The 207,880-nt window shown below is 41.6% G+C and overlaps 1 protein-coding gene across 1 annotated transcript; it reads left to right on the top strand.

Annotated features, from left to right (window-relative positions):
• The first annotated feature begins 21,973 nt into the window (after positions 1–21,973).
• Positions 21,974–204,606, top strand: LOC132816784 (protein FAM184B-like). Its single transcript, XM_060826768.1, has 15 exons — positions 21,974–22,153; positions 143,173–144,015; positions 145,989–146,124; positions 150,992–151,146; positions 155,367–155,573; positions 156,414–156,524; positions 156,608–156,748; positions 168,970–169,091; positions 177,951–178,101; positions 183,135–183,347; positions 189,470–189,654; positions 192,822–192,968; positions 193,621–193,738; positions 201,460–201,552; positions 204,382–204,606. The coding sequence occupies exons 1-15, from the start codon at positions 22,010–22,012 to the stop codon at positions 204,604–204,606; spliced, it is 2,991 nt and encodes a 996-aa protein (XP_060682751.1). The 5' UTR covers positions 21,974–22,009.
• The last annotated feature ends 3,274 nt before the right edge of the window (positions 204,607–207,880 follow it).

The raw sequence follows: 207,880 nt of genomic DNA on the forward strand, positions 1-207,880 counted from the left end.
CAAGAAAAGAGATTCTGATAAGTGATTACAAGCAGCTTTGAGCTAAATTAGAAAGCAGATCCAATTTCAAGAATGCTACCTGAGCCATTTGCAAATTAGTCTCGGGTAAATACGGTTTGAGAAATAAATCCCATGATTGAAAGATTGATGTTGATGAATTGGGCTCTGATTCGTTGGACATCAGCCCAGTACTGGAGAAAGAGATTGCCTTTTTTTTTGGAAGGGGCTTTATTTGAACCAAGCTGGGGCCAGTGACCTGGGGAAGGTATAATTAAGGTTGCAGATGGGGCTTAAATTAATTAGTTGGGGAAGAGTTCAATTGAAGAGGAGTTTAGAAAAAATTAAAAAGAAATGAGAGGAGAGAAGCAGGGTAGTGAAGAGGCAATGATGATAAAAGTGTGACAAAAAGGGGCAGAAACTATAGTCAGAAGAGTGTAGTTATGTTGATAAAAGTGAAAGCCTAGGATTCTTTATCTGGATGTATGCAGCATTTGCGACCCGATTGAGATGTGAAGGAATTTCTTCCATCAGAGTGTAGTAAATGTCTGGAATTGTTTATGCTAGAGAGTTGTGGAGGCTAAATCGCTGAAAGTGTTTGAAGAGGTGATAAATAATTTTTTTAACTCTTGAGGACATGAGATGGAGGAGATAGCATGAAAGAGGATTTGAGGCCTGGGACAGATCGGCCATGATACAAAATGGTAGGGCAGACTTGAGGGACTGAATGGCCTACTCCTGCTTCTTCCCATGTTCTCACATATTTATCACTGAATGTTGTCTCGGACAGTGAGACATAACTAACCTATTCTTGCTGTCCTTCCAAATGTAGTTATGTGCTGCTTGCTCTTTGACGTGGCATGTCCTGTTGGAGATGTTCACAATTGCTGGGCCTCCTCTCCTGGTATGGGGATTTTGATTATAGCCTTGATCATGACAACAGCTCTCTCCTTCATACAGTACTGTGGTGTATCCAAGGTGATGCATTGTTTTAAATAACAAGGAAGTGAAGCACACAGCACAGACAAAATGTACTTGTATATGACACATAATTAGTTCTTTTGTATGCACAATAACAGCACCTATTACTCAATTTTATTTGCTAATCAAAATCCAATTAACTATACAAGGCTTGTGGGCAATTGTATTTGACAAACTGGCCTGAACTCACTCCTGTTCAGTCTCCAAAAGCTTTTAAAATTTATTGCTTTCAAGCTATAATTTAACACGCATTATTCTCAACTAATTTGAGTTCCATATCAGCAACAGTTGGTGTCAACAAAATTTACAACCCCTCATTTCATCCTCTTCACAGGCTTTTCACATTTCCTCAACTTGTCCTGATAATGTTAAACTCATTACAATCAAATTTTCTTTCATGTACAATAGTTCATCTCCTCCCTGACTTTTTTTCTCCACCAATGAATCTTTAGCAGTGCACATTTACTGAAATCATGTGCTACCGATTTCACGATTGTTTTGTCTTTCCTTGGGTTAGAGTCACCAGTTTCTCCCTTCAGATGACTCCTGTTCCTCATTATCAGTCATATTTTTCTTCCTAACGTCGAAAGGTATAGTTGTGTGCCCTAGATGAATAAGAATTTGATATTGAATTTTGCACCCATGCTTTTCCAATATTGAGAAAAGCGATTCATGAACATTTCACTGAGAGGAGCACATTTGTGAATTGTTATGCTATTTTGTTTACAGTCTGTGAATTACAAGGCTGCACTTATACCAGACTTCATATTACTTTAACTTTCCTGATGTAAATAAAATAACAAACTACTTGTGTTGGTGGATTCAGTGTTTGTTTTGTTTTCCTTGCTGGTGAGTCCCTGATAAGTCTTTGACTGGCTCTATTGTTAATTAGCTGAGTAGGCCCTAGCTTCTCACAACCACCCTTATCATGTGATGGAAGGGATGAGTTGTTTCACATGTGGTCTTCTGAGGGATAAGTTGAACATTCGGCATATGACTCCGTGAGTAAACAAGTGGCATTGCCAATTAACCTTGTTCCGATGTTCCTCCTTGAAAATGGGATGCTGAGAACATTGATGTGTCTATGGCATGGCACTGACTTGCAGGTACTTAGGTGCCTTTGAGAAAAGGATGGCAGCCATCTTGAACACCCAGGTCCAGCAGAAACTACAGTGCACTGCATTTGGACCTGTACTCCATCTCTGTAGTCATGGATACATTGAAATCATGGCAAGATAAGGTACTTCAGCCTCCTTCTACATTCGCCTTCTCACCTTAATTCCAGCAAGTTGGCCTTTGATGTGGTGCAAATCAACTTCCTGACTTCAGGAAGGTTGACCTATCTTTGAATGTTGGAGAATGCAATTGCAAACGTTTGTCTCACCATTGGGATTCTGACGTATAGACTTTCAGTCAAGTAAGTTCCCCTGCTACCTACAGTTGACTAGAAGATTTGGCCCTAAGAATGGATAGCTAAAACCTGATCACTTGCATATAATCCTGTTTGTTTTCTGTTTTTCTGCACGTAGAGAACCGCCTTACTTTGGCATTATATCAGCTTACTCCAGGCACCTTAGCTCATCTGCTGCTGAAACCCTCATTCGTGCTCCTGACACCCCAGAAAGGAGTTGGAATAGCATGTTGAGGTTTTACAGGACATTGGTGAGGCCTCTTCTGTGTCCAGTTCTGGTCACCCGACTAGAAGAAGGATATTATTAAACTGGAGAGGGTTCATAAAAGATTTACCAGGATGTTGCTGAGAATGGAGGGTTTGAGATATAAAAATAGATTGGAAAGGCTGGGTTTTTTTTCACTGAAGCATAGGAGGTTGTGGAATGACCTTATTAAGGTTTATAAAATCATGAGGGGCACAGACAAGGGGAATGACATGTTTTTTTCCCCCCTAAGGTGGGGTAGTTCACAACTAGGGGGCATATTTTTAAGGTGAGAAGAGAAAGATTTAAAAAGGACATGAGGGGAAACTTCTTTTACACAGTGACTCGTGTGTGTGTAATAAACTGCCAGAGAAAGTGGTGGACACAGATACAGTTATAATGCTTTAAAATACATTTTGAATAAGTATATGAAGTAGGAGAGTTTGAGGGATATGGGCCAAGCACAGGCAGATGGGACTAGTTTAGTTTGGGAACATGGTTGGTGTGGACTGATTGGACTGAAGGGTCTATTTCCATGCTGTATGACTCTTGACTATAAAAGACTATCCTCATCATCTCCTGGTTGACCTATTATTTTGACGAATTTTCTAAACCTGAATTCATTAAAAATCCTGCTATATCCTAACTGGAACAGAGTGCTGTTCACCTACCACCTTTACACTTGTGTAAGAGGTCACAGATTTATCATAGGTAAGTTTAAATAGGAAATAAAGTTGTAAGGGTAGAATTTGGAGTAGTTAGCAATCAGACAGCGGAAGGACCATGTTTATTTTTGTTTTGGAATATAAACTGAAAAAGGGAATTTTGGACAGATTTAGTGAATGATGCAGTTTTTATTGCAACAAATAGAAAAGTGGAATGGCATGGTCACTAATTGGTTTCGGAGGGCATGTAAATACCTATTTAAACACTGGATTTGATACTTTAGTAAGATATGCTGGTATGTGCTGCTTTTGAGTTGAAACAAAAGAAACTGCACAGCAAAAACCTGTAGATTGATTAACAGTAGCCGTGTGTCACAGATTACTGTCTCTCCCTCTTAAGGGGAAAGAGTTGGTTCTCAGACCTCCTGCTAGCAAGCCAACTGACTCTTTCTCCCTCTGTGACCGGAAGAGAAATTACACGGGAAAGACTCTGCAAAGAACATAAATTTCCAATTCAAGCCAAGACCGATGTCCACCTGACTGGCTGCTGACTTGAGGTTTGCCATGGTCACAAACAACAAAATAACATCACCAAAAATCTCATGAAACCATGAGAAAGGCACCTCATTTCGCTTTGCGGATTGCACTTGATCTATACACTTTGTCCCTTCTTGTTATCTACATTCCTAATAAAAACTGTTGCATCAGCTGTACTGTTCATCCTATTTATGAATGAACATGTGAATGTTTGACTTTAAAGGGATATGGATTAAGTTTGTATACTAGTTATTAATAATCCAGTTTTTCTCATTAGAAGGTAGGTTTGTTAAAACAAATAAGTTATGTGCTGTTGTCCATTGAGAAACCTGGTATGACTTTCCTTTTTCTTTGTCAGTGATCACAGACAGGCACTAAATATTCCAGAGATTAAATTGGTCATGCTTCACGGTTGTGCTGACTTTTAGAATAATGGGGTCTGACTTTCAATGCACACCTCCCACCATGATTGTGACAACAGTGAAAGATGGATTTGCGTATGGATGGATGATGGAATTCAGAGTTGCAGAAAAAGACAGAACCGGAGAAATACTCGATGTGCAGCTCAATATTAAATCTTGCCCGGTAAAAGTCCGGTCAAACATCTTGGGGTATTTTGTTATGTTATATGTGCCAAATAAAGTCAAGTTGTTGATGCTTTGATGTTCATGTGGCATAAACACAGAAGAATTAGAACAACTTGGCTTGAATTACCATCATGGCCTTTAGCCTTCCAACTTTCAGTTTCAGCATCTTTAACACAAAAATAATCCTGTGTTAATCAAGCTCCCTGATAAATACAAGAGCTGATTCTGCACTTAAATTGTTTTTAAGTTTGCAATCATCGCAAAACCATCTTTCCGAAATGCATAAATATTCCAGTAGAGGGCATCAGGAGAAAGCGAACCAATAGAATTGTACATTGTACAATGAGTTGAACTAACTTATGAAAACCCACTATATTGTGTGAAACTTTTTAATACATTTTAATTATGTAAATAAATATGTCCATTTGCATGTGTGCTTGAGTTGTTTTGAGTGTGGTTTTATCTTCTCAGATTATTCAAGTAATTTTCCCACCCTCCTTTCATTCCCTGGAGCATGCATAAGTTGCAGTCAAGAGAGCACAAAATGAATCTTCTTACATGGAGTCTGTGTGTAGTTCTGGTCTGGTCACTTACTAGTGACTGACAGTGGATTAGGAGAAAGTGAGGACTGCAGATCAGAGTCAAAACGTGTGGCACTGGAAAAGCATAGCAAGTCAGGCAGCATCTGAGGAGCAGGAGAGTCGACATTTCAGACATAGGTCTTTGATCAGTCAGTAATGTGGCAGGGCCGGGGTGGGGGCGGCTGAGAGATAAGTGGGAGGGATGGGGCTGGAAGGAAGGTAGCTGGGGAGGTGATAAGCAGATGCAGTTAGGGGTTAATGGTGTTAGTCAGAGTGGATGGTGGAGCAGATAGATGGGAAGGAAGATGGGCAGGTGGGACAGTTCAAGAGGGCAATGCTGGAGGGTTGGATCTGGGATGAGGTGGGGGGAGGGGAGATGAGGAAACTGGTGACAGTGGACTGTCCTTCTCTGATGGCAAGACTTTGGCGGCAAAATTTCACAGTGCAGTCAATGAAGCTAGGAGATGAAAAAGTGGCAGGGTTTTGCTCCCAAAAACTGTGGCATGGCCAAACCATTCACCATGTTGAGAAGGTCAATAGTGTCAATAACCCATGAATGTGCTGGTAACCTGTAGAGTGGGAAAATAGTGATGTAGCATCTAACAGTGATCTGTACTTCACCTGCCACTTTAGATCTCCCAGTCCTGTTAACATTCTTTCAAATAGGCACAAGAGACCCCAGTCAGTATTGTTTAAAGTAGCAGCACCCAATTATAAGGTGAGGTGCTTCTGCCTTTCCTTTTGCGGCAGAGAGTTAGTGCAAGTACTGTATTGTTGGAAGAGGTGATGGTTTGTTCAGTCAGAATGGATGTGGTGCAGAACCTGTGGAAGGACCAGTATCATTTTTTCATTCTTAATTGACAATAAATGCTAGACTTGCCAGTGATATCCACATCCTGTGAGTACATTTATTTTGCAAATATCTAAGTCAGGATGATATGCAACTTTGAGGTAGTGGTGTTCTTTGCACAGACTGCCTATGGCCTTCTATACAGTGGAAGTCATGGAGGATTTGGAGTTGCATCAGAAGAAGGTTTAGCAAATTGCTGTCATGTATCTTGTACATGGTGCACACTGTTGTCACTGTGCATTGTTTGTGGAGGGAGTTAATATTTAGAATGGTTAATGTGATGCCAAAAATGGTACTGCTTTGTCCTGGAGAGTGTCAAACTTGGGGGTGTTGTTTAACCTTCATACATCAAGGCAACTTCCACCATACTCCTGACTTATGCCTTGTGGATGGTGGTTTGCCTTTGGGGAGTTAGGAGGTGAATTACACAATGCAGAATTCCTAGCCTCTTGTGGCACAATATTTGAGAGACTTGTTCAGTTAATTTTCTGGTCAATAGATCGCTCCTCCCCACACAGCAGGCCTTGTCATCACATGGATTGCTACCACACATGATCCATTGTTAGTCATTATTCGCCCCCATTAGCAGCTGTTCGTTCCCCCAGACTGACCGTTAGCCACCTTTTGTCTGTCTAATTGTTTTCTTCCTCTCTCTCATTGGGCTCTATCTCCACCTAATATTTACTCTTTCCCCTCCTCCCACCCCACCTTCTGTATGAAAAAAAAGGATTTTCGTAGCTACCATCGGTTCTGAGAAAGGGTCATTGGTCCTGAAACATGAACCCTGATTTCTCTGCACTGATATTGCTAGATCTGCTGAGCTTTTCCAGCAGTTTCTGTTTGTGTTTCAGATTTCTGTCATCTGCAGTTCTTTCAGTTTGTACCAAAGTGGTGCAGTAGCCCAAGCAGTGGTTAGCACTGCTGCCTCACAGCGCCAGAGACCCGGGTTCAATTCCCGACTCAGGCGACTGACTGTGTGGAGTTTGCACGTTCTCCCCGTGTCTGCGTGGGTTTCCTCCGGGTGCTCCGGTTTCCTCCCACAGTCCAAAGATGTGCGGGTCAGGTGAATTGGCCATGCTAAATTGCCCGTAGTGTTAGGTTAGGGGTAAATGTAGGGGTATGGGTAGGTTGTGTTTCGGTGGGTCGGTGTGGACTTGTTGGGCCGAAGGGCCTGTTTCCACACTGTAAGTAATCTAATCTAATCTAATGACTGACATTGTACTGTATCCGACCATGGATGCTTCAGCGTCTGAGAAGGAGTGGATAGTGCTGAACGCTGCAATCACCATTGGACATCCGCACTTTAAGACAGGGATATTTGGTGATGAAGCAGATGAAGGGCACTTTTCTGAGGACTCGCTGCAATGATGTCCTGCATCTGAGATGACTGAATTCCAACAACCACAATCATCTTCCTTTGTGCTGCTTACAATTCCAGCTATAGAGAGTTTTCTCTCAATTTCCACTGATGTCAATTTTACAAAAACTACTTCATGCTTCACCTGGTCAAATTCTGCCTTAATGTCAAGGTCAGTGACTCTCAACTCTTGAATTCAGCTCATCTGTCCATGTTCAGACCATGACTGTCTGGAACTGTTTGTTGCTTCTTGGTCAGTTGTGCTCCCCTCAGACAAGATTGAATAAACTTTCCCCCTCAGTCACTCTGCAACAGTTATATCCTTCCACCTTAATTGCTGTGTTACTTCTCATCAGGGATAAAGAAGGCATTTACCTCTTTATCAAAGTTAGGGATTACATGAAGGCATTTTGGGATTTCCTCTTCTCAACTCAAACTGTTCCAGTTTAAAATACTTTCTCTTTCCCATATTCCCTCGGTTCTCATTCATTTTGTCATTCCTGTCACACTCATTCTTTTCCCGTGCCTATCTCCCTCTCTTTTTTCCCATTCCCCAACTCTCTCCTATTCCTGTTCTCAAAATCCTAAATCCATTGTTCCAACTTTAATTTATCTGTTTCACTATCCTCAATTTCCACATTTAGACCTTTTGCCACCCATTTTACAGTTGCTGCTTTGTTGGCTTTGAGACAAAATTCCGCCTCCAGATACCTTATGCCTAAAGATACCTATTAATTTTTCCAAGGAAAGTGCCTTCAAATAACTCCACAGAGGCAGGTATCCCATCACCAAGTCACCCTTTATTTACCTGTGTATAGTACTTGAATTTGGGCCAACTCTCAGAGTGAGCAGAATCCATGACACTCCTGCTTGTATCTGTCAGCCAGGGCTCCCTAATTGGACCAGATTAACAGCCACAATCAAAGAACTCATATTCTATTAGGTCATCCTGGCTGACTTTGTCATAATCACTACACCCTCAAGTTTTCACAAGTTTCCTTCTCCTAAAAACACTGACATCAAATGAAGACATCCTTTTGAGCACTTTTGTTTCGCAGAAACAAGAAAACCTTTTATGCAGTTTTTTTTAACCACTTCTCAGCTCCAAACCTTTTGTTTGTCTGAAGGACAATGCCAGACACAAACTCCCTAGCTGCGTTACCACCAGGTGAAAAGGGGGGGAAAGACTCTACTCTTTCAATTTCCCCAGTCGGTCACAACAGAGATTTATGTTGCTTTTCACACAAGGCTCCACCTTGCTCCAGTTCAAATGCAGTTAACTAACTTGTACAAGAATTAGATTAGTGCCTTCTAAGCAGGAGAAAAATAAAGGTGTGATATCAGGCAAATTGCCTTGAAGTAAAAGGTTTTGATTGGAGATCACGTTGTTTAATCAGAAGTAGAAGTTACTGCAGTTATTCTTCACACGTTTAGTGCCCTGACATTTCTTTTTAAATCTGTATTGTAACCTGGTACTTTTACTTTTGGACTGGCAGAGAGGTCTCCCACCTTTTAGATCTGTTTCCTTGCTTTTGTCGCTCCCTCTGCCACTTAATGAATTACAAGTTTGTCCCTATGTATTTCTGTGTCTGAGCTCATGGTTTGCATGGTCTTGATAATTGCAGATGTTTTCATCTCCAACATGTAAATATTGTCAATGATATAAGCAAAAATATAACACAAGAGCTTTTCATACCTCCCAATGGGGGCGGGGTGGGAGGTCAGAGGGGGGTAGCATGCATGGGAAGAGATATCTGTTTGTTGATTACTGTGCTCTTGGATAAAATGTTAATTTCAGCTTAGGTGTCTGGTGTCTATCCGTGTTGAAATTTAGTCACTTGGTCATGTGCTGCTTGTGGCTATTTTAAACCAGTTCCTTTTGAAAAACTATTTCAGTCCACGAAGTTCCCAGTTATTAAATTAAATAATGGAGTTCAAAAATCTATAGTCCATATCTTACATCATTGTGAAAACATGTACCCAAGTCCCTCTGCTCCTGCACTCCCCTAAGATTGTATCTTTATTTTATTTTGTCTCTCCCTGAGCTTGTCTGAACAAAACAAATCATTTCACACTCCTTGGCATTAAATTTGCTCTGTCAATTCCACCAATGTGCCAATGTCCTATTGAAGTTACACTGTCCACCACATGGTTTACAAAACTTCCAAATTTTGAAGTACCCACAGGTTTTGAAATGGTTCCCTATACACTAAGACCTGGGTGTATATCAAGAAGAGCAAGGATCTCAATACCAATCGCATAGAAATCCAATACAAATCTATCTCCGGTCTCAAAAGAAACCTTTCATTATGACACTTTGATTTTTGTATCTATGTTGCTACTATTCTGAGTTTTCATGAGCTATAACTTCGCTCACAGTTCTGTTGTGAAACATTTTATCAAGTGCCATTTGTGAGTCCTTGTACATCACATCAATGGCAATACCTTAATTAACCCTTTGTTACCTCATTAAAAATTTCAAGCAAGCTAGTTAAACATTCTCCTAACATGTATCGACTCAATTTCCTCCAGTAACTCACATTTGCTCACGTTAATTCATTGAATGCAATAATACACTGACTTGACTGGATTTGCTGCTGTTACCTTATTGTAATCATATTATATTCTCTACTCTTCCTGCCAAAGTGGAGAATTTAAGGTAATATATTGTAAATTGATGAAAATTACACAACATTTCTCTTATGTTCCAGTATGACCAACTTTCTCTAAGTAAATCTTTCCAACCACCAATTATCTTCAAAGGGAATCTTCCAAGAGTTCCCATTTGAACAAAACACACCTTGAAATCTGTTAGTGAGGACATCCTGGATTTTGCATAGACATTCTCAGGTTCAAAAAGCACATGCTGACTGAATGCTAAAGCCCTACTCAGAAACATAGGGAAAGGGGCAACCATTTGCCACTTCATGTCTGTACCATCATTTAATGAAATGATGGCTGATCTTTATCTCCACTTCATTTATCAGCAATGTTGACTGTAACATTTTTGCTACTGTGGAGGCCTTTGAGGCCCATAAACAGCAGCAGCTTCTAGAATGATGCGCACAGACTTTCCAATGGCCACATAGCTTGGAGGGAACATTGTTTGTCAGCCTGAACTGATCACGAGAGGATTCTTCTGGAATGCAAGGATAATCCTGATTTCTTTTAACCAACAAATATCTTGCCTGTTCCCTCTTCCTCACCTCCTTCAGTAATGTAATGAAATTGTGGATTTCTACATCATAAAAATCGAGACTGTTCATTCATGTGCCTTTGTCAAATTTAGTCTTACCCCTTCACTATGAAGCCAAGCATTTTCCAAGGTTCTCGTGCACCTTAGCCCTTATCTCCTTTCTCTCTCTCTATCTACATGCCTACTTGGGCCTCCAATGCCCACCTCATGTTCTCTTGACTCTATTCTCAAGAAACTCCCAACCATCATTCCTGGTCCCATCACAGGTGTTGCTGTTATCAGTTCCCTCTCCTCAGATACCACATCCTTCCCATTCAAATGTGCCATTAAAACCTTAAAAGCCGAGTCTTGAATCTCCTATTTCTTGCAATACAGCACCGATCATATTTGATCAAGTTTCACGTGCACACTAACAATACCCCAGCTCAACTTCAAAATTACTGATTCCAACACTTGCAGTGTCTCTAAATTGTCAGACATTGCCTGGTATCTGATATTGCAGTTCTCTCCAAATAAACATTGGGAAGACAAAATACAGTATTTTCAGCCCCAGCTGCTTCCCCTTCCATTCTCCTCCCCACCAACTCTGAACTTGGCTGGTCACATGTTCATGATCATATTAAACCTGAACCGAGCTTCCGACACCTTTCCTCTTTCTCACAAACAGTACCTACTTCTATCTCCATGTTACATTCTTCTCTTGGATGTACAGGTACCAATCACATGCAAGAGTTTGTAGGTTCGTTAACTGAAGATAGGATTATTTACAGGTAATGGTCACTATGAGTATATAGGTACATAATACATCGTATTCCTTTCACTGCAGCTTCAGAATGCCCAACAAGTCATGGGATGAACACATTACATCTTGTTGAGGTAAATAATGATCGACAACATTGTTGATTTGTGTTCCCCTTAAAGGAGCAAACCTATTTTATCACAAGCCTCGATAATGCGACCGAGTTTTGCCTTTGCAGCAGCTTAACTACTGTTTAAACTCTTATCCAAACTCTTTTTACTCCCTGACTTGATTATTCTAATGCTATATTGGCTGGCCCAGCAAATTTCTCCCTTCATAAACCTGAGCAGATCGAAACTTCTACTGCCTATATCCAAGATCTGTTAAATCATTAATTCTGTGCTTACTGTAAACTGACACCTAGTTCTCCAATATTTTCATTCTAAAATTCCATGTTTTCAAATCCTCATATGGCCCAGCTCCATCCTATTCCCACAGTCTCCTCCGTCCCACAATTATCTCAAATCTTTATGTTCAACTAACAATAGTGTCTTGTGCAACCTCCACTACTTTCACCCCACCATTATCTACAATGCCACGAGCTGCTTAGATTCAAAGCTCAGGAATTCTCATTCTATTGACTAGAAACTAAAATGAACCTGCCATTTAAATACTGCGGCTACAAGACCAGATCAGAGGCAGATAGACCATCAGTGACAATTCACCTCCTGACTCCTCAAGCCTGTCCACAATCCACAAAGAACAACAGAGGAGTGTGATAGAATCCTCTCCACTTGCCTGGAAGAGTGCAATTCAACAACATCCAAAAAACTTGACACCATCCAGGACAAAGCTGCCAGCGTGAATCGTATCACTTCTAACACTAACACTCACTGCCTCCACAACTAATGCACAGTGGCAGCAATGTGTATCGTCTACAAGATGTTCTGCAACATCTAATTGAGGCTCCTTAGACAGCACCTTCAAAACCCATGTCCTTTACCACCTAGAGAGACACAGATGTATGGGAGCACCACTGTCTCCATGTTTGAAATTGCTCACCATCCTGGATTGGAAATATATCAGGGTAAAAAATGAGGTCTGCAGATGCTGGAGATCACAGCTGAAAATGTGTTGCTGGTTAAAGCACAGCAGGTCAAGCAGCATCCAAGGAATAGGAAATTCGACATTTCGGGCATAAGCCCTTCATCAGGAATGAGGAGAGTGTGCCAAGCAGGCTAAGATAAAAGGTAGGGAGGAGGGACTTGGGGGAGGGGCGATGGAGATGTGATAGGTGGAAGGAGGTCAAGGTGAGGGTGATAGGCCGGAGTGGCGTGGGGGCGGAGAGGTCAGGAAGAAGATTGCAGGTTAGGAGGGCGGTGCTGAGTTGAGGGAACCGACTGAGACAAGGTGGGGGGAGGGGAAATGAGGAAACTGGAGAAATCTGAGTTCATTCCTTGTGGTTGGAGGGTTCCCAGGCGGAAGATGAGGCGCTCCTCCTCCAGCCGTCGTGTTGTTATGTTCTGCTGATGGAGGAGTCCAAGGACCTGCATGTCCTCGGTGGAGTGGGAGGGAGAGTTAAAGTGTTGAGCCACGGGGTGGTTGGGTTGGTTGGTCCGAGCGTCCCAGAGGTGTTCCCTGAAGCGTTCCGCAAGTAAGCGGCCCGTCTCCCCAATATAGAAGAGGCCACATCGGGTGCAGCGGATGCAATAGATGATGTGTGTGGAGGTACAGGTGAACTTGTGGCGGATATGGAAGGATCCCTTGGGGCCTTGGAGGGAAGTGAGGGAGGAGGTGTGGGTGCAAGTTTTACATTTCCTGCGTTTGCAGGGGAAGGTGGGTTGGTGGGGGGTGTGGACCTGACGAGGGAGTCACGAAGGGAGTGGTCTTTGCGGAACGCTGATAGGGGAGGGGAGGGAAATATATCCCTGGTGGTGGGGTCCGTTTGGAGGTGGCGGAAATGACGGCGGATGATACGTTGTATACGGAGGTTGGTGGGGTAGTAGGTGAGAACCAGTGGGGTTCTGTCTTGGTGGCGGTTGGAGGAGCGGGGCTCAAGGGCGGAGGAGCGGGAAGTGGAGGAGATGCGGTGGAGGGCATCGTCGATCACGTCTGGGGGGAATCTGCGGTCCTTGAAGAAGGAGGCCATCTGGGCTGTGCAGTGCTGGAACTGGTCCTCCTGGGAGCAGATGCGGCGGAGACGAAGGAATTGGGAATATGGGATGGAGTTTTTACAGGGGGCAGGGTGGGAGGAGGTGTAGTCCAGGTAGCTGTGTGAGTCAGTCGGTTTATAGCAGATGTCTGTGTTGAGTGGGTCACCCGAGATAGAAATGGAAAGGCCTAGGAAGGGGAGGGAGGAGTCTGAGACAGTCCAAGTGAATTTGAGGTCAGGATGGAAGGTGTTAGTAAAGTTGATGAACCGTTCAACCTCCTCGTGGGAGCACGAGGCAGCGCCGATACAGTCATCGATGTAGTGGAGGAAAAGGTGGGGGGTGGTGCCAGTGTAGTTGTGGAAGATGGACTGTTCCACATATCCTACGAAGAGACAGGCATAGCATTCTTTCAGTATTGCTAGGTCAGAATTTTGGAACTACATCCCATAAAAATTATGTGAGTGTGCTGACATCACATGGATTGCAGCAGTTCAAGAAGGCAGCTCACCACCACTTCTCAATAGTCCAGCCAGTAATAGCCAGATCCCATGAATGGTTCCAAAGAATTCTCTCCTGAAACCGCTCTGCTTCACTTTCTCTTTCATTAAAACCATCCTTGGTGCAGAAGGTGGACATATGGAAATATATCCTCTTCTATTCGGGAGGTAGAAGGCCCTTCAGACAGATGCTATGAAAGCAGTGTGAGCAGACAACCATTACAGTCAATCAGTCCAGCTCTGAGGATCTGGATGCAGTCCTGCTGAAAGTTCAATGACCTCACATTGTGTGGTCAATGTCAGAGAACAAATCTTCACATGCCATATATTTATAAACAAATCACCGGCCTCTCTCAATGTTCAAATCCATCGAGAATGATAGAATTCCTACAGTGTGGAAATAGGCCCTTCAGTCCAACAAGCCCACACTGACCCGCCAAAGAGTATCCCATCTAGACCCATTCCCCTATCCTATCACTCTACATTTACCCCAGACTAATGCACCTAACCTACACATCCCTGAAGACAATGGGCAATTTAGCATCACCTGACCTGCAAATCTTTGGATTGTGGGAGGAAACCGGAGCACCCGGAGGAAACCCACGCTGACACAGAGAGAATGTGCAAACTCCACACAGACAGCCACCTGAGGTTGGAATCGAACCCGCGTCCCTGGTGCTGTGAGGCAGCAGAGCTATTGAGCCACTGTGCCATCATGCATTGCTTCAACTCACCCCCACAGATTTCTGTCTGCTGCAAGCCTCAGACCTATGTTTCTCAGCTTACATTCATTGCCAGTTATTTATGACTGGGTCAAGATCAGAAATCCTGACAGAAAAACTGCAAAAGGTCTGGGTTACTGAAACCTTTGGTGAGCCATGTCAATGAACACAGATTCAACAATTACCATAGGATTTGTGTCTGTGATGATAAACAGTCCCCAAAAATTGTTACAAACACATTTATACAATGCAATTTGGGGAGTGACATAAATCCAGTGAGCTCTCCAACAATCCTATAGAATAACAACAAATATCACTGACAACCAATTGCTCACTCCTTCCTCTCTGCAAAATTCTGAACTCCCACATGTTGACAGGGGCTTTTGTTAGCAGTCAGTATATGGTTGAATCTGGCAATTTTGCTGAGATTAAAATCCTGAAACTGTTGAACAGGCAGTTAGACTGTGACAGGAGCCAATGGAAGGTGACTGGAATTTGGTACAAACAATAACATGAGTTGTCATATTTCCAATGACTTCTCATTTCAATCAATCATGAACTGTTACAAGTTGGTCACTAACACTTTATTGTATAGAGAAACTGCCACCCAATAAACAGATAGCGGTCTTGTTCTGTCTGATATAATAGGTTAGGACTTAATGGCTGGGTAATTAAAAAGTGAAAAGTTGCATAAAGCACCTGAAATAACCAAATTATTTAATACAGTTTAAGCAACACATTGCAATTGACGCTAGTATCATAATCAATTAATTAGAGTATTACATAATATATAAAGAAATCTAACCTGACCCTTAAATAATAAACACAGAACTGAAAAAAAGATAGCCGCCATTTGTCTTGTGATTGCCCTTGTTGATTCATTCCAAAAAGACAGACAGCTAATACGTAACTTCAACGTCAAGTTCAAAAGGAACTTTTTAGAATTTAATTAGCCTTTGAGCAACACAATGTGTCCTTAAAGATTAAAACAACTGAAAGGAACTGCAGATGCTGAAAATCTGAAATTGCTGGAAAATCTCAGCAGGTCTGGCAGCAAATGTGGAGAGAAATCAGAATTAACGTATTGGGTTCAGTGACCCTTCTTCAGCACTTCAGTCATTAAAAAGTGTGTGAATTCAAAGTTTTAAGGACTGAAACTGCAAGGAACCCCCACAGAGATTTCCTACATAATTGACTTTGGTTGTGGGACAATGATTCATCAAGAAAAAGTAAAGCAGCCACCCTATCACTGGCTTTCTCACATACTGGGTTAGAAACATTGCACCCACAGTCTCACTGTGGCAAGTGCAGGCCAATGCCAAACCACGTGGTCCTGACGTTGGGTTACTAAAGTGGGAAAATGTAGTCCTTAGCGTTGTTAATGTTAGCTTGAAAAGATGAGATCAAAGGAAGTCTTTCATTATTTTTTAAAAATTACCTAAAGGAAGGTTCAATTCTTCACTCCAGCTAGGATTTGGGTGATTTGCATTGGTGGTTAGAACACCATGTTTCAGTGCAGTTTCCAAAAAGACTCCCAATGTTAGGTGGTTTGTCCTTTACATCCGTTATTTATCTAAACACAACATATTTCTCATAGAAACAAAAAGCTACCATCCCAGAGAGGGGAAACTGAGAATAATGTCGGTTTAAGATATTTCAACTTTTCATCAACTAATTGAGTTAAATACATTGGTCAGCTGATTAAACATCACTGCTGCATAGCTCTTTGACTTAGGTGGCAGCACACACTTTACAAGCAAAGCAACAAGTTGAATTTGTGTAGTGTCAATAATATTGTAAAAATCCCAAAATACCTCACAATAGAATATTGAAGAAGGTATTTGGTCTGCTTTCCTTTATTTGTCAGAGCATTGAGTATTGGAATTGGGAGGTCATGTTGCGGCTATACAGGACATTGGTTAGGCCACTTTTGGAATGCAATTCTGGTCTCCTTCCTATCAGAAAGATGTTGTGAAATTTGAAAAGGTTCAGAATAGATTTACAAAGATATACCTGGAGGATTTGAGCTATAGGGAGAGGCTGAATAGGCTAAGTCTGTTTTCACTGGAGTGTCGGAGGCTGAGGGGTGACCTTATAGAGGGTTATAAAATCATAAGGGGCATGGATAGGATAAATAGACAAAGGCTTTTCCCTGGAGTAGGGGAGTCCAAAACTAGAGTGCATAGGTTTAGGATGAGGGGAGAAAGATATAAAAGGGACCTAAGGGGCAATTTTTTTCACATAAAGGGCGGTGTGTGTATGAAACGAACTGCCAGAGGAAGTGGTGGACGCTGGTAAAGTTACAGTATTTAAAAGGCATCTGGATGGCTATTTGAATAGGAAGGGTTTGGACCAAGTGCTGGCAAATGAGATGAGATTAGGTTAGGATATCTGGTCGGCATGGACAAATTGGACTGAAGGGTCTGTTTCCATGCTGTACATCTCTATGACTCTATGAGCATTAATAAGTAATACTTAAGGAAATATTCAGCTGAATGCTATGGTACAAAATGGCCCTACCCTCCCCATCCTAGTTAAAATATCAATTTTGAATGCCCTGTAAGAAAAGGCTATTGCACAGCAATAACATGTAGCTGGCAATTTACAGAAACAGAGAGGGGTCTTTCACCTCTCAATGTGATTAGCTGGCAGCTCTACTTGCAGTGTGTACTGCTGGGACTACCAGGAATTCCCAGGATGAAGAGGGCATTGGCCATCAGGGAGAGAGCTAAGCGTGGGGTTTTAGATGGGGAGGGATTGGGGACCATTAGGGTATGGGGAAGGTTGGTGGTTGTGGGATTTGGAGACCAGCTGTGGAATCACCAAGTGTAGTGTAACATCTTCAAATGTGCATGGGACCCACTGTCCTGATTGGTATGACCTCCACTCCCCATCAAAGTTGTTTAAACTGCCATTCCTCTCTAGCTGGCCTGTTCAAACGATCTGAATTCTGGCACAGACAGCATCATACCTGTGCAAATTGGCTTGTTAACAAACTCAGTTCACCACTCATTAAAAACTGGTAGGTGGGCTACTGATTTCGGTGTTTGGAGTGGTACTTGCAGGTGGTGGTGTTCCCAGGTATCTGTTGCCCTTGTTCTTCTGATTGGAAGCATTCATAGGTTTGGGAGGTACTGTATAATGATTTGGTGATTTCCTCCAGAGCAGCTTGTGACTGTGATGGCAATCAATCAAGCTGCTTTGTCCCATTGGTGTCAAGTCTCTTGATTGTTGTTGGAGCTATCCTCAGCCATGTATGGAGAATATTCCATTACACTCCTGAACTGTGCCTTGTAGATGGTGAGCAAGCTATGGGAAGCCAGGAGATGTGTTACTTACTGCAGGATTCCCAGCCTCTGACCTGCTCTGGTCACCAGTGTGTTTATGTGCTGAACCCAGCTGAGCTTATGGCTATTTGTGCTGTTGTCATTTCCAGTGCCTTTGTTAATGCCAGGTGGCTCATCCAGTTTTATATTGAGACATTGTAGCAATGGATAATTGCGTGGCCTGTTCGGCTTTTTTCAGAGGACCTTTTCAGAGTTAACCACATTGCTGTGGCTCTGAAGTGACAATTAGGCCAGACCAGCAGATGATGACAGAGTTCCTTCCCTGAAGGACACTAGTGAACCAAACAGATTTTTCTGACAATTGACAACTGTTTCATTGACATCAGTAGATTCTTAATTCCAGGTCTATTGAATTAAACTTCCACCATCTGTGTCAGAATTCAAACTCAGGTGTCCAGAATATGAAGTGCTAGAAACATTCAGCAGGTCTGATAGCACCTGAAATCAGAGTTAACATTTCAGGTCCAGTGACTGCTCTTCTGAAGAGCACTCATTGTACTGAATATTACCTCTATTTTCTCTTCTTAGATGCTGCCAGAGCTGCCGAGTTTCTCCAGCAAATTCTGTTTTCGTTACAGATTTTCAGCATTTTCAGCTGAGTTTCTGAATTAATAGTCTAGTGATAACACTACTAGGCCATCACCTCACCACAATTAATAAAATCACGAAAAGCAAGGGTCCCTATACTGATCCCTGGAGAACTCACCAACAAATCTTTCTCCAGCTGAAAAATATCCATTGACCACTACTCTGTTTCCTAACAGAATGCCAACTCGCAGAACGTTTCAGAGAGCATTTCTGGGACACATACATCAATAAATCCCATCGCCCTGGTGCCAACCACTTAACTCCCCCTCCCACTCTGCTAAGGACATGCAAGTCCTGGGCCTCCACCACTGCCAAATCCTAGCCACCGATACCTGGAGGAAGAATGTCTCATCTTCCGCCTTGGGAGCCTCCAACCACATGGCATCCACATTGATTTCACTTGTTTCCTCATCTACCACCCCTCATGCCCCCCCCCCCCCCCCCGACAACTCATCCCAGATCCAATCCTCCAATTAAGCACCGCCCTCTTGAACTGTCCCAAATGTTCACCTTCCTTCCCACCTATCCACTTCACCCTCTGGTCTGACCTATCACTATCACCCCCCCACCTATACCTACCCAGCAACCAGCTACCTTTGCCCCTGCCCCACCCTCCTAATTATCTCTCTGCCTCCTTTCTCTGCACCCCCCAACATTCCTTATGTCGAAAATGTTGATTGTCCTGCTCCTCGGATGCTCTTGAACTGCTGTGCTTTTCCAGCACCACACTTATTGACTTTGATCTCCAGCATCTGCAAAGTCCACACTTTCTCCCAGTTCTCTGTTTTCTATCACTCAGCCAATTTTATATTATTTTACTACTGTCAGTTTTCTTCGATATCCTGTAACTTTCTTCACAAGTTTGTTGTGTGACAGTGTCCAGTGTCCAGAAGACACGTCTTCTGGAAGTCTATGTACACCGCATCAGTAGTATTACCCTCATTGAGCCTTTCTATTACTCCAAAAAAAAATCCAAGTTAGTTCAGCACAACTTTATGCAGCATCCTAGGATGCATCTCATCCAACCCCGGTACCTTGTCAATCTTATCCAACACTTCCTCCTTATCAATTTTGAACCCTGTCAGTGATAGATTTTTCACCTCTGTCACCATGGCACAATCTTCCCCTCTGAAGACAAATGAAATGTATTCATTTAACATGTCTGCATTCAACTGCCTCCATGTATAAATCCCCTTTTTGGTGTCTAATTGGTTGCACTGTTTTGCTACTCTTGTACTATTTCTATGTCTATAGAAGACATCGGAACACCACTTTCTGTTGTCTGTCAGTATTATTCTCAAATTCTATTTGCTTCTCTATTTACTTTTTTAAACTCCCATTGAACATTCTGTATTCCTCTTGGTTTTCAACTTAATTATCTCCATCACCCATCATAAGCACACTTTCTTCTTTATCTTAACATCTATCACCCTTTTCATCCAGGGAGCTCAGATTTAGTTTGTCCTACTTTTCTCCTTTGAGGAAATATACCAAGACTGGATCTGATCCATCTCCTCATTGAAGGTAGCCCATTGTTCAGTTACTACTTTTCCCACCAACCTCTTGTTGTAGTTTATCCTACTGAGCTCCATTCTTGCCCCCAAATTAAATTGTCCACATCACACCATTTGCAACTAGTTATGGCAGAACTGCAGAGCTTAGATCTGGTCCAACTGTCCAGTTCTGAAGAAGTCATATCAAAATCAAAATGTTAATTCTCCTTCTCTCTCCACAGATGCTACCAGATCTGCTAAGTTTCTCTCGCATTGTGTTTATTTCAGATTTTCCACATCTGCTGTATTTTGCTTTTACGAGATCTGATCCGTTGGTTGTGGGATTGTTTAGCCCTGTTCAATGCATGAGGCTTCTGCTATTTGGAATGCAAGTCGTCCTGTGTTGCAGCATCTCTAGGTTGACACCTCATTTTTAGGTATGCCTGGTGCTGCTCCTGCCATGTGCTCCTGCACTATTCATTGCACCTGGTCTCCTGTCTTGATGGTAATGGTAGAGTGAGGGATATGTGGTGCCATGATGTTACAGGTTGTAGTTAGATACAGTTCTGCTGCTGTTGATCACCCACAGTGTCTCATGGATGCAAAGTTGTTTTTCAGTCACTAGATTCAAATTCTGTCCAACTTAGCATACTTGTAGTAGTGCTACACGAAAGGGAAATGATGACCTTGTGGCATTGTCACTGGACTGTTAATCTAGAGACCCAGGAATAATCTGGGCACTCTACTCCAAATCCTGCATGTTAGATCGTGGAATTTGAATTCATTTTTTGTTAAAAATCTGAAGTATAAAGATGTACATGAATTCATTGTCAGGAAAAACCTATTTGGTTCACGAATGTCCTTCAGGGAAGGGTACTGCCATCCTTACCTGGTCTGGCCTACATGTGACTCCAGACCCACAACAATGTGGCTGACTCGTAAGTGCACTCTGGCCACTTAATCCTTTAGTCTGGTTTTTTTTTTGACCATCCAGATACTCCATCTACAAGTGCTCATCCATTAATCAGTTCTGTTTATAATGCCGTTGGATACGGGAATCAAAGTAGCGACAGTTTTGTCTTTCTATGACATTTTCCAATTAGTGCACCAGCGTATTGAAGGCATTTCGGGGAGATCGCAAAGTCACTGGGGTCAGTGGAATTGTATAAAATACACGTCGAGTCTGATTACCAATAAGAACATTTATTTATGATTTCATACAAAATATGTTAACCAAATTGCAAAAGCACCAAGAAAGATATCAGTGTAAAAGGCACATAGTTAAAAGATACTGGTGTAAGAGATGCAACAATTACGCTATAAACAGTTCAGGAATTGTCAATAAAGCAGACAGCTGTAGGAATGACGGGCGAGTAACAAAGTATTATCTTCTCCTCCACTCCCCCCCAAATTGTTCCATCTGTGTATTCTCCCACGATTCTGGAGGCCATAGGAAGTTCAGTTTCCCTTTAAACAGTCTTTACATCTGAAAGGTTGGTCGTGGTAAATCTTAGCGACCTTTACTGCTGCAGTTTACCCACCGGATCCCTCCCTGACATCTAGACATGGGAAGGAATCTCGCTCTTTGGTAACTAATAGTTACTGAGGCATTAAATAAGGGGGGAAATCGGGTAGAGTTTAAAAAGGTGTGAATCGCCTTTAATTCTGCAATGATTTGGCTGTGTGTGTTTCAGTAAATTAATCTCGTCATGATAATTCGGATCATTGAACTAATCTAATCTCCGCCTTCCGGGGGCGTTGCCGTTTGGTGTTTGTCACATGGTGGGTGAGGGACTGGTTTCCTGAAAACTTTACAGACACACACAGATATGGTGCCTATTTTGGATTGTATACCACCCACCCACTGATCGCGCCTCTGGTACAGAGGGGTCCCGGCGCTGTATGTGCTCCTGTTCCCCCCACTCCCCGCGAGGAGGCAGCGGAGTGTATGTGAGAACGGGCTGGATAAGAACCCCCCACCCTCGCTCGCTATCTCTCTGACACCGACCCCCCTGTTGCCTGAGCCCGGTGTGAAGTGCAGGAGCTGTCGCCCCACTAGGAGCGATGGCGACTGGAGGGAGCAGCACTGAGCTGGGGAGCTACGGTGCCAAATGCAATGGTTCAAAAACAACTCTGCCTGACCCGGTCCATCACTACAACTACGACCTGCACGTGAAAATGAGCAAGAAAATCGCCCAGTTAACGAAGGTAATGGTCAGCGAAGGCTGCACGAACAGATTGTAAAATGAACACAAACGTGAGCACGGCACGGAGATTAAATAAGCGGTTCTGCTGGTTATTTTGAATGATGGAAACTTTTAGATTCAAAGCAATTGCAATAGAATGCAGTTTATTCTGAATGACGCTCGAGATTGGTTTGGTTTGAAGTGCTTCAGGCTCGTTTGTGTACATTGAAAGGAACAGGCTAATTTACTGCATTACCCAGTCAGGAGTGAAATGTTTTCGGTCGGTTCAATTGCCTTTTTCAGGAGGTTCACACACACAGCATTCAAACCTGCACTAGCTGTCACACAGGTTACCACAACTGACACCTAAAGCAGACCTCGGAATGTTGAGTTCTTTCTAGGTGTTTCGGTTTGTTAAGATGGTTTGAGCGGAACGTGCAACATCACCGTTTCCACCTCGGTAAATAGAATGGACATGATTCACGCTCTCCTGACTTTTCAAATACTTAATCGAAGATAACAAAAAGACAGCACTGCCACTCAAAGCTCTTTTTTTTAAATTGCCGTGTTTGAATTTTTCTTTTACATGCTGATGAAAATGATGAGAACCCCGTGCAAAATTGTTAGATATCATGCTACTTAAACTGATCACGCAGTTGTGGTTTTGGTCTGCCTGGCTGAATACATGTGCGTAAGCTGAGCTTATTAAATCATAAGAAGATAATCAGAGGACGCGGTCCTCTTACAGATTAGCCACTATTTGCATTTGTGTGCATTGTGCAGTTTCAGTTTGCATGTCAACTTCTGGGGAAATATCCACTGTGTTTTGTTTCACTTATTGGGTATGAGTATTGCTGTGAAGGCAACCTTCTTACCCTTGAAGGTATTTGGTGGGCCACCGTCTGAAATCACAGTAGCCACTCTGGCTGGATCATGTGTATCTGTGGTGCTGTTTGCAATTGCAACATCTGATCCCAGTGATCCCAAAGGAATGGAGATAAAGTTTCAAGCTGGGTCACTGTGTAATTTGGAAAGGAGCTTGCAGGTATTGGTGTTGCCATGCACCTGCTGCCTGTCCTTTTTGAGGTGGCAGAGACTCTGGCTTTGGAAAATATTGTTGAGAGGCTTAGAGGTTTGTGTCAAACCTGTTGCTAAAGTAACTAGTCGGACCTTGGACAATGTCTTGATGAGCTCAGGTCACCAATTTTCTCATTCAGAAAATTGGCCTCCAATCAGTCATCTTACTTTGTACTAAGTGTGACTTCACCCAGTGGAAAGTGCTTCTCCACGATTCCCATTGACCACAGTTGGACAGGGGCTTCTTGTAATTGCGCTCAGACATGCTGCCTCAATGTCAAAGGCAATTGCTTTCACTTCATCTCTAGAATTTGGCTCTTCTGCCTATGTTTAGAACAACACCAACAGCATTTGTTTTCCTATAACACCTTTTTAATTCGTAATGTGATTATGTTTAAAGTGTTGACTCCAAGTCACTTGAGAATTTTAAAATGTTAGTGTAGTGTTCAGGCTATGGAGTGAGTGCAACAAAAGTTTGCTGGTCTGATTGCTGCGATACAGGACTGGCATATGAAGACAGACTAGATCGGTCAGGACTATGGATTAGAGTGGTGCTGGAAAAGCACAGCAGGTCAGGCAGCGTCTGAGGAGCGGAAAATCGACATTTCAGGCAAAAGCCCTTCATTTCTGATGAAGGGCTTTTGCCCGAAACGTTGATTTTCCTGCTGCTCTGTTGCTGCCTGACCTGCTGTGCTTTTCCAGCACCACTCTAATCTAGATTTGAGTTCCAGCATCTGCAGTCCTCACATTTGACCCGGTCAGGACTATATTCGCAAGAGCATAGAAACCCAGAAAGCTCTAACGAGACGAGACACGGGAAACACTGGGAGGATATTCCAGATGACTGGAGGGTACAGAACTAGGGACCACAGTCTAACCATTAGGGGTAGGTCATTTTTAGGTCTGAGATAAGAAACTTCTTCACTAAGTGGTGAGCTGTGGCATTCTTTGCCACAGAAAGCAGCCGAAGCCAAAACATTGAATGTTTTGAAGGAGTTAGATATAGTTCTTGGGTTGAAGGGATCAAAGGGTAAGGGGGAGAAAGCTGGAATAGGTCATAGACAATCAAACATGATCAAACTCATAGAATGAGTGTGTAGGCTCAAAGGATCAAATGGCTTACCCATATTATCAATGTTTTTAAAAAACATAATCAAGATATGCAATAAATGTTTTTTGATCAATAGGATTTTCGGAAGTACCACCAATTCTGTTATAACACGATAGTTCTGTTTTCATGCAATTGTGTTGTAGGAAAATCCATGGGTCAGCAGCGCCAATTCACCTAATGGGGCCGGAATAGGGTTATATGCAAAACACACTTTACAATTTTGCGCTTTAGAGAAAATGTTCCCAATTTGTCAGTCGTGTTATAGTGAATTTGTGTTAATAAAATGTGCATTCTAGCAGAGTGACCTGTACGTGGAATCTTCTGGTGCACAGCAGCAACAGAGTGTAACAGCAACTGACTCCAAACCTCTGTTCTTTTTGTTTTGGGGAAAAAAAAATACCCTGAACAGATTTTTAAAAATGTTTAGTAGTTGATTATGATACACCACTTAATTGATTACTGATTGTGAACATAGGCTGAAGCAACTGTGACTGTTGAATACTTTAGTTAACTCATTTGGTTCTAGACAATATTTCAAATTAAATAATTGCTGTTCCTATCTCTCTAATGCCCATTGATGCATGTATTATCAAGAGGCAGAGTGAAGGGGGTTGATTTCCATGGAGATGTTCCCCCAAATAATATTTCACTTTTATTTCTGAAAAATGTATTTTAAGGCTTTTTTAAATCTGAAACTGTATTCAAGAACTTCTTGATTTTGTGTTTGTCATAGTTTTTGGATAGTTTGCATATTCTATTAAAACAATCGCTTCCTCTGAAGGAAAAAGGAAATTGTGTCCTGTCACAACTCCCAGTGTACAGAGGCTGTCTTCCTTTGAGTCTCTCAGTTCAGAGAGATTTTTACTCCAGTATTAAATATCTTCCAGTTTAGATGCATTTCGTTCAATATCCTGGATTGGAGAAGCTTGCTCTCTCCATTTCCATTTCCACTGTGTAGAGAAACTCTATGTATTTAATTTAACTCTCTCCTTCGTGATGAGACCATAAGACATAAGACATAGGAGTGGAAGTAAGGCATTCGGCCCATCGAATCCACTCCGCCATTCAACCATGATTTGCCAGCTCTCGCCTGACATTGTGTTTTGATAACAGTTTCAATGCTGTTTAAAGTGGGGAAATAGCCATGGGCATGTCCATGCAGAGCCTGGACCCAGCAAAGTCTTGCATTAACCAGAGTTGACACTCAAAAGGAAGAAGTTTCCTAGTCAGTTCCCTTATATCAACAAATCAGTGGACGCTTACAGAACTCATTTACTATCCCTGGGAGAAAAAGAATTTGAATTTGTTTGGGTACATGCGACTATTGTAGGAGTTTTATATTGAAACTGGAGAGTTCTTGACACCAAAGACAGTAGTTCTGTGGAGTTGCTGATGGTTATGAAGTGATTTTAAATTCCAAATAGGTAAAAGATTTAACTTGTATAGATTTTCAATTTTAAAAAAAGCATGGCTGTGTTGTATGTATTCATCAACGCCTAAATTCCAATCATCCAAATTAAAATATTAAAGTCTAATTGCAGAAGAATCCAAATTATAGAATTTTTAAAAAAAATCTCTTTCACCAAATCAGCTTCAGGTACAGATCACCTTATGAAGAAAGGTAACGGATTGTAGTCAGTATCGGAAAAATGTGAGATGAAACCTTTTGTGACACGTTAATTCAATCTCTGAGGACTAGTTCTGTACATTGCCTCCCTGAGTTCTTACAAGTTAATGAGATAAACCTGCAGAATGTTCTTATGTGAATAGATGCTATTAATAAAACATGATTTTTTTCCAATATTGGCACTATCATTTATTTAACTATTCCGGTCTGTTCTTATTCTGTCTTCAGTGTAGGTATGTACTAACTGACATCTTTATGAAGTTTTAAATGTTTTTGGTGTAATCAGTTTCACTTGGAATGCAGTCCAGTCTAATTTCAAGGTTACTGGTTTTGTAATCATGCAGTAAATATTATTTGCATACATGTGCATTGATTCCAGTTTCCCATGAATTTGTGGTGGATTCACAGCGTACCATTTAATTGCCACTAGTTACTGAACACTTCTTTCACAGTGATAAAAATGAAAATAGTTAACTTAGGTTGGCAAATTTTGGATTATTTAGATGCAAAGCTCTTCTGCAAGTAGCTAAGGTAGTAAAAGACAAACTGGCTATATAAATTGGCAAATCTCCAAGTTTAATTTATTTTGTAACCTTTTGTGGGTCATGTCCAGTATTCACTATTTAGTCCCATCTCATTTATTTGCTGCCATTTGCAAACTTAAATCTTTTGTGCTTTAGATTTCAACATCTAAATAATTTAAAATAAATTGACATTAGCCTCAGCATTGATGCCTTCAAATCTGTCTTCTCATCTTGTGCAGCTAAAGTTTTAAACCCTGGCAACCAGCTAACCCATTTCGTTATTCATTCTCAAAGATGGCATTTTTTGATCATGTCTGTTGGTCTATTAAGAGGTACCTTTTCAAAGGCCCTTTTGGAAGTCTAGATGTTTTAAATCTATTATATCATACTTTTCTTTCTAATACTGCTTCAAAGAAATCAGCGAGGTTTGTCTAGCAAAATGTTACTTTTTTGAGATCCTTTCAGATTGTTCTTTACTATCTTTTTTTTAGGTTGATGGATAATTTTCTCCTTAGTAGGGCTTCTATTATTGCTGGTACCACCAATGTTAAGATGATTTGGATATATTGTACCTCTGTTCTTGAATATAAATATAATTGTTATCTGCAATTCTCTGGCATTGCATTTCCCTTGTAATGTTATGATTCCAGCCAATGCTTTTATTGGCCAAGTCAAACTCTTGACTGAAGCCTGAAAAGAAAATCTGGAATATCTGATCTGACAGCTAAACGTGCCACACTGCTTATGTTTTTGATTGTCTATAAACTCTCCAATGTAAGTAAATAACAAGTATCCTTCAGGAAATCTTTGTTTCACTATTTTAAATTACCTTTAATGGCGACAGAAGTACTTTTAACTGTTAGTCAAGAAACTCTTTCAGACGCACAGACAACCCATATAACTAGTTCATATTCAAAAATCCAAATGCAAATGGCTTTTAAAATAGATATAAATATCTTTATTTGCATCACAGGCACGATATGTTAAGCATGTGATACTGCCTTCTCTCTATCATCTTTTAGATATTTTAATGTGTGGATGCAATCTCTACAGACCAGGAATTGTTCTGCTGTAATGCTTTGCCTTGTGTTATTACTAACTACAAGCAAGGAACGGGAGTAAGACACTTGGTCCTTCAAGCCTGCACTGCCATTCAATACAATTGTGGCTCATTTGATTTTTAACCTCAACTCTACATTCTTGAATATCCTTCTTTATCTTTCATGCCCTTGGTAATCCAAAAATCTATCTATCTCTGCTTTAGAAATATTTGAAGGTTCTGTCTCCATTGCCTTTTCAAGGGCGGGAGTTTGAAAGGCACTCAACCCTCTGGAGGAAATCTATTTTCTGCCTTTTTATTTTGTGTTAAATGGTGCCCTCTTTTTTTAAAAAATAAAATAGAACTGCTCCCTCACTCTAGATTCTCCCACAAGAGGAATCATCCCTTTGACATTCACCCTGTCAAATCCCCTCAGGATTTTGTGTTTCAGTTAAGTCACCTCTGACTTCTAAATGCCAAAGGATACAAGCCTAGCTTATCCATGTACTTGGTGCTTGACTTCTTTCTTCCTCCTCAGTTTTCCTATGTCTTTACTTGATCATAGTTTCTCACCAGTGTTTAGTTGGCTCGTTTCTTTTTCAGGGAAATATGTTTCCTATCCTCTGAATGTTATTTTCAGTGTTTCCCTGAATGTTCAGAGTAATTATTTGCCAGATGATTGTTCATTTTTATCTTATCAATTCCACACTTAAGCCTTCAAATTTATTGCTCTGGTATTTCTTTTGCTTGTCTCCCCTCATTTCTTTCTCTCAATCTGCAGTATAATACAGTCACTATTTATTTACTTAATGTTTTTCAGCTTCTCTGTTGTCTGATTCATGTCCCATTACTAGATCAAACAACAAATCCTTTCTTTGTGTTTCTTGACATACTGGACTAGGAAGGTGGGCATTCAATACACAGATCCTTATCCACTTTATCATCTTCTGGCTAATTAATTTTGCAGTAACTAAGATTCAACCCCACCCCTGTGCTTATTTTTTTAAAGTAATTTCATTAATTTGTTTGCATATTTCTTCCCCCATTTTCCTTCCACATTATTTGGTTGACTTTTTCAAAGAAATTCATTCATGGCGTATGGGTATCCAACTCCCTCTCAAAAGTTGTCTTACATCGTGCCATTGTTTGAGAAGCTTGACTCATTCAATCTTGACATCAAGAACTGGGCCCAGCGTATGGAAAGAATGCGTTTTTTTTTTCTGGGCAGACGGAAAGCAACAAATAATTCTCCTGACAGCCTGTGGAATTGCAGCTTTCTCTGCTATTAGGAGCCTAACTTTCCCTGTGGCAGCAGATATTAAAACTTTTCAAGAATTGATGGGCATAGTTAAGGAATATTACAATTTCAAGCTTCCTGTAATTCTGAGATTCTATAGTTTTTTATCCTGGCAATTCAAAAACTAGGAAATTTGGTTTTGAGATTTTGACTATGTTGAAATGACTGGCAGAGGCATATAACTTTGCTTTAACTCTTAATGAGATGTTTAGGGATTGGTTTGGTATGTGGGATTAAAAATGTAACTATGCAAAAAACGTCTAACTGGAATTCAAATAGATACTATAACTGACTTTATCGTTGGAAAATGTGTCAAATGGATCATATGAGTTGCATGTTATGCCGTTGGAAGTGGACACCCTCAGCACCCCAACAAAGCCTGGGGGTATACCACTTGAGAGAAAGCTATTGCTTAACCTCACTCAGGACATATTCTGACCAGAGGGATTCTAGGCTTAGCCACCACAAAACCCCAAAAGGAAGCCAAATCTCAGCCAAATGGTTCATGTTTTCTTGAGGATTCAGGTTGTTGTAGATGCTGCTGGTATGTGGGCTCAAGACAGCAAAAGGGTCCCACTCAGCCTGAACTGAGTAAGAGAACTCATAGGCTGGTATACAGGAGAATTCGTACTACGGAAAGTCCTCCTCACATGGTTTGGAACAGCTAAATCGGTTCTGATTTTAATATTGCTATGCAATCAAAATTTAAAAAACCAAAACAACTTGGATGCTGAGAAATGAAAATTTTTGGAAAAACTCAGGTCGGGCAGCATCTTTGCAGAGAAATCCGTTAACAAATTGTTTCAAGTGACCCTTCTTCAGAACTGACTTTTTTCAGCAATTTCTGTTTTTGTTTCTAATCAAAATACACCTGGTTCTAAATGGAAATTGATACTGGTACGGCCATATCAGTGATTGTCGAACCAGTTTTTAACACTATTCGCTCTGAACTCCACCCCCTAAGTTTGCACAAGAACGCTGCTAGACTGAGAACCTGGGTACTGGGTACCCTTTACAGATTTAAGAGTACAACTTCAGTTCTGGTCTCTTCTTTGAAAAGTAGCTGGTTCAGTTGTTGCCTAAATAAAGTCTTAATTAAATGCCTGGACATTTTTCAGGAAGGTCTAAGGACTGTCAAAGGAGCCAAGGCCACCCTGCAAGTTGACCAGGAAGCAATCCCACCATTCTGCAAGGCCCACGCAGTACCATTTGCCCTGTGGGCAAAGGTAGAGGCAGAAATCAATCATCAAACCAGTCCAGTTTCTGGAATTGGGCAGCACCGGTCATACTGGTTGTGAAGCCTGATGAGTTGGTTTATCTTTGTGGGATCCTAAACAAACATTAAACCTCTTTTCATGGAAGGGGAAATATCCAATCCCTCACATGGAAAATTGATATGCAAAGCTGGCGGGGGGCTGTTCTTCAGAGTTGGACATCAGCCATGCTTACTTGCAATTATGTTTAGATGTGGATTCCTAGAAATATGTTACAATTAATACCCACGGGGTCTTTATAAATATGAGACTGCCGTTTGGGGTATTATCAGCCTGTGCCATTTTTCAGCACACGATGAAGAATATTTTGCAAGAGCTACCCAAGTTGCCATTTAACTGGATGATGTGCTATTAATGGGGAAATCTAATAAAGAGAGCTTGGACAAAGTCCTAAGGCATTTTTCCAAGGTGGGTGTTGAAGGATTAGTAAATAATCAAAAGGATATAAATGGGCTGGCAAGATTGACTTCCATCCAGGTAAGTGTGGGGTGATGTACTTGGACAGTGTAAACAAGGCAAAGGGATACACAATGAATACTATGATCCTCAATGCTTCCCAGGGTGAGAGGGGTGCATGTGCACTGGTCCCTTTAAGGTACAGAACAAGTATACAAGGTGGTTAAGACACATGGGATATAGGCTTTTATTAGCTGAGGCATGGAGTTTAAGATCGGTGGGTGATGGTGGAACTATGTAAGATGTGTTATATGCGGTTCTGGAATCCACATTTATGGAAGGGATGTCATAGAGATGTACAGCATGGAAACAGACCCTTCGGTCCAACCCGTCCATGCCGACCAGATATCCCAACCCAATCTAGTTCCACCTGCCAGTACGTGGCTCATATCCCTCCAAACCCTTCCCATTCACATACCCATCCAAATGTCTCCCAAACGCTGCAACTGTACCAGCCTCCATCACATCCTCCGGCAGCCCATTCCATACACGTACCCATTTCCCTCTGCACAAAAAGGTTGCCCCTTAGATCTCTTTTATATCTTTCCCCTCTCACCCTAAACCTATGCCCTCTAGTTCTGGACTCCCTGACCCCAGGGAAAAGACTTTGCCTATTTATCCTATCCATACCCCTCATAATCTTACAAACCTCCATAAGGTCACCCCCCAGCCTCCGACGCTCCAGGGAAAACATCCCCAGCCTGTTCAGCCTCTCCCTGTAGCTCAAATCCTCCAACCCTGGCAACATCCTTGAAAGGGTTCAGAAAAGATTTGCAAGTTTCACAACAGCTTTCCTATAGGAAAGAGACCAGAACTGCACACAATATTCCAACAACGGCCCAACCAATGTCCTGTACAGTCACAACACGACCTCCCAACTCCTGTACTCCAATTCTCTGACTAATAAAGGAAAGCCTACCAAACGCTGCCCCCACTATCGCGTCCACCTGCGATTCCACCCCCAAGGAGCTACAAACCTGCACTCCAAGGTTCTACTATAAACCGACCCTTTCCATTTCTATCTCGGGCAACCGACTCAACACAGACATCTACTATAAACCGACTGACTCACACAGCTACCTGGACTACACCTCCTCCCACCCTGCCCCCTGTAAAAACTCCATCCCATATTCCCAATTCCTTCGTCTCCGCCGCATCTGCTCCCAGGAGGACCAGTTCCAGCACTGCACAGCCCAGATGGCCTCCTTCTTCAAGGACCGCAGATTGCCCTCCACTGCATCTCCTCCACTTCCCGCTCCTCCGCCCTTGAGCCCCACTCCTCCAACCACCACCAAGACAGAACCCCACTGGTTCTCACCTACCACCCCACCAACCTCCGTATACAACGTATCATCCGCCGTCATTTCCGCCACCTCCAAACGGACCCCACCACCAGGGATATATTTCCCTCCCCTCCCCTATCAGCGTTCCGCAAAGACCACTCCCTTCGTGACTCCCTCGTCAGGTCCACACCCCCTACCAACCCAACCTCCACTCCCGGCACCTTCCCCTGCAACCGCAGGAAATGTAAAACTTGCGCCCACACCTCCTCCCTCACTTCCCTCCAAGGCCCCAAGGGATCCTTCCATAACCGCCACAAGTTCACCTGTACCTCTACACACACCATCTATTGCATCCGCTGCACCCGATGTGGCCTCCTCTTTATTGGGGAGACAGGCCGCTTACTTGCGGAACGCTTCAGAGAACACCTCTGGGACGCCCGGACCAACCAACCCAACCACCCCGTGGCTCAACACTTTAACTCTCCCTCCCACTCCACCGAGGACATGCAGGTCCTTGGACTCCTCCACCGGCAGAACATAACAACACGACGGCTGGAGGAGGAGCGCCTCATCTTCCGCCTGGGAACCCTCCAACCACAAGGAATGAACTCAGATTTCTCCGGTTTCCTCATTTCCCCTCCCCCACCTTGTCTCAGTCGGTTCCCTCAACTCAGCACCGCCCTCCTAACCTGCAATCTTCTTCCTGACCTCTCCGCCCCCACCTCACTCCGGCCTATCACCCTCACCTTGACCTCCTTCCACCTATCACATCTCCATCGCCCCTCCCCCAAGTCCCTCCTCCCTACCTTTTATCTTAGCCTGCCTGGCACCCTCTCCTCATTCCTGATGAAGGGCTTATGCCCGAAACGTCGAATTTCCTATTCCTTGGATGCTGCCTAACCTGCTGTGCTTTAACCAGCAACACATTTTCAGCTGCACTCCAAGGTCTCCTTGTTCAGCAACATTTCCTAGGACCTTACTATTAAGTGTATAAGTCCTGCTAAGATTTGCTTTCCCAAAATGCAGCACCTCGCACCTATCTGAATTAAACTCCATCTGCCAACCCTCCGCCCATTGGCCCATCCGATCCAGATCCTGTTGTAATCTGAGGTAACCCTCCTCGAAGTCCACCACACCCCCAATCCTGGCGCCATCCGCAAACTCACCAACCGTACCTCTTATGCTCGCATCCAAATCATTTATGTAAATGATAAAAAGTATAGGGCCCAGCACCATCCTTGTGGCACTCCACTGATGATAGCCTCCAGTCTGAAAAACAACCCTCCACCACCACCCTCTGTCTTCTGCCTTTGAGCCAGTTCTGTATTCAAATGGCTAGTTCTCCCTATATTCCATGAGATCTAACCTTGCTAATCAGTCTCCCATGGGTAACCTTGTCTATTGCCTTACTGAAGTCCATATAGTCCATAGTGCTCTGCCCTCATTCATCTTTTTGTTGCTACTTCAAAAAAACTGAATCAAGTTTGTGAGACATGATTTCCCACGCACAAAGCCATGTTGACTATCCCTAATCAGTCCTTGCCTTTCCAAATACATGTACATCCTGTCCCTTGGGATTCCCTCCAACAACTTGTCCACCACCGATGTCAGGCTTACTGGTCTATAGTTCCCTGGCTTGTATTTACCACCCTTCTTAAACAGTAGCACCATGTTAGCCAACCTCCATTCTTCCAGCACCTCACCTGTGTCTATTGATGATACAAATATCTCCGCAAGAGGCCCAGCAATCACTTCCCTAGCTTCTCATAGACTTCTCAGGTACACCTGATCAGGTCCTGGGGATTTATCCACCTCTAACTGTTTCAAGACATCCAGCACTTCCATATCTGTAATGTGGACATTTTGCAAGATGTCACTATGATGTGATTACATTGGAGATTTGCCAGGATGTTGCTTGAGCTGGAGAGCTTTAGTTCTGAGAGAGATTGTAAACTGGAATTTTGTTTTTCTTGGAGCAGAGAAGACTTGATTGAGGTGTATATAAAATTGAGGAGCATCGATAGGGTAGATGGGAAGACATGTACTTCCCATGGTGGAGGAAGCAATGACTGAGGTCATATATTTAAGGTAAGGGACAGAAGGTTTAGAGAGGATAAGGTTTCAACAACATTTTATTTTGGATAATCCTGTGTGTGAAATGAATTACAACCATGAACGGTTGTATGCTGAAAGTCTTGCTCTTCTAGACCACAATTATTTCATTAATTTTTCTAATATCAAAAGTATGATTTATCAAACTTTGATCAGGTTCCAGATTAACTTTGGAAAAGTTAGTTTGTGAGATTTGTGGTGCTTCTGAGCAATTTCTCAGTTGTAGACTTGGTTCCTCTGTGATAGTGATGGTGTCACCTTGAGAATTTCTCGGGCTGTGTCCTGACTGTACAATTTTTATTCTTTTTTAAAGCACTTTTTTTTAATATTCCTGTTTGACACTAGATGAATATACAATAGATTGTCAGATGACATTTCTCATTGTTGTAGTCATAAGCTTAAAACAGTGAAATTATGTTTAATAAATATCTAGATCATTAATAGGAAGAGTTTATAATCTGATCTGGAGCCTCTGGATCAGTAGAAATGGTACCAACTCTTAATAGTGTTGAGACAGCATTGTTTTGGATGATGAACTGGAACTTGAATAGTGGATAATGCTTATCATTTATTCATTGGATGAAAAGACAGGCAAATGGCATTGACTTATTGGACTTTAGTCAGGGATGAGCACTGTCAAATGCTGAAAATCTTCGTCAGTCACTGTGGTCAAAAGTGTTAACAATTGAATAGATTCAGTGCTCCTATGATCTGAGATGTGTTAGAGTACTATGTGACAACATTTACTTACCTGATTATTTTACATCTTTGGATTGATTGATCACAATTGATGTATGTTGAGGCTTTATTTCATTTAAATGCAATATGAATATACTGATGAATAACGAAACTCATTATTGGCAGCAACTCTTGCCTCCCCACTGCAGTGCTGCCAGCCCTTGATTGTGATCAATCCCTGTTCCTGGGATCCTTAATTCTAGTCCCACTACTGTCCGATTAAGTGCCCGATTAGCAGCCAACCCTCCTGTGGCAACGTAGAACTACCTCTGCCTCTCCAGCCAGCAGGCACGACCACTCCATCTATATTAACTTTTGCCCACAGTGTTGGCTCTGTGGTAACTTGTAAATGATTTCTGCCTTGTCAGCATTGCCTTCATCTGAGAGGAAGCAACTGTGGGCTGGCTGTGAGCGGGCGGGCTATCTTTTTGACTCTAGCTAATGGCACTTCTATTGCTTTTGAATATCACGGTGCAAAGATAGAATGATATTTTTGCACTCGCCACAATAGGCATTCTGAAACAGCGGTTTGACTGCCTGGAAAACTCAGGAGCATCTCCTACCAATCTGTCATGTGTTCCCATAATCATTGTGGCAGATGCTGGTTAGGTTCTGCCTGGGAGAAGCACCTGGCTGAATCTTGTAACTGCTTCAAGCATTCGGAAAATCCATCCTCCTCATCTGTCCTTTTCCAGTAAAACCATTCAGAATTCCTATATAGTCCCCAGCACTGCTGCCAGCTCCAGTAACCCAATCTGCTTGTGACTTAGAAAGGACTTTGCTCAAAGCATCAACTGCAGCCAACATGTGTTTCACAATTTTCCAAGATTTACTGTCAAACACACTCTTCTCACTTGTGCCTTCTGTTTCTAACATTGGGTGACCTTGTGCACTGCAAAACAGACTTTATTTTCCTTTTTTGTATGAAATACCACTGTGGATGTTAGAAATCAAACACAGAGCTGCAGAAGTTCGGGTCTGATAGCATCAGTGTTGAGAAAACAGAGCTAATGTTTTTCAGTGCAGTGACCCTTCTTTAAAACCGATAGCATCTCGGGGGGAGAAAGTGATATTTATGTGGATGATGGGTGTTTTTAATTTGGTTGGGATGGGGAGAGGAGTGAGCAGATAGGAGCCCAGAGAGAGAGAGAGAGAGAGGAAAATGGTAACACAAAGGGACTGCTGACAGCAAGCCAGAGAAGAGGAAAAGTTAGATAGGTCATGATAGAGACAATGGATGAAAAGAGGTTGGCTGTGCTGAAAGCAGTGATGTCCTGACGGCCGGGCTGTTGGGGGTGGGTGACGAACGTGGAAGAAGGTGCTCAGGCTTTAAAATTATTGAACTGGATATTGAAAATGAGGTGCTGTCCTTCCGGCTTGCACTGAGCTGCGCTGGAACACTGCAGCAATCCTGCGACCGATGATGGCCAGGGAACACAGTGGCAGGCAATCGGACGCTCCGGTTATTTTTTATAGACAGAACATGTGTTCTGCAAATTGCTCACCAAGTTTGTATTTTGTCACCCCATTGTAAAGAAGACCGCACTGTGAATAGTGAATACAGTAAACTGGATTGACTGAAGTGTACTGTTTCCTCTGGAAGATGTGGCTGGAGCCTTGAAGAGTGAGGAAGGAAGAGATAAATGAGCAAGTATCGCACTTTTCTGCGATGGCATAGGAAGGTGCTGAGGGAATGTAGGGAGGTGTTGAAAGTGGAGCAGGAGTGAACCAGTGTCCCAAAGGGAGTGGGCCCTGTGGAATGCTGACCAGGAAAGGCAGGGGGATATATGTCTGGTGGTGGCATCCTGCTTGAGGTGGCAAGAATGACACTAATGATCCTTTGGTTGTGGAGGCTAGTGGGGTGATAAATCAAGACCGAAGGATCCTTTTTTAGTGTTGTAGAAAGGAAAGGGTGAGGCAGAAGTGTGTGAATGGTCAAGTTGGGTTAATGGCCCTGTCAAGTATGGTAATGGGGAATCCTCATTTGGGGGGGGTTAAAAAAAAAAGTGAACATTTCTGAGGGCCCCCCTCGAAGGTGGCATCATAAGATGTTTTAATTTGATTGGGATCCAAGCAGGACTTGTGCCACCTCCGGAGAGGGAGTTCTCAGAGCGTTTATCAGCCAATCAAATGACTGGTAATGCTTACCAGGAGCAGTAACCACTGCTAAGACTGTGTGGCTTGTCCCCAAGAAACAATTCATGTTGCCAGAAACCCAGGTACATCCAGAGTTTGGCTAAGCTGATGAGAAGAGGGGGGTGTAGTTCAGGAGGGCAAGGGAGCCAAATTGTTGTCACATTAATGTCCTCCCATTGACACAAAGTTAGGCTACCCTTTACCATTTGGCAACTTGTTAGAGGCTGAGGGTGATGTGTACATCCCTCATTGCAAATAAAATATCTGGAAGAAACGGTCTTTCCTCCCTCTGTGATCTGGCTTCTGTTATAGCTCATAAATTGGTAGTTTGGAAGAATTAAAGACCTAATAATCTCTCCTTGTTCATACTGAACTTTTTGCCAGTCAATTTTTTTTTACAGGTCAAAAACACTCCAGGATTTGAGAGTTGGAGGGTTTCATAGATTGTGTTGGGTTCCTTGATGCACTTTGAACCAGATCGTTAAAGTATGCAGAACCTCCCTATTTGCTTTCTCCTTGTGACTGCATCTCAGTAATGTCCATGACGTGCTGACTAATTCCCACAGGGGGTTGGAGCATTGGCAGAAGTGTGACATCCAAGGCCACTTTTTTGTTTTGAAGCACTCTTGCTCACTTTAGTATCAAAAGCTAGGTAGGATGTTGTGAATCTTTCTGATCAGCTGTCAGCTTTGTGAATTGTGCAATACCTAATAGGACCCTATAACAATTGATTGCTGGTGTAGTGAAAATCACCTTTTGAGTGACTGTTTTCAGCGTAGGGTTCTGACTTCCATTTGAACTTGAACATGGGAATTAGAAGCTCGAAAGGAAATTCCTGCCAAAAGCTGAAATGCTGTATCCGTCAGTTTTAAGATATGAATATTAGTTACTGAAAATGATATTTCATGAGATTTGACTAGTGAACTAATGCCACACAATATTCACCCTTGTATGTTAATGTGACATGGCAGAAATTTGACCAGGCTTTGTAAGATGGAATCACTGCCCTAGATGCTTAGCTATCTATGGATTCCTTGTAACTTCCTTAGATGAAACCCACCTGTATGAATGTGCAAAGTGAGCTCAGTGGCTTTGGAACTATTGAAGCATCATTGGTGTCATAGCAAGGGGGAAATGAAATATTGAGCTGGTTTTCAGTCTTGGCTTGTTATGACTATTGCTTGAATTCATTTATGTTATATAAACACTCAGTAGAAAAGTAATTGCTATCCACCAAATGGAGTTTGTCACTGTTTTGACACCAGGCACTCTCTGTGGAATTTTTCATCTGAAAAGTATGTTGGTAACATCTGTAAGTCTTTTAAAATTCATATAATTAATACCCTGCTTTGTCATTTAACTGCATGAGTTCCACGGAACTACAGATGCTTAACACCTGGTCTGTATTTTAATTGCGATTATGAAAAAGAAGCCCCAGCACCATAATTGAAAGATCTGACAGACATGCCTGAAAATTAGTGATGAGAACAATGCTGTGTTTGTCCATTGACGTCTGTTAAATGTTTAAGACACATTTCACAAACAATGCTTTAGGAGGTTACGCAGAGTCACAATGGTGTCATTGTCTAAATCCACATTGCTTTGGTGCTTGCACTGCATATTAATTGGTGCCTCTGCCTTTCTCTCCTGATTTTTGAAATGTTCTGTTGTTCACTTTAGTCAGTGTTCACCATCGAGTTCCTAATCTAGTTTCAACATAATTAATTCCAAAATAAAATTTATGAATATGCAGGTAGTTGTAAATTTCTATAAGTTCATATAACAAAAAAGTTTAGAAAACAGACAACAATATTCACATTGTAGGAATCCATATATCTCATAAAACCATGACGATTACTTATTTGTCATGTATCTCATCAACTGAGTTTTATTGTGCTGATAGGTGTGTAGAGAACTTGAATGGAGTTGTGGTATTGGGACTTAGAATTGTTTACCAGTTGCCATTTTGACTACTCCAGGTCAGAATACTAGTCAAACATGACTAGTCACCGACTGAAGCAGTCCATGTCCAAATGCAGCAAGACTTTGACAATAGCCAGATTTGGGCTGACAAGTGGCAAGTAAGTAAGAACATAAGAACTAAGACATGAGTAAGCAATTAAGTCACTCAGGCCTGCCTCACCATTTTATATGATCATGGCTGATCTCATCTCTGCCTCAATTTGAGTTTCCCAACTGCGTTTTACAAGCCTTAACCTAAAGTTGGTCTATCTTCTTAAATTTACTCAATGTTTTGGCATTCTCCACATTCTAGTTTAGTGAGCTTCACAGATTCTCAACCTTTAGAGGGGAGGAGAAATTTCTACTGTATTTTAAATCTCCTGCCCCTTTATCCTAAAGCTATGACCTCTTAGTGAGTTTTGAGAAGCTTTGTAGCTCAAGTTGTGGTTCTGGATGTAGGTTTGCTCGCTGAGCTAGAAGGTTCATTTCCAGACATTTCATTACCCAACTCGGTCACAAAGAGTCATCGAGATGTACAGCATGGAAACGGACCCTTCGGTCCAACCTGTCCATGCTGACCAGATATCCCAACCCAATTTACTCCCACCTGCCAGCACCTGGCCCATATCCCTCCAAACCCTTCCTATTCATATACCCATCCAAATGCCTCTTAAATGTTGCAATTGTACTAGCCTCCACCACTTCGTCTGGCAGCTCATTCCATACACGTACCACCCTCTGCATGAAATAGTTGCCCTTAGGTCTCTTTTTTAATCTTTCCCTCTCACCCTAAGCCTATGCTGTCTAGTTCTGGACTCCTTGACCAAAGAGAAAAGACATTGCCTATTTACCCTATCCATGCCCCTCATAATTTTGTAAGCCTCTATAAGGTCACCCCTCAGCCTCAAACACTCCAGGGAACCACCCCCCCCCCCCCCCACCCACCTGTTTAGCCTCTCCCTATAGCTCAAATCCTCCAACCCTGGCAACATCCTTAAATCTTTTCTGAACCCTTTGAGGTTTCACAATCTTTCCGATAGGAAGGAGACCAGAATTGCACGCAATATTCCAACAGTGGTCTAACTGATGTCCTGTACAGCCGCAACATGACCTCCCAACTCATGTACTCCATTCTCTGACCAATAAAGGAAAGCGTACCAAATGCCGCCTTCACTATCCTATGTACCTGCGACTCCATTTTCAAGGAGCAATGAACCTGCACTCCAAGGTCTTTGTTCAGCAATACTCCCTGGGACCGTACCATTACGTGCATAAGTCCTGCTATGATTTGCTTTCCCAAAATTCGTACCTCGCGTTTATCTGAATTAAACTCCATCTGCCATTCCTCAGCCCATTGGCCCATCTGGTCCTGATCCTGTTGTAATCTGAGGTGACCCTCTTCGCTGTCCATTACACCTCCAATTTTGATGTCATCTGCAAACTTACTGACTGTACCTCTTATGCTCGCATCCAAATCATTTATGTAAATGACGAAGTAGGGGACCCAGCACCAATCCTTGTGGCACACCACTGGTCACAGGCCTCCAGTCTGAAAAACAACCCTCCACCACCACCACCACCCTCTGTCTTCTACCTTTGAGCCAGTTCTGTATCCAAATGGCGAGTTCTCCCTGTATTCCATGAGATCTAACCTTGCTAATCAGTCTCCCATAGGGAACCTTGTCAAACGCCTTGTCAAACGTCCATATACATCACATCTACCGCTCTGCCCTCATCAGTCCTCTTTGTTACTTCCTCAAAAAACTCAATCAAGTTTGTGAGCCATGATTTCCCACACACAAAGCCATAGTGACTATCCCTAATCAGTCCTTGCCTTTCCAAGTATATGTACATCCTGTCCCTCCGGGTTCCCTCCAACAACATTGCTTCGCCTGAGGCCCACCGAAGATATGCTGAAAATTCCTGCTTTCTATGTTTGGGTTTCTAGAAAGCAGGAATTTTCAGCATTGCTTCGCCTGAGGCCCACTGAAGATGATACCGAGTAGGGTAACAAAACATCTGGAAATGAATCTTCCAGCTCAGTGAGCAAACCTACATGCAAAAGCTATGACCTCTTGTTCTAGATTGTCCATGTGAGGAAACAAACTTTCCACGTCTGCTCTAGCATCTTGTGTAACTCCATTAAATTTCCTTTTGTACTTAGGAACTCTAAGAACCAAGCCTAAACTGTTCAATCTTTCTTCATAAGGCAAACTCCATATCTACCCAGAAGAATCCCTACAGCATGGAAACAGGCCCTTTTCTTCTTTTTGTTTGGCCCAACAATTCCATCCACACCAACCCTCTAAAGAGTAACCAAGCCAGACCCATTCCCCTACCCTATTACTTCACACTTCTGCTGACTAATGCACCAAACACTCCTGATCACTTTTATGGGCAATTTAGCATGATGAATTCACCTAACGTGCACCTCTTTGGACTGTGGGAGGAAACCGGAGGCAACCCATGTTGATGCAGGGAACATGTGCAAACTTCTCTCACAGTCGGCAGAGGCTGGAATCGAACCTGGGTCCCTGGTGCTGTGAGGCAGCAGTGCTAATCACTGAACTGCCATGCTGCTCCAAATTCTAGCCCTCCCTGGAGTCCATCTTGTGAACCTTCTCTTACATGCCTGCAATGCAACCACATCCCCCCTCTTGGGACCAGAATTGTACACCGTAACAGGTGTGAGCTTGTACAGTTGCAGCAACCCTACTTCTGTACTACTTTACTCTATACTTTTAGCAATAAATGCCAAAATTCTATTTGCGAGTTTGAACTACACAAATATCATGATAACCAGCTCCAATGAGATTCACAAGAGAAGATTTATATAGGAACATTTTAAGTGTTCCTATCATTGAACTATCCACTGTCAACTTCCTTGGTTACCATGGTTGAGGGTGTATAACCATTTTTAGAGGCATTGCTGATAACCCAGGAGTACAGAAAGTACTTCTGTCCAATACCAGTCCGCACGTGTAAAGCTGTCAAGATCCCAGTAAAGCATGGACCTCCTGTCGCCCCACACCGCAAGTGGTGGAGGCAGAATGCAGATCTTATGGGAGCATGAATTGATCACTTAAGGAACTTTTTTTTAAGAAGGGAGGTGGACTACCTGAAATTTCACTCATCACCTGGAATATTTCAGGTAGATGGCAGGGTGACTATTCAATGGGTTTTGTGTAAAGTCTAGCCCTCAGTCCTTGAAAACAATGGAATCTCTTTTGCTCAAATCTATGAAAATTAAATTAACTAAGTTCACAGTATATGACTGTGATCAGTGAATTTCAGTAACTGTTCATAAGAGTCATAGAGATGTACAGCACGGAAACAGATGCTTCACTCCAACTTGTCCATGCCGACCAGATATCCTAACCCAATCTAGTCCCATCTGCCAGCACCTGGGCTACGTCACTTGCAACGCTTCAATTCATACACCCATCCAGATGCCTCTTAAATGTTGCAATTGTACCAGCCTCCACCACTTCCTCTAGCAACTCACTCCATACACTCACCACCCTCTGCTTGAAAAAGTTGCCCCTTGGGTCCCTTTTTGAATCTTGCCCCTCTCACCATAAACCTTATGCCCTCTAGTCCTGGGCTCCCCACCCCAGGGAAAAGACTGTGTCTTCATACTCTATCTTTGCCCCTCATGACTTTATAAACCTCTGTAAGGTCACCCCTCAGCCTTTGATGATCTGGAGAAAACAGCCCCAGCCTGTACAGCCTCTCCCTATAGCTCAAATCCTCCAACCCTGGCAACATCCTTGTAAATCTTTTCAGAACCTGTTCAAGTTTAACAACATCCTTCTGATAGGAAGGAGACCAGAATTGCATGCAATATTCCACAGTGGCCTAACCAATGTCCTGTACAGCCGCCGCATAACCTCCCAACTCCTATAGTCAATATTCTGACCAATAAAGGAAAGCTTATCAAATGCCGCCTTCACCATCCTATCTACCTACAACTCCACTTTCAAGGAGCTATGAACCTGCACTCCAGGGTCTCTTTGTTCAGCAACACTCCCTAGGACCTTACCATTAAGTATATAAGTCCTGCTAAGATTTGCTTTTCCAAAATGTAGCATCTTGCATTTATCTGAATTAAACTCTATCTGCTACTTCACAGCCTATTGGCCCATCTGATCAAGATCACTTTGCACTCTGAGGTAACCTCCTTCGCTGTCCACTACACCTCCAATTTTGGTGTCTTCTGCCAATTTGTTAACCATATCTCCTATGTTCACATCCAAATCCTTTGTATAAATGATTGAAATGCAGTGGAGCCAGCACCGATCCTTGTGGCATACCACTGGTCACAGGCCTCCAGTCTGAAAAGCAACCCTCCATCACTACCCTGTCTTCTGCCTTTGAGCCAGTTCTGTATCCAAAAGGCTAGGGCTTCCTGTATTCCATGAGATCTAACCTGGCTAACAAGTCCCCCATGGGGGACCTTGTCGAATGCCTTACTGAAGTTGCACTGTCACATTTCATAGTGTGGTTTCTGAGAGGAGTATAGTTCCTCTGTGGCTGCACATTCTGTTTTTATTGCATTTAAACAATGCTCAAAGCTTTCCACAGATTAGACCACACCTGTGGAGAAAAATCTGGTCAATAATCCTTCATTGTTTCAGTTCAGCCACAGGCTGTTCCACAAGGCATAGGGCATGCACATGTTGATCCATTTCTAAGTGTGAACCCAAAACAGGGCAATCAGACAGAGAATTGGCTCTCCTGACGTGATTGAGCCCTAGTGTTTCAGGAAGCTAAGGTTTTCATAGCAATTGTTTGGTTAGTGCAGTCTCCTGGAATAAGACCTTTGTGATTAGCCAAGTGAAGACTTTGTCAGTGGCTGCCAATATGACTGTCAGTGAAGGACCAATAAACACCCCTACCTCTGCCTGTTCCCATCCATTACTCATCACAGTATCTTGTTTCCCAGTCCTCTTCCTCCCTATAAGGAGAGCAAGCAAAGTTCTTGATGTTCATAATGTCTTGTCTAGGTAGAAGGGAATAATGACTCTTTTGAGGAAAGTGTTTGGGAGTTCTGGATGAGGTAGAGCCAATGGAATGGATGGTGAAGGTGCCAGACTGAAAGATGAGTGTTGATGGTAGAGCCATGATGTAAGTGCTCACTAAGGTAATGTGCTGGAAACTGAGCCTGATATTCCTGGTTTTGTCACAAAAGTTGAAAATGGACAAGTGAGTGTACACTATACCCCAATTCACTTAATTTTCAGAGGTAGGTTGATAGAAAGCAGGGGCCATGTTGTCATTACTTAGCAAGAATTATATTTGCAAGTAATTAATGTCTAGCTACAGATAAATCATTGTGATATATCATGTTAAAAATCACACAACACCAGGTTATAGTCCAACAGGTTTAATTGGAAGCACTAGCTTTCGGAGCACTGCTCCTTCATCTTTTTACACCCCAATCCAACACTGGCATCTTCAAATTGTGAGATATCATGAGTAATTAAAACTCCAATTCCTCCACACACAGATCTGTAGACAGGAATTAAACTAAACAGGTCAAATCAGATCAAAAGACAGGTCTTTGTTCCACAGTTGCTGTAAGCTGTGACTTTTAATTGATAAATCGGAGGCTGAACCTGCCACCCTGTCTCTCCTAAACCGCTGACAGGGAGAGCTGTCGACTAACTCTCTTCCAAATGCACAAGCAACCATTTTTCACATTTGTGGAGAACAATCATTTGTGATGGCTTTAAGCTGTTCTGAATCTTTTTTTTCTTCTTTCCTCAGCAGCTAGTTTCTGTTAGTTGATAGTTGCTTCAACATGACTGCATTAGTTTCAGTGGTTGTGTAGCAGGGAGACAGTATTTGGAAGAAACTTACATGGAAAATACCCTGTGGTATTTTCAGATGATTTGGGTAGTGACAGGCTGGCATGGTACAATGGTGGTCAATTGAGAACCCTGTGCATAACAAAGCAAATCATAAACAACTCCATTGTGATGCAAGACATCATCTAGCTATCAAGAGAGTCTCAAATTTATATGAAACCCATTCCTGGATACTTATGCATATTTACTTTGCTTTAAAGATCCATTTGTATGCTGCTTGCATTTTGTTTTACATGTATTTTGGGAAGGATGGTGATCATTTGCATTGAAATGTTTTTTTTTCAATATCTTTCTGCTTTCATGAAAAAGAGGCAGGTGCTGGACAGAAGTGGAGCTGAGCTGATGGTGTCCTCCACTAGTGCCACAAAGCTCAGATTCTCATGTTACGCCAGAGAATATGATCTTTTTAAATGTAGGTAAGGTCTGAAGGAATGAGTACACTATCATGTAAGATATATCCCTTTTGCTCAGGCCTGCTGCTCATTATTGGTACCTATACTTTGTTCCTTCCTTGATTTAATCACATGGCCCGACAGTTTCTTCCCAAATTTTACACATAATACAACTGGGGTCAGTTTCCTTTTTTTGAGGGTTATTCTTAGAATATTTTTTCTTGAGCATTACTTACGATGTTTGGGGCTACATCTTGATTTTTCAGGAGCTCTTTTCTCATTAACTCATTTTCTAGGTGGTGTAGTAATGCAGCAGTATGTTGTTTTGAATTGACATGCAGGGGGTGGGGCTTTGCAAGATTTAGGGAAGATGGGAAGAACTGAAGGGAAGTAGGAGAAATGGACACTGTTAGCATGGAGCAGTAATCAACTTAAAATCAAGTCCATTTCTTGTGGTGTTATTCAAGGCACTTTTTAAAAATTCACATGCAGCGGTGCCACCTTTCGACAACGTGTTGCTTCTTTTCCCTTGAAGTGCATGAGTTTTGCTTCTGCTCTTTGCACCACTTCGAGCTGGCATTCGGAGGATACTCAGCTTTTCACTGCATTTTGGATCGTGTTAGTTACGTTATAAGGTTTTCCCATATAGTAGTTCCTGAGTTTATGCAGTCTTAAACTAGACGTTCCATATTCAAAGAATTAATTAACTCCAGTGTTTTGAATGTTTTCTTCTTGGCTCCTAGTTAGTCCAGTATTCTTTAACTGGTTTTTTTAAAGATATTTTTATTAGAAATTTAATATTTTGACAAATTTACAAAAATAAACAGAACTTTCAAGCACCAACATTAATATAAAAATAGATCTTAAATATATAATCATCAAAATTCAAAGGAATGATACTAAAGAAGAAAGAAAAACAATGAAACTCAGTTAACTACTAATCTAATCCACAATTATCCAGAGTGTATAGTTGAGTCACTTACATCCTTCAAACAAGAGAAAATGTTCTCTAATACACTCATAACAGTATAATAAAAAGGAAACTATTTCCAAACAATAAGAACAAAAAAAAACATGTTTGAATGGAGATCCTCCCCCTTGTTCTCAGGGGGCCTTACTTCCTTTCTAAAGGTCCACCATATCCTCTCCCAAACAGTGTCCCACCCTTGACCCGGGCGCTCCTTAATAGGATTTAGATATAATACCAAGTTAGAGTTAACAGTGAGCGCCCCACCCCCACCCCTCCCCACCCATACCTGAGTATATCTGATAGCATCAATGCCACGTACAAACACACATAACTATAAAATTACAACTCCAACAGATTACAGTTAAGTATAATAACATGAAATAGCAAGGGAAGACAACCTTGCTCCCAGAAGCAAAAGTAAAGTAGAGTAAAGTATCCACTTCTCCCCACGGAGTGTGGAAGAGGCAAGCCAACATTAATTGTCTCTTACGATTTATTTAAACGAGTCTAAAAGTTCCTTAGCCTCTTCTGGTGATCTAAAATTATACTCGGATCCTTCGTGGTTAAAGCATAACGTCGCTGGGTAGCGTAAGGTGTATTGAATATCTAAGTCCCTTAAACATTTCTTCACCTCATCAAACGCCTTCCTCCTTCGTGCCAAAGCCGGGGAGAAGTCCTGAAATAACATAATCTTGGATCCTTCATGGATCATGGCTTTAGGATCCTTTCCAAGATTTCTGGAGGCATCCAGGAGTATCTGCCTCTCCCTATAACTCTGCAGCCGGAACAGGACCGGGCGTGGGCGCTGGTTTGGGCCAGATCCGCGTACTGCGACCCGGTAGGCCCACTCCACCCTCACCCGATCAGTTTCAGCCCCCAGGTTTAAAAGCTGGGGCAGCCATCGCTCCAGAAATACTGCTAACTGTCCCTTCTCTTCTTGTTCAGGGAGGCCCAGAAGACGGATATTCTTTCTCCGATTTCTATTATCCAGGTCATCCATGTAGATTTCAAAGGCCCGGACTCTCTGCTCCAGAGCTCGCACCTGTTCTGCAGCTGTTTGTGCTGCAGCCTCGGAGGTCGTGGCCTTTAGCTCCGCCCCCTTCACTCGGCCCTGTAATTCCTCGAGAGCCTGGCTGTACTTTTGTAGCTTTTCTTCGAATGCATTCCATCTCTGTCTGGATTCTGCGATGAAATTGACGAGTGTCGTTTCCAGCCTGGCAATCATCTCTTCAAGGCCTGTTTTTACATCAGCTGCAGCCGGAGGAGGAGAGGAGGGTGGGGGAGGGGTCTTTGTTTTCTGAGAGCTGCGGGATCCCTTTGGTTTACTCATTATCCACTTGATATTAAACTGCTTAAATATAATAGTAAGCAGCTAATTAAGGTTAGAAAAATTTTTTGGGTGGTTTGGTAAGTGTGGTGGGGGTGAGTAACTCACTTTACCCAGGTTTTGGGAAGAGCTCTGTAAACTCAGACTTGCTGAGTCGCCGCCATCTTGGATCCCCTTTAACTGGTTTAATCAGTGCTCTCACGTGTGCACTCCTTTCCTTTCTTTCCTTTTTCTTTTTTTTTTTGGAAGTTCTTTCATCTCCATCCACAAAGTTGTCTCCTTCCATTCCTGTCCTTGTAGCCTTTTTGTTCTTCCTCCACTTTGCAGCCGCTACCACTCCTCTTTACTTCTACCATCTTTCACCACCACCGCGCCCCCCCCCCCCCCCCCCCCCAAAAGAAAAGCCAATCTCTGATTTCACTCACATGTTTACTGCGAGTATTTGTCTTCTCAGCTGCTCCTCCAATCATAGGAATGTTCTTGTCTGCTGGTAGGCCCTTGTGTGTTGCAGGATCTCCGATCAGAGGAGCAGCACATCACTGATTCTGTAAGAGTCACATGAAGGGGGCTTGGCTCTGGTTAAGCTTTTGCCCAAAACATCATCATTTTTTTTTCCCTGCTCCTCAGATGCTGCCTGACCTGTGTTTTTCCAGCACCACTCTAATCTTGGCTATGGTTATCCACACTCTAACTGATGTTTCTCCATGGGTTTGGGTCTTTTTCAAGGAGGAGTTTGCTCATCGTTCCTCGGTACGTTAAACGCTTACTGCAGCATCTCAGCACAGCAAAACTTCCAAGTTTATTATGGGAGAAAAGATATAAGTTGGAAAATGTTTTTCTTTAAATATCCCCAAGGAGCCAATAAGGTGAGCCCTAAAATAATCTCTGCCCCTTTCCCACCTGCAATGTCCCTTCGCTTTCTTGTTGAGCACAAGCACATGCATTTGCATTCTGCAATACAGAGGAACCTAGATTATCCAAATACCAATTATACGAAAATCAGATTATCCAAAGGAGATCTTGAGGTCCTGATTAGAAACACTATGTCAAAAATGTGTTTCCAACAGCGATCACGTCTTTTGTTTAGTGATTTAAACAGGCACTGTCTCCAAATGACTGAGGCCTGGACCCTCAGCCCCCCCCTTCCTCAAATAATCTCTCCAACGTTGTCCTGCACAGGGCAATCGTGGAACCTGTCAAAAGTTGCAGTAATAAGTTGTGGCTGAGGAGGTGTGTGTGGGGCTGTGGCTGTGTGCGCGTGCTATTTGGAGACTTACCCCACAAAGGCAGCAGCAGTCTTGTTGGTGTACAGTCCGGCTGCCCCGGAGAGGGGGCGTGGGTGGACAGTGGGGTTCTGGGGGAGGTGCTGGGGGTGGGGGCTCACGCGCTTTGTGCTGCTGCTAGTCTCCTAAACAAGGAGCAGATTTTTAAAAACTTGAGTCCCAGAGGAAAGGCATTTAATCAATTAACTGAATAATAGATTTATCTGAATGAAATACTGCCCGCCAATCTCGTTGGGATAATCAAGGTTCCCCTGTATTTAGCTGTAAGTTCAGCGAGAGGCACCTGGCGAAATGCATAAGCTGAAAGAAGAATCAACCGGGTGAAATCTTCCCAGCCCCTAAATGGTGTGGACTGTGGCAAGAAATTTAGGGAAGATCAGGTGAAATCTCCCGCGCACATGCACACTCACACTATTGTCAAGATTAAGGAGTTGTATATTTGAACCAAGTCAAGACTACACTCGCTTATGAGCAGCAAGAGGCATATTAACATGGACTGTCAGACCTTATCACCCATGTTATTACATGATGTAACCTTCATTAATATGCAGTTTCCAATTCTCCCACCCACTTGTTCAATGTTCAGACTTTTTGATATGAGCGTCAGTGAATAGGTGGTCATGCCAGCTTGCTGCTTGCTCCTGTAGACCTCCAGCTTCTAATCCTCAACTCCATCTCCACGCCAATAGCTTGGGATACACTCCATGCAGCCAATGTCCATAGGAAATTTGGCTTCCAACAGTTCTGCATTATCATGGTGCATCTTCAATCCATTTACAATATAGTTTGTACTTTAATGCTGTACTCCTGCACCTGAATCTATCATTTATAATGCTGCTGCCTGGACACTTTTAAGGACTAACTTTAAAACCAGATGATATAGGAGCAGAAGTAGGTTGTTCAGCCCAATGAATCTGCTCTATTGTTGAATAAAATCATGACTGATCTGATAATCCTCAACTCCATCCTCCGACTTTTCCCCATAACCCTCTACTCACTTACTGACTGAAGTATGCCTATCTCAGCTGGAAACATACTTTAATGGCTCTGCCTTGATTAACCCTCTTTTGTGGTGAAGAATTCTGCAGATTGAGTGACTACTCTCTGATTATGCCCTTCAGTCTGAGACTCTCCCATAAGGGAAGCACCCTTTTTCACATCTAACCAAGAGGAATCTTCGACGTTTCAGTAAGGGTGCTCTCATTCTTCTAAACTCCGAGGAACAAGACCCAATCTACTCCACTCTCCTCCTTAAGACTAACCTTCCAGACTGAGTGAACCTGCTGTATTCTGCCTCCGTTGGCAGTAGTCCTTTTTTAGCTACGAGGAACAAAACTGCTCTGTATTCCAAGAGAGGCCTGATTTCCTGACTTTTACAGTTTTAGTAAAACTTCCTAGATTTTATATACTGTTATCCTTGAAATAAGTACTAACATTTCATGGGCCTTTTTAATCCATTGAATTTAGATTGTGATTCGTGGACAGGACTCCCAAATTTCTCTGTAGTTTATTGGAGTCTATTCTACCTAGCAAAGTTCTTGACCTTCCATTTTCCTACGTTATATTTCATCTAACATGTTGCCCATTTACTTAACCTGCCTATATCCCTCTGCAGACTGTGTGTCATCCTCACCATTTGCTTTCCACCATATTTTTGCGTGATTCTCAAACTTGGCAATAATACATTCACTTCCTTGATCTTTGTACAGCGATAGGCACTCAGCTCACAGATGTGACTAGGCTACCTCTCTGGGTTGTTCGCTTGTTCTGGTAGCACTGACTCGCTTTGCCCCTACCTGGGGACACTCAGCATCTCTGCCTTGCCTGATTTGTACTTTGCCTCCTCAGCCAGAGCTTGAAGGTTCACAACGTAGTACCAATAGAAAGCCGAGTAGTTTGCCTGCAGTTGTTATTCGATGGAGTGAACATGGTGCTGGATGGCATTGTGCAACTTCAGTGTTGCTCCCGCGCTATGTGTGTGCCACAGACTTTGCATGTGCTTGGAGCAAATGGCATTGTCTGAATGTGTCTAAGGGGAGTAGTCCACCATCAAATCCAGGAAAATAACATTCCGCAGGGGTCCTGTCGCAGTCAGTCCAGAGTATCCTCCAGTATCACTCCAGAAATCCATATGTGGGCTGTCAGCTGCTGAGGACAATCAGGATCCTTCTTTCCCTGAATCCAGAGAGTAGGTCACAGTCACTGGTGAAATGAGGTTCAGGGCTGTTTGGTGAAGTTGCTGAAGATTTGGTCAGTTAGTCCTGAGGGGGTGGAGTGTGGTTGTCCACTAAAATCAAAGTATGTTTAGAAGCCTCTGCTGTGGGATGGAGGCTGGGCTACCAATGGTGGGAATTGGAGTGAGAATGCTGGGATACCAATGGCCTTAGAACAGTTAAGTGGGGGAATTGCTCAGTGTATGTATAAACTCTTAGCCTGCCTGGCACACTCTCCTCATTCCTGATGAAGGGCTCTGGCCCGAAACGTCGAATTTCCTGCTCCTTGGATGCTACCTGACCTGCTGTGCTTTAACCAGCAACACATTTTCAGCTCTGATCTCCCGCATCTGCAGACCTCACTTTTCACTCTACTGTATGTATAAATAACCATGTCACCTTTTTGTATGCTTTCTTTCACACTCACTCAGTCAATGCAATCTCAGATTCTGCAGCCAGGCTGGAGGTGAAGCTCATTGTCTTTGTTAGGTGATGCTGGAGTGTCTGTGTCTAGAGGGCCCAGGCATGCTGAGTATGCCTCGTCCAGAGATGAGTCCACCCTCCTCAGTCTGAACTCCGTCAGGACTGAGTGGGAGGCTTACCTCTATGCTCCCCATGAATCCTGTACATTCCCTCTGATCATCACCGCCACCTCCATCTTTCAAGCTTCTGGCACAGACGTCATGAATGCCTGGTGCAGAATCCTCAGTGTCTATGCAGAATGGAGGGAATGTATGTTTGACATCGAATAAACCTGAGTCAAAAGATGTGATGCTGGAAAAGCACAGCCAGTCAGGAGGCATCCGAGGAGTAGGAGAGTTGATGTTTTGAGTGCAAGTCAGCCTGCCTGTCAGTGGGTGGGGGAGGTGGGGGAAAGTGGGTAGAATGCATTCTGCAATGCATTAGAAATGTAATACTTGTGACCCTGTCGGCTTGTCAACAAATCTGAAATCAAATTAAAACCACAAAACAAAGGGAGAATCTTAAATTGATCATTCTCGTGTGAATGGAACGCCTTCTGTGCTGAAACGCATTAGCACCTGCTGCTCCTATGTTTATTTGTGCATTTGTATGCAGATTTATTGACACTGTGGGATTGAAGTGCCCAGGTAGAATGTTAAATGTTTGTCACCTTTTGTTTATGAGTTGGGGTGGAGTACTCATTTTAATGTTTTCTGTTGGCCTCCAGATGTCTTTCCCTCGTTATGGAGTCCTTTTTTTTGAGGCCTGAAAAGAACAGAGTATCGTTGGGTCTTTTTGTAAACCTCCACCTTCAGAAAAGAACAGTGTTACATTTGTGCAAAAATACTTAACTGCTCTCACTACTCTTTAGATATCTTACATTTCTGCACACGTTGCAGGAAAGGCAGTGCCAGTATTCAGCCCACACAGTCACTGCGTTGGGAAGAGTGATGCATCAACTATCTTAGTAATTTAGTAATGATTTCCTTTAAGCTATAGCTTACCCTAACACTCCTAGCATTTCCAGGGACACCTAGAATGATCCTTACCAAAGGCAATAAGTATAGTGCTGGGCTCTCGTGAAGTTGTTCAGAGTGGCACTTGTGGATATTTTGGGCTCAATTGTTCACAAGTATGTCCTGGCTCCTCTCTCTCTGTGTTGAAGAATTAGTTGGACAGGGTTTTTTTCTTTGCCCTTCTGTTACTTGGAGGTTTCTTCTCATGTGGATGGAATGTCTAGCAGCAGGGATGTCACCAAAGTACAAACGAGGTACAAATGAGTGAGCTATCTTTTAGAATGATGTCAATTTGTAATTTTCTACTCTGTCCTCTGTAGAAGTCAAAAAGTAGGTTGATCAAGCATTGGCTTTTCCCCCAGTCTGTCTTTGTGTTAGTGCTATGCAGAATGGAAAATAAATTTACTAATATCTGAAGAGCTGTTCATTGAGGTCTAACATAAAGGAAAAACCATAGCCCTGTGTTATACAGAACACTTCACTTTACAACAGACCAGCATGAAGTGTTGTACAACTAATTAATTCTGGTCACTGTCATGATGTCGGAAAACAAGTCGTCACTTCTTCTACCTGCTGGAGAAGGTGCTTTGTGTTCAATCATGTTTGACAGAAACTATACATCAAGGGGGAACTCACAGGGGAAACACTTCTTCTTTTTGCTACTGTTTTTCAGCAATTACATAAATTTCAGAGGATTCTGGATAATCCAAGATGGAGGACGGGAAAAATTTCTGGCCGTTAGAGCTGCTCCTTTTATTTAGAGGTATTTTAGGTGCTGGAGGTGATTTCCTAGAATTCCAGGAGCAGCAATTTCTGTTTTATATGCTGTTGCATTATTTTGGAACTTTAGAAAAAAAAGTCAAAAACCACAGCAGTTTTAAAAGGGAGAAGAACAGACAAAGGAAGCGCATGGTGAGGACAGTGCACGAGAGAGAAAGAAATTGACACAGCAGTGAGCCTGCACAGTTACTGCCTTTGCTGTTTGAATTCATGTATCGCTGAACATCGGAGTGCGTCTGGGAAAATTAACAATGCAATTCACAACTGATCTCTGAGGAAATGTTTGGGTGAAGTTCACAGCACAGAAACAGCTAAGTAATTTTTTAAGTTTGGCCTATCGAAAGTCTGCAATAGTGAGTAGAGTGGGTTTGTTCTTATGTTTTTTGAGATATGTCTCTTGATTAAACTTAAAATGTAAGCCATAACTGTTAGTTTAACCTCGGGCAGTGTTTGTAGAGGAACAAGACAGGTGTTGTTTTCTGGGTCTATGGATTGTGGAAGGAGCAAAAATGGCCTTTAGTAGAGTGATATGTGCTTTTCAGATGTGGGAGTTTAAAGAGTTTAAGGGTTACTGCGGATTATATCCGCAATAAATGCCTTTGGTTGCGAATCTTATCAGATCGAGTGGATTGGTTGGAGGGACAGTTAGAAGCATGAGGAATTTGCAACAGCAACAGTATGTGATGGATGGCAGCTATAGGAGTTGGGGGTGGGGGGGCAGGTGGAAGTCTCAGATATAATCACATAGATGGGTTAACTCCAGGAAAGGTAAGAGAGGTAGGCAGCTAGTGCAGGAGTCTTCTGTGAGAAAGTGAAGACTGCAGATGCTGGAGATCAGAGCTGAAAATGTGTTGCTGGAAAAGCACAGCAGGTCAGGCAGCATCCAAGGGGCAGGAGAATTGACATTTCAGGCATGAGCCCTTCTTCAGGAATCCTGAACAAAGACTCATGCCCAAAAGGTTGAATCTCCTGCTCCTTGGATGCTGCTTGACCTGCTGTGCTTTTCCAGCAACACATTTTCAGCAGGAGTCTTCTGTGGCTATCCCCATTTCAAAAAAGTATGCTGTTTTGGAAAATGTAGGGGGTGATGGATTCTCAGGGGAACGTAGCACGAACAGCCAAGTTTCTGGTATTGAGACTGGCTGTAATGTAATGAGAGGTACATTGGGCTCCAAGAGATCAATTGTGTTAGGGGACACTCTAGTCCGAGGTACAGACAGACATTTCTGTTGCCAGCAGTGAAAAATCAAAATGGTGTTCTTGATCCTGGCACCAGGGAAGTATGTCTGAGGGGTAGCAGAATGTTCTCAAAGTGGGGAAGGGTCAGAAAGAGGTCATTTTCCCTTCCTATGTCGTTGGTTCCAATATGGACAAGGTTGAAATTCTAAAGGGAGATTATAGAGAGTTAGACAGGAATTTTAAAAAAGAGGTGTTCGAGAGTAGTAATATCTGGATTACTCAAGGTGCTACGAGCTAGTGAGGGCAGGAATAGAAGGATAGAGCAGATGAATGCATGGCTGAGGAACTGGTGTATGGGAGAAGGATTCGCATTTTTTTGGATCATTGGAATCTCTTCTGGGGTAGAAGTGACCTGTACAAGAAGGACGGATTGCACCTAAATTGGAAGGGGACTAATATATTGGAAGGGGACTAATATACTGGCAGGGAGATTTGCTAGAGCTGCTCAGGAGGATTTAAACGAGTAAGGTGGGGGGTGGAACCCAGGGAGATAGTGAGGAAAGGTTTCAATCTGAGACTGGTACAGTTGAGAACAAAGGCGAGTCAAACAGTCAGGGCAGGCAGGGACAAAGCAGAGAACAAGGTAGGACTGATTTAATTAAACTGCATTTATTTCAATGCAACAGGCCTAACAGGGAAGGCAGATGAACTCAGGGCATGGTTAGGAACATGGGACTGGGATATCATAGCAATTACGGAAACATGGCTCAGGGATGGGCAGGACTGGCAACAGGATACAAATGCTACAGGAAGGATAGAAAGGGTGGCAAGAGATAAGGCATAGCATTACAGCTGTGTTGAAGGAGGACATTCCTGGGAATACATCCAGGGAAGTTATTTCGGTGGAACTGAGAAATAAGAAAGAGATGATCACCTTATTAAGATTGTATTATTGACCCCTAATAGTCAGGGGGAAATTGAGAAATAAACCTGGAAGGAGATCTCCGTTATCTGTAAGAATATAGAATGGTTATGATAGGGGATTTTAACTTTCCAAACATAGACTGAGACTGCCATAGTGTTATGGGTTTAGATGGAGAGGAATTTAAGTGTGTACAAGGAAACTTTTCTGATTCACTATGTGGATGTACCTTCTAGAGAAGGTGCAAAACTTGACCTGCTCTTGAGAAATAAGGCAGGGCAACTGATTGAGGTGTCATTGGGGGAGCACTTTGGGGCCAGTGACCATAATTCTATTAGATTTAAAATGATGGAAAAGGATAGACCAGATCTAAAAGTTGAAGTCCTAAATTGGATGAAGGCTAATTTTGACGGTGTTAGGCAAGGACTTTCAAAAGCTGATTGGGGGCAGATGTTCGAAGGTAAAGGGACAGCTGGAAAATGCGAAGCCTTCAGAAATGAGAGAGTTGAGAATCCCAGAGAAAGTATATTCCTATTAGGATGAAAGGGAAGGCTGGAAGGTGTACGGAATGCTGGATGACTAAAGAAATGGAGTTTTGGTTAAGCAAAGGAAGGAAGCATGTGTAAGGTATATACAGGATAGATAGTGTGAATCCTTAGAGTGTACTTAAGAAGAAAATCAGGAGGACCGAAAGGGGAAATGAGACAGCTTTGGCAAATTAGAATTAAGGAGAATCCAAAGGGTTTTTACACATCCATTTAAGGACAAAAGGGTAACTAGGGAGAGAATAGGGCCCCTCAAAGATCAGCAAGATGGCCTTTGTGTGGAGCCACAGAAAATGGTGGAGATACTGAGTATTTTGCATCAGTATTTACTGTGGAAAAGTATATAGAAGATATAGAATGTAGGGAAATAGATGGTGGCACCTTGCAAAGTGTCCATATTACAGAGGAGGAATTGCTGGATGTCTTGAAACACACAAACCTCCAGGACCTGATCAGGTATACTCGAGAACTCTGGGAAGCTAGAGAAGTGATTGCTGGGCCTCTTGCTGAGATATTTGTATCATCGATAGTCACATAGGTGCTGGAAGAATGGAGGTTGGCAAACATGGTGCCACTGTTTAATAAAGGTGGTTAGGACAAGCCAGGGAACTATAGACCAGTGAGCCTGACGGTGGTGGGTGAATTGTTAGAGGAAGTCCTAAGGGATGGGATGTACATGTATTTGAAAAGGCAAGGATTGATTAGAGATAGTCAACATGGCTTTGTGTGGGAAATCATGTCTCTCAAACTTGATTGAGATTTTTGAAGAAGTAACAGAGGATTGATGAGGGCAGAGCGGTAGATGTGATCTATATGGACTTCAGTAAGGTGTTTGACAAGGTTCCCCATGGGAGACTGGTTAGCAAGGTTAGATCTCACGGTAAACAGGGAGAACTAACCATTTGGATACAGAACTGGTTCAAAGGTAGAAGACAGAGTGGTGTGGAGGATTGTTTTTCAGACTGGAGGCCTGTGGCCAGTGGAGTGCTACAAGAATTGGTGTTAGGTCCTCTACTTTTTGTCATTTACATAAATGATTTGAATACGAGCATAAGAGGCACAGTTAGTAAGTTTGCAGATGACACCAAAATTGGAGGTGTAGTGGACAGCGAATTGGGTTATCTCCGATTCCAACAGGATCTGGACCAGGTGGGCCAATGGGCTGAGAAGTTTAATTCCGATAAATGCAAGGTGCTGCATTTTGGGAAAGCAAATCTTAGCTTAATTTAATGGTAAGGTCCTAAGGAGTGGTGTTGAACAAAGAGACCTTGGAGTGCAGGTTCATTGCTCCTTGAAAGTGGAGTCACAGATAGATAGGATAGTGAAGAAGACGTTTGGTATGCTTTCGTTTATTGGTCAGAATATTGTGTACAGGAGTTGGGAGGTCATGTTGCGGCTGTACAAGTCATTGGTTAGACCACTGTTGGAATATTGCATGTAATTCTGGTCTCCTTCCTACCGGAAAGATGTTGTGAAACTTGAAAGGATTCCGAAAAGATTTACAAGGATGTTGCCGGGGTTGGAGGATTCGAGTTATAGGGAGAGGCCGAACAGGCTGGGGCTGTTTTCCCTGCAGCGTCTGAGGCGGAGGGGTGACCTTATTAGAGGTTTACAAAATCATGAGGGGCATGGATAGGATAAATAAATGAAGTCTTTTCCCTGGGATGGGGAGAGTCCAGAATGAGAGGGCATAGGTTTAGGGTGAGAGGAGAAAGATATAAAAGAGATCGAAGGGGCAACGTCTTCACACACAGGGTGGTATGTGTATGGAATGAGCTGCCAGAGGAAGTGGTGGAGGCTGGTACAATTGCAGTATTTAAGAGGCATTTGAATAGGAAGGGTTTGGAGGGATATGGGCCGGGTGCTGGCAGTGGGACTAGATTGAGTTGGGGTATCTGGTTGGCATGGATGGGCTGGACCAAAGGGTCTGTTTTTATGCTGCACACCTCTGACTCTGTGGAGGTGCTGGTGTTGGACAGGGGTGAACAAAGTTAAAAATTGCACAATGCCAGGTTATAGTCCAACAGGTTTATTTGGAACTTGTGGTACTGGAAAAGCACAGCAGGTCAGGCAGCATTCGAGAAGAAGGAAGATCGCCCTTCATCAGAAATGAGCCCTGATGAAGGGCTTGTGCCTGAAATGCTGATTCTCTTGCTCCTTGGATGCTGCCTGACCTGCTGTGCTTTTCCAGCATCACACTCTTGGCTCTGATCTCCAGCATCTGCAGTCCTCACTTTCTACAGGTTTATTTGAAAGCACTAACTTTCAGAGCACTGCTCCTTCAGTTAGCTCAGGAGCAGGATCATAAGACACAGAATTTAAAGCAAAAGATTACAGTATCGTACAGCTGAAATGACATTGAGCAATATATCATTTCAGCTGTAATTTTTTGGTATAAATTCTGTCTTATGATCCTGCTCCTCAGCTCCCTGACGAAGGAGCAATGGTCCGAAAGCTAGTGCTACCAGACTATAACCTGGTATTGTGATTATCAGTTTCAGCGCAAGTGATGTGAAGGATTTTGCAAACTGATGACCAGTTTTGCAAATGGATAAACCATAGGGTGAAACTTCCTCTTGGCTTTGGAGAAAATGACCTACTTGCTTTCATGCCTCATAAACCACACACCCAACCGAACATGACTTTGCTCCCCTTTTCTGTCTCTTCATGCTGGATTGGTTTCACAATGCACTTGATGACCTATACTGGGGTGTGAGCGAATGAAGGTGGGGTATGAGCCAGTTAAAAGGGCCATCCCTCATTGTTCAACAGAGTACTTCAGTTCCTAGCAGTGTTTTTAGAGCCCTCCCTCATTCCCTCCACACCATGGAACTTCTGTCACCTCTTTGCCACCATGTAACCTCTAGGTTCTCTCAGATCTTCTGTGTCACCTCCATCTTGCGTACATGTCCTGAATACACAATACACAGTCCTCATTCTGTGCAGAAATGGAGGGAGAAGGGGGGAACAAGAAAATATTTTGCCATCAAATAAAGCCTGGACATCTTTGGTGTGGAGAGTGGTGATAAAATGTGTTGTGTAATGCAGAAGAAAAAGTAGTATTGTGGTCCTGTTGGTAAATGTCAACAAATCAAATTGAAACCACAAACCAAAGGGATAAACCTAAATTGACTTATTTCTCAGATGAATGGAACACCTTCTGTGCTGAACCCCATTAGCACCTAATACTCTGTCAAGCATTAATAATGGCCACAGCTATCCAATATTCTTCCCACTTGACAAGAGCTTGTTTTGCAAAGGGTAATAACTGCACAAGCTTAATAATGTATTCGCTAATATCACACATGAACTTTTAGCCTTTGGTACTTACATTCTGGTAAAATCTTAATTAAAACAATTGCTGGAGAAACTCTGGTCAGGCAGCATCTGTGGAGAGAGAAAGAGGCTTAACATTTTGAGTCCAATATGATTTTCTCTGCAATGTTGAGTTTCTCTAGCATTTCTGGTTCTTATTTCCCAAGGTTAAGACAATTGTAAAAATCCTGATCGAGGGATATTTTAATCCCCTTAACCAAAATAGCAAATCTTGTGCAAGTGTTAGTCTCTGCAGAGGAAGCCCCTGTCAGGTGGGAAGAATATGAAAGTTTGCTGGTCAGTCATGTGATGGAAAGAAAGATCTAACTGCCATTGTAGCTTCACACAACAACATACGTACAAAAAACACATGACACCACAGCAGCCTGTACTAAGTGTGAACTGTAATATACCACTATGCCTATTCATAAAGATATATAGTATAGAAACGAACCCTTCAGTTCATCTTGTCCATGCCAATGAGAAATTCTAACCTAATCTAGACCCTTTGCTAGTATTTGGCCTATACCCCTCTTAAACCCTTCCTATTCATCCAGATGCCTTTTAAATGTTGTAATTGTATCAGCCTCCACCACTTCCTCTGACAGCTCATTCCATACAGACGCCATCCTCTGTGGAAAAAGTTGCCCTTCCATCCCTTTTCAATCTTTTCCCCCTCACCCTAACTTTATACTGTCTAGTTGTAGACTCCCCCACCCCATGGAAAAGAACTTGTTGCCCTGTCCATGCATCCCATGATTTAATAAATCTCTCTCTGGTCACAGCTCAGCCTCCGACACTCCAGGGAAAACAGCCCCACTCTATTCAGCCTCTCCCAATAGCCCAAACCCTCCAACCCTGGCAACATCCTTGTGAATCTTTGCTGAACCCTTTCAAGTTTCACAACATCCTTCCGATAGGAGGGAGGCAGTATTGTATATGGATCACATCCACCACTCTGCCCTCATCAATCCTCTTCAGTGGTAACTTCAAAAAAACTCAATCAAGTTTGAGAGACATAATTTCCCACACACAAAGCCATGTTGACTATCCCTAATCAGTCCTTGCCTTTCCATATACATGTACATCCTGTCATTCAGGATTCCCTCCAACAATGTGCCCACCACTGATGTCAGGCTCACCCCTCTATACAGTTCCCTGGCTTTTCCTTACCACATTTCTTAAGTAGTGGCTCCACGTTAGCCAACCTCCAGACTGCCAGCATGTCACCTGTGACTATCGATGATGCAAATATCTCAGCAAGGGGCTCAGCAATTTTCATTTCCCTAATTTCCCACATAATTCTGGGTAAACTTGATCAGGTCTTGGGGATTTATCCATTTTTTTTGAGTTTTAAGACATCCAGCACCACCAGCTCAGTAATATGGACATTTTTCAAGATATTGCTACTTATTTTGCTATGCACTCTATCTATCTTATCCTTCTTCATGGTAAATGCTGATGCAAAATACTCATTTAGTATCTTCCTTCATCTCGCATGCCACATGTAGGCTGCCTTGCTGATCTTTAAGGGACCCTATTCTCTCTCAATTACCCTTTGTCCTTAATGTGTTTGGAGAATCCCTTAGCTTTGGCAAATAGGGTTAAGGAGAATTCTATCTCATGTCCCCTTTTTGCCCCCCTGATTTCCCTTTTCAGTATACTCCTACTGCCTTTATACTGTTCTAAGGATTCACTTGGTCTCTGTTGTCTATACCTGACATATTCTTAACCAAAACCTCAATTTCTCTAGTCAGCCAGCTTTCCCCACAGCTACCAGCCTTTTCTTTCACCCGAAACAGTAATATACTGTCTTTAGACTCTGGTTATCTCATCTCATTTTTGAAGGCTACCCATTTTCCTGCTGTCCCTTTTATCTGCGAACATCTCCCCCAATCTGCTTTTGAACATTCTTGCCTAATACTGTCAAAGTTGGCCTTTGTCCAATTTAGAACTTCAACTTTTAGATCTGGTCATTCCTTTTCCATCACTATTTTAAAACAAATAGAATTATGGCTGCTGGATCCCCCACTGACACCTCAGTCACCTACCCTGCCTTATTTCCCCAGAGTAGGTCAGGTTTTGCGCGTTCCCGAGTAAGTACATCAACTTTCTGCATCAAAATTTTCTGGCACACACTTTACAAATTCTTCTCTATCAAACCCTCTCACGATGGCAGTCCCAGTCATGTTTGGAAAGTTAAAATCCCCTACCATTATCCCCCTATTATTATTACAGATAACTGATATCTCCTTCCAAATTTGTTTTTCAATTTCCTGCTGACTATTGTAATACAATTCTGATAAGGTGGTCATCTCTTTCTTATTTCTCAGTTCCACCCAAATGACATCCCTGGAGGTATTCCCTGGAATATCCTCCTGTAAGCATAGTAGTGGGAAGTTGTGCGTGAAGTCAGGAGATAGCACTTCCCCTAAATGAATGACTTTTTCCAGTCTGAATACTGACAAAAAGTAAAGTGGTCAAGGAGAATATTGAGATATGGTGTACTGGACTAGATGGGATTGAGATGCACAAAGAAGAGGTGTTAGCAATTCTGGAAAGCATAAAAATAGCTAAGTCCCCTAGGCTAATGCAATTTATCTTAGGATTTCCTGGGAAGCCAGTGAGGAGATTGCCAAGCCTTGGCTTTGATCTTTGTCATTATTGTCAGTAAAGTTTTGGAGAGTGATGAGGGACAAGATGCAGAGCTGGGCTGAGGGGTGGTGAATGGAGTTTTAATGCAGAAAAGTTTGAGGTGATTCACTTTGAAAGGAGTAACAGGAACAAAGAGTACTGGGCTAATGGTAAGATTCTTGGAGGTGGCGATGAGCAGAGAGATTTCTATGTCCAGGTTCATAGATCCTTGCAAGCTGTCACCAAGTTGATAGTTGTTACGAGGGCATATATGGTGTGTTAGCTTTTATTGGTAGAGGGATTAAGTTTCAGAGCCATGAGATCATACTGCAGCTGTACAAAACTCTGGCGTGGCCACGTTGGGAGTATTATTTACAGTTCTGGTCACCGCATTATAGGAAGAATGTGGAAGCTTTAGAAAGGGTTCAGAGGAGATCACTAGGGTGTTGCCTGCTATGGAGGGAAGGTTTTATGAAGAAAGGCTGAGGGACTTGGGGCTATTTTCATTAGAGAGATGAATATTTGAGAGGTGACTTAATTGAGACACAAGATAATCAGAGGGTTAGATAGGTTGGACAGTGAGAGCCTTTTTCCCCGGATGGCGATGGTTAGTACGAGGAAACGAAGCTTTAAATTGAGGGGGGATAGATAGTTTCTATACTCAGAGTAGTAGGGATGTGGACCACACTACCTGCAACAGCAGTAGACTCACCGACTTTAAGGGCATTTAAACGGTCATTGAATAGACATATGAAAGAGAATACTGCAGGTTATATGGGCTTCAGATGGGTTCCACAGGTCGGTGCAACATAGAGGGCCAAGGGGCCTGTATTGTGCTGTTATGTTCTAAGAATAGACGTAATGTTATCCCTAATCAAAAATGCCACTCCCTCTCCTCTCTTGCCCCCCTCTCTATCCTTCCTGCAGCACCTATACCCTGGAACATTAATCTGCCAGTCCTGTCCATCCCTGAGCCACATCTCTAATTGCTATGATATTCCATTCCCATGTTCTCAACCATGCCCTGAGTTCATCTGCCTTCTGTTAGGCCTCTTGCATGGAAATAAATGCAGTTTAATTAATCAGTCCTATGTCATTCTTTGTTCCTCTGTCTGTCTCAACTGTACCAGAATTGGACTGATCTCTTTCCTCACTAGTTTCACCAGTTTAAATTCTCCAGACCAACTCTTGCAAATCTCCCCACTAATATCGTAGTCCCCTACCAATTTTGGTGCTTGCCATCCTTCTTCTACAGGCCACTTTATAGTCAGAGTAGCCCTGAAAATTTTAAAGGCTTACCATCTAAAACTGTACTCAAATAGAAGTGCAAATACAACAGAATAGGGTTTTGCCTAATGAGGCGACTTTTGTCATATTGTGACACTAAAATTGTTCATCGTATTACCAATGCCAATAGGAACATATCTTGTTCTAAGTGCATAATGTGAATTGGGAGATTTTGGTTAGCTCTGGCTAGGTAATTGGTTATGATGTAGTGTAATGCCAACAGGATGGGTTTAACTCCTGCACTGGCTGAGGCCATCTTGAATATCTGTTGAACTTGACCTTGCCTTCCCCGAGGTGCTTCCATCCTTGGGTGACGGTTTAAACCAATGAGAGAGTAGCCCTGAACATGCATAGTAATGTAACATACTAATTGTCATTCATTTGTGAATTACTATTTCTGGAATAATATCTATTATGGTAATTGAGAAACGATGTACAAGAGGTTTTACAGTACTGAAACCCTTTGTAGAATTATTTACCATTCTGTCATCTTTTAGTCAATCCAGTCCCGAACAGCTCCTTGTGGACTAATCTAGTTTGTTCCAGTGCCTTACTGGATCTTATTTAGTCCTGCAAATTTATTTCCTTAGTGTCCATCCAATTTCATTTTTGAAACTATTGATTGTCTCCCCTTGCAGCACGCTGATGGATTGAGTTACGTGCTAAAGGAAGTTCTTACTCCTATCTCTTGACACAAATCTTGAATCTTTGTCCCTTAGTCTTTGTATCATCACCTGTCAGAAAGAATGTTTCTTAGTCTATCCTGTACAAATCTGTCAAACTCTGGTATACCCTGTACCAAATCTCCTCAATCTCCTTTTGACCTTGGAAAGACAGTGGGATCTGGTGTGAGGAGGAGTGAAGAGTCAAGGGCCTGACATCCTTCGTGTGGTGGAGGAAGGGTGTAATATTTTCTCAGATGACCATTCCCGCTTTCTCATGATGTTTGCTACCTCTTAAATATATGGTGTTGAGTAATGGCTGTTTTGAGAACTTGCCACGAATCCTCTTTTGTTGGTGCTTTGTCGAGCGCCTATCTAATAGTAAGATTATACCACTGTAGAATATGTACAGAGGAGGCACTGTTCTTTGTGCATATTCCTTTTGCCGTCATGCAATAAATCAATTATCTGAGTGCTGCTGCAGATACATTTCCCTGCAAAAACTTAAAACAAACTTTTTGTTGCCATCCGTAGAATGGGTTCAAGACTAGTATTTTTAAACTTGAGTAAGGGCAGTTATGAAAGAATGAAAATGGGGCTAACTCAAATATGCTTGCAAGCAAAATTAAGGAATAGGTCAATGGTGTTGCAGTTGCAGACATTTTAGGTGATATTTCTGAATATAGAAAACCGATATATGTCAAAGGGAAGTCCCACCATCCATGTCAATTAAATTTTAAAGTTCGTATCTGAGCTCAAGAAAGAGCATGTACTACACACAGTAGATTGCTTTTCCTGCCCAAGGAATGAATGAATTATTAAACAGGACAGGAAAATTGGAGTTCAAGGGAATGCTATCTGGAATGAAAAAATATCATTGACGTTTTTATCGGATTTTGTTTTGAAAAGGAAAAGTTAGGGCAAGTGAATTTGGGGAATTAATGTTAAATGAATTAAACACACTTTTTTTGCATTAATCTTTACTATAGATACAAGTAACATTCCAGAAATGGGAATTATGCAGCAGGCAAAACTCCAACCGCTATCCAGTAAAATACAATATACAACGACAGTGTGCTTTCCACAAATCCATTCCATCCTTTGAGGCTAGATTCTGCTCGTGGCTGCATCAAGAAACTGTTACAGCAGAGAGATACCTCAGTTTGCATGTGTAACTATTGTTTTCTATCCTATCAAGAAAGAATGTAGAGAAGCATAACTTAATAATATCGTTTTTAAATTTTGGTTTGTTTTGCTTAATGTTGAGATAAAACAAAGGTGAGCAACACCAGAGAAATACAATTAACGTCAACGTCTTCTTGAACCAAGAAAACATGTTTAGTTGTACACTGGTTTAAGGGCTGTAAGTGGTCATATTGGCTGTGTTGGTGATCTAACTTCATATAGCTTGTATTCTTGTTTATACTGGATGGTGGCCTCCAATTCAAATCGGGGTCCCAGAGATTTTTTGTCAATAAGGCAGGGTTTTCTGATCTCCCTTCCTGAATGCCAGATAAACAAAAACACTGCACCAGGTTTGCAAATTTTGTTAACTTTATTCAATGCACTCCGTTTAGCAGAAAGGTCAACAGCCTAAGAAGGGTTTTGAAGAGGGATAATTTCCGAAAAACAAATACTTTGAATTCCACCAAGAGTTGGATAATTAATGATCATGGTATGGAAAAAAAATCATATCTCTTTAAATAGATTTTTAAAGATTATTGCAAGTTGACAAAAAGAGATGCAATTAAATTCACAACAATACTTTGTAACTATTTCATAGTTTCTAAACACTTTATGGTGTAATTGAGTGGAAGATAAGAATTGAGTTGTTTTAAAAATCGTGCTGGTCAAACGTAAATAGATTATACTGTCCAGAGCAATTACCAAATCCTAAATTAATAATAAAAAATAGAATATGTCAGAACTAGTGAATTAGTATATCCTCACTTATCATTCCAAGTTGCTTCTCCAACATTTATAATACTAATTCTGATTAAAGATTGCAAGTCAAGTATTAGCATGTTTTCCTTAGTCAAATACAGTTTGACCTGGGACCAAATCCAAAATATTTCTTTTTACACAAACATTTTCTTAAAAATAGACAGGAGTCCTCTAATCTCATGGGAACATTGTGTAACCAGATTTCACACTGCATGCATTATCAAACCAGGAGAAGGTGACAACACTTGCTGCAAGAAGACTCACTTACTTTCTGTAAGGGATGATCAGCTTGAGTTTAGATTTCTACTGCAATTTGCACTTCATTGTGAAGTAATATTGAAGTTGTAGTATCGTCATACTACAAGAGAAGGAAGGTCAAGAAGCAACATTCTGATCAGCAAAAGGATAATCTCTGCAAACCCTGTGGACAGGGACCACTGAAATGCCTTCACACTCTTTCCCTCTGTCATAACACCTATTTTTATGTGTCTGTATGTATATGGGAAGATTTAGAAGTGTGTTAGAGTTTAACTATAGAGTTAAATGTCACTGGTTCATAATTATTTGCCTGAAGTTGAAATCTCTTGGTAATAATGAGTAATTGTTGTTAAATACAGAAACTTGGTCGTTTTTTTTGTCAACCTAGGTTCGAAAGAAAATAAATTGGGGATTCTGTGCATTTTTAAAAACATTTTTTAACTTTGGTTGTGGAAATAGGGTGCTTGATTTCAGCGAGTTGTACCAACATCTTATAGTGTGTAGTCTGCCCCTTTTTAAGGAACGATGCAAATAAATTGGAGGTGGTCCAGAGGTTACCAGATTGACCCCTGGAATGGACAAGTTGCCTTTACGAGGAAAGGTCAGCTGTACCAGGCTTGCATCCGCTGGAGTTTAGAAGCGAGAGGGGTAACTTGATTGAAGCAGGCGTGCTCCTGAAAGGCTTTGGTAAGATGTTTGTAGACAAGATGTTACCTCTTGTGGGGGAGTCTGGTGCTAGGGGCACTGTTTAAGTATCAGGGATGCTGTTATGGTTCTGTTCGCTGAGCTGGGAGTTTTTGTTGCAAACGTTTCGTCCCCTTTCTAGGTGACATCCTCAGTGCTCGGGAGCCTCCTATGAAGCGCTTCTGTCATGTTTCCTTCGGCATTTATAGTGGCTTGTCTCAGCCGCTGCCGGTTGTCAGTTGCTGTCCGCTGCAGTGGCCAATATGTTGAGTCCAGGTCGATGTGTTTATTGATAGAATCAGTGGATGAGTGCCATGCCTCTAGGAATTCCCTGGCTGTTCTGTTTGGCTTGCGCTATAATAGTAGTGTTGTCCCAGTCGAATTCATGTTGTTTGTCGTCTGTGTGTGTGGCTACTAAGGATAGCTGGTCGTGTTGTTTCATGGCTAGTTGGTGTTCATGAATGCAGGTTGTTAGCTGTCGTCTTGTTTGTCCTATGTAGTGTTTTGTGCAGTCCTTGCATGGGATTTTTTTTGTGGATCAGGGATGCTATTTTGTGATAGACATGAAGAGAACATTTTGTTTTGAGGGTTATGCAATTTTAGAACTCTCTGCTGCAGGAGAGGGTAGAGATGAGGAATTCAACATGTTTAAGTTGGAACAAACAACATGTTTGAGAGAGAAACTCTGGTCTGGTAGCAGATCTATGGAAAGAGAAATCAAGTTTAATGTTTCTAGCCTATGACCCTCCTCAGAACTGAGGGCAGCGAGGAAAAGGGTGGTATATAAGTTGACGAGGTTGGCGGGGGAAGGAAAGGATGAGTGGATAAGGACAAACCGAGCCAAGAGAAAAGAGAAATCGATGGCAATCTTTTTCTATCTTTCCTTTTCTTTTTCCCGCTCCCCTTTTTACTGCTTTCCGCCCCCTCAGGAGAGGAGTAAACCATTCAGTTCTCTGACCCTGTTTCACCATTCAGTGAGATTGTGGCTGATCTGTGGCCTCACTCTCTCTGCCTGCCTTTTGCTCATATCTGTCAGTGTTCTGTTAAGCAAATATTACACACAGGAGCAACAATAACTAACTCTATCTGGAATGAACCATCAAGGGACATTGACAAACTTTTATACACAAATTGAAAGGATTAACAACCTCTGGGAAAAGAGTGAGTTGATGCTACATGAACAGAACTGCTTTATTATCCGCTTGATAACTGGCTGCTTTCTGCCACAAGGATGACCGACTGACCGACCCACCCAAAAAAGAATGGTACGAGGTAACCGCGGGAGACCTTTGTTTGCAAACACAGGTAAGTCAAATGTAGCACTCCCAAAGGAGCTACATCTGATAAAGGATCAAGCTACAGACTCTCGCATTCCAGAGGAGTGAGTAATATTTTGGGTGAAAAGGCTCTGGTAGAATCATCAATTTCAAATCTAAGACCTGAAGAACACAAATCTGTATGAGAATCCAATTCCAGAACAAATCTGCAGAGCTTCAAAGATGAACACTGTACAAGAATCAAACCGTGGACACTTCCAGATGGACACTGGTAGAATTTAACCACAATTCCACCAACAAAAAGCCAAGTTGGGTTGTGAGGCCTAACTAAGTTGAGAATCTTTTATTTTTGGTTGCTACATGAAATAACTTCTAAATGATTGCTTCATGCTTGATTGTGAGATTTCTTCGTAAGGAGCTGAATTAAAGGTCATTTGTGATTTAATCAACAAATTGATCCAGCACCCATTGCATTAGTGGAAGACCGTTCTCAACATCTACCCTTTGTGTGTCCAAGTCTTCCTAACATCTCTCTTGAATGGTCTGGCCCTAACTCTGAGACTGTTGCCCCATTCTAGAATTCCCGACCAATGGAAATGGGTTATCTTTATCTATCCTGTCTTTTCTTGTTAATGTCTTAATTTTTTTTTACAAAAAAAAGGCTTTTTAAAAGATTTTTTTACTAAATTATAGAAGTAATACAAGCATGTATAAACACCAATATAAGATTAAATTACAAAAACCCCGAAATGACAAACAAAAAAAGTGAAAAACTGAACTAACCACTGATCTATCCTACGAACAATCAAAACATAAAATAGGGTATCATATATTACAAGCGATTTTAAAAAAAATTAAATAACTAACTAAGTACATGCTCAAAATAGATTTACATCAGCCAGAACTACTACCACAGCCAGATAAAAGCCCTGGACAATATGGCCGAAATATCTGTTGATATAGTTCAAAAAGGGCTGCCATGTTTTAAAGAAAAATTCAGTTTTTTTGGTGCACCATATTTGTGAGGAAGTCAAGGGGGATATATTCCATGATTAACCTGTGCCAGTTTGAAAGTCCTGGAGGGCCTTCAGCTGCCCAACTCACTAAAATATTTTTCCTTGCACAAAACGAGAGAAGGGAAAATGGTTTCCTCCTGTGCACATCCTGGAAGGAAAGATCTGAAAAGCCCAAGTGTAGAGGCACTGGATCCAATCTAATCTCTACCCAAGATCTCTGTCAAGCATTCACTACTCTGTCCCAATACCTGCAGATCTTATGGCATGTCCATAGACAGTGCATGAGAGTGCCGACTTGTACTTTGCATTTAGGACACATTGGGGATGCTCCTGCTTTAAATTTTGAGTTGTTCAGGTGCTATATGAGCCCAATGGAGTATCTTTAATTGAATAGCTTGAGCTCTATTATAAATAGAGCTCTTTCTGGCATTTTCTCAGATATCCTCCCACATTTCTGAAGAGATTTCTAACCCCAGTTCTTGTTCCATGTTTTAAATAATCATTCCATGTCTTTCGATACATCCTTATGTGATGAGTGATTAAAAAGTACTGACCGAGAGTGGCACTATTGGCCGTAGTACTTATCTTTCCCTATCCAATTTGTAAGGAATGACTATCAGTGTAGTGTTCTTCTGTATATAATCTCGAATTTGGAAATACTGAAAAAGGTCCCTGTTAGGCAGTCCAAACTTCTGGTGCAACTGCTTCAAAAGACATAATCTACCCATTGAACAGGTCCCCCAAGCAGGAGATACCCTGGACCTCCAAGTTTTAAATGTAGCATCTGTCAGCCCTGGCTGAAATACCGATGCTCCCACTATGGGAGTATAAGGGGAGGTTTTTTGCAGGTTACCCTCATCTTGTCGCATTATCCTCCAGGCTTTAATTGTGTTAAGTACAATAGGATTTTTGCAATAGTCCATGATAGCTCTCATCTTGTCCATAAATAAAAGATTGATGAGGGGACACTTTTTACTTGGAAGGTCTCCATATCTAACCAAATTGATTGTGGATCACGAGAGACCCAATCAACCACGTAAGCTAATAAAGAGCTCAACTGATACCTCCTGAAGTCTGGAAAGTCCAGTCCTCCCTTTGCCTGTGGGAGTTGCAGCTTTTCTAATTTGATAAGGGGCAGTCTGATTCCAGATAAAGGATCCAAGCCAGCCGTGGAGTTTACACAACGCCAATCTCGGCAACATCAGAGGGCACATTTTCATAGGATATAGAAGATGAGGTAGAATATTCGTTTTAACTAGGGCTACTCTGCCTAACCAGGATTTTGGGAGATCTCCCCAGCATTGAAGGTCCTGCCTTATTTTCTCTAAGTGTATGTAATTGGCTTTAATACAGCTGACCAAATAGTGGAGCGATAAAAACACCTAAGTATAGAAAACCTTCCAGTGACCACCGAAAGGGAAAGCAAGATCCATCCGGTAAATTGGATATACTGGCAAGACCTCCCAACGGCATGGCCTCCGATTTCATAAAATTGACTTTGTAACCTGAGAACATGCTAAATAGATTGACCACTTTAATTAAGCGGGGCACAGATATCAAAGAAAAGGAGGACATCATCTGCGTAGAGAGTAATTTTATGTTTACCCAAACCAACCCTCTGGGCCGTTTTGCTAGGGTCAGTTCGTATAGCTTCTGCATGAATAATAATGGTGAAAGAGGACATCTCTGACGACAGCTCTACCAACACTGAAGCTATCCAAACCTAGACCATTGGTGATCACAGCAGCTTTGGGGTCACTGTATAATACTGAGACCCATTTAGAAAATACCTCTCCGACACCGAACCTTTCCAGTGTATTAAAAAGATATGGCCATTCTGTCCGATCAAATGCCTTTTCCGCATCCAAGCAGACAACCAACCCCGGTATTCCTCCCTTTTGACAGGCTGGTATCGTGTTTAAGACTCTTCTAATAGTATGAATTGATCTGCGGCTCTTTATAAACCCGTCTGGCACTCTTTATGATGTATGGTAAGACCCTCTCCAATCTTACTGCTAACATTTTAGAGAGAATTTTGAAATCCACGTTTAACAAAGATATTGGTCTATGTGGTGAACAATCTTCTGGGGCCTTTCCTTTTTTTAAGAATGAGAGAGATACTTGCTTCTCTCAACGAAAGCAGGAGGCAGCCCTGACTGTGTGAATAATTATACATATTTATGAGTGGTCCAGCCAGTTCCCCTATAAATTCTTCATAAAACTCAACCTGGAATCCCTATGGCCCATGTGCTTTGCCACTCTAGAGCTGTCTAGTTGCGTCGAGAGCTTCCTGGGTAGTCAGGAGGGCATTAGAGATCGATACCTGCTCTGAGGTTAGACCTGGAAAGGCCAAGTTTTTAAAGAAGGATTCCATCTTCTCAGTTCTATTCTCACAGTCCTGCGATTTGTACAGTTCAAAATAGAATTTTCTAAATGCTATATTAATCTTTTTATGATCCCAAGTCAAGGTACCAGCACTTTCTCTAATCGGCATAATAATAGCTTGAGGAGCCTTTTTCTGCCAGCAAGGTATGCTAGGTATCTACCAAACTTGTCGCCATATTCATATAATATTTGTGTCACGAATTAAATTTCCCTCTGCTATTTGGGTAATGGCTGTGATCCTTTGTAGTTTAGTAATGAAGGGCCTATCAACATACGCTGTCTCAGCTGCCTTCAAGTGAGCCTCGAGCAGGTGCTGTTGCTCTCCCTTTTGTCTTTTCTGGGTTGCAGAATATGAGATGACCAAGCCTCGCGCATCAGTCTTAATGGTCTCCCACATTGGATTACTGGCTGTACCTGAATTAATTTCCAAAAAGGTTTTGAATTCCTGCGAGAAATATTTTATTAATCTGCTATCCTTCAATAAGAAAGGATCCATACGCCAATGCCGGTGGCCTATCCCAAAGTCTTGACTTCCACGTAAACTGCGGCATGATCAGAAATAACTATTTTACAGGACACTATGGAATCTAGAAGGGTCGAGGGGGCGAAAAACATATCAACTCTGGCATGGCAGTTGTGTGGGTTAGAATCGTAAGTAAAATCTCTACCCTGAGGATGAAGACACCTCCACACATCAACAAGCCCTAGCTCCTTATTCAGATTTGCCAGTTGTCTAGACTCAAGAGATATCCCTGTAGTGCTCTTCGTTACCCTATCTATCTCTGCATCCATAATACAGTTAAAATCTCCTCCTATAATTGTATGGTGGGCCCTGAAAGCCATCAACTTAGAAAATGCTTCCATTACAAATTTCACGAGGTGTGCTGGGGGCCAATAAAGATTCAAAATTCCATATTCTTCTCCATATATTAGGGCTTTGATCAGTATGTACCGTCCAGACTCATCTTTTATCTGACTTAATATTTGGAAAAGAAGATTCTTCCGAGTGAGAATAACTACTCCCCTACTTTTCGAACTGAAGGATGGAAAAAAAAGCCCAATCAAGTCCACCCTATTGTAACTTTAAATGCTCTTTATCAAGTAAATGTGTCTTCTGTAAGAGAGCTATGTCAACCCTCCCTTTTTTGAGATTTGATAATATCTTTTTCCTTTTGATTGGTGAATTACTCCCCTTGACATTCTAGGTGGACCATCTAAGCGAATGGTTAGCCGTGATCATCCAGGCCAGCCCGAGACTTCCCAGGAGAAAAACCCCACTCAAGATAACTTGAATGGAAACCATAGAAAATTCACAAATGAAAGAATTCTTTAAAATATTTACACCAAAACAATTAAAAACTATTCCGAAGTTTTGAAAAAAAACCCAACACAAAACATATTTGAAGGGAGACTTTCTCCCTTGCTCCCGAGGGTGAGACTACCTGTCAATAACACCACCGTAACCCCTCCTAATTAGGGCTCTGCCCTTGGCCCAGGGGTTATAGAATGGAGTAGACAAATTCAAGTGTTTGATAAAACCAAAGTTAAAAGTGAGTGACCCATCCCCGTCCCCGTCCCCGTCCCCGTCCCCGTCCCCATCCCCATCCCCACGTACATTTAACAAGTGTAATACAAAATATAACTCCTATAAAATGACAAAGTTACAATCACCACAAGTATTAGGTGACTGAGTAAAATGACAAAAGAAGAAAACCCTGTCCTAAAGACAGGTAAAAGAGACCCCCCCCCGAACAACACACATCCAATAAGCTGCACACAACCTGTGAAAAATAAATGAGGATAAAGAACAAGCCCGCCCCCCTCCCCCCCCCCCCCCCCCCCACCCAATCACCACCCCCCCCCCCCCCCCACACCGCACACACACACACACACACACACACACACACCCCACCCCCCCTAGGGAAGGAAAAAAAGGAAAAGAGATAAAGAAGGAAAGAAGGGTAGACATAGGGAGGCAAAATAAAATCGTTATCCATAAGGTTCAAGTCCCACAGTCTATTTGAGAGTCCAAGAGTTCTTTAGCTTTGTCCGGTGATCCAAAGTTATATACGGATCCTTCATGGCTGAAACGCAGCGTTGCTGGATGTTACATGTCGCATGGAGTATTGAATATTTAGGTCTTTTAAACACTGCTTCGCCACATTGAATGCCCTCCTCTTGTGGACCACTGTTGGAGAAAAGTCCTGAAATAAATCATGGAACCGTTATGTATCATGGCCTTTATAGCAACCTGGTGGGCCCACTCCACCCACACCTGGCCTGATCCCGACTCTAACTTTAATACTTGAGGGAGCCATTGCTCCAAAAAGACTTGCGAGTTGGTCTTCCTCTTCCCTTTCGGGAAGACCCAGCAGCCGAATATTTTTTGACAGCTGCGATTATAGAGATCATCGATGCGCTTCTCCAGGGTCCGGATTCGCTGCTCGAGAGTCCGGACCTGACCCACGGACAACTCGCAGCCATCTGAGGCTGTGGCCTATTGCTCCACCCCTCCGACATGCTGCTCAAGTTTTTCGATTTCTCGGTCATGCTGCAGAAGCATGACCGAGATAGACTTCCACCTGGTCCTGGACTCTTCAATGAAGGCATTGATTTTTTCTTGAAGTTTGATGATATGAGATCAGGCTCTCCTCCACAGGTAAGTCCCCCAAGGTGGCCATGGATATCCCTACTGCTGCAGGAGGGGGTGGGGGAGGGGTCCCTGCCTGATGTGAACTGCAGCAATTTTTGCCCTTAGTCACTTTAAAAACAGCACCAAACTGTCCAAGTTTGATGTACAATGACTAACTATGCTGGGCAAGAACTATCTAAAATGATTTAAAGGGTGTGGTGGAGACGAGTACCCCACTTTCCCTGAGTCTTAGGCAGAGCACTACAGACTCAGATGCTGGGTTGCTGCCATCTTGAATCCCTTGTCTTAAAGACTTTGACCAAATCATGTCTTTCTTAAATTTGGGAGAAAAGAGGACTAATTTCTGTCTTGCTCTTCATTTATCTCCTAATTTGTGTATTTGCTAGTTAGTATGGTTGTTTTTACATAGAATTTTGCAAAGCCACTGGATATCGGAGCATTTTACAATCAATTATTTTGGAAATGCAATAATTTGCATAATTTAGAAAACATGGCAGCCAATTTTCACACAGCAAACTCCCAAAACATGTAGTGTAATAGTTACCAATAATCTATTTTTTGATTAAAATGATTTGAGATATTTAGTATTGGACCGGACACCGGGAAAACACTCCTTGTCTTTGAAATAATGTCACAAGGTCTTCTACGACGAGCTAAACAAGTAGATGGATGTCAGTTTAATGCCTTGTCTATATTTCCTGTAGCACATATAGAGCAATACTCCCCTTAATGCTACACTCAAGTGTTATCTTTGAGTTTTGTGCTGAAGTCTTGGAGTGTGGCTTGAACCTAGAACCTTAGAAAAGGTGAGTGCTATTAACTCAGTTATTTTGAAAGCTAGAATGTGAGTTTCACAACAATGCATGCTCCACTGATCAAAGTGAAGATCAATGACTTAGGCTGACGAATCCAAAGCACATTTTAAAATGACGAAATTGTCATGAATTGGTGGGTGAGTGCATGGGAGATAATGAGTGGATTGGCTGTAAAAACACTTTGAACTTGCAGCACAGGCACTGAATTTCAACCTATGTGAGATATTTTATTCTGGTTTTTAAACATGTTACCTATTCATTTAAAACTAAGGGTGTAAGTGGAGTTGGAGAAGCAAAGAGATCTGTGAATACAAATACAGAAATTATTAAAATCATTTAAATGGAAAAAACTCTAGGATTTATTTAGAGGGATAGCATTGACTATTGGAGATATGCTAAATGTATTTGGAATTTGCACAAATTACCCCCAAATACTGTGCACAATTCCAGTTGTTGTATTGAAAAAATAAGTTATTGTAAATGATGCATAAAAGTTGACAAGGGTGTTATCAAAACTGAGAGTTTTGTAGCTAAGCAAAGCTAAATGTCAAGGATTTATGTTTTTTGTTTTGAAATGGGAAGGTTGAGTTATTACCAAATAACGAACATTACTGATGAAATGTTTGGTGGTGGACATGGAAAGTCAGTGAATTTGAGGGAAAAGCAGACTTCCCTTCCTCAAAAGGCAGTAGATGCAGAATCTTTTAATATTTTTAATGTGGAGGTAGATTCTTGATTACCATGGGGATGAAGGATCATCAGTTATGCAGGAATATAGGAGTTTAGATTAGACTTAGTGTGGAAACAGGCCCTTCGGCCCAACAAGTCCACACCAACCCGCCGAAGCGCAACCCACCCATACCCCTACATTTACCCCTTTACCTAACACTATGGGCAATTTAGCATGGCCAATTCACCTGACCCGCACGTCTTTGTGACTGTGGGAGGAAACCGGAGCACCCGGAGGAAACCCACGCAGACACGGGGAGAATGTGCAAACTCCACACAGTCAGTCGCCTGAGTCGGGAATTGAACCCGGGTCTACAGGGTTGACCCTGTAGGCAGTGCTAACCACTGTGCCACCGTGCCGATCTGATTGAAATCAGATCAACCGTAACTTTATTGAATGGCAGAGCAGGGTTGAGTATATAAATAACCAGCAAGAAATCAAATAAAGTATTATTCAAAAAAATGATGTGCATGTGGAGCGGTTGAAAAACCGTTCCATTGCATTTAAGTGGGGCTAACTAAGCATAAGAGGGTATAGAGACTCGTACTGATCAAATTTAGATATAGAAAGATAGGAGAAGATTTAATTGGGAAACAAACTCTAGCATGGACCACTCGAACTGAATAGACTATTAATGTTCTGAATATTGAAGCAGTTTTATCTCGAATGGCTCTCATTTGAATGTTCAGGTTTAGCTTTGCTCATTGGATATAAACAAATATCGAACGTTGTTTCTGTACTACCTTTACATATGTTTAAATGCATACAGTGGGAAACTTATTCCACAAGTTTTTAATTTGTATTATAGTACGAGGCTGTACGGAGAATCTTGAGCAGTCACCATTTGATGTCCATGTCAATGTTAGTTGTTTTTAATGCCTGTAGTCATGAAGTAAAACTACTTCTTTGGAACTGACTGCTCAAAAATAATTGACTGGAGAAGTCATGAGACACACCTAATTGGTTCATGCTGTTCCTGAATGGGTAGGATAGGCAGACAGTAATATTTTTAAACCTTTTTCAAAGCTTGTAGGACACAATTTAGGGATGTTAGGTAGTTCAAATTGTTTTGTTTTTTTGATTCGATGATGCATTTAAAATTTTGCTTCAGCGCAAGCCAAATAGTTAGTTTTGTGCTCCTGATGATCAAATTGTGCAACGAGGTGAGCCAGAACTCCCCTTATCCCCGTGACCTTTGACATTCTCACTCACCACAGCCACCTCATTCCTCTGATTTTTCCCCAAGACCAGACATCTGTTTTAATCACCTCCCACACCCATGGTCTTTTAGCCCACCCACACTTTGAATCGCCTCAAAGTCCTCTGAGCAGAGTTCATTTGCAGGCCTAAAATCTGGGAGCTGGAAATCTGTTCCCTGGGTAGCAACTTGAGAGCTTTATCCCTTCCTATGCCTGCAAAACCTTTGAATTCTCTAACATCCAAAGATATTTACACTCCTCTCTTGAGTGTCCCTGATCTTAACTGCTGTGCCATTAATTGACCTTGACCCTTAGCTTGTAAGGGCCTATTCATTATTATTTATTTGTTGTATAATATAAAGGTAGAGGTAGATAGAGATTTTGTTTGTGTATGAAAAGTGTCATTTACTGACACTGTGGTGTGGTTGAGCTACACGTTTGTTTATAATGTTTCACTCTATATATAAATGTAGAACTGACTCGTGTAGTCCTTCACCAGCTGGCTTTCCAAGTTATGTCCCTAACCTCTGGAATTTCCTGACTGAAGCTTTCTACATCTTTACGTGGCTTTCTCCTTTTTTAAGACACTCCTTCATAACCTATTAGTTTAATCAAGCTTTTGGTAATCTCCAATATTGTCATATGTGGCTCAGTTCCCTGAAACGCCTTGGGATATTTTTCCTGCATTAAAGGTGCTATCTAAGTACAAATCATCACTATTGTCAGGATTGGTAGTTGGAACTTGTGCAGGTGAAAGTTGATTGCATCCAGAGTATTTCACTTTTGTAGAAGCCTTAAACATGTATCAAGGCCTCTATTTAAAAGAAGGCCTTTAATGCTGGTTTTACTTATTGGTCCAGAAGCGCTCTTTTATTTTCTTGCTGCTTTCAGTGTAGTGGGGGCACACCGCTTGTAAGTAATGAGCACATGTTCTGCTCACCATATTGAATGGATGAGTGCCATTTGAATTACAAGGCCTTAGCATGGCATTAGTTTTTCTCATCCTTCTTGCAGAAAACATCACCTCTCGGGTGGAAGTCTTAAATAGACTGTAACATTACTGTTCTATATCTGCCTACCAATCTTTCTCCATCTCTTCTTTAAGACTCCTTTTAAAGCCTACCAATGTTTTGGTCATTCGGACAATAACTTCTTAAGTGGCTTAGTAATCAGCAACATTCCTGTGAGGCCACCTGCATTTTTATAATTACTTTAAAGGAACCGTATAAATGCAAGAAGTTTTTGTCTGCAACCTTCTGGGAAAGGAAGGACCACCTGACCTCTGACGTGGCAATAATCCTTGCAAAGGGTTGTTCATAGATCCCTAGTTTTTTCCAATCTATCCATTTTAAAATAATCCTGAAGAAATTAGAAATAGTTCTTATGCAATATACTACTTTGTCAAATCACCCTAATTTAAAATGAATGAAGCATAGTTCCTCTTAGACAAACCTTCAACTTAGCAATTAGTACCAGAAAATACTGTTTGTTTATGGAGTAAGAAGTGTTTATAAAGTTACAGCTCCTCCCAAGTAGGTCAACCTGTCATCAGAGCTTGTTTCTTTAACATTCTTATTTTTAAAGATTGTCAGAAACTTTCACTATTGGGATTCTGTTAGAAGAACCAGGAAGTATTGATCCTAGACAAGTAATGCAGTGAAAATCTGACTTGCAGTGTGAGCAGTATTTATTGTCTTCAGTAATTATTGTCTGCAAGTAAATATATCATTGTGTCGTATTCCTGTCTCCTGTCTGATGGGTTCCACGTTAGATGGAGATGATCCATGCAGGTTTTCATTTGGAAATGGTGCAAGTCTTAGTTGAATGATGGGAAAGCTGACATGTAAAGTATAACTTGAACCCCACTAAAACGTAAGTCCTTAAATAGATGGCTTCAGTTACTTATGCTGGAACGCTTTTCGAATTATCAAACAGATGTTCAGGCTAAATCTTTGGCTGAATTCCAATTCCAACTACCTTTCTAGCTTTCTCCTTGCATTTCATATGCAGTAAATTTACAAGATTCCAGCCTCCTTGCTACTTTTGATGATGTATGAACATAAATCAGCTAAGCGTTATAAGTTGAATACTATTGCTGCAATACCTGAGACTTTGTGTTAACATGAACTGTAGTTGACTTTGTGCCAGCAGCTGTGAAGTTTTGGTGGAGGAAAGCTTGATTTTTCACAACAGCTGGTCCAATGATTTCATTTTTTTTTTAAACAAAAGCTGGTTTGAGAAGCATCATGTCTTTTTTCCTTTTAATCTGCCAGCTCCAAACACTTGCTCATACCAATTTCTTTCTCAAAGTTCCTCCGTCTTTGTGCATCTCTCCCCTTACCAGTGAAAAAGCAACAGCACATCTTTTTAAGAGAAGACACCAAATGAACAAAGGAGAATGAAGAGGGCTTGACAGACTTGCTTTTAGGGATGAAATTAGGATTTGAAAACAGCATTTAGACTACAATTTGCTACTTGCATCTTCACATACTATGCTGCAGCTTTTGTTTTCACTTCTGTGCTCTTTATTTCTGACTTCATTTTTTTTTTCCTCCCATTACCATTTATGAATATCACTGACTTGTTGTGTTTCATGTGAGACGATTTCTCTCCTCTGTTTCCGTCAACCCTCAGCCCTCTTTTGTGCCTTGGCTACATATTACTTGCGATACTTAGAAACAAACTGAGTACAGTACATGTTCCAAATGTGGACTCACTAGAGACAAATGCAACTGTAAAATCATCTTAGAATTAGTAAATCACGAGCTTGGCTTTTAATTTCAAAATCCTTTTTCGGCTGCTTGATGCCTATTGCATGTGAATAGCCAGTCGTCATAAAATATCCAGCAAAAGCATCTGATTCCATTTCTTGCACTCTAAGCTAATTAATATACAATCCCCATTGTTTACTCGGTGTAATAGGATCCAACACAAATAATAAACCTATCTTCCATTCCTCTGCCAATGGATTAAGATCTATATTCTTTTTAGATCATCACTGATTAACATAATTGGTCATTTATATCTGATTAGTGCTTTCTGAAAATTGTCCTTGGATAATATTTATTTATATAGATTTATAAGCAATCCTAACCCTAGCATGCATTCCTTTTGAAATTTCTTGGTAACTAGATTCTCCCTCTGGGTCCACATGTACTCTTAGCTGAATTCTTCAGTATAACACCAACCCAAGTTAATACCTGGCCATTTATAACATGAGAATATTTGTTTTATGTGATGCTACAAATTACTTCCTGAAACCTACAATGTAACCTCTGATTTCCTGTCCTTATCTTCCAGGTTTGTAAACTCCTCAAAGAATTCCAGCAGATTAACCAGATATATCTCTTGTTTTGGTTATTACTCTAATCAGCTTCTGTCCCTCCAGATGAGCCTTGTTGCACCATAGGAACAGGAGTAGTTGGACCTTCAAGCCTGCTCCTCCATTCAAAATGATCATGGCTAATCATCTGACTCAGTACCTTGTTCTTGCTTTCTCCCCTATCGTGCCTCTAGCCCTAAGAACAATGACTAACTGCTTGAAAAGTTTCAATGTTTTGGCTTCAAATGCTTTCTGTGGCAGAGCATTTCACAGGATTCCTCTGGGTGTGCCGGTTTCCTCCCACAATCCAAAGATGTGCTGGTCAGGTGAATTGGCCATGCTAAACTGCACATAGTGTTTGCATTAGTCACGGGTAAATATGGGGTAGTGGGGTGGGTATGGGTGGGTTGCTTTTCAGAGGGTCGGTGTGGACTTGTTGAGCCAAAGGGCCTGTTTCCATACTGTACGGAATGTAATCTGAAAAGGCTGACCACTCAGTGAAGAAATTTCTCCTCCTCTCTCCTTTTTTTTTGTACATTAGAAACTCGATTATCCGAATGTGATGGGTGGGCATTATTCAGAAAATCTGTTAAATGCCTTTCCTCTGGGACTCGGAGTTTAAAGTCTGCTCCCTATTCAGGAGACTGCAACAGCACTGTGTGCAAGACCCCGCCCCTACCTTGTTTCCCCTGTCCAACACTGCCCCTGCTCTCAACCTGGCCCAACCGTGCCCCCAACCCCTGCCCCCCAACCAGGTCCAACCCCACCCACTCCTCCCAATCCTGTCCAACCCCTCCTCTTCCCCACCCCCCGCCTCCTAACCAAGTCCAAACCCACCCACCAATCCACTCCCACGCTGCCCCCGCCCCAGCACCAAAGCGCGCGAGCCCCGGTCCCTCTCCGGGGCATCCGGACTGCACACCAACAAGACTGCTGCTGCTGCCTTTGTTGGGTAAGTCTCCCAATAGTGCGTGCGCGCACAACTTTTTACAGCAAATGTTTGACAGGTTCCATGTCTGCCCTGTATAGGACGATGTTGGAGAGATTGTCTGGGGAAGGGGGGTTTAGGGTACACCCCTGTGTAGACCTCCAGGGAAAGTGTGGGGAGAGAGAGAGGATGGGAAGTCAGTCATTTGGAGACCGTGCCTGTTTGATCACTGTAAACAAAAGACGCGATCACTGTTGGAACACATCTCGATCTCCTCTGGATAATCCAATTTTCAAATAATTGGTATCCGGATAATCGAGGTTCCTCGAATGGCCTACTTCATTCTTTAGTCTATGGTAACAAAAACAGTAGTTATTGGATAAGCTCAGTTGGTCTGACAGCAGCTATGAAGAGAAATCAGTTAACATTTCAGACCTAGTGACCCTGCCTCAGAAAACTGTGATCCCGAGTTGTGGACTTTTCAATCACCTAGAAAATCCTTCCTGCATTTCCCCTGTCTCATCCTGTTAGAAATTTGTAAGTTTCTATAAAATCCCTTCATTAATTTTTCATTCCTCAGAGAAGGAGACCAAAACTCTGCACAATACTCCAAGTGTGGTCTCACAAAGGCCCTTTACAATTGCAGCAAGACATCCCTGCTGCTGTGCCTGTCTTATCACTGTGAAGGCCAACATACCAATTGCTGTACCAACACGTTTACTTTCAGCAATTAATGTACATTGACATCCAGGTCTAGTTACCATCTCCCCCTTTTCCAATCTATTGACATTAAAGTGATAATCTTCCTTTCTGATTTTGCAAACAATGTGGATAAGTTCATAACTCTGCCATGCTTCCACACTGTATAGATTCTATGCATTTTGCCCACTCATTCAACTGGTCCAAATCACGCTGAAGCATCCCTGCATCCTCCCCACAGGTCCCCTCCCACCTAATATCATCTGGAGATATTGCAATTAGTTCCTCCGTCAAGGGAAGGCAATCTCTGTTAATCCAGAGACCCAGGTAATGTTCTGGGGGTCTAGGTTTGAATTCAGCCATAGCAGATGGTGGAATTTAGATTCAATAAATATATGGAATTAAGAGTCTTATGATGACTGTGAATGCATTGTCGATTGTGGAGAAAATTCGATCTGGTTCACTAATGCCTTTTAGGGAAGGAAACTGCCATCCTTACCTGGTCTGACCTACATATGACTCCATACTCCTAGCAGTGTGGTTGACTTTTAACTGCACTCTGGGTAGTTAGAGGTCAGGAATAAATGCTAGCCCAGCCAGCAACACACTTGTTCCATGAATGAATTTTTAAAAAATCATTAATATATATTGTGAATAGCTGGGATCCAAGCACCGAGCCCTGTGGTTTTCACTGCCTGCCACTGGGAAAATGACTGTTATTTCTCCTGTTTTTTTTCTGCTAACCAGTTCTCTATTCTTGTCAGTTTGCTACCCCCAGTTCCATTTTACATGTTAATCTCTTACATGTTAATCTGCACTTGGCCCATATCTTTCTAAACCTTTCCTATCCATGTATTTGTCCAAATGCATCTATTTTTTGTAAATATATTTATTAGCAAATTTTTTAAACTTATAAAATTTTTGTAAAATACAGTCAATAACAAATATCAGTATAATTTAAAAAAACACAAATTACAATACAACTACTGTCTACTAATTACTAACCTACCCTATAATACAAAACAAACCCTAACACTGTGCAAAGCAACACCAATAAATAAGTAAATAACTAATAGATCAAAAAAGGAAAAAAAAGTTTTAAAAAACCACAGAATACGGAGCAGCTATGCTTGGCACAAAGCTCCCAAACAAAGGAACGGGAGCATTGTATATATACCCGTATTAACTCGGGAGACTCCCTCCAGGGCCCAGAGCTTAACAAATCTAACCACTCGAGTTAAACAAATGCCCTCGTTAAGATAACTGACAAATCTATATCCAATAACTCAAGAAGGGTTGCTATGTCTTATAAAAATGGTCTGTTAAGTAGTGCACCATTGTTACAAAAAAAGGTCCAAAGGAATGTGCTCCATAATTAATTTCTGCCATCCCAGGAAGCTGGGCGGGTTCTCAGACACCCAGTTCATCAGAATATTCTTCCGTGCACAGTGTGCCAGAATATTTAAATAGTTTCTTCCCATGTCCGTCTAAAGATGGTAAATTCGGTCGATCTAAGAGGAGAGATATCAGGTCTACTTCAACTTCACTCCTTAATTCTGGATTAGTGGTGCTGGAAGAGCACAGCAGTTCAGGCAGCATCCAAAGTGAGGAAGTCCTCAGACCCCATCCCTTCAACTGTAACAAGGACAGGATGCCCCTGGTGCTCACCTTCCACCCTACCAACCTTCGAATAAACCAAATCATCTGCTGACATTTCTGCCACCTCCAAAAAGACCCCACCACCAGGGATATATTTCCCTCCCCACCCCTTTCCGCCTTCCGCAAAGACCGTTCCCTCCGTGACTACCTGGTCAGGTCCACGACCCACCCTCCCATCCTGGCACTTTCCCCTGCCACTGCAGGAACTGGAAAACCTGTGCCCACACCACCTCCCTCATCTCCATCCAAGGCCCTAAAGGAGCCTTCCACATCCATCAAAGTTTTACCTGCACATCCACCAATATCATTTATTGTATCCATTGCTCCCGATGCGGTCTCCCACATGGAGAGACTGGGTGCCTCCTAGCAGAGCGCTTTAGGGAACATCTCCGGGACACCCGCACCAATCAATCACACCACTCCGTGGCCCAACATTTCAACTCCCCCTCCCACTCTGCCGGAGACATGGAGGTCCTGGGCTGCCTTCACCGCCGCTACCTCACCACCAGACGCCTGGAGGAAGAACGCCTCATCTTCCGCCTCGGAACACTTCAACCCCAGGGCATCAATGTGGACTTCACCAGTTTCCTCATTTCCCCTTCCCCCCACCTCATCCTAGTTCCTAACTTCCAGCTCAGCACTCTCCCCATGACTTGTCCGGACTTGTCCGACCTGCCTATCTCCTTTTCCACCTATCCACTCCACCCTCTCCTCCCTGACCTATCACCTTCATCCCCTCCCCCACTCTATACTACTTTCTCCCCACCCCCACCCTCCTCTAGCTTATCTCTCCATGCTTCAGGCTCTCTGCCTTTATTCCTGAGGAAGGTCTTTTGCCCGAAACGTCGATTTCACTGCTCCTTGGATGCTGCCTGAACTGCTGTGCTCTTCCAGCACCACTCATCCAGAATCTGGTTTCCAGCATCTGCAGTCATTGTTTTTACCTTCACTCCTTAATACTCTCCCTATCTCTCCTGCCATGGCCCTCCAATAAACTGAGCCTGTGGCATGTCCAGAAGTGATGGGTAAGAGTACCTTCACTTATTTTACATTTGGGGCACACTGAGGATGCCCCTTTCTTTAACTTCACCAGACAGCCTGGTGCCAGATGAGCACACTGCAGAAGTTTTAACTGCTTAGCGCATGTCCTATTACAGATCGAGATTTTTCGAGTATTCTCATGTATGTTCTTTCATGTTTCAGAAGAGATCTCCGCTCCTAGCTTTTGCTCCCAGACTCCTCATAACCGGTTAATATCTTGCCAGGCCCTGGAGGGCACTAACCAAAAGGGTGTTTGTCGAACATAGCAACAGCCTCTCTGTATCGGGCTTAGTGAGAAGTAATGTGGAATCCAGAAGTCGTCTTCTGGATGAAATCCCTAACCCGAGAAAAACGCAAAAGGCCTCTACTGGGCAACCTGTATTTGTGGCTCAGTTGCTCGAAAGACATCTTAACCTCCCCCTCAAACAAGTCTCCCAAACTGGAAAGTCCTCTCACTGCCCATAGTTTGAACCGCGTCTATCATCCCTGGTTGGAACCCTGGCATGCCAACTAGAGGTGTTAGTGGCAAAGTCTTGGATAAGTAACCCTCACTCTGACGCATCACCCTCCATGCCTTGACTGTACTAATGACAATGGGGTTCCAGCAGTGCTCCATAACTGTCCTCATCTTATCCAGGAACAACAGGTTAATAAGAGGGCACTTTGCATGGGAGGCCTCGATATCCAGCCATATTGAGTTTGGATCGTTACCTACCCAATCACTGACAAGGGACAGCAGGGAACTCAATTGATACCTCCTGATGTCTGGGAAATCAACTCCTCCCCCTCCATGAGGGAACTGCAATTTAGTAAGTTTGATGAGGGACCGCCCACGATGCCAGACAAAGGAACCAAACCACCCCATAAGCTTCCGCAGCGTTGACCTGGGAAACATTATAGGGAGCATAAGCATGGGGTAAAGCAAACAAGGAAGAATGTTCATCTTAATGAGAGATGTTCAGCCCAGCCATGAAATTGGAAGAGCCTCCCATCTCTGCAGCTCTCGCCTAATATTGTCGAGCAAGTGAGCAAAGTTAGTCCGAAATAACAGATCAAACTTAGGGGTAATAAAAATGCCTAGGTACCGGAACCCTGCCTGTGACACTTTAAGGGAACTTAGGGCCATCTTCAACTTCTGGCACATCCTTAAGGTTCCCCAAAGGCATAGCCTCCGATTTTGCAAAGTTAATCTTACATCCTGAAATAGTCCCAAATGAATTGATACATTGTATCAAATGGGTAACAGAGGTGATCGGGTTCGATTAAAAACAGAAGGACCTCATCCACATACAGTGTAATCTTGTGTGCCCTCGATCCCACTTCCGGAGCAGTTATGTGGACGTTGTGACGAAGAGCCGCTGGCAGTGGCCATATCACCAACGTAAACAACGGTGAGAGGGGGCAGCCTTGCCGATTACCCCTACCAATCCGAAAATTCCCAGACTTCACCCCGTTGGTGATGACCGCATCCAGAGGGTGGCGATATAAAACCTCCACCCACCTAGCAAAGACTCCACCCAACCCGAACTTTCTAAGACATAAAAAAAATGGCCATTCCACCCAGTCAAATACTTTCTCGGCATCTAAGGAAATCACCAACCCCCAAATCGATTGTTGTTGACAAACTTGGACCATATTCAGCAACGTTCTAATATTACTAGAGGATCTACGGCCCCTTATAAAACCTGGCTGGTCCTCTTTAACAATATGGGGCAACACCTTTTCCAATCTCAGTGCCAGGATCTTGGACAGAATCTTGAAATCTGAATTTAATAGAGAGATGGGCCTGTATGAGGCACAATCTTCAGGAACCTTCCTCTTAAGAATTAAGGAAATATTAGCTTCTCTCAAAGATGGTGGTAGGCATTCATGCATATAGGAGCGATTGTACATCTCCAATATCGACCATGACAGAATCCCTATAAACTCCTTTATAAAACTCACCTGGGAGACCATCAGGACCCAGGTGCTTTCCCACTCTGAAGTTGCCTAACTATTTTCTGAACTGTCAATGTGGCATTAAGGAGTAAAAGCTATGAAAAGCCTCATTAATCTTTTTAGCATCGTATGTAAGGACTGGCGCTGTCTCTGATTGAAGTAATGGATTGGGGAGCATGCTTTTTCCTAGTTAGGTACACTAAATACTTTTCTGGCCAATCCCCATAGTCGAACAGTCTTTGTCTAGCAAAAGCAAGTTCTTTCTTTGCGTTTTGTGTCAGTATTGAATTCAAGGCAGCCCGAAGGGCCGTGATCTGCTGTAACTTAGTCACCGAAGGCCGTGCAAAATGTGCCACCTCAGCGGCTTTCAACCGCATCTCAAGGAGACGCTGCTGTTTCTCCCTCTGTCGTTTCTAGCTAGCCGAATAGGAACTAGCTAATCCCTTAGCAAAGGCCTTAGCAGTCTCCCATAGCATGGACGAACTACTAGCTGTGCCTGAGTTGATAGTCAAGAATTCCTGAAACTCCTTCAAAAAATATTCCACAAACTTGGAATCCTTAAGGAGAAAAGGGTCCAAACGCCAGTGCCGCAAACCTAGCCCCTCACTCTTGGCCTTAACCTCCAAATATACTGCTGTGTGATCGGAGATAACTATATTCCCGATTTTATAACCCATAATCGAATCCAGAAGGGCCGAGGGAGCCAGAAAGAGGTCAATCTTCGTGTGACATTTGTGTGGGTTTAGAAAAAACCCATATCTCCAAATATCCACCAGCCCCAACTCCTCACATAAGTCAACCACCTGTTTGGCCTGCGAAGAAATAGTTGGGGGCCCACAAGGCATCCTGTCCACTCAGATCCAAAAGACAATTAAAATCTCCCCCCTCCCCCCAATGTATAATAATGTGCCATGTTCCAAAAGCACTCCGCTTAGAGAAAACACTAATCAAAAATTTGAGGGGATGTGCAGGGGGACAGTAGACATTTAAAATGCCATATTTCTCCCCATGTATCAGGGCTTTAAGTATCACAAACCATCCCTGTTCATCTTTCACCTGCTCTAATAATGCGAATGGAAGATTTTTCTGGATAGTACCACCACTCCCCTACTTTTAGTAGTAAAGGATGAAATCCCCCTCTTGTAATTTCAGGTGTTCCCCATCATCAAGATGGGTTTCCTCAACAAAGCGATATCAACCCTTTCCCTCCTAAGGCTAGAAAGCACTTTTTTCCTTTTAACAGGCAAATGACTTCCCTTGATGTTCCAGGTGCCCCATTTAATAAGACACTTAGCCATATCCCATTTTAGACACTCTTGAACCCCTGGGAGGGAGAACCCTGCTTACAAAGCGCTGAGCTTAAGTAAATAAAGACTCATAGAATCGAAGAACTATATATACAAAAACTACTCTATCATGACTACAAACATCTATTACTACCAAAAAACTACAAAAAAAATTATAAAACTTTGAGTGGAAGACTCTTCCCCCCTGCCCATAGGGGGCACTCGCCTTACCCATTCCCTCCTTCACAGCTCCTTCAAACCCGGACTGGGCCCCAGCCTTAGGCCAGGAAAGAAACAAGGAGATTATCCTTAAATCAACAGAAAAAAAGACCAAGTCAGGATGAGCACTCCACCCATCCCTGGGTTCATCTCACCCCTACTTGTGACTAACAGAGAAACAGAACAAACAAAAAAAGGGAGACAACAAAGAACATCCACGAAATTTCCCATCAGAAAATCCAGTTATTTTTAAAAAAAGGAACAACTTATTGCAAGTTTTATCTCTCCCGCTGCCCGGCCTCCTGCCATAAAGGAAATTGTTAGGGAGAAAGAAAGGAATTTTAAAAAAAAGGAAGGATAAACATGGGGAAAGAAGGAAAAGACGACAAACATTAACGGTATTTGTCAGGCCAATCCATCTGTTTTAAATTGTCTACAAAGTATTTAGCTTTATCCGCCGAGTCAACTGTATAAGCTGAGTCCTCGTGGCTGAAACGGAACGCTGCGGGGTATCTCGTGGAGTACTGGATGCCCAGGTTCCTCAGTCTCTTTATAACTTCATCAAAGGGCTTCCTTTTTCAAATTAAAGCTGCTGAGAAATCCCAGAAAAACATGATTTTTGACCCCTTGAACAGCAGTGTCTGCGGATCAATTCCAAGTAATCTAGAAGGTTCTATCACTTTTTTTGCTTGTCCTTATGAGTGGAAATGCACTAGGACCGGGCAGGTCCCCTGACCTGTGCACTGTAACCCGATTAAGCCCTTTCAAACTGCAGCTAATGGACTCTGAAGGCCCAAAAACCTTGGCAGCCAGTTTTCAAAGAAGTTGACTGGCTGCTCACCTTCAGGGAGCCCAACAATTTGGAGATTTATCCTCAGCCTTCGATTTTCGAGGTCGTCGATATGGTCTCGCAAGGCCCGCACCCCTCACTCCAGCACCTGGATCCATTGCAGCTTCCAAGGCCTTAGTTCGACCTTCCACTACCTCCAACTGCTCCCCAAGGCCCTAGATCTCCTGCTCGTGCTTCTGCAGCATGGACGCAATAGGTTGGACCTGGGTACGAATCTCCACGGATCTCCTCAATCACAGCCCTAACCTTCAAGGTAAGTCTCTCCATCGCCGTAGCCAATTCCTGAGAGTCTGTCAGGTCCCTGGAGGGTTCAGGAGAGGCGGCTGCTGCTGCTGTCTCTGGTTGGAAGGTGCTGCAGAGAGGTGGCCTGTCTGCTGCTGTTCGCTCAATCCTTTTCCCTTTGGCATCCTTCCCACTCCCAAATATTAACAAATGTGTTCTGTAAGGTTTTAACCTAATAATTCCACCATATAAGTTGGCCAGGGATGGCAAAAATACATCAGTATGTCTTGGCTGTTAGGCATAGCAGTTTGACAGAATCGCTGCCATCTTGCTGAGTCCCCCCACATGCCTTTTTAAATGTTGTTAATGTACCTGTCTCAAGCACTTCTGCTGGCAGCTCATTCCATATGTCTACCACCCTGTGTTTTTTTTTAGATAAAAAGCCCCTCAGGTTCCCTTTCATTCTTGCCCATCTAACCTTAAACTAATGCCCCCTAGCCTTAAATTTCCCAGCTCTGGGAAAAAGACTGAGTGCATTCTCCCTATTCATGCCTTTCATGATCTCTTGTACTTCGAGAAGATCCCCCTCAGTCTCCTACGCTGTAAGGGAAAAGTCCTAGTTAGAGTTTCTTCTGTAGGTCCTTGTCAAGAACATTCTGAAAGTCCAAATAAACCACATTCACTGGCTCCCCTTTATCAAGTTTACTAGTTACACCTTCAAAATACCAGTAGATTTGTCAAGCATCGAAACTATAAAAGCGAAATGATACCATTTTAGAATGTGTTCCAAATAAATGTTCACTCCTGATTATCTTTCTAAGATGTAAAATGTGGTGCCTGGAATTGCAGCATTGATATCAAATTGGTATCTATGCTGTTGTGCACACATCCATTGCATCCTCCCCAATGTCATTTTGGTAAAGGAGCTAATAGGGGTGATCGTGACTGAAGCAGGAAGTTTGCAGATAGGCTCATTGCCAACTAGCATAACCAGCCGGCTGGTGTCACAGAGTATTGTTTTTATCATCTTGCTGCTCCAGTTAACATTCCTCTTTTAAAATGTACTGAGCTGCACATATGTTAAGTAGCAGTAAGAAACCATTTAATGGAGGTGTGGGCAGGGTTGGTTTACCTGTTCTTTGATGTTAATTGTAATTGATTTCTGCTGTCTCTCCTTGAATTAGTGGTGACATTTCTACTGCTGTTTTAAATTTTGTGAACTGTACTGGATTGGTACTGTGTATGCTGAAAGCTTTAGTTTAACTCTTAGTTTTGTTCAGAGCACTTTGTGCCAGTCATGTGTGATGTAGTTACCAACATTCTTGACCTGAGCAGGCAAGGACAATGCTCATATCGAGCAAAAAGTCAAGTTTCAGCAAGAAGCTATATCCTAAGCAGGGTCTACAGAAAATTATTTCTCTTCATATAAGCCAGAAACAATGGATGCAATTTAATCCCAAGAACTTGGCCCTGACAGTCAAGAAGTAGCCACCAGTTATGCTTAAAACAAAAACAGGCATTGCTGGAGAAACTCAGCAGGTCTCTTAGAGTCAGTGTCTAGTCAAAGACTCTTTCTGTCCACAAATGCTGCCAAACCTAAATTCCTCATGCAAAGACCGTTTTTTGTTTCCGAGCTATAGCATCCACAGTTTTTTGTTTCACCATTTATGCTTGTGTTGGAAGTAGCAATGCACATGATCACATGGTAAATAGAAAGTGTTCACAGTGGTCACATGCCACACTTGCAACCATGAGGTGGAAGCAGACAGGAGGTGACATGACTCAGTTTAAATTTTGGGACCTACAAAATTCCTGCCTCTGCCAACATCCCCATTTTTGCTGGCAAGTAGAATTGGTAGCAAGTTGAGAACCTCTACTTGCAGGAATATTTTAAGCTTTTTATTTGGCAATTCACAACCTCTTCCTTTTGATACTTTCTGAAAATGATCTCCATCTCTTTCCCCATCTCAGCCAGATCATTATCTTGAATCCCCCCCACCTCAATCAGTTCCTACCAATCCTCCATGCAGCTGCATCTGGATACTGACAGAGTTACCCAGTGATTCAGCAATGCCTCTCTGCAAGGTTTCCTCCAGGCTGTGTTCAGGAAGGCTTGGTATGCTCTTTCCCAGAGACTGTGTTTAGAAAATGTTACTGCTTGTTACATTCTTATCTTCAATGTTAAAAGTACCAATCATATACGTAGACTAGTGAAACAATAGTGTGGCTTCTCTGTTTGCTCATAAGACTCGATTTGACCGATAGTTAATTCAGACTATTTCATACATAGGTGACCTTGGACAATGCTGCTTGTAGATTGTACGTAAGTTATGGGACTAATCCATTTCATCTTATCAAGATGGTAGTATTTAGCAGTTGTAGTTCAAGATAGCTTTACAAGCCCACCATATCACCACACTGCTAGACAAAGGCAGTCTGGTTGGAGAGAGGATTCTGATATGAGCATGCATATCTTTCTCTGGCAAATCCTCTTCTCTACTTATGAAAGTTACATAAATTAGATGTGAGACCCACTGCGAATCCACAAAGTGAACTGGAAGAAGGCAAGTAATAAGATGAGCAGCTGAGTTGCATCAGAAATGCTGACCCTGCCATTGCCACTGTCAGCTCCTCCCGCTCCATAATAGGGCAGTCTGACAACAACTTAATTTCTGACACTTCTGATTTCTTCTTTATCTACTAAACTTTTATCCTTGTATTAAAAGAACATTGACAGCTTTGTGTGAGTATATTCAGTTACTAACCTCTACAGTAACCAATTGCAAAAATAAAACTTGTGATCTATCAAGCCAGGTTTCATTCTGAGATTTGATCCATCCAGAATTAGAGTCATAGAGATGTACAGTGTGGAAACAGACCCTTCAGTCCAATTCATCCATGCCAACCAGATATCCCAATGCAATCTAGTTCCACCTGCCAGCACCCAGCCCATATCCCTCCAAACCCTTCCTATTCATATACCCATCCAAGTGTCTCTTAAATGTTGCAATTGTACCAGCCTCCATCGTGTCCTCTGGCAGCTCATTCCATACCACTCTCTGCTTGGAAAAAGTTGCCCCTTAGGTCTCTTTTTTATATCTTTCCCCTCTCACCCTAAACCTATGCCCTCTACTTCTGGACTCCCCAACCTCAGGAAAAAGACTTCTGTCTATTTATCCTATCCATGTCCCTCATAATTTTGTAAACCTCTATAAGGTCACCCCGAGCCTCCGATGCTCCAGGGAAATCAGCCCCAGCCTGTTCAGCCTCTCCCTGTAGCTCAGATCCTCCAACCCTGGCAACATCTTTGTAAATCTTTTCTGAACCCTTTCAAGTTTCACAACATCTTTCCGATAGGAAGGAGACCAGAATTGCACGCAATGGTCCAGCAGTGGCCTAACCAATATCCTGTACAGCTGCAACATGACCTCCTAACTCCTGTACTCTGACCAGTAAAGGAAAGCATACCAAACGCTGCCTTCACTATCCTATCTACCTGTGACTCCACTTTCAAGGAGAATTACTGAAGCTGGGATCATATCATTGTTTGAAGGGCATCCTGAATGCTGTCTTTTGTCTCTCCCTCGCTGCCTGCCTCTCTGCCATTTGTCATAGTCCTGACATCCTGATTCATAAAAACAGAATTAACCTAAGGTTATACCATATTAACACTGTCTTCAACGCTCGCTCCATTTCAACACTGTCTTCCAATACAACAGTGCAATAGTGATTTTTTTCTAAAAATGGCTGTTTTATAGATTTTGCTGTGAAGTTTCATCTGGGCCAAGAGACTGAGAATTTAAAATGAACTTCAAGCAGTATCTCCAGGGCAAGCTTATTGCATCTATAGCTTAAAGAATTCGATCAAGCTGTCTGGCCTTTGAACTCTTCCCATTAAAATTATTGATCTTTTGAAGGACATTGTTTAATTTGAAAATTTTCATCAGTCAAGGTTTCTAAGAGTGATTATTGTTAGTGTTCTCAGGTAATACGAGCTGAAATCAGGATCCTGATCTCAAATGGCTGGATTATCAAAAGAAGTTTTTAAGAATAAAAATGTGCATGCATTGTTTCAAGCAGAGCAACAGACCAGTTAAAAGACTGTTTTATCAGCTATTTAATCATCATGGAATGTTGCAAAGCCAAATGTCAACCCTTGAGCTTTACTTGATTGCTTTCTATTTGGAGCTGTACCGTTGGGAGGTTTTTATACGCATGCATGTGGCTACAACATCGTCCCTACACTGACCATCACCAACCCTCTTCCTGGCCAAACATTGGTGGCAAGCTGTTATCCAACACCAGCCAGTTCACATTAAGGTGCTGAGTTTCCCCTCCTCTGGTTAGATACCTGTGGGGGTGGCTGTGGGAGGAGGCCCTTAAGTGGTCTCTTCTCAGACCCCCTCCGCCGAAGTTCTGAAATGAAGTTGTTTGTTAAAAAGAGCATATCATCAAGAGCTCATCATTCTACATCTCCGCCACTAATTTTATCTTGTACTGATTGCAAGATGAAGTGGATACAAAGCAAAATGTCCTGAGTTTCCATTTCCAAACAATAAATTCCATTATTCAAAATTAGTCGCTGGAAGATTGCATTTCGATGTTGAAAAAGTGGGGCGGCACAGTGGCTCAGTGGTTAGCACTGCTGGGTTCAATTCCCACCTTGGGCAACTGCCTGTGTGGAGTTTGCACATTCTCGCCGTGTCTGCAGGGTTTCCTTTGGGTGCTCCGGTTTCCTCCCACAGTCCAAAGATGAGCAAGTTAGGTGAATTGGCCATACTAAATTGCTCGTAATTTAGGTGCATTAGTTAGGGGAATGGGTCTGTGTGGGTTGCTCTTCAGAGGGTTGGTATGGACTGGTTGGGCTGAAGGGCCTGTTTCCACACTGTAGGGAATCTAATCTAATCTAAGGTGGTATTTGACTGCATAACCATGGTACTTAGGATCAAACTGAAACTAAAGTTGCAAACCAATTTATCTTTTTCTTGTTTCAATTTGTGCTATGTTTAATAAGTTTATCAACTGTTTAGTGCTCCTCCTGTCATCTGAAAGACCAATGGGTCCTATCTCTGGCTATCCCTGTCTCTTTCTTCAGCATGTCTGTTTACCAGTGAACTAACCCACATAGTTATTGTTGATGATTGCAAGTTATTTTGAAGGATGATGACATCTTCCCTCTAAATGAAACCGCCCCCTACTCTATGTACCACCCAGCGATATCTTCTATCAAATTTCCCTACCCTTATTATCACAGGGATGATGTGATTCTCATCACTGAATCAGACCTTGATTTGAATTCCCAATCAATTAATTCTTTCTCCCCTTTGAATATCTCACTATGTTCCAATCTTCTCATTTGAAATCCTCATTCTCCACGGTTGGCATTTTCCTTCTGAGATGTCTCACTTCTCTCTCAGCCTCTGCAGAGCAACTCTGGTTTTTTAAAACTCCAAGCTCAGTTCAGCACTGTTTTGCCTCCTGAACGCTCAGCCTTTTCATTCTCTTATCCTTTCTTCCACATCTAGAGGAACTCCCTAAACAGGGTGACCAAGAAAATAAGGGGCGTTTTGTGATGGGAGACTATAAGAAACTGATGTGCATGTGTGCTAAATGGACTGTCGGAACAGGGCAAGTGGGGATGGTGTTTATGCTGCTGGAAGTACTGTAAGTGTGGGATATTGCAAGCTGATATTTTAGGGCTGCATTATTGAAGCAATGTCTTTTGAATGAGACTTTAAATTGAGCTAACCAGTAAGCGTAAAGAGAGTCTCTGGAAATATTGCAAAGAGAGATATCCCTGGTGTCATGGCAATATTCATCCATAAGAAACCGGAGCAGAAGTTGGTTATTCAGTCAGCTCCACCATTGAATGAGACCATGGCTGATCTGGTAATATTAAACTGCACTTCGCTACCTTTTCCCCATAACCCTTGATTCCCTTACTAATTTAAAAATCTGTCTACCTTATCCTTGAGTCTATCTAATAGTAGTGTCCATTGCTGTCTGCAGTGAGAATTCCATAGGCTCAACACTCAAAACCGATTCCTCCTTGTCTCTGTTTTTTATGGATGACCTTCATTCTGAGTTTATGCCCTGTTATCCTGGACTTTCTAAAAGGAGAAATAACTCCGTATCTACCCTGTTAACCCTCCTATGAGGGTTACATAGGTCTCCATAAGGTCGCCTGTCATTCTTCTGAATACCCATGAGCACAAGCTCAACCTACTCAATGTCACGTTCTCAGAAAATCCCTCCCTCTGACCAACCAAGTGAACCTTTTTCCAGACTGCCTGCAATTTTCATAAACTGCCTTTTCTACTGAAACCCTTATTTACTCCAGTGTACTTTGCCCTTTTCTTTCTTTTATAATTACCCTTATTTAAGTTTTTAGTTGTTAATGACCTAAATTGCGCGCTGTTAAACTGAATGAATACTAAATTCTACAAAATTATGGTCAGTACTTCCCAGGGGATCTTTTACCCCAAGATTGCGTTTTAAAAATGACTCTTTAGCCAATTCCACTTCCAAAACAGCTTGATCCCTTGTCCAATTTGATCCAAATATATTTTCATTAGAATATTGGTACAACATACTTGGCTGAAATTGGTATAATTTTGTAGTTTATTCACTGATGGGTAACTCTTAATCCCAAGAATGAATATTCTATTTCAAATGCATAACACTCTTGTATATATTAGTTATCCGCTTTCGTTGAATACTAAATATCAGTTTAGTTGGCCATAAAATGCATGCATAAAGTCTGCTAAAAACCAGGACATCACTGCCACTAACCGAGTCAAATAGGCTGTCATCTAAATGAGCAAAGGTTTGCCTGTGGGAGGAAGGTTTGTCTCTAAGCCAACAGAAAAAAAAAACATATGGGGAATAGAAATATCCAAAATGCTAAATTGTAATTACTTGCTAAATGAAGCAAATAAATGTTCACAATAAATTGGCCTAAACCTTCGTGTTTAGCATATTTTCAAAGGGGATGGTTGTTCTCCAGTGCAATGTAGAATCAACTGATTGTGTGTGACCTCTACACATGTTCTCCGTGAATGACTTGTTCTTGGAAAGTACTGGAAGCAGAAAATTTGCATGCAAGTGAAATTGAAAGACAAGCAGGTAATCAGGAGTGTCAGACTGGTGGGATTAAAATTCAAAATACACTCAGGATACTTCAGAAGGCTTTACAACCGGTAATCTGCCTAGACAGAGTTTCGTAGCTGCCATTACTGTCATTGAAAATGCCAGACTGTCCTACCACAGCTGAAAGTGTCATCAGATTTTCTGCTCCACCAAGTTTTTTGCAAATATTTTGCAGTCCAGACCTACATTTAGGATTTAATACCATTTTGGAATATACTTCCAATCCAATATGCAGGCAGCTGATCACCCTTCATGCAGAAACACTGAAGGCTTGGTGTGTTCTGGTTAGGGTGTTTCCCAGGCAACAACTGACATTTCTGTTGAATCAGTTGTGAATGGATCTACTAACCAAGTTTCCTACTTGCAAGAGAGGCTTCTTTGTAAACTGACTGTATATCAACATGAAACCTTGTGATCTCTACAAACACCATATGTGATTTTGTGGACCCATGTTGCTGAAGTTTTCTCACAACTGGACTGGTGGTTGAATTGATTTGTTATATAAAGAATAAATCAAATAAATACATGAGTCTGTAAAGAAATAGCTCTTTATCACTTTAGGCTAGGATTTCAATAATGCAGAATAATAATTTATCCAGTGATCTATTCTGAAGCATTTGAAGATTTTTCCCCATTTCAACAATTTTATTCTTTCACCAGTTGTCAGAAGAATAACCTAACGACCATTTTATTAATCACTTGCACAAATGACAATCACCTATTCTCTGGGGCAATGGCTACTTTGGAAGTAGTGTCCTTAACTTGTTGTCTTTGGGCTCTGGCCAGCCTTTGGATGGTGATGATTTGTAGTGGAGAACAAAAAGAACCCAGTTGAGGATAATCATATACTGAGTGCTTCACATTTTAACGCCTCCATGCTGTGTGCTTTTATTGCCAGGCTGCTTGCTGCCTCCTTGTTCCGAGCTGGGTCAGGCTTGCCATCTGCCAGTCATCGTGTTCACTGTTCATTGCTAACAATCTCCAACACTTTCTCCCTAACTGCTGTGAAGGATCTGAGGACAGTACCATCTCCTCTGCCAGACTTGTATGTCTGCTTCACGCACATGACTAAATTCTCGAGAAAACAGACCTAATTTGTCCAATCTGACCTCAATGTAACCCCTGTAATCCAGGCATCATTCTTGTAAAACTGTGTTAAACTCCCTTCAAGGTTAATATATCTTTCTGACAGTCTGGTTCTCCGATCTGCGCTCAGTACTCCAAGTATGGCATAATGTGTGTTTTGTGTAACTTTTTAAAATATAACTTCTTCCTTGTGCTCTTGTTCTCTAAATATAAAGACCAGCATTCCACTGGCTTTTTGGGTTATTTTCTACACCTTTTTGTGACGTTTTGAAGATATATGCACCTTATCCCCTCCCCCGAGTCTCTTTTGGACATTTGCTGTATTTAACTACATGCCATTTAGAAAATATCCTGATCTATCCTTTTTCAGCCCAAATTGGATAATCTTTCTTTTACATTGAACTCCATCTGTCGCAGTTCTGCTTATTTACTTAGTCCATCAATACCCATTTGTAATTTTATGCTGTTACTTACAACTTGTAGAATGTCACCTAACTTTGTGTCATCAGAAATTTTGACTTTCTATCCTATTATACAAGTCAGTAATAAATTGACTGACTGTTGAGTATGTACCCAGTCTCTCTACTTGCTGTCACCTGTCACTCAACCAATTTCCCAGGCATGTCAGTAATTTGTACTCCCTTCCACCTTGTTAGTAATCTCTTATGTGGGACAATCAATTGAATGCTTTCAGGAAGTTCATATAAACAACATCCATGGATCTTCCTCTATCTGCTATCTTGGTCACCTCTTCAAAAATTTCAATGAACTTTGTCTGGGCAACAATTCATGCTGGCTCTCCCTGATTTAAAAAGCTGATTTTTCAAGGTGTTCAGTTCCACCATCCTTGATTATAGTCTCCAGTTATTTCCCCACCGTTGATGTTAATGAGCAAACTGGGCTGTAATTCCCTACTTTTACTCTTTTGCCCTTCATTAAGGTGTTCTTTTATAAAATTAATCAGCTTCTCCCTCTCTAATGTCCAGCCCATTCTCAAATCTCTATCTGCAGGGATCAGTGCTGGGACTGCAGCTTTTTACAATATATATTAATGATATAGAAGATGGTATTAGTAATAACATGAGCAAATTTGCTGATGATACTAAGCTGGGTGGCAGGGTGAAATGTGAGGAGGATGTTAGGAAATTACAGGGTGACCTGGACAGGTTAGGTGAGTGGTCAGATGCATGGCAGATGCAGTTTAATGTGGATAAATGTATGGTTATCCACTTTGGTGGCAAGAACAGGAAGGCAGATTACTACCTAAAATGGAATCAGTTTAGGTAAATGGGCAGTACAGAGAGATCTGGGTGTTTTTGTACACCAGTTGATGAAGGTAAGCATGCAGGTACAGCAGGTAGTGAAGAAGGCTAATAGCATGCTGGCCTTCATAACAAGAGGGATCGAGTATAGAAGCAAAGAGGTTCTTCTGCAGCTGTACAGGGCACTGGTGAGACCACACCTGGAGTACTGTGTGCAGTTCTGGTCTCCAAATTTGAGGAAAGACATTCTGGCTATTGAGGGAGTGCAGCGTAGGTTCACGAGGTCAATTCCTGGAATGACGGGATTACCTCACACTGAAAGACTGAAGCGACTGGGCTTGTATACCCTTGAGTTTAGAAGACTAAAAGGGGATCTGATTGAGACGTATAAGATTACTAAAGGAGTGGACACTCTGGAAGCAGGAAACATGTTTTCACTGATGGGTGAGTGCCAAACCAGAGAACACAGCTTAAAAATACTGGGTAGACCATTTAGGACAGAGATGAGGGGAAACTTCTTCACCCAGAGTGTGGTGGCTGTGTGGAATGCTCTGCCCCAGAGGGCAGTGGAGGCCCTGTCTCTGGATTCATTTAAGAAAGAGTTGGATAGAGCTCTCAAGGATTGTGGAATCAAAGGTTATGGAGATAAGGCAGGAACAGGATACTAATTGAGGATGATCAACCATGAACTTATTGAATGGTGGTGCAGGCTCAAAGGGCAGAATGGCCTACTCCTGCACCTATTGTCTATTGTCTCCACAGCCTCCTTCACCAAGGAAGGGCAGTCCTCATCTTTATCCTTTAGCAGGTTCCAGAAGTGAGGAACTTAATTCTAGTAATTTGCTTCTACGCTCTCACCAACACACTCTGCTCCATCCCATCCTCTCATAATTTTAAGCACCTCCATCGCATCACATCCTAATATCCTCTCTCCTAAACCTCAGTCCCCACATCAGCACACTGCCTGTGAAAATTTGTGGAAATTGTCCAACAAATTTTGTTTCTTTTTAACAGTTGCCTAATTTGTGCTGCAATACCTGAAGAATAATAGTGGCAAATCCAACACAGTGGATGATGGATGAATTGCCCAAACCGGTGGTGAAGATTTAATACCCTGGCATAGCATCAGTCAGTTGGGCACTGGGATGCCAGGATGCACTGACATGTGATGTGTCCTGGGGATGGGAGGAATTTACTTCTGGATCTCCTTTTTCCTGATTGAATGTGAATAGGCAGTGCAGCAAGGGTCTACTGGTACATTATGCTTTACAAAAATGGCGCTCACCACCCCCCCCCCCACCCCCCCCCCCCCCCAAAAATATCTGCTATCTGTCAATACATAGTTCAGTGGCAAGGAAGGCTGTGAGGAGGAGACAAAAAGGCTGAAATTTTCCCACCTCCACGATGGCAGCTTTTGAGCTTTAGCAGATACAAATAGATTCTGAAAGATGACAGTCGGGCTTGCTCCCTGACATTTTGCCTGGAGGAATAATTACCCAACAGCACTAGGAGGAAACCAATTAAGCCTCTTCAATGTACAATTACTTTTATTTTGCCAATTATGTGAAAGCTTCTGAACATCGTAACACAATACAAGGAGCTCATCAAAGCGAGGGAGTCAAAATCACAGCATGGAGTGATTGTTAACTTTTCATGTCAACAAAGGAAGGAAACAGCCAAGTTCAAAGTTGGGCTTTTTAAATCAAACGATACCAAGTAATAGCTAAGACCAGCATTAAACCCTGTTGGGAGAAAGACAGGAGAAAAACAGAATAAACTAATACAACCAGGGTAAATGGAATGGAGGTTGAAGAAGGGGACAATAAAAGGGTTGGACAATCAATACTGAGATAAATAACTGTGGACTTGAAGGAAATTGAGGCTCATGTTGGATGGGAAAATGCAGTTTAAGTTGAGAATCAGCCAGCTGTAGTTTGATAAATAGTGAAACAGAATTGAGACGCTCAATGACCTGGTCTTGCTTGTTATGTTTTTTTGTTCTTAGTTAAAAGATATGCTTTTACCATATTTGCTTTTGGAAGTGAAATCTTGATTTTATGTTTATATCTTGTCCTATAGCCAGAGGTTGCTCATGATGCCTTTGGTGAGGAGTGGTCCTGTCCACCTCATTGGCATGAATTCTGGGAACATAGCAGCAACCTTTTAGTCCGGTGATAGTTCAACTTTTGTATCAGCATTCAAACAATATTCCAACAGTATTCTGAATGGTAACTTTTTCAGGAGAATGCCTGAAGTGATCGTTCCCTTGCCAAATCTGTTTTATTCAAATTTAGAATTCAGCAAATTAACTTTACATAAGAGAACCATAAATCCTTGTTAGAGAAAACAGGCCAGTCAGCTCAGTCAAAGGTGCAATAAGCCACACAGCAACAAAACAGCAAATGATGGGAGATAAGGTGATAAACACAAAAGTATTTAATTTTCAGTTCGTTAAAGCTGGAAATTAGATGGCTGGTTGCCAACTGGAATTTTTCAGCTTACGGGTAGGTGGAAAGACTCTGACAGCAGATAAAATTATTTGTTCTGACCTTCTCTAATCTTGGAGTTACAATGGATCAACAGTGCAGATTGTATTCTTTCTTCAGTGCCTAACTGAGAATCCAGTGGATGTTTGGATGGGAATAGATCTAAATGGGGTATCCTTAGGCTGGCATTTCATTGTGAGATGGTTAAAAAATGCATCCTCATACTTGTATCAATGTTGTTACTTCTTTAAACATAGAGAATGTCATACAAATGTATTTGACTCAAAATAAATTCAATCCACTAGACTGGATTGATCACATACTGACGATTTAATATCCATTGTTCAAGTCCCTATAATTTAAGATCCTCCTCATGTAATAATCACTGTTTGCTATATAATTTTATCTGAATGTGATTAGAAATTATATTTTCAAAATAGCTTGGTGGCAATTTCATACCCCAGCAACGTGGTAATTAACCTCAATGAAAATAAAAGTGTAGTTAACTAGTACTTAAAAGCTTATGTAGAGTTTCATATCAAACCCAAAATACATGGAATAAAATGTTAAGCCACTGTAATTGCAGTGCAAACTTGTTTCTCAATTAAATAATGATATCTTGGTCTGCTCAATATGTGACTCAATTGGCATTTTTGTCTCTTAACTCTCCTCTGAAGTGGCTGAGCAAGTCACTGGATTGTTTAAGAAAAGCTGTTATAGTTCACAAGAGCCACTTGCACATTCTCATGACAGTCAGGGGTGGCAATAAATGGCAGTACTGAGTATAGATAGGTTCAGTGGTTTTTAGTAAGTGTCTTGCATTCTGTATTTGCCCATGAACTTGTGTGTGTACACAGTGCTAACTTCTTGTTACTGAGTCAAACAGTCGTCAATTCAAGTTAAAGAGACTTCATTAGTGTAAGAAGGAGTTTTACACTCAGAGGTGCCGTCTTTCAGATGAATCATTGAACCAGGCTTATATCTGCCTTTTCAGAGAGAAATAAAGGATCCCAACACACTTTTTTGAAGAACAGGAGATTCACAACTTATCCCTCTACCAGCTTCAGTAAAATAGTTACCTGGTCAGGAACCTATTGTTGACTATCGATCTTTACTGTGCACAAAATTGGTTACACTTCAAAAAGAAATTTTTTGATTTGAAATATCCTAAGTTTGTGAAAGGCATGATATAAACTCTCATGTTTTTTTTAAAAAACTGTGTTCCCCAATAATTTCTATACTGGCTATTTCTATTTTGGGAAAGTGGCATTAGTACTGATGGAGAAAGCACACGCTAATTTATGAGGCTTCTCTTTCTGGATGTGTGAACTATTTCTGTGCCTCTTGTTGATGTGTAAACATTGTGTTGGGCAATAGATATTACACTCAATGCTGGGTGGTGACAGCATGTCTCTTGATGTTAATGTGATAAAATTATAGCTGATGATCTTTAGCCATCATGTGACAATTTTGTTACCTTCCATAATACAGATATGGATAACATATGGGTCACATGATACTGAAGGAGTCTCAACTTTTTTGACAGCTTCTGGTTTTTATCTATGTACATTCTGGATGTAGTTTTGCTCACTGAGCTGAGAGGTTCATTTCAAGACATTTCGTCACCCTACTAGGTAACATCTTCGGTGGGCCTCAGGCGAAGCACTGTACATGATTTCTCCTTTCTATTTCTTTGGGTTGGTGATGTAATTTCCTGTTCTTTTTCTCGGGGGGTAGTAAACGGGGTCTAACTCGATATGTTTGTTGATGGAGTTCTGGTTGGAATGCCATGCTCCTAGGAATTCTTACGCATGTCTCTGTTTGGTTTGTCCTGAGATGGATGTGTTAACCCAGTTGACAAGACATGAAGTGGAACAATGGTTGTGATAGGATGCTTTGTTGCTCCTGTGACTGTGTTGAAGGGGGTACATGTGCCATATGGGTGCAACATGTTGGTTCCCAACTGATGCAGCATTAACTAAGTTGTGCCATTATGGGAGCATGAGGGCAGCAAGGCAAGCTATGGCTTCATGTTTGTGAGGGCCTCACCATGTCATCGTTCATTAATCTGATCTCACTACATTACAGGAGGTCGACTATAGTCTGCTTCCTGGTTAGATCCAAAACACACTTTCGAAGAAACTATTATAAAAACATTAAGTATTCCCTTTTGTAGGCTAATTTTGCCTAAATTATTTAGATTAAAATCCTCAGGATTATTGCAATCCCTTTTGGACAGGCTCCCAGTATTTGTTCCTTTTATATTCTACCCTACCATATGATTTCTGTTAGGGGAAGTAGACCACTCTCACAAGTGACTTTCTGCCTTGATGATTTTTTATATCTGCTTATACTGTTACTACATAATTGTTTCCTGAATTTACATCATCCTGTTTGATTGCGCTAATCACTAATTAACTGAACTACCTTCCATTTTTCCTAACTTCCTGTCTTTCCTGAGCATTCTGTATTCTTTAATATTCCGATTCTAATCCATGTTATCCTGTAGCCATGTCTCTGTAGTGGCTGTCAGCTCACATTTATTTCTACTTACCCAATCAGTGCATTGATGTTTTACTTTCATGCTATGTGTTTCAGATAGAGTAAAATCAAGGCTGCATATATTTTTGCTCTTTATCACCTCCTATTATTTCTTTACATAATTTCCCATGTTAATATCTCTATTGTTGCACCTCTAAGCTCATTTATTCAGCTTCCCAAATTTGTCCCCTTTTTGGTTTAAAATCCCTTTTTATTTCTACTTCCTTAGTTCTATAGCTCACTAGCACACAGGTACCAATATGGTTCAAGTCTAAACTGTCCAAATAGTACAGCCCCCAATTTCACCAATACAGGAGAGCTGTGAGAGTAGAGAAGTTGTGTATATTTAAAGTGGAGATAGAGAGATTCTTTTATAATTAGGGGAATCCAGGCTAATGGGGCAAAGAGACATAAGGAGTATTGGACCAGCCATGATCCTCCTGAATGGCAAAACAGGCTTGAGGGGCTAAATAGTCCACTCCTGTTCATGTATTTCTTATTGTCTGGTGCTGGTATTCCATGAACCAGAATGCTTTGCTCTTCTCCCACACTAGCCTTTGAGCCTCATTTTCATTTCTCTTGTCTTATTTACCCTATGCCAATTTGCGCATGGCTCAGGTAATAATCTTCACATTGTTACCAATACATGCTTCTTAATTTGGTGCCTACCTCCTAATATGTAGAACTGCACTTGCCATCTTGTCTGTCATTTGGTACTTATGTGGATCACAAAAATTCGATCCATGCCCTCCCTCCAAGTTTCTCTGCAGCCCCGAACAGATATCCCTAGCCCTACGGCAAGTAACACAGATTCCTGGACTCTTGATGCAGAGAGCAGCGTCCATCCCCCTCACCAGACTATCCACTATTAGAATTACATTCCTTTTTGTCCACCCTACCCAATATGAATTGCTTCTTGTATCATGATGAGAAAGACCGCTCAGTCATCTACCCTGCAGTCATTGTTCTCATCCAAACTAGCTGGAAGAACCTCAGGCCTGTAGGATAGCTGCAAAGGGTGAGGCTCCTGTGTTTCTGCTGTCTGTGTCACTTGCAACTGCACTGGCCTTTCCTTGACCACCAGCAACATCAGAAGACAGTGCCCTAAGGGGTATGAATGCCTCCTGGTGCAAAGCATTCAGGTAGCCCTGATATTTTGTCTGCAGCTTGGTCTCCAGTTCATAAATGCAGTATCAAAGCTTCTAAAGCCCTGGATCACACTGACTTGGTAAGAATTCCCACATGCAGCAGCTGTGACACATCACCTGTTCTGCCATCTTTTGTGTTTTAGTTAACAACTTGATTAATTTTTTTAAAAAACTTGCCACTGGTTTTTATGCTATTTATACCTTATGAATAAATGAGCCTTAACCACTTAGCACATAATCACCAAACAGCTCGATTCTTCTGTTGTCTTCCTATCAATGTTACTAGTTCCCCTGCTGTTGATGTGCATCTTGAGATTCAAAGAAAACAACAGAAGTTTCTAAAATCATGAGGGGTATAGTTAGGGTTAATAATAGGTGCCATTCCCAGAGGATAGGGGATGTCATGACTTGGGGACACTTCTGAGGTGAGAGGAGAGAAATTTTAAAGAAATTAGGGGCAAATATTTTAGAGGGTGGTTGGTGATGGATATGGGTACAATTATATGAAAAGACATTTGGATAAATACATGACTAGGAAAGGTTTGGAGGGATATGAACCAGGAGCAGGTAGGTGGGTCTAGTTTTGGATTATGTTCAGCATGGACTGGTTGGACCAAAGTCTGTTTCTGTGCTGTATGACTCTGTCTCTAAGTTGGCAGCCATGATTCTGATGGCACAGGGAGAAAGCAGAAAAGATAGACCCAAAATCCACAATGCAAGCAAATTCAATATCCCAAAGATCAGATTTCCAACAGAGTGGAAATCACCTTGAGACTAACAAAAGCACTGTCCTGTTAGCAAAAAACTTACACTGATGTATCTGAGAGTAGACTTTTTGTATTTATAATCTTTTATTTTGAGAATTCGTTGTGCTGCTTTTTAGACCCCTGAGCAACACTATTTAACTTTCAATGCCAGAGAGAGAATTTTAATGAGTGGTGGGGTTGATGTTAGGCAGAGTCAGCAGAGAATGCATTTTGAGCTAGTTTTGGCTATCCCTCAGCCATTGAACACCCAAAAAATTATTAATTGGCTTGGTGGATTTACTTCCACTTTGGTAAGCTCCCCAGACAATCTGACTGGCGTTGGTGGCCGTGACTGGGACTAAGGACAGTCACAGGAGTCTGGATGGAGGCAAGGTTAGTGAGTTTTACAGTGAGCTCTGGAGAAGAGGCTCCAGAAGGTGGGTGGGGGGGGATTGGGGTGAGGAGTCACAGGAGGGTGCGAGTGGAGAGAGGTGGGGAGGAAAAGACAAGGGCACAATTGGGAAGGGAAATAAGGAATGGATTATGTCCCCCTCAGTGTCCAAGCTGGGTAAACTGGTGGGTTTTTCCATCATCTCTGACCACTTGTTGCCATCCTCCAAGAGGAGACTGGGAGTCTGCTGCTCCCAGTGAGCTGACTCTCAGCTGAGGAGCCCACAGAGGGTGCCTTTGGGGCAACACAGCTGTAAGGCTCAGCCTTAAACCATACCCTCTGTACCTGGATGCCAGGAGTTTATAGCAGCTGGCTCATGGGCCAGACTGAGGGTATTGAGAGATGTGAAACAAGGAATACTGTAGTCCTGTGTAGCAAACAGGTGAAGAGGGAACTCTGCTCCTCTGCTATTTAAACATTCCTTTGGTTTGTCGCAACAATTATTCTTAATTTTTTCTAGCAAGCTACATTTTAATTGAAGTGTAACAGCTGCATTCTAAAAATTAAGGATTCAATTATCAAAATATCCTTGTGAAAGGAAGTTGAACTTAATTATCTTTTAACCTTGAGAAAAATAATAATAATATGACATCTAACACATGCATGAACACAAGTAACAACAAATTAAAAATGGTGTGTCCGGTACGTGATGGAATAAAATGGAGATTATGTGGTTCAACAGTCCTTAAAGTCTTTTGAGGTTTTAGATTTTAAACAAGTGGCCACAGTAATTAATTATTGACTTGTCATTAAATACCTCTTTGAGCTTTAAATTAATGATTCTTTTTCCAAATTGCTTTTTCACCACCATCTTCCAAGGTGAGAAGGAACAGAGAGAGAGAGAGGGCTTCCAGGTTTTGCAGTTCAGAATCCATGTACTTCTCTCTGTTCTGCACTGCTGCCTAAAAGCAACTGTTGAAATATAGTTATGTGCATATTCTAGAGTCTAGCTTCATTATCTTTCTTAATTGGTAGGGGAGGCTTTCATCTCCAAATATGTGAAATTGCCACATGGTTTAATAGAAGATTAATTTCTTGGTGCTCAGTCAGTTGCCTGGTCTTGATATGTTTTGATAAAAATGGGAATTTCAGTATAGATGGCTTTGTTTATTCCATGTGGATTTCAAGGATTCCATGTGGCTCTCCATCTGTGATCCGATGACTGTACAGCTATTTTAGGTCCATGATTCTTTCTTTTAGAAAATCATTTTCGTTCATGAAGGGTCTTTGTTAATACAATCAGATGATGGAGTTAAAATCTAATTGTCCAAAGTTAGCAGCATTGTAATACCTGAGTAGGGGTGGCAGGTTTCTGTTTCAGGAAGTTATGTTTTTTGGTGGTGGTTCAACAATCATGCTGGCCAACACGTTATAAATGTGAATACTGGTCGTCGGGATGGTACATTTGAGTTTCTAATGCAGCAAGCAGTGCTTTGATGGAAATTGTGTTGGAAACTGTTAAGGCCTCAGATGCACAGTTCCCCAAGTGTGCTGATGGAGATGATCACTTTTTCAATGTTGAAAAGAATGAACCGCAAGTTTTGATCAAAGCTTCATTCCTGTTTCATTCTATGCTGCAGTATCCTAGGAAGCTATCTTAATCACACTCCATCAACTCCATCCTCCTACTTTGATCTTTCTCAGGCTATATAAAGATTTTGTTCCCCATTTTTGTTGCATTACTTCTGTTAAAATTATCCTAATTTCTTGATTTAATAGCTGTTGTTAGGGTTCTGAAAACTCCTCCTACCAGTGAGTTTTGTTGCTTGTTGTTTTTTATCTCCATCCATGCTAATTCAACTCTGCCTTTTCTAAGCGAAGGTCCTTCTGTACTAATACATTTTTTGTGAACTTGTATTAACAGGGTTACATCATTTATCCCCTCCATTTTACTTGGGATAGTATATTCACTCTCCTCATCCAAGTCATTTAATGTATATTCTAAATAATTATAGCACAGCATTGATTCCTGTGGCACTCATCTGGTTGCAGGTTGCCATCCTGAAGATGCCCACCCCACCTCACCCCATCCCAGCTCTGTTTTCTATTATATAGCCAATCCTCTGTTAATTTACCACCTCCAAAACTATGGCCTCTTAATTTAAGTAGCCCTAAGGAACGCCCTTTGGAAATCCAAATGTATTACATCTCATGTTTTTCCTTTACTTCTATCTACTCATTCTCCTACTTGTCACCTCAAAAAGAGTTCTAATGAATTTATTTGGCATAATTTCTCCTTCATATAGCCATGCTGACTCGGATTATATTTTGTGTTTTGAAATGCTCTGCTGTTAAATTCTTTAAAGTAGGCTCTAAACTTGGAGCAGGGAACGTTCAAGGAGGTTTGATGGAAGTTCTCCATATTCTAAATATTTTCAGTCGAGCTTTTTTTTTAAAAAAAACTGTCTCCAGTGACAGGTTGGTAACCAAAGAACACTGATTTAACGTGGTTGGGAAAAGTATCAGTGGAATCGAGGAAACTTGTGATCTGGATTGTTTTGTCTAAAGGGATACTGGAAACCAATTTAGTAGCAATTTTCAAAAGGGAATTAGATGATAATATGAAGGAAAAGGTTGACCGCTGTGGGAAGTGAGCAGAGAAGAGCGACTAATTGGTGTTCACCACCTAAGAGATGGCACGGATGTGTTGGGCTGAATGATATTCTCTAATGTTGTATCAGTCTATGATTTTAATCTGTGATATTACAAAACTCTAAAATGGCACACTTCTGTGTGGAGTTGATTTTACTTTGGCAAGTCTTGTGTGATTATTCACTTATTTAATAATTTACGGTGATCTGAAGTTCTAAATGAATGGTTCTGAGAACATTGCCTTGTGATGGTGACTGAGCAATCTGTTGTAAGTTTTTCTCCCATCTGTCTTCATTACCTGCACAGTACTGTATTGATTAGAAAACATGTCCAGTTTAAAATAGAAATTGTATCAAGTGCACTTGTCTGATACTAAATAGAAATAACTAATTGAAATCATAGCAGGTTGTCATGCATTCCAACATATTGCCTCAGCCTCACCTGCAGTCCTATACTTTATTAGTTCCTTCTCCTCTGCATCTGTACCTCCACGATTCTACTTCCCTGTCTGAGTTGACCCTGTTTTTCCCCCCTCATTACAATACCAATTTTGGTATATGAACTAATTGGTAAATTGGCAGGATGTAGACAATAGCAACAAAAGAACCAAACCTGAAGCATAGTTGGCAATAGCAGTTGCATATCTAGGTGTCTTAATGTGTAGAACTAAGGGTCTATTCCATCTTTGCTGTGTGTGTGTGTGTGTGTGTGTGTGTTAGCTGATCAAAAAAGCACCCTAGCGCAATGGATATGTTTCATGCTGTTGAATCAACAGTAATAAATTTTATTGGACCGATCTATAAACATAGGTTGGTGTAAGGGAGCATCTTTTATGGAGTCTGACAGACCCAGGCTCTAATTCCATGCGGTTTCACTTTGACCTAGTTCCTTTTGCTTCAGTCGGTCTGTGGTGAAGTGAAAAATCTGAAGGACTCCTGTCAATGTCTGCCGTTGAAGTATTTTCCCAGGTTTTTTTTTGTTTATTCTGCCCATTATACCAGTGTTTTTTTTTCCTCCTCTGTAGATCATAGTCCTGCAGCATGGAGACAGGCCATTCAGCCCAAACTGGTCCAAGGTGACCAATATGTCCATCCACATTAACCCTGTTTACTTGCATTTGGCCCATATCCTTATACTGTGATCCTTTTTTTTTTATTCATGTATTTGTCCGAATGCCTTTTTTAGATGTTAATACACCCATCTCAACCACTTCCACCTGGCAGCTCATTCGATATGCATACCACCCTCCATGTTTAAAAAAGAAAAGCCGCTTAGGTTCCCTTTTATTCTTTTCCCTCTAACCTCAAACTAATGCCCTGTAGTCCTCGATTTCCCAACCCTTGGAAAAAGACTGAGTGCATTCACCCCATTTATGTCTGTCATGATTTTTATACACCTCTATAAAATCCCCCCTCAGTCTCCTATGCTCGAAAGAAAAAAGTCCTAGCTTGTCCAACCTCTCCCTGTAACTCCTCTATTGAGTCTTGGAAGCATCCTTGTAAATTTCTTCTACACTCTTTCCAGTTTAATAACATCCTTCCTATAGCAAGGTGACCAAAACTGAACACAGTATTCCAAGTTTGGCTCACCAAGTTCCTGTACAACTGCAACATAATGTGACAATACCCTGACTGATGAAGGCCAGTGTGCCAAAAGCGACCTTCACTGTCTGGTCTACCTGTGACTCCATTTTCAGAGAACCGTGCACCTGAACTCTAAGGTTCCTCTATTCCACTACACTACTTAAGGTGTGTGTCAGGGATTTTAGATGGGGGTAAAAGTTTAAAATATTAGTTATACATTAATAGTTGATAACAGATTAACTTTACCAGAGAAACAATCTATAATAATTCTTGTTAAATACTGAAACCCAAGTCTATCAGAAAATCAAATTGGGGGATTTTGCATGCTTTATAAAATCTTTAACTTTTTTTGTGATGACAGCAGAAATAGGGATTGATTTTTATTTTCCCAATTGCCTGTCCCAATGACGCATAACAATATCTATTGAGAATGCAATACAGACTAACTATCCCAAATAACTGCCAATTTGTTGTGGCTTTCTGGTGATCAAGCAGACTGACCACTTGCTACATGTGCCAAAACTGAATGCATGGTTTTAGTGTCGGCAATGGAAGATTAAACTACAGTGAGCAGTTTAGTCATTGCAATATAATGCATGCTGTGTGAAATATTGAAGTTTGCACCTATGATTCTCTCATTTGGCAAGTTCCCAGCTTTTGTCAGGTTTTGATGAGTTCTCTGTGCATTTCAATGAGAAATGTAAAGTGAGGACAGGTAATCCACATCACTTGCAGTATGCAGATTGCAGTGTGTAGCCAAGGGAAAGCCACCCAAGAAGAAATAAATGCACTATTTTATCAAAAATATAATTTAGTTTTCTGCTTTCTCAATTATTTGGTCATAATTCATTGTGGTTATGTATAAAATTACTCCTCAAATGGTTTAAAAAAACTAAATGTGGATACATGGATTCTTTAACTGTTTCTCCTGGCATAGAATGAGAAAGGTACTTTCAAAACTAACCGGGTGCAAGAAAACACACTAATAAAAATTAGTGTCATTAAACATTTTTTCCTGCTCATGTTTTAGAGAGAATGGCAACAGCCCTAGGATCAAGGAAGAAGTGGCAATTTGCTTATGATGAAGACTAGCCTCTAAAAAGCTGAATGTAAGAAAAATAATACACCCCAATACAGGTGCACGTTTGCCTTGGTGACCCCACAACCAAAAAAAGTCTCCTCATCTGCGGTTTAGAGACATCTTGCTGGCATCTACCCTGTCAAGTCCCCTCAGAATCTTGTTTCAGTAAGATCACCCCTCGTTCTTTTAAACTTCAATGAATAGAGGTCCAATCAGTTCACATTTTCTCTCTATTTTACACCCTTCATCTTAGCAAAGAGTCGTATGAAATTTCTCTGAACCACTTCCAACACAATGTACCTTTGTTCAAATGAGGAGATCCAAACCATACAAAATACTCCAGATGGGGTGACTCAAAGGGCATACGCTGCTCCAGGAAAACTTCCTGCTTCTTAATGTTCAGTCCACCTTCACTTGCTGTACTGTGTACTAACCTTTTGTGGTTTAGGAACTAGGACACTCAGATCCCCCTGTGTCATTAAATTTTGCAGTCTCTCTCACCATTTAAAGAATATGCTAATTTGCTACTCCACGCCAAAGTGAACAAGTTCATATGTTCCACATTTTGTTAAATCTTTGCCCATTTACAGAACCCACCTCTAGTTCTCTGCAAACTTATTATCTTCTGTTGAAACTTGCATTCCTATCTATTTTGGCGTCAATCAAAAAATTAGCCACGTACTTTTCATCTTTCATCCAAGTCTTTGTGGTTTTATGAATAGTTCAGGCCCTAGCACACACACACACACTCCAGAGTTGCAGTTTATTAACTCAGACAAGATCCATTGATCCCTACTCGCTGCTTCCGGTAAGCAAATTAGTCCTTTATCAATGTTAATATGTCACCCCTGACCTATGAGCTCTTTGATGTCATCTTTTTAAAAGCCTTTTAGAAGTACAAATACATAACATTTACAGACTTGCTTGTTAGTCCCTCAAAGAATAGTAGTAAATTAGTTGAACATGATTTAAACTTTACAAAACCATGTTAACTTTACCCGCTCCCAGGGTGACATTCTAAGTACATTGCTATATCATCGAATCCCTACAGTGTGGAAGCAGCCATTTGGCCCATTTGTGTCTATATTGACCCTCCGAAGAGCATCCCATCCAGACCCACCTCATCCCTGTAACCCTGCATTTCCTATGGCTGACCACCGAACCTGCACATCTTTGGACTGCAGGAGGAAACTGGAGGACCTAGAGGAAACACATGCAGAATGTGCAAACTCCACACAGATACCTGAGGGTAGAATAGAACATGGGTCCCTGGTATGAGACAGTAGTGCTATCCGCTGAGCCACTGCTGTTCATCCTTAATGGATTCTAGAAATGTTCCTATGCCAGATGATAGTCTAACTAGCATACAGATTGTTGTTTTCTGTCTCTCCTTTCTTGAATAAAGGTATTACATTTGCTGCTTTCCAGTCTGCTGGGATCCTCCAGAACCTAAGGTATTTTTTCAAGATTATAGCTCATGCCTCTGAAATCTCTGCCACTTCTTCTGTTTAAGACCTGAGCTCTCAAATCATTTGGTCCTCTGGACTGGTCAGCCTTTTAAGTCTAATAGTATTGTCAATCCATTTTTTCCCTGATTTTTGTTTTTATTTCTTCCTCTGTTTTGCTCCTTAATTTTCAAGGATCAACACTTCCATTAATTACTTTGTCTATAACATCTGAAAAGGTTTACTTAATAAGTCTCTTTTATATTTATAGTTAGCTTTCTGTCATACTCTAATTTCTCTTTTGTTTCTAAAGTCTGTCTTTGGTTCTTAATATCTGGCCAATCTTCCAACCTGCCCCTGTGACCACAATCATTCTGGTCATCCTAGTTGGTGAACAAAGCAACGCAACCTGATCTCTCCAGGCACTTGAACCATATCTTTGGCTACCCAATAGTTTGCTCACTCGCTGCACTTGTTGTCATGTGACTTGTGTTGTACTTCGTCTGTGTATCCATGGTAGTGTGTATCCAAGGATAACATACTCTTCATCCTTGAAGAGTAATGCTTGTTTCCAAGGAGCCATCTGCTCCTCTTAGCAATTGTGGAGATCTATGGGAAAGCTAATTCTGCAGAGTGAAAACACCATGACAACTTCCTTAGTAGAACTTTGCACAGGGGCCTGTATGGCAGCTAAAAAAAAAAATAACGTAATGAAACCAGTTGACAAGGGATGAATCCTTCTGGCTGATGCGATGCTCCATATGAGCAGTTGATGAGTCCCTGCCCCTTTTGGGGATCAAAGCTGAAGATGAAACAAACTTACTGTAGGTGTTAGAAAATCTGAACTGAAAATGCTGGAAAACACCCGTAACAAGCGAAACAGTTCATCTTTCGATTTTCAGACCTTTCATTGGAACTAGGATAAATGATAGAGCTGCAAGGTGTTTTCTATTGTGTTACAGTTTTGTAGTGCATCAGGCACTAGTGGAGGGCTTTATTTCAGATTGGAAGAAACACAGGTTCACAATATCAGCAATGTTAAAGTGAAGACGTCAGTTAATTTGGCTACTGTAATAACAGGATAATGCAATGAAACAAAGGTGGCCATGCCCATGAGATAATCCCCTTTTCCTGGTAAAATCCTCACATGCAGGTGTTCTTGGAGGGGTTGACCTGTGTGTGACAGCAACTCACTGCATCCTCTGCTGCCCCTGGCACACTGCCAGTCTGATATTTGCTAGAAGCTGCACCACCTGCAGTTTATGCAATTGTGGGGCAGTGCTCGCTATCACGCTGGACACCAGTTTCCAGCTTCCTGCACTGCTCACCAGTCTGCGGTCACTGTCTGCTTGTTCTGTCCATTTCTGTTCCACCAGGCTTTGGGTCACTGACTGTTCTTAGCAGAAGCACTCAGTTGAGGTAAATTGGGGCAGGACTTATACACCTAATGATAAGGTCCTGGGGAACGGTGCTGAACAGTGATCCTGGAGTGCAGGTTCATAGTTTCTTGAAAGTGCAGCCCAGGTAGACAGGATAATGAAGAAGGCATTTGGTATGCTTGTCTTTATTGGTCAGTGCGATGAGTATAGGAGTTGGGAGATCATGTTGATCATACAGGATGTTGGTTAGGCTACTTTTTGACTCTGACTTGTGCTATTTTTATGCTCAGAGGGTACAATACACATCTGATGAGGTTCTCCGCCCTTTCGTTAATGACTATCAGGGAGTCCTTCTTATCAGTCAGCCAATGGTGTTCACCATTAACTCTATCCAACTGACATGACTCACTTTCCACTTTGAGGAACTGTATTTCAGTGAACGTGTTTTGAGGACCAGCTGCAAGAAATACTGCTATTGCTTTTGAAAGTGCCTTGTGCACTCCACTCCCTGCTCCCCATCCCACCCCCCACAACCTACTCCCTTCATAAACCCTTCATCCACCTAATATTATGATTCCTGTCCCCTCCATTTTGCAAACCTCCTTCCCAGTTACATTTAATTGAATAACTGTAGAAGGAGGTCATTCAGCCCACTGTGCCTGTGGCAGTCTATTCCCTAGTGTCAATCTCCCTTTTCTCCCCACATCCTTGCACGTTATTTTTGTCAAAGTGATCGTCCAATACCCTTTTTTGAACATCTGACTTCACCCGATAATCACCCTTGATCTGCCAACTTCCCTCTTTGAGCTGACCCCTAAGCAGTCCTTGCCTCCATTCAAATTCCCCTCTTCACCCTCTGCTATAGTCCTGAGGTTTTACCTGCGCATCCACCAATATCATTTATTGTATCTGTCGCTCCTGATGCGGTCTCCTCTACACTGGGGAGACTGGACGCTTCCTAGCAGAGCGCTTTGGGGAACATTTCTGGGACAACCGCACCAATCAACCAGCCCAACATTTCAACTCCCCCTCCCTCTGCCGAGGATATGCAGGTCCTGGGCCTCCTTCACCGCCGCTTCCTCACCACCCGACGCCTGGAGGAAGAACGCCTCATCTTCCGTCTCTGAACACTTCAACCCCAGGGCATCAATGTGGATTTCACCAGTTTCCTCATTTTCCCCTTACCCCAGCTCCAACCTTCCAGCTCAACACTACCCTCATGACCTGTCCTACCTGCCTATCTTCCTTTCCACCTATCCACTCCACCCTCCTCTCTGATCTATCACCTCCATCACCACTCCCGTTCATCTACGCTACTTTCCCCTTCTCATTTATCTCTCCACTCTGCAGGCACCCTGACTCCATTACTGATGAAGGGCTTTTGCCTGAAACGTCAATTTTCCTTCTCCTCGGATGCTGCTTGACCTGCTGTGCTTTTCCAGCACCACTCTAATCTAGACCCCACCTGTACCATACAGCTCTCTGATCTGTTACCCTCCAGAGGTATCCATGCGCACCCCACTAACCTGAGACTCTTCTTTCTACTCAGTACCCTTAGTTTAAGCCCCTAGGGTGCCCTTGTTGACAGAACTGACCCCATCTTGTTGGACTGTCTCTGTCATTGTCTCTGCTCTCTCGCATGATAAAACACACTTTCCAAATCTGCATATATCTACGTCCTTGCCTTCCCTCCAACAGCTTCCCTTCAGCTAGCCCTACGTTATGATCCATCAAGTGCAACTTCCCTCAGATGGCCCTGTGATGGCCTCTCTTACAACAATGCTTTCCAAAGAAGACAAAGCTGCAACTATTCATGTCACACTCTAGTAATTACACAACCTGACTTGCTGCATGTCATTTCTACACTGAATCTGAAGACCTAGATTTCTTTCCTATTTGGAAAGATGCACTTCCTTCCAGTAAGATTACCTTTTACCTGGAGGCAGGAAACAAGTTTCTGCTGATGAGTGAGTCCTGAACCAGAGGACACAGCTTAGAAATAAGGGGTAGGCCATTTAGGACAGATGAGGAGAAACTTCACCCAGCGAGTGGTAGGTGTGTGGAATGCTCTGCCCCAGAAGGCAGTGGAGGCCCAGTCTCTGGATTTGTTTAAGAAAGAGTTGGGTAGAGCTCTCAAGGATAGTGGAATCAAGGGTTATGGGGATAAGGTAGGAACAGGATACTGATTTGAGGATGATCAGCCATGATCATAATGAATGGTGGTGCAGGCTCGAAGGGCAGAATGGCCTACTCCTGCACCTATTGTCTTTTAGTGAGCTCACATACATGCAAAAGATTTCCAACTTTTGCTGACCCACCTTCAAGTTTCTAACCACTTAATCCCTTAGTTGTATCCTGCTGTCTGGAAGCTGATTTTGATTTCCCCAACAATCAAGCTCCCCCACCCACCAAGATTCCCAAATTCTGGAGCAGCACAAAATTTCACCCCATCAATCTATCATTTGAAAATTTCTGGAGCTTGCTTTGTCTTGCTTTCAGTTACTTTGTTTCAGATCTTAACAACTCTGTGTATAATGCACTTCGAGCAAACCGGATACAGTCAAGTTCACGTTTCCCCATCTGTCCGAAAATAGAGCATTCCTACAAAACCTTGCGTAATCTGAAATGGCGTAAATTGAAGAAGCATTCATTTATATGGGAAAAATTCCACCTTTTTTTTGTAAAAAGCGAAAATCCTCTTTTTGGTTAGTGAAAGGAGTACTAAGGTAGGTCTTTCGAAGTGGTGTAAAGCGAACTTTCAAAAAACGGGATATCTGTATAAGGTATACACTCTCTTTTTCGGTAGGATTGATGGTCAGGCGATATAATATGAAAGTTAATGATTCATGTTTCTTTTGTTCATGCTGCACACTACTGAATTCTCCAAGGGTTGTCCTTTTATGCACAGATTTCTTTTCTTTACACCTGAACTGATACTTAATCAAAAAAAATCTTTAACTCTGATCTTAATTCAGGAAAGATCTCAGAAGTATGATTGCATCAGTTGTTTATTTGAAAGCATCTATTCTGTGGACTATAGTTTATTATTCAGTCAGTTCTAGCCAGCACGCTTTTGCATTCCAGTTGATAATCGGGCATTTTGAAGAGAAACAAAATCGCTTTGTTCATAGTCCATTTTTTCTTTCTTTGCGTTTCCCAAGCAACTTGGTTGGCCATTGAAAACTCCTAACTATAGGTCATTTTGGTTACTGCAGTTAATTATGACATTTCAGTTTTTCACTCTCCATGTCCTGTTTACATCAGAGGTGAACCTGTACGAACAAGAGGAGTAGCCATTAATGATGAGCTATTGCTAAAATTGTAAGACGCCACTCATACCTAAAAGCATAAGAAACAGTAGCAGGAATCAACCATACAGTCCCTGAAGGTATCCTTAAATATACTCACTGGAGCATTTTTCAACTGTATAGATTAAAGCATTGTAAAGATGCAAACCTTTAAGTGAAGAAACCCCTCTTCATCCTAGACCTGAATGACCATCCTTTTGTACTGAGACTGTGCCCATGTGAGGTAAGTTCCCAAGTCCAAAAAAGTCTCATTTTTATTTCTTGTGTGTTTTAATCAGATCACCTCTCATTCTTCCAAGCTAGAGAATATTGGAACAATTTTTCATCATAGACAGCATTCTCCGTCCAGGCACCAATCTAGTGAACCTTTGTTGTACTACCCCAAGTGCAAATATATCCTTCCTTATGAGATGGAAATCTCAGTTTTCTGGATGTGGTCTTACCAAAGTCCCCAACAATTGTTGTAAAGTTTCTTTAGGTGTGTGCTCCAATTCCCACGCACTATAATCCAACATGTTGTGTAACCTCACTTTTTTCTGTCCTTTTTATTCTTTCATGGGATGTGAGCATCATTTAGGATACCAATTGTTGTCCATATCTAATTGCCCTTGAACTGAATGGCTCACTAGGCCATTTCTGAGGGCAGTTAAGAATCGACCGCACTGCTGAGAGTCTAGAGCCACATATAGGCCAGACCCAGGTAAGGATGGTAGATTTGCTTCCTGAAAGAATATTAGTGAACGAGATCGGTATTTACAGAATTCAATGACATTAAAGTCCATGTTATTGGGACCCGCATTGAATTCCAAATTTGAATTAATTGAATTAAAATTCCACAGCAGCCGTGGTTGACTTGTGCCCATGCCCTGACCATAAGCGTGGACTTCGGTATTACTCATCCTGTGATTGTACGGCTACACCACCATTACACCTCACTGCTTTTTGTACTTGTTGTTAACTTTGAGTTCCAATGTGAATATACCCAAGTCCCTCTGAATGCCCATCAGTTTCACATCTGACCCAGTGGGCAGATCAGAGAACTGGGCACAGACATCAGCATCCTAATTTGTAGCATCTTATCTTTTAGAATCGTAGAATCCCTACAGTGTTGAAACAGGCAGTTTGGCCCAACAAGTTCTCACCAATCCTCCGAAGAGTAACCCAACCAGACCTACTCCCATACCCTATTATTCTACTTTTCCCCTGATGAATGCACCCAACCTGCCAAGAGCATGGCCAGTTCACCTCACCTGTACATCTCCAGGAGGAGCCTGGAGGAACTCCACACAGACACTGAGAGAATGTGCAAACTCCACACAGTCACCCAAGGCTGGAATCGAACCTGGATCCCTGGCGCTGAGAGGCAGCAGTGCTAACCACTGAGTCACCGTGCTGCCCATAAAGACCCATTTAAAAACTTGGAATGTTCAAAATGTGCGCAGATCACCATATTCAGTTCTGATTGCATTGGAATTCATAAAATGTACAGTGTAATGATTTATCATAACCAGTCCATGTGTGTTAATGATCAAAAACACCATGTCCCATCTTTTCTTCTTTCAGTCTGTCATTGTAACTCTTTATTCCCTTCTCCCTCATCCGCTTATGTAGCGTCCCCTTAAATGCATCGATATTATTAAATTCAACCCTTGTGTGTGGTAACAAGTGCCACATTCTGTCTGGGTAAAAACATTTCTTGGTGGTGATCTTATATTGGCAGCCTCTAAGTTATGCCCCTCTGCATAAGAGAAAACATTTCCCCTGCATCCCCTTTACAAATAACTTTTTTTTAAATATAATTTTCAATACCTTGATTACATCACCCCTCAGTTGTCATTTTTCTAGAGAAAAGCACTTGAACCCATCAGTTATATCCTCCCACGTACTTCTGATATTATCCTTGTAAACCTTTCAAACATTGATTGAAACAAATAAGATCCTGAGATGTCTTAACATGTTGTGGAAAGAATGTTTCCTTTAATGGGACAATCTGGAACAAAGGATCACTCTTTAAGTATCGGGGTTGCCCACTTAAAAATGAGGTTAGACGAAGTTTTTCTCGAAGCATAGTGTGTCTTTTTGGAACCATTTATTTCCAGAAGAAATGGTAGAGGCAGAGACATTTTGAATATTTATAAACTGAGGTAAGTTTAAGTAAGAGGGTAAAGGTTATCAGGAGTATGTAGGGATATGGATTTAAGATTATAGTCAGATTGGCTATGATCTTGATGAATGATTTGATCATGATCAAGGGATCGAATAGGGCAAAAATGAGGACTGCAGATGCTGGAAACCAGAGTTTAGATCAGTGTGGTGCTGGAAACTCAAACAGCAACCGAGGAGCAGGAGAATCAACGTTTCGGACAAAAGCCCTTCATCAGGAATGAAAGGCTTTTGCCCGCAACATTGATTTTTTTTTTCCTGCTCCTCCGATGCTGCTTGACCTGCTGTGCTTTTCCAGCACCACTCTGATCTAAACCCAAGTGATTGAATAGTCTATTCTTTCTTTCTTGTACATATGTTCAGAAATCTCTTTTGCACCACCTCTGTTTCTATAATCTTTTATAACATAGTGAGCAGACAACTACTCTAAGTGTAGCCTTTGCAAGGGTTGATACAAGTGTAACATAACTTTGTTAGTTTTAAATTACAACCTTCTAGAAATAAAGCTTAGTGGCTGGTCTGTATTTGTTTTTTGATAAACTGTGGATGTGTTTTTGAGCAACCATGCATTATAGAAATAGCGAACTTTAGAAACCGTAATCGCATTGCAGCCAACATGCTGCTTAAAAGTTCATGCTTCAGAAATAGTATCCCCAACTCATCAGTCGCGTTATAGCGAATTCGCATTAACAAAAGTCTGTTATAGCAGAACAACCTGTAATGCAAATTTTAATGACTGATGTGCTCTGAGATCCCTCCTTGAATCCTGCTGAGAGTTGCACTTTCCCAATAATGACTGACTTTCCTTTCTTCCTAGCAAAGTGTATGATCACGTTTATCAGTGTTGAGAAACTTAAACACGTTTTTTTTAAACACAACAACCTACTGTAATCTGGAATGAACTGACAGAGTAGTGAGACAGATACAAGAGTATCAAAGGTGAATTGGATAAATGCTTTTGAATGGAAAGAAATACTGGGGGAGATGTGTGAAAAGATCAATTTAATGGAGATTATTTGGATAGCTGTACTAAGGGGAGTTGAACCAAATAGCTTCTTCCTGTGCTTTATGCTTCTATGATTGTATGACAACCGTGACTGTACTTTAAAAGGATTCTGTTAGCTGTAATGTAAATTGAAATTGTGATACTATTGAAGTACAAATTCTTTCTCTTTTTCTCTTGTCCCATCTTTCTTCAAAGAAAGAAAGAAAGTAAAATAAGTCCAGCTAGGTAGGCAATTAGAATTCCAGTTACTTTCATTTACAGTGCACCAATAGTTTGCCCAAGGCTTTGATTTTGCAAGCTAATGTGCAAATTATTCACTTAAAAGTGAGTAGTCTGTATTCATGAGGCAGGTTGAGATCATTCACACAGATGAAGAGCTGCAGATAAGTGCAGAAACACTTATCGATGCTGCTGTCCTGTATAAAATTACTCTCTTCTGCACTGGAGATGCTAATCTATGATGTATGTGAATATTAAGTAAATTAATAAACAGCATTTATTTATTTAAAAATCCTACATCCTTCAGTTGAAGGACTGTTTGATTTGAAGTCAAAAGTGCACATTCTATCACCAATTTAACGTGTTTCCTTTCACCTGTTTTTCCCATGAATGAATTTGAAATAACATAAATTAGTGCTGAGAAATTACAGCATTTGGGAGCTAGGTTGTACCATACTTTTAATGAGAAGTTGTAATTAGCAGCAGAATGTCGATATCTCCTGATCTGTCAGTTTCAACAGCGAAGTTCACTCCAGGTGCTGCTGCTGCCTGTCCGTGTTATGTTGGGTCATGGCTGAAGCCTATTTCTGGATTTCCCAGGAAATTCCACAAAAGCATGTAGTCACAGTTCAAGTGTAAACCCTGTTCTGTGGTCTCGTAATTAGTGCACACCTTCTTAAAAAAAATCAGCTGCTTGTCAATCCCAGGGAGATTCAAATTATTACTGTACCTCAAGGGAAAAGGTCAACATTCTTGGAATTCTCTTTCTCTTCAAGCCTCAGCACCTCCTTAGGGCAGAGATGCTGTTACAAGATACAGTTGCCAGCATCAGTTAAGGAAACAGTGCATCTTCAGTAGTTGGTACAGGGTTAGTGAAGTGCAAAGCAACAGGCTGAAGACCTGCTAAACTGCACATCTGTCACCACAAATGGCTCTGCAGAATTTCTATCTTACAATTAGCAAGTCAGTTGAATTTGTTCATAACTTTTTGGAAAGCTTTATATTGAATTTAACTTGTGTTTTTCAAGAGTTAAAGTAGGCTCAGCTTATTTATGTTTTGAAGATAATGCCTACTGAAATATTCTGGTTTCTATGGATACACTGTGCCACTGGCAGGAATAATTTGCAATGAATAATTCCGGTCTATGTGAGAAGTATAGGTACAAATACACACAGTCACATCATTACACTTGCATCATTTAATCCAGGCTGTGCATATCTAATCCAATAGGATTTGTTGATTAAATTTCATTTTCTATTTGTATTATGGACCTTATTATTTAAAAGGACACTGATCTAAAAATAAATGTATACTTTGCTTTAGCTTGCATCTCAAAATTATCTGTGAAATTAACAACATACTGCACATGCAGCTAAAACAAAGCTAACAGGTTAGATGGTGTGATTTGTAGTGTGCTCATTCAACAGATGAGTGTTTATACCACCTGGTTATTGCATTTTAGCTCAGTAGGTGACTAGTCTTCACATTGCAACAATATCTCCACGTGAAATGATGTAGGCCATTCACCCCCTCAAGCCTGTTTTGTAATTTAATAAGATCCTGAAGGATATGTACACCAACACCATTTACAAGCCTTTGTGAAGTCTTAAATGTGAAGGTTGTGGCTGCTTGTTATGGATTCTGAAGGCAAAGAAAATTGTTTCACTCAGTACCCTGCCCGATCCATCTTGCATGTTGCTAACCCCACATCCAATTTAATGAGGAAGGAAGTGTGGTGAATTCCTGGATTCAAGACCATCTCTGAAACCTACTGGCAGAAGGAAGTTGCATTCATAATGTGGCTGTACAGATGGAATATCAACATTCGCCTGGTGGTAGGGCTGGGAGGGATTTGTGGTCAGCCATGTCCTGGAAAGAAATCTGAGCCTGTACCATCACTATCCACAATTATTGACTCCAATGCCTTTATTGCCTCAGCAACTTTGGACCAGTTCTGGGGTGTCCTGGTTAATTCAGATGGCTGAATTAAGATTATCAGATTAGTATCAATAATGTGAGGGTTTAATTCGTATTCGAGTTGAGGTGAATTTAGAACCTGTTTCCTTGTTCCACCTACATTGGTTTTAGCACAGCGGGGCAGATCCACCTTAAAATAGAGACCTGAGAAGAGGATCCAATGAACTCTCAGCTGGTTAAAATTAATTTTAGAACATCGAACACAGAACTGTACAACACAGGAATGGACCCTTTGGCCCACAAGTTGTGCTGAACATGATGCCAAATGAAATTAATCCCTTGGTCCATGTATTCCTTGCATATTCACATGCTTATCTAAAAGTCCCTTAAAACCCCTTCTCAAATCTGCCTCAGCCACCACCCTTTGCATGGTGTTCTAGATTCTTACCACTTTTGTATTTTTTAAAAAAAAAAGCTTGCCCCTCACATCTCCTTTTGAACTTTCTCCTCTCGCCTTCAATGCATGTCCCCTAATAATAGAAATTTTAGCTCTGGGTGGGGAAAAGATGCTGACCACCAACCCTATCTACGCATCTCATAATTTTATAGACTTCTATCAAGTCTCCCCTCAGCTTTCGCTGCTCCAGAGAAAACAATCCATGTTTTTCCTAGATCATACCTTCTAACCCAGGCAGCACCTGGTAAACCTCTTCTGCACCATCTCCAAAGCCTCCAAATCCTTCCTGTAATGTGGTGCCCAGAATGGAATGCAATACTCTGTGTGGCCTAACCAAAGTCTGATAAAGCTGAAACATGACATCTTGGCTCTTAAACTCAATAAAAGCAACTATGTCATCAGCTTTCTTTACCACCCTATCTACTTGAGTGATCACTTTCAGTGAGCTATGGACTTGAACCCCCAGATCCCTCTGTTCAGTGTTCTGCCAATAATTGTATACTTTTCCTTAACATCTGATCTCCCAAAGTGCAGTATCTCACACTTACCTGGATTAATATGCATCTGCCATTTCTCCACCCATGTCTTCAACTGATCTATATCCCACTGTATCCTTTGACAATCTTCTCTACTATCCACAACTCCACTGATTATTTGTATTGCATGCAAATTTACACTTTCATCCAAGCCATTTAAATATATATCACAAACAGAGGTCCCAGTACAGATCCCTGTGGAACACAACAAGTGATGGACCTCCAGCCTGAAAAATACCCTTCCACCATAACCTTCTGCTTTCTGTGGGCACACTAGTTCTGAATCCATGCAGCCAAGTCACTGTGGAGCCTATGCATTTTAATCTTCTGGATGAGTCTACAATGAGGGACCATGTTGAATGCCTTACTGAAATCTGTGTAAACAAAATCCACTGCTGTACCCTCATCTATCATCTTTGTCACCTCTTTTGAAAAATTTAAACAAGTTAGTAAGACTTGACCTGCCCTGCACAAAGCCATGCTGACTGCCTTTAATTATGCCATGCATTTCCAAATGTGCATAAGTCCTCTCCCTGTGAATTATCTCCAATAGCTTCCCAACCACCAACGTGAGACTTAGCAGTCTATAGTTCGCTGGATTGTCCCTATTTCCTCTTTGAACAGAGGAACACCATTAGCTACTTGTATAAATTTATACAATTTATTTTCATTATAATCTGTTACACTCTGATATCATTCAGGTGAATCTGTGCAGTAACTTTTTCAGAGCCAAGATAACTTTCCTGAGTGTAAATGGCAATGGGACAGATTTCTGTTGAATACATTTTGTTTATCTAACTGCATTCTTATGGGAACTTTTCTGTAATTATCAGAAAGGAACGTGTTCCTTCTGTGAACTACCAAACACACACCGGAGGAATGGCAGTGCCTGGTCCCATGATAATAGAAGGATTCTGGAACAGTTTTCCTGGTTTGGCCAGGAGGATGGAGAATTGCCAGAATGAGCCTCTGTTCTGGTATCTGGTTGAGGATTTGTCCAAAGTTAAAAGATGCAGCTTGTCATAGTCAATCAATATTAAACTGACTAAAGCGAAACCGTTTAGAAACTGGAGTGATATTGGACTTGTCTATGAAAAATGCAGTTCTTTGAATGGGCAATGACTGATGCAAAACCATACTAAAATGTTAAAGGATGTATCTTTTCTAAAGTTTCAAAATTCATTGTTTACTACTCTATTTTTCACAGGAGTCTGCAAGTGTACTTTTAACACAAAATAAAAAAATATTGGAAGTGAATAAGAGAACGAATATCCCACTGGACAAAAAGGTTGGAAAGATTTCTGTGCAAACACTAGCAAAAAACTTCATGCTCTCACTATTCCTCATCCTAGAGAGACCTTTACAAACAGCAAGCCCTATCGAAGATTTACCACTATCTCTGCCCTAAGTACTCTTGCTGGATGAGATGCAACCAGTTTTCTCCTGATTAATTTCTTTTCTTCATCAGCTGGCATCTCTTCCTGAGACACGTGACCCAGGCTGCAAACTAAATTCACTTTATTATTTAAACTTCAGAGCAATATGAGAGTTCTATAAACTCTCTCTTTTTAGCAGTATTGCAGCATTTGTTATTTGAATTTAACTGTCCTGACTCTGAAAAAACACCTCCCCCCCCCCCCCACTAACTCACCTTCTACATGTTTCAGTCACCCTCTGTGCTCTGTGTACATTACTAGATAAAAGGGCAGTTGTTTTTTCTCTTAAAGTGCATTAAACAAATTCCCCATATCTTCAAATGTCGTAAAATCTCTTTACGAATACTTGTATGCAAATAGAGCCCCCACACCACCTGCACCAAGCCTGCAAAACAACTGCAAATTGAAAACCTCTCTCCTCCTCCTCAAAGCCCTGTGAAGTTGCTAACAAGCTTTTTAGGAACTTAACAGTTCTCTGCTAATTTCAAAGCCACAGTTTGGCATATGTGCATGTTAACTTTATTGAGATGTAGCTATTTCAGCTACAGTTCAGTATGTATTATCCCAGACCAGTATCAGTGACCTGGGATCTCATGGCATTCGTCTACTGGTGATTGCAGGAATACAGCTCTATATTTGGCACACGGACATATGTGTAGAATCGCAAATCCAACAGCTGCTTTACTATTTGAGTCTACATTTTCTTATTTTGTTCTTTCTGCTCAGCATGCAGGAAGTAAAAATATCATGCAACATAATCACAAAAATAATCTATGGAATGTCATCAATAATTCAGGATGTAATTGATGTTTTTGTGTATAACTGGCATTTGTGAATTGTTCTCCAACCTAAATTTATGCTATCTTCTGTTGAAAGTCTAGGAATGCAGCACACACCTCATCCATGTATTTTTATTGCCTTTAGCTTGTAGTGTCCTTGAGGCTGTGACAGATTGTAGGAGCTGTGCTTCATTATTAGTTTCCAGACTGGCCTTTTGATGGAACGCTACTTGAATCTCACCTGTCAGATGACTATAGCACAGCCTTGACAAGTGATTAAAATGTCTCCTGCCCAACCATCTGTCAGGAGTCAAGATCCAGATGGAGACGACCAGTCTACAAGAGGAGAAGCATATTTAGCAATTGAAAATATTCTGTATGGAAGACTCCCTACTGGAATTTTAACATCTTCTAAAAATACCTTCCATGAGGAAACTTAACCAAGTATATAGATTTGAGGAAGTGATAGCAAAACAAGCTCTTGAAGTTGGATCATGGAGAAGAGGGAGTGTACAAGCTACATCAAAAAAAAAGACATTATCTTCATATAGTCACGCCTATTCTTTTATGACTTATTACATGTGTATCTTATGAAATTTTGCTGTAGTAGTTATTTCATATTTCAAGGAGGGTTTTGAATAGTTCTGAGATAATTGAATCATTGCAGGACATGAAAATGTGTTGCTGGAAAAGCGCAGCAGGTCAGGCAGCATCCAAAGAGCAGGAGAATCGACGTTTCGGGCATGAGCCCTTCAGGATTCTTGAAGGGCTCATGCCCGAAATGTCGATTCTCCTGCTCTTTGGATGCTGCCTGACCTGCTGCGCTTTTCCAGCAACACATTTTCAGCTCTGATCTCCAGCATCTGCAGTCCTCACTTTCTCCTCATTTCAGGACATATGGAGATACTTAGACTTGTTTCCTTGAGATGGCAATGAAAGGTCACTAAAGATCAGGGAGACTTTTTTAAAAACAAGCCTTCCTCAAAAATCACATGGTTAATAACTTCTTATTCTGCCATAGACCGCAACTGGAGCTAGTTGAACAGTGTCTATATAGAGTGTGCCTTGGAATCTGAAATTAGGTGGAGGATAAGAAGCCTGTGAGGAAGGTCTGCTCAGCAGGGGTCTCTAATATATTTACATTTTTTAAAAAATCCTCTTGTTGAGTTTAGGGTGAAATCGATATGCTCTTTTCATAGAATCGTTGAAGGAACTTCACATACAGTCAGATGTACAGCACAGAAAATAGACCATTCGGTCCAACTTGTCCATGCCAATCAGATATCCCAAACTAATCTAGTCCCATTTGCTAGCACTTGGCCCATATCTCTCTCAACTCCTCCTATTCATATATGCATCCAGATCCCTTTTAAATGTTGTAATTGTACCAGCCTCCACCACTTCCTCTGACAGCTCATTCCTCCACGTGCACCACCCTCTGTGAAAAAGTTCCCCTTAGGACCCTTTTACATCTTTCCCCTCTTGCCATAAACCTATTCCCCTAGTTCTGGACTCCTAACCCAAGGAAAATACCTTGCCTATTTATCCTACCCATGGCCCCTCTTGATTTTATAAACCTCTATAAGGTCACCCCTCAGCCTCTGACGCTCCAGGGAAAACAGCCCCAGCTTATTCAGCCGCCTCCTACAGCTCAAGCCCTCCAACCATCCTTGTAAATCTTTTCTGAACCCTTTCAAGTTTCACAACATCTTCTGAAAGGAGAGAGACCAGAATTGCACACAGTATTCCAACAGTGGCCTAACCAATGTCCTGTACAGCTGTAACATTACCTCCCAACTCCTATACGCAACGCTCTGACCAATAAAGGAAAACACATCAAATGCCACCTTCACTATCCTATCTACCTGCAACTCCACTTTCGAGGAGCATGGACCTGCACTCCAAGGGCTATGTTCAGCAACACTCCCCAAGACCTTACTATTAAGTGTACAAGTCCTGCTCTGATTTCCCTTTCTAAAATGCAGCATCTCACATTTATCCACATTAAACTCCATCTGCCACTCCTCCCTTTGGCCCATCTGATCAAGATTCCGTTATAATCTGAGGTAACCTTCTTCATTGTCCACCACACCTCCAATTTTGGTGTCATCTGCCAACTTACTAACCATACCCCCTATGTTCACATCAAAATCCTTTTATATAAATGATGAAAAACAGTGGACCCAGCACCGATCCTTGTGGCACGTCATTGGCCACAGGCTTCAGTCTGAAAGGCAACCCTACACCACCACTCTCTGTCTTCTACCTTCGAGCCAGTCCTGTATTCCATGAGATCTACCTTGAGGAACATTGTTGAACATCTTACAGACGTACTACAGACCATAACCACTGCTCTACCCTCATCAATCCTCTTTGTTACTATCGAAGAATCTCAATTATCCAAGTGAGATGGGTGGACACTATTTCATTCAGATATTTGATTATTCAGATAATCGATTTTTTATCTTAAACAGGGAAAGCCATTCTGATCTAACGCTGGGCTCTTCTGGGGAATTTGTTTAAATCAATAATTTTAATAAGTCTGTCATTTAAACAAACTAATCTTTGCAGTCTGCAAATTACAGGTTAAAATGAGAAGAACTAAACCCTTACCATGAAATCCCAGCATTAAACAAGGTTCCAAACAGCTTATACAATCGCCAGACCATTGACACTGTTTCTGGGAGTTTTGTCTCGTGATAGAAAGATGGAAGCCCCGTCTTGTGCATGGGTTTACGTTCTCTCCTTTTTTTTAATGAATGGCTTGATAAAGTGCCGGGAATGCCCTGTAAGACATTTACTTTTGCAAAGGGCTGTGTAACAACCCTTACCTAAAAAAAATCCAGTCACTGATGCTTGAGCTGCTTGAGTTTTTGTTTTTGCCAGCGTTTTCACGTGTTCTTCAGTACAGGTAAATCAAATACACTTGGCTGTTTGATGTAACGTTTTTGCAGACCTTGAAATCATCTTCAGATAATCAAGGTTCCTCTGTACTTCAAACAATTCAATCAAGTTAGTAAGACTTGATTTCCCAAGCACAAAGCCATGTTGACTAACCCTAATCAGTCCTTGCCTTTCCAAATACATGTAAATCCTGTCCCTCACAATTCCATCCAATGATTTGCCCACCACCTTTAATTCTGTATTTCCTGAGAAAATCTGCCAAGACTCTAGAGACAGTTGTATAGATTAGTGATTTGACAAAACATTCCAGAACATTTGCGGACAGTCTTTGGAACATACTACATTGTCACCTTTTTGCTTCTGAGAATAAACCAAATGGCCAGAAGGTGTTTTATTTTCTTAGAACTGCACCTCTGCAGAAATAACCTGTTTTTTCCCAAAACTACTTTTCCAGAAGAATGGTTGTATATTAGGTTGTTTAGAGAAATAAATGTTAGACAATTATGCATTGTTGAATGAATTCTTTTGATAAATCAATAGTTGCACTTCTTATAGAAACCTGATTGCTGGACCTTTTTTATATATGGTATTTAATAAGTTGCTCTAGTAACTGAGAAATATGCTTTTATTTTAAGTTGTTATATATGCAGTAATGGGGCCAGAGCAACAGTGCTATCCTCTAGTCTTGCTTGCAACAGTACAAAAATGGAATGATTTCAGAATCCGTTAAAGAAAGAATAAACTTTTTGTTTGTAGCACCATCCAGACTCTTAAAAATTTCAAAAATATTTCATTCAACACAGAATAGACTTGTCACTGTTGTTGGGTTGACAAAATGGCAGCCTCTTTGGCTTTGTGCTTGCTGTGCTCAAAGATTAATGAGATAAATGACCAAATAACCTGTTCTGGTATTGTCAGTTCAAGAGAGATTTGGTGCTTTTGATGACTGAATGACTCAGTGTATGAAGTAATTTTTAAAAATGTTGACCTTGTAAGATAGAAACCTTTGAGGCCAGTGTTACACACAGCAACAGATTCTATTTTTGCAAGTTGATTAGAGGATAAATATTGAGCAGGACACTGAGGCTGACTCCTGTGCTCTTTTTCAGAATGCTAGCATGGGATCTTTTCCATCCAGGACAGGCTTAAATAGAGGCTCAATGTAATATCTTGTGTAAAAGACAGCACCTGTAACATTGCAGTCCACCTGCAATCCTGAACAGGAGTAACATCCCTGGTTGTTTTGTTTTGTGCTCAATCCTGAAATGGAGTTGGAACTGGAACCTTATTTATTGATGACCGTACAACCAATGAGCCACAACCGACAAATCTTGAGAGAAAATATTGACTAGAACACTAGTCTTTTCAAATAAACCATGGAGCAATTTACTTTCACTTGAGAGGACAGACAGATTAAAACCTACCACTTCAAAGGAATCTGGCATCTATGAAGGAAGGCACGTAACTCAGAGCTGCGAGTATGAGCACAAAGCAAAATATTAAGACCTTTTACATTTGAGAAACCGGCATCAGTTGGTTATTGGCAACATGAAGGAAAATAGCTGTGCTAGTAATTCCTTCCTCCATAGGATCCACCGAGAACAGCAGAAGTAAGTTTTAAGGAATCCATAATCTCTGTAGTCAATATCTTTTCATCAATAGAACTCATTTTAAAATATCAAATGTGCTTTCAGTATTGGTACAAAACTGATATCAGAATCAAATATCACTAAAGTAACATTATCAACTATTTATGAATCCAGTTTGACAGCTTATTTCTCAGTCTCTGCACTTACCCACCTCTGGGCAGCAGAATGGCTCAGTGGTTAGCACTGCTGCCTCACAGCACTAGGGACCCAGGTTTAATTCCACCCTCAGGCAGGTGTCTGCGTGGAGTTTGCACCCTCTCCCTGTGGTGGGTGTGTGTGGGGGGGGGGGTTTACTTCTGATACTGTTTTCCTCCCACAATCCAAAGATCTGGATTAGCCATGGGAACTGCAGGATTACAGGGGTGGAGTGGGGTGGGTAGGGAGGGGGTTAGGTCTGATGGAGTACTTTTTAGAGGGCGGGTGTAGATGGGTGAAATGGCCTGCTTCAATGATTCGCAGCCAGACCTGGTCATTTGGCTGGGACTTGGGGCGACAACACAGCATTAAGACCCTGTTATTTAAGTGATGAGCCCCGTGCCCTGGCCTTGGCTTTTTCTTCAGTCTATTTAGGTCCGTTGTACACCGTTTCTGACTCTCCAGCAAAAACAAGAAACTAATATCCACTCTCTCTTCATCTCCATCACATGTAAAGGTCACTCACAATGACAACGTTGTAATAGTAATAACTGCCTCTGTTCCAGGTCCTGTTTTAGGTCCCTAAAACTATTCTGGTACAACTTGTTATAACCCGCTAGTTACAGACAAACCAGAAGAACTGAATTTATTTTTCTTATGGTCATTTTAGTAATGAACACAATTTCACTTTTAGAACTTTGTACTTTGCTCAAATCCAAATCAATAAATTAAACATGAATTAGCAAGCAACTGGCTATTAATTAATAAATAACACAAATAGCAGATCCAGATATAGCTCACTGATTTACTGAGCAATCTATTTGTGTATGGCCCTAATTTCAGTGCACAATCTTTTGAAGCCTTGAACCTTCTCTAAGAGAATTCCAATTCTTTTTTTATATATCAAGACTTTCTCTCTGATCCTCAGCTGTAAGCAGTTCCCAGCAAGGTATTTACCAAAATGATGTTCAAAATTAAAAATCGCAACACCAGGTTACAGTCCAACAGGTTTAATTGGGAGCGCATTAGCTTTCGGAGCGATGCTCCTTCATCAGGTGATGAATCCCAGTCCAACACCGGTATCTTCAAATCATACCAAAATGATCATTGCCTGCAGAATCTTCATAACTATGCTCACTGTTGTCTTAATGGCATAGAACTACCAGAAACCCCTTTTATCCTAAATGAGATTGCTACATTGTAGGGCCAATCCATTCGATTTAAAAAAAAAATTGTGGCATTCGCAATAAATTTATCTTTGTCTTCCAGTTCACCTGTTTTCACTTGCATTCCTGAGTGATCATTGGATGACTGGGTGAATTCCTCTGTGCCTCTTCCTAGTCTCAACAAGTTTTAGTTTCTCGGGAGCCCTGAAGTTTCTGTTGAGGCTTCAGTCATGAAGTTCAGTTTGCTTTGAAACCTGAAGTTTTTCCTTTTCAGGTAGAGTCTGACTCAAAAGAGCCGTTGCAACCATCAGACACAAGTAATATTTTTGCCATGTTCCACAATTATACATATTGTCTCTTACAAAATTATGAGGATTAATCATATCACAAGGATGCAAGTGTGAGCATTATGATTTAGAAATCAATTTGCATGAGCTACAACATCTTAAAGACGAATATGACTGAACAATAAAGGTCATACAAAAAGGAAAGGAGACTTGTGAAAGAAGACTGAAAGAAAATAAATCCACAGCAATTGTGAGGTGGTCAAAGGTCTTCCAATTTCTTCTGGTTAAACCTATCGAGAACAATATTCCTAGCAATCTATCCAACTTCCAGGTCCTGGTTGTTAGTCAGTTTGCTCAGTTGGCTGGATGGCTGGCTTATGATAGAATGATGCCAACAACATTTGATTCAATTCCTGTTTCAGCTGAAGTCACCAGAAGACTCCATTTTCTTCACCTCTTGAGATATGCTGATCCCTCCATTAAACTCACCATTAATCATCCCTCTCTAATAAGAGAACAGCCAATGGTCCTATGGTAACATTTAATATGATGATCTGGAACTTGAGAAATTCACAGTCATATCATTTTTTGCCCCTCCGGATTCAACAATTTCTGCTTTGAAATTAGAGAGCAGACTGACACGAGCACTTTCCTTCGTGCTTTTGTCAGTTATTTCAATTACAAAAACAGGTGCTGAGTCTATTCGGGTTCCAGCTCCTGATCTCCATTTTGTTGCATGTTCATATGCTTTCTAACATGCATTTCATTATTAGGAGAGCATGGTGCTGTTACAGACATACTATTTCATATTAAACCTAGGTCTTATTTGCTGTTTTCATGAATACTACTTTAAGCCTGCCTTCAAAGTTTTATACTGTTCGTTCCACCAGACCATTGGACAATGGTTGGTATAGAGCCATCATTAAATGTCAAACGTAACTTTAGGAAATACTCTAATTCCTTGCTGGTAAATGATGGTCCATTATCTCTGACCAACACATCTGGGAGCCCATGCATTGCAAAGGTGTGCACAGTTTTCCAATTGTCGTCCTCGTGTTTGACGAATGAACTCTATGCATGTCTAATCACTTTGAGTGGACATCCATAATGACTAAAAACATACAGCCCATGAAAGGACCTAACTGAGTCCACAGTTTACCTGGGCATTCCCATGAATGGGAGAGAGCTGTACCTCTCTTATCCTTGTTTGCACTCAACAGCATGGCTAAGTCTGCATCCAATCATGGCCACCAGATATAACTTCTTACCAACATCATCATCTTCAATTTGGAAAGGCTTGGGTGACCTTAATGGAGTTCAGCCAGTATTTGGCAGCAACCTTTTACTTGGGACAATCGCTCTTGCTCCACATTAGAAATATGCCATTCTGTATGGTAACCTGGTTTGTCCAGGTCCAGAAAGGTTTCAATTCTGATTGTGGTGATCCTTTTATTTCTTCCCTGCCCTCCCCCAATCACCATCAGCAATTTCAGGTTTGAAAGGACTGGATCCTATTGCATCACAGTACTGATATTGTCAGTGAATTGTCGAGTCTCAATGTCTTGGCCATTATTTATGGCTCATAACTGGCTATCTTGTCAATATCCCATTGATGTCTGTGGGAACTTGCTGTGTATAATTTAGTAAATGTCTCATTGATTGCCAAGTGATGTTCTGTGTAGTGTCTGTGAAAGGTGGTGTAGAAATGCAAAAAATGGCTTTTTTTAGTCTTCAGAAATGCTCAGGATCACTGAGTGGCCAGAACCCCCAGCTACAGCATGACTATTCACAATTCAAAATTAAGTGGAAAAAATGATTTAGTGAAAGCAAAAGATAAATGTTGTGAACAGAATGTGTGAGATCTGTGCAAAATTTTAATAATATGTAAAATCTGAACATCCTTGGGGAGAATGGAGGGAAGAGCACTGCTACTGACCTCAACTTATTTTACCACTTTCTCAGATACACTAAGTTCTTAGTCTTGATTACATTCAGAAACCTCTTCTGGAAAGTTTGCATGTGGGAATTAGATGACGATAAGATCAGAATTGGCTAAGATATGCCAGCAACAATGCAGTTGTATCACTCTTGTCTTGGTTCATATAAAGAACAGCAATTTGGTTAAGAGGCTTTACTGGGACTGGAGTTCATGTTGTCAACTGTACAAGTCAGTCAAGAAAACAAGCTCTGTCAAAAAAAATTACACAGTCATCAAAAATTACAAATGTGGATTAAGTGAAGGTTTTTGCAAATTACATCCAAGAATATTCCAGAAAATATTTTTAACTTTTCCATATACACCTGTCTGAAATCAGTCTGATGGTTTGAATGTTAAGGACAACGTGATTGCATGCTGAAAGTTTACATACCATCTAATTTCAATTTGTTTGTGGAAACTAGCTAAACATAGCCAGAAATGTGACTGACTCTACAGAATAATTAAAATAGACCACTGGAGACTGGGTATGTCCCCAGTCTGGTCACTGCCCTGTTGAATGAGCAGACTTAACTTTAAGAAAAGTTCAGGTTCAAATAGACCGCAAAGCCTTACCTAAGAACATGTTAGGTTTATATATGTGCCTGTTAGACAGTAATTTTATCAAAAGAGCATAAGAAAACAAAATAACAAAAAAAGTTTGCCCGCTATGCAGGTTCATCCTCTCGATTAAGGCAGAAAACCGTTTTACTCACTGCTCATTTGCCCAGATTCTTCTTAATTGACCTAAATCAATTAATTTGCTTTTTAAATGCTTCAGTGATTTAAGTAGACTATTCCTTGGTGATCTTTGAGCTCTTGTCTTTTGACATAAAAAATCAACAGATACAAAACTGGAAAAATGCCTTGAAGCCTGGCAGCATTTGATTAGATTAGACTTACAGTGTGGAAACAGGCCCTCCGGCCCAACAAGTCCACACCGACCCGCCGAAGCGCAACCCACCCATACCCCTACATTTACCCCTTACCTAACACTACGGGCAATTTAGCATGGCCAATTCACCTGAGCCGCACATCTTTGGACGGTGGGAGGAAACCGGAGCACCCGGAGGAAACCCACGCAGACACGGGGAGAACGTGCAAACTCCACACAGTCAGTCGCCTGAGTCGGGAATTGAACCCGGGTCTACAGGCGCTGTGAGGCAGCAGTGCTAACCACTGTGCCACCGTGCCGCCCATTTATTGACTAACGTCTGTTCTCAATGTGTTAGACACAATGTGTCAGGCTTCCATCACCTAAAATATCAAGCGCTATCTATAATAGTTGCTGCCAAACCCTTTTTGTTTCAGATTTCCAACATCTGCAGTATGTTGTTTTGTATTCGGCAATATTTGAATGATTTATTTTCAGCTTGGAGTAAATCACTGATATATTACAGAACAAACTTTACACTGAACTTACTAAAGACTAAAGTCTCATCTCCCAAATTGCTCATGTGACATTCATTTGACAGTTATGTGGAATGAAAGCTTTAGGTGAGTGTTTCCACCATAGAAGGCTCAGAATTAAAAAAAAACTTCTTACCTGCATTGTGAATATTGCTGACAAGGCCAGCATTTCTTACCCATATTTAATTGATTGTGAGAAGGTGACCGTGAACTGTGGTTGAACCCCTGCACTCCATGTGGTGTAGATACCTCTCCAGTGCTGTTTGGAAGACAATTGAAAGTGGCTGAAGTTACCAACCATCTGTTCCCTTATCCTTTTTGAGGTATCGGAGGTTTCTGATTTGCAATGTACTGTCAAAGGAATCTTAGTGATTTGCTGGAGTGCATCTTGTAGATAGTACACCCTGCTGCTTCTGAACTTAAGTGGTGGAGGGCGTTAGTATTTAAGGTGATGATACTGTGCCCTTGCCATCCTTGGTGCTTCCCCCAAATTGCGTTCCAGCTTGTCCTATCACAGGGTTGAAGTTTAAATGCAATTAGCCAGGAATGAGACATCTCCCTCATAGATGGGAAGTATATATTTCTAACACCGTGTAGCAGCCACAAAGATCTCCCAATACTGGGGAAGTGGCTCAGCTACGAGTTTACCCAGGGATGAGTTCTCAAACCTTGTCATCAGTCAAGGGAAAGGAACGTTGTAAGCAACCTTCAAGTGTCTAATATTCATCCCAGGGTCTGAGGTTGGTGTCCTTTCCAGATCTGTGGAGGTCCTTTTTGGAGACAATTTTTTTCACGGGGAAAACAAATATTTCATGAAAACTGAAAGACTTTTTAGACACAACACAAGCCCTGATCCTTGGGTGGCCACGGAAAGGGACGTGTCAATGGGATACAGAGCCAGATCAGTGTTTGTTTGTGGTGAGTTGGAGTTGTTGTTTTGCATGTAGTTATTGTAATGTTACCAAATGTTGGGTGTTATTCATAACTAATTAAAGTGCTAAACGCAGAATCTCCAAAGTCTAAGTACTATCTAATCTGGCTAATTTATTGATGTAGTCCTTTCTCCAGATTGAATCTCAATGATGAACAATGCCATTATCATTATTTACCACTTCTCATAACATTGAGGGCTGGTAGCAGGCCTGGGGTAGTCCTATCAATCTACGCTGGGTGTCCTTCTTCCAATGTCAATGAGCAATGTAAAAACTCTGGAAAATGCACTCATGCAATGTTTCAAAACGAGCCAGAGGCTGTGGTCTCTTACATGCTCCTGCTGTTGTAATGTTGCTGTCTTTCTTTCTTCCCTTTAACTCTGATTTTTTTTCAGATAGAGATGAAGAATGTGTGATTGAAATAAAGTAGCCTTCAGTAACTTTCTGTCCATTCATTCTTGCGCTCATTATGCTTTACTTACCACTCTGTGTGGCCCCTACCCAGTTGTCTGCTTACCTCTGCATGCCTATTGTTGCACCTTTCCTCCCTTAACCACATTGCAGTGACGTTCCCCTTGCTTACCCTTACCACTTCATTTAATTTCAGCTCTTCTGCTCAAATTCCCTAAAGTAGTTGGTAAGAGACAAGAAACCACACTTGTATTCAGCTCACTTCTGCTTTTCCCTGCCCCATTCACACGTCTTCATATCTGCTTTGCTTAAAGAAGCCCTGTTTACATTCAGATACATTTTTTTTAAAAAAATTAAATCAAATTACAATGTGCAAAGGAAGGGCCATTCTTTCTCTCACTGTTCAATTCCTATGTCACACTATCTCATTATCTACTTGCCTTCATGGCTTCAAACCTCTATTGCAAACAAACAAACACAAACTAGCTATACTCTTGGCAAAAGGACAGGATATTCACAGGAGTTGTGATAGTATCCAGAAGTCACTGTCTGAAAGGGTGATAGAGGTGGGAACTATTACAACATTTAAGAAATATTTATATGGACACTGAAAATGTCATAGTACACAAGGCAGTGAGCCTCCATACTAGAAACTGGGACTAGGAAAAAAAATGGATGTATGATGACTGGCATTTACACTTATGGATCAGGCCAGACCCCCTCAATATATTCCAAGAAGGTAGCTGAGTCCCTAACTACTTACTTTAAAGGCAAATGTGAAGCTGGTCAAACCACTTGGCTTTGAGCAAAACAGAATTTATTTAAACACTACAGTTTAAATTCACTTTCCTTTTGTTCGTGTTTAAAGTAACTTCACTATCTGAAAACCCAACCAACTCAACAATGCAACTTAACTAAGGAGCTGTTCCAATTCCTGTAACATCCGTAAACACATCCCTTGACAAAAGGTAAATATTAAATCTGGTTCTTACAGGCCAGAGAGGTTTCAGAGAGAGGTCAGTCAGGGATTACCTGCTGAAGCTTGGAACCTTTCTCTGGACTACAGCAGCTTCTGACTGTTAGAAGTAAAATAAATCTAGAAAAAACCTGGACTGGGAGAACTGTCCACTCCCCTACCATTTGTTAATCTGGGCTCTTTCCCAGGCATTTTGGCGGCTCTGCCTTTACGACCTCTTTAAAAAAAGCAAAGAAAAAATAACTTTGTTAAAGGGGCAATATCATCACAACAAAATGGGTTGAAATGTTTCATATCATACTGTAATATCCCATGACTCTATGACTGCATATTCCCCTTAGACTTTGAGACATGACGACTCGGTTGACACACACACGCGCGTGCGCGCACACAGTTTGCTGAGAACGATATACGACTCTTTTTCAGAAAAATGTCCACCCTATAAACCGATTTAAGACTGCCTGGCCCTGTGCATGCTCTATACTTCAGGGGAAGGCAGGTGTATGAGCAGTATTTAAGGTGTGGCTCAAAGAGCAAGGCAAAACAAGGAAGACCTGCTGGGAGCATCTGTGTAGACACAAAGTGAGTGCTAAAAAGGCAAGCAAGCAGTCTGGTCCAGTCCATGAATGGAGTACCTGTCCTGCATGTAATGTACCTTTGCAACAGTTTTCTGATGAGAGGTGCCAGTGTAATGCGAAGTACAACAATAAAGTGCAGAAGTATGCTGTGGATCCAAGTTGTGCCATGATGATGTGGAGATGTTGGTATATGCCAGGTACCAGTATCCATGTTCATGGAGGTACATGTGGCATTGCCAATGGAATATGCCCTCATGTGTTAGTGCCAGATATCCAAGATGATGGTCTGAAGCAGCAGGGGTTGAGATGAGTCATCAGGTGTCTGCTCTGACTTTCATAGCAGGAAATCTCAGCTTCTAATTGCTGTGTGTGGTGGGTGATAGAATTGGGAATTCATATTAATGAGGCAAAGTTGATAAATGTGGGTGATAATACATGATAATCTGAATTAGTGGATGTCTTCCCACGCACTAACCAGAATCTCATCTCCACACCTGGGACTTACTTGGAAGTTTGACTTTTTGGTCTTTGCACTGAGGAAGACTTTGCTTAATATCATGTGCACCCCCCTCTGGTCATAGCCCACATCATTTAGCACCAGCAAGGATTCTGCCCATGGATCCTTTTTGAAACCTAGCAGCTATGTCTCAGGTTGTGCGTCTGTTGAAGCAATGCTTTTGAGTTCTAAAACTTTAGAAAACTTGATAAAGGTTGGGGGTGTGGGGGGAGTGCATGAGAGAGAGCGTACGCAAGTGAGTGTGTGCAATAGTAGTAGGAGGGAAAGATGGACACAGCTGAAGACAGAAAAGGGAGATGAAGATTTTCTATATTCATGGTCAGTTAGTGGTAGGACAACTGGAGTAATGTTGAATAAAAGAGAGAGATACTGTCAAAGTGTTTCATTTTGCATTCATCAGGACAGAATCGGAAACACGTTGTTAGAAACATAAAAATTAGAGCAGGAAAAGGCCATTCAGCACATTGATCTTGCTGCACCATCCATTATGATTATGGCTGATCATTGAGCTCAACATCCAATTCTCACTTTCTTAAGAAAGGCTATAAGCAGCAGCCTGGGAGCTATGGACTTAAGAGTCTGACATTATTGGTGGATAAGTTGTTGGAGGTGATTTGGAAAGATGAGACTTACATTTATAGAGGCAAGGAATGATTAGGGAGAGTCAGCATGGTTTTGTGTGAGGGAAGTCATACCTCACAAGCTTCATTACGTTTTTTGAGGGAGTAACCAAAAGGATTGATGATGACCGAGCAGTGGATGTGTTTACTTGGACTTTACTAAAGACTTTGATAAGATTTCATGTAGTAGACTAATTAATGAAGTTAGGTCATACGGGATTAGGATGAGCTTGCCAATTGGATTTAAAATTGGGTTGCTATTACGGTATGCATCCCTCCTCTAAAGGAAAAAGCTTTTTCCTGTTGTTAGGATTAATATTAATAATAATGTATACCAACTTATCTATGACCCTCAATTTTGAGTAGTCTTCAGTCAAGTCCAGGGAAATTCCTTTCACTCTGGTGGTCTCACTGGAGTAAGTCAAAGACCGCCATCAATGTCAGCCAAGGAGCTTGGACATGGTCAGGGGGACCAGTACCTCTGCAGACGAAGACGTAGACCATGGTCAGCCTCGATGCTAGTGCACCCAGCCTGGGGAGATGGTCAGGAAGCTTCACAGAAATGGTTGGACAATCATGTGTCTGGTTTCTCATCATTCAGTAAAGTCATTCATGGGGATGGTAGATCAATTCCAATGAATATGGCAATTCCATATTCATAAAAGGGTCATAAAACATCAAGGGGGATAGGTTCATTGGGGGCCATTGTTATGAGAGGGCAGCTGGGAATCTCCATTTTGGGGGTTTAATTCTGAATACTGGGATGTAAAGGGAATTACAATACTGAATGGAGGCATTCCATAAAGAAGTGGGGAGAAATGATATAGTATGGGAGAAAGGGATCATGAGGAGGGGGTTCTCAATAATTAGCAGCACTCTGGCTTCCATGGGTGAGGTATTTATTTAATATGCCTGGGGTTTAGTGGGGGACTGTGGCAATTTGGCCAAATAAAGACATAGACTGACGACAGATTTGGTGGGGACATGGAAAGTTCAAACTCAATGATGTTGACTGTGAGGACAATCAGGATGTGAATGTGAGGGAGGATCTTCAATTTTCAGGCCATGTGAGGTCATTCAAAGGGTAACGTTGCTGCACAGGTACTCATATACACTGAAACAGAAACATAGCTGCGATTCACACACTTGGCAAACATTAGCCTGCTGAGTGTGGTTCTGATCCTTGCCCCAAACTCCCCTGCCCATATCATGCAATGTAATAAGGTATTCAATGCCTGTGAGACAGCGGCTCTGTTTGTCAAACTGGAGCATGATTAGCAATCACCTGCCATTTATCCATAACCTGCACGTGGTGCAGGAGCTGCTTACTTCACACCTTAAAACATCATGGAGTACAAAGTGAAAAGTGGGTATGTGCTTCCACAAGGGGAAACCTGTTTAGATGGACGTCTCATCCATGTCACGTACATGTCTTCAGAATGGCGTCTTTCTTTCTTTTTCTCTCTCTGTCATTGTATTTCAGGCTTCTGCAGCCTGCTCTACAGAAGAGTGGTTGACCCTCATGCTTTAGTCAGGTGAACCCAAGGGTATTTGTGCCCAGAGAGTCTAGCTATGTTGAGTGTGCCCTGCCCAGAGGCACCTCTGATTCACACAGGACTGAGGGTGGCAGGCAGAGTGAAGATGGAAGGTTTAGCCACCTACATCCCAGATTGTCCTGACAGGAGACTTATGGAGGGGGGATGGTCTCTGTGTGGTTCCTCCTTCATCTGGCGCCTACTGGCCTCATCCTGTCACCTTGAGGACAGGGCACCTGGCATGAGGTTAAGATCTCTCACTCTGCTGCCATGTGGTTGATGTTGAACACCAATGGCTAGGATGTGGAGGTGCCGATGTTGGACTGAGGTGGACAAAGTTTAAAAATCACACCATACCAGGCTGTAGTCCAACAAGTTTATTCAGATGCCCTAGCTTTCGGAGTGCTGCTTCATCAGGTAGATGTGGACCTATGATTCTGCTCCCCAGTTACTGATGAAGGAGCAACTTTCTGAAAGCTAGTCCTTCTAGATAAACCTGTTAGACTGTAGCCTGGTGTTGTGTGATTTTAAAGCAATGGCTCGGGATTTGCGCATATCCAGCAGACTGAGGATGCTGGACTTGGCTCTGGGCTCTCTCTATTGTACTTCACAGCCACTCAATGGAGACAGACAGGCAATCACATGCTTGAGGGCAGCAGGGTCCTAACCAGGCTGTTGCAGTCCTGCAGTATTTGTCAGATTGCACAGGGCCCCTGACAAACATGCCTTCTATTCCTGTGTCATGCATTTGTATAAAGTCCCAATTTGTCAACACCATGGGGTTCTCTCCTGTATGTGGCTGACCAAGACTTGGCACCCTACCAGTCAGGCTCTGATTGAGATGAAAGTGTGTGGCATACAAATGTTAATGTTGGTACAAGTGGAGCATAGTTAGGTGTCTTGAGTGAGTGAGGGTAGGTAAGAGGTGTGTTTGGACAATTATGTGAGAAAATTCACTTGGCCTAATGGTGAGAAGCCCTCTATGGATGTTGATGAAAATGGCACTTAGCCAAACTATGGAAGATTCAGTCCTCAGTATGAACTTTACATCCACAGGAATTTGAACGTTTTCTGTGCTGTGTTCCAAGCTGATTAGAAGAAGTTATGGGAAAGTTTGCTATTAATGATAGAATAGTACTCAGAATCCCTACAGTGTGGAAACATGCCATTAGCCCAACTCGTCCACAAGGACCCTCAGAGTATTCCACCCAGACTCATTCCCCTACCCTGTTGCATTTTTATATTTTCTCTGACTGATGTTCCTAACCTAGAGGTCCTTGAACACCATGGTCAATTTAGCATAGCCAATTCACCTGACCTGCACATCTTTGGACTGTGGGAGGAAACCAGAGCACCTGGAGGAAACCCACACAGACACTGGGAGAATGTGCAAACACACGCAGTTTCCCGAGGATAGAATCTAACCTGGGTCCCTGACACTGTGAGGCAGCAGTACTAACCACTGAGCCACCTCACTGCCAAACTGATAAATAGCCCCATACTGAGAAATGCTGGAACATGCTCGGATTGAACAATGTCAACGTAAGCAACTGATACCACTCCAGGCAAGACTAAGGCAAGGTTTTGTGAGAGGCTGTGACTTTAAGTGTCAGACAAAAGATATTACAGTGGATAATTTCAGCTTCTTGCAAACGGAGTCATTTTTCAGATGAAATGTTAATCTGAGGTCAGATAATAACCTTCAGCTTCATATTTTCCTTTCATTTTTTTTCCTCTGAAAAGAAAAATAGAAATTTATCGTGGTCAACTTTCCTTGTCCAACTAACATCACCAAAAAACATAGGTTGCTTGGTCATTTTTTTTTGGTTTGAGACCTTGCTTTATATAAATTTACCATTGTAATTTTCTACACAACAACAATAGTTTGTTTGTAACGTGCTCTGCATTATTCTTAAGCCATAACAAGGTGCCCCCTGAATGTATGCTCCTCCACCTATTATAATGGAAGCTTATTGTGTACTCATACATTTCTTGAAGAGAACTGTCAAAGCCCGACACCATCTGAAACAAATGTGTTTTGCTTTTACTAGGGCTGCTTCTGTAATTGAACACTTAGGGTTAAAATTGCAGACAGTGCGAGTTGAGATATTGCTGGCTGACATTCTGGTGTTTTCCAGTCCAGTGGACAGATAATTTAAGGCTAAAAGCCTGCAGCTTTATCACCTGTACTCCCTTTTGAGCTGACCATGCTCAGACACATAATCAGCTCTGTAAACTACATCATGTCGTACTGGCGTGAACTCAAACTTGAGATGCGATTTGTGCTCACGGAAGCGTTTTTTTCAAACTGTCAGAGTTACACAGCTAAATTGGAGTTCACTCAGGATTCACAGTTATGGATTTTCCTTAACCATCTGTTATCATTCAACAGAATTCCAAGCAGCCAATACTTTGGATCATTTCGAGCAACTCAAGATTCTGATGCTGGGTTCCACTTTTCAGCTTTTGACATTTGCACGTGTGCAACATAATTTCAGATCTCTGCTGCTATGTTATTTTGAACCACTAAGCATGTTGTTTTCTATATTCTTCACAGGTCATCTATGCACTAAATGCCAAAAGTGATGAGCGTGAAGTTTCCCTACAAGCTGTTAAGGAAGCTCACCAGGAGGAGATCCAGCACATCATCGCTGAAACACGAGGGAAGATCTTGCAGTACAAAAGCAGAATGGGAGAAGAGATGGACTTGCGGCATCAAATTCAAACCCTTGAAGACAGCCTGCAGAAGCACAAGAAGTGCAAGGAAGAAGTGTTGGCGGACTTTGAGATGTACAAGCAGCAGGTGGTCGAGCGGGAAAAGAATATGGAGAGGGAACATACAGAAAAAATAATGGCATTGTCCAAGGAGATGCTTGACATTAAGCAGGAATTTGAGAGCAATCTCCAACACTTCATGGATGTTCAACACCGATTAGAACAAGATAAACAATCAGCAATAACTGAGATGGTGAAAGTAAACGAAGAGTCTGAAAACCTTCAAGAAAAATGCAAAGCATTAAAGGGCTGTTTTGATGAAAAAATAAAATTAGAAGAAAAGCACAAAGTGGAAATTCAAAATTTGAATCAAGAGTTAGAAATCCTAAAACTTGAGAAAAAGAGGTTAACTACAGACTTTGAGAAAAAGGTGAATAAGCTACAAGCCTCACACCAAAAGGAACTGGAAACTTTGAAAAAAGCATTACAGCTCTCAGTGACCGAGACACTGAAACAATGGCAAATAGAACAAAAAAAGAATCTTCAAGCTCAAGAAGCAGCCTTGCAACTCAAGTTGAAAAAATTGGAGTGTGACATGGAAGTCAAGTGTCAAATGATGAATGAGTTTAAAAACCAAAGTCACAAATTGCAGGAATTGCTGAACAATGCACAGGTCAGAATTCAGGTAAGAATGTCAGATGAAGTGTTTCAGATGTCGTACAACATCTATAGCAGTATTCATTTGGTCAATGGTAAATAATAATACATTTTATATTGTGAAGATTCATGCCTGTGTCATGGAATGAGATTATTGCCACAACATCAATGTATTAAAACATATTCTGTGGATGTTTTTGGGCCAATTTCTTTATGACCATTTGTGCAGTCCATCTCTTTGCGATCAGGAAGATTTCTGATGGTCATCACATTACCCTGTAGGTGGCATGAAGAGAAAATCTGAAAGGGGCTTTCCAAAAACAGTTGATAAGGTTCCACATAAAAGATGACAACACAAAATAAGAGCATATGGTTTGGTGGGTAACAAATTAGCATGGAGAAGGGATTGGTTAGTGAACAAGAAGCAGTGAGACCAGATAGTAGTTGTAGCTGGTAGTTGTAACTATTGAAGACCCAGGGGAATCTGTGCAAGTGCTATTATATATTCACAACTTATATGAATGACTTGATGAAGGGATCAAATATGTCGCTAAGTTTGAAGACACTACGCTCTGAGCATAACTTGTGAAGAGGACAAAAGGATTTTTGTAAAGGGATATGGATAGGTTAAGGAAGTGGACACAAATTTAGTTGGTGGAAGATAGTGTTGGAAAACATAGACTTGTCCATTTTATCTGCGTGAATAGAAAAGCAGTATAATATTTAAATGGTGAGAGACTATAGAACCCTGCTACAGAGGGTTCTGGGTGTCCTGGTGTATGAATCACAAAATGTTAGCATGCTGGTACAGCAAGTGATTAGAAAGACAAATGGAACCTTGCAAGGGGAACGGAGTACGGTGTTTGTGAGGTGGGGGGAATGCTTGGCACTTATACCATATCCAGTGTATGGTATACAAAACTGTTTAAGAAAGGACATAATAATATTAGAAGTAGTTAAAAGAAGATTCACTGAACTGAGTCCCAGGAAGAATGGGTTGTCTTATTCAGAAAGATTGGACAGATGAGCCTGTATTCATTAGAGTTTTGAAGAATGGGAAGTGATCTTTTTGAAACATAACAACACTCTTGGAAGGTGCTGACAGGATGTTTCACAATGTGGGCGGGATTTGACCTATCAGACAAAGTTTAAAAATAAGTGCTGTCCCATTTGAGATGGAGATGTAGCGAATACAGTAGTGCCTCGATGTACGAACGAATCTGCTCACGAACAAATCTGTTTACGAACAGGATTGTACGTAAAATTTTGCTTCGTACATACGTACGCAATTCAAGGTACGGACGAAGGTACCAACGCAAAAAGCCCGTGTGCGACCACGTGGTTTCATCGTTCTGCTTTGCTACACGCTTGTTGAACTCGCAGATTCTCGGCCCTGCGTGATCTCATTCAGTTCGTCTTTGGTGCGTGCGCAGGGAACAGCGTTCGTTGCTACGTCCAAGCATTCTTACGCTATCCAAACAATGGGCAAAATTGATTCAGTTCGCGAACTTTTCGAACCGGGTCCCGGAACGGATTAAGTTTGTAAGTCGAGGTGTTACTGTATATTTTCTTTCAGAGGGTAGTTAATCTATGGTATTCTCTTCAAAAGAGTGCATGGAGGATCCTTAGAAGGATTTTGGTAATCAAGAATCCAGCTCCGCCATGGAAGTCAAATGGAGTAGGTGATGAAACAGAAAGAGTTGCTGTCAACATCAGATCAGCTTTGGACTCTAAGAACTGAGTGCTCATATCTTGTTCCTAATTTACTTGTTGTATGTATAAATGGTGTTTGAAAGATGAGTACAGTCGCTTAATCTACAAAATACCTCAGCTTAACATTGTGTAAACCTTCATAATATATCGCCAAATAAATATTTAAATATATAGGGAAGGAAAAATGCATGGACTCAAAAACAACTAATTATGGTAATTATACTAGGGCTGGTCAATTTCCAGCATGTTGGTATTCTTCCAATAACCAGACCTTTCTCTACATCTTAGGATTTGGAAAAACAGCTTCAAAAGACAGAGAAGAAATTGATGACATCCAATCTAAAACTACAAAAGATGGAAGAAGAAGCTGAACTCTTGAGGGAGAGACTATTAGTGCAGGAAGCTGAAATACTGCATAAAACCGGTAGGATTACGTTGTCAGTCACACTCCAAGCACATCAAAAAGTTGGTGGCGTGACACCATGGACTTTAAGCCATTCCCCCACCAAGAGTTTTGAAAACAGGAAGGCAGATTAAATCCAAGTAAAACGTGCGGTCTGCCGATGCTGGAGATCAGAGCTGAAAATGTGTTGCTGGTTAAAGCGCAGCAGGTAATGATGAAGGGCTTATGCCCGAAACGTCGAATTTCCTGTTCCTTGGATGCTGCCTGACCTCCTACGCTTTAACCAGCAACACATTTTCAGCATATTAAATCCAAGGGCTGGACTAGCCGTCCTGTACTTGCCTACTCCTGCCCTCACCATTAATTTTTCCCAACAGCAAAAGTAACATCAGGTGGCCTGCCTTTTAATGGGCCAGCTGACCACTTTAAGGCCCAGGTCTAGCCACCACTGGTATTTAACTAGTGGTGAGAAAGGCCCATACCAAGTCTGGCAGTTCTCCCAGTTCAGGAAGTTCATGGGCATGGAACAGTGGCCACCATGGGTACTGCACTTGGGGTGGTGAGGTGGTGATGGGTCACAACTAAGTGTTTGCAGTTCAGCCTGGGGGCACAGGGGAGGTCAGTGAAGGGGTTTACAAACTGGGGGAGGGGATACTCCTGAGTCGGGGAGACTGGCAAGTAGGACTAATAATGAGGCTAGTGCCCAGTTAAGTAATGAACTGGTCACTGGGTTCATTGTCGTCCACAAGGTGTAACCCCCTTCTTAATTTGTAAATCCTCCCACTGAGCCTCAAATAGATCCAGATGTGTCGGCAGACTGAGAGAAATGATTTTCGATTAGATTACCTACAGTGCGGAAACAGGTCCTTCGGCCCAACAAGTCCACACCGACCCTCCAAAGAATAACCCACCCAGACCCATTACCCTACTCCCTACTAATGCACCTAACACGATGGGAAATTTAGCATGGCCAATTCACCTAACCTGCACATTTTTGGACTGTGGGAGGAAACTGGAGCACTCGGAGGAAATCCATGCAGACACGGGGAGAATGTGCAAACTCCACACAGACAGTTGCCCGAGGCTGGATTCAAACCCAGGTCCCTGGCGCTGTGAGGCAGCAGTTCTAACACTGAGCCACTGTGCCGCCTTTACTTTTACAAAGTGAAGATGAGCTGCATATGTGTCCACAAGGGCCTGACCAATGTACACAGATTCAGAGCATGGTCACCCAGAAGAAGTTGTCTCCTCTGAATATCCAGATTACTGCAAGAACAGAGAATTTCTTGAGAATGGAACAAGCAAGATGGATAAAAGGGAATTATAGATTTTGTCTATTAGATTTCCAAAACAACATTCAATTGGTGCAACAAAGGGGTTACTTCCTAAAATTAGAAGCTCATGATGTTTGGGATAATATTAAAAATTGACTTTTGAAAAAAATTGGCTAACAGGAAACACAAAATCTGGGTGCTTGGGTCATTTTCACATTGTCAAGCTGTAATTAGAGGGATGGGACAGCGTTCAGGGCTAGGACTTCAGCAATTTACAATCTATGTTTATGATTTGGATGAAGGGAACAGGATTTGGAGCCAAACATGCTGATTAAATCCAGAAAGGTCCGAAAGTAAGTTGTGAGGCGATAACAAAGTATACAAGTAGATTAGGAGAGTGCTGCTGCAAATGTGTTGCTGGTCAAAGCACAGCAGGCCAGGCAGCATCTCAGGAATAGAGAATTCGACGTTTTGAGCATAAGCCCTTCATCAGGAATAAGAGAGAGTAGCCAAGCAGGCTAAGATAAAAGGTAGGGAGGAGGGACTAGGGGGAGGGGCGATGGAGGTGGGATAGGTGGAAGGAGATCAAGGTGAGGGTGATAGGCCGGAGTGGGGTGGGGGCGGAGAGGTCAGGAAGAGGATTGCAGGTTAGGAGGGCGGTGCTGAGTTGAGGGAACCGACTGAGACAAGGTGGGGGGAGGGGAAATGAGGAAACTGGAGAAATCTGAATTCATACCTTGTGGTTGGAGGGTTCCCAGGCGGAAGATGAGGCGCTCCTCCTCCAGCCGTCGTGTTGTTATGTTCTGCCGGTGGAGGAGTCCAAGGACCTGCATGTCCTCGGTGGAGTGGGAGGGAGAGTTAAAGTGTTGAGCCACGGGGTGATTGGGTTGGTTGGTTCGGGCGGCCCGGAGGTGTTCTCTGAAGCGTTCCGCAAGTAAGCGGCCTGTCTCACCAATATAGAGGAGGCCACATCGGGTGCAGCGGATGCAATAGATGATGTGTGTGGAGGTACAGGTGAACTTATGGCAGAGATTAGGAGAGTGCTCAAACATTTAATATGAAGAAAAGTGAAAGGTTGGTGACTTTGGTAAGAAGAATAGAAAACCCCATGTTTATATATGGACAGGTGTATAAATAAAGACAACAAGTCAGCTGCTCCACCTCTGGAGCCTGCTCTGCAATTCACAATGATCATGGCTGAACTGTTTGTGTTTTGAATTCCACATTCCTATCTATTCCCAATAATGTTTGATTTCCATTGACTTAGCAAGACTCTATATCTGCTTTAAAAATATTCAACAACCTGGGCTACAATGTCATACAGCTGTCAAAGAAACCATTTATCCTCCACTCTATCCTATAGCGGTGATGAATAATTTTAAAACCGTGCACTTTTCTAAACTCCATTGCAAAAGAGCACAGCTCGTCGAACCTTTCTCTGTAAGGCAACCTGCTGATTTTATACATCAATGTAATAGATCTCCTTAAGTGGAGAGATCAAAACTGTGCACATTGCCCGACATGTGCTATCACCACTGCTCTGAAACTGAAACATAACAACATCCTTTTGTGTTCAATTCCCCATGAATGAGAGGATAGCATTCCATTAGCTGCCTTCATTTAAAGCAAATATTGCATATTCTGGAAATGAAAAATGAAATCAGAAAATGCTGGAGAAACTAGCAGGTCTGGCAGCATCTATGGAAAAAGAAACAGTTAATGTTTGCCTGATATGACGACTTCAGAACTGAGTTTTCTCCTTTTTAGATAATCATCTGCTTTATGTTCTTTCTGCTAGACTGAACAATTTCACACTTTTTCTAGAATAAACTCTCTCCGCCAGATTTCATTGACTCAAGCTACCTCTATCTGTCTGCAACCTTATGTTTAGATTAGATTAGACTTAGTGTGGAAACAGGCCCTTCGGCCCAACAAGTCCACACCGACCCGCCGAAGCGCAACCCACCCATACCCCTACATTTACCCCTTACCTAACACTACGGGCAATTTTAGCTTGCCAATTCACCTGACCCGCACATCTTTGTGACTGTGGGAGGAAACCGGAGCACCCGGAGGAAACCCACGCAGACACGGGGAGAACGTGCAAACTCCACACAGTCAGTCGCCTGAGTCGGGAATTGAACCCGGGTCTACAGGCGCTGTGAGGCAGCAATGCTAACCACTGTGCCACCGTGCCACCCTAAACAACAACATACCTCCCTGCCTATCTTAGTCTCTTAAACAAATGTAACTACCATGCCTTCACTCCTCCCAACTAAACTGTTGGTGAAACTTACAAAATAAAAGTTGAACACCAGCACAGACCCCAATGGGGGTCCCAGTTGTCTCATCCTGCCAATCAGAAAAAGACTGATTAATGCTTGTTTTCCGCAGCTCCATCCATTTGCTTCATACGGCTTCCCAGTTGATTATAATCTCACCAAGTTCCTCTCACCGTTCCACCTCTTGATTTATTGCTATTGCTGGAATGTTTTTGTATCCTCTATAGCGATTTCAGCAGCGAACTATTTGTTCATTTCAACCATTATCCCTATTAACTCCACATTCTCTCACTGTAAAGAGCCAACACTCAGTTTACTTGTCCTTTTCCTTTTTAAATACTTGCAAGCTGTTGTAATCCATTTTACATTCATAGCTAGCTTTCTCTCATATTGCAATTACTTCATCCTGATTAACCTTTTCGTCATTCCTTGTCATTCTTTACATTTTGACTAATCACCTGAGCCTGCCTTTCATCTTGATGCTAATATGTGCTTTTCCCACGTTTGATGGCTTCCTGAGCTACTTTAGTTAACCACAAATAATAGGTCCTCACATTAGAAATTTTCATTATACAGGAAGATACTTATTCTGAAACACATACACATACACATACACATACACATACACACTAATGCAGGGCAATATAAATTTAAATTGATATTTTAAATAGATGACCAGATTGTTGGGTCATGTCTTTAAAGTCATAGCTGCAAATGTGTTGCTGGTCAAAGCACAGCAGGCCAGGCAGCATCTCAGGAATAGAGAATTCGACGTTTCGAGCATAAGCCCTTCATCAGGAATAAGAGAGAGAGAGCCAAGCAGGCTAAGATAAAAGGTAGGGAGGAGGGACTAGGGGGAGGGGCGATGGAGGTGGGATAACGTGGCTGAAGAGCTTCTGTGCAGAGGAGATGACCTGGGGGGTGCAGTGAGAGAGGGACTCACTGAAATCCTTGTAGAGGGAGGAAGAGAGCTTCTTCAAGGAAGGCATCCTTGTAAGAAGATTCGCAGTAGGTTAAAATCTTCGAGTAAAAAATGAGGTCTGCAGATGCTGGAGATCACAGCTGCCTCCCCCTAGTCCCTCCTCCCTACCTTTTATCTTAGCCTGCTTGGCTCTCTCTCTCTTATTCCTGATGAAGGGCTTATGCTCGAAACGTCGAATTCTCTATTCCTGAGATGCTGCCTGGCCTGCTGTGCTTTGACCAGCAACACATTTGCAGCTGTGATCTTCAGCATCTGCAGACCTCATTACATGAACACTTGAACTGTTCATGTAAACCACTAACTTTCTCCCTCCTCCAATTCTTTTGTTTATCTGTTATTTTCGTCTCCAGACAAGAACAAGGCGCTGACCCTATCTGAACATAATGCTCAGGCAGAGGTGGATGGCCTCAAGACCCATCTGTCAGAGCTAAAGCTAAAGTTAGCAGTGGGCCAACTCCAGCAACAACAGAACACTGAGGCTGAACACAGCCAACAATTGACACAGGTATGACTCGGATCATTTTCTGTGTAACGTATTTGTACATAATTTAACCCTGATGCCATCTAACCATTTTAAATCTCTCAACGTTGCAGCTTTTTAAGAATGTATCCCTTGTGGTGTTGAAGCATTCAATGGCTGGTGGCGGTTTCAAGTTATTTATTTAATTAAGTAAGGAGAGTGTCCACACTAGCACTTCAGAAAAGCAGTGTGAAGCTTGGTAGAAGATAAGGGTCTCATTTTAAGCTAGATTACACGGGGTCATTCCATACCGTATCAGCTGATTTGAATTTTAAATTTAACTAATAAAATCTGGAATTGAAAGCTGGTCACAGTAATGAGAACCATGCCTTGAAACTTTCATTGACAGGGAAGGAAATGGAGCCCTGGTTAGGCTGATATTTGGTTCCAGATCCACAGGAGTATAGTTGGCCCTGAATTTCCCTCTGAAATGGCCTGCAAAGAGCAACAAATGCTGGCTTTGTCAATGTTGTGCATGTCTCAGAAAACCAAAACTCTTTTAAAGATATCATTTGCCAATACTGCAGCCTTGTTACTCTAACTCTCCCTGTTTATCTCATCCAACAAGTAAATGAAAGGATATTGCCTTTGGGAAATCCATTCAAAGTATATCACGAAATCAAAAAGAAAGGCCGTGTTTGAAGACCTGGCAAACAGTCTCTTTACATCATAAACAGAAATCGAAGAGAAAAGCAAGAACAGCACAAAAGCTATCTGCTACAAATATAACTTGATAGTTTTTTTTAAAGTCAATTCCCCAAAGAAAATACAGGATCTATGAAATTTAGGCACATAACATCCTCCATCTTTCCCCTATCAGACGATGCATCAATGAAAGCTAATATATTTGATTGATATTATGCTCTTTCAAGAACCTAATGCCCCAAGATAGGTCTGTCTATCATGTATAATGTCAACACAAATTGCTGAATTGTATAAGAGTTACAGATCAATAATTTGATGCGTCATTCCTTTTGAAGATGGATATCACATTTTCTATTTTGCAAATCTGTGTGCTTTAATCTGGATCTGTGTAATGTGGGGACAACAAAAAGGATTCACAATTATTTGAACAAATTCCTTCAGCAGGCAAAAGTTGCTAGAGTGGCCTGACTTCAGATTCAATAATCACTCCAATGTTGTGTAATCATTTACATTTTTAGTGTATATTCACCTGTACCCCTGATTCTGGAAATGTTCTCTCTATTTCTTCATGAACCTGGTTGAAAAATATCAGTTAAATATTTTGTTCAAACAACTTCTCCCCTCCAATCCTTTCAGTGAGTGAACTTCTTGTTGCATACACTCTCTCTCTAATCCTGATAAAGTTGAAGGATGCTTTAAATTTCCCTCATCATCCTTATTTGTAGTCTTTCAGTTCCTTGCCTTTCCTCAGATTATCTTCACAGGTTTCCTCGTGTCATTTCTGCCCGGAAGGCTTGACCATTTTGTACACTTTGCCTTTGTCTCCAGTGAAGGAGGTTGCGGGGTGACTTTTATAGAGGTTTATAAAATCATGAGGGGCATAGGTAAGGTGAATAGCAAAGGTCTTTTTGCTAGAGTGGGGGAATGGTTAGTGTGAGGAATGAACTACCAGAGGAAGTAGTGGATGCATGTGAAGTTACAACAGATAAAAGACATTTGGATTAGTACAAAAATGGGAAAGACTTGGAGAAATATGGACCAAACACAGGCAGGTGGCACAAGTTTAGTTTGGGAACATGGTTGGCATGGACTAGTTGGACCGAAGGGTCTCTTGTTGTGCTACATAATTCTAATTGTCAGTTAGCCAAACGCACTTGCCCTGTAAGTAAAGCTAAAATACTGCAGATGCTGCAAATCTGAAACAAAAACCGAGAATGTTGTAGAAGTTCGGCAGTTCTGGCAGCATCTGTGGAGAGAGAAACAGTTAACGCTTCGAGTTTGGTATGATTTGTTTGGTATGAAAGGTATTGAAAAATAGGCTTTATTTTATACTTTTTGACAGAGGCAGAGAAGGACCAAGAAGGCAGATAGTGTCAAGACCCAGATCACAAACGAAAGGAGGAGTTAATGGTGGTACTTTATGTTCACCTCTGCCTTGAATATCAAGGACTTTTTAAAAAGTAGTGTCTTTTGCGATTACAAAAACAGAAATTACTAGAAAAGATCAGCAGGTCTGGCAGCATTTGTAGAGAAAAATCAGAGTTAATGTTTCGGATCCAGTGACCCTTATTCAGAACTTAGTCACACAAGGATCACTCAACCCAAAACGTTAACTGTGATTTCTCTCCACAGATGCTACCAGATCTACTGAGCTTTTCCAGCAATTTCTGTTTTTGTTTCTGATTTAAAGCATTCACCGTTCTTTTGGGGTTTTTTTTCATCTTTTGTGGTTAATTTAGTTAGATTTTATGGGGATCTAGCAATTAATGAAAATAGGCCTTTGAAGTAGTGCAAATGGATTTTAGTAATTTTTTTTCTGAAAGTACTGCTTGTCAGGTCAAAAAAGCAGAATCCAAAATTTGTTCAACGGAAGAAAGATAATAATGGATGTGACTGGATGATTGGGTTCAATACTACATCCGTTGCTTTATATGGAAAGCATCAATGATTTAGTTCTAAATGTAGGGGCATATTTCAGAAGTCTGAAGATACACTTATTGCTTGTGCTGTTTAGAATGGGGAGAAAAGCTGGAAGCTACACAAAGGTATCAATGGGCTAGTCATAAAAGTTGAGCAGAAATGTAGCAAATGGAATTTAATTCAAAGCAAAGTAATGTAATTGGGAAGACAGTTGAGGCAAAGGAATCCACAATGCACTGAATCTTACTTTATCTTTTGCTGTCAGTTTTGAGTTTCATAAAGGATTTCTCTCTGTGAGGTCTAATGAACTTACTCACTGCTTCTTACCAAACTTGCGTCAATAACGACTCGCCCTGCTCCATAGGGCCCCTCCAACCTAATTCCAGCCCCATTCGATCAAATGCCATTCCCAGAAAAACTCGCCACTCACTAGAAAAACTCGCCACTCACTAGATACCTGCTGAAAGAAACGGCAGCCATGCCATCTTTAAATGCCACTCAGCAATGCGACATCACCCATCACCTCGATGTCGTGGCACAGCAGCCACAAAGCCATGCTGTCATGGTACACTGACACTTCACACGTATAACCCCATTCTGTCACCCTTTATTGTGGTTTAGCCACCAGGTCACTCAGTTTACCTGTCCTCAGCCAAATCCCATCTAACCACCCTGTCCAAGACACTGCTACTCTGTAGACTAGACTCGAGACCCAGAACTTTGTATTTTCCACTCAGGCAACACCTTGAACAGGCAAGCAATTGGACAATTCCAAACAGGAGCTTTTAGTTACAAACAACAGAAGTGAACACAAGCAAATTGTGCAGGCTTTCTGCTGCCTTTGTTCAATATCAATCTTTTGCCACCTAGAAGGGCAAGAACAGTAGATACTGGGAAACACCACTGCCTCCAAGTTCCCCTCCAATTCTCAACCATTTTGATTTGGAATTATATCTCACTGTCAGTGTCAAAATCCAAGAGTTCACTTCAATAACCGCACGGTTGGGGACACTTCACATGGAAATGTCGTTCAAGAATGCAAATCGTCGATACTTCCTCAACTTTAGTTCAGTATGGACAACAAATGAAATGACTCTACAGAGGCTGGTATCCTGTCTCCAGGTCATCCCTTCTGGACAGTCCTTGGCTTTCACACTGCCTCTTCAGAGACCGCTTTCAGAGAATGCCAAAATCTCTGGCATGCCTCTCTTTCTGTCAGCCAGGCCTGCCTGATTAAGACTGTTCATCTGGTCCAGTCAGGGAACCCGTATGCAGTGAGGTCCACCCAGCTGACCACATTACACTCACTACATCCTGCATCCAATTCTTTGGCTCTTCTGTCTAGTTCTCAAGTAATTTTAAAAAAATGTTTTAAACATTTTTATTGAAAATTGAGGAAGTGGCTGATGTTGTAACATGTTTTAATATCTCACTATTATTTGGCATCATGTCAATTTTTATGTTTTGTTGATGTGTAAATTCTTTGGATGTTTTACTAAGTTAAATGCACTCCATGGATGCAAAATGCTGTTGTTTATTTAAGAACGTTTCGTTGGTATTTTATTTGAACATGTTTCTCCATCTTGAAGCATTATTTAAGCCATTGAAACAAAAAGACATTTTTTTTCTTTGCTTTGTAGGTTATTGAAATTCTCTCTCGTGAGAAAGAAGAGCACTACAAAAGGCATGAGGAGGAGCTGAAGAAACTGAAGCGAGTGGCTGAAGAGGAGAAACTTCGCCTCAAGGAGCAGCTGATGAAAGGATTGGAAGAGCTGGTAAAGAAACACACCACTGAAATCAAGGCAGTCCAGACGTCAATGGAACTAGAAAGAAAGCAACTGCAAAAGGTGCATGCTCTGAGTTATCGGTTGTCGGTATTTGTCTTGAATGTGCCTTAGTAGCACTTTGATAGTAAAGCATACATTATTTATATGAAAGGTGCCAAGGTTTAAAACACCATGGGACCTAGTTTGAATTTCCGTTCTCCTCCACACTGTTGGGAAAGTGTCTGGACAAATCCTAAATGAACTCCAATTATTTCCACAAGGTAAGGATGCCTATAAATCAGCAGTAAATTACAAACTGCATGGAGACCACCACTGGCCAGATGGACTACAGTGATTTTTCTCAGCCCCACACATTCCTCTGTTCCTAAGCTTGTATAATGTGGAAAATGAAAATGTCACAATGTGAAATGATGGTTGAAACTTGGAATTATCTGTTTTGTAACAGGATAGGTTAGCCTGTATTAGTTTTTCCTTAAACATTTTCTGACACTTCGCTATTTTGTGCTACTTCATCTCACAGCCTTTTGAAAAAACTGACAAAACTAAACAATCCGAGTGAATCAGGCAAGAATCACTGGGCAACAAATTCATGAATTCCATTGGGTGTGACCACTTTTTTTAAAAAAAAACTAGGTCACTGTACGTCAACTCATTTTCTGGTAAATATTGATATGAGGCTATGTGAATTCCAGCAACAATGGACGCAATACTTATTGAAGAAAGCATCTCTGCCTGGGAGCTTAATACAGCAACATATTTAGGGAGCGTTAACATAGCTGTGGGTAATGCATCAGCTTCAGTTATTACAATGACACATAATTTCTGAAAGTACTGCTCAAAAATATTATTCTGTGAAATTATGGTGTAAGATCTTTCAGTAATAATTAACATCTCTTGCAGGAACTACAGAATCAATTAGATGCAATTAACGTCAAAGTCAAAAATGAAAGACAACAATTAGAAAATGAAAAGGAGGAGCTTTATAATAAACTTCAGGAATCTCTGCAGCAGGTCAGCGCTGATGCAGCTCTATATTATTGTAGCTGAGGACTAACTCCATTAAGTGCTCACTCAGAATTTGATTGGCTTTTTAGATTTCCAGGATGGACAGCTTAATGAAGCAAAACAAAAATGACACAGAACAAGCTGACTCCTATTCAACAAACATGAAAGAGAGCCACGAGAAGTTACTGCAGGATCAAGAACAGGCACTTAACCAGATAACAGAACTGCAGGTGGGAAATGCAAGAGAAAGTGATCCGGAGATATGGTAATTTAGGTAAAATTGGTTAGTTTATTGGAATGTGGAGGGAGAAACAGTTAAAAAATGATTGGGGCTCTATAACAAATATGAAATGGTATTTTGTAAGCCAGCTAATATTTACATTTCTTCATTTGAAGAAAAGCTGTCTTTTGAAGAAAACGTCACAAGTCACATGACTCTAGGTTATATATAGACCAAAGGTTTATTTGAAATTGCAAGCTTTCAGGAGATGTCACCTGATGAAGGAGCAGCAGATTTCAGATAAACCTAGTTGGACCATAACTTGGTGTTGTGTGACATCTGACTTTGTCCACCCCAGTCCAACACCGGCATGCCCACATCATGCCTTTTGAAAATAAAGATTCTTATTAGGCTGATCTTAAAACTAGAATTTGGAATAAAGACAGACACACTCCCTACGTTCCATATCAAATTACAAGCCACCAGCAGGTTTACAGAAAACGTAAACTTAATTAGTTGGACTGGAAGCAGTCTTCAAGTGCAGATTGAATATTTCTGATAATGAAAGTCTGAAATATAAACAGAATGACAAAACCCTTAGTAGGTCAAGCATGTGTGGGAGGGGGACAAAAACAGGACTTAATGTCGAGGAGTCTGCCAGAGTGGGCTGGGGAGAACCACATAATTACAGAGGGTTGCATAGTATTTTCCTTCCAGCAGCAGGAATATTAATCCCCAGGGCTCAGTGGTAGGAATTGGACAGTGCAGGGACACCACCCATTTGTTACTTGAGATCATTATCCCTCAGACAACCATGATGATCAGAGAATACCTCCAACCCTATAGAGTTTGCAAGTGGCCTGTCAAGAGCCCTCCTTTCAAAGGTGCACAGGGCCTGATCAAAGGACCCAGATTTGGGAAGTAACTTGGCTTCCTGATAATCACCCTTGAATCTAGCCCTTCCCCAAGCCCCAGAAAGAGAAACATAAAAAGATAGAAGGTAGGAGCTGCAAGAGGCCATTCAGCCCTTCAAGCCTCCTCCACCATTTATCACAATCATGGCTGATTGTCCAACTCAATAGTTTAATCCTGCTTTCTCCTTATAACTTTTGATCCTACTCCCCCCCGCAAGTGCTATTTCTAACTGGCTCTTGAATACCTTCAATATTTTGGAAACAACTATTTTCTGTGGTAATGAACTCCACAGCCTGACCACTCTTTGGATGAAGGAATGTCTCCTCATCTCCGTCCTAAATGGTCTATCTCGAATCGTCAGACTTTGACCCCTGGTTCTGGACACATCCACCAGCGGGAACATCCTCCCTACATCTAACCTGTCTCGTCCTGTCGGAATTTTCTAAGTCTCTTTGAGATTCCCCCATCATTTGTCTGAACTCAAGCGAAAATGATCCTAACCTAGACAATCTCTCCTCGTGTATCAGTCCTGCTATCCCCAGAATCAGCCTCGTAAACTGAAGAATTCATAGGCCGGCAGATTTTGGAAAAGTGCAGACGTAGCAGGGCTGTTGTTATGGGTGACTACAACTTTCCCAATATTGACTGGAAACCTCCTTAGTGCAGATGGTTTGGATGGAGCTGTTTTTGTCAGGTGTGATCAGGAGGGTTTCCTTACTCAGTATGTAGACAGGTCGATGAGGGGAGATTTGGTGCTCGGCAATGAGCCAGGACAGGTGTCAGATCTCGTGGTGGGAGAACACTTTGGTGACAGTGACCACAACTGCCTCACATTTACCATAGCCTTGGAGAGGGAAATAATCAGTTACCATGGGAAAATATTTAGTTGGGGAACAGGAAATTATGACACCATCAGACAGGAGTTGAGAAGTATAGATTGGGAGCAATTGTTCCTCAGAAAGGGTACAATAGACGTGGAGACTGTGTTTTTAAGGAGCAAGTGTTGTTCCGCTGAGACAGGCAAGTAGGGCTAAGATTAAGGAGCCTTGGATGATTAGGACAGAGAAGCTTCTCGTCAAAAAGAAGGCAGCTTATGTAAGGTGGAGGAACAAAGGGTCTAGCACAGCTTAGTGGATTACAGGCTTGCTAAGAAGGATCTCAAAAATGGACTGAGGAGAGCCAGGAGGAGCACTAAAAAGGTTTGGCAGGAAAGATTAGGGAGAACCCAAAGGCATCTTATTCATAAATGAGGAATAAGAGAATGGTCAGGGAAAAGCTAGGGCTGATCAGGGATAATGTAGGGAACTTGTGCATGGCATCTGAGCAGATAGGGGCAGCCCTAAATGAGTTTTTTTACTTTGGTTTTCACTAAGGAAAGGGACCTTGTTGTGAATGAGAACTTTGAGGAGCTGGGAAACCGGTTTGAACAGATCAAGATTGATGAAGTCGATGTGCAGGAAATGTTGGCAAACGTTAAGATTGATAAGTCCCCAGGACCAGACCAGATTTATTCTAGGTTGCTCCGGGAAGTGAGAAAGAAGGTTGCTAATCCACTGGTGAAGAACTTTGCTTCCTCACCCTTCACAGGAGTCATACCAGAGGATTGGAAGGAGGAGTGTTGCCCCTCTTTTCACAGGGAATAAGGAAATCCCTGGCAATTACAGACCAGTCAGTATTACGTCTGTGGTCAGCAAGGTTTTTGAAAGAATTCTGAAGGATAGGATTTATGACTACTTGTTTGGAAAAGCATAGCGTGATTAAAGGCAGTCAGCATGGCTTTGCGAGGGTCAAATCTTATTGAGTTCTTTTGAGGAAGTGACAAGACAGGTTGACGAAGGTTGAGCAGTGAATGTGGTGTACCTGGGCTTCAGCAAGGCATTTGATAAGGTTTCCCTCAGTAGACTCATTCATAAAGTCAAAAAGTATGGGATACAGGGAGATTTGGCTCTCTGGATTCAGAATTGGTTAGCTGACAGAAGGTGGAGTGTGGTTGTAGATGGAAAGTATTCTGCCTGGAGGTCAGTGATGAGTGGTGTCCTGCAGGGTTCTGTTCTTGGGCCTCTGCTCTTTGTAGTTTTTATAAATGACTTGGATGAGGAGGTTGAGGGGTGGGTTAGTAAGTTTGCCGATACACAAAGGTTGGAGGTGCCGTTGAGGGCGATTGCATGCTGCAGCACAACATTGACAGTATGCAGAGGTGGGCTGAGAAATGGCAGATGGAGTTCAACCTGGATAAGTGTGAAGAGATGCGTTTTGGAAGGTTGAACTTAAATGCTAAACATAGGGTCAAGATAGGATTCTTGGCAGTGTGGAGGAACAGCAGGATCTTGGTGTTCAAGAACATAGGTCCCTTAAAGTTGTCACCCAAATGGATAAGGTTGTTAAGAAAGTATATGGTGTTTTGGCTTTTGTTAACAGGTGGATCAAGTTTAAGAGCTATGAGGTTTTGCTGCACTCTACAAGTTCCTGGTGAGACCACACTTGAAATATTGTGTCCAGTTCTGGTCGTCCTACTATAGGAAAGATACAGAGGCTCTGGAGAGGGTGCAAAGAAGGTTTACCAGGATGCTGCCTGGACTGAAGGGCTTATCTTATGAGGAGGGGTTGTCTGAGCTCGAACTTTTCTCACTGGAGAGAAAGAGGAAGAGAGGTGACCTGATTGAGGTATACAAGGTCATGAGAGGCTTGGATAGAGTCGATAGCCAGAGACTTTTCCCCAGGGCAGGATTGACTGGTACGAGGGATTGTAGGTTTAAGGTGTTAGAAGGAAGATATAGAAGAGACATCAGAGGTAGGTTCTTTACACCGAATTGTGAACGCATGGAACGTGTTGCCAATGGTGGTGGCGGAAGCAGAGTCATAAGGGACATGCACATGGACAGCAATGAATTGAGGGGAGTATAGGTTGGGTTATTTTCTTTTAGATTAGGATTAATCCTTGGCACAAAATTGTGGGCTGAAGGGCCTGTGCTGTGCTGTACTTTTTTATGTTCTATGTTCTAAACCTTTTGAAACCTGGTAAACACGTGTCACTCATCCAATTCTAAGAGGTCAGCAATGGTTCCGGGTGAAGACCTGGGAGCATTACCTATACCATACACAGCTCCTTGTAGTGGTGTCTAGAATGTACAAATACTAATTTTTGAATGAGTTAAAAATCTCTCAACACCAAGTTAAAATCCAACAGTTTAGTTGGAAGTACAACTTTCACTGCTGCTCCTTCATCAGGTAGCTGTGGAGCAGGATCATAAGACACAGAATTTATAGCAAAAGATTACAGTGTCGCACAACTAAAATGATATATTGAATAAACCTAGATTGCTGCTAAGTCTTTCATTTTTTAGAATGGATTGCAGGTTTCAGTTCATTAATATATAAATCCCAGAATTACTTTTAAGTCACATTCTTGGGATAACTTAAGGTTTTATGTAAAAGTGAAATCTCCTCTCAGACAATGCATTAAATGAGATTAGACTGTCTGTATCCCAGTGTGTGTGTGTGTGTGTGTGTGTGTGTGTGTGTGTGTGTGTGTGTGTGTGTGTGTGTGTGTGTGTGTGTGTGTGTGTGGTGTAGTGGGGTCACTTGTAGTATGACATGAACCCAAGGTCCTGGTTGAGGCCATCCTCATTGATACCGAACTTGACTATCAGCCTCTGCTCAGCCCCTCTGCATTGTTGAATATCCCAAAGTCTACCTTGGTGGATGGTCGGCCGAAGATCCGAGACCGAATATCCCAGACCACTGAAGTGTTCTCAACTAGGAGGGAACACTGCTGTCTGGTGATTGTTGCGCAGTGTCTGTTCATCTATTGTCGTAGAGTCTGCTTGGTCTCGCCAATGTGCCATACCTCGGGGCATCCTTGCATGTGGCATTTGACTTTTGATTGGATGGCAACTCTATTAAGAGTGTAATAGGACCAGGTTATTTTTGTGTGCATGATGTTGACTGAAGGATAGATATTGGTCAGGGTATCATGATCGGCTCTCCTGATCCTCTTTGTGATGGTGCCATGGGATGTTTGACGCAGACGGGTTTTCTGTTTCTCTTCAGAAAGTTAGCATCTCTCAGCACTGCCTTGGTTATTATACACTCGAGCCTTGGAGTGGGACTTGAACTCAACTTTTGGCTTGGAGCAGAGAGGACTACCAACTGAGCCCCAGATGACCCTGTGTTATGTACACTAAATTCCTGCCTGACGTAATTGATGGCCTCTGATTTTTGCAAAGTTGCTGTCTGACTAATATTTCAACTTTTTTATTGGCCATTTCTGATATATTTTGACACGTTTTAGTTTTCTTCTTCCTTACACCAGTATTCAAATTGATGGGCATTTTGTTTGCTGGCACTTCGTGGCAGACAGCAATATGTAAGCACCATTTAACAATTGTAACCTTTTTCAAGTTCAACTGTAACTGTAGCTGGTCACCTTTAGATAATTAAAAAGGATGATACACAAAGAAATGACAACATTACATTTGCTTGCTTGCTTGCCTTATTGTCCTTTATAATTGGAAAGAAACTGATGCTTGGTGAGGGATGGCGGATTGGGTTTATTGGGGTATGTCGAAAGTTCTGGAACAAGACTACAGCAAATAAGCTTTCATATAAGCTGAAGAAGCACCAATATACTTGCTGGAAGGGTGAAGAGAGTCTGGGAAAAGTTTTAACTAACAGACTAACTAAAATACCAGATTTGAGAGCAGAATAGAAGAGTGGGATTAGTTAAGCAGAAAGTTTAGCTAAAATAAATTATTTTAAAATATTGCCACATGTGAAAAGAATACAAAGAGGGAAAACCATGTGATAGATATTGAAAGGTTTACCATGAGTAAGCAATCACTAGTGAAAAGAATAGGGTTAACATTTTAAATAGTAGCGTCCAGATTGAATGATGTTTCAGTGAACACCCAAAGCATTCAAAACAAAACTCAAAATTAAAAATGTGAAAACAATCGTGATTTAACATCCCAAATCTTCCAATCAGTGTTGGAACCCGTGTCTGATGATGACGGCGAGACAGAATAACTGCTGACTTTACCTTCCTCTGATTTTTCTGGCCAAAACTTCCAATGGAGGATCCTGCGAAAGCCCTTCAGTGCAGGACACCTAGGAGATATCAGCAAAGGCAATCTGCTCAGAAGCCACGCCCTCCCCCTAATGCACTAGCTGCCATATTCTAGTAAATTAAACGTCCCAGCTCTTCTCAGTGTGTTACACATTCATTCATAAATTCCTTTAGTAAGAGATGGTAAGTAGGAATGGGCTGGGTAAGGACTGTTGGTTCTATAGTTATCAGGACTCAAATTAAGATTGTTCGGGCTAACGTTTTGTTTCATGTCATGCATCTTAATGGCTAGTATTTCTAAGGTGAGGGCACAATACAGCAGAGATCATATAACTATTACAAGCCACATGTACAAAATGCACCACTTCAGATATCTCCATTTGCAGGGAAAAAAGAGGTTTGCATGCACTATCATTTGCAGTTACAAATTATCTAATTTTCACAGTCAACTGGGATAATTATCATTCATTAACAAAAGTTTTGTTAGTTCTAGTCTGTTCAGTTTAGTCAGTCTCTATAGAATACGTTTAATCTATAATAAATCAGTCAGGTCTTTTAGTGGCACATGGGCAAGTTAGTATTAGCAGCCTGTCTTGTATTTACTCTTTCCCAAGGTGTCCTTTTTATAAACGTTTGATTAGTTCAAGACACGCCTCTCAGAATCAGCGTCTCTGTTGAATTGATGACCTTCCAGAGCATATTGAGCTGTTGTTGTTGTTGTTTGACTTGAATCTGTTCCTTGCTCTGTGCTCTAACATCTTTGCACATGCTCAGGTTGTATGGAGGTTCACATTCTGGTGACACATTAGAAAGAACTTTGTTAATTGGTTGAACTGCTTTCACATCTGTTAGCCATTGTTACATCTCTTAAATTGGTAGAATCCAGGCATAGTCCCTTTGTCATCAGAACCTGACCCAGGTACTTGAGTTTAAAATTTTCAATTGCACCTCTCTCTTCTCACTTCATTCTTTTCAAATTGCGCATTCTCTTCTGTCATGCTATGATAACTGCCTCTTCTGCTGCCAGCACCTCAAATAACAATTTCTTGGCCTTCCCTTTCTTTATTTTCTTCAGGATTTTGGTAAGATGGGGCTTTTGGATCCTCTATCTCCTTTTTGAGGTTGCAGTTGAGGGCATCTACAACTCTCCTCAGTAGATATTGACAAGGTCTCACAGTCTTAGATACTTTAAGATGATATTCATCAGAAAGACATCAAGACCTGCAAAAACATCTTTGTAATATACTAGGATCTGTTCAGCAGTCCGTGGCTTGCCAAACATTTTACATCTCTTTTGGAAAGTACAGGGTTATCACCTCAAGCTTTAAATTTATTTCAACTGAGATGGGTGTATTTAGCTTAATATCCGGTTTCTGGAGTGCCAAATCTTTGTTTGCACCATTGAATTGAAACCTGCATTTATTTGTTCCCTTGTGGTGAATATTATTATAACATATTGCTTCAACTTTACTATGTAGGGCTTCAGTTTTGGCTCACCATTGTAAACTCATAATCTTACATGAACTGTTGATGTCTGCCTGGCTCTCCTTCTGTAATCATCATGTTAACAGTCACAAGCCATTTATCGCTTTTAGATCTAATGATGCTAACTCATTGGTCTACAGGGGAACCTCGATTATCCGAACGTGATGGGTAGGCAGTATTTCATTCAGATAATCAATTATTTGGTTAATTGATTAATTGCCTTTCCTCTGGGGCTCGAGTTTTTAAAAATCTGTTCCCCATTCAGGAGACTGCAGCAGCATCCCGCCCCCCCGCCTGCCTCCACCCCCGGAACTCCGTCCAATACTGCCCCCCGGCCCCCCCAACCCCATTCAATACCACCCCATTCAACCCAGCCCTCCCATGTAACCCCGCCCCCCTCTCTGGGGCAGCTGGACTGTACAACAACAAGACTGTGGCTGCTGCTGCTGCCTTTGTGGGGTAAGTCTCCAAATAGCACGTGCGCACAGCCACAGCCACGCACAACTTTTCACTGCACTTTTTTGACAGATTTCATGTCTACACTGTACAGGACAATGTTGGAGAGATTATCTGGGGAAGGGGAGGGTTTAGGGTTCACCCCTGTGTAGAACTCTAGGGAAAGTGTGGGGAGAGAGATAGAGATGGCAGGAAGTCAGTCATTTGGAGATGGTACCTGTTTAATTACTGTAAACAAAAGATACAATAACTGTTGGAAACATGTCGTTGATGTAATGTTTCTATCGGGACCTCGAAATCTCCTACAGATAATCCAATTTTTAGATAATCGAGGTTCCTCTATATAGTGAAATCTAAGAGTTATCTACTGAAATCTCTCCAGCCATCTTTATAAGGTTGCTTTACTATTTTATCCCTAAATAAAATGGGTACAAACTCAATTAACTCTTTTCAGTTCATGGCATTACTTTCTCCACTCCAGGATATACTTCTTCTTTTGTGGGGTAGCCCCCACAATATTTGTCTTGCACTCTAGCTTTTACCTTCTGTTGACCCTTCTGCAAATATATTTTCCATTTTTCTAACATGCTGTTCTTGTTTCGCCTTGAATGTGTCTCTGTATAATACCAAGACTCTTCTATTCTTCCATTAATACTGTATAAATATTGGTTGACAACCATCAAGTTACTATGCGTGCCAATGGCATTCTTAAGAGGAAGCATCTCCTCTCTCAGAAGATTTGCTCTCATTGCAGGATTGACTATGCCTAAAATAAGGAGAAAGAGAGGACTGCAGATGCTGAAGATCTGAGTCGCAAGTGTGGTGCTGGAAAAGCACAGCAGGTCACGTAGCATCCGAGGAGCAGGAGAATTGACGTTTCAGGCATAAACCCTTCATCAGGAATGATTCTCCTGCTCCTCGGATGCTGCCTGACCTGTTGTGCTTTTCCAGCACCACACTCCAAACTGTGCCTAAAATAATCCTGATTTTTGTGAGATTGTCTTTCCGTTCTGTCGTCTAGATATATCTTTCTTCATACACTTTTTTATTTCTTACCTCCACCCATATGTATTCTGTCTCTTCTAATCCAAGATCATTTCATCTTGCATTAACAGTGTTACCCCACCACCCGTACCTTCCTGCCTGTCCTTTTGAAAGGTCACATACTCCTGAATACTTACTTCCTAGCTTTGATCTCATTCTGACTGTGTCTCATTAGTGAATGTAATGTCATACCCTGTATTTATGCCGCTAATTTATTTATTTTGTTCCGAGTATTACCACATTAAAATGAAGAACCATTAATTTTGCATTTTTACTATTTGAACCATATGGAGTGAACAAATTGCCTGAGGACTAGCATGTGTAATTCTGGGACATCAAAATGGATGCATTTGAACTTCCTGACCCCTGAAAGAGGCTTCTGACCCTTCAGCCCTGCTTCTTGCACAGATATGTGAGGATCCAACATTATTCATGGTGCTCTTCCTCCATTTTGTAGTTTAATTGTATGCCATCATGACTGCATATGACAACACTGCAGAATTTAGCTCTGAACCATGGTTTGCAGAATTGTTTATCTCATATCCATCATAGCTTTGGTTTGGACAGGTCTGAGCACTTTATTTCCTATTATAACATTTTTAGAAGAAATGGGAGGGATGGGTATGTTAGCGAAGCACTATATCACAGCCACAGAAATCCCTGGATAAAAATCAAATGCATCAAATTAAAACATGGGAAACAAGCTACTGTAGTGTGGAGTTGATGTGGAGGCCACAATTTCAGGTACTTACCAGCCATAAGCATATACAATAGTGTAATAACAGTGGGTGGTTTCAATAATCTCCACTTGTAAAAGTCATATATTGATCATAAGGGGTACATGAGGCTGCATCCAGAACAGGGATAGATGACTGACATCAGTGTACAATTGGGAAGTCATGATCACATTAATAGGTTTTTAATGTAAAAATTGGTAAGGAAACTGAATAGCAAGGTACTGCACTTGGAAATGGATCATAATTACCAATATAAGAAGGGATCGGGATCAAATTAGCTGTTTAGAAAGTTTGTTAAACAAGTATGCAAATCAGCAATGGAGAACATTCAGCTATGCAAGACACAGAATACAAGCATAAGATCCTTAACTTTATCAATAGAAGTGTAGAACACAAAGACAAGGGACTGTTGTTAAGACCTTGCATCATAGCATTCCAGCTTAGGCATAAATACTAAACCACACTTTAGGAAAGATGTCAGAAAAGGTGCAGAAGAGATCTATCAGGATAGACCAGAGATAATAAACGTCAGTTGTGTGGAGAGACTGGAATGACTAGGTTATTCTCAAAACAAAAAAAAAGTGCAGATTTAAGAGGTGTCAAAGTCAAGTCAATAAGAAAAACCCATTTTCTTCAGGCAGAAGTGTCAGTAACCAGAGAAAACAGATCAAAGGTGGAAAACCCAGAGCAATGTGGGGAAAAGGAATTATGCAGCAAAAAGTTGGTTTGAGCTGAATCAGTGTCTGAAAAGATAGCCGAAGCAGATTCAGCAGCAACTTTCAAAAAGGAATATGATAAATTCTTCAAAAGAAAATGTTATGGAGCCACAAGCAAAGAACAAGGGGACGGAATTACTTGGATAACTCTACCAATGATACCTGAATGGCCACAGTCAGTGCAATAATATTGATTCTGAGCTGATGACGTGAGAATGTTGGTGCAGTAAAGGCTAATGTGGATGGTTAGTTCTATATTTCAAGATAACATTTTTGACTATTTAGAAATTGATGTATTAATCAATTTGTTAAAGGTACACTTTAATAATGGAATAAACTTAAATGAGTAGAAAAAAGAATAAATTAGATATTGAATGTAATAGTCTTTTGAAGATGTACAAAATCACCTCACAATGAAACTTGGCAGAAAAGATCAGACATCAGGACTAAGAGTAAATATAGCTTCAGTAAGAGATAGCAAACAAAGTGCTGATTAAATGCTGTTCAGATTGAAGCAAGGTTGCAGTGGTGTGTTCAAGGCCCTGATGTTAAAGATAGCTTTGTTCTCAGCACATGTTGATGATTTTAACAGAGATCTTGAAATTCCCTGACAACTGCAAAGCAGATTGTTTGTTTGGAAAACAATGCAATTACCCGTAAAATGCTTCAGAAAAACATTTGCGTATGTAATAATGTGTGAAGTGTGAATAATACACTTGCAAGAATAACGAAAGAGTATAAAGAAGAGGCAGCTGTATCAGGTGACCTGAAGTTAATCCTTCCATGTGAATGTACAAATACAGGTTGCTAAACTCATTGGAAAGCATCATTTTGTCAGAATCAACCAAAACTCTGATATGATCCACTTCCCAGCTTTGCATGGGAATTTTCTCCACCAGAAGTGAACAAGACAACTGATAAAGATAGTACCGAGTCAGAGGAAGGAATTTCCTACTCAGCAAGATTGTGTGTTCACTGATTCACAGGAACTCAGCATTTGTGGACAGTGTAACACCAAGGGAGAAGAGGTGGACTAACCTCCTGAAAGAGCCAAGTAGATCCTATGGAAAAGTAGGCAGTGGAGGGCGTGGGACAGTGGGTTTTATTTTTGTTTGCTCTAGCAAAGAATTGGAACAGATGAAATAGGTCGAAATGGCCGCCTCCTTCTGTGTGGACATAACAGTTCAAAATCAAAGTGAAATATCTGTGAATGCCTGATTTTCCTATTGAATATTGGTCCGTTAATAAAATTGCATTCTCTGAATTTAGCAGTCTGAAATCTCATAAACCCAAGGATTTGTTAGTGGACCCTTATTAATAGAAAAAACGCTGAAGAGATGGATGACCATAGAAACCACTGATTCGACTATGGGATTTTCTGAAGCCATGAATGCAAGTAAATAACACCATTAAAAGTGTTCCACCATAACGCTGATATGAGTGGAGGATAGGAGGCCACTCGGTACTAGGAGATTTGCTGACTGAGGAATTAAAGACTCCATTATCTTCCAATATCTATAATTCTGTGTAAATATGAACAGTAGAAGACAAATGGACAAAAATAGCTGGCTATCAGAGGGGTGTTTTTTTTTTAAATCCAATTCTTTATTTACTCTATAGCCTTCCATTATCAGAAGTCAAGTTCCATCAGTCCTTTCACCAGAAATATTCAACAATTAAACTGTAGAATTATCTTTCAACACTGACACAGTTCTAAAAGATACTCGTTAACTGGTTGCAATCAATAAGAAATAATCCCTTAAGTGGTAATGGAAAAATCACAATTTTATTTCACTCTATATTGTCATGTCAGGAGAAACTGAGAAAGCAGAAGGAACAGCATGAAGCGTTGGTTTCATCCTTACAAAAAGAACAAAATAAAATGAGAGATCAACTATCACAGCAGATAGAGACAAAATGGAAAGAAAAAGTACGGTATGTTACACTCTACAAAAAGTGGCACTTTTCTTTCCCTGAAATATCTTTTTTATACTCAGCTATGAAGTCTGTATCATCACTTCAGAAACTTAAATGCACAGTATAATTGCTTTTATAATCAATTCAGATTTGTAATCGGTTCTGAATATATTTTTGGGTTAAAGTGTTAATATCATTTTGCAAGTATACAGGGAAAATAAAACTTTTTGAAGTTTATGTTGACTGTAAATAAAAAAGAATCCATGATGCAGTGAGGATCAGGAGTTCTGGAGCAAATATGACTGCAGTGCTAAGCTAAGATACTTGGTTTGGTAATGTAGATATTGTTCCAGAATATTGTTGACACTATTAGGAAGGTATTATTTAAAGTGAAAACAAATGTTGCAGTTAAAAACCTCTTTGATATCTTTGTCCTCACAGACAGACACCAAACAAAAGTTTAAATTTACAAAATGAGTAGCAAAAAGTCTGTACCACACTGCTATCAAATTTTATTTTTTGGAAATAATTAAGAAATAGCTTTTCAAAGCACAACTACTGGAAGTCATTTGTAGCTTGAGTTGGGAAGTAAAAATGAATGAAACACACTTGAGTGACTCAGATTCTTTTCAATTTTCACTTTGAAAGGACATCATTCACTGGTTGGTCAATAACTCTTCTTGCAAATGCATCAAGAACCTTCAACCATAGACATGCCACTGTATTTCACAAAGCTATTGCTTTTAAATTCACTGCTTCTAGTGGTTACATAGCTTCCTTTTCACTCGTCTTTTTTACATAATTGTTGACCGTTTTATATAAAAAAATTGCAATTCTTCCTCCTTGATCTTTTTGATTGAAATCAGTTAACAAGGGAAATGGAGCAAGTGTAAGTTACACGTCCTGAGCGTGAAATAAACAACCAGCATTGAAATCTTTTTTTAGAAAATACACTTGCATTCACTTAACAGCTTTCATAATTTGTGACTCTCTTAAAGCTGAAGAAGTACTTTTAACATTTATTGTTGTTGTAATGCAGAAGTAAGTTGGAAAACTAGAAGTTTTAGAACATAATTAAATAATATTAGAATTAAAAAGCTTGCCATGTGAAAAATAGAGGAATAAAATGGGAGGCTTAAAAATTCAGCTATTAGTTGCAAGAAAATGAATGTAGTAGGTGCAGAGAGTCCTAAACTAATTCTTATTCAAGACTATCTTCTGTAAATGGAGATACAAGTTGTAGCCTTCCGTCATTTATAACAGATTTTTAACAAACTCCCAACTAGTTCATTATTAACAGTTCGCAGTTCGCCCATGAATAAAACCACTTCTCCAACCAGATGGGGCATGAGCACCAAGTTTAATTATTAACCTTATTTCAGACGCATACTTAAAATGAGAAAACCTTGGGTATTGATTTGAATGATTAATATGCTGCCTGAAATGTTAAAATACTGCTACAATTTTCTTAATGCTGCATAATTTATTACTAATCTTTGAACTAAACAATTTAATCAAGCATAAAATGGCATGACCAATTTAGTAATCATGCAAGACTGCATATTTCCAGCACAAACTGAAATGATACACTTTATGAGAAAATATCAATTGAAAAGGCTAAGTACTAGCTGAGGACAGAAATTCTCACCTTGAGAAGGGATAAATGTACAAAGGTCCATTGTTATTAGGAAGTAGTCATGATTCTCTTTTTTTTATAAAAAGGCCATTTTAAGTTTACATCTAGTAATGTCTCTTAATCTTCCAAACCTTAGTTCAACGTACCATACTGCCAAATTACTGATCGTAAGTAGATTTGAGTAAATATTTTCTATGACGCTCCTTCCTGATGACATTTGTGAAATTGAACAGTAAATAGAACAAACAATGATATCAGTGAATACCCACATTAAAAAGCTGGAGAACATATTTAGAGGAAGTGAAAGGTCCTCAACACAATTTGGGAGCAATTTTGAGAGTTTGGACTACACAAAGTCTTTGATTTGAAGAATTTGTTACTTAATTCTCTGGAGGTTCTCTTTCCTCCAGTTTTTAATCATGTTACTGTTCCAGAATGTGTAACAAGTAGAAAATGATTTATGTTTCTGTTATGCCATCTTGTTCTTAATGGTAATGCTTGTGATAACAACACATACTCATCCAGATATGTAGAGATATACAGGAAGGGAACAGACCCTTCAGTCCAAGTCATCCATGCTGATCAGATATCCTAAATTAATCTAGTCCTATTTGCCAACACTTGACCTGTACCCCTCTAAACCCTTCCTAGTCATATACCAATCTAAATACCTTTTAAGTGTTGTAATTGTTCCAGCCTCCTCCACTTCCTTGAGCAGCTTATGCCATACACACACCACTCTCTGGATGGAAAGGTTGGATCTTGGGTCCCTTTTAAATTTTTCCCTTCACCTTAAACCTATGCCCTATAGTTTTTGATTCTCCCACCCTGGGGCAAAAAAAGACCTAATTTATTCACCCTACCTGTGCCCCTCATTACTTCATAAATCTCTATAAGATCACCCTTCAGCCTCTAACACTCAGGAAAATAGCCCCAGTCTATTCAGCTTTTCCCAATAGCTCAAACCTTCTAACCCTGGCAACATCCTTTTTAACAAACATCTTTTCTGAACCCTTTCAAGTTTGACAACAACCATCCTGTAGTAGGGAGACCAGAACTACAAACAGCCTTCCACATTTGATCTAACCAATATCCTGAACAAGCCGCAACACGACTTCCCAACTCCAATATTCGATGCTCTGACTGATAAAGGAAAGCATACCAAACACCGCCTTCACTATCCTATCTACCTGTGGCTCCACTTTCAAGCTACGAAACGGCACTCCAAAGTCATTCCCCAGGACCTTACCATTAAGTGTATAAGTCTTGCTCTGGTTTGCCTTTCCAAAATGCAGCACCTCATTTATCTAAATTAAACTCAATTTGCCACTCCTCAGCCCATTGGCCCATCTGGTCAAAATCCCATTGTACTCGGAGGTAAACTACTTCGCTGTCCACTACACCTCCAATTTTGGCGTCATCTGCAAACATACTATATGTACCTCCCTATGTTCACATCCAAATCATTTATATAAAATGATGAAAAGCAATGGGCCGTTGTGGCATACCACTGGTCAAGGCCTCCAGTCTGAAAAGCAATCTTCCACACCACCCTCTGTCTTCCACGTTTGAGTCAGTTCTGTATCCAAATGGCAAGTTCTCCCTGTACTTCATGAGATCTAACCTTGCTAATCAGTCTCCCATGAGGAACCTTGTCGAATGCCTTACTGAAGTCCCTATAGATCACATCTTCTGCTCTGCCCTCATCAATCCTCTTTGTTACTTCTTCAAAAAAACTCAATCAAGTTTGAGACATGACTTCCCACACACAAAGCCATGTTGACTATCCCTAATCGTCCTTTCCTTTTCAAATGTATGTAAATCCTGTTTCTCAAGATTCCTTCCAACACCTTGCCCACCACCAACATCAGGCTCACTGGTCTATATTTCCCTGGCTTTTCCTTTACACCTTTATTAAATAGTGGCAACACGTTAACCAACCTCCAGTCTTCCGGCACCTCATCTGTGATTATTGATGGTACAAATATCTCAGCAAAGGGCCCTGTAATCAGTTCCCTTGCTTCCTACAGAGTTTAGGGTACACCTGACCAGATCCTGGCTATTTATTCACTTTGGGGTGTTAAGGCATCCAGCAGCACCTCCTCTATAATATGGACATTTTTAAAGATGTCACCATCTATTTCCCCATATTCTAGATCTTCCTTGTTATTTTCCACAGTAAACACGGATGCAACATACTTGTTAAATATCTCCCCATCTGTAGTTGCACATATAGGCTGCCATGCTGACCTTTCTTGTACACACTCAACGAATTCCTCTCTACCTAAACCCCTAACATTAAGGCAGTCCCAGTCTATATTTGGAAAGTTAAAATCCTCTACCGTAACCACCCTAATATTGTTACAGATAACTGGGATCTCCTGACAAATATGTTTCTCAATTTCCTGCTGACTATTGGGGGATCTATAGTGCAATCCCAAGAAGGTGATTATTCCTTTCTTCTTTCTCAGTTCCACCCAAATAACTTCCCTGGATGTATTATCAGGAATGGCCTCCCTAAGATTCACAAGGAGGAGATGTTAGCAATTCTGGAAAATGGAAAATAGGTAAGACGCCTGGGCTGGATGGGATTTATCCTAGGATTCTCTGGGAAGCTAGGGAGGAGATTGCTGAGCCCTTCGGCTTTGATCTTTGTCGTCATTGCTACAAGAATAGTGCCAGAAGACTAGAGGATAGCAAACGTTGTCCCCTTGTTCAAGAAGGGGAGGAGAGACAACCCTGATAATTGTAGACCAATGATCCTTACTACGGTTGTGGCTAAAGTGTTGGAAAAGGTTACGAGAGATAGGATTTGTAATCATCTAGAAAGGAATAATTTGATTAGGGATAGTCAACACGGTTTGTAAAGATTAGGCCATGCTTCACCAACCTTAGAGTTCTTTGAGAAGGTGATCAAACATGTGGATGAGGGTGAAGTGGTTGATGTGGTGTATATGGATTTCAGTAAGGTGTTTGATAAGGTTCCCCATAGTAGGCTATTGCAGAAAATATGGAGGCATGGGATTGAGGGTGATTTAGCGGTTTGGATCCGAAATTGGCTAGCTAAAAGAAGACAGAGGGTGGTAGTTGATGGAAAATGTTCATCCTGGAGTTCAGTTACTAGTGATGTACCACAAGGATCTGTTTCGGGGCCACTGCTGTTTGTCATTTTCATAAATGACCAGGATGAGGGCGTAGAAGGATGGGTTAGTAAATTTGCAGATGATACGAAGGTTGAAGTTGTGGTTTGTGCCGAAGGATGTTGCAGATTACAGAGGGACATAGATAAGCTGCAGAGCAGGGCTGAGAGTTGGTAAATGGAGTTTAACATGGAAAAGTGTGAAGTGATTCACTTTGAAAGGAGGAACAGGAAAACTGTGTTCTGGCCTAATGGTAAGATTCTTGGTAGTGTAGATGAGCAGGGAGATCTCCGTGTCCATGTACATAGATCCCTGAAAGTTTCCACCGAAGTTGATAAGGTTGTTAAGAAGGCATAAGATGTGTAAGCTTTTATTGGTAGAGGGATTGAGTTTTGGAGCCACGAGGTAATGTTGCAGCTGAACAAAATACTAGTGGAGCCACACTTGGAGAATTGCATACAGTTCTGGTCACTACATTACAGGAAGGATGTGGAAGCTTTGCAAAGGGTTCAGAGGAGATCTACTAACATGTTGCCTGGTATGGAGGGAAGACCTTATGAGGAAAGGCTGAAGGACTTGAGGCTGTATTCGTTCGAGAGAGGAAGGTTGAGAGGTGACTTAATTTAGACGAAGATAATCAGCTGGGTAGGGTGGACAGTGAGAGACGTTTTCCTTGGATAGTGATGGATAGCATGAAGGGACATAGCTTTAAATTGAGGGATGATAGATATGGGTCAGATGTCAGAGGCAGGCTCTTTATTCAGTATTAGGGGCGTGGAATTCCCTGCCTGCAACAGTAGTAGACTTGCCAAATTTAAAGTCATTTAAATGGTCATTGGATAAACACGTGGATAAAAAATGTAGGTTAGATCGGCTTCAGATTAGTTTCACAGGTCAATGCAACGTTGAGGGCCGAAGAGCCTGTACTGCGCTGTAATGTTCTAAATTCCATGTTCTAAGTGCAGCTGTAATGCTATCCCTTACCAAAAACATCACTCCCCCATCTCTCTCGCCACCCTTTCTATCCTTCTTATAGCATTTGTATCCTGGGACATTAAGCTGCCAGTCCTGCCCATCCCTGAGCCATGGCTCTCTAATTGCTATGATATCCCAGTCCCATGTTCCTAACCATGTCCTGAGTTCATCTGCCTTCCCTATTTGGCCTCTTGCATTAAAATAAATACAGTTTAATTTATCAGCCCTACCTTGTTCTCTGCTTTGTTCCTGACTGTTTGACTTGCTCCTTTTCCCAACTGTACCAGTCTCAGATTGATCTATATTTCCTCACGATTTCCCTGGGTCCCATTTCCCCCCTGCCCTCCAACCCCACCTCCCCAAAAGACCTTACTACTTTGAATCCTCCCAAGCGGCTTGAGCATGTTTCCCTGCCAGTATATTAGCCCCCTTCCAATTCAGGTGCAATCCATTCTTCTTGTGCACTTCACTTCTATCCCAGAAGAGATTCCAATGATCCAAAAACGTGAATCCTTCTCCCATGCAACAGCTCTTCAGCCATGCATTCATCAGTTCTATCCTCCTATTCCTGCCCTGACTAGTTTGCAGCACCAGAAGTAACCCAGATATTAGTACTCTCGAGGATCTCCTTTATAAATTCCTGTCTAACTCTCTCCCTTCAGAATCTCATCCTTTTCCTTTCCTATGTCATTGGTTCACTGTGTACAATGACCTCCTGCTGGTCCCCCTCTCCTTTGAGAACATTCTGCATCCTTTCTGAGATATCCTTGATCCTGGCACCAGGGAGGCAACACTGATTTTTTGCTGCTGGCCACAGAAACATCTTTCTGTGTCTCTGACTAGAGAGTCCCCTATTACAATCGATCGCTTGGAATCTGATGTACCCCCTCGTTACATTAGAGCCATTCTTGGTACCAGAAATTTTGCTGCTCGTGCCACATTTCCCTGAGAGTCCATCACCCTTACATTTTTAAATACAGCATATTTGTTTGAAATGGGGATAACCACAGAAGCTGATGTACTACTTGTACTACTACCTATGTTTCCTGGAGTTAACCCATCTACCTGATTTGTATCTGCGGCTTTTCTCCCTTCCTATTACTGCCATCTATCACACCTCCTAGCTCTTGTAAATTTCTTAATGCCTTTAACTGCCACTCCAACTGATCCATGCGATCTGACAGAATTCACAATCTAAGATACTTGTTACAGACATAATTACCAATAACGTGGAAACTCTGTCCTCAATCCAACAGGAGGAGTGCATGACTCTACTAAAGGCCATCTTTGTTCCTTCACAGTCTACAGATCCTGAAAATAGCACCGTCTTATTGCTCTAAAAAAACACTGCTCCAGGCTAAGTTAACACTTATGGCTTATTTTTAAAATTTAATCAAGAGACAGATCTCCATAAAACATATAGTCAAAAAAGAACCCATTCTACTCGCTATTGTAGATTTACAGCAAGGTTACACTTAAAACTATGCACTTATCTGTTCCTGTGCTGTGAGCTCTTCCACAGTTTGCTCCAAGGTCTGCTGTGAATTTTGCTGATGCTAATTTTTCTTAGATGCACTCCAGTGTCCAGAGATACTGGAACTCAAACAACAAAGACAGTAACTGTGCAGATTCACTGCTGTATCAGACAGCAGTGTAGGTTTCTTTCTCTGACCATGTGGTCACTACCTTTGTTTATCTTCCTCCTTTTTAAAGTGCTGTTGTTTTGATCTTTTTTCCCCAAAAGTATCAAAACGATGCAACAACATATAAAACAGTAATTGCTGTTCCTGGAATTCAAGGAAATCACCTTAAACACCTAGAATACCACAAAAACGGAGCAGGTCTTAGAGCTACATTTTTTCCTATCCTCCATCTTGGATTACTCAGAATCCACTTAATATGAAAGTTTTGCACTTATGAAATGGTTTATGTTGTAACAGATACAAAGGACAACCTGAAACCACAGACACACTCAAACTGCAAACTATGGACAATGTACCAGGTTTGTTTGCAGTTTCACACACCAGACATGCAGGTAAGTGAGATGCTGCAGTGAGTTGAGAACAACGTGTGCAATGGAAATCACTTTGCTAGTAATGCATCACAGAAGCCATCTTGCTGTCAGATTGAATACATGAATCCAGGAATAGAAAGATGTCTTTGCTAAATTGTAAAAACAAAATCTCCAATGCATAAAACCTGGGAACACCAGTTCTTATTTGTGAAGTGGGACCCTTCAGTCAGTGGTGACTATGTCCTGAGTTCTTGGGGCAGGGATGGTGGGGGGTGGTTGCAATAACATTTCAGGGGATTAGGTAAGAATTGCCTGAAATCTCAGGGAGAGCTATATCCTACTCTGCTTTCCTCTCATTACTTGCATTGGATGACCACCTATTCTTTGGAAATTCTCACATGATGACAACACAGGCAAAACCATAAATAAAGCCCATCAGCAGGGGACCTGTCTGTAGAAATCCTGTGATCTGATGTCACATGATCTGGTCATCCAGGAATGCTTCCAGAAGAGTTGGCTAATTCATTCTACAAGTATGTCAGATGCTAATGAGCAATTAATGGCCCTACCACCTCTTCAGACATTAAAGCACATAATGGAAAACATTTCCTGGACAAGGTTCTTCATTATTCCAGCCTAATTTTGCTGGGATCTGCCAAGCACTCCGATCTATTACAGTCACCTTCCCTTGTTCAGGCTGCCAATAGCAGATCCCTGGACTCAGAGATTTTCCTTCCATAGAAAAGGACTTTGATTTGGGAAATCCATTGAAAATGAATCGAAATCACATTCCTTTGGCAGACCTTAATAATCCCAGTAGAAGCAATTTTTTTGTTTTAAAAATGGAGCCCTGCAGGAGATAAAATCAATCTGGGGACTGGATAAACTGTTTTACTGAATATGCAATATGCACTTTGAAAATGAGAATTTCTACAAACTAAAGATACCTGATGCAAGTCTGTTTTGAACTTGTGTTACCAGATACGCGATATGTCTTTGGGAGTGTTTCAGTTCTCCAGTGAACTCCAATTTGTTACCAGAAGAGGTGAAGTTTTTCCAAAGACTGGTTCAGAATCAAAAAACTGAAAGCCGTCTTTTACTGTCCCTCTTAGATTTGAGAATGACAAACTACGGGAGCAGTTGAAACAAGAATATGCAAATGACAAGCAGTCTGCTCTAGCTCACTTACAGCAGGAAAAAGAGAATGAAATGAAAATCTTACAGGAAAAGTGGCAAAATGTAACAGTGGCCCTTGAAATTGAGGTAATTGGATGAAAGGGTGTATAAACGTAAATAGTGTGGTTTACAAAATTGCATTTCTTGTGGAAATTTTCTCACCAAGGGCTACAATCAGATATCATCTGTTTTCCCTGATTTAAATTAAATTGTACTTTACAAGCTGGAATGAAATAGCTGCTGGGTGAATTTCACCTGGATGTCGATTTCAGGTGAGTCGGACCAAATCCTCCCAGTTTGTATCAGTTTAAGTCTGAATTACTTTCACTCTCGGGCCTCCGTTGCCTGGATCAAATGGCTGCAAGGAGAGCCAACTGATGTTCGACAGACAAAGATTGGGAGACCCTGCAACTACACCCACATGTAAAACACATACCACAGACTCACTGGTGCTGATGTTCTCTATTGGTTTGGGGCAAATGTTCAGTGCTGCAGTGACTGTGTATGAGGAGCAATGCAATGGCAGTGCGTGACAGGTCTTCTTTAGGAGGCAACTTAGCTCTAAGCTATCCCTCCAGAACAGTGCAACTTCCTCATGCTTTGTACTTCAGAGGAATGCGATTATCTTGTCCTGAGGCTGAAAGTCATTGTAAGGGTCAGAATTTCACTTTCACTCTGCAGTGATGTGCGTGTGCGTGTGTGTGTGGTGTCGATTCTCTCCCACTCCACCCCAGCAACTGCTGTTGCTGCTTCTGCTCACCTATAACAGTGTAGTTGCTGGAGGAGATTCTTGAAAGACTTCACTACAGCACTTTGGGTGGACCAAAATAACACAAGTATTGCAGGGGAAAAAAAAATGCATTTTTGTCAAAGCTTTTCATCTTGTACTCACCAGGACAATTGGCAAGAATCCCAATCCAAGTGGAAAACTATTATCATTTAGATTGCATGAGAGTGCTGAATAGCTGGATAATCAAAGCTACCCTTTCTTCATTAGAGACAGAAAAACTGCAGATGCTGGAATCCAAAATAAATAGGCAGGAGGCTGGAAGAACACAGCGAGTCAGGCAGTATCAAGAGGTGGAGAAGTGAACATTTCAGGTGTAACCCTTCAGGATTGGGCGTGGGTGTAAGGGGAGCTGCAGATAAAGGAGGTGGTGGGGACAGGGTGGTCAAGTGGGGATAGGTGAACACAGGTAGAGGACATGACCTGGTTGGTCAATGGGAGGAATGAATTCAATTGGTGGCAGGGAGCAGTGGAACGGAGGGAGGAGGGGCTGGGAAGGGAGTGGGGGGAATAAGAAGGGAGGTTATCTGGAATTAGAGAACTCAGTATTGAGTTCTCCAGGCTATAGGCTGCCCAGGTGGAAGATGAGGTGGTGTTCCTCCAATTTGTGGTGTGGTTCGTTGTGGCAGTGGAGGTCTAGTTGGAGTTGGAGTTGACGGAAGTGTTTTAAGGATGATGTGGAGACTGGTGGGGTAGTAGGTGAGGACAAGGGGTACTATGTTCTAAACCCCCCCCCCCCCAAATGCAATAAAGACAGTGGAACAGGGAATGGAGTAGATGTGGAGGAGGGCTGTCTGGATGACAGAGAGAGGAAAAGCATGTTGTTCAAAATTGGCAGATTCCTGAGATGCTCGCAAGTGGAATGTCTCCTCATCTGAGCAGATGAGGTGGAGGAATTGGGAGAATGGGATGGAGTTCTTGCAGGATACTGGTTGGGAGGAAGTGTAGTCCTGGTAGTTATGAGAGTCTGTGTTTGTAGTAAATGTCTATCCGGAGACTGTTGCCAGAGATAGGAATGGAGAGGTCAAGAAAGGGGAGGGAGGTGTCTGAGATGGATCATGTGAATGTGAGTGCAGGGTGGAAATTGTGGGCAAAGTCAATGAACTGCTCCAGTTCATCCTGGTTGCAGGATGTTTCACCAATGCAGTCATCAATGTAACCGCAGAAGAGTTGGGGCACAGTGCCTGTGCCCGTGCAGGTACTGAAGAGTGACTGTTCGATGTAGCCACCACCAAGAACATCTTCACCTCCCCATCCCTGTCTGCTTTCCGCAAAGACCATTCCCTTCAACAGTCCCTGGTTTGCACCATTCTCTCCTCCAACCCTGTCTCCAGCCCCCCCAAAACCCCGGTACCTGCACCCAGAAAAGATGAAAAACCTCCCTCACCTCCACGCCGGGCCCCAAACAATCCTTCCAGATGAGACCGAGGTTCACCTGCCTCTCTTCCAACCTACTTTACTGCATTTGTGGGCGGCACGGTGGCACAGTGGTTAGCACTGCTGCCTCACAGTGCCTGAGACTCGGGTTCAGTTCCCGACTCAGGCGACTGACTGTGTGGAGTTTGCACGTTCTCCCTGTGTCAGCGTGGGTTTCCTCCGGGTGCTCCGGTTTCCTCCCACAGTCCAAAGATGTGCGGGTCAGGTGAATTGGCCATGCTAAATTGCCCGTAGTGTTAGGTAAGGGGTAAATGTAGGGGTATGGGTGGGTTTCGCTTCGGCGGGTCGGTGTGGACTTGTTGGGCCGAAGGGCCTGTTTCCACACTGTAAGTCTAATCTAATCTAATCTAATCAGGTGCTCCCAGTGTGGTCTTCTCTATATCAAGGAGACCAAATGTAAACTTAGGGAACAGTTTGCTGACCATCCTAGCTGGGTCCACAAGAACCGACCGGACTTCCCAGTCACCACCCGTTTTCAGACCCCCAACCCACTCCCTTTCTGACGTGACCATCCTTGGCCACCTCCATTGCCACAACAAACCACAACACAAATTGGATGCACAACACCTAGTCCTCCGCCTGGGCAACCTACAGCCCAGAGGATTCAACATTGAGTTCTCCAATTTCAAATAACCTCCCTCCCCATTCCCTGACTCCCTTGGCAGCACCTCCTCCCCTTCTTACACCAACCAGATTCATTCCTCCCATTGACCAACCAGATTGTATCCTCTGTCTGTTTTTACCTATCCCCACTTCACCACCCTGTTCCCCCCATCCCCTTGATCTGCAGCTCCCCCTGCATCCAACCCCAGTCCCGAAGAAGGGTTACACCCAAAATGTCAACTTCACCACCTGATGCTACCTGGCTTGCTGTGTTCTCCCAGCCTCCTGCCTGTCCACTCTTTCTTCATCACAGAATCACTACAGTGGTAACAGGCCCTACGGCCCAATAAGTCTGCACTGACCCTCCGAAGAGTAACCCACCCAGACCCATTCCCATACCTTATTGTTTTATATTTACCTCTGCCATCTGCACCTAATCTACACATCCCTGAACACTATGGGCAATTTCCCAAGGCCGGTTCACCTAACCTGCACATCTTTGGATGGTGGGAAAATACCCGAGCACCCAGACAAACCCCACCAGACATGGGTGAGAACGTGCAGCAGTGCGAACCACTGAGCCACCATGCTGCACAAAAAAAACTTGTGTTCCTTTTCATTATCACAATTTAATCCATAACTGAACAGAACTTAAGCTCTTATTTTTATTTTGACTTGAATGTGATGTTGATTATTTGCGAATCTCCCAGCCATTGCCATTCTGCCTGTCTCTCAGAAATATTGTATCCCCTGGAATATTTATTTCCCATCCTTAATTGCCTTCTAACCTTTGACAATCAGAACTGGATCACTTACCCCTATTTGTGTCACTCACTCATCCGTGGTGTTGATGTTTTGGGCAATAGAATGAAGAACCTTTAATTTATTTTTATTTTTTTTGACAATGACCTTTATTCCCTGATTTACAGTTTCTGTTAAACTCTTTCTTCCTTCCTGTCCCATCCTGTTTCTCTTTACCCGTACTGTTCCACTGTTCTGATGCTTTAATATGTCGCTTTGGATTTCTAAGCTTCTCCTTCCACTTTCTATCTGTTACTTTAAAGACCTGTTAGACAAATGATAGATTAAATTAATGGAGAGAAATGGGAAGTGGTTTACTTTTGTAGAACATGGAGAGGCGATAACAGGTACAGGAGCTGAGAGACCGGAGTGAATGTGTGTGTAAATCATTGAAGGTTACAGGACAGGTTGTGAGAACATGTAATAAATTCTATTAATTTTATAATAGACCAAACTTAATTATAGGGGAATGGAGCACAAAAGCAAGGAAGTCATGTATAATTTGTACCAAATGCTGGTATGTTCTATGGCCAAAATGAAACAGTAGTTAAATTTTTGCTTAGAACAGTCAATGCGCCACTAAGTAACATATAGACAGTGTTTACAGAATTGGTGTGAAGCTAAAAATCAGTGCCATTCTGCGCTATGGTTGCTGTGCCAGTCCCTTAGAGACAAGGCTGGTAAAATGGCAGTCAAAGGCTTCGAGAGTGGTAATAGAATGGCACCCTGTCATGTCTTGTGTCTGCATTAAGCTAGCCTTCCATTGGATTCCTAGTGAGAGGGAGGTGGAGAGGGTTTCCTATCAGAGGCCAAATGGCTCACTGAGGGCCTGCTGAACAGCAGTAACCATCCCATGACCCCAGAGTCATCGCAAGAATTCCCTTGATTCACTTACTGGCAGTTTCAGGGTACCTCAACATAAAGTCTCCATCTCCTTGCTGCCTCAGCATCAGCCACCTCTGTCAGTGGCACTGCTAAAGCTGCAGCGTTTTTGTTCCACTGAGTGGGCCAGTAACTCATCTGATAGATGCTTTCAATTGATGGCCGCTGGTGAAATTGTCCCATCATCCGGCCATTCACTGCTGCACGCTCAAGAACTGCATTTGGTCACGGTGTCAAAAGGTTCCAGCCTCTGCTGCTTTCAGCAAGTCCCTAATAAGCAAAAGAGGATTTTAGCTCAATTTAACTGGTTTAATTATAATTTGAGAGCATTAGTTCATGCAATTGATTTCCATAAATGCCGGGGGTCTCTTTTGAAATTTCTGCATACTCTTAATTCTTGAGGTATTTTAGAAACCTTACTGTTATTTTCAAGAGTGAATTATGTAATACTGTAGAAAATGTATTTTGAAAATTACAACAAACTTTGATTTCTACATGGGCTTAAACAGTCAATAATCCTGAAAATAAGGGATTTTTTTTCCCCGTGATGGCTCAAGTATGGATTAAAGTGAAGTTAGTGTTTTGAATTTGACTTCTGCCTTTCTTTCAGCTCACAAACATAAAGAAGAACTCAGAAAAACAAATGGAGGCTTCCCAAGATGCTCTCCAGTTGCTTCAGTCCCAGTTTGATAAAGAAAAGGAAATGCTCCTGGAAAAGCTTCAGTGCGTCACTGCATTAAATCAGGATCTGAAATCCCAGCTTCAGACCCTAAAGGAACAGATGCTAAAAACTGAGGAAAAATGTCAACAGCATGAAATAGCGGTAAGGTGTTTGTTGTGCTGCTGCCTTAAAAAGAGGTAAATATTATGGACCTAAAAAGCTGCATTTTTCCAGTACGTTTCCAACGTGAGTCCATGACAGTGAGGTAAACGACCAGAAAACCAGATCAGAATTGTCCTCCCCAGACATGGCCCCCATTGCCAGAAGAGTCATGTTCTGGAATCCATGGCTTTGTTGGCCCTTGACTGAATTCTGCTGTTACTTTACACCAGGGGGAAATGGCTGTGTGGATCTCCCAGGCAATGAATGAAGGTCTGGGCTTGCAAGCCTGACTGCAAGATGTTCAAAGTCTTAAATCTATCTTGTAAACTTCTGATTCCCTTCAGAAGGACAACGACAAACCCACATCAAATGGGTGCACATGGAGGTATCTACAGGCTGAACGGTGGGATGTAACTGCTGCTTCCTTTATCTGATCACACCACTCACTTTGGATATCCTTTTAAGTGTAGTTTGTAGTACAGGTTCTTGTCAGTAGTGAGGCCTTCCCGACCATTGGGCTCAGAAAAAGAGGTAACAGGTTATGAATCATTTACTCAAACTACCTGTGAAGCTTCAAGATTCACACCTCCCTGTCAAGTTCTGTACATTGTCTACCTTGTCCAATCAGATTCCTCTTTTGTGGGAGCCTCTTTAAGCTGTTTCATTACAAGAAAATGTTAATTTCTCTCCCCTCCTTCTGCTCCTCACCCCTGCCAAATGGTCCACTACAGAATAATTAGAACAGTCTTGCCCACCAGCCAGGAATCAGGCCTGAATGTGGCTCACTGAGGGACCGATCTGGTCTACAAGCTATGATCCAAATAACACCGCCCCAAGTCGAAGATGGTTTCTCTCCACCACCAACCCCCCCCCCCCACCCCGTGTTTGCTGCTGGTTGGAAGAGCAGTGAGGCTGTATGGATGTCTGGATCTCCAGATGTATCCGGAGGTCTACATGCAGAGAATGATTGCAAGTTTGTAAGGAGGAGACTGCAAGGGATCGGGGAAGGCTGCGCAGTAAGTTCAAGATTCAATCAGGCTAAAGTGAGACTCTGCGGAAAGGACCCTGAAGGACAACAGTTGAGATGCAGAGTGGGACCCCTGAGATAGCACACTGTAAGATTGATGGAGGGGATGTGAATGGGAGGGAGAGGGTATGTATATGGGAGTGTGTGTGTGGAGGCAGGGTGGTGGCATGGTGGCTCAGTGATTAGCAATGCAACCTCACAGCGCCATGGACCCAGGTTAGATTCCAGCCTCAGGAGTCTGCACATTTTCCCTGTCTCTGGTTTCCTCCCACAGTCCAAACATGTGCAGGTCGGGTGAATTGGCTATGCTGAATTGCCCCTACTGTTGGATGCATTAGTCGGAGGGAAATGGGTCTGGATGGCTTATTCTTCAGGCAGTTGGTGTGGATTTGTCGGGCCAGAGGAGCTATTTCCACACTGTAGGGAATCTAATCTTTAAAAAAAATCCTGAAACCGGACATTGGGAGAAAGTGAGGACTGCAGATGCTGGAGATCAGGGTCAAGTGTGGTGCTGGAAAAGCACAGCCTGTCAGGCGGCATCCAAGGAGCAGGAGAGTCAATGTTTCGAGCATAAGCTCTTCATTGGAAACATTCTTGATGAAGAGCTTATGCTTGAAACATCGACTGTCCTGCTCCTTGGATGCTGCCTGACCGGCTGTGTTTTTCCAGCAACACACTCTTGACTCTGAAACAGAACATTGGCAACAGGGAAGAAGGAACAGAATCATCTAAAATTGCACCTTGCATTTCTGCAATCTTACTAAAAAATCAGTAGTTAGAGCAAAAAATACTTTCTTATTTTATATCAAAAGAGAAATTTCATATCTAGATTTAAGGTGGATCATATATATTTTCATGTGAAATGTGATGCAAATGAATTTAGTTTCTCTTCAAAAGTAAGCCTGTTGTTATTGAAATTCCATCGCACAGTAATCCTCCCCAGTATACACTGCAGCATAACTGAAGGTGATAAACATTGTGTCCCTTGTGACATTAAACTACAATTCTGAGAAATTGTTTGTAGATAATGCTCCCTCCTTCACTTTGCAGATGGATGGTTTCCTGGTGGGTTAAATGTATGTATATTGAAGAACCTGACAATGATCTCAGAAAAGCATTAAAATTGAAAAATAAAGCATTAGTCTCAGCTGTGGACTAGATTGAGGCTGTCGAGCTATCCAAAGTGCTTGTAATATATTATGTTTTTATAAATGTGCATAAAATTATATGTATTAGTATTTTGAAGATGTTCTTAATGTGTATGGTTATAAGTTATTTTTAATTCTACATTAGTTGCTTGCAAAGTCATGCTAAGAATATCAATATTGTCAACCCCTCATTGTCAAATCGAAGTGAGATTTTCACAAGGTATGTCTGTAGATATCATGTGATGTTTTTATAATCTAGCAGCAAGACAAACAGCAATCCCCAGAATACATTGCATGGACATAATGTGTAGCTGTGCTGACATTACGTTTATTTAGCTTGGGGGTCACTCAGTGGTTCGGTGAATATGTGATTTGATTTAGACTGCGATGGTCACAGTTTTGAGGTTTCCTCTGTGCTGAGTTAGCTCAGTTCAAAGTGTCCGACAGTGTCCCTCATTGACTGTGAGGTAGGGAGAGGAAAATCATCCCACTCCTAATTTCTACTGCTGTTGTGAGGCCATATGTGCGTCAGGTATGAACAACATCAGACCTTTCTGTGATGATCTTTGCATTTGAATAGTTCACTGATGCACATCCATTTGGGTGTTCAACTACATCTCAGTGTAAAATCAGTTTCTTCAGGAGAAGCTAGAAAGGAAGGGGGAAAAATCAATAGGACTGCAAGATACTTAGTGTGAGAGTCAAAAATGCATCGTACCCCTGGCACATTCACTGCACTGGCAGCTGAAGCAGGGTCTATCTTGTGCTTTGAAAAGTATGCTGGAGTGGGGGATGCACCAGGCCATGAGGTTCCAGATTGTGGTTGAATACGGTTCTGCTGCTACTGTTAGCCATGGTTTTGACAACAAGGCTCCAGGGATGCCTAGCATTGAGCTACGAGATCTGTTCATACCCTATCTAATTTAGCACCATGGATTTTTGTTTTCATTTCCAATTAAGGAACCAGGAGTCCGTCCATTTCAAAGACACATGGAATTATCATGATACAGAAGGAGCATTCCCTATTGAGTCTGTCCTGGCTCTCTAAGCATTTAGACTTGGTGCCATTCCACTGCCTTTTTCCCTTGTGCATTGGTTCTATTTATATAATTATTCAGTGCCCTTTCGAATGCCTCAACTGACCCTGTCTTCACTTCTACTCAGTGCATCCCAGAACCATTCGCCATGAAACGATTTTTTTTTCTACAGCACAACAACCAGAGACCAAAACCTTGCTACTTTTGCAAATCACTTTAAAGGATTGAGGATGAGACAGGATGTATTTAAGGAGCTGGAACAGTTTCTCCCTACCTACTTGATCCAGACCTCTCATGATTTTGAAAACTTATCAGATTTCCTCTCAGCCCTCCTCTGTGCATGGAAAACAGTTCCAATTCTCCAAGTTACCCATGTGACTGAAGTCTCTCAAACCTGGAAACATTTTTGTAAAGCTGTTCTGCACTCTCATCAATGCGTTTGCAGCCTTCCTATCGTGTGGTATACAGAACTGGATGCAGTAGTCTGGTTGAGGTTGAATAAGTATCTTCAGCAGAACCCCCTTGGTCTTTGCTCATGTTAATAAAACTCAACACTCTGCATTCTTCACCTGCCTTGCCAACTTCAATGATTGATACACCAACCCAGCTCTTGTTGCACCACTCCCCTCCTCCCTCCCCAAATATTTGACCTTATTTTATGTTGGTTATCCAGGTTTTTTTTTTGCATCAAAATGCATCAGCTCAGATTTCTTTTACATTGAACTTCATCTGCCATCTATTTGTTCATTTCACCAACTTGCCCGTGACCTACTGGGGTTCTACACTGTCTTCATAGTTTATAATTTCTCAATATTGCAGCTCCAATTTCTAAATGTTAGCCTGCTCACCCAGAGTTTTGGTCTGCAGGTATTGGATATAGATTGAAATTGGGGCACTGCTTCCCAGTGCAGCAGTGGAGGTGGATCTATGGTAAGGATGAGTGATTTAAAAAGCCCACTTCCATTTACCGGGGCATCAACCCTGTATTAATCATTTTAGTAGGCCTTCTCGCAGCCCTCCTCCAACCCACTTCCCATCTTCCCTCCATGTCCATTTTATCTTCCATGCACACTCACCCATTATCCTCTAGCTACTAAACTCATCTGTCAGATAGTAAATCCTTCAAATGCTTATAAACCAAAAAAAAGGCATTCACCACCCTCTCTTTTACATTAATGTCTCTTTAAAATTCTTTTAAAACTGTCAGTCGAACATAGCCAAAGTCCCATTGAAGCAATGTTTACTGCTATGAACACCTCTTAATCATGTCCAGAGAAACAGTCAAAAACTCCTTCAGTTAAAGTCGTTACAAGTCTATCAAGCTGCCAATTAAACAAAGCTAGCAGTCCTCTGTGCACTTTATATATTTTCTAATCAATCTGTTCAGAGATGTTATAACACACCACTGTGCAGGTAGGACTTGAACCTAGGACTCCTGGCTCAGGTAGGAACATAAACAACTGCACCGTAAGAGCCCTACTTGACAAACAAACTCTTGCAGGGCATTAGTCAGTCTTAGATCTTGTCAGAGTCTGTATAATGAAGCAGGCTGAACTGGTGGCAATGGTGCACACTAAAGTCTCCCATCCAGAGTTTTCCAAACTCAATGCTTCTTCCAAGTAATGCTCAATGTTGAGGCAGACTGAGTTATCAACTGAAAGAGGAAGTAATTAGCAGGAGATTTGCTTGTCCATGTTGCCGTGAGGTTTCATGCAGTCTGGTGTCAACATGGTGGCATTCTGAAGAAGGGGCCTGGAATTGAGACATTGACTCTGCTTTCTTTCTGTGGATGCTACCAGATCTGCTGAGTTTTTCCAGCAATTTCTACTTTTGTTGGAGCCACTTCATGAACTCTGTGCTGAGTGCATCAGAAACTTGAAAGGGTTCAGGGAATGTTTACAAGAATGTTCCAGGGTTGGAGGATTTGAGCTATAGAGAGAGGCTGAATAGGCTGGAGTGTCGGAGGCTGAGGAGTGACCCTGTAGGGGTTTATAAAATCATGAGGGATGTGGATAGAGTAAATAGACAAGGTCTTTTCCCTGGATGGGGGAGTCCAGAGCTAGAGGGCATAGGTTCAGGGTGAGAGGGGAAAGATATAAGAGTAACCTAAGGGGCAACTTTTTCACAGAGGGTGAAATGAACTGCCAGAGGAAGTGGTGGAGGCTTGTAAGTTTACAACATTTACAAGGCATCTGGATTGGTATATGAATAGGAAGGGTTTAGAGGGATATGGGCCAAGTGCTGGCAAATGGAAGTAGATTGGGTTGGGATATCTGGTTGGCATGGACAGGTTGGACCAAAGGGTCTGTTTCTGTGCTGTACATCTGACTCTATGCAGCTAGTGGATCAGGACATTCCCAGGAACAATGACAAAGATGTCTGGGCCACTAGCTATCGCACATAACTCCCTGAGAATGAATTGCTAGTCTATTTCTTCACAAATGTCACTGAGGAAAAGGTTGTAGGTTTGACTAGGCTCCCTGTGTATTTGTCAACATCTGTTTTCATTCTTAATGGGCTTCTTGTGGTGGTTTTAACACGACTGAGTGGATTATCATTTCATGTCAGGGAGGCAGGTAAGATTGTTGTGTGACTATAAAGCTGGCAGATTTTCTAAGGAAATTGGTTTAAACAGCAGTCCGATTAGTTTCCAAAATCATTTATTGTAGATACTAGTTGACAAATCCAGATGCTTTTACTTAACACATAAAAGCCCCAACTCCTACGGTGGGATTTGCGTTAGTATCTTCAGATGATTAGTCCAGAGCACTAGATTACTAGTTCAGTAACATAACTTTTACACTACCTGTGTCAAAATGATGCCTATAGAAGTTGCAATTTGTGTTAATAAGTAATTGTGATATTTAAAGAAACAGCAAATTGTTAAAAATACGAATCTATTTTCTAAAGGAGGGTAATTACCAGAACCAGCTGAAAGCACTCGAAGAGGATCTGTCAAAGTCCCAGAGTGAGACCTCCAAGCTGCAGAGAGAGAAGATACTACTTCAGGAAGCACTTTCACGACTCGAGAAGGAGATTGAGTCAAGCAATCAGAAAACTGTCCAGCACAGAAGTGAAGAAGCGCAACATCAGAAGTTGGTAGCTCAATTAACAAACAATTTAAACTGAATTTTAAATGCTCTTTGGTTTGTCTGGTGGATAAAGTGGGTATCGTTTGATGTTAAGCTGAACAATCTATTAAATGGCTTTAACTAGTGCCATGGGAATGGTTTTGATGCCGCCAAGGCTGAATCTCTCAGGGCAGTTTATTATGTTGGTGTAGGTCTGACGTAAATGGTCACCGTTACAATTTGAGTTGTTCCTGTGATTCATTCATGGAGTAATGGCCATATCTCCTCAGACACATTCACAAGGTGACTGCAGGTCACCCACATTTTACATAAGATGTTAAAATCTGGGGCTCTATCACTCGAGTCGGTGACCAGATTTTTGAATAATTGAACTCTCATGTCAACGAGAATGCTGTGTTCATTGTCAGACAGTGATATAATATGAGGAGAATGCCTTCAATGGCTGCTAGCATTGGAAGCCACTCCAGCTGTGTTTTTGTTTAAGTTCTTTCAGTGGTCTGGCCATCACTAGCAAGGCCAGCATTTGTTGCTAGTTCCTAACTGTCCTGGAGAAGCTTGAGGTGAGCTTCCTTCTTGAACCACTGCAGTCCATCTGTTGGGGAAAGACTTCCAGCATTTTGACTCAACGTGAAGTTTCTGTTGATCTCAACTGCCCAGAAATAATCCTCGCGACTTTGTGGGAATGGATGTCTTCCACAGTTTTCTGCTGGCTCCTATGCCAGGTTGAGCAGTGCGAATGGGTAGTACAGTCTAGTATGTTGTGGTCCTGCTGCACAGAGTGGTACCATTGATAGACTAAATAAATATGCTTTAATCCATAGCCTTTCCACTGTTGAATAGAGGACATCATTCTGGTTTGTTCCACGTGATCATTTTTCAAGCCACTCTTTTAGAGTCATAGAACTGTACAGCGCAGAAACAGACCCTTTGGATCAACTTGCCCATGCCGACCAGATATCCTAAAATAATCTAGTCCCATTTGCCAGCACTTTGTCCATTTCCCTATAAACCCTTATTTATAACCATCCAGGTACTTTTTAAATGTTGGAGAAAGTGAAGACTGCAGATGCTGGAGATCAGAGCTGAAAAATATATTTCTGGAAAAGCGCAGCAGGTCAGGCAGCATCCAAGGACCAGGAGAATTGACGTTTTGGGCATAAGCCCTTCTTCAAGAATCCTGCCTGAAACGTTGATTCTCCTGCTCCTTGGATGCTGCCTGACCTGCTGCGCTTTTCCAGCAACACATTTTTCAACTTTTTAAATGTTGTACTTGCACCATCCTCCTCCACCACCTTTTGGCAATTCATTCCATAACATCTACCACACTCTCTGCATGAGAAAGTTGCCCCTTAAGTTCACTTTTAAATCTTTCCCATCTCACTTTAAACCTATGCCTCTAGTTTTGGACTCCTCCACCTTGGAGAAAAGACCTTAGCTATTCACCCTATCCATGCCCCTCATGATTTTATAAACCTCTATAAAAGGTCATACCACAGCCTCTGACACTGACCCTGTAGAGAAAATAGCCCTTATCTATTGAGCCTCTCCTGTAGTTCAAACCCTCCAGCCTTGGCAACTTGCTCATAAATCTCTTCTGAACCCGTTCAAGTTTCACAACATTCTTCCTATAGCAGGGAGGCCAGAACTGAACACAGTGTTGCAAAAGTGACCTCACTAATGCACTGTACAACCACAACATGACTTCCCAACTCCCAGACTCAATACACTAATCATGCATACTAAACACCACTTTTACTATTTTGTCTACCTGCAACTCCACTTTCAAGGAACTTTTAACCTGCCCTCTAAGCTCGCTTTGTTCTGCAACACTCCCCAGGGCCCTAGCAAAACGTAGCACCTCACATTTATCTACTGTTACTACTTATATGGATGATTAGAACTTAAGATTTGAAAGAAAATGGCTGCCATCTCTGGCCCCGGCTGCAATTTCTATCTGCTTCCCTCATCACTGGGTAGGTTCATACCACACTGCCTGAATACTCGCTGTCTGCTTTTATCTGGGGCTAATTCTCCTATACTCTACCATTCCATCACAAAAACTCCCTATCCTCTATAATGTTGCACACTCTAACCCTCTGCCAGAATGTAAAGGATAGAATTTAATGGCAAAATCATTAAGAATATTCAAGATTGTGTTGATATCAAATGGGAGAGCTAAAAAGTTAGAAATTGATCTTTGGTGGTATTGCATCAAATACCTGTTTCTTGTTCTGCTGAATATTGGGCACGGTTTATGATGGATAGTGATCCTGTAGCAGCCATTTTGTGCTACTTTCTAAGATGAATGGATTTCCCAGTACTACACATGAAATTTGTCAAGTCTTATGGGCTTTTCCTTACATTCTGACAATTTTTAACTAGGGAAGTGGTGAGGACAATTATGCTTTACATTCCAGGTAAGGAGGGAAGAAAATTCTGCTAATTTCATATTGATTTCTACTGACCCCTTTGTTTTGTGAGAATACTAAAAATATGTTTCTTTAAACCTCAGTTTGATGATTGGTCTACGTAAAGATGATCACTTGACAAGTGATCCTCTCTTGAAATGATCTATGAACCATATTTCCCTCCCAGCTACGAAGGAACAGTTTTGTTTGTTCAGCTCGTGCACAGATGCCTGGAGCTTATGTGCACCTGTCAGTAGCAATTTCTATTCATCCTACATCTAATCCAGTCTAGTTCACTAGACAAAGGACCCTTTGGCAACTGTAAGCAGGATAACTGGCAATCAGACTCTTCAGCCAAACAATTTTAAGAATCTTTACTATCAACTGCAAATTATATTTAAGAAAAGCTGAATATAAATTATATTTAAATCATTGAGCAAGAAGTGAAATAAAGATATAATATTCAAGTAGTAGTAAAGTATGCAGTTAAAGGAAGAAAATAGATGTTAAGAAAAATACATTTAATCTATTTAAAGATTACTCATTTGTAAAATTACATTTTTATGGTGAGGGAGATAGTTCAGCAGGAAAATTGCACTTTTTGCATCAGTGCAAACACACTTACTCTAAAATGTTATAGAGTCCTAACATTTCCCACCTATTGTGTGATTGATAGGTTATTACCATAGGTTTATGCCATTATGTTTTTTCTTGTTTATTGTTGTCACAATATTGCCTCATTTCTTTTCCTCAATGTCAAAGGTCACTGCAAGAAGAATTTAAGGCTCAGCATGAAAAAGAAATCAACTTTCTGAAGCAAAACCACCTGAAAGAAATTCAAGGCATTGTGTCTGATTTCAGCAGCTCCCAAACCCGTCTCCAAGCAAAGATAGTTTCCTTGGAAACTGAGTAAGTGCTGCATTATTGGTTAAATACATTTCTACCTGAAACAAAAATAATTAACATTTGGTTTAAATGTTAATATTGATGATTGGTCAACATCAAGATAATCAAGTGATCTCTTGTAAAGATCCATGGCTCAGGGTCTGAGGCCGTAGCACAGACGTATTACACACCAAAATTTGGAGTGCAAACCAGTCCCATAAGCTTTATACTGGTGTCCAGGATTTCTCACCAATTTACAGGGTCAGCTCCTGTAGAAGTTCTGGGCCTCCTTCATATAGATAAAATTATGCAAAACAAATTAGAGTTTGCCAAGATTTTATTAACACAATAACATCATAATTGGAATCAAATTTGTCTTTTCTCAGTTTGCATCTTCATCTTACATTTTGTTTCAATTTGACTTATATTGTTAATAATATTACCTTGGATTTGGATGTGGCATCCTTTTTCTTTATTATTGTGTACAAGACATAGAATTGCAGACATTTTCACCCACCATGGGGTTGAATAAGCTGCACGCTATTATTTCTTGTTTCAGTCTTAACTCTCTTTGAGGGTTATTATATTGTCAAACTGCAGTATAATGTGTTATTACAATTTGTTGATAAGTGACTCAACTCATAACAGACTCTTGCAAACCTGCAATCATTTGCAGAGTGAAAGAGATGGAAGAAAAATCAAAGAAGCATGAATCCAAACCAGAGGATTTGCATCGCATTAGCACACTTCAAGATAAGTTATCTGAACGTGACCAGATTATCAAAAAGCTTCTGGTAAGCACATGTTATTTGAGGCTGCTAGATAGAATCCAGCAAATTAAGATGTAGACCTGGTGTTCTGAGAGAGAGAATCCATCCTCATTCAGTCAGTTTATTTATGGATTTTTTTTGTCCTTTCTTAATTCCCCGTGGTAGTTGGTGGTGAGATAGACTCTTGAGAAGCTTCTCTCATGTGATGTAGATACACCTCAGTGCTGTTAAGAATTGAGTTCCCAGATTGTGATCCTATGACAGAGAACGATTGGTGGTAAAATTGAAGAGGAACTTGAATTTGGTGCTGTTTCCATGCATCTGCTGCTGCCCTTATCCTTCTAAGTAGTAAATGTTACAGGCTTGGAAAATGCCATTGAAATAGCCTCAATGAATTGTTGCAGTGCATCTTGGAGATGGTAGGAGTAAATATTTAAGATGGTGGATGAGTCAATCAAGTGGACCACTTTGTCTTGGATAATATTGAACTCCTTGAGTGCTGTCGGGGCTTCACTTATCGGAGTGAGTGGGGAGTTTTCCATCATACTCCTGACTTGTACCTTGTAGGTTATGGATTGACTTTAGGGAATCCAGAGATGAGTTACTCGCAGCAGAATTATTAGACTTCACGCTGCTCTTGTAATCATAGCATTTACATCTGTCTGATCTAGTCACACTCTGGTTGATTTTAACCTCAAGGATTTTGATAGTGGGAGATTCTGGGGATGTGATGCAATTGAATGTCAGGGGAACATGGTTAGATTTTCTTTTGTCAGAGTTGGTCATCTCCCAGCAATTTTTGTGGCATTCTCTTGCTACTTTGTTATTTATGGAGGGAGTTCAGATCTTGCTGATTGTGGAGACAGACTGCTTCAGTATCTTGGAGTTGCGAATGGTGCTGAACATTGTGCAATCATCCCCCACTTCTGACCTTTATGATGAAGGGAAGGCGATCAGAGCAGCTGAAGCTGGTTGGGCCAAGGTTCTACCTGAGGAATTCCTGATGGTATATTCTGGGATTGACCTACAATAACAACAACCAACTTCCTTTGTGCAAAATGTAAAATATTAATCTTTCATTTATTTATGTCTACTATAAACATTATAGTTATAACAGTCTCCATCATTTTTAGAAATTGAAAACAGATTTGCTTTCAGCTATATCATAAGCTTTTTAATAGTGAGTGGGTTAAGTTCTTCACTAGCTACTAAAGGGAAAAATGGACATGTATGTAAATCCAGGGGCATCTGTCAAGATATTTTCAGAAGAAGATTACTACTTCAATTTCACATCTGAAAATTGAAAAACAAAGGTTTTTTTTTACATATGACATTCCTGCGGCAATCCTTTAATGTGAAATACAGGTTCAAATGCAGTTCAGGAGACAGAAGATGATTGTCTTCCACCGTGACAACTGTCATGCTTCAGTAGGAAATCACAATGCTATTCACTTCAACAGAGGTTATTTGTGCTAAGGACAAATATTCGAGGCCATGCAATTAACTGCATTCTAATAGTCTCAGTTTTCTCCCTTGGTCAAATGTGACAGGGATAAAAAGGAGCCATGAATTTCTGTTAGGCTTTTCAGTGTCTGTGTTATTTTGCAAACTGGCCAACATGAAATTTCAATGCATGAAACAAAATCAGAGGTGTGACTTTACAATGGAGGTGTACAAGCCCCCTGAGATAGCAGCCTCAACAATACAGATTACTCCCATGATGCTTAATAGCCTAAGTGTTGCAATAAATGTGACTTTGACTATAGATTGTAATGCCCTGGGTAGTTTCTGATTTAACAGTACTGCTTGCTGAATGTTAATGTTTGCCACTTGTATTTAAAATATTTCTGCTTTAACTTGATGAAAGTGTGAGATGCCAGTGCCAGGGAACAGGATACATTTCCATCTTGTGCTACCTAACATGGTATCATCAGTCAATTTGGTTAACTCTTTATAAATATATCTCAGACAATGAAATAAAATGGTGAAAAACTGAGACCCCCCCCACCTCAAATAAAGATACTTGAAGCCACCAATATTCACATTCTGCTAATTGTAGTAGATACCCACTATACATACGCTGTGTTTTCAAACTCCAACCTAATCCCCTACCCTTGTCAATTTTATTGATAGGCTTCTGGAAGTCCACATAAATTAATATCCTTAGGAATTCCTTTAACTGGCATATTTGCAATCTTCTCCAAAAAGAAAATTGCTAAGATTTACAGAAGGATATCTGGCAGATTCACAGAAATGTCCCTAAGCACCCTGTTTGGCATGCTGCATAAATGTTCACCCCTTCACCCATTAAAGATTTCTGTGATGCTGAGTAAGAATCGAAACCTATTTGACCAGAGTTTATGATTAAATTGCCTACAGTTTGGAAACAGGCCCTTCGGCCCAGTACGTCCACACTGACCCTCTGAAGAGTAACCCATCAAGACCCATTCCCCTAGACTATATTTACCTCTGACTAATGCACCTAACACTATAGGCAATTTAGCATGACCAATTCACCTGACCTGCACATCTTTGGACTGTGGGAGGAAACCGGAGCACGCGGAGGAATCCCATGCAGACGTGGGGTGAATGTGCAGACTCAACACAGATGGTTGCCTGAGGCTAGAATCGAACCCAGGTCCCTAGTGCTGTGAGGCAGCAGAGTTAAGCCAGAATTCTGTGCTAGGAAAATGCAGTATTTCTGGGCTTTATTCTTACCATCAAATTCTGCTCATTCAAGTCTCTCAGAGCTAAATACAGTGCGATTAGCTGATGATTGTAGGCTAGATGATCTGATCTAGATCTGCACAAAGATGCAGATTTGTGCTGCATCTAAATTGGGGCTTCTAATATATTAGGATCAGCATTCAAGAAGACCAGTATTATTTTCATAGAACTATTAATCCAGAACTAGTATTCCTGATGAAGGCCTTTTGCTCACAATGTTGATTTTCCTGCTCCTCGGATGCTGCCTGACCTATGTTTTTCCAGCACCCCACTCTTGTCTCTAATCTCCAGCATCTTCAGTACTCACTTTCGACTAGTAATCCAAAATCCCATGCTAATGTTCTGAGGACGTGGGTTCAAATCCCACCTTGGAAGGTGAATTAAATTTTTTTGGTTAAATCTAGAAAATCTAGTCTAATGGTGACCATGTAACCACTGTTGATGATTATAAAAATCCACTTAATTCATTAATTTCCTTTAGGGACGAGAATCTGCATTCCTTATCTTTCTGGATCTGGAGTTGCATGTAGGCCAATGTGAATGACTAGGAATAGGGGATAATTACTGTCCCGGCCTGTGATGTCCACACCCCATGAATGAATGAATGAATACAAAACATGTTTCATGCTATGCAAGAGAACAGCTGAAAGATGAATAATGAATGCAAGGTTAGTTCAATATTGCATTCTAGAGTTTGCTTCATATCAGTTTAGGAGAAGAAGAGAAAGTTTAATTTTGAGAGGGAGACACACCAGAAAGATAGGGGAGCATGGGCCGTGCGAAGCATTTGGAGCACAGGCAGAGTATAATGAAGGGGTCTGCAGGGAAGAATGTAAGTGCATCCAAAACACAGTGGATTTCAGTGAAATTACATGAACAGTATCAAAGCAATAAAAAACTGTGGTATTTGAATTGTGAAGGGAGAACACATGCACAAGAAGTTAGAATCCAAAAATAACATGGAGACGAATTAGAGTCTCAACACTAAAACCATAAAGAGATTTAAATGCAAGGATGAGAATATTAAATTTGGAACCTTTTGGGATTAGGAGCTAATGGAGGCCAGTGACAAAAGGTGGTGATTAAAAGTGGGCCTGAGATTGAGAACGCTAGCTAACTTGTGGTTTAGCCAGGGAACATTGCAATATTGTATCTGGCAATACATGGAGGAGGATAGAAATGGTGGATGCGTTGATTTGGAATGATGTGGTCAATGATACATAGATCCAAGGAAAACTAAGGGTTGAGAATTTGAGACGTGACTGGAAATGAGATTTGAGAGATTATATATACCAGAGAAAAATGAGGGAATAGAAATTCATGGACTGGTGAAAGAGGAATCTGAAGCAAACTTTCAGAAGACTGAAGGTAAGAGTTATGGGGCCAAAATGTCAGAAGCCAAGAGATCAGCAAACCTAGAATTTTCCACCACAGCTGATGTGTCATTCTGGTTCTACTCCAAGCCATCTTAAAAGTGGCTGAATGGTTCCTGACTCTCAAAGTAGACAGATACATTAATTAACTGTGTTGACTGTCTACTACTGCCTCTTACTCTGCCATGCTGATTGGCAATCAAGATGCCTTTTAAGTGGTTTAAAATCCAGTTTGTGAAAGGAGAAATAGGCCTCCTGCTGGCAGATGGAGGATGAGCATTGGCTTTATAAGCCAATCACCACAGACACTGGACTGCAATGACCAGGGTGGTGACATTACAGCTGTTGTCTCCTTCTATTTCATAATTTGGAAACCAATTCAGAGGGCATTTCCATCTTGAGTCATCCTTTCTCACTCGCTCTTATTCCCATTCTCACGTGCGCTCTCTCCTATCCCCACATGCTTCAATGATTCTGATTTGTCATTTATGGGAGCCCTCGATTGAGCTTGCAGTTCTGGGAGCTGACCTGCCATTTTAAATTGGACGGTGAGCAGGCCTTCTTCCCATTAATTTGTCTTGCAGGGTCAACAATGCAAGGTCAATGCAGAGACGTTCTCCTAAGATGGGGTTCCCAAACCCAGAAGAAAAGGTTGTCAGAAAATATTGACTCAGTGTTTTCTTTTATCTTTTCCCAATAAATTGAACACACAGCATTCTGTTGTGTCATGTAGGTATATTAAGTGCTGCATCGCACAATTTAAACAAACAGCACAATGCGGTATCTGGCAATGCTTTAGTGATCTTTGTTGTTCTGAAATCTGTAAATAATTTATAAAATTGCCTATTCACAGTACACTTTATTGTGAATGATTTTGCTCTGCTTTTTTGAAACATCACTATTGGGTTTAAAACATCACTATTTTAAAGCATTGAAAAGGTTTCCAAAATTTCTAGGGAAGTTTTCTTTTTAAGTTGTCACTTGAATTCAATACAAGTTAAAGTCTTAGTATGTAAAAGCGCATGCTAACTCATTCTCACTGATTTTTACCATAATCATACACATGAATCTCATCTCTCCAGTATCTGACATAATGCTGCAAGGTTTGATCAATTTTCTTGAGGGGAAGTTAGATTTACTTTGACCATGAACTTTCTTCCTCTGATTCGATCAAGCAGTTTGCAGTGATGAATGTTATTACTAGGATGATAACATCACTACCACCAATACTACAATTGCTAGTTCTGTTTCAGCACTCTAAAGATGAATATCTGGTTCTATTGTGCAGGATTATCTCAGTTAAATATTTTTGGTGCATCAGACAAAAGAATAAGTAGGTTGTGGGAGTAAGGGAGTGAATTGGTAGGGGCATATTTGTAAAAGGCTGCTGTTTGCCACTGTGCACTGTCTATATTTCCTTCCATAGAAGAGAACATAGCCAGTAGGCAGAGATGCTATAGTTCAGGGTTGACAGACATGAAGCATGATGAGGTGGCTATTGAGCCAAGAGATTTTGTAATCAGTCTGACTTTTAAACTTTTTTTTCAAATTGATACTGTACAGGTAAGAAATTGCTAAAGTACTCCAGTTATATTATGGAGAGGCTCCTGAAGTAAGTTTTCTCAAACAGCTTTAATGAACCATGTACAGTTTGCATGCAGATTTTCAGTGCTGTTAGTGCATGCTGGTAACATAGAGACTGTGTCCACTGCGAGATCACATTTTTGTTGTACAATTGTCCCCAATTTCACCATAATTCAACATGCTAAGTCAGATTTAGTCAGAGCATACTCAAATACATTTGAAAGGGTAATTAAAGTAGCTGCTGGGACTGTCAGTGGATGTTATTTATAAGGACTTCCGTAAAATATTGGTTCAAGTACCTAAAGTGACATTTAGCTAATAGTGAAGCTCATGGAATTGACAAATAACTATTAACCTGGTTCATAAGTTGGATGAATTTTGACACAATAGAGCTGACTGTGATGAGACTAATGATGATGTAAAAATCTGTGGGACCTGAAATAGTCAGCTTTTTTCTAAGTGATTTTAATTGTATAATTTAAAATTGTATATCCATAGTAGCCATTGACACTAAAATAAGTGATAGGACCCTGATGGGAAGAATCCACTGGAAATCAAACACTACGATTGCAATGACCGCCACAAATGTACAAATGACTAATTGAATAATATAGAGCTTTTTTACAACTCTGAATATCCAGGATAAAAGAAATTCACACCAAGTTTCATCAGTAATCAAGAAAACAAAATTCATTTTTTATCAACAAACTTATCATTTAACAAGTGGATACTACTGGTCAAACTCAACAGCATAAACAATGCATCAGAGAGATCATGGAAGGAAAACATTTGGAAAAAGGAACAAACTTTGTAGACTGAGAGTGAAATGAGGTGACTTTAGTCAGTTCCTGTTGTTTTTGGTGATGTCACATTGTTGACTCCGAGTGATGGTAGATCCTCAAATCAGTAGTCAGTCAGTTGGACCTAGGTCCTTCTGTAATTTAGAAGTTCTTTGCTTCAGATTCTGAGCCTCTCTCTATCTACTGTCAGTTGGGTGAGAGAAAGACTTTTCTTTGATTGCAGGCTTTTTATATGTATGAGTGCAATTGCTCAGGACTATGATAAACTGCAACTTTAAAACTAATGCAAACCCAAAGGCACCTCATGCCAACATATCTCGCAACATGGCACAGTGCGTTGACGTGCAGTCATGACCCTGAAGGTAACATTGAACAGATGGGACTGTGAAACCAGGAGAATGGGATAGAGTCCTTACTGGAAGCACAGTGCACTGATGTGCAGTCAAGACCATGGAGAGTCTGTGGCTTTATGGTCAGTGGGCGTTGGTGAAGGCCTGTCCTGACAACAGCAACAGTTACATATGGATCATGTAAATGTGCAGGAAGAATGGAAATTAGAAGCAAAATGGATTAATCGATTATCAGAATAATCAACTGTTTTAAAAAAAAAAGTGCCTCCCCCCCTCGTTTGGATAATCAAGATTCCTCTGTATTTAACAAAGCGTGTATTGGCATTGAAAGCTGTTCAATAGGAATTCAAGTGCTGAATGTGTTGACTTACCAAGAACAGCTAAATAGATTAGGCCGTGATTCAAGAAAGCTTAGAAGAATGAAGGATAATCTTATTGAAACATACAAGATTTGGAGGGTGCTTCAGATATTGTAGATGTTGAAAAGATGTTTCCATTAGTGGGGCAATCTCAAACTTTGGGAACACTAATGGAACACTAATTTGTACTAAGATGTGAAAGAATTTCTTAAAGGGTGGTGAAAGTTTGGAATTCTCTATCTCGGGAGTTGTGGAAACTGGACCCCTGAAAGTATTTAAAGAGGAGGTATAGAATTTTGAAATATGGAAGGGTTGAGGGCTCTGATGAGCTGGCATGAAAGAGGAGTCTGGCCTGGGACTGATTAGCTATCATCTTTTTCGGCTGGTTGGGCAGGCTTAAGTGGTAAAATGGTCTACTCTTGATCCAAGTCTGTAGTTCCCAATTGGATCAAAAATCAAAACTTTATTATAATATTTTGGAATTTTTTCTGGCTTAAATTCATTTAAGTAAATTCACATTTGATAAAATTCTTTATTGTCTTAAATTGACAGGATGAAAGAAGATTTCACCAATTAGCCATGGCAAACAGTGAAAGTAGCATCAATAGAAGTCTGTATGCTGGAACCTTCACACCAACCTTGAAGGTAAGATTGTCTATGTTAGACCAGCTGAAAGTTATGACTTTTCCGAGTGTTACGATCCCAGTTGATACCATTACTGGAGAAGTCAGATCTCAGAATGAAATCTGGCTTGATGAATCACTTTTTAAAAATTAACATGGCTGTCTTTCACCTAAATATAGGAATTAGGAGCAGGAGTACTCCATTTGGCCCTTCAAACCTGCTCCTTCGCGGATCATAACTGATTCTTCATCTCTGTGCCATGCTCCCACTTTCACTCCATGTCCCTTAATGTCTTTAGTATCTGAAAATATTATCAATCTCTTTCTTGAACATGCTCAGTGACCAGGCCTCCACAGCCTGCTATGGTAGTGAATTCTACAAGTTAACTACCCTCTGAGTGAAGAAATGTTTCCTCTCATATGATAGTCCTGCCTCCTCATCCATTAGCCTACTGGACGTTCATGTATTCCCTCCATGGCAAGTAAATCTTTGCTTAGGTAGGGACACCAGAACTGCACCCCATACTCCAGGTGTGGCCTTAACAAGGCCCAGTATAATTGCAGCAAGACATCTTAATTTAATTTCTCCTGTAATGAAGACTAATATACCATTTGCCTTCCTAATTGCTTGCTGCACCTGCCTATTTACTTTCATTGACGTACAAATATATATATCACCATTTAAGTAATATCTGCCTTTTATTTTTCACTCGTGTATAACTTCACATTCATCCAAATTATACTGCATCTGCCATGTGTTTGTCCTGACACTAAGGTTGTCTAGATTATCTTGCATTCTCCTTTCAACTCTCGATCACACCCAGTTTTGTATTTTCAGCAAACTTGTAAAGTTACTCTGTAGCAAATATGTATATAAACCAGCTTTGAGATATCGGGAAATATTCCCTCTGGTAGCTCCTCTGGTCTGTTGCAGAATTTTAAATCCTGCAGAAATATGGTTTTCTTCCCCCTCCCAGTCTCTGTCACTCTGGGATAATGTTCGAGTATGTAAATGACCTGACCTCAGTGATTTACATATTTACAGAACTTAGTGATATACAAATCAAATGGGGGAAGCAATGTCTGTTTTTGTTTCAGATCCTAAGCATCCACAGTTCTTCATTTTATTTTTGTTGTATTATGTTCCTAATTATTTGGTTTAACTTTTAGTGCTATGCTTAATTAGCTGTTACAGCTGTCCCTCATGTAATACTCTGAATGTGTTCCTGAAACACAATGTACTAAATGAAAATGTGCTAGAAATTACTTTTTTTGGTAAGAAAACATATAATAAAGATGGGTTAGATTCATGACCGATAACTTGTACATTAAAACTTATGGGCTAACCTTGAACATTATTTTCCCCAAAAAATCTTTTTCCACTTAATGCTGTTAGATCCACCAATTATTTCTGTCTCTTGTTCCCATTTTCCACATCTGACCTTCACATCCCTGCTTGGTCCCCCTCTTCAATCACCTTGTGACATCTCTACCCCATCTAGGCTGGGAGAGGGGCAGTGAGTAAGTGGGAAGCAGCAAGGAGTTTGTCAGATTTAAGGAAACTATGAACAGGAGGGTGAAGACAGGGAGAGGTTGGGAGGTGTTTAAAAGAAACTGTGCATTTATAGTTACAGCATGATTCTTGGCAAATACACAGGGGAATAATGATGCTGAACAGAAAATGAATGCCAAGGTCAGCATCATTAATTTGGATAAGTTCTCCAAATCATGCCAAGACTAAAGAATGCACTTTTGGGATGGTGGGTTGGGGAGTGCGGGGGGCGGGGCGGGGCGGGCGGGGGGGGTGGGGCGGGCCGGGGGGGGCGGGTGGGGGCGGAACAGTACGGTGTTGTAACATACAATGGCTGTGGCTGCATCTTGCTGAAGAATATTCAGCATGAGACTGCATTTCCACAATTCATGGAGTGTCAATCCATTGCCACAAATTACTGTACATAGAGTCATAGAGATGTACAGCATGGAAACAGACCCTTCAGTCCAACCCATCCATGCTGACCAGATATCCCAACACAATCTAGTCCTACCTGCCAGCACCCGGCCCATATCCTTCCAAACCCTTCCTATTCATATACCCATCCAAATGCCTCTTAAATGTTGCAATTGTACCAGCCTCCACCACTTCCTCTGGCAGCTCATTCCATACACGTACCACCCTCTGCTTGAAAAAGCTGCCCCTTAGATCTCTTTTATATCTTTCCCCTCTCACCCTAAACCTATGCCCTCTAGTTCTGGACTCCCCAACCCCAGGGAAAAGACTTTGCCTATTTCTCCTATTCATGCCCCTCATAATTTGGTAAACTTCTATAAGGTCACCCCTCAGCCTCCGACGCTCCAGGGAAAACAGCCCCAGGCTGTTCTGCCTCTCCCTATAGCTCAAATCCTCCAACCCTGACAACATCCTTGTAAATCTTTCCTGAACCCTTTCAAGTTTCACAATATCTTTCTGATAGGAAGGAGGCCGAATTGCACGCAATATTCCAACAGTGGCCTAACCGATGTCCTGTACAGCCGCAACATGACCTCCCAACTCATGTACTCAATACTTTGATCAATAAAGGAAAGCATACCAAACGCCTTCTTCACTATCCTACCTACCTGCGACTCCACTTTCAAGGAGCTATGAACCTGCACTCCAAGGTCTCTTTGTTCAGCAACACTCCCTAGGACCTTACCATTAAGTGTATAAGTCCTGTTGATTCACCGATTCGTAGCAGCTTTCAGACAATCAAATTTTTCAACAAAAGATCTGGGCCATTATAGTACTTCCCTGTAAGGAGTGACTAATACAGTTTAATGTATTCTCTTTTTATTTTCTGATTGTAATCTTCAGAAGAAGAGAACAGAAGACTTGCCAGTCCGGGTGGTCAGTGTTCCCAACCTGAGTTCGTATGAGAAAAGTTTTCTAAGCTCAGAATCCAGTCCAATCAATAGGTTTCCTCTAATGACTAAATCTCCGAGCCTGGACCAAAGCCTCAGCAGCACGTCAAGGTTATCGAATCAGCCTTCACAAGTCCAGCCATCTAAACCAGCCTCGAGGTATTACTATACTCATTAAATTGAAGTTTTTATTTTAAATCTTAAATCCCATTGATGGCTTCCACTAATTTTTTTTGGAATTGGGTATAATAGTATGTCAAGTTTTAAATTGATGTGTCTGTCCTTGAATAGGGCAGAGTCATAGAGTCGTAGAGAGGTACAGCACGGAAACAGACCCTTCGGTCCAACACATCTATGCCAACCAGCTATCCCAACCCAATCTCCTCCCACCTGCCAGCACCCAACCCATATCCCTCCAAACGCTTCCTATTCATATGCCCATCCAGATGCCTTTAAACACTGCAATTGTACCAGCCTCCACCACTTTCTCTGGCAGCCCATTCCCCACACACAACACCCTTTGCATGAAAACATTGCCCCTTAGGTCTCTTTAAATCTTTCCCCCCTCACCCTAAACCTATGTATTCTAGTCCTGGACTCCCTTACCCAGGGAAAAGACCGTGGCTATTTACCCTATCCATGACCTTCATGATTTTGTAAACCTCTATAAGGTCACCCCTCAGCCTCCGACGCTCCAGGGAAAACATGCCTAGCTTATTTAACATCTCCCCATTGCTCAAATCCTCCAACCCTGACAACATCCTTGTATATCTTTTCTGAACCTTTTCAAGTTTGACAACATCCTTCCAAAAGGAAAGAGACCAGAATTGCACGCAATATTCCAACACCATCTTGCATTTATCTCAATTAAACTCCATCTGCCACTTCTCAGCCCAGGATTGGGAATAAAGTCAGGGGAGTTAGAGGTACTAGTTATTGGATATGATTTTGTGGAATTTGACATTAACTAGTGACATAGGTGAAGTGTTTTTAAATTGATGGTTGGGCTTAAGCAGACTCTTGCTGCCAATCAAGCAAAGATTACTGCCGGTTCAATTTGATGCTTGGAGCCATAGCAGTATACTATAATTACTTCCTGGACCTCTCAGCCGAACTTGGATGTCATGCATTTCTACTGATCCTTAGTCACTTGATCAGACAGATAAAAAATGTCTTGCAGACATTTTGAACATAACTATAAATCTATGTTTAAACATCTATTGTTAAATTTCTTTCATTTTGCTTATCTTCAGAAGTGATTCCTCAACTTTTGAAAACAAATCTCTTGTAATTATTTCAGTAGCTGCCTCTTTGCTTCTTGCAATTAGTGTTTGGAATTGACTATGTTTGATTGAAAGACGTCTTAACTTTTCTGTTTGCTATTTGTCTATACATGCAACAAAAGTTTAATTCCAATATGTAACTACTACACCAACACAAAATATTTAGCCAATTGATAAAGTGCTCTCTTGTATTGACATTCTGCTTTCCACAACAAGCTGAAATTTAGAGTAAATGATAAAGAGAAGACCGACTTCAGGGAAAAGCTCCAGAGTAGCTACTCATCTAGCAGAAATGACATTGCATCTAATCAAGAATGTGAAAAATTGCCCATTCTGTCCTAGCTACAAAAGCAGGTTAAATTTAAACCGGCCAGTTACCTCTGATCAGCAGTAAAATGATGGAGAGTAAATCAGCAGTGGAATTAAATGGCAGCTATTCAATGATTCATTGAACCACACAGTTGCTGACCTCAACACAGCCTCGGGGACTGTTTTACTGGAGTTGGAATGGGGGGAGGAATGTACTGTTCACCTTCCTGGAAGAAAATATCAGATCCAATTGATCTACTTTTGAAAGGCCTGTCTCAGTAATGACCTGCTCACGAAATGTTAAACAAACTGAGGGTCAGACCTTCTCTCGGTGCACAGGGAAAAAGGTAATGTACTTTCAAATAAACCTGTTGGACTACAACCTGGTGTTGTGTGATTTTTAACTTTGAACCTGTATAAGTTACCGCTTGGATCTCAGTTGAAGGATTGTATTGAACACATACTATAGTGAGGATAAAAATATATTGGACACAATACAGAAGAGATTTACAAGAATGGTTCCAAAAACTTCAGCTATGAGAATAGACAGAAGTTGAAAAGGAGAAGGCTAAGAGAATATTTAATTGAAAGAGTGAATGGGAAGAAACTATTCCGCCTACAACTAGATCAAGAATGAGAAGGCATAAATCGGAGCAATTTGGAAAAAGTAAATGTGATGCAAAATGTAGCAGTTTCATGCAACAAGTAGTTTGAGTCTCGAGTGCTCTACCTGGAAGTGTGGTGGATGCCAGCTGAATTGTAAAATTCAAGATCACATCAGATTTTTTTTACTTAAATAAAATGTAGGACAGGAAATGACAGAGAAAGGACAGGAGAACAGTTAGCCATTGGCTTCTTCAGGTAGTGGTCTGCTTCAAACTCACACCTACACTATATGTCAACAGTTCATGCAGTAACCATACTCTGTATGCAGCAATCAGGTAGCCTTCTCTTAAGGGAGTAATTGTCCTTGAAGTCTACAGAGGAACTCATTGGTCAGGTGTTTCCAGAACATTAAGACAACAGCAGCCTACAATTTAAGGCCAGGAGATTGACAATGGTCAAGCAACCAGTCAAGGTGATCTCAATCAGGAGGTCTGTGCTTAAGCAGGCCAGTGTATGGGTTATGGGCCAATCCTGTGGCTCCTTGGCAACCAGTAAGACAAAAGAGAGAGTTTTGTGGCCAGTGGTTAGAAGTGACATATGTTGAATGACCCTGACAGCAGGGTTAATGTGAGAGCTGTAGATGGAATGAAGAGTGGTATTTACTTGGTCGGCAGGATATCGATGCTTTAGTATTCCTCACCTTCTCCCCCCCCCCCCCCCCCCCCCCCCCCCCCCGTCTCCGAAGTGGTCCCAGCCTTCTCCTGCAAGGGCCACAATTCTCTCTTTTAGAAAGAGAGGAGTTTGATGGAAGGCACTCTGCGACCATAAGGGCCTTTCAGCCTCATTGTGGGGCCGTCTCTTCCTCTAACAAAAGTAAGAGAAACTGGCTAACGCAAAAGTGGGTGGCATGGCAGTTTAATCTGGTAAGGTGCCCTGAGTGAGCGAGTAGGCAGCACAGAGGCTATGAAGGGTTGGTAGTGTGGGAGGTTATGAATGAAAAAAACCATTGGAGGGGGGAGAGAGAGAATATTGTAGGCAAACAGTGGGAAAGTGTGAGCCTTGGTAGGAGTTGGTACAGTAGCAGGAATAAAATGTGTATGAGATACTGGAGTGGACCACTTCCCTTGGTGGAACAGAGAAGATTGTTTTCTTGCAGCACTGCTGGCTGTTCCTCCAGACAGTGGAGATTTCCCTACCTGAGTGACAACTTCAGACCAACTGCCAGGAGCAGATGTTATACCCTCCTCTTCCAGT

Source organism: Hemiscyllium ocellatum, chromosome 1 (genome assembly GCF_020745735.1).
Source record: "Hemiscyllium ocellatum isolate sHemOce1 chromosome 1, sHemOce1.pat.X.cur, whole genome shotgun sequence".
NCBI lineage: Eukaryota > Metazoa > Chordata > Chondrichthyes > Orectolobiformes > Hemiscylliidae > Hemiscyllium > Hemiscyllium ocellatum.

Coding starts and splice junctions, on each gene's coding strand:
- LOC132816784 (XM_060826768.1), top strand. CDS start 22,010: ATGGCGACTGGAGGGAGCAGCACTGAGCTGGGGAGCTACGGTGCCAAA. Junction 146,125..150,991: donor TGAAATACTGCATAAAACCG/GTAGGATTACGT, acceptor TTTCGTCTCCAG/ACAAGAACAAGGCGCTGACC. Junction 193,739..201,459: donor AGATTATCAAAAAGCTTCTG/GTAAGCACATGT, acceptor TTAAATTGACAG/GATGAAAGAAGATTTCACCA.